The sequence below is a fragment of the Heptranchias perlo genome, chromosome 11 (assembly GCF_035084215.1).
Source record: "Heptranchias perlo isolate sHepPer1 chromosome 11, sHepPer1.hap1, whole genome shotgun sequence".
NCBI lineage: Eukaryota > Metazoa > Chordata > Chondrichthyes > Hexanchiformes > Hexanchidae > Heptranchias > Heptranchias perlo.
The window spans coordinates 27,158,232-27,431,676 of NC_090335.1; the positions used below are offsets into that span (position 1 = coordinate 27,158,232).

General features: G+C 44.2%; 4 protein-coding genes across 5 annotated transcripts; 2 read left to right on the forward strand and 2 right to left on the reverse strand.

The window, feature by feature from the left end:
* The first annotated feature begins 64,498 nt into the window (after positions 1 to 64,498).
* Positions 64,499 to 160,096, forward strand: arhgap31 (Rho GTPase activating protein 31). Its single transcript, XM_067992744.1, has 12 exons — positions 64,499 to 65,120; positions 110,216 to 110,318; positions 123,804 to 123,948; positions 129,726 to 129,808; positions 130,469 to 130,576; positions 134,755 to 134,900; positions 136,676 to 136,874; positions 140,476 to 140,600; positions 144,742 to 144,801; positions 146,637 to 147,269; positions 148,405 to 148,703; positions 156,760 to 160,096. Exons 1-12 carry the CDS (start codon positions 65,018 to 65,020, stop codon positions 159,031 to 159,033), a joined length of 4,278 nt encoding a protein of 1,425 aa, XP_067848845.1. The 5' UTR covers positions 64,499 to 65,017; the 3' UTR covers positions 159,034 to 160,096.
* Positions 160,097 to 191,285: 31,189 nt separating this feature from the next.
* LOC137326913 (uroplakin-1b-like) lies at positions 191,286 to 206,672 on the reverse strand. Of its 2 annotated transcripts, none has more exons than XM_067992293.1 (8): positions 206,573 to 206,672; positions 204,755 to 204,834; positions 201,909 to 202,109; positions 201,107 to 201,181; positions 199,449 to 199,571; positions 195,284 to 195,463; positions 193,352 to 193,435; positions 191,286 to 191,510 (listed from the first exon to the last, which is right to left on the reverse strand). In XM_067992293.1, the coding sequence occupies exons 2-8, from the start codon at positions 204,821 to 204,823 to the stop codon at positions 191,460 to 191,462; spliced, it is 783 nt and encodes a 260-aa protein (XP_067848394.1). In that variant the 5' UTR covers positions 204,824 to 204,834; positions 206,573 to 206,672; the 3' UTR covers positions 191,286 to 191,459. The 2 variants fall into 2 exon arrangements, with proteins under 2 accessions (XP_067848394.1, XP_067848395.1); XM_067992294.1 differs by having other exon boundaries at positions 206,559 to 206,632.
* A 13,765-nt stretch (positions 206,673 to 220,437) lies between these two features.
* On the reverse strand, positions 220,438 to 250,120 carry tex55 (testis expressed 55). The gene is made up of 4 exons (XM_067992295.1): positions 249,977 to 250,120; positions 232,316 to 233,035; positions 228,195 to 228,257; positions 220,438 to 220,754 (listed from the first exon to the last, which is right to left on the reverse strand). The coding sequence occupies exons 1-4, from the start codon at positions 249,983 to 249,985 to the stop codon at positions 220,677 to 220,679; spliced, it is 870 nt and encodes a 289-aa protein (XP_067848396.1). The 5' UTR covers positions 249,986 to 250,120; the 3' UTR covers positions 220,438 to 220,676.
* Positions 250,121 to 250,159: 39 nt separating this feature from the next.
* Positions 250,160 to 258,598, forward strand: LOC137326828 (cysteine-rich, acidic integral membrane protein-like). The gene is made up of 2 exons (XM_067992208.1): positions 250,160 to 250,199; positions 257,223 to 258,598. The coding sequence occupies exons 1-2, from the start codon at positions 250,160 to 250,162 to the stop codon at positions 258,596 to 258,598; spliced, it is 1,416 nt and encodes a 471-aa protein (XP_067848309.1).
* Positions 258,599 to 273,445: the final 14,847 nt, after the last annotated feature.

The window sequence follows — 273,445 nt, forward strand, 5'->3', positions numbered from 1 at the left end:
CTGAAATTATGAATCAAAGGTAATATTCCAACATGGGGGAAATGAAGGCATGCAGTGCACAATGGCCACCAGATGGAATCAGTGTGCTACTTTATCAATGTTTCTTTTGTTGTCACTTTAAAAAAAGAATTAAACTCCAGTATATAAAGAACACATATTGGCTAGCTGGCAGTATTGTCAGTACTCATGACATTAGGCTTGTAATTATTTTGTCCTTGTAGTTCCTGTGAAATATTGGACTGAATACAGGGCCAGTTTAGGGCACCTGAAAATGTTGTGGTCACATAGGACCCCTGATTTAAGGCCCCTGTCCTGCAGATCTTAAAGCACATCGTGAAGGGGTCTACACATGTTTCCAGGACCGCTCTGAGTCCAGTCCTTTGTACACGGCAAAATTCCATGAGGATTTAGATCTTAAGATTTTCTTATGGGTTTGATTGAGAGTCTTTGTCGGTACCTCCAGTTATGTGGTTGGCAAACTGCCAGAATCTCTAGACCCTGCCATTTCTAAGGCCCTATTGTGGCAAAAAAACTCAAAGGAAAGATGAGACGGTTAGATTTAATTTCCAATCTGTTTTGTGAAAATAATTAAATCCCTAATTAGAGTAGAGTTTTCTAGTCACCCCATAGTACCTGGTTGGCCTCCCATCCCCTAACACAGAGCCAGAGCCCAGCATTCAAATATGAGCCCAATAATCAATTCGAAATCTTAACTCCACCTCCCACCAAAAAAATGACTTTTTTCAGTCCAAGGCTGGTCAGATTATTTTGACCCCAGTGTTATTACATGTTTTTCACAGTCAAAAGGCATGTGTGACCAAGTGAACTCAGGAGTGCGAGGGATTGCATGTAAGAATGTAAGAGCGTATGCAAATATATATGTAAGTGTGGCATAGAAATTCAGCCAGGCAGCGCCTGTTTTTTGGGCGTTAAATGGCCTCCCGAGCCTCCAATATGGAAGGTGGAAAGCGCACACTCAATAGAAGCTAGAAGTGCGCCGTCCGCCATATTGGTAAAGGTCAAAAAATCGGTGCAGTGCCCACACCTGAAACAGGCATAAGACCCTTTGCAAATAAGAGGCCTCATGCCTGTTTGAGGCTCCGACTGCAAGATTGTTTTGCCCTGAGGCTGCCAGCAGCCTATGTAATGCTTCAACATTCATTCATTCATTTACAAGGGCTGTAATCTTTCTGTTGTAGATCAAGAGCTAAAAAGAACTAATGGATCACGGAGAATATACATTCATACAACAACAACAACTTGCATTTATAATACCTTTAACATAGTAAAACGGCCCAAGGTGCTTCACAGGAGCGTTATCAAACAAAATTTCACACCGAACGACGTAAAGAGATATTAGGACAGGTGACCAAAAGCTTGGTCAAAGAGTTAGGTTTTAAGGAGAGACTTAGTGGAGGAGAGAGAGGTAGAGAGGCAGAGAGGTTTAGGGAGGGAATTCCAGAGCTTAGGGCCTAGGCAGTTGAAAGCACAGCCGCCAATGGTGGAGTGATGAAAATTGGGGATGCGCAAGAGGCTAGAATTGGAGGAGCGCAGAGATCACGGAGGGTTGTAGGACTGGAGGAGGTAACAGAGATAGGGAGGGGCGAGGCCATGGAGGGATTTGAAAACAAGGATGAGAATTTTAAAATTAAGGCTTGCCAGACTGGGAGCCAATGTAGGTCAGTGAGCACAGGGGTGATGGGAGAATGGGACTTGGTGCGAGTTAGGATACGGAGAGCGAGAGTTTGGAATGAGTTCAGGTTTACAGAAGGTGGGAGGCCAGCCACCATGCAATCTATTGCAATTTGGATGTTACTCACTGAAAAAGCCTAATTTGATTAGCCAGCAGCTATGAGTTCTTCTGCAAGGATTCAGAGAGTGGGCACACATTTAAAGAGACAGAACCTGCTTCCCCAGAAACTCCTGGTGCAGAAAGTGGTAGGTTAGATGTCACCCATGTAAAACAAAGCACAAGCACCTACAGGCAACACTATGGCAAAACATGCTGACATCATTAATTTCTTACACAGCACATTGAAGGTTCAGTCTTGGGTCTATGACTGTGTTGTTGGTCCTGCCACAGACTGAACTCACCTGCACTCCTACACAGTGTAATAGTCAGTCAGCTTTTGGACCTGATATCACAAACTACTGCTAAGGGGTTCATTGTAGACACACCCATCTTAAACCATTAACCAGGGTGAAAGAATGAGGCAGACTGCAAACCCTTTTAAACATACAGAGCTTGGGGGACAATGTGCATAAGTATGCAATGTGGGGGTGGTTGGCGGGGGGGTGGTAGGGATAGACAAAGACTGCAGTCCTTGTCAATGCACCAGGAACAAGAGTTCTAGATGCCAGAGTCAAAACACTTACAAGTTTATTAAGGGTTAAAGGAACATACTCACAGACAACACATTACAGTCATTAAGCACTACTTTCTACATCTCTTTCTTCTGCTTCGTCTTCTTATAACTTTGAGTTACACTCTCATTAAAATATCAAAGATATTAATTGCGCTGAAATACAAATACAGTGATATGGTGAGCATCCTCCCAGTTTGTAAGATTTAGTGATTCCAAGACAAGGTGCTGTATGAAGTACAGTGGTGCTCCATTTTAAAAGAGGGGGAATACGGACACCTGTGGAAATGCACTTCAATACCCATTGCCCAAATCAACCCATTCTTTGAGCTGAAGTAGGAAATATTTCAATAGTTCATAGCAGTGGGGGAGAAGAAATTGATTTTTTTTTTAAATCACCAAAACAGCGGGCAGTTATTGCCATTCGTCATCCGTTTATGTCTCCAGTGCTAATTAAAATGTTTGTGGATGAATAGCTCCATCGCAGAGATTCTGTGATTAAGAGATGTTCCAAGCAACACCAATACAATCAGCAGGGAAAGTGATGAGAACAAGACCTATATCCAAATTATTGTTCTTTATCAGAGATAATTCCTCTCCCACCATCAGTAGCAGCAATAATGATATGTCCAAAGTATTGGGCATTGATGAATTTTACGTTCGTCAATGTGAGGGATTTTAATGCAGGGGAATGGAATTTTTTCCCATTGCAGACACCACTATCAGCATCAAACGTTCCAAGGACATGTGTAGCTCAGCTTACATACAAAGTTAAGCTCCCTCCATTCTGTGACTTAGTTCCAAACTTAGAAAAGTACCCTCTACTGTATCAGTGTGACAATTTCCATTTCCTATATCAGCTTCTATACAATTGGTATAAACACTTCAAAATTAACCGCACTCACCATTATTCGCTTTAACCTTCTTGCACTGCAAATAGTCGAATGTTTTAAACGTATTACCTCGTTCCCAAGTGCTGCAGTACTTGGCAGCCCTTTTCCTCTGGGAATGCAAAGAATTGTTCAGTAGATGCACCTGTCGTAGGAAGGCAAATGTGGAACTTTATTTGTGCAGATACCTAGCTGCTGTGTATGAAAGGGAATACAAGCACAGCACTCAAAGTTCTTTTATATGAGGCCTGCATGTCATTGATACTCTCATAAATCAGCAATTAACACATTAATATATGTTCAATATTACATTTTGTAATTAGATAATGAAATGATGAACCTGAAGTTCATTTGGAACTTCTAATTCAGTGTATGTGGTACAATAACACCTGACTTCTGTTTTTTATTTCCTTTCTCAGAGTCAGCAACTACGTTTAGGATGTTACTTGATGCAAAGAATTGACAAAGATTAATAAGAGAAATGACTTTTATGACTTCAGAACATCCCAAAGCACTTTACAGTTAATGAAGTATTTTTTGAAATGCAGTCAGTGTTATAATATAGGAAATGCAGCAGCCAATTGTCACACAGCAAGTCTCTGGGAGTGGGGCTGGATCTCATGACCTTCTAACTCCGAGGTGAGAGTGCAACCACTGAGCCATGCCTGACATCTAATCAACAGACAATTCTTCTTCAAACTTCTTTTTTTAGGGACAGAAACTTCCCTCGACAGAAACCTAAACTTAACCATCAACTTTCTACAAAATAGTGGAGGTTGTACTTTCAGCCTTGGAAACTCATCCAGCCAATCCATCGCTTTTGTTCATTCTGCTATTTACAACTCATTAATGCAGTGTTATAATTGAGCTGTTCCTGTTAAGCATGAAGCACTGACTTTCTCTTCAGTACATGTCTATAATATCTGTAACATCTATAAAATGAAAATATAGTAAAGAATAGTCAGCACGGGTTTCAGAAGGGAAATTCATGCTTGACCAACCTTATTGAATTCTTTGAAGAGGTAACAGAAAGAGTAGACAAGGGTAATGCAGTAGATGAAATATATTTGGATTTTCAAAAGGCCTTCGATAAGGTACTGCAAAGTAAACTCATGGCTAAGGTCAGAGCATGTGGAGTCGGGGACAAAGATTCACAACCCTCTGATTGAAGAAATTTTTCCTCATCTCGGTCCTAAATGCTCGACCCCTTATCTTGAGACGATGATCCCTAGTTCTAGACTCTCCAACCAGGGGAAATAGCCTCTCAGCTTCTACCCTGTCAAGCCCTCTAAGAATTTCATACATTTCAATGCTATCACCTCTCATTCTTCTAAACTCCACAGAATATAGGCCCATTCTATTCAATCTCTCCTCACAGGACAACCCTCTCATTCCAGGAATCAATCTAGTGACCTTCATTGCATCCCCTCTGAGGCAAGTATATCCTTTGTTAGGCAAGGAGACCAAAACTGTACACAGTACTCCAGGTACAGAGCCCTGTACAATTGTAGCAAGACCTCCTTACTCTATACTTCAACCCCCTTGCAATAATCATCTTTTCTGCACATTCTGCCCTTCATTCTCCTCCATTTCGTACACTTATTCTCTTCTGGGTTCTCACAAGAGGCTGTCAGTTCACAAAATATGATTGTCCTTTACTAATCCTGTTACCTTAGATCGGTTCATTTTGTTCACTGTTTCTCATTGCTGTACCTGCATGTTAACTTTCTGTGATTCATGTACAAGGACACCCAAATCCCTCTGACTACCAACATTTCTTAATCTCTCACCTTTTAAAAAATATTCTGCTTTTCTGTTCTTCCTACCAAAGTGGATAATTTCAGATTTCCCCACATTATACTCCATCTGTCACCTTCGCGCCCACTCGCTTAACCTGTCTATATCCCTTTGCAGCCTCTTTGTGTCCTCCTCACAGCTTACTTTCCCACCTAGCTTTGTATCATCAGCAAACTTGGATACATTACACTCCATCCCCTCATCTAAGTCATTGATATATATTGTAAACAGCTGAGGCCCAAGCACTGATTCTTGCGGCACCCCACTAGTTACAAACCTGCCAACCTGAAAATGACCCGTTTATTCCTATTCTCTGCTTTCTGTCCATTAACCGATCCTCAAACCATGTTGATATATTACCCCCAATCCCATGAGCCCTAATCTTGTGTAACAACCTTTTATGTGGCACCTTATCGAATGCCTTTAGAAAATCCAAATATACGACATCCACTGGTTCCCCTTTATCTACCCTGCTAGTTATACCCTTAAAAAACTCTAATAGATTTGTCAAACACAACTTCCCTTTCATAAAACCATCTTGTCTCTGCCTAATCATATTATGATTTTCTAAGTGCCCTCTTACTAAGTCCTTAATAATAGATTCTAGCATTTTCCCTACTACTGATGTCAGGCTAACTGGCCTGTAATTCCCTGTTTTCTCTCTCACTCCTTTTTTGAATAGCGGGGTTACATTTGCTACCTTCCAATCCACAGGGACCATTCTAGAACCTAGGGAATTCTGGAAGATCAAAACCAATGCATCCACTATCTCTGCAACCACCTCTTTTAAAATGAGAATCCACACTTGTAATGGTTAATTTTCAGTGCCAGAGCGGTTGATTGGCAGTAATTAACACTTACCATGTCGTTAAAAGGGTACTTAGATTGGAATGGATAAGACTTAACTTTTGGTGGTGAGTTTAGTTTGTATCTACCGCGCAAATACAGCAACTACACGGCGTTCAATGCATTTCAGTGGTGAGGCAGACAGTTCATTTGACATTGAATTCACCCACTCTAATTTACACTTCCTTCTTAGTCCTTGCGCTGTTACTTTCACATTCCTTCAATCTGATTGGTTAAGGAGATACGCAGTTGCTTGCCCTGTTCACTCAGGTCCCAAATGCCCTGTTTGTCTCGCTGCGACATCATCACCTCGCACTTTTAGCAACTTGTCACACAAAATATTTTAAAATCTAAACATACAAGGGCAAGTCTAACTAACAGCAGACACCGTTAGCTGCCCTGCCGCAACAAATTATGGCCCATTTTTTTCACTGCCCCGTTGTAGAGGAATGAAGGTTGTGACAACTGAATACAATTTGAAGAGGTAGATGAACCCGAGATAATGAGCAGCAATATTACAATGCATCACACAAAGCAAAGCCCTTTATCATTCAGGACTATGCAGCAAAATTGATTACTTAGCTATCTTACTGGCTTTTCTGAAATATGTTAGCAAGCCCTTTGGGTCCCATTGTGCTGAGTGTTAATAAAAAATGAGATCATTAACTCTCCCAAAAGCCATTGCATATCTCTTAGATTGAACAGTTCACACTCAGCAATAATTAAAAGCAAATAAAAACGTGGTTGTCATATCAAAACTGATAGTTGCCATGCAGTAACTCTTCTTCTCCAGTGAATGATCCCTGCTGTAATTTCAAAAGGAAGGTGTTCTAGAAACTAACATTCTGAACTCAAGTTTACTTCATTTTCCATATCAATCCAACAGAAATATTGGCCTGAATTCTGTTGCCACTGGTGAGTCTGTGGTAGAGCAGCCCCAACACTCACCAAAGTAAAACTATTGCTAACCCAATTCTCTCCCAGAACCTTCATTGGCCATGGACAGAAAGCTGCCATTCATTGGCTTACTGCTGCTGGGAAGAAGGGACATACAGTTCCGCTGTTGCCTTTAAAGGGCAACATCACTTCTCAACAAGATGGCAGAAGGAACAACAGCCTCAGCAACTGGAAGGAGCCCCTCGATCTTCTTTTCTGCACAATCTGCCCCCATTCTCCTCCATTTCGTACACTTCTTCTCTTCTGGGTTCTTACAAGAGGCTGTCAGTTCACAAAATATGATTGTCCTTTACTAATCCTGTTACCTCAGATCGGTTCATTTTGTTCACTGTTTCTCATTCTGCACAGGAGGAGTCTTCATTTCTGTGCAATATTCTATTGCTATGGAGGACGGGAAGTTACATTATTTTGACGTTTTTTGTTTGCTTGGAAACTTCAGCTGTGGAGATTGCGGCAGAAGAGGGGAAAGTATTTTGCTTTGGTTTGCATTCTCAAGGAGATTTTGTAATGGAGATCAGGTGGTTCATGTACTTTTACTTTGTTGTCCAGAATTTATCCCATGAAGGATGAGGCAATTCTTTTAGTTATTTAGACAAAGCTGTGGTGCAGTAGTTAGAGGTTAAAGTGACAGTGCATTCATTAAGTAGTACTCAACAAATTTTGTTGTGAGTTGCACTGAAATACACTGAAATACTTCCATGGCATCATTAAGTTACATTGAGTCTATAACACAGAAACAGGCCATTTGGCCTAACTGGTCTATGCCGGCATTTATGCTCCAAACAAGCCTCCTCCCTCCCTACTTCATCAACCCCTATCAGCATACCCTTCTATTCCTTTCTCCTTCGTGTGCTTCCCCTTAAGTGTATTTATGCTATTTCCCTCAACTACTCTTTGTGGTAGCACATTCCACCTTCTTACCACTTTTTGGGTAAAGATGTTTCTTCTGAATTGGATTTATTAGTGACTATCTTATATTTATGACCTCTATTTTGGACTCCCCACAAGTGGAAACATTTTCTCTACGTCTACCCTATCAAACCTTTTCATTATCTTAAAGATCTCTATCAGGTCACCCCTCAGCTATCTCTTTTCGAGATAAAAGAGCCCCAGCATTTCCTGATAAGTATATCTTCTCAGTTCTTGTATCAACCTTGTGAATCTTTTTTGCACCTTCGCCAAACTTCTAAACACTTTTTATAATATGGAGACCAGAACTGTTCACATTACTCCAAGTGTGGTCTAACCAAGGTTCTATCCAAGTTTAACATAACATCTCTGGTTTTCAATACTATCCCTCTCGAAATGAACCCCAGTACTTAGTTTGCCTTTTTGTGGCCTTTCTAACCAGCATCGGTGCTTTTAGTGATAAATGTATCCGTACCCTGAGACCCCTTTGCTCCTCTACCCCATTTAGACTCTTATTATCCAAGCAATATGTGGCCTCCTTATTCATCCTACCAAAATGCACCACCTCACACTTTTCTTTATTGAAATTCATTTCCCAATTACACGCCCATTCTGTAAGTTTATTAATGTTTTCCTGTATTTTGTCGCAGTTCCTCCTCAGTATTAACTATACCCCCCAATTTGGTCTCATCCACAAACTTTGAAATTGTACTTCCAATCCCCGAGTCCAAATTGTTGATGTAAATTGTAAACAACAGTGGCCTCAGCACCAATCCATGTGGAACACCACTTCCCACCTTTTGCCAGTCTGAGTAGTTACCCTTAACCATTGCTCTGTTTTCTATTTTGTAGTCAGCTTGCTATCCATTCTGCTACCTGTCCCCTGACTCCATATGCTCTGACCTTAGTCACAAGTCTACAGTGTGGTACCTTATCAAAGGCCTTTTGAAAATCCAAATCCATCTACTGCATTACCCTTGTCTACTCTTTCTGTTACTTCATCAAAGAATTTAATAAGGTTGGTCAAACATGACTGTCCCTTTTGAAATCTGTGCTGACTATTCTTTATTATATTTTTGTTCCCTAGATGTTGCTGTATTTCATCTTTGAGTAAAGATCCCATTATCTTTCCTACCACTGACATTAAGCTAACTGGTCCATAGTTCCCTGGACTTGTTCCATCTCCTGTTTTACATATAGGAATAACATTAACTGTCCGCTGGTCCTCAGGTACTATTCCCTTTTCTAATGAATTTTTATATATATATAATAATGCCTCTGCTAACTCTTCCCTAACTTCTTTTAATATGCACGGACGCAATGCATCCAGACCAGGGGCTTTATCCTCTCTAAGTTTGATTAGTTTATCAATTATCTCCCCCCCTTTCCATCTTAAATGTCTTTATACCTTTTTTGATCTATTCTTCTAATCTAATGCCCACCTTGTTAGTCTCCCTGGTAAATATGGAGGCAAAGTAACTATTCAATATTTCTGCAATTTCACTGTCATTATCTGTGAGTTTATCTTGTGCATCCCTTAGTGGCCCTATCCCTATCCTGATTGTTCTTTTGTTATTTATGTGTCTATAGAATACCTTACTATTTCTTTTTATATTCCTTGATAATTTAATTTCGTAGCTCCTCTTTGCTTTTGTAATTGTTTTTTGATATCTTTCCTAACCTCTTCATATTCCCTTTTGTCATCCTCTCCTTTATTGTCTATGTACTTAAGAGAATGCCTTTGTTTTAGTTTCAATTTTGCCCTTATCTCTTTATTCATTCATGATGTTTCATTGTTGACTAGTTTGTTCTTGTTTTTCAGAGGAAAATATTTCTCCTGAACTCTATTGATCATCATTTTATATATTTCCCACTGCTGTTCTATTTCTTTGTATGTCAAAAAATTTTTCCAGTTTATCTTCCCTAGTTCCATTCTCATCCCCTCAAAATTAACTTTTTCCAGTCTGTTACTTTGGTCTTTGTCTTACTTATGTCTTTCTCAATCATTATTTCAAACCTTATTATGTTATGATCGCTATTGCCTAGATGTTCCCCTAAGCTTACTTATCTTATCTGCACCAGATCATTTCCCATTATTAGATCCAGCAGTGATTCGTCTCTTGTTGGGCTTCTCACATACTGGGTAAGAAAGGAGTCCTGTACACCCTGTAAAAACTCCATTCCCTTTTCCCCCTTCCCTAACACTTCTTGCCACTTTATTTGGGGGTAGTTGAAATCTACCATGATTATCATTCAATGTTTTTTACTCATTTCATAGATTTGCCTCCATATTTCATCCTCCGCTTCCCTTCCATTATTAGGTGGTCTGTAGGATAACTCTATTAACGTGATCGATCGTTTTTTTTATTTGTTCATCGGATGTGGGCGTCACTGGCAAGGACAGCATTTATTGCCCATCCCTAATTGCCCTTGAGAAGGTGGTGGTGAGCCGCCATCTTGAACCATTGCAGTCCGTGTGGTGAAGGTTCTCCCACAGTGCTGTTAGGTAGCGAGTTCCAGGATTTTGATGGTGTGTGACTTAGAAGGGAACATGAAGGTGGTGTTGTTTCCATATACCTGCTGCCTTTGTCCTTCTAGGTGGTAGAGGTCGCGGGTTTGGGAGGTGCTGTCGAAGAAGCCTTGGCGAGTTGCTGCAGTGCATCCTGTGGATGGTACACACTGCAGCCACAGTGCGCCGGTGGTGAAGGGAGTGAATGTTTAGGGTGGTGGATGGGGTGCCAATCAAGCGGGTTGCTTTGTCCTGGATGGTGTCGAGCTTCTTGAATGTTGTTGGAGCTGCACTCATCCAGGCAAGTGGAGAGTATTCCATCACATTCCCGACTTGTGCCTTGTAGATGGTGGAATGGCTTTGGGGAGCCAGGAAATGAGTCACTCACCGCAGAATACCCAGCCTCTGACCTGCTCTTGTAGCCACAGTATTTATATGGCTGATCCAGTTAAGTTTCTGGTCAATGGTGACCCCCCAGGATGTTGATGGTGGGGGATTCGGCGATAGTAATGCCGTTGAATGTCAAGGGGAGGTGGTTAGACTCTCTCTTATTGGAGATGGTCATTGCCTGGCACTTGCCTGGTGTGAATGTTACTTGCCACTTATCAGCCCAAGCCTGGATGTTGTCCAGTTCTTGCTGCATGCAGGCACGGACTGCTTCATTGTCTGAGGGGTTTCAAATGGAACTGAACACTGTGCAATCATCAGCGAACATCCCCATTTCTGACCATATGATGGAGGGAATGTCATTGATGAAGCAGCTGAAGATGGTTGGGCCTAGGACACTGCCCTGAGGAACTCCTGCAGCAATGTCCTGGGGCTGAGATGATTGGCCTCGAACAACCACTACCATCTTCCTTTGTGCTTGCTATGACTCCAATGGCTGGAGAATTTTCCCCCTGATTCCCATTGACTTCAAGTTTACTGGGGCTCCTTGGTACCACACTCGGTCAAATGCTGCCTTGATGTCAAGGGCAGTCACTCTCACCTCACCTCTGGAATTCAGCTCTTTTGTCCATGTTTGGACCAAGGCTGTAATGAGGTCTGGAGCCGAGTGGTCCTGGCGGAACCCTAATTGAGCATTGGTGAGCATGTTATTGGTGAGTAAGTGCCACTGGATAGCACTGTTGACGACACCTTCCATCACTTTGCTGATGATTGAGAGTAGACTGATGGGGCGGTAATTGGCCGGATTGGATTTGTCCTGCTTTTTGTGGACAGGACATACCCGGGCAATTTTCCACATTGTCAGGTAAATGCCAGTGTTATATCTGTACTGGAACAGTTTGGCTAGAGGCGCGGCTAGTTCTGGAGCACAAGCCTTCAGTACTACAGCGGGGATGTTGTCGGGGCCCATAGCCTTTGCTGTATCCAGTGCACTCAACCATTTCTTGATATCACATGGAGTGAATTGAATTGACTGAAGACTGGCTTCTGTGATGGTGGGGATATCGGGAGGAGGCCGAGATGGATCATCCACTCGGCACTTCTGGCTGAAGATGGTCGCAAATGCTTCAGCCTTTTCTTTTGCACTCACTTGCTAGACTCTGTCATCATTGAGAATGGGGATGTTTACAGAGCCTCTTCCTCCTGTTAGTTGTTTAATTGTCCACCACCATTCATGACTGGATGTGGCAGGACTGCAGAGCTCTGATCTGATCCGTTGGTTGTGGAATCACTTAGCCTTGTCTATAGCATGTGGCTTCCGCTGTTTAGCATGCATGTAGTCCTGAGTTCAAGCTTCACAGGTTTGACACCTCATTTTTAGGTACGCCTGGTGCTGCTCCTGGCATGCTCTTCTACACTCCTCATTGAACCAGGCTTGATCCCCTGGCCTGTTGGCAATGGTAGAGTGAGAAATATGCCGGGCCATTTGGTTACAGATTGTGGTGGAGTACAGTTCTGCTGCTGATGGCCCACAGCACCTCATGGATGTCCAGTTTTGAGCTGCTAGATCTGTTCTGAATCTATCCCATTTAGCACAGTGGTAGTGCCACACAACACGTTGGATGGTGTCCTCAGTGTGAAGATGGGACTTCATCTCCACATGTAATGTGCGGTGGTCACTGCGACCAATGCTGTCATGGACAGATGCATCTGCATCAGGTAGATTGGTGAGGACGAGGTCAAGTAGGTTTTTCCCTCGTGTTGGTTCACTCACCACCTGCCGCAGGCCCAGTCCTTCAGGACTCAGCCAGCTCAGTCAGTAGTGATGTTACCGAGCCACTCTTGGTGATGGACATTGAAGTCCCCGACCCAGAGTACATCCTGTGCCCTTGCTACCCTCAGTGCTTCCTCCAAGTGGTGCTCAAAATGGAGGAGGACTGATTCATCAGCTAAGGTTTCCTTGCCCATTTTTGACCTGATGCCACGAGATTTCATGGGGTCAATGTTGAGGACTCCCAGGGCCACTCCCTCCTGACTGTATATCACTGTACCGCCACCTCTGGTTGGTCTGTCCTGCCAGTGGGACAGGACATACCCAGGGATGGTGATGGACGAATCTGGGACATTGGCTGAAAGATATGATTCTGTGAGTATGGCTATGTCAGGCTGTTGCTTGACTAGTCTGTGGGACAGCTCTCCCAATTTTGACACAAATCCCCAGATGTTAGTGAGGAGGAGTTTGCAGGGTCGACTGGGCTTGGTTTGCCTTTGTCGTGTCCGGTGCCTAGTCGTCTGATGCCGGGTGGTCCATCGGTTTTATTCTAATTATGACTTTTTGTAGCAAGATTGTACAACTGAGTGGCTTGCTAGGCCATTTCAGAGAGTGATTTAGAATCAACCACATTTCTGTGGGTCTGGAGCCACATGTAGGCCAGACTGGGTAAGGACAGCAGGTTTCCTTCCCTAAAGGACATTAGTGAACCAGATGGGTTTTTACAACAATCCGGTAGTTTCATGGCCACCATTACTGATACTAGAACATAAGAAATAGGAGCAGGAGTAGGCCAATCGGCCCCTCGAGCCTGCTCAGCCATTCAATAAGATCATGGCTGATCTGATCCTAACCTCAAATCTAAATTCATGTCCAATTTCCTGCCCGCTCCCCGTAACCCCTAATTCCCTTTACTTCTAGGAAACTGTCTATTTCTGTTTTAAATTTATTCAATGATGTAGCTTCCACAGCTTCCTGGGGCAGCAAATTCCACAGACCTACTACCCTCTGAGTGAAGAAGTTTCTCCTCATCTCAGTTTTGAAAGAGCAGCCCCTTATTCTAAGATTATGCCCCCTAGTTCTAGTTTCACCCATCCTTGGGAACATCCTTACCGCATCCACCCGATCAAGCCCCTTCACAATCTTATATGTTTCAATAAGATCGCCTCTCATTCTTCTGAACTCCAATGAATAGAGTCCCAATCTACTCAACCTCTCCTCATATGTCCACCCCCTCATCCCCGGGATTAACTGAGTGAACCTTCTTTGTACTGCCTCGAGAGCAAGTATGTCTTTTCTTAAGTATGGACACCAAAACTGTATGCAGTATTCCAGGTGCGGTCTCACCAATACCTTATATAACTGCAGCAATACCTCCCTGTTTTTATATTCTATCCCCCGAGCAATAAAAGCCAACATTCCGTTGGCCTTCTTGATCACCTGCTGCACCTGCATACTAACTTTTTGATTTTCTTGCACTAGGACCCCCAGATCCCTTTGTACTGCAGTACTTTCCAGTTGCTCGCCATTAAGATAATAACTTGCTCTCCGATTTTTCCTGCCAAAGTGCATAACCTCACATTTTCCAATATTGTATTCCATCTGCCAAATCTCCGCCCACTCACCCAGCCTGTCTATATCCCCTTGTAGGTTTTTTTATGTCCTCCTCACTCTTTACTTTCCCTCCCATCTTTGTATCATCTGCAAACTTTGATATGTTACACTTGGTCCCCTCCTCCAAATCATTGATATAGATTGTAAAGAGTTGGGGACCCAGCACCGACCCCTGCGGAACACCACTGGCTACAGGTTGCCAGTCCGAGAATGAACCATTTATCCCAACTCTCTGCTTCCTGTTAGATAACCAATCCTCCACCCATGCCAGAATATTACCCCCAATCCAGTGATTCTTTATCTTGAGCAATAATCTTTTATGTGGCACCTTGTCGAATGCCTTCTGGAAGTCCAAATACACTACGTCCACTGGTTCCCCTTTATCCACCCTGTACGTTATGTCCTCAAAGAACTCAAGCAAATTTGTCAGACATGACTTCCCCTTTGTAAAGCCATGCTGACTTTGTCCTATTAAATTATGTTTATCCAAATGTTCTGCTACTGTCTCCTTAATAATAGACTCTAAAATTTTACCCACCACAGATGTTAAGCTAACTGGTCTATAATTTCCAGCCTTCTGCCTACTACCCTTTTTAAATAAGGGTGTTACATTGGCAGTTTTCCAATCTGCCGGGACCTTTGCCGAGTCCAGAGAATTTTGGAAAATTATGACCAAAGCATCCACAATCCCTACTGCCACTTCCCTCAAGACCCTAGGATGTAAGCCATCAGGTCCAGGGGATTTATCCGCCTTGAGTCCCATTAATTTACTGAGTACCAATTCCTTAGTGATTTTAATCGTATTTAGCTCCTCCCCCCCCCCAGAGCCCCCTGTTTGTCCAGTGTTGGGATATTCTTAGTGTCCTCTACCGTAAAGACTGAAACAAAATATTTGTTCAGCATTTTTGCCATCTCCATGTTTCCCACCATTAATTTCCCAGTCTCATCCTCTAAGGGACCTACGTTTGCCTTAGCCACCCTTTTTCTTTTTATATAACTGTAGAAACTCTTGCTATCTGTTTTTATATTTTTTGCTAATTTATTTTCATAATCTATCTTCCCTTTCTTAATCAATCCTTTCGCTACTTTTTGCTGTCTTTTGAAGACTTCCCAATCTTCTATCCTCCCACTAAGTTTGGCTACCTTATATGTCCTTGTTTTTAGTCGGATTTAGTTTTTATTCCAGATTCCCATCTTATCCTTTGTTTCAATCCATATGGATTCTGTTGCAACCATAATATTACTTATGTCCCTTTTTCCTAATGCCATTATGTTGTCTCTAATTAGTACAGATACTCCACCCCCCACTTCTTACTTCCCTATCCTTTCTAAATACGTTATATCCTGTAATATTTAACTGCCAATCCTGTTCTTTATGTAGCCATGTTTCGGTTATCCCTACCACATCTGGGTCCTCGCTATGAATTATTGCCTCCAGTTCCCCCATTTTGTTTTGGATGGTGTGCACATTTGCTGTACAGGCAATTTAATTTGTTTTTAATAATTGCTCCCCTCACTTTATTTTTAACAGTCATTTTGTACTTACGTTCTATAACTGTATCTGTTGCCTGATAGTTTATGTTCCTTAACTTGGTCTGACCTTTACTCTCATCACCTATTTCTTTTATCTTCAGAATTATGTTATTTTCACCAGATCCCTCCCCTGTCTTACTAGTTTAAAGTCCTACTGACAGCCCTATTTATCCTTTTCACTAGGACACTGGTCCCATTCCGGTTCAGTGGAGCCTGTCCCACCGGTACAGCTCCTTCCTGTCCCAGTACTGGTGCCAGTGTCCCATGAAATGGAACCCGTCCTTCCCACACCAGGCTTTCAGCCACGCTTTCACCTTCCTGATCTGTTTATCTCTATACCAATTAGCATGTGGCTCCAGTGGTAATCCCCAGATTACCACCCGTGAGGTCCTGCTTTTTAATTTAGTTCCTAACTTCTGATATTCTCTTAGCAGGACCTCCTCCCTTCTCTTCCTTATGTCATTGGTCCCAATATGGACCACGACAACTGGATCTCCCCCCTCCCTTTCCATGTTCCTCTCCAGTTGCTCCGAGATATCCTTTACCTTTGCAGCAGGTAGGCAACACACCCTCTTGGACTCTTGGTCGTGACTGCAGAGGACGCTATCTCTCCCCCTAATTATCAATCCCGTATTACTACAACCTTTCTATTCTGCTCCTCCCCCGCCCCTTTGGACTGCCTCCTGCTTCACGGTGCCATGGTCAGCATTCTGGCTGTCCTCCTCGCAGCCTGCATCCTTATCCTCACAGGTAGAAAGTACATTGTACTTGTTGGACAGGACCAATGTCTGCGGGACCTCCTTCTCTTTCTCCCCTTGGTTCTCCTTATTCTGCTGACTAACATTCACACTAACCCCTTCTAGTACCTGTGCTTTCCTCTGAGGTGTGTCTGTACTCTGTTGAAAGCTATCCAAAAATTCTTCCCCCCCCCTCCCTTATTTGTTGGATTGTCTCTAACTCGCACTCCAGCTCAAGGACTCTGAGCTAGAGTGTCTCAAGCCAGAGACGTTTACTGCAGATGTGGCAATCTGGGACAGTCTCACTGTTCACAAACTCCCACCTATTACAGTCCCGACATACAGCCTGCACTGCCATTTCTAGTTTTTATTTATTTATCATTTTTAATTTACTTCTAGATATAATGCAATTACTTGAGATCTAGATTGTATTTAATCGATAGAAATAGCTTGATTTCAGGTTAATTTGTAGCTAATTAGCCTTGTTTTTTGTTTATTAACATTTTTATTTTATTATTTCCTTAACTTATTTATATATACTAGATTTTAATTTAATGAAATTCAGAACCCTTTAATGTTAGTTTCCTCTATTTAGTTAATTTTAATTTTACCCCCTTAGATCTGATTAATTAATTAAATTCTTAGCTTAAGTATGTAATAAATTAAACACTTTGTTCAATTATATAGCAAATTAAAAACTTCACTTATTTATAAAATGAATTAAATACTCAACTGTAATTCCTTGTGCTTCGCCACTCTTTCTGCTCTGATGTCACTTTTTCAGATTTTTCTCTGCGTTTGCTTTATAATGTTCCTCTCAGCCGCTCCTCCTGTGCTTTATAATGTTCCTCTCATCCACTTCTCCCGTGCTTTATAATGTTCCTCTCATCCACTTCTCCCGTGCTTTACAGTGTTCCTCTCATCCACTCCTCCCGTGCTTTATAATGTTCCTCTCATCCACTTCTCCCGTGCTTTATAATGTTCCTCTCATCCACTTCTCCCGTGCTTTACAGTGTTCCTCTCAGCCACTTCTCCCGTGCTTTATAATGTTCCTCTCATCCACTTCTCCCGTGCTTTATAATGTTCCTCTCATCCACTTCTCCCGTGCTTTACAGTGTTCCTCTCAGCCACTTCTCCCGTGCTTTATAATGTTCCTCTCATCCACTTCTCACATGCTTTATAATGTTCCTCTCATCCACTTCTCCCGTGCTTTATAATGTTCCTCTCATCCACTTCTCACATGCTTTATAATGTTCCTCTCATCCACTTCTCCCGTGCTTTACAGTGTTCCTCTCAGCCACTCCTCCCGTGCTTTATAATGTTCCTCTCATCCACTTCTCCCGTGCTTTATAATGCTCCTCTCAGCCACTTCTCCCTTGCTTTATAGTGCTCCTCTCATCCACTTCTCCCGTACTTTATAATGTTCCTCTCATCCACTTCTCACGTGCTTTATAATGTTCCTCTCATCCACTTCTCCCGTGCTTTACAGTGTTCCTCTCAGCCACTTCTCCCGTGCTTTATAGTGTTCCTCTCATCCACTTCTCCCGTGCTTTATAATGCTCCTCTCAGCCACTTCTCCCTTGCTTTATAGTGCTCCTCTCAGCCACTTCTCCCTTGCTTTATAGTGCTCCTCTCATCCACTTCTCCCGTGCTTTATAATGCTCCTCTCAGCCACTTCTCCCGTGCTTTATAATGCTCCTCTCATCCACTTCTCCCGTGCTTTATAATGCTCCTCTCAGCCACTTCTCCCGTGCTTTATAATGCTCCTCTCAGCCACTTCTCCCGTGCTTTATAATGTTCCTCTCATCCACTTCTCCCGTGCTTTATAATGCTCCTCTCATCCACTTCTTAATTGATTCTTAATTGCCCTCTGAAATGGCCTAGCAAGCCACTCAGTTGTAAAATCTCGCTACGAAAAGTCAGAATAAGAATAAAACCGGACGGACCACCCGGCATCGGACCACTAGGCACCGGACACGACAACGGCAAAACACCAAGCCCAGTCGACCCTGCAAGGTCCTCCTTACTAACATCTGGGGACTTGTGCCAAAATTGGGAGAGCTGTCCCACAGACTAGTCAAGCAACAGCCTGACATAGCCATACTCACAGAATCATATCTTTCAGCCAACGTCCCAGACTCTTCCATCACCATCCCTGGGTATGTCCTGTCCCACCAGCAGGACAGACCCACCAGAGGTGGCGGTACAGTGATATACAGTCAGGAGGGAGTGGCCCTGGGAGTCGCCGAATCCCCCAACATCAACATCCTGGGGGTCACCATTGACCAGAAACTTAACTGGACCAGCCACATAAATACTGTGGCTACAAGAGCAGGTCAGAGGCTGGGTATTCTGCGGCGAGTGACTCACCTCCTGACTCCCCAAAGCCTTTCCACCATCTACAAGGCACAAGTCAGGAGTGTGATGGAATACTGTCCACTTGCCTGGATGAGCGCAGCTCCAACAACACTCAAGAAGCTCGACACCATCCAAGATAAAGCAGCCCGCTTGATTGGCACCCCATCCTCCACCCTAAACATTCACTCCCTTCACCACCGGCGCACTGTGGCTGCAGTGTGCACCATCCACAGGATGCACTGCAGCAACTCGCAATAGGCTTCTTCGACAGCACCTCCCAAACCCGCGACCTCTACCACCTAGAAGGACAAGGACAGCAGGCGCATGGGAACAACACCACCTGCACGTTCCCCTCCAAGTCACACACCATCCCGACTTGGAAATATATCGCCGTTCCTTCATTGTCGCTGGGTCAAAATCCTGGAACTCCCTTCCGAACAGCACTGTGGGAGAACCGTCACAACACGGACTGCAGCGGTTCAAGAAGGCGGCTCACCACCACCTTCTCGAGGGCAATTAGGGATGGGCAATAAATGCCGGCCTTGCCAGCGACGCCCACATCCCGTGAACGAATAAAAAAAAAAACTTCTCCCGTGCTTTATAATGCTCCTCTCAGCCACTCCTCCCGTGCTTTATAATGCTCCTCTCAGCCACTTCTCCCGTGCTTTATAATGCTCCTCTCAGCCACTCCTCCCTTGCTTTATAATGCTCCTCTCAGCCACTTCTCCCGTGCTTTATAATGCTCCTCTCATCCACTTCTCCCGTGCTTTATAGTGTTCCTCTCAGCCACTTATCCCGTGCTTTATAATGCTCCTCTCAGTCACTTCTCCCGTGCTTTATAGTGTTCCTCTCAGCCACTTATCCCGTGCTTTATAATGCTCCTCTCATCCACTTCTCCCGTGCTTTATAATGCTCCTCTCATCTACTTCTCCCGTGCTTTATAATGCTCCTCTCAGCCACTCCTCCAGTGCTTTATAATGCTCCTCTCAGCCACTCCTCCAGTGCTTTATAGTGCTCCTCTCATCCACTTCTCCCGTGCATTATAGTGCTCCTCTCAGCCACTTCTCCCATGCTTTATAGTGCTCCTCTCATCCACTCCTCCCGTGCATTATAGTGCTCCTCTCAGCCACTTCTCCCGTGCTTTATAATGCTCCTATCATCCACTTCTCCCGTGCTTTATAATGCTCCTCTCATCCACTTCTCCCGTGCTTTATAATGCTCCTATCATCCACTTCTCCCGTGCTTTATAATGTTCCTCTCAGCCACTTCTCCCGTGCTTTATAATGCTCCTCTCATCCACTTCTCCCGTGCTTTATAATGCTCCTATCATCCACTTCTCGCGTGCTTTATAATGTTCCTCTCAGCCACTCCTCCCGTGCTTTATAGTGCTCCTCTCATCCACTTCTCCCGTGCTTTATAATGCTCCTCTCAGCCACTTCTCCCGTGCTTTATAATGCTCCTCTCAGCCACTTCTCCCGTGCTTTATAATGCTCCTCTCAGCCACTTCTCCCGTGCTTTATAGTGTTCCTCTCAGCCGCTTCTCCCGTGCTTTATAATGTTCCTCTCATCTACTTCTCCCGTGCTTTATAATGCTCCTCTCAGCCACTTCTCCCGTGCTTTATAATGTTCCTCTCAGCCACTTCTCCCGTGCTTTATAATGCTCCTCTCAGCCACTCCTCCAGTGCTTTATAATGTTCCTCTCAGCCACTTCTCCCGTGCTTTATAGTGTTCCTCTCAGCCGCTTCTCCCGTGCTTTATAATGTTCCTCTCATCTACTTCTCCCGTGCTTTATAATGCTCCTCTCAGCCACTTCTCCCGTGCTTTATAATGCTCCTCTCAGCCACTTCTCCCGTGCTTTATAATGCTCCTCTCAGCCACTTCTCCCGTGCTTTATAGTGTTCCTCTCAGCCACTTCTCCCGTGCTTTATAGTGTTCCTCTCAGCCACTTCTCCCGTGCTTTATAATGCTCCTCTCAGCCACTTCTCCCGTGCTTTATAATGCTCCTCTCAGCCACTCCTCCAGTGCTTTATCATGTTCCTCTCAGCCACTTCTCCCGTGCTTTATAATGCTCCTCTCAGCCACTTCTCCCGTGCTTTATAATGCTCCTCTCAGCCACTCCTCCAGTGCTTTATAATGTTCCTCTCAGCCACTTCTCCCTTGCTTTATAGTGTTCCTCTCAGCCACTTCTCCCGTGCTTTATAATGCTCCTCTCAGCCACTTCTCCCGTGCTTTATAGTGCTCCTCTCATCCACTTCTCCCGTGCTTTATAATGTTCCTCTCAGCCACTTCTCCCGTGCTTTATAGTGTTCCTCTCAGCCACTTCTCCCGTGCTTTATAATGCTCCTCTCATCCACTTCTCCCGTGCTTTATAATGTTCCTCTCAGCCGCTCCTCCTGTGCTTTATAGTGTTCCTCTCATCCACTTCTCCTGTGCTTTATAGTGTTCCTCTCAGCCACTTCTCCCGTGCTTTATAATGTTCCTCTCAGCCGCTCCTCCCGTGCTTTATAATGTTCCTCTCATCCACTTCTCCCGTGCTTTATAATGTTCCTCAGCCACTCCTCCCGTGCTTTATAATGTTCCTCTCATCCACTTCTCCCGTGCTTTATAATGTTCCTCAGCCACTTCTCCCGTGCTTTATAATGTTCCTCTCATCCACTTCTCCCGTGCTTTATAGTGTTCCTCTCATCCACTTCTCCCGTGCTTTATAATGTTCCTCTCATCCACTTCTCCCGTGCTTTATAATGTTCCTCTCATCCACTTCTCCCGTGCTTTATAATGTTCCTCTCATCCACTTCTCCCGTGCTTTATAATGTTCCTCTCATCCACTTCTCCCGTGCTTTATAATGTTCCTCTCATCCACTTCTCCCGTGCTTTATAGTGCTCCTCTCAGCCACTCCTCCCGTGCTTTATAATGTTCCTCTCAGATACTTCTCCCGTGCTTTATAATGCTCCTCTCATCCACTTCTCCCGTGCTTTATAATGCTCCTCTCATCCACTTATCCCGTGCTTTATAATGCTCCTCTCATCCACTTCTCCCGTGCTTTATAATGTTCCTCTCAGCCACTCCTCCCGTGCTTTATAATGCTCCTCTCAGTCACTCCTCCAGTGGTTTATAATGCTCCTCTCATCCACTTCTCCCGTGCTTTATAGTGTTCCTCTCAGCCACTCCTCCCGTGCTTTATAGTGCTCCTCTCAGCCACTCCTCCCGTGCTTTATAATGCTCCTCTCATCCACTTCTCCCGTGCTTTATAATGTTCCTCTCAGCCACTTCTCCCGTGCTTTATAATGCTCCTCTCATCCACTTCTCCCGTGCTTTATAGTGTTCCTCTCAGCCACTCCTCCCGTGCTTTATAATGCTCCTCTCATCCACTTCTCCCGTGCTTTATAATGCTCCTCTCAGCCACTCCTCCCGTGCTTTATAATGCTCCTCTCATCCACTTCTCCCGTGCTTTATAATGCTCCTCTCATCCACTTCTCCCGTGCTTTATAATGTTCCTCTCATCCACTTCTCCCGTGCTTTATAATGCTCCTCTCAGCCACTTCTCCCATGCTTTATAATGTTCCTCTCATCCACTTCTCCCGTGCTTTATAATGCTCCTCTCAGCCACTTCTCCCGTGCTTTATAATGTTCCTCTCATCCACTTCTCCCGTGCTTTATAGTGCTCCTCTCATCCACTTCTCCCATGCTTTATAATGTTCCTCTCATCCACTTCTCCCGTGCTTTATAATGCTCCTCTCAGCCACTTCTCCCGTGCTTTATAGTGCTCCTCTCATCCACTTCTCCCATGCTTTATAATGTTCCTCTCATCCACTTCTCCCGTGCTTTATAATGCTCCTCTCAGCCACTTCTCCCGTGCTTTATAATGCTCCTCTCAGCCACTTCTCCCATGCTTTATAATGTTCCTCTCATCCACTTCTCCCGTGCTTTATAATTCTCCTCTCGGCCACTTCTCCCATGCTTTATAATGTTCCTCTCATCCACTCCTCCCGTGCTTTATAATGTTCCTCTCATCCACTTCTCCCGTGCTTTATAATGCTCCTCTCAGCCACTTCTCCCATGCTTTATAATGTTCCTCTCATCCACTTCTCCCGTGCTTTATAATGCTCCTCTCGGCCACTTCTCCCATGCTTTATAATGCTCCTCTCATCCACTTCTCCCGTGCTTTATAGTGTTCCTCTCAGCCACTTCTCCCGTGCTTTATAATGCTCCTCTCATCCACTCCTCCCGTGCTTTATAATGCTCCTCTCATCCACTTCTCCCGTGCTTTATAATGCTCCTCTCATCCACTTCTCCCGTGCTTTATAATGCTCCTCTCAGCCACTTCTCCCGTGCTTTATAATGCTCCTCTCATCCACTTCTCCCGTGCTTTATAATGCTCCTCTCAGCCACTCCTCCCGTGCTTTATAATGTTCCTCTCATCCACTTCTCCCGTGCTTTATAATGCTCCTCTCAGCCACTCCTCCCGTGCTTTATAATGTTCCTCTCATCCACTTCTCCCGTGCTTTATAGTGTTCCTCTCAGCCACTCCTCCCGTGCTTTATAATGTTCCTCTCAGCCACTTCTCCCGTGCTTTATAATGCTCCTCTCATCCACTTCTCCCGTGCTTTATAATGTTCCTCTCAGCCACTCCTCCCGTGCTTTATAATGTTCCTCTCAGCCACTCCTCCCGTGCTTTATAATGTTCCTCTCAGCCACTTCTCCCGTGCTTTATAATGCTCCTCTCATCCACTTCTCCCGTGCTTTATAATGTTCCTCTCAGCCACTCCTCCCGTGCTTTATAATGTTCCTCTCAGCCACTTCTCCCGTGCTTTATAATGCTCCTCTCATCCACTTCTCCCGTGCTTTATAGTGCTCCTCTCATCCACTTCTCCCGTGCTTTATAATGCTCCTCTCATCCACTTCTCCCGTGCTTTAAAATGTTCCTCTCAGCCACTTCTCCCGTGCTTTATAATGCTCCTCTCATCCACTTCTCCCGTGCTTTATAATGCTCCTCTCAGCCACTCCTCCCGTGCTTTAAAATGTTCCTCTCAGCCACTTCTCCCGTGCTTTATAATGCTCCTCTCATCCACTTCTCCCGTGCTTTAAAATGTTCCTCTCAGCCACTTCTCCCGTGCTTTATAATGCTCCTCTCATCCACTTCTCCCGTGCTTTATAATGCTCCTCTCAGCCACTCCTCCCGTGCTTTATAATGCTCCTCTCAGCCACTTCTCCCGTGCTTTATAATGTTCCTCTCATCCACTTCTCCCGTGCTTTATAATTCTCCTCTCAGCCACTTCTCCCGTGCTTTATAATGCTCCTCTCATCCACTTCTCCCGTGCTTTATAGTGTTCCTCTCATCCACTTCTCCCGTGCTTTATAATTCTCCTCTCAGCCACTTCTCCCGTGCTTTATAATGCTCCTCTCAGCCACTTCTCCCGTGCTTTATAGTGTTCCTCTCATCCACTTCTCCCGTGCTTTATAATTCTCCTCTCAGCCACTTCTCCCGTGCTTTATAATGCTCCTCTCAGCCACTTCTCCCGTGCTTTATAATGTTCCTCTCAGCCACTCCTCCCGTGCTTTATAATGTTCCTCTCAGCCACTCCTCCCGTGCTTTATAGTGCTCCTCTCATCCACTTCTCCCGTGCTTTATAATGTTCCTCTCAGCCACTTCTCCAGTGCTTTATAATGTTCCTCTCAGCCACTCCTCCCGTGCTTTATAATGTTCCTCTCAGCCATTCCTCCAGTGCTTTATAATGTTCCTCTCATCTACTTCTCCCGTGCTTTATAATGCTCCTCTCAACCACTCCTCCCGTGATTTATAGTGCTCCTCTCAGCCACTCCTCCCGTGCTTTATAGTGCTCCTCTCAACCACTTCTCCCGTGCTTTATAGTGCTCCTCCCAGCCACTTCTCCCGTGCTTTATAGTGCTCCTCTCAGCCACTTCTCCCGTGCTTTATAATGCTCCTCTCAGCCACTCCTCCCGTGCTTTATAGTGCTCCTCTCAGCCACTCCTCCCGTGCTTTATAGTGCTCCTCTCAGCCACTCCTCCCGTGCTTTATAGTGCTCCTCTCAGCCACTCCTCCCGTGCTTTATAGTGCTCCTCTCAGCCACTTCTCCCGTGCTTTATAATGTTCCTCTCAGCCACTCCTCCCGTGCTTTATAGTGCTCCTCTCAGCCACTTCTCCCGTGCTTTATAATGCTCCTCTCAGCCACTCCTCCAGTGCTTTATAATGTTCCTCTCAGCCACTCCTCCCGTGCTTTATAGTGCTCCTCTCAGCCACTTCTCCCGTGCTTTATAATGTTCCTCTCAGCCACTCCTCCCGTGCTTTATAATGCTCCTCTCATCTACTTCTCCCGTGCTTTATAATGCTCCTCTCAGCCACTCCTCCCGTGCTTTATAATGCTCCTCTCAGCCACTTCTCCCGTGCTTTATAATGTTCCTCTCAGCCACTTCTCCCGTGCTTTATAATTCTCCTCTCAGCCACTTCTCCCGTGCTTTATAATGTTCCTCTCAGCCACTCCTCCCGTGCTTTATAATGCTCCTCTCATCTACTTCTCCCTTGCTTTATAATGCTCCTCTCAGCCACTCCTCCCGTGCTTTATAATGCTCCTCTCAGCCACTTCTCCCGTGCTTTATAATTCTCCTCTCAGCCACTTCTCCCGTGCTTTATAATGCTCCTCTCATCCACTTCTCCCGTGCTTTATAATGTTCCTCTCGGCCACTCCTCCCGTGCTTTATAGTGTTCCTCTCATCCACTTCTCCCGTGCTTTATAGTGTTCCTCTCAGCCACTCCTCCCGTGCTTTATAGTGTTCCTCTCATCCACTTCTCCCGTGCTTTATAGTGCTCCTCTCAGCCGCTCCTCCCGTGCTTTATAGTGTTCCTCTCAGCCACTCCTCCCGTGCTTTATAATGTTCCTCTCATCCACTTCTCCCGTGCTTTATAATGTTCCTCTCATCCACTTCTCCCGTGCTTTATAGTGCTCCTCTCATCCACTTCTCCCGTGCTTTATAATGCTCCTCTCATCCACTTCTCCCGTGCTTTATAGTGCTCCTCTCATCCACTTCTCCCGTGCTTTATAATGCTCCTCTCATCCACTTCTCCCGTGCTTTATAATGCGACTCTCAGCCACTCCTCCCGTGCTTTATAATGCTCCTCTCAGCCACTTCTCCCGTGCTTTATAATGTTCCTCTCATCCACTTCTCCCGTGCTTTATAGTGCTCCTCTCATCCACTTCTCCCGTGCTTTATAATGCTCCTCTCATCCACTTCTCCCGTGCTTTATAATGCGACTCTCAGCCACTCCTCCCGTGCTTTATAATGCTCCTCTCATCCACTTCTCCCGTGCTTTATAATGCGACTCTCAGCCACTCCTCCCGTGCTTTATAATGCTCCTCTCAGCCACTTCTCCCATGCTTTATAATGCGACTCTCAGCCACTCCTCCCGTGCTTTATAATGCTCCTCTCAGCCACTTCTCCCATGCTTTATAATGTTCCTCTCATCCACTTCTCCCGTGCTTTATAATGTTCCTCTCATCCACTTCTCCCGTGCTTTATAATTCTCCTCTCAGCCACTCCTCCCGTGCTTTATAATGCTCCTCTCAGCCACTTCTCCCGTGCTTTATAATGCTCCTCTCATCCACTTCTCCCGTGCTTTATAATGTTCCTCTCAGTCACTTCTCCCGTGCTTTATAATGTTCCTCTCATCCACTTCTCCCGTGCTTTATAGTGTTCCTCTCATCCACTTCTCCCGTGCTTTATAATGTTCCTCTCAGCCACTTCTCCCGTGCTTTATAATGTTCCTCTCATCCACTTCTCCCGTGCTTTATAATTCTCCTCTCAGCCACTTCTCCCGTGCTTTATAATGCTCCTCTCATCCACTTCTCCCGTGCTTTATAGTCTTCCTCTCATCCACTTCTCCCGTGCTTTATAATGCTCCTCTCAGCCACTTCTCCCGTGCTTTATAATGTTCCTCTCAGCCACTTCTCCCGTGCTTTATAATGTTCCTCTCAGCCACTTCTCCCGTGCTTTATAATGCTCCTCTCATCCACTTCTCCCGTGCTTTATAATGTTCCTCTCATCCACTTCTCCCGTGCTTTATAATGTTCCTCTCAGCCACTTCTCCCGTGCTTTATAGTGTTCCTCTCATCCACTTCTCCCATGCTTTATAATGTTCCTCTCAGCCACTCCCCCTGTGCTTTATAGTGCTCCTCTCATCCACTTCTCCCGTGCTTTATAATGCGACTCTCAGCCACTCCTCCCGTGCTTTATAATGCTCCTCTCATCCACTTCTCCCGTGCTTTATAATGCGACTCTCAGCCACTCCTCCCGTGCTTTATAATGCTCCTCTCAGCCACTTCTCCCATGCTTTATAATGTTCCTCTCATCCACTTCTCCCGTGCTTTATAATGTTCCTCTCATCCACTTCTCCCGTGCTTTATAATTCTCCTCTCAGCCACTCCTCCCGTGCTTTATAATGCTCCTCTCAGCCACTTCTCCCGTGCTTTATAATGCTCCTCTCATCCACTTCTCCCGTGCTTTATAATGTTCCTCTCATCCACTTCTCCCGTGCTTTATAGTGTTCCTCTCATCCACTTCTCCCGTGCTTTATAATGTTCCTCTCAGCCACTTCTCCCGTGCTTTATAATGTTCCTCTCATCCACTTCTCCCGTGCTTTATAATTCTCCTCTCAGCCACTTCTCCCGTGCTTTATAATGCTCCTCTCATCCACTTCTCCCGTGCTTTATAGTGTTCCTCTCATCCACTTCTCCCGTGCTTTATAATGCTCCTCTCAGCCACTTCTCCCGTGCTTTATAATGTTCCTCTCAGCCACTTCTCCCGTGCTTTATAATGTTCCTCTCAGCCACTTCTCCCGTGCTTTATAATGCTCCTCTCATCCACTTCTCCCGTGCTTTATAATGTTCCTCTCATCCACTTCTCCCGTGCTTTATAATGTTCCTCTCAGCCACTTCTCCCGTGCTTTATAGTGTTCCTCTCATCCACTTCTCCCATGCTTTATAATGTTCCTCTCAGCCACTCCCCCTGTGCTTTATAGTGCTCCTCTCATCCACTTCTCCCGTGCTTTATAATGTTCCTCTCAGCCACTTCTCCCGTGCTTTATAATGCGACTCTCAGCCACTTCTCCCGTGCTTTATAATGTTCCTCTCATCCACTTCTCCCGTGCTTTATAATTCTCCTCTCAGCCACTTCTCCCGTGCTTTATAATGCTCCTCTCAGCCACTCCTCCAGTGCTTTATAGTGCTCCTCTCAGCCACTCCTCCCGTGCTTTATAATGTTCCTCTCAGCCACTCCTCCCGTGCATTATAATGTTCCTCTCAGCCACTCCTCCCGTGCTTTATAATGTTCCTCTCATCCACTCCTCCCGTGCTTTATAGTGCTCCTCTCAGCCACTCCTCCCGTGCTTTATAATGTTCCTCTCAGCCACTCCTCCCGTGCATTATAATGTTCCTCTCAGCCACTCCTCCCGTGCTTTATAATGTTCCTCTCATCCACTCCTCCCGTGCTTTATAATGTTCCTCTCATCCACTCCTCCCGTGCTTTATAGTGCTCCTCTCAGCCACTCCTCCCGTGCTTTATAGTGCTCCTCTCAGCCACTCCTCCCGTGCTTTATAGTGCTCCTCTCAGCCACTCCTCCCGTGCTTTATAGTGCTCCTCTCAGCCACTCCTCCCGTGCTTTATAGTGCTCCTCTCAGCCACTTCTCCCGTGCTTTATAATGTTCCTCTCAGCCACTCCTCCCGTGCTTTATAGTGCTCCTCTCAGCCACTTCTCCCGTGCTTTATAGTGTTCCTCTCAGCCACTTCTCCCGTGCTTTATAGTGCTCCTCTCAGCCACTTCTCCCGTGCTTTATAATGCTCCTCTCAGCCACTCCTCCAGTGCTTTATAATGTTCCTCTCAGCCACTTCTCCCGTGCTTTATAGTGCTCCTCTCAGCCACTTCTCCCGTGCTTTATAGTGTTCCTCTCAGCCACTTCTCCCGTGCTTTATAGTGCTCCTCTCAGCCACTTCTCCCTTGCTTTATAATTCTCCTCTCAGCCACTCCTCCCGTGCTTTATAATGCTCCTCTCATCTACTTCTCCCTTGCTTTATAATGCTCCTCTCAGCCACTCCTCCCGTGCTTTATAATGCTCCTCTCAGCCACTCCTCCCGTGCTTTATAATGTTCCTCTCAGCCACTTCTCCCGTGCTTTATAATTCTCCTCTCAGCCACTCCTCCCGTGCTTTATAATGTTCCTCTCAGCCACTTCTCCCGTGCTTTATAATTCTCCTCTCAGCCACTCCTCCCGTGCTTTATAATGCTCCTCTCATCCACTTCTCCCGTGCTTTATAGTGTTCCTCTCAGCCACTCCTCCCGTGCTTTATAATGTTCCTCTCATCCACTTCTCCCGTGCTTTATAGTGCTCCTCTCAGCCACTTCTCCCGTGCTTTATAGTGTTCCTCTCATCCACTCCTCCCGTGCTTTACAGTGTTCCTCTCAGCCACTTCTCCCGTGCTTTATAATGCTCCTCTCGGCCACTTCTCCCGTGCTTTATAATGCTCCTCTCGGCCACTTCTCCCGTGCTTTATAATGCTCCTCTCAGCCACTTCTCCCGTGCTTTATAGTGTTCCTCTCAGCCACTTCTCCCGTGCTTTATAGTGTTCCTCTCAGCCACTTCTCCCGTGCTTTATAATGCTCCTCTCAGCCACTTCTCCCGTGCTTAATAATGTTCCTCTCAGCCACTTCTCCCGTGCTTTATAATGCTCCTCTCATCCACTTCTCCCGTGCTTTATAATGCTCCTCTCGGCCACTTCTCCCGTGCTTTATAATGTTCCTCTCAGCCACTTCTCCCGTGCTTTATAATGCTCCTCTCAGCCACTTCTCCCGTGCTTAATAATGTTCCTCTCAGCCACTTCTCCCGTGCTTTATAATGTTCCTCTCAGCCACTTCTCCCGTGCTTTATAATGCTCCTCTCAGCCACTTCTCCCATGCTTTATAATGTTCCTCTCAGCCACTTCTCCCGTGCTTTATAATGTTCCTCTCAGCCACTTCTCCCGTGCTTTATAATGCTCCTCTCAGCCACTTCTCCCATGCTTAATAATGTTCCTCTCAGCCACTTCTCCCGTGCTTTATAATGTTCCTCTCATCCACTTCTCCCGTGCTTAATAATGTTCCTCTCAGCCACTTCTCCCGTGCTTTATAATGTTCCTCTCATCCACTTCTCCAATGCTTTATAGTGCTCCTCTCAGCCGCTCCTCCCGTGCTTTATAGTGCTCCTCTCATTCACTTCTCCCGTGCTTTATAATGTTCCTCTCATCCACTTCTCCAATGCTTTATAGTGCTCCTCTCGGCCACTTCTCCCATGCTTTATAATGTTCCTCTCATCCACTTCTCCAATGCTTTATAGTGCTCCTCTCATCCACTTCTCCCGTGCTTTATAATGCTCCTCTCGGCCACTTCTCCCGTGCTTTATAGTGCTCCTCTCATCCACTTCTCCCGTGCTTTATAATGCTCCTCTCAGCCGCTCCTCCCGTGCTTTATCGTGCTCCTCTCAGCCACTTCTCCCGTGCTTTATAATGCTCCTCTCGGCCGCTCCTCCCGTGCTTTATAATGCTCCTCTCGGCCGCTTCTCCCGTGCTTTATAATGTTCCTCTCAGCCACTTCTCCCGTGCTTTATAGTGCTCCTCTCAGCCGCTCCTCCCGTGCTTTATAATCCTCCTCTCAGCCACTTCTCCCGTGCTTTATAGTGCTCCTCTCAGCCGCTCCTCCCGTGCTTTATAGTGCTCCTCTCAGCCACTTCTCCCGTGCTTTATAATGCTCCTCTCGGCCGCTCCTCCCGTGCTTTATAATGCTCCTCTCGGCCGCTTCTCCCGTGCTTTATAATGCTCCTGTCAGCCGCTCCTCCCGTGCTTTATGCTCCTCTCAGCGGTGCCCTGTCCAATATTTATCCCTCAACCAACATCACTAAAACAGATTATCTGGTCATTATCATTACTGTTTGTGGGACCACCATATTGGCTGCAGCATTTTGTATGTTACAACAGTGACTACATTTCAAAAGTACTTCTTTAGCTGTAAATTGCTTTGGGACATCCTGAGGTAGTGAAAGGCACTATATAAATGCAAGTCTTTCTTTTCTTTTCAAATCTTCAGGCTCTTCTTTCCCCCCCCTAAGCAAAGTCTCCAGGTTGGTGGCCATCGATGCGAGGGCATAGTCTATGTGGGTGAGGTGGGGGGGTGGGTGGTGAGGGCTGGCTGCTGGCATGTTGAGGCTCACCAAGGCTGTTTTGATTGAGTCCGCTGGTGCTGAGGTCAGTCTCAGCACTGTGGATTCCGAAGGCACGTCCCAATTGGAAGTGGAAAGAAATGCTGCCGGAAGTGCGGGATGTTTGTCGTCCATATACAATTCCGCTGAAGGAGCATTATCTGTTTGTTTATTTTATTCCCAACTGGCAGACCAGCTGTTCCTGCCAGAGGTGAGTGCTTCTCAGAGCTTACCTCATTCATTTGTGGTTTTGTGCTGGGAATGTAAGGGAGTGTCACTATCGAGGTTTAGCAGGCCCACATTAGAAAGCAAAATGGAGATGGGAGGAGAGTTGCCGGTTGGCCAAAAAGGCCCCCGAGACCTTGAGAATAAAAATCATAGGAAAGAATGAAAGTCAAGGGATCCATTATTCCTTCGATGCCCATGACAACGGTATCGCCTGACTTATCATCATCCTTCACCAGTACTGAACTGAGCATAAGGACAGCTTCTATGTTATGCTTAATTCACAAGACTTTAGTACAACTACACAAGAGTATGGTGTAACCTTGTCACAGCCTTTGTGCTGACTCTACTGATTAGTTTACAGCAGGTCCTTTTTCCTGGTCTGATTACCTTTGAATTGGATAATCACCACAGGTATGCAGGCTGCAATATATCTACATTTAAGAATAAATGGCAGCAGTGCATCATCATTGTGACTATTATTTAAGCCAAGGACTAGGCATTAGTACTACCATCATACATGAAAGATAGTCCATGTACCAGAGCAGACCATCCACTGAAGTATGTTAATGAGATCTTTGCGACCAGTGTTTGTGGTGAGAGGGCTGGATTGCCTCCAGTGGGATTACACATCTCCTTGTTGTGAGTCGTAAGAACCACGGAGCCATCGCCTGAAAGCAGCTCCTCCTGCAGACATCTAACAGAATTACATACAATTTACAGCACAGAAACAGGCCATTCGGCTCAACTGATCTGTGCAGGTGTTTATGCTCCACATGAGCCTCCTTCCACCCTACTTCATCTCATCCTATCAACATAACTTTCTATTCCTTTTTCCTTCATGTGTTTATCTGGCTTCCCCTTAAATGCATCAATGTTATTTGCCTCAACTACTCCATGTGGTAGCGAGTTCACATTCTCATCGCTCTCTGAGTAAAGAAAATTCTCCTGAATTCTTTATTGGATTTATTAGTGACTATCTCATGTTTATGGGCCCCTAAATATAAGATAAGTGACTGCATGTTCTAGTACTAAGGCACTGTATCACTCTCATTTGATATAGGGTTCTGTAATGTCACGGAATCATCAAATCATAGAATCATTACAGCACAGAAGGAGGCCATTCGGCCCATTGAGCCTGTGCCGGCTCTTTGTAACAGCAATCCGGTTAGTCCCATTCCCCGCTCTTTCCCTGTAGCCCTATAAATTTTTTCCCTTCAAGTATTTATTCAATTCTTTTTGAAAGCTACGATTGAATCTGCTTTCACCACCCTTTTAGGCAGCGCATTCCAAATCATAACTACACGCTGCATCAAAAAGTTTTCCTCATGTCGCCTTTGGTTCTTTTACCAATCACCTTAAATCTGTGTCCTCTGGTTCTCGACCCTTCCACCAATGGGAACAGTTTCTCTTTATTTACTTTATCTAAACCCTTCATGATTTTGAACACTTCTATCAAATCTCCTCTTACTTTTCTCTGCTCTAAGGAGAACAACCCCAGCTTCTCCTGTCTATCCACGTAACTGAAGTCCCTCTTCACTGATTTCATTTGTGGGGACAGCACATAATAGGAAATGCAGAGATCTTGACTGAAACCCGTGGATTGTCTACAAATTCTGCCAACCTCCATCAGCTGCAGGTTCTGCACTTGCTCAGACTTAGCACTGCAGAATATTCATCTGGGCAGCGTTTGTACAGAGGGAGGTATGTTTGACGCATTAAGATGCCCCCCTCCCATTCTGCGGGGCCTAGAGACTGGTGGTTAGCCCTCCATGCCTTTAGTCGCATGATGCAACACTAGGCTGGTGTGACCCAGCAGATCCCCTGTATATTATTTACCACTACACCCTTAAAATTACAGTTACAGAAATATCCAGCAGCATTGCCACTAGAGGGCACTTTTGTATTCAATGGATGTTAAGAAGAAATCTTACTTGAAACCCATATTGTGTACATTTAGTTCATGGGCTATTGTGTACATTCTGATCATGGGCTTTCGAACTAGTGCCGCAAGAGGATCTCAGGGCATCCCCTGAGGTCATTAGATTTCAGTCCATTCACCATCACATTTCTGAAATTTTCTGTGTTTGTTGACTGACCAGCAAATTATTTCTGTTGCAGTACACCAATAAAATACTTACTGCAATGATAGGACTGTTTTCATTTGGGTAACTGATACAACGGCCTCGATTTTAACCCCCCGCTCCCCTCAGCTGGCTAGAATGGTGCGTAGGAGGGGTTAAGATTAGTCCGAGTCCACTGAGGTCACTCTGTTCCCGCCCGACGTCATTTCACCTTCGCCAGCTTTCGAGTCGACCAAGGCCCCCGCTACAGGCAGGCCTACTTTACGTTCAAAAGTCACGGCCCGATGATGTCATCGGTGCAGCCACCTGATTTTAACGTGAGTCAGGGAGGCCTGCACTGTGCGGAACCCGATAGCCGACCCACGGGGGGAGGTGCCGACCCACGGCGGGAGGTGCCGACCCACGGCGGGAGGTGCCGACCCACGGGGGGAGGTGCCGACCCACGGGGGGAGGAGCCGACCCACGGGGGGAGGAGCCGACCCACGGGGGGAGGAGCCGACCCACGGCGGGAGGTGCCGACCCACGGGGGGAGGTGCCGACCCACGGGGGGAGGAGCCGACCCACGGCGGGAGGTGCCGACCCACGGGGGGAGGTGCCGACCCACGGCGGGAGGAGCCGACCCACGGCGGGAGGTGCCGACCCACGGCGGGAGGTGCCGACCCACGGCGGGAGGTGCCGACCCACGGGGGGAGGTGCCGACCCACGGGGGGAGGTGCCGACCCACGGCGGGAGGAGCCGACCCACGGCGGGAGGTGCCGACCCACGGCGGGAGGTGCCGACCCACGGGGGGAGGTGCCGACCCACGGCGGGAGGTGCCGACCCACGGGGGGAGGTGCCGACCCACGGCGGGAGGAGCCGACCCACGGCGGGAGGTGCCGACCCACGGGGGGAGGTGCCGACCCACGGCGGGAGGTGCCGACCCACGGCGGGAGGTGCCGACCCACGGCGGGAGGTGCCGACCCACGGCGGGAGGTGCCGACCCACGGCGGGAGGTGCCGACCCACGGCGGGAGGTGCCGACCCACGGCGGGAGGTGCCGACCCACGGGGGGAGGTGCCGACTGGCCAGAAGAGGTCAAGGTTAGTTTTTTTACAAAGTGACTTTTGTGAGCAGCAGGAGGACACCCCCCAGGTCTCACAGAGAAACCTTGGGCCTCCCTGGTCCCAAGCTCTCCTCGATCTTAATGATCTCGTTAAGATCGGCCGGACCTCTGCATCCCCAAACTCCCCGGGTGCGTCACCCACTTCGGGGCTCGGGTGCACCGTACCTACCCTCCCCGCTTTAAAATCAGGGCCAACATCACCATATTCCAGAAGTAGCATCCAACTACGGCAGTGGTTTTCGAACTCGTGTGCGCATTGCAAATATTGACAAACTGATGGGGAACTCAATACAGATATTATGACACGAGGTACCGAGAGTGTATCAGTATTTGCAGTATATCAATATCTGCTGTAGGCAACCTGGCATTGTATCAATACTTGCATGGGGTTTGTGCACACAAAACCTTGAAACCCGCTGCCTCAAGTGGATGTTATTTCTGGTATATAGAGATACTGTCAGTCAGTACTGGGGCTCTGGGCACCAACACCCTCCAGTTATACAGAGACACTGTCAGTCAGTACTGGGGCTCTGGGCACCAACACCCTCCAGTTATACAGAGACACTGTCAGTCAGTACTGGGGCTCTGGGCACCAACACCCTCCAATTATACAGAGACACTGTCAGTCAGTACTGGGGCTCTGGGCACCAACACCCTCCAGTTATACAGAGACACTGTCAGTCAGTACTGGGGCTCTGGGCACCAACACCCTCCAATTATACAGAGACACTGTCAGTCAGTACTGGGGCTCTGGGCACCAACACCCTCCAATTATACAGAGACACTGTCAGTCAGTACTGGGGCTCTGGGCACCAACACCCTCCAGTTATACAGAGACACTGTCAGTCAGTACTGGGGCTCTGGGCACCAACACCCTCCAGTTATACAGAGACACTGTCAGTCAGTACTGGGGCTCTGGGCACCAACACCCTCCAGTTATACAGAGACACTGTCAGTCAGTACTGGGGCTCTGGGCACCAACACCCTCCAGTTATACAGAGACACTGTCAGTCAGTACTGGGGCTCTGGATATTCTCATTCTGTTGCCAGGGACACTTAACAGCCTGGTTGAATGAATTAGCTCATATTAGTGAAAACTCTTTTTAGGAGGATGAATGACTTTAAACCAGTTGCACGAGGAATTTCAGTCCCTAGATTTAATAACATTAGACTATTGACCAATTTTGTATTTAATTGATGTCAGAAGGAAGAAGTGCATGAAAGCTCTAAGAATGGGATCCTTCAGTGATGCAGCCGAGGTCAATGTCTTATCACAAGACACCTGCATTTTTAATGTGGTTATTGAAAATTATTTTTGCTCCATGTTTAAATTATATCCACCACGATGCTCTCATCTTATTCAATTTTACAAAAACAAACGTAGGTTAAAAAAGCTTAAAGTATTAATGAGAAACCACTTCCACTCATTGCTGTTGTCACTTTGAGCCACAGATGCAGATATCTGGACGAGTGATGCACAGCACGTGTTGGAGTTCGAGTTTCCGATTACTCTGGTGCTGACTCAGTTGATGAAATGGAGGATAATTTCTTTATGGCAAAATCTGCTTTCTTAATTTTTAACATGGCCAATTAAAGCTGAATATTCTATGCACCATTAATTTTTATCTTAAAGCTGAATTGTTCACGTGTTAGAGAGAATTTGAACTCTCTAGCAGTCGGTAACAGCCTGCCCCAGAAACTCCTTTGAAATGACACTGTACTGGCCCTTGGGGTAAGTTGGTAGTGGAGTGGATATTATAATTGACCTTTTATAATCGGTTTTATTTGTTTTAATTCTGTGATTAAATTGATACAATGATGTGATGGCACTACATCACCAAGTACGTAGTTGCAAGACACTTTACCTAGAGACAATGGGGACAATTTCGGCTTTGTGTGATAGTGTAAAATGGGCAATAACGAGTCAGCAGTCCATTTAACATCTCCCGATTTTTGACGGCAATGGAAATAAAAATGTGAAACGGGCTGCCGACTCGCTATCACCCCATTTTACAACATCACACAAAGTCAAAATTACCCCCAGCGTCCCTTTAAAACTTTGCAGAGGAAAGATGTTATTTGACCTCATTTTCCTTACCAAAACCAGATGTCTTTATTTAGTAAAGGCCATTGCAAATATTCTGAGATTGATTGTGCTGTTTGTTTTAAGTAGGCCCCACCCTCCCCCTTTTGCGTCACTGTTGATGCTTTCTCATTTCTGATGGACACTTTCTCCAGACATTGCCGGTCTGAATGTAGTGCAGTGGCACCAGCCTGGGCCGTTTCTGATCTCACTGTGACTAACAGGGGAGCTGCTGCTGCCCAGACTTCACCACGTGTGTCAGGAAGCCAGTGACTGCAGCAGAATTTTAAAATAGTGCAAAGAAAAAAATCAGCTGAAGTTAGCAGGAGGATTGTCATAAAACCAGTAGTTGATGAGTAATTTTGAAAAGGATGTTGTCACCACATTCAAGAGCGTTCAAATAACTGACAACATGCCTTAAATAAAAAGTTCAAAGTCTATCACGTTGATCGCCAAGGCGAGTTCACGATGGTGCAGATGCTACATTGACTGCACCACCTCAGAATACCTTCCTTTTTTCGTCACCTTTTCTTCTTTATCCAATTTCTCACCTTCCCCCCTTCTTCCCCTCCTCTTCTGTGGCAGTAACTCGTGATTTTACAGGCAGCAGCAACCACCTGGTATCTCACCCAAGTGACTATTCTGCTGCTCCTTCCAGCTCCACATGAAGGTAAGTATGTACATAAATCTATTAAAAGAACTTACATTTCTGTTGGGGCCTCCAGCGGTCCCTTTAAGGGACTCCTAGCTAGGCGGCTTGTAGAACGGGTAATCCCGAGTGGTGCAGGCCTGGCACCTGCTCCGCTCCGCACTGGACAGACGATTTTGCGGCAGGGATCCTCCAACAGACGTTAGGCCCGGATTTGCATCTGCAAGGCGCCTAATGCCAGTTTCAGGCAGGCACCAGGGACTCCTGGAAATCCGCCTTTACAAAGATAGCGGCACCCAACACAGGCGCAGAACCGGTGTGGGACGTTGCAGCCCGAAATTGTTCCTTTATGCCTCCTCCCCCAAAACCCCCGGTTTCCGCCTAGAAAACAGGAGCAACAAGGAACAATTTCTATCCCAGCATTCTCAAGCACCGGTTGACTCTTGTTCTTTAGAAATTAATACTGATGATTTTTTTTCTCAAACACAAGCTACACCCCCCCCCACACATCCCCCCAACCACCCCTGCAACAACCCGGCCTCACCACACCTCAGTGCTCTCTTTCTATTTAAATTACTGTGAATCGTCTCAGATCTTTCTTGTTCCTCTAGTCACTGTACTCTATTCATACCATTTGAATTGCTGTGATATCTTTGTTCCCTAGCAATTATGGGTTGCTAATTCAGTTGTAGGATTAAGCTAATGTTACATGAAATGGATTCGGATTTGCCATCTATATATCTCCTATCTCAGCCCTGTGAAAGTCAGAATCAATAGTGAGGAGAATACAGTCAATCTAACACAGGGCTTAAGTTCCAGATGAATTTTATGGGCAGTATATCAGCACCAAATACAACCTGGAATTTTTTATCTTATTATTGGCTTCAGACACGACTCTCCTGTGCTTCAGCAACATTGGCCCTCATTATAATGCAGATCAAAAACACAAACAATAAAATGGAATAGGCAATTTAAAATTACATTAATAAGTGCGAGTAGCACACTCTTCAAAAGCTGTATTATCCAATCTTTAATTAATTGTCATGCATCTATGAACCTTTGACAGCGTGTCTGAATTACCGATGCCAAGCAGGCGTTCAACCAGCCCAGAGGAATTGAATTAATTTACCCATTATTGCTATTCTGCCATTGTGTCTAACTCTCCAGCAGCTTTTTGCAGCAGTAGGTTGTAAGTCTGTCCAGATGCCCTATTCCAGTTTAAGGTGGAACCTTCAGACTCAGTACTTGCTTCAGATCAATTCTATCAGGTAGAGGTTAGTATGTTCTGCGCCTGTTTTTAGGGCGTAAAACGGCGCACTAAGCAAACTAATTTATCACTGGGATGGCCTGTGCCCAATCCGCACAGGCGTTTGTCCCACTGGGGCCTTTTTTTTTGAGACGCCTAAAAAACGGACAGCCCCTTAAATACGTAAATTAGGGAACTATATGTTTTTTATTGCTGTGTTTATATTGTGGAATCAGAACCATATACAGTGCAAATAGTTGCGCAATATGTAATGATGCTGGTGCTCTGAAAATATGCTGAACAGAAGGCAGAAAATGCTTCTTTTTTTAACTTTCTTTGTGAATATTTTGCACATCGAGGTGATGGATGTCAGTGTTGGAGAATGGAAATTTCACATTTCAGGCATTCAGTGTCAGCATCAAGCATTCCTATATCAGGTATAGCACCGTTAGGTTCAGAACACGACTCCCTCTGCATTACCCTACCAATGTGCATTGACTCCAGCCTTAGATGACAACCCCTTATTGCACCAAGGTGACATTTTCCATTCCCCGCACCAGTCATTCTGTGGCCTCGCTGGCTGAGATTGCCCGTTAGTGCAGTGAGCCCTACTATAGCTGCCTGAACTCATTTCACACGGGGACCTTTAAAGGTGGCAGACAGAGGAGACATTCATCCAATCAGTCTAAGCAGCATTGAATCTGGGTGAAAGGTCAATATCTAACTCACTGCACCACCAGTGCTCAATTACTTTTATATATTGTCTATTCAAAGTAGTTGGGATTATGTGCTTCACACAGCCTGCTGGTTCCTCACCCAGTGGCCAATCTTAGACAGGGGGTGTCAGCTGACTGTTCATCCACGGATGCATTTTCCATCAGGAGTCACAAGATAACAATCAAGAGCAGGATCTCCGACTGATCTTGAACCTCCCCAGCACAGTGCTGCTGAAGCTAATTGTACTTTCTTTCTTATTCACCCCAGCTGTGATCAGCTAAATCAGAGCAGACTGAAAATCTCTGCACTTATCCTTTGATTGAAATGTAACCTTGAAGAAGACTCCAACATATATATTATTACACACTTAAAGTGGGGATTAAGGCTGGGAGATGAGTTTCATTGCAAAGTACTTCCGTAATTTATCCCAAGTCCCAAAACACTGCACAGTTTTCTGTAACACTGGGGTTTTACATCTGGTAATATATTTTTCATACAGCACTGTTGAATCTGAAAACACATAACCAGCTTGCCAATAATTTTTTTGCCATGGTCCGAGTTTCTACAAACTCACTGCTGATAATTAAAAGTAACTTGTAAACTTCCTGCCACAGGCACTTTCACCTAAACAAAGCAACAGAAAACACTTGGCAAAAACATTCTTTTTACACAAAGGTGATTAAACTTCTTAAGAGTATTATGTCCAAAAGAGAATTTTGGCAGTGGATTGATCACATTTCATGTGCTGTCCATTTTAAAAACAGGCTTGGGTCATTATTTTGAGTGTGTGTGTAGCATACATATAGAAATATAGAATCTTACAGCACAGAAGGAGGCCATTCAGCCCAGGAGGAGTGCCTGTGTCGGCTCTTTGAAAGACCTGTCCAACTAGTCCCACTCCATTACTCTTTTCCCATAGCCCTGCAATTCTTTTCCTTGTCAAGTATTTATCCAATTCCCTTTTAAAAGTTACTATTAAATCTGCTTCCTCCACCCACCCTTTCAGGCAGTGCATTCCAGATCATAACAACTCGCTGCATTAAAAAATGTCTCCTCATCTCCCCCCTGGTTCTTTTGCCAATTATCTTAAATCTGTGTCCTCTGGTTACTGACTCTCCTGCCAGTGGTAACAGTTTCTCCCTATCTATTCTATCAAAACCCCTCATGATTTTGAACACCTCTATTAAACCTCCCCTTAACCTTCTCTGCTCTAAGGAGAACAACCCCAGTTTCTCTAGTCTCTCCACATAACTGAAGTCCATACCTGAATTCTACCTGAATTTTTAATGGTCTCACACAAAATCCCTCTGTACACCTTTTTAATGTATGTGGGTTAAAAAAGAACATTCAGAGGGACTTGGTACGAGCAAGTAAAGTGTTTGCATAGAACAACAGTGGTTGGAAAAGATATCGTAATGTCTGCAAAATAACCGGAAAGTTGACTGTAAGTGAAGCAAGAGTTCAGCAGAACAGGAAGGCTGTAAAAGAATAGGGGATATAAAGTGCGGCTCTTAGAACACGAACCTTTACTGCAGGTCAGGGAGCAAAAAGGCATCTATTTGGAAGCTACAAAGTCCTGTGCTGGTTGTCAAATCAGTGGGGTCGATCTTAACCCTACCCACCTGGCAGAAACCGTGCGGGTGAGCAGTTAAAAACGAGGGGGTTACTTAGCTGCTCATAACACGACCCTTTCCTGTCGATGACGATATTTTAACCTGCAGGGACCTGCCGGCGGATGAGCTGCCCATCTAAAGAAGGCGGGGGCCTCATGGGTTTATGCAAGTCAGGGTCCTATTACCCCGATTGTATTTTAACTGAGGCCTGATTGGGAAGTGCTCCCACTTTCCCACCAGGCTGACGCGGGTCTGCGGCTGGACTGTAGACAGAAGAGGCCCTCCAAGGAAAGTCCTGGTCTCCCCGGCCCCGACTGCATTGCAGGACTGAGGGAGTGCTGTATTGTCAGAGCTACTGTCTTTTGAATGAGATATTCAATCAAAACATTCCATAGAAATGAAAATCGGGAGAGATGTGTAATGGGCGGCTGATCCAATATTGCCCACTTTACACTTTTGGCCAAAGTCAGAATTACCCCTTTGACTTTCATGTGCCATAAGTCTATTTTTGGCCTGCTCTTTTTCAAAATAATGCCATGGGATCTTTTAAATCCACCTAAGAGGGCGGATGGGACATGGAGTGTTGTATATACATATGAGACAGATGTAATTTTAAAACACTGAAGAGTTGTTACGTACAAATTACAACACAGAAACAAATCCATCTAGCTCGTGCTGGTGTTTATCCTCCACACAAGCAGTAGTCCTAATCCCATGTGCAGGCCCTATTCCATATCCCTTTGTTCCCCTTTCCTTCAGCCACCTATGTAAACTAGACATGGGGGTTGATTTTAAATCTGGCGGGAAACCGGGGGAACTAGTTCATTTCTCGCCCGCCTGCTGCAGAACAAGGCCATAGAAATATAGAAACATAGAAAATAGGAACAGGAGTTGGCCATTTGGCCCTTCGAGCCTGCTCTGCCATTCAATATGATCATGGCTGATCCTCTATCTCAATACCATATTCCCGCTCTCTCCCCATACCCCTTGATGTAGCATGCATGGCTACGTGGCTTCAACCAGTAACACCTAGACAGGCTGTTGCCAGTTGTCCATGGAAAAACTGATGAAGTTGCTAGATCTGTCAAAACAATGCATCAGTGACTGCCTTAATACATTAGTGAACTGCAGATTGATTGATGTCGCTGACGTCCCTTGTGCTAGGCTGAGATAAGCATAAAAGTTCAGGGCTGAAGTGACCTTGATAGTGGTGCGCAGTGCCGTGCCTGCCCTGGATTTTGGTTACAGGTCAGCTCGCAGCATGTGGCAAAATTCTGTCACTACCTCCCTGGTGAATCTTAGCCTGCGCCTTTGCCTATATATACAGTTGGGAGGTTACAATCCTCCTCTGGTGCAATCTGATGTGTCTTACAGCCCACCATTCCTCCTCCTGCAAAAGTAAAGATAGGGTCCTATAGGAATTGTTCCAATTAGTAGGTTGGTAGCGAAGTCCTGTGTTATAAATTGGCTCCATCAGAACAGACCAAAATGAATTAAAACAGTTGAAAGTAAGACTTGAAAAGCTGGCGTTATATTCAACGGCTCAGTCCAGCAACCTTAAACACCTCACTTCAATTGGCTGACATTGAGAATCAATCTACTTCTGGTGTAAAGATTGGGAAATAGTTTCAATGTCCTAATGACATCACTTTTGCCACATTAACATATTGAAATGAAGCTCCTGTCCATTTTGGGCAAGAGCTTCTTGTGCTGAGCGAATACTGGCTCTTCCCCCCACCCAGGAAATACATTCTAGCTGGAGATCCAGCATAAATAGCCTCCACCCATACTTCTGATCAGTTACGCCCCAGTTATGCCCACTTATGGGGTGTAAGAGCTTTGAAAATGCACTCTTATATGTCCAATCCCTGGCAGTTAAGTGCGGTGTGACCAGGCTTTGAGTTTGGTTTAGGAAATGTTCAATTCTATAGGGCTATCAACTGGGCCACGTAGCGCCCATTTTGTAGGTGATACGTGGCCTCCTAAGGACCAAAAATGGCGTCCGGAATGCGCGTGCACACTTCTAGTGTGACATGCGCTGGACGCCATCTTGGTAAAGGCATTTGCGCACATGCAGATAACAAACGACGTCAGCATGTAAAATAGGGAGAATATGCATTAGATCAGTGTGCAACGATGATTTAAAGGGACAGATGCGATTTTGAAACTCGATGCTCCAGCCAATGCACTGTCTTAACCTCGCACAGCTGAACAGGTCGTAAACAGCATGGAGGACCGCCCGCCATCACTATTTAAAGGGATCATGTAGGAGTTACAAGTTAGTTGCTGGATTATTGCTTCTGGCTGCTGATGCACTTGTACCCGTTTTTGGAGGTCTCCTATACTTAAATACTTGGACTAGGGGACATAGCTTAAAAATTAGAGCCAGGACTTGCAGGAGTGAAGTTATGAAACGCTTCTACATGCAAAAGGTGGTAGTAGCTTGGAACGCTCTTCTGCAAATGATAATTGATGCTAGCTCAAGAGTTAATTTTAAATCTGAGATTGATAGATTTTTGTTAACCAAAGGTATTAAGGGATATGGGGCTAAGGCGGATATATGGAGTTAGGTCACAGATCAACCATGACCTCATTGAATGGCGGAAGAGGCTCGAGGGTCTAAATGGCCTACTCCTGTTCCTATCTTCCTATGTTCCAAAAATGAAGTTTCAATACTCTACAGGGAGTGGGCTGGCTAGCTGACAGAGTGGCGGAGTGGCAGCGATGTTACAGTTTTTTTATTGTTCATTCATTGGATGTGGGCGTTGCTGGCGAGGCCGGCATTTATTGCCCATCCCTAATTGCCCTTCAGAAGGTGGCGGTGAGCCGCCTTTTTGAACCGCTGCAGTCCATGTGGTGAGGGTTCTCCCACAGTGCTGTTAGGTAGGGAGTTCCAGGATTTTGACTCAGCGACGATGAAGGAACGGCGATATATTTCCATGTTGGGATGGTGTGTGACTTGGAGGGGAACGTGCAGGTGTTGTTGTTCCCATGAGCGTGCTGCCCTTGTCCTTCTAGGTGGTAGAGGTCGCGGGTTTGGGAGGTGCTGTCCAAGAAGCCTTGACTAGTTGCTGCAGTGCATCCTGTGGATGGTATACACTGCAGCCAGGGTGCACCGGTGGTGAAGGGAGTGAATGTTTAAGGTGGTGGATGAGGTGCCAATCAAGTGGGCTGCTTTGTCCTGGATGGTGTTGAGCTTCTTGAGTGTTGTTGGAGCTGCACTCATCCAGGCAAGTGGAGAGTGTTCCATCACACTCCTGACTTGTGCCTTGCAGAGGGTGGAAAGGCTTTGGGGAGTAAGGAGGTGAGTCACTCGCCACAGAAGACTCTCTTTTGTTGGAGATGGTCATTGCCTGGCACTTGTCTGGTGCAAATGTTACTTGCCACTTATCAGCCCAAGCCTGGATGTTGTCCAGATCTTGCTGCATGCAGGCATGGACTGCTTCATTATCTGAGGGTTGCAAATGGAACTGAACACTGTGTACATCCCCACTTCTGACCTTGTGAGGGAGGGAAGGTCAATGATGAAGCAGCTGAAGATAGTTGGCCCTAGGAAACTGCCCTGAGGAACTCCTGCAGTGATGTCCTGGGGCTGAGATGATTGGCCTCCAACAACCAGTACCATCTTCCTTTGTGCTCGGTATGACTCCAGCCACTGCAGAGCTTTCCCCCTGATTCCCATTGACTTCAATTTTATTAGGGCTCCTTGATGCCACAATTGGTCAAATGCTGCTTTGATGTCAAGGGCAGTTACTCTCATCTCACCTCTGGAATTCAGCTCTTTTGTCCATGTTTGGACTAAGGCTGTAATGAGGTCTGGAGCCGAGTGGTCCTGGCGGAACCCAAACTGAGCAACGGTGATTGGTGAGTAAGTACCACTTGATAGCACTGTCGACGACACCTTCCATCACTTTGCTGATAATTGAGAATAGACTGATGGGGCGGTAATTGGCCGGATTGGATTTGTCTTGCTTTTTGTAGACAGGACATACCCGGGCAATTTTCCACATTGTCGGGTAGATGCCAGTGTTGTAGCTGTACTGGAACAGTTTGGCTAGAGGCGCGGCTAGTTCTGGAACACAAGTCTTCAGCACTACAGCCGGGATGTTGTCGGGACCCATAGCCTTTGCTGTATCCAATGTACTCAGCCGTTTCTTGATATCACGTGGAGTAAATCAAATTGGCTGAAGACTGGCTTCTGTGATGGTGGGGATATCGGGAGGAGGCCGAGATGGATCATCCACTTGGCACTTCTAGCTAAAGATGGTTGCAAATGCTTCAGCCTTGTCTTTTGCACTCACGTGCTGTACTCTGCCATCATTGAGGATGGGGATATTCACAGAGCCTCCTCCTCCTGTTAATTGTTTAATTGTCCACCACCATTCATGACTGGATGTTGCAGGACTGCAGAGCTTTGATCTGATCCATTGGTTGTGGGATCGTTTAGCTCTGTCTCTAGCATGCTGCTTCCACAGTTTAGCATGCATGGAGCCCTGTGTTGTAGCTTCACCAGGGTGGCAGCTCATTTTTTGGTACACCTGATGCTGCTCCTGGCATGCTCTTCTACACTCCTCATTGAACCAGGGTTGATCCCCTGGCTTGTTGGTAATGGTAGAGTGAGGAAAATGCCAGGCCATTTGGTTACAGATTGTGGTGGAATACAATTCTGCTGCTGCTGATGGCCCACAGTGCCTCATGGATGCCGAGTTTGAGCTGCTAGATCTGTTCTGAATCTATCCCATTTAGCACAGTGGTAGTGCCACACAACATGATAGATGGAGTCCTCAGTTGAAGACGGGACTTCGTCTCCACAAGGACTGTGTGGTGGTCACTCCTACAAATACCGTCATGGACAGATGCATCTGTGACAGGTAGGTTGGTGAGGACGAGGTCAAGTAGGTTTTTTCCTCGTGTTTTTGTTCTCTCACCACCTGCACAGGCCCAGTCTGGCAGCTATGTCCTTCAGGACTCGGCCAGCAATGCTGTCATTCTGAGAGAAGAGAGCAGTTTAATGTCCCATAGAGCCACTGCCACTTGCTGCCTCCTGTTATGCGCCACATTCTCCTGTAAGAAAGCAGGACGTGTGTCAGTGCGTGTCCTGCAAGATGTTTGGGTGATGTGGTTGTCATGGTTGAATAGCTGCCGATATGTGTGACCTGTGAGTTGTGGATGTGCAGCTTGCAACAGTGGTAATGTGTGAGGGTGGGATGAAGCATCTGATTGGAAAAGTTCGTACTGATTGAAAAAGTTTGTTGGTATGTGGGTGATGGGGGGTGCAGTGTGTGGAGCAATGGATGTGGCTAGTGGTGCAGTTGGTAGGAGATGCCACTTGACAGTTGACCTCACTCACCTTGACCACTCGTGTCAAATCATTGAACTTCTTCCTGCAGTGCATCCATGTTCGTGGTGCTATGCGCCTGGCATTGACTTTGTCCCCTGCTGCCTCCCACTGCCTCAGGAGCATATGTCTGGAGGGCCTCTTGCCCCGCTGCGGATATAGGATACCCCTCCTTCGGTCCACTTCTTGCACCAAGGCTTCTAATGCATCATCAGAGAACCTTGGTACACGCTCTCTCGCAGGCCTGGTACAATTTCAGATCGGCAGATTGATGAGGTCTGATGTGCAGATTGGAGGATGTGGGATTTAGTAGTGCGCAACCTTTATTCAATGTTTTGACATAACTCAACAGTTTGTAAACATAGGGAACGGGACCTGCATCTGTGTTTTACATGTGCAATATCTGATCTCCGTTCAGACTCTGTGCAGACCCCTATCTTATATTTTGCAAATAAAAGATGCAGGCTGCCTTTAAGTGGTTTCCATCCACATGCGATATCAGGGCCTCCTGCTGGTGGGCAGCCATTCAACAGCGCAGCTCGGCCTGGCGGCTCGCAGGAATCAGGTAAATGACCAGGCAGCGCCAATGTTACGTGCTGCCTGAATCTCAATGACCGGGCGCAGGTTAATTGTGCACCGTAACCCCCGTGCCCGGTTTCGGGGGTTATCCAATTTAACCCCCATAGTCTCTTGAAGCCCACGACCAAAGAAATGTAAACAGCCATCTGAATATAGCCATTGCTATATTGTAAACTCCTTTGATTGGAAACTGGATATTCACCTAATATAAGTCTTTCAGTATGGTTAGAACTCCTGTGTTGATGGTTGCACAAAACAAAGATATTGATTGTGAAATGAATTCCAGCCCACAATGTTACTGCAACCTTGTGAGCTGGACTGAATCAGTATATTTAAATCAGTCCCTGTCTGCAGTGTGAAGAACAAAGATGGAGAAGTCGCAGTGAGAGGGGCTATTTTTGAAGCACATTTTGTCTACTCTCCTTTTGTCTGGTTCATGATTGCAAAGGTTTACTTGATGGTTCAACCTCCAGACGTCTTAATCAAGTTACATGTTTATGCCGTTAGGTGAAGATTTAACATTTCAGAGATCAGCAATACAACAATTAAATTTAAGATCAGGCCACAGCAAATCATTGTAGAGTGTTCATCACCGTCTCAGCTAACCAGTTGTCTCATGGCCCTCCTTCAACGTGGTACTCAGCAGATGCTTGCTGCCCAGAATTAAAGAAATGGATGAACTCAAATCAACTCCTGCCTGAAGTTTGAAAAGGTTCAATTATTAGAAATTAAAAATGAGCTATTAGATAGAACAAAATGCAACAAACCAGTATATAATAATATAAAATAGATTGAGTTTATTAAGTCTTCATTTACTTTTGTTTTCTTAAAGAAGACGTTACCAGTGGTAAGGTTTAGCCCATGGGTCCTCTCAGGAGGTTTACCTTTCTTTTAAAAAGCTCATCTTTGATTAGTAACCCCATATCCCATACCACTTTATGCTGCAGACTGAAATGGGTAGGTTGGAGTGACCCAGGGGAAGGGATTTTGATTGCACTGTGAAGAGTGTCATTAGTGTTGATATGTTTTGATTCGCCCTCACCAATATCCACACAGGCAGGAGCACTTCCTCTCCCTTTGTTTAGCAGGGATTGCCCACAGAGCTGTCATGTACCCTCTCCCCACTGCTTGAGGCTTCCCTGGAACACTTAGTGGTACACAAAAAGGATCACTGCCTTGCCATGGCATTTAGGTCAGTGCCAGAGTCTATAAGATTTCTGTATGTGCTAACATCTTACTGTTTGTGTTAAACCCCCACCCCCCACCCCACAAATGATACACATAACCCCTGTTATAAAGGATGTCTAGATTTAGTGCACTTTCAGGGGATAGAATAAACTGGAGAAGTTGGGGGCCATCCAAACCTTGCTCTCCATCTGCCACATGCGTCTTCTCTTTCAAGTGGTCTCAGGATGGAACAGATTACTTATGACGGTTAACACTGGAAATGGAAATGATGCATTAGGTACAATAGGTCGTCCTCTACTGAGGCTGGGGTTAAAGTAAGGGAGGTTAACCCTGCATCGGACCTGTGTGATCCCTGATCTGAGAATGCTGAGAATGTCCACTCTCCATTATGAATTTTCTTCATCTTGGATATTTACCAACGTAACAATGGCCATTACAATCCAAAAGTGATAAGTTGGGATAGGTGTCGACTGTGCAATAGTGTAAAATGAGCGATAGTGAGTTGGCAGCCTGTTTTATATCTCTCCTGATTTTTATTTCCATTGAAGTCTCCTGAACAATTATGACACAATAGCACTAGGGCCACAGGTGTCATCGTATCACAGAAATAAATGGAAAAAATAGATTGGATGTCTTTCTCTAGTTTCTTTCCCATCTCCCCCATACCCTCTCTGAGCTGGGAATCAGGGGGAAAACTCTCCAGTGGCTGGAGTCATACCTAGCACAAAGGAAGATGGTAGTGGTTGTTGGAGGCCAATTATCTCAGCCCCAGGACATTGCTGCAGGAGCCCCTCGGGGCAGTGTCTCTAGGCCCAACCATCTTCAGCTGCTCCATCAATGACCTTCCCTCCAACATAAGGTCAGAAATGGGGATGTTCGCTGATGACTGCACAGTGTTCAGTTCCATTCGCAACCCCTCAAATAACGAAGCAGTCCGAGCCCGCATGCAGCAAGACCTGGACAACATCCAGGCTTGGGCTCATAAGTGGCAAGTAACATTCACGCTAGATAAGTGCCAGGCAATGACCATCTCCAACAAGAGAGAGTCTAACCACCTCCCCTTGACATTCAACGGCATTACCATCGCCGAATCCCCCACCATCAACATCCTGGGGGTCACCATTGACCAGAAACTTAACTGGACCAGCCATATAAATACTGTGGCTACAAGAGCAGGTCAGAGGCTGGGTATTCTGCGGCGAGTGACTCACCTTCTGACTCCCCAAAGCCTTTCCACCATCTACAAGGCACAAGTCAGGAGTGTGATGGAATACTCTCCACTTGCCTGGATGAGTGCAGCTCCAACAACACTCAAGAAGCTCGACACCATCCAAGATAAAGCAGCCCGCTTGATTGGCACCCCATCCACCACCCTAAACATTCACTCCCTTCACCACCGGCGCACTGTGTACCATCCACAGGATGCACTGCAGCAACTCGCCAAGGCTTCTTCGACAGCACCTCCCAAACCCGCGACCTCTACCACCTAGAAGGACAAGAGCAGCAGGTACATGGGAACAACACCACCTGCACGTTCCCCTCCAAGTCACACACCATCCTGACTTGGAAATATATCGCCGTTCCTTCATTGTCGCTGGGTCAAAATCCTGGAACTCCCTTCCTAACAGCACTTTGGGAGAACCGTCACCACACGGACTGCAGCGGTTCAAGAAGGCGGCTCACCACCATCTTCGAGGGCAATTGGGGATGGGCAATAAATGCTGGCCTCGCCAGGGACGCCCACATCCCGTGAACGAATTTTTAAAAATTACATCCATGAGACCCACCTCATGTTTACTTGACCCCATTCCCAGCAAGCTGCTGAGCACCCAACTTCTCCTCCCGGTCCCCATGTTAGCTGACTTTGTAAATGGTTCCCTTTCCTCAGGCACTGACCCCTTCCTTTCAAGACTGTTGTCATCACCCCCTCTCTAAAAACCCACCCTTGACAACTCTGACCTTGCAAACTACTGCCCCATTTCCAACCTCCCTTTCCTCTCCAAAATCCTTGAATATGTTGTTGCTTCCTAAATCCATGCCCATCTCTCCCGTAACTCCGTGTTTGAATCTCTCCAATCAGGCTTCTGCCCCTCTCATAGCACCGAAACGGTCCTTTTCAAAGTCACAAATGACATTCTCTGTGACTGTGACCGTGGTGCATTATCGCTCCTTGACCTTTCTGTAGCCTTTGATACGGTCGACCACACCATCCTCCTCCAACACCTCTCCTCCATTGTCCAGCTCAGTGGAACTGCCCTTGCTGGTTTCCAATGCTACTTATCACATTGTAACCAGAGCATCTCCAGCAATGACTTCTCTTTCCACCCTTGCACTGTTGCACCAGAAGGATCTATTCTTGGCCTCCTCTTTTTCCTCATCTACCTGCTGCCCCATGGTGGTATCATCCATGAGGGTATATGGTAATAAGGGTGTATGATGTGCTTAATGTGTAAGTAAGTTAACACTGGTGTGTTAATGTACTGAGTGCACAGCCTAACTGACTGGGCTGCTTATTCTTTGAAAATTGTAAACAATTTTACAACACCAAGTTATAGTCCAGCAATTTTATTTTAAATTCACAAGCTTTTGGAGGCTTCCTCCTTCCTCAGGTAAATGCAAAATATACTAACCTGTGACTGCTTGCTGGACCTTGTTCCCACATTGTGAAACGAGACAGCCTTGTGATGAAACAATGGGCCTAAGATAGTGATAGGAGCTGAACAATGGCAAGACAGCTATATGATTAACGATATGATAATGTTAAACAAGCTGGCTATCTGGAGTTCTGTGAAGAACTCTCACATTTCTGGGTGTCTTGTGAACAACAACTCCTATCAGGCTATAATAAATCAATCAGGGTTGTTTACTAAAACGAAAACGGTGCATAAAGGAGGGACACGTTGTAGTAACAAGTGGTAGAGTGACTAGAAGTATGAAGCCTGCCTAGACTACACGCTTTTACCCAGAGGAGAAACAGGGTAATATCATTTTGCTTCTCTGTAAATTACTGCTTAAATATTGAAATGTATTACAACTCACTTGTGTTTAAAATAAAGACCCGTTGTACCAATTTTGGTGTCACTTCTGAACTCCTGAAATCCACAGAGGGGTCAGCTTTCACAAGTATGCTGATGACACCCAGCTCTACCACCTCTCTCAACCCTTTCACTGCCTCTGTGCTGTCAGACTGCTCCAGTCTTGGATTTGCCGCAGTTTCTTCCAGTTAAATATTGGGAATACCAAAGTCTTCCTCTTTGGACCCCGCCATAAACTCTGTATTCTTGCCAGTGACTCTGTCCTCCTCCCTGGCCACTGTCTCAGGCTGAACTAGACTATTCGCAACCTCGGTGTCCTATTTGATGTTGAGCTGAGATTCTGACATCATATCCTCTCCATCACAAGGACCTCCTACTTTCACCTCTGTAATATCACCTGCCTTCACTCTTACCTTAAACATCTGCCACTGAAACCCTCATTCATGCTTTGCCACCTCCAGATGTGACTATCTCAATGTTCTCTTGCTAGCCCAACATTTTCCACCTTCTGTAACACCAGCTCATTCAAAACTCTGCTGCTCTTATGCTATCTGGCTCCTGGTCCCCCAAAACCTCAAATTTAAAATTCTCATCCTCTGGTTTAAATCCTATCTCCGTACCCTCCTACAATCCCCTAGAACTTTTCTTTCCTCTGACTTGGTCTTCTTGTATATACCCCTCCCTTCACCCCACTGTTGGCGGCTATGCCTTCAGCCGTCTAGGCCCCACACTGTGAAATTCCCTCCCTAAACCCATCTGCCTCTCCACCTCCTTCACCTCCTTTAAGACCCAACCTGCAACCCACCTATTTGAACAACTTCTGGTCACCCCTTCTAATATCTCCTCCTTTGGCTCAATGTCCATTTTTATCTGATTACGCCTCTGTGAAGCACCTTGGGATTTTTTTTAACCTTAAGGACACTGTATAAATAATAGTTGTTGTTCTTCTTTCTCTTCATCACCTTCTTTATTTTCTTCTTCTTATCTCCTACATCTCTTCTTTCCAGTTTAGATTTGAGAAATTTCCCAGAAAGGGAAATCAAAAATCAGAACTGGCCAGTCCATCACTAGACAGATTGCCACTCTGAGCTAGGGAGCTCCAGGGAGGAACACGCAAACTACACAGTAAGACTGTCGGCCAAGGCCCGTGTGCTGCACAGCAGTTCTAGTTTTGTTATCAAACAAATGTTTGATAAAAGTTGCATTTATGACTGATAACAATGTGTTGTCACGTGCTTCTTATCAGAATAGTCGTACAATTATTCCGAACAATCAGTACATAAATTTTTTTAAAACACAGGAAATAACAAAGGGGAGTAGACCTCCTGCATTCAAGAAATTAAACAAACCAGAGCATGATCAAACTTCAACTGGACTCCAGGAAGTACTCCCTACAATCTCGCAATGAATTGAAGTGGATGACTAAACTTTACACTCCACCTTAATTGCGCTCTTTCCTCTTAAAGGGACCGTACTCTTTGTCTCCCCTAGTTGCACCTGATAGAGCTAAGTGTTTCACAGGACTGTGATAAGCACTCGTCAAAGTAGCTGGTGTAGCAAAACAGCTGCACTGTGATTTTCGGTGTTAGCTGCTGATGTATGATTTGAGCTGCAGTTTCAATTTACGTGGCGGTGGTTAACACAGTCCTGGGAAAATGTGCTCATTAAGCTGCACACTCACCGACTGAGCCTTTCAGAAAGCTTTGGGGGGGTGGGGGGCGGGATGATTATCTCACGAGGTTGTACAGGAACTGAGAGAGTGAGATGTCTTTTGCACCAGTCCCTCCAGTTTAAAAATGAGAATTTGGTGGTAAAAAAGATTCTGTAGCTATATTCAGCTTTAAATTTATATTAATTTAGGGATCAGTTCAACTCCAGCCCAGAAATCTATGTAAATTCAAATTTAGTCAATCAGGTAAGGCCAGAAACCAGATTTGTTGTTAAACTTTTACATATTTATTATAGGATTCCTGACTTTGAAGTGCAGGACTCACATTTTAGCTACTGACAAGGCCAGTTATAAATCCCGGCATCAAGTCCTCAGCCTCCATTCTGCACCTCCTACTAGTAGTCCTATAGTAACTGAGAATATAGCATGTGGGGAATTCTGAAAACGCACCCTTATCATATTACTTTGTGCCTTGACATATTGGGGCACCAATCTGATGTATTAGTATGGTACCTTTTCATTAATTAAAGTGAGTTATTGGTGACTTTCGGATGAGATGTTAAACCGAGGCCCTATCAGCCCTCTCAGGTGGGCGCTAAAGATCCCATGGTACTATTCCAAGAAGGGCAGGGGAGTTCTCCCTGGGGTCCTGGCCAACATTTATCTCTCAACCAATACCTAAACAGGTGATTTGGTCATTTATCTCATTGCTGTTTGTGGGACCTTGCTGTGCGCAAATTGGCTGCCGCGTTTCTTACATTACAAAAGTGACTACACTTCAAAAGTACTTCATTGGCTGTAAAGCGCTTTGGGAAGTCTTGAGGTGGTGAAAGGTGCTGTTCTTTCTTTAGCTGTACATTTCCATCACTACCACAGGCAGTGGATTGGGTCAGTGTGTGTTGAAGGAAATTGAATATCTGAATTGAAGCTTTCTTGCTCAGCCTTAAAATCAGTCAAGACTCAGGCACAGTTATCTTAGTCAGGAGTACTCAGGATTCTGACTGGTTATAAAGGAGGACAAATTTCATTCTCAAGTAATGCTGGCTTTCATCTCATAAGCAGTTCATTACTTTTACTGCTATAATGCACTGCCTTACAACATCACCATTCATGACAGTGAAAGGGAAAACCATAATTTACTATAATTTACTACAACAAATTAACATCTAATAGGGTGACCCATGATCTTTAAAAGCTAATCACCCATGGAACAAATAGATCATGACAGTAACAATGTCGTATCGCAGACATCATTTCATTTATGCAAAGACCATCATAACTCACTGCAATCTATGGGCCTCGTGAGTTATGGATCTATCATACTTGTGAAAGAGCTGCTGTAATGAGAGGCGGCCAGACTGACCTGCTATTAGAGCACTAAACTCCTGCGGAGAGAGAGAGAGAGAGCGAGGCTGAATTTGAATCGCAGGCCCCACTGAGGCTTCAGCTCCATTTCCCTCAATGGGCAAGTGTCACTAGTTTTTAGATCCATCACCACATGGAACTCTTGACGGCAGCAACAACGACAACTTACATTTATGCTGCGCCTTTAAGAGAGAAACGTTACATAAAATGTTCCGAAACCACAAAGCAAACAATTACGATGTGGAGATGCCGGTGATGGACTGGGGTTGACAATTGTAAACAATTTTACAACACCAAGTTATAGTCCAGCAATTTTATTTTAAATTCACAAGCTTTCGGAGGCTTCCCCCTTCGTCAGGTGAACGATGTGAAAATGAAATCCTCGAAATGAAATCGCATTTATAATTCACAGAACAATGCTTGGTGAGTACAGACAGTTTTTTCAACTGCCCGTTGCCAAGGCAATCAGTGTGCAGACAGACAGGTGTTACCTGCCAGGTAACACCAGGTATATTCTGTGAGACCTGGCAGGTAACACCTGTCTGTCTGCACACTGATTGCCTTGGCAACGGGCAGTTGAAAAAACTGTCTGTACTCACCAAGCATTGTTCTGTGAATTATAAATGCGATTTCATTTCGAGGATTTCATTTTCACATCGTTCACCTGAGGAAGGAGGAAGCCTCCGAAAGCTTGTGAATTTAAAATAAAATTGCTGGACTATAACTTGGTGTTGTAAAATTGTTTACAATTGTCAAACAATTACCATTTGCTGATTTATTTTGTCACTAGTTTTCTGGAGTCTCTTTAGCCTTCATAGTATCCATATTGCCAGAATATTTTGTACCACGAGTCAGCCATTTTCTAAAGATTTCACCCCAAGAGCTTTGGGGCAGAAATTTGTCTTCGGCAATAGCACAAAACAGGCGATAGCGAACCTGCTGCCTGTTTTACACCCCGTCCGATGTTCTTTTCTGCCCAAAGTAAATATCCACTCCGAGCCATAAGAGTTACTTATGTCGTAGACTGCCGCCAGGTTCTGGGATATTCCAGTCTCCCTTTTTAATTTGTTCTTGGGATGTGGGCGGTGCTGGCAAGGCCTCAGTTATTGCCCATCCCTGAAAATTTGTTACCGGGCCGCCTTCTTGCAGTGGTGATGGTGCTCCCACCCACCATGGTCTAAGGGAGGGAATTCCAGGATATTAAGCCAGCAGTAGTGAAGAAACAGCAATGTGTGACCAAGTCAGGCTGGGTATGTGACTGGGAGGGGAACCTGCAGGTGGTGGTGTTCTGTTTTATTCCCTAAGTTTGTAGTTCACACTCTGTGACACTGAAACAAACCCTAATATTACAGTAATATAGATACTCATATGTCAGGAGCAGCTTTCTTACTGTAACGGTGTCAAATTTTGTTTGATAATTGCTCCTGTGAAGCACCTTGGGACGTTTTACTAAATTAAAGGCGCTATATAAATGCAAGTTGTTGTTGTTGTTGTAACATTAACCATATACAACCAAAATAAACACTTCAAATATAACTTTGAGAAGAACAAAGTAGTTGATTTTCATTGTCTTCGCCTGGCGTTAGCGGAGGGCAACGGCCTCAAATTGGGGTCGGTAGCCTTACCGCCCACGTTAACACCAGCGATGCAGTCAGCTCCATTTTGAAAGGGACCTATTTGGGGGCGTCCAAAGCGCCTGCCTATTTCAGGCGATAGGCCCCTTTTTATATGGAATTCGGCAACCAATGACGTAAAAAGGACCCCAATTGCCATTTTAGGTCGGAATGGGTCGGAGCCTGTGCCGTGCACACTCCAACCAGTTCCATGGTTAAAGGAGCCCACCAAAGGTAGCCGGCCCCACCAGGGCCCACAAAAATAATCAGAGCCTCTATTGATCCAAGACCCTCACCCTCTGTGATTGCGACTCCCTCCCCTCCCCCAACCCTGCACAACTTACTTTGCTGGCGGTAGCCCCTGAGCAATCTCGAGGCCTCAATCCAACGAGATGCCTGATGGAGGCCTCGCAGCTCACCTGCCAAATACAAATAAGGCTGGGGCCTCAAAATGGCCGTGTCCTCTTCGCCGCCGGAACGGGCGACCAATCAGCGCACTCCGCTGGTTGCTCCCCAAAGGTCAAAATTGAACCAAACACTTTACCACTCACCCAAAATCCCTTTGTTATCCCATTCTCCCTTCTTTCCTATTCCCATTTTTATTATTTGAACTATCTTCGTGGAGTGAAATCCCAGTGCTGTATTATTGTACAAACACTTATTGCATTTGCATGAAATTTCTTTATCCACAATTTTAACCACAACAACTTGCATTTATATCATGACTTTAACATAGAAAAATATCTTAGGGTGCTTCACAGAGGTGTAATATTTTCTAAAATGGACGCTGAGCCAAAGAAGGAAAGTTTGGGAGGCGTGACCGAGAACTTGGTCAAAGAGGTTGATTTTAAAGAGGAGAAGGAGGTGGAGAGGTTTAGGAAAGGATTTCCAGAGAGTGAAGCTTGGGCAACTAAAGGCATTGCCACCAATGGTGGGGTGAAGGGAGGGATATACACAAGGATCCAGAGAGTTCAGGATGGTGATGGGGGGTTGTAACACTGGAGAAGGTTATAGAGCTAGAGAGCAGCAAAGGGATTTAAAACTCCATAGGAACATAGGAACAGGAATAGGCCATTCAGCCCCTCGAGCCTGTTCCGCCATTGAATTAAATCATGGCTGACCTGTATCATAACTCCATTTACTCACCTTGGTTCCTTAACCCTTAATACCCTTGCCTAACAAAAATCTATCAATCTCAGTTTTGATGGATGAGTATTTTAAATTTGAGGTTTTGGGGAACCAGGAACCAGAGCATGGTGAGAGGCAAATGGGACTTGGTGCAGGTTAGGATGTGGGCAGCAGAATTTTGGATGAACCAAAGTTTACAGGGGATTGAGGATGAGAGGCCAGCAGGAGAGCATTGAAATAATTAAGTCTGAAGGTGACAAAGACATGTGTAAGCGTTTAGTGTAGATGGGCTGTGGCAGGTTCAAGGAGGGACATGTTACGGAGGTGGAGTGCAGTAGTGACTGTTAAAATAGCAGAAAAATTTCTGTATATAAGAAAGAATCAGAGGGTAGATGAGGAAAACATTTTTCATGCAGCGAGTTGTGATGATCTGGAATGCGCTGCCTGAAAGGGCGGTGTAAGCAGATTCAATAGTAACTTTTAAAAGGGAATTAGCTATGTACTTGAAAAGGAAAAATTTGTAGAGCAATGGGGAAAGAGCAGGGGAGTAGGACTAATTGGATAGTTCTTTCAAAAAGATGGCACTGGCACAATGGACCAAATGACCTCCTTCTGTGCTGTAAGATTCTATGATTTTATAATAATGTTGGTTGGAAAATATACCCAATGTTCAGCTGTTTTGTTTCAACATAAACATTCCCTACATTGAAAAAAAACACTTAAAAGTGACTGGGAAAAAAAATCCACAAAAAGCCCTCTGCCCCTTTAAGAGCTTCTTTGCACATGAAGCTTCCCCTTTATGCTTATTTCAGGCAGGCAGACAGAGCACACAGTGCAATACTGTTGTAAACAGAGAGGAAATCACATGAGATGCCATTTAAGTCTACTTCCAGATGATACGTTCCCATATATAACGTGCTACAGCACTTCAGGCTGCCAAAAGACCTCTAACAGCGCGATTGGGCAGGCATCTACTTTGACCGCCTGGCATGCCTGTTCCACACCGGTGGGACCAGTCCCACTGACCGGAAAGTCCGATTATTGCTGCAACACAGATAATGATGAAGATGATGCGTGAATCTTCTGCCTCTTCCCCTAACCAAATATTTTTTTTTTCAATGAAACACCAAAACACCAAAGAAAACAATAATCCCCCCCCCACCCTACCCCCAAAACAAAAAGGATAAATGACATTGAAGAAAAGAATGTGCAGATGTCCCTTTAAACTTAGATTGAAGTGGTTCCTCGATTATTTGGTAATGTGAAAGTTGGACTATTGCTATTAAATTAATCTGGGCTGTCACTCCCAGTGCAGTACTGAGGGAGTGCTGCGTTGTCGGAGGTGCCTTCTTTTGGATGAAATGTTAAATGGAGGTCCCGTCTGCCCTCTCAGGTGGATGTAAAAGATCCCATGGCAATATTCCGAAGTAAAACAGGGGAGTTCTCCTCGGTGTCCTAACCAGTATTTATCCCTCAAGATTACTAAAGCAAATTATCTGGTCATTATCACATTGTTGTTTGTGGGACTTTGCTGTGTGCAAATTGGCTGTCGCGTTTCCTACATTACAACAGTGACTACACTTCAAAGATACTTAATTGGCTGTAAAGTGTTTGGGATGTCCTGAGGTCATGAACGGCACTAAATAAATGCAAGTCCCTTTCTTTCTTTTATTGCAGTTTTTATCATGAAAATTTCTCATTGTTCATTACTAAAACTTAGTTATTCCCAGCAGTAAGAGTAGGATTGAAGAGGGGTGGGGAATCTCACTCATGGTCACTGAAAGTAATCCTCCTTCCCTGCCCACCTTTCAAGGCCCAATTATGGGTGTCTGTCTTTTATAATTTACACTCATTTGTTTGCTTTCTTGTCTGCCTCCACTGGGACACACACAGCCTTTTTCTGTTGAGGAGGGTCAGCAATTCAAAACAGAACACAATGCACTGCAGCCATGCCTCACAAATCACGTCAAACAGTCCTTTGCAATGAATGTCTGCCTTTTGACACGTTTTACTTGTTTCGCTGGAACAGCCAGATTCACTGCCTGATCTCTGGCCTGGTTCGCTCTGCTTGCCCACCACGTCCCCTTCCCCCAGCCAAGATCAGGCAACACTGATCTTTTCTCATTCTTCCCTGACTAAAGGCTCGGGTTGCCAACTCTGGTTGAACTTATTCCTGGAGGTTTCATCACATGACCTCCCACCTCCAACCATCCCACCCGGTCATTCGGCCTTTCTCTCCCATCTTCAATATTTTTATATCTAATAAACAAAAATGTTCAAATCAAATGAAAAAAACACACAATTTCTTTGAACGCCTCTGTGATTTTTCTCCCGGGTTGCTCGCAGCAGTGTCCAGGAGATTAGTCTTTAAGTCCTGGGGACTTCAGGACAATCCTGGAGGGTTGGCAACCCTACTAAAGGGTGAGTTAAACTCAACCAACTTCGGCAGATAATGACTTTTCCTACCTAGAGGTAGCTTTATATGAAAGAGGACCAAACCTGTGGTGGAGGTCATCCAAAGTACTGGGCCGAGAACAGTAAATTCAACGTAGATCACACTCATGATTCTCTTACATGTCCACTTGCTTGGCTGTGCCATCATTTGCAGTTGTCAAGTGAAGGTCAGATGCTTTGGCACAAGAAGGGAGGAAAATTAGAGGACAAATCAATCTAGGCCAGTTTTGTGCAACTGGACTCCTAAAGGTTGCCATTGGCAGAAGCCTGAGAAGAGGTTGTCTGTTTACTCTGACAGCAAGAAAAATGGTGCTTAGTGTGGGAAGGAGCCAAACACATTCCCACTGCCCCCCTCCCCACCATATTTACTTACCTGACATCAGGCACAGGAAGGCCGCCAGCCCCAGAGAAGCAGGGGCCTAAATTAAAAGGCAGTGTCTTAACGGCAGGTCATTTGAACCATGGGCCTGACTGTGGCCCGCAAGGTCTCCGGCCCACCAGCAAAAGCTGGCGGCAAGCAAGGATCCAGGCCCAGGTGAGTGCTTTTAAAAATATCTTTTACAGTTACTTGTGGGCCTGCAGCAGCAGAAGTGCTGACCCCCTCTTCCCGGTCGCAGGCTTGCCGATCCCACCCGATCTGTTCTTACCTTGCTGGGGACCGTTTCCGTGGGTCCCCAGTGATGGCCTGTTCTCCCCCCCGCCACCCCGGCCTCACCAATTTTGACCCCCGCCATTTTGGTTGGCTAAGTACGTACTTGTCACGTTTTGGACTCTTTGAAACGTAGGAGGGTTTGGTTGACAGCTCAAGTGGCCAATCCCCAGACATGGGGAGCTGGGTGAAGGGTCAGGAGTCAAATCTTTGTTTTCCTGTCCAGCTGGGAGAAGCTGACAGACAGTCTTCAGAAATCTGGTGTAACCAACTGACACAGTGGAAGAGAACTCTCTCCTTAAGTTCAGCACAGATTAGTTTCAGAGACTGACTAGTCAGAGTGAATTTAGCCCACTAACAGGGATAATATGGCATGCTATGTTATTTTTTATGTTACAAAGAATGTTATGAAATAGATTAAGATTCATTGTGAGCTTTATTCTGTTCTTTTATATATTAAAAAGAAAAGAAAGACTTGCATTTATATAGCGCCTTTAATGACCTCAGGATGGCCCAAAGTGCTTTACAGCCAATAAAGTACTTCTAAAGTGTTGTCACTGTTGTAATGTAGGAAACGTGTCAGACAATTTGCGTACAACAAGGTTCCATGTCATAATGACCAGATAATCTATTTTAGTGATGTTGGTTGAAGGATAAATATTGGCTAGGACACTTGGAGAACTCTCCTACTCTTCTTCAAAATAATGCCATGGGATCTTTTATGTCCACCCAAGAGGGCAGACAGGACTTTGGTTTAATGTCTCATCTGAAAGACAGCACCTTCGACAGTGCAGCACTCCATCAGTACTGCACTGAAGTGTCAGCCTAGATTATGTGCTCAAGTCTCTGGAGTGACACTTGAACCCATAACTTTCTGACTCAGAGGTGAGAGTGCTGTCACTGAGCTAAGGCTGATACCTATGCAAATAATAAACCCGTTTGTCCGTTTACAATTGGCCTCAACACTAGAGTATTCATCAGCTCGTCTTCAGAAGATAGGAAAAAAACACGAGGAAACATGCAAGATTACAATATCCAGTTCACACAAATAGGTGTTTCATTATTATGATCCATATCGTATGACCAGATATTGGGCAGTAAGGGTAAACTCCTGATCATAAAGGAAACTAGGTCCTCTTATAGGACAAACCAATGAAGCTGAACCTAAGCCAATATCTAGTACAGATCTGACATTTAAAACAATACTGAATATATAATGGTTAATATAACACCAGCAACTTGTATTTCTATAGCACAAAGATTCTATTTAACAAAGAAAAACGTTCCAAGGTGCTTCACTGAGGCATGGGGAAAATGGACACTGAGCCAAAGAAAGAGCAATTAGGAGGAGTGATCAAAAGCTTGGTCAAAGAGGTGGACTTTAAGGAGGGTCTTAAAGGAGAGGAAAGTGTAGAGGTGGAGGGATTTAGGGAGGAAATTCCAAAGAGTGGGAACCAAGGAGATGAAGGGACAACCACCAATGTGGGGCAAAGGGAGGGGGATACACATAGGCCAGAGTCACAGGAATGGGGTAGTGGTTGTAGAACTAGAGAAAGCTATAGATATAGGGAGAGATGACGCCATGGAGTGATTTAACCACAAGGATGAGAATTCTTAATTTGAGGCATTGTGGGACTAGAAGCCAGTGGAGGATGGGGAAATGGACAAGCAGAATAAGGTGCAGGATAGGATATGGGTAGCTAAGTTTTGGATGAGCTGAAGTTTATGGAGGGTGGAGGATAGAAGGTTGACCAGAAAAGCATTGGAGTAATTGAGTCTAGAGGTGACAAAGGCATGGATGAGCTTACATCTGGATTTGTTATCTGGTTAGAATCTATTAATTATTACTTTCCCATTGTTCTTAGACCTACATGAAGCAACAATTCTGAGAGATTCTGCTAGATGTCCATCTATTTAGCACTTGGCAACTCCTAAATGATTGCTGCTTATACACCCAAAATAAATAGTCCATGAGGGGGAAGGATTGCTCTGATCACTATGTAGTAAAATCATAAAGACATTCTTTTTAATGCATTTATGATGTGGGACACATAATAATCAGAACAATTCTTCCTTCATGTTTAGTACTTTCAAGTTATAGACAGCAGATAGGAACCCAGCAATATTTAACACTAGACTGGACTAAGAAAGGTTGAGTCACGGCAAATTCCTCACATTTTGCTTTTTTCCCATTTAAACCAGTGTCTTTTTTAATATTTATCTAACATTTTATGTTTCAACCCACCCTGTAATACAATGCTGGTAATTCTTTCAAGCAAATAAGAATCACAGCACAGATTGCTCTAGAGGGACTGAAAATTTGGGCCATTTTCTTTACAATTTGATGTTAGAGTGGGGCGGTGGGTTTAATTGTTTCAAGAGCTGATAAGAATGGAATATTAGAAAGGAAATTATGCAAACAATGAAAAAGCTGGGAGTGAACAAGGTCGTCCAAAAATAGCCATAGTGTCACCTCTGCCTTTAGTTGTCAGGGCTCCAGATAAAACAGTTCCAAGCACTGACTGACATCATTCCACACGTCACAAAATCACCCAAACAAAATAGGAGAGAGGCTGACTGAAGAAATGATGTTTTTCTATAGACCATAATAATGCCTGAGCATCACCTCTATCTCCCCTAATCATGCCTTTGAGGCTCCCCTATCAGCACTATATATACCATATAAATTTGAAGCAGGCTTCAGAAAATGGATTTTAAATTAAAATCTTCCACACATTTTATTTTATATTTGTCAATGTCCTTGTAGTGCCCAATATTGGTTTAATGAAGCTGCCTTGAAATGCTGTATAAACATTTTTTTCAAAAGTTTTTTTTCTGTAAAATGACACCATAAAAATGAAAGGGCTCTTTAAAGAACTCCAATAACATCCAGAATTGCGCAGATTTAGCTACTTTTCAAACTAAGCAAGCCTAATAAAAAAAAGTGGACATTGCCTCTCTACTCCCTTCTCTGAGGGTGACTTAAAGATTTAACTTCCAGCTTTCCTTCACCTTCTTCCCAAAAAAAAACCCCCTCAGTGCCCTGGGCTAAAGTGTTCCTGCTCCTGATCGCTATCCATTTGTACTGGAAAGTGCACAGGTGTGTGGGTGTGCAGTAGTTATGTGAGTGCAGAATCTGACTTAGCTGTGATACCCTCCATGATTTATTAGCCTGCTGATGCTCACTGTCTAGGATCACATAGTGAAGGATGCCTCCCCTTGGTGAGAGTCCAGGGCACCAATGGAACCCTACTGCAGAGATGGGGAGGAAAAAGAAGGAAACTGTAAAAGAAAAGCAACAATAAAGAAAAAAAGAAAGACTTGCATTTACACAGTGCCTTTAACAACCTCAGGATGTCCCGTAGCGGTTACAATGTAGGAAGTACAGCAACCAATTTGCGCACAGCAAGGTCCCACAAACATCAATGAAATAAATGACCAGATAATCTGTTTTAGTGATGTTGGTTGAGGGATTAATTAGCCAAGACACTGGGAGAACTCCCCTGCTCTTCTTTGAAAAAGTGCCATGGGCAAACAGGGCCTCAATTTAATGTCTCATCTGAAAGACAGCACCTCTGACAGTGTAGCACTCTCTCAGTACAGCAGTGGAGTATCAGTGTGGATTTTTGTTCTCAAGTCTCTGGAGTGGGACTTGAACCCACAACCTTCAGACTCAGAGGTGAGAGTGCTATCACTGACCCACGACTGACACAGTGAAGGATGCCTCCCTTGGTGACGGTCCAGGGAGCTGATGGCACCAATGGAACCCTACTGCACAGAAGGGGAGAAAAAACAAGGAAACTGTAAAAGAAAAGCAACGCTCCTGTGCTTTAATTAATTATCAACAATGATTTCATTATCAACATTTCACAACCTGGACAATGTGGTTAAATTTTTTTGGGTACACAGGGGTCAAAATATTTAACCTCGGAGCAAAACAGTCCCATACGTTGTCACATATAAATACTGTTCTGGGTGGTTTCTGTCAGAAATTGTGATTCGTCATTAGGAGACCTGACATAGAATAGAGAGCTCTATACAATCAACAGCAAACAATGACTACACTTCAAAAGTACTTCATTGGCTGTAAATCGCTTTGGGACGCCCTGAGGTCGTGAAAGGTGCTATATAAATGCAGCGTCTTGTTTTCTTTCAAACGTTCATTTCACACTGTCACAGCTACATTTAATCAATAAGAAGTTCAAAAAAAAATCCTTACTTTTTCATTTTGACTGGAAATAGTTGTGCTTTGCCTCGACACAAATTGAGAAAATCTGGTGCCCAAATAATAAGCTGTGTACTCCCGTTACTCTGGGATTTTATTTTTGTAGCTCAGGGCTGTAGGTTAAATCAACACAGCTCATTCAGTTTGACTTCTTGTCAAGTTGTGGATAGGTATGAGAAATCTCAGTAAGTTATCCAGAATAAATGCAGACATCTACATTATTAACAAATCTGTAAAGAATTTCCTTTAAAAAGAACATACAAAGTTTAGGGGGAAAAACATGTTGTAGGAAACTTAACATTGATTTGATTTTGCATTGGAGCCCTAGCTTTAAATAAAAACATTTTGTGACTAATACTGTACTTCAACTTGCTGGTCATGAAATAAAGCATTTTTAAAGAGTAATTAATTGTGTTAGAATAATATTATTATATAATTATACCTGTGTCATGACATTTTGGTATTCAGTTAATAAAAACCATAGGACTTTTTTTTCTTCTGTGTGTGTGTGTGTGTGTGTGTGTGTATATGTGTTTTGAAACAGAGACTTTGCAACAGGATGTGGTTTAGCACTGAGCACCAAGCCTGGCCTACACCAGGTTTCCTGTCAGGCTGTGACTATTAAAGGCTGGGGCCGTTATCTCCCTGCTGTCAGGCCCGGCTAACAGTAACGCTTGTCCGTAGTGCCTCACTTCCTTGGTTTCTTACAGCATTTCCTGAACACAAATCGATAAACCATTGACATGCTTTGGAAGGGGAAAAAACTTTTAAGAAAAGCACAGGAAGCTGATGTTTAAAATCTCAGTCTCACGGGCCCAGAAGAGAGAGCGAGAGAAAACTCCAATTTTTTGGACAAATTTGAAGCTGTATAAACTTCCAGAATTTGCTGCCAAGAAGTGCAATTATCTCTTGTGAAAGGACAACCAAAGGATCCTATCATTTCTTTTTGCCCACAATGTGGACTCTGCAAAAGTCATTTTCTATTACTACTTACTGACTAAACGTCGTGTCAGGATGTAAGTCTGCACTGCCTGTTGGCTGAGGCAGATTCGCTGGGATTTTGTTTTTTTTTTACTGATGGTTGTTTTCAGACAGCTCTCGTGGTAAAGCAATTTGAGACAAAGATTATTTAAGTCATCTTGTTCACCCATGAAGAACAAGGGAGCAAAACAGAAAGGAAAACGGAAGGGTGCAAAGGACACTGCGTTTGGTTGTGACCTGGGCGAATACTTACAGAACTCTGGACAGGATGGTAAAGTAAACACTTATTATGTTTGACGTTACTTTTAAAAGCTGCTTCTAAGGGTGTCTTGTTAATCTCTGCACGCTACTAGTGTTTCTATTTCTGTTATAAATTTTGCTGCCATGTAATCGGCAGCCCGGTGAAAGAAGTATTTATTCCATCAGCTAAATTGTAGCAGCCCTAACTTGGAAATTGTAGAAATTTAAATGAAGCATCAGTGGATCCTTTGTATTTTACAGTCTGATTATAACACCAAAACATGGAACTTCAAAAGAATTTCCATGTAAGTCCTGTACATTTGCAAGTTTCACGGTCACTCTCATTTTCATGCAGTCAATTGGCTTTGAATCGTTGCCCCTCAGACATTAAAACGTTCCCCAATACCTCACCGCTCCTTTGGCAACTCTACAAGTTCTTGGTGGAACTGCATTAACAACACCTCTCATAGTCTATTCCTTGTACTATGAACCAGCATGACAACAGTTATCGAATAAAATGTACATACAATTCAATGAGATACAACAACTAACACTCACAACAAATATTAAGTGGCAATGTGTCAGACAGGACTGCTACACTCATAGAGTCATTTCTAGTGAAAATGGTTTCGCTAACACTATGGTCTGAAGTCAGTTGTTAAATCAGGCAGGTAATCAGTCAGGAGGAGAAATGGTCTTTTCCACTGACAGTATATGACAGGGATGACAGGGGAAGGGTGGGGGGAGGTGATGGGGAACTTCCTGCTCGATAGAATGCTCCACTGTAGTTGCTAAAAGAAAAGTGGGAATTGATTTCAAACTACAGGTTGAAATCATTGGCCAGTTCCCAAACAGCTGGCAAACAGATTTTTCTCAGTGACTGCATGATTCAACGATGCTACAAAGGAGACGGAAGGAATTTCATGGCTGGAAATTCTCGGCTGTTGGCAGGTGGAAAAAATAATAATTTCTACGAAACCAGGGGTTCAGACGAGGTTGAAAGCGGCTGTGGAGTATAGTGCAGGGAAAGAAAGGCTCCTCGGATTTCTTACAGCAGGTCGCATTCTGCTTTAGAAATTCTATCCTGTTTATCAGCATCAGCTTACCATGTCCCCACTGATTGCTAAAGAAACAATACCTCAAAAAAATATACACACACCTCTAACGACACATATTATACGTAACATTCATGATTAATTAGCTATTGTTCAACTTGAGTTGTCATTGTTTGTCCAAAAGTACAAGGAAGGACCAAATCAATCTGCCCCACTGGTTGGAGAATCACTGGAGACTGCTTATGTCATCACTTTGCCAGCACGAGACTTTGCTTCCTGTTCATTTTGATGGGAAACTAAGCTTTTTTTTAGATTAAACTTCCACACGTTTTTGCCTACAGCTCCTTTCTATACTTGTGTATTGGGCCTAAGTGGTGTTGCACTATATAAATAAAAGTGTTTAGTGTCTGATCACTGGTTCATGTCCGATTGCTGATGGGTGGTCAGGGAGGTTAAATCGGTAGAGTTAAATCTCCCTTTCGTTTGCTCATTTTAGCGAGGAAGTAGCCTTGAATAAAGAGAGATGAACTGCCGGCAGCGAGCATCAACGTATTATTTGTTTGTGTTAGTGCTCAGAGTATTCCTACCCCTCCAAAAATGGAATAGAAACATTAGTCAAAAGTTCAGGGGGAAAAATGCTGCTTTTAAAGGCTTGTTAACAGCTATTTATGAGAAATTTGTGCTCAATTGTGGTTGGAAGGGGTGAGAGGGAAGTAATTGAATGGTGAGTACTTAACTCCAGTTCACACCTGGAAGTGATGGGGAAGAAATTCAACACCATCAATGCCTGTTTTCTCTGGGGCATAAAATGAAGTTTGGGGAGACCAATTTTAGTTCACGATCTGCCGCGCCCGATCTCTCCTGGAAATGCACTGGATGCAATATTGGAAGCAGGCGACTTTTAGGTGTGCGGGGCACCCACCAGAAACAGGCCTTGGGCACGTTGCATACACACATCGGGGTCCTAATGTCTGTTGTATGACCCGGATTGAAATTGGTGAACAAACGGGTGGAGTTTGTGCCACGCCGGCAGATTTGCCCCCCTGGCTCCACGAAAATACTGCAGGCCAGTGCTGGCCTGAGCTCACCACCCTCCCCCCTCCCTCCCATAGGACATACAGGCGGGCCAGCTCCGCGGCGGAGCCGGACGATATTGGTCAGGCCCCGACCAGCGGGCTGCGTCAGGACACCTGACTGACGTCCAAAGCTCATCGGTTTAATTCAAATGCTGGAGTTACTGTGGTCTCATTGCTTTTGGCCACAGCATCTGCTGTCACATGTGCATGGCTATGTAATGACCCGGATTGAAATTGGTGTTCAAACGGGTGGAGTTTGTGCCACGCCGGCAGATTTGCACCTCTGGCTCCACAAAAATACTGCAGGCCAGTGCTGGCCTGAGCTCACCACCGTCCCCCCTCCCTCCCATATGAAAGAGTACCATTCGGTTGCTGCTGTCTGGTCCACTTATGACAATGCCAGAGAGCATCTCGTCCTCACAAGACCCATGGATCTATCTAAACGTAGAACAGTTGGCAGATATGAGGTCTCTGGATCCATTACTGATGGTTGCCTGTGACTGTTCCCTAAGAGAGTTGAAGCTGGCCATGACTGCTTCTTGGAGTTTGGACATCATAGCCTCTATAGCAGCAGTGATGTTGTCAATGTGTCCTGTGCTTTGTAACTGAGGCCTCCACCGCACATATCACTGGTATTGTGACATGCTCAAAACAGGCCAAACTGCAGAAAACCAATCCTAAAAGACATTGTCTATCCAGATATTGAACTCTTGTACTCCGTCCTGTCCACTTCTCACTGTTGTCTTCCAGGAGACAGGTGACTCCTGAGTATGGAGGTCCTATCCCAGCCTTTTTGTGAGAAGCCCACTAAAGTCTATATCCACATGTAACTCAGGAGAAGTATGCAGCATCCTGCCGTGTACCAATTGGCTTCTCATTGCCCATCATCAGTGGTACCCATTCATCATCAGTGCTCTGTTACTCACCCTGGCTTTCTTCTTTCTCAAAATCTTCTGCATTTTGTGTTTCTGTGCTGCCGTCTGTTTCCAACGAGGGTAATGACATTTGGTAGTGCACTGAGAGATACAAATTTGTTTCAGATCGAAGACGAGAGGTTTGTCCTTGCTCAATGAAGAGAGCAGATGGTACATTCTGAATTAGTAAGCACACTTATCCATTTGTCATCACTTGCACTATCATACAGTGAAGCACAATTTATGTATGTGGAGGCATTGATGTAACATATCATGCAAATCCTAGTATATCTGAATAACTTGGGATGTTTCACTGCATTAAAGGCACTATGTAAAGGTAAGTTGTTATTCTTACTCTTCTCCAACCTCTGAAGGCTCCAGGCCTTCCAAGCTGACCCTCCAAAACAACTCAACAACAGCGTCCACATAAGGAGCATCCTGTTCCTTGTCTGGGGCTCCACCAACTGGTTCACACTGCGAAATCTGGATGTGTGCCAATTTAGTCTTTTAACATGAGAACAATTCCTTCCTGCGGCACATTTCCCTTGCCATCTCCTTGCATGTTTAATGTCATTTACACAATACTACTATTTTCTATTATTTGCTACGTCCTCTACTAACAGTTCTCTCCGTGAGCACAGTACATTTGCATATATCTTTAACAATCCTTTTTCTTCAGGCCACATAACTCCTACTTTACAGTGATATTCATATCCTATCTTTGTGTTCTCTCTCAATGCACAGAATTTCTTATGGATCTGCTGCCAAGTCCTGATAGTCATGAGGCAGTGTTGACCATACCTCTGATATCCTGTCACATCAGTTGCATCTTTGCATTGTTGAATCAAAACCCACTCATGTCATTTCATTGCAGTGATGGCCAGTGGCTGATATCTAACATGGGCTTTTTGTACTTGTCGTCAATCATTTTTCACTCTACGGCTAAACAAAGGAACCTTTGATACTTCGACTAGTTAAGCTATTATTAGCTGCTTGAGAAATGTTAAAGGCTCGTTACTGCAATTGCTTTGTGAAGGGCTGTATCTTTTTTTTATTTCCACGAATGAAATAGCCTTCTCTGGAAACACGTTGCTAGACCACGCCTTCCCGCAATTTTGTTTGTGGTTTTTTTAAGTTTCTATGAAAAACATACATCTTTCTCAAAATAGAGATGCTGGGAGACCCAAATCTGAGTTCTAGTTTGATAATTGCATTCCCTTACTGCGCAGTAAAGTTGTTTGTCATTAGGGGGAGACTGAGGGGTGCAGTGGGTTAGCCTTTCCTGTCCTTCCAACTCTGGAAGTAAGGTTTAAATCCAGCCCAAACCAGTAGAATGAAAGTCTCTTCTCAGTCCCATGTAAGGGCTCCAAATGTAATGGATTTGTCTCAACCCACATTTCATTGGATTAAGGCCGATAGCACAACAACGCCTCTCACTTGGCATAAACAGGCTCTAAACTGAGAGGTCATAAGGACAGTTAGTTGTGAAATATAAACATGTCACTCTTTGGCAGTATGAGGCGTTGTTCTGAGAATGGGTTTAACCTGCATTGTTGGGGCCAAGTAGAGGAAGCTTTACTCCACATCTAATTCTGCTAACGTCCTCACTCACCTTGATGAGCACAGAAACTCGCCAATATAACCCTGCCTTAACTGCTTTTATAAGTGGGTCTTTAGGGGCCCCTTTATTAAAACTGTTTCAGAATTAGACAAATAAAGAGCAGCCTGCACAAATCTATGTGCTTGTAGCGGAGATGTACTATTTTCAGCATTATTATAGAGAACCACAAGCTCCTGTGTCCCTAAGATCATCGAGGCTTGAAAGTTATGACTTAGTCCCTTCAAGAGATTAAGATTCCTGTTTTATTTTGCTCCTGTCATCCAGGAGATGCCTATGGGCCACTAGGGACACCTTATCTGACGTTTCACAAAATTTGAATGTGTTGTGACAATTCCTATAACAAGATTCAGGAACATCTGAACAATGACAGACAGGAAATGACCCTCAGGTCCATCCAGCCTGTCCCAGAACCATGCGATCTCCTGCTGAAACATGTTGAAAGCTGTGCCGTTATGAAGGCAAAAATATAATTTATTTTTCATCACTCGTGTCTGGAACAATCCACAAAACGCTTCCAATCTAGCTTTTGACAAAAGTTCCACAGCTGTGAGTTCTCCACAGAACTCATTCACAAAAAGTCGAGGTCTGCAAGTTACTTTGCAGAGACTCATAAAAACATGGCCTATAAATTCGGCCGTACAGCGCCCATTTTTCAGGTGCTAGCCGGTCTATTAAGACCTCAATAAGGCGGGAAGGAAGCATGTGCACATTTCCAGCCGGTGGTGCACTGCCCACATATTGGTACAGGAAAAAAAATAGGAGTCCAGGGCCCACGCCTGAAACAGGCATTGGGCCCTTTGCGGGCTTAACGCCTGTTTGAGGCCTCCACTTCAAAATTGGTTTTCCCTGAGGCAGCTGGTGCCCGTGCTGGCTGCACTCATTAAAACCAGCCTTGCGACTGCCTTTGGCCCACAAGGTTAAGTTTTTGGAATTTACTCGCCTGAACGTGAAGCCGGGAGGAACAGGAATGTTCCTCCCAACCCCACATTTAAAGAAAGCGGCCCTCCACTCCCCCCAACACAGCCTCCAATCTTCCCTCCCGTCTCTGATGCTCCCCCCTCACCAACACCGCCCCCCCCCACCCACCCCCCCATGGCCTCCTAACTCCCAACCCATGGATTCATTTACCTGAAGGCTGCTGTAGCTCCATGGGAATGAGGCCCGAGGGCCAATATTGGTGGGCTCCTCAGGCCTCACCATTCATTATCGGGGAATATATCCTGCACCCTCCTCGTGCCCATTGCAGTGGTCAGATTGTTTTGTTCACATTAGAAAACCTTGGTAGAATAACTATAGATGAAAAATGGTTCAATCGTTTCATATTTCAGAAAATATTGACGAAGAAACGTTTTGGAATCTCAATCCTCAGAGGGTTCTCTGTCATTAAGAAGGCTGTCTAGATGGACCGTATGCAGTTACAAATGATAGGAGTCATTAATTTTCCCTGCATCCCCCCCTCCCCCCTCCCCTCTTACAAGGAGGTCATACTAATTCATTGTCAGATGGTAATCTCCCAAAATTTTATCCTCAGGGAGCCCCAGGTGTTTTAATGTGGCTGTTTCAGCTCAGCAACAGCAATTTCGTCACCAATGAACGGACGGCCAGGCCTCATTGCGTCCCCTCAGGACCACCGCTCTGATCAGGGAATGGAGTGAAGGAAGAATATTTCCCAATCTATTGCACATTTTATTCAAATAGATACCGTGTCACATCATGTTCAGCCAGTGGGGCTGGCCGTCGTGTGTTTTTCTCTACATTCATTCTCAGGATGTGGGCGACACTGACAAGGCCGGCATTTATTGCCCATCCCTAGTTGCCCCTAAGAAGGTTTTGGTGTGCCTTCTTCTTGGACCGCTGGTAGCGGTTTGATACAACTGAGTGGCTTGCTAGTCCACTTCAGAGGGCAGCTAAGAGTTGACCACGTTGGTGTGGATTGGGAATCATATATTGGTCAGACTGGGTAAGGACGGCAGGTTTCGATCTCTAAAGGACATCAGTGAACCAGTAGGGTTTTTACAACAATCTGATAGCTTCTACTGGTCACTTTTACTGATGCCAGCTTTTTATTTCCAGATTTTTAAAACTGAACTCAAATTCTCAAACTGCCCATGGCGAGATTTGGAACTCACGTCCTCTGGATTATTAGTCCAGGCCTCTGGATTACTCGTCCAGTGGCATAACCACTCTTAACCCAGCCAACTGCGCTCGTGCGGTAAAAGCAATTGGATTGTGAGCTCGGTAGGTGATTTGAGAACACACGTCAATTAGTCATTATACTTTTCCAGACTCCTCAGAGCAGCCGCTACATTTAAACCCTAGCGTGGAGAGATTAGACTGACCACAGAGACCATTCCACAGGCAATAACCAACTGGAGGAGGAGGAAGGGGATGTTCTGTGGGAAAAACCAAATGCTAAAACAATCACTGGCATGGTATTCCTCATATATGCCCACTTGGTCACTGATGATCCCAATTAGACCCTGTACGTTCACTGATCTGTAAGTAAAAATCAATTCACTTTTCAAGTTGCTTTAAATTGCTTCAAACCACTAATTATAATGGTTTTTAAACAGAGTTTAAAACTCAGATGTGACAGTCAGTCAAGCCAGCAGCAGCAGAATATTTGTGCAGATCCATTCAGGTTAGAATTAAAATCTGAATGAATGCTCCATGTTGCAGCACAGGGGTTTGATCTACCACAAAGTACCTGCAGTCAGCTCTGGTAACAGTGCTAAGAAAAGAGCTTTCCAATCCTCCAGGCCCATGGGATGAACCAGAGAGCAAGGAATACAAGATCAAAAGGAACCGGGTAGCCTGAATGTCAGATTTCAAGATTCAGAGATGGGTGGGAGTTTGAACAGCGGTAAATGGAGTACATGTATTTAGCAGGTACCTACTGCAATGGGGGAGACTGCACTGTACACACCATCTTCAATCATTAAGGGAGGGGCAGCAGCCAGAGGCAAAGTTCAGAATTACAATTTGAAAATTAAGCAATATAAATAAGACTAAACATCTGAGGTATTATTGAAGTGGTTTTGCAATAAGTCGTTAAATGGGAAGTGTGTTCAGCTGAGCTGTAACGCAATCAGAAATGTGGTGAAAGGAGAAGGCCCAACTGTCAGAAACGAAAGTTGCGATTCGGGACTTTCAAAGCTCATAGATCCAAGTGACACAGGAATCCACAGCCGATTCTAAAAGGCACAGACTTCCTCGGAGAGGCCTGATCAACAACACAGCAATGGACAGCAATGAACATATCCGAATTCCAGGCTAAATTCTCTTGTTAATTAAAGTCTGAGTTTCTTGGGAATATCAGATGCTTTTACAATTAAATTGGGGTTGTGGGGAGTAGCAGTGGAACATTGACCTATGATGTCTGTGAGCCACTGTCCCCGATTTATCCTTCTTTCTTTCATTACTCCAAATCAAGGCCTGCTGAAGGCCAAAGGCCCATCATTGATGGTTGAAAGGTGGGGTATCTGGCTGCATGCATACTGCTGCAAGTGGGAACCCAACAGCAACTTGTGAGACCTACAAAGATCTGGGTTTTCAATACCATCAGGTCTATGGAGGTCTCCTGCTTTATGTCAGAGAGAGCCATCAATAGCAGGAGTACCGCATGGTCGTTATCAACAACACTCCTTCAGGATAAAGGTGCCAATTATTATAAAAGGGTTAATGCCTTCACTAAAATAGTGGATGGATTGTAAACCAGATGCATTATGTGAGCATTCACTAACATTGCCAGCAGCTGCAGTTATTCTTGTTAGACAGCGGGTTGTTGATTACTGTAACAAAAACAAAATACTGCGGATGCAGGGAATCTGAAATAAAAACAGAAAATGCTGGAAATACTCAGTAAGTCAGGCAGCATCTGTGGGCAGAGAAACAGAGTTAACATTTTAATTCTATGATCTTTCATCAGAACTGGTGATTACTGTAACAACCCTCTTGTTTCTTCTTTTTGTCTTGTATATAGAAATTTTTCAAAAGTAAACAATTATAAAGTACACCAAATACTGACCTACAAATGTTCTCATTAATGTAGTGATGTAGAAAAGCATTTGAAACTGTTAAGGGATTCTGTATTTTACTGAGCCTGAGTGGTATTTCATCACAATTAAAGATGACTTGTTTCCTGCATCAAGAAGGTTCCACAGATTCGGAGTTTGCTGGTCTACAAAATGATAGTTACGGCAGCCTGTCCTCTCCTGGAGCTTGAACATTACATCACAGGCATTTTTCAGATAAGTGCAAGGCAGGCATTAAAAAGCTGACAATGTGGACACGAGCTGGTTTAGGATTAAGGTTTGGGTTTAGGTTTAGCACCCAGCTTGTCACTCATGTCCAGTGGTCCCCATGCCCATTCTCAGCTGGGTTGAAAGCAGAGTCTGCATTAGAGAAGGAAAATGGCAATCAATCTCAGAAAGGTTGATTCCCATCGGAAGAGACGACAAAGAGCGGCCAGGGGTTCGGCCCAATAAGGGCCTCAGGGCCTCAGGGCCTCAGGTCTCCCTGCCCCCAACCCTCCTCCCCCCCCCCACCGGAGGAATAGGCAGGTGGCACAGCAGGGCAGGTGCCTCCGTTGCACCTCTACAGGCGCAAGGCACCAAGCCCAATTATTGAAATGGCGGCATCCTTGTGATTTAGGACAGGGTCATGGCGAGGCCAAAGTGACAAGCAGAAGTCTGGTTCCACTGCATTTCCGTCTCCCTGAACGAGTTCATAGAAATTCCAGGCTCTGATTAGGAACATGATTGCACTTTGAAAGGATAAGCGTTGACTGAAGGGCATTTTTATGCTATATCGGTGCAGCCAACAGAGAGAGACCTGGTTTACTTCCACTGACTGTACTCCACAGTGTAAACAAGCCCAACTCCCTTGTCCCATTGGAACTGCAGACCCAGTGAAATGTGGGTCTGTGATTCCGCCATCAGGATAAGGGAGCCGGTTGTAGCAGTGGGAATGCAAGGAGCTGCCACACGAATCTCAGTCTTCCACATTCCGAGCGAAAGAACTGCCAGATAAAAGCATCTTGAGATGATAAATACCGTATAAAGTATGATGGTCCTCTGTGCTACTGGGTATAGGGACCGGTCTGTAGAGAGCAGCTGGCCTGGGTTAAATAGTGGAGATGAATGGATGAATGTTTTGAAGTTCAGCCTGATTATTTTGGGGAATTGGGGATTACTTCACACAACTTTTCCTTGCAATAATAAACAGGCGGGTAGAGTCTACACGGCCTGTGAAAGGAGCAAGTCCGTTTGATCTTTTTTTCTGTTTCCCTGTTTTCTACGGCCTAATATCTTTTGTTTCGCTACATGGGCCGTGCAGCTCCCGAGGTTGAGAAGTCTCCATCTATCCCACTCTTGAGCTGCTCTCCCCCAGTACAGCAGGGTGAGGGGTGGAAGCAGTTCCCACCATTTGTGGTCAGATTTTTATTTTCTATGCACGTGACTAATGACAAAACAAATATCCCAAATGACTATCGTTCTGTTGTCTCACAAAGAAATGATTCAATTCACAATCGAGTATCAGTCATTCAGCTGAAAGTTCACACCCCCCTCCCCAAACCAGTGACAAAATGTCATGTTATAAGCTGTGTTAAGTCTAAGTTACTGTGTTCAGTCAGGAAACACCTTACTAGCGCTCATAAAGACCTCAGTAGGTGGTCTTTGTATTTACTCAGTGCACTGGAGCAATTAATTGCCTTTTAAATGCAGCGGTTCTGACATTTATCACTTTAATAAAATCTGCTCTCTAAGACTTGGACTTGAATTCAAGTCAGTTGTCCTGGATATGCAAGGTGGAATTACCTGCGCCCCAGAGAAACGTGCAATTGGGGTGCAAAGCAAATACCCCGGTGTAAAATATCAAGGAAAATTGGGCGTAAGTGAATTAATCACATAATTACGCTACGCCCGAATTTCCTATTACTTTTATGCCCATCTATCGACCCATGCGCCCGAACGCATCTCGGTTCATTTATAATGGCTCCGCCCCCAGGCTAAAGAGCAGTACTCGCAAATTTCCTGCAATTACACTGGTTCAGAACGGATTCAAAATGACGCCCAGATTTTCAGGCGCACGGGCACACGTTGACACCTTAATCAGGTGCAAATCAGCATTTCCAGTAAGTATTGAAACCATTCTCGTCCTGTGACTCCTGCCATTTTCCAGTCCTTTTGAGAAATAAAAATGGCCGTTTTGCTGGCTGTACCCCTGCTTGCCATTCTCCTGGAGGAGGAGGAACAGGAGGGAGAGAACCAGCGACTGGAGGCCCGGAGAGTGAAGCACTACCAGCAGAGACACCACCCTGGACACAAGTACCCAGTCCGGAGAGTGTATAGGCCTCAACTGGCATTCGAGGAGCTGTCTGAGGAACTGACTGCGACAGCTACACTTTACAAAGTGTGCAGTCCCCTGCACAACTATTCCACAATGGAAGGTCTGGACCGTGATACAGGGGTGGGGGGGTGGAGGGGGAGCCAATTAGAACAAAAAGTCCTGGACTGTGGGAGCCAGAGCCAGAGCCGAGGAATGTGGCGGTCGGGGGGGGGTAGGGCGGTCAGGGGGCAGGATGGTCGGGGGTAGGGCAGTCAGAGGGCAGGGTGGTCAGGGGCAGGGCGGTCAGGGGACTGGGCAGTCAGGGGGCAGGATGGTCGGGGGAAGGGCAGTCAGAGGGCAGGGTGGTCAGGGGCAGGGCGGTCAGGGGACTGGGCAGTCAGGGGGCAGGATGGTCGGGGGAAGGGCAGTCAGAGGGCAGGGTGGTCAGGGAGCAGGGCGGTCCTGGGGCAGGTTGTGGCGTAGGCTTTTACCCAATGAGTGCTCCCTGCAGAGGTCATTACCAGAAGACGAGCCAGGCAGGGCTCTCTTTAACATCAAGGATTGTTTTATTACATAAAATGTTTCATATGGTTAGTAAATTTTAACTAGAAATTTAACAACTAAATGCAAATATTTTCTGAAAAAGTTAAATACTGCTTAGACATTTGAACAAATTCTTACAGGAAAGCCAATAAACCTTAACTAGACTCTGAGAAACGTAGTTTAATTACAAAGAGTGTTTTATGGCAACGTTAAACTCTCTTTAGAGATTTGAACAACTATTTACAACGATAAATCATTAATCAACTTTAGGAACCGTTGAAAACATGAGATAAACTTATGTAAACTTTAGCAAATGTTACATCTTTGGCAAACTTTGACAAATTTAAACAAAGATTTAACCTCTTTGGCCCTGATTTTAAAGCGAGGGTTTGGGTATGGTGAGTGTGAGGGGACAGCGAAACAGGGGACTCTGGGCACATGGAGGTCCAGCCATAAGTTTTCTCTGTCTCCCACCTGAATCTGGCCAGATCCACTACCTGGCCGGCAGGCAGGAGCGGGAATTCAGCGGCAGGAGGCCGCAGTCGGGGAACCGTGGGAACAAATTCGACAGTCAGGTACGTGCTGAGGGGGGCTCTGGAGGTGATTGGGGAGAGGGAGGCTCTGGTGGCTATCGGAGGAGGGGGGGTGAGCCTGGGACAAGGGAGGCCCAAGGCATCCTTGTGAGGCCTAGAGGAGCTATGGGGAAAGAACAGGGGTTGGGGACTAATTGGATAGCTGTTTCAAAGAGCAGGCATGGGCACAATGAGCCAAATGGCCTCCTTCTGTGCTGTATCATTCTATGATAGGTGATCACTAGAGACAAATGATCATCGTAATCGTTCACCCATTCACTAATAAGTGTCATTTATTGTTATTACCAGTCCGGTTCCATGACATCAGGTGAAGTTGTGTAGTCAATCCAGCCAGTTTCGACTGTAGAACCTGATGGAACCATGGATCACTTAATAAGGATCAGTATTTTCTGAGTTAAATTCAGAATAATGGCGGGTGGGCTGAGAGTTCTAAGGCTATAATTCAATCCAGGAATCTCAAGGATTGTGATAGTGTGGGTTCTTTTAATCAGGCACCTGGGATAACAAACAAGTCATTTACAATAGCGCAAAGACATTCCACTCCCCATGCTTGCAGCTCAATGCTTGCTCCAAACTGCCTACTGCCTAACCCCTGAACGAGCAGAATATATCAGCATTGTACTATAACTTGAATAATCCTATCACAGCTCATAATTCAAGATATCACAGCTCAAGTACTCCAAAAGTCACCAGCAGAAATCGCACAATCAAATTGCAACCTTTAACTTGCTCCGTAACGTGTAGTTTTTGCGTCCAACACAAGCACTTTGCGGAAGGGATAATGGATTATTCAGAATGGCATTCTCAAAACTGGTTCGACCTTTACTGAAAGGGAAGCTGATAAGATGCCATTTTATAACCAGTCACTATGAAACTTGTTTACCTGTGTGTGCATTTTATATGTTTCTGCTTCTGTATCAGATGCTCGATAAAGGACTTACATTTAAAATACATTGGGTCTGATTCTAGCACAGCTTTATGTTGGATGCATCAGATCCCATTTAATTTCCTCGATGCCTCTGCTGATACGGGTGACCATACAGAGCAGAAGGACCCAGGTTTGATTGCTGGGTCTGCGCTAAACTGAACTCAGGAGGGGACAATCAGCCAGGGTTCCTACTCCCGATTGCTATCCAGTGGCCCTGACTGGAACACAAGCACATGAGGACATCAGATAAGGATTGGGATCATGTGTGGCTGTGATACTCTCTGTAGTCAAATAGTCTACCATATATAAAGCATAGCCACTTGTGCAAAGTACCAGAGATCAACCAGTGCCTGTCCAAACATATTAGGGTTAAGCCTAAGTCAGGGTGAGGGATTGGAAAACCCCCCACAGAATTTACTCCAACAGCATTAAGGGTCTCCGGGCTGCGATTTAGACATTCCTGCTCTAAGTGAAGCAAGTATCACATCATTTGATCACATCATATCCCACCTCCCCCTTAGGCCTGCAAAACTTGACAAGGAACTGCTCCAGAGGTTAATAATAGGACCTCTCCCTCTCTATAAAAATAATCCTAATCTCGCAGTGTCCCCCGTTTGTGAGATTTTTTCTTCACCCTTCAGCTCTAAATTTTTTGCGCTGGAAGTGCGCGCTGATAATGGCACGACAAGGTCAACGGGGTATCTGGGACCTTAGTGAATGATGGGACCAATGAGATTTAAGGATAGAGAAAGAAACCGAGGAACGACGGAGAAGGCAATAGGGTGAATTAGAGTCAAATTAGATACAGAAAGAGAAATAAAGAGAAGGAAAGAAAGATTGAAATGAGAGAAAAAAAGAGACAGAAAAGAAAAGAAACAAATTTCCAATTTTAAATTTTAAATTTTAAAAATCTCCAAGAACAATTTACTACCTGCAGGAGTGAGACTTCACAGTTTCAATTGTTCCCTTTCTGGCCAGGAGAGGTTGAGCGGCATTGCAGGAACATAAATCTCGTCATTAAAAGGGTCCTTACATCATTAAGTACCAGCCCTAACTTTCTGCAGTGAGTTGAATTTGTTTTAACAGCGCAAATGCAGCAATTTCTTGACCCTCAGGGGCGGTTGACGACAAGCTCCTGATTTTGCGAGGCTAACGGCAGAGCAGCGCAAATTGTCCAGTAATTTGTGGTGATTTGTAATTCACAGAGTATCTCTTCCTCATCACAAATTGCTGTGCAATTTACACACTAATAACGGCGTGCACATTAAACTCACTGTGTTTTCGCAGCAAATTCTGGGCCAATATTATCTGTACCCTCTAAAGGACAGAGCACAACCGTGAATATCACCTAAGGTTTTAAATGTAATCACCAAAAAAATGAAGACCAGATGAAACTCCTTACTTTGCGGTGACATCTTTTCTCCTATAAAAATCAGAACATTTCATTCTGGCCAGTCTGACAGGTAAACAGATCCCCATATACATTATATTATTATATCCACAGTGTATTACAATATCACAGGCTGAGCATGGAGTCATAATTAGGCCTCACTGGTACTTGGTAGTAAAAGAATTTAGAAGTCTGGGACTCAGTTTTCCTTTTCTGTGTAGAGGGGGCAAGTATTAATGAGACCATTTGTCCCAAGTTAGCGTTTTGTGTCTTATTAACACATCTGAATAGTTTCCTTGTTGCTTTCCTGTAACATATTAACTGTATTTCAATCCTTTGCTAAATCTGTCATCAGATTTCTGTCGTTAACACCAAGTCCACTTGTGGAAAGAGGCTGGCCAGCCAAATAAACTAAAGAGATGTGACAGAGACATGATGAAACTTCCACTTCCCACTATTAAACCAGGCATTTGGCCTTCCACATGGGCACTCTGCAGTGTGCTCATTATCTTTTTTAGGACACAGGTATGTGCGAGTGTGAGAGTGAGTGAATGTGAGTGTGTGTGTGTGTGTGAATAGGAGTGTAACAGGAATTCTGATTCTGTTGACATTGCAGAGCTCTCTCCAGTGACTCTTTCCTTTGGTGATATTTGCAGCCTACGAAGGCAGCAGTGTTGGTTTGTTTACTCCTCCGACATTAGGGGCTGCCGTTGGCAGCTGTATGGTAATACAAACATGGTAATGGCTTGACGACAGAAGACAGAGGGTGGTTGTAGAGGGTTGTTTTTCAAACTGGATGCCTGTGTCCAGCGGTGTGCCTCAGGGATCGGTGCTGGGTCCGCTGTTATTTGTTATTTATATTAATGATTTGGATGAGAATTTAGGAGGCATGGTTAGTAAGTTTGCAGATGACACCAAGATTGGTGAAGAAGGTTATCTGGGATTGCAACGGGATCTTGATCAATTGGGCCAGTGGGCCGATGAATGGCAGATGGAGTTTAATTTAGATAAATGTGAGGTGATGCATTTTGGTAGATCGAATCGGGCCAGGACCTACTCCGTTAATGGTAGGGCGTTGGGGAGAGTTATAGAACAAAGAGATCTGGGAGTACAGATTCATAGCTCCTTGAAAGTGGAGTCACAGGTGGATAGGGTGGTGAAGAAGGCATTCGGCATGCTTGGTTTCATTGGTCAGAACATTGAATGCAGGAGTTGGGATGTCTTGTTGAAGTTGTACAGGGCATTGGTGAGGCCACACTTGGAGTACTGTGTACAGTTCTGGTCACCCTATTATAGAAAGGATATTATTAAACTAGAAAGAGTGCAGAAAAGATTTACTAGGATGCTACCGGGACTTGATGGTTTGACTTACAGGGAGAGGTTAGACAGACTGGGACTTTTTTCCCTGGAGAGTAGGAGGTTAAGGGGTGATCTTATAGAAGTCTATAAAATAATGAGGGGCATAGATAAGGTCGATAGTCAAAATCTTTTCCCAAAGGTAGGGGAGTCTATAACGAGGGGGCATAGATTTAAGGTGAGAGGGGAGAGATACAAAAGGGTCCAGAGGGGCAATTTTTTCACTCAAAGGGTGGTGAGTGTCTGGAACGAGCTGCCAGAGGCAGTAGTAGAGGCGGGTACAATTTTGTCTTTTAAAAAGCATTTGGACAGTTACATGGGTAAGATGGGTATAGAGGGATATGGGCCAAGTGCAGGCAATTGGGACTAGCTTAGTGGTATAAACTGGGCGACATGGACATGTTGGGCCGAAGGGCCTGTTTCCATGTTGTAACTTCTATGATTCTATGATTCTATGATATTGGTCATTGTTAGGAGCACAGAAAGACTTGGAACAAGTGTTCTGAGGTACCAATGGGGCAAATATAGATTTCCTGTTGTCTAGCACATGCTCCTGCAACTCTGGTCCAACAAGCGATAGTTAACTGCACTTCAACTCTATACACAAGCAACAGCATACGGAAAAGAGAGAAAGAAAGAAAGAATAGAAAGATAGAAAGAAAGAAAAGAAAGAACATGCATTTATATAGCGCCTTTCACGACTCAGGACGTCCCAGGTCCAGTTTAAGGACTAGCAACTCTTGTTGTGTGGTTCCAGTAATGATTTTATAGATAGCTGACAGCCAGGCCATGGCTCTTTGACATTGTAGAGGGGGAACTCTAGCATGGAGTAGGCAACTGTCACCAAATTCTCTGGTGCGTGTGGCTTTAGGTTGTACTAATCTGATATCTATTTAAAATGTTATTGTTTTAACAAAGGCAGTCTTAGAGAAGCAGCAGAGAGGTCCTTGTTGCCTTTAAAACCGAAGTCCACAGAACCATCCAAAGTAAACTTTTCACCTACTTACCACTTTGATTAAAACAATGCCTTTTTCATTCTTACACCCAATGGGAGAACTTTATTGTGTCAAAAGTATTTTTTTCCTGTTTGGCTTTTGCAGTTCTTTCTCTTTATAAAAAAAAATCATGTATTTGTTAAGTTTGTGTCTAATGCTGTGTAGCAACCTATAGTATGTTTCCTTAAAATTCCATGTTTTCTATGGAATGATTGTTAACCTTTGACACTTGCTTTGGAAAAACAATGGACTGAAGTTGGACTTCTGACAAAAAAGCCTCCTTCATTTCCATGTGTTTTTTTTTGGTATCCTTTGTGCAACAGGATAGCGTTTGGAACTATTTGATTAGCTACTCCGTGATTCTACCTAATTCACCCACTGTAAAACATATACTTTAACCTTTTTGTCCTCTTGATTTGTAAATTGTTAAAAATAAATTAGCTGTGTATAACTCCTTCCAGTTGAATTATGTCCTTTGCTTCAAGGTTTCATTAATACGTTTGGCCATAAATAATTAGCTGCCCTCATTGGCAACATCAACGTTCTTCCCTCAAGGCATTACCTTGTGATGTTCCATCTAAAAATATCGTACAGGAAACTCTTTGAGAGACTTCTTATGTTTCTGGGTGGTTCTGATGTCAGTAGCAAATTGTGGGACTGCTATGCTCAAAAGGCTGTCTCCCAGCTGTCTGTTTGATTTAAAACATTTTGAGGTAAAAATCCTATTGTGCCACTCCTGGTGCATGTGGGAAGCACATATCAGGATTCCCAGTCCGTGGTTTTGTGTCCATTAAAGTCAATAGAAGGAAAGCTACACTGGGAGTGCACACTTTCACGATATGCAGTCCTGGTGTACATCACGAGTGGCACAACAGAATTTTTACCCCTTAACTGTGCTTCTATTGTGACCATTTCAAAAATCTCCTTGGTTCCTATTTTCCATTTTTTGTGGAGAAAATAACCTCTTATATTTTTAACAACTGCCAAGCAAAATGGCAGTTCTGCACAATTTCCCTGGGAGCAATTTAAAAACAAAACACACGTTTTTTGAGCAATGTATTGTTTCTGAAAGGTACATGGTTTTTAACCCCAGTTATCTCCATGGAGGCTTGTTTGTCAAGTATACATTTGTAATTTCTAAAAATATTATTTGCAGGCCATATTTAACAGATGGAAATAAGCAATATCTTACGAGTGTGAAACTCTAACAAATGTCTGAGATGATCAGCTGTACTGCTATTGTGAACAGTCTTATTTATGTAGTTTTTGTACTGTATGACATATGTTGATCTATACGTGCTGTACTGCAGAATCATTCATAAAAAAAACCTTTACAACCTGTCCATATAAACCAAGAGTTTTGAAGTTTTCAGTGTGGGCTATTTTTATTATCATACAACAGAATGCTAGTAAGTCAAATACAGAAAAAATATAGAATACAGAATTCTCGAGACACAGTGACCTGCCCCAGCCCTAGACAGATATCTGATGATCTCAAGAACCCCTAGGCACATGGATCCCAGATCGAGAACCTTTGACATAAACAATCACTAGCCAACCGGCAATGTCACCATGGTTACACTGTGGTGTTTTTTCATATGCAGTCATCACAGATCCAGCAATGTGAGTAAACAATTTATATAAATTTATAACCCAAGAACATAAGAAATAGGAGCAGGAGTAGGCCAATCGGCCCCTCGAGCCTGCTCCGCCATTCAATAAGATCATGGCTGATCTGATCCTAACCTCAAATCTAAAGAACACAAGAAGTAGGAGCAGGACCCGGCCACTCAGCCCCTGGGCCCACTCCGCCACCCACAGGGCCTTGACCGATCTGAACTCAGCTTCATGTCCAATTTCCTGCCCGCTCCCCTTAACCCCTAATTCCCTTTACTTCTAGGAAACTGTCTATTTCTGTTTTAAATTTATTTAATGATGTAGCTTCCACAGCTTCCTGGGGCAGCAAATTCCACAGACCTACTACTCTCTGAGTGAAGAAGTTTCTCCTCATCTCAGTTTTGAAAGAGCAGCCCCTTATTCTAAGATTATGCCCCCTAGTTCTAGTTTCACCCATCCTTGGGAACATCCTTACCACATCCACCTGATCAAGCCCCTTCACAATCTTATATGTTTCAATAAGATCGCCTCTCATTCTTCTGAACTCCAATGAGTAGAGTCCCAATCTACTCAACCTCTCCTCATATGTCCGCCCCCTCATCACTGGGATTAGCCGAGTGAACCTTCTTTGTACTGCCTCGAGAGCAAGTATGTCTTTTCTTAAGTATGGACACCAAAACTGTATGCAGTATTCCAGGTGCGGTCTCACCAATACCTTATATAACTGCAGCAATACCTCCCTGTTTTTATATTCTATCCCCCTAGCAATAAAAGCCAACATTCCATTGGCCTTCTTGATCACCTGCTGCACCTGCATACTAACTTTTTGATTTTCTTGCACTAGGACCCCCAGATCCCTTTGTACTGCAGTACTTTCCAGTTTCTCGCCATTAAGATAATAACTTGCTCTCTGATTTTTCCTGCCAAAGTGCATAACCTCACATTTTCCAATATTGTATTGCATCTGCCAAATCTCCGCCCACTCACCCAGCCTGTCTGTATCCCCTTGTAGGTTTTTTATGTCCTCCTCACTCTCTACTTTCCCTCCCATCTTTGTATCATCTGCAAACTTTGATATGTTACACTCCGTCCCCTCCTCCAAATCGTTAATTATAATTTTTTTAAATGATTGCATTTTATTGCATTTGCGACACCAAGATTTACAAAATGTGTACACCCTTTCCCTAATACATATTCCAATATTGCAAGAAATTTAAAACAATGGGACTTAAGATATGTTTGAAACAAGGACGTGGCTAACCATGAAATGTTAGCGTAAGCAGAAAGGAAATAGGCTGACGTTTGATTTAAAGTGAGAGTCAGAATTAGAGGTTAGTTTAGAAAAGTACTGTAAATACTCCTTTAGGTGTAAATGTTCTATAAAGTATTCCAATTGTAACATTATCAGCTTTGCAAGAAGTCCAGACATGTATTTTTCATGATAATTGTCAAATCCCTATTTGAGTTTGTATTTCCCCTAGAGGACAGTAAAATAGATTTAGCCCAGCACTTCAGATTACTACAGGTTAACGTGACTCTCTTCACACTGTATAAGAAACCAGGATTTGGAAGTGCTCACAAATTCTATCACCTCATTGCAATCATTCCATTGCTAAATTATATCCAGTGTGGCATATTGCTGCAGTCGATTCATGATTCATGATTCATGATCTGATTCATCCTTCAGATGAGCTACATTGTGTCTAAAAAAATGTACCATTAAAATAACATGGTTATACAGTGACATTTTTATAAAACACATCTGAATTATTTATAGCATTAGTGCATTGTTACTGGACAGCACTATATTTAGATTTGTTTTAAACAATGAGGACTGGCTTTGAAAGCTGCACTTCCTTTGTATAACCAATCCCCAATCTGAATGGGAGTTCACAACTGGCTTTTTGTAACCCCACAGAGTTTTCTCAAGACAGGCCTTCAACTAGGGCTTTAAAGTCCTTAATAATAACAATTTTATTTCTTTTTTTACTACTTGCCTTCACTCATTTTGCAATGAAAGCAAGTTGTGGTAATAACAGATGAAAAGGCCATTACTGCTGTCTACCAGACTTGCTCACCTGTGTGCTCACGTCTACTCTTTTTGTTTAAATTAAATCCAGAGGAACGTATGAACCTGGTGGTTTTTTTTTTAGGAACACTGTGGAACGAAGTCTGGACTTTGTTATGGTTGGTGCTTTATTCCTTGGGTCTTAATCCGGGTGGGTTATGCCGGGATCAGGCCCACTGCTGGCCTCCAGCGCTGACCCCACCAGTGTTTGTGGGATCAGTGGAAGGGCACCTCATTAACATGTGACAATTGGGTGCAAGCGCCACCTTAGGCGCATCGCTGGCGCCCCTGCCTGCTGGAAACTCCAGTGCTCACCCACCATTGTGGGAACGGGGGTGTGGAGGAGGGGGGGAAAGTTGTCCAGACTTCCGTCCCCTATCCGAGCAATGGTTCTATCAGTTCCCTGAGCAAAGCGGGGGCGGGGGCGGGGGGGGGGGGGGGGAGGAGGAGGGCGATCCACAGATGTGTTTTAATTTAATCGCTTCGAGCTCATGCCTGGCCAGAATGGCACCGATGCGGCCCACATATGCCCTTGTGAAGGCCAGCATGGCTTCACTCACTCAGCATTACTGACCAGCACTACTACGTTGGGTCTCGTTGGAGCCATCTTAGTGAGCCCCCACCCCGGCTCTGCCTAATGGCCATCATCAAACAGAAGCTCTGCCCCCCTTCTGTTACAAGGAAAAACGGAAACTATCGGAACCCAGTTCAACCAGGTCTCCACTGTTTCCCTGGGGGTTCCGCCAGGCTACACCACTTTGGGTTACGACAAGAGACCAGCAGAACTCCCCACCAAAGGAATTTCAGAGCCATTACTTTTTAGTTTTAGAAAGTAAATGTAGCAAAGGTAAAAATAAGGCCTCAGCTCATCTGCTGCTGAAACCCTCATCCATGCTTTTGTTGCCTCCAGACTGGACTATTCCAACGCTCTCCTGGCTGGCCTCCCATCTTCAGCCCTCCATAAACTTGAGCTCATCCAAAACTCTGCTGCCCGTATCTTAAACTGCACCAAGTCCCATTCTCCCATCACCTCTGTGCTCGCTGACCTACATTGGCTCCCGATCCGGGAATGCCTCGAGTTTAAAATTCTCATCCTTGTTTTCAAATCCCTCCATGGCCTCGCCCTTCCCAATCTCTGTAACCTCCTCCAGCCCTACAACCCTGAGATCTCTGCGCCCCTCCAATTCTTGCCTCTTGTGCATCCCTGATTTTAATTGCTTCATCATTGGCGGCCATGCCTTCAGCTGCCTAGGCCCTAAGCTCTGGAATTCCCTTCCCTAAACCTCTCCGCCTCTCTACCTCTCTCTCCTCTTTTAAGACGCTCCTTAAAACCTACCTTTTTGACCAAGCTTTTTGTCATCTGTCCTAATACCTCTTTATGTGGCTCGATGTGAAATTTTGTTTGATAACGCTCCTGTGAAGCACCTTGGGACATTTTACCATGTTAAAGGCGCTATATAAATGCAAGTTGTTGTTGTTGTTGTTTGTGCCCGGCTGTATTGGATCACCTAGGTATAGCACAGAGGAGAAAATCAGACTGGGAGAATAGCACGGCCTTAAAGAAGCACACAGAATTTTCCATCCATTAGTTTAAATGGACAGAAAATCATGCAGAGTCCCTCAAGAGGCATGCAATCCTTCCTGTCCAGTTTTCCTCCATGCATTGAACCAACGCGGTTCAATAGGCCCAGGTACAGTCACAGAAAAATCTGCCCCTTAGATCTCCAGATAATTGATCACTGGAAAAGTAGGCTGGAAGATTCTACAGGAAATGGTCACTAACATTTCCTGTAGTTTGTGATTGTTTTGTAATTGTGCTTCCGAGAAGCCACTGCTGGGATGTTTGTACAATCTTCATTCGGGTGCTTCATTGTTTCTCATTAACAATGGGAAAACCATCTAACCACAAAGAGAACATTGTTGGTTCAGCACCGATTCTTCGCTTATGAATAAAACCATTTGGATTTGGATTCAGATTTGCACAAATCTAGTTGCCACAGTAGTTTAGAACATAGTGCGCACACCTCTGGGATGGATCTGAATCCAGACTGCAAGCATGCTAGTAGAATTAATTTAGACACTTAACCTAAGTTTACAGATGAGGCTTTCTAAACACCAAGGGGGTCATTTTTACCTCCACCATGTGGGCACTAATCTGTTGGAGCGGATCACCTGCCCATTGTAGAACCCGACCAATTTTTACCCTATGAACCAGGTTCTACAACAGGTAGGTGGTCTCCACTGTAAGGTTATCACGCAGGTGATGAAGATAAAAATTGTCCCCCATTTCTCTTTCCGATTCCCCTCCCGTGAACCTTGCTCCTCCTGAACTGACAATGTACATATTAGGTTGTACAGCCCAGGGCTAACAATAACCTTATTTTGAATCCAAAGCACGCTGAAATTTGCATAGTATTCTCATTATATCTCCTGTCAATTCAGAAGGGGAAAATGATCAAATACTATACTCACTTCATGCAGGCTAAAATTTTTCATCCAATTTATTTACAAATGAGCAAAGATATAGGGAAATACTATACAGAACAAGTAGCAATTTACATTACATACACCTAGAATGACTGCTTAAAGAATTAGTTGTTCTGTAAGATTCTTAAATTGCAATATGACGAAGATGCCATGGAATGGTAATGAGAAGGTAAACACACATCTCTTGCAATTTACCATCTGGCCATTTCAATGAACAGCAGCCACTACATTATTGACACAGACCAAAATTATATTCGTGTCAAGACATCAAACTATTAACAAACTCCTTGTAAATAGACTTCCAGATACACTTAACCGATACAAGGCTTCACGCTCCTAAACATTATTCGAAGACAGGTAACTAATTATGCTCATTCATTTTCAGGTGTTGAGCCCAACTGAAGTGAGTGACTTTTGTTTTCTTACACATTATGAATAAGCCAGTACAAATTTCTAAGTTTGTGACCTGTTTTGTTAGTGGATCGGGACTACATCTGAAATTTGGCACCGCTTACTAAATTATCAGTCTCTGGTAACAGGCTTCGAGAATGGCTGTCGGAGGAAGAGGAGACGTCACTGTAGTAAAATTTGAGGCATTTTTCTGAGGGTGGGTTTAAAACACATTGCTAGGGCAGAACCCAATGAGCTTTACTCCGCAACGACCTCTTGCCATACCTGACCTGAAAGTGTCTAAAGTGCTGGTACGAAGTGCTAAAAATGTTTTGTTCTGCAGCACTGATACCCCTCAGCTTGAGGAGTAATAAATTCACTGTTAAAAAGGAGTCTGAGGCTAAATGTTCTCCTTAGCAACATATATGCCTGGCAACTCAGTCGATGTGTTTGCAATTCACTTCACTTCATTTTCAGGGTGTGAAAGCTATAAAGTGCACACATTCCTGATTCAACTAGCAGTTGATTGACATCTGATAGGCAGTTACCGTAGGTAACTATAGGTCTCCATTAAATCATTTCATGTCTGAGAGCAGACAAGTGATCTGCTCCAGGCTTCCTGCCAATTCAGCGCCATAACCATAGCCAGCCGGGATGAAGTGTGGAAGAGAGGCCAGGGTAATTCTGCCTTGGTTTCTATCCTCCACCATGGAAAGTGCCTCACCTCTACTTAGCATTCCCTTCCCCTCCCGTCCCCTCCCTCCTCGGAACAGCCTGTATGGGATCAGCCATTTGATATCCTGGTGTCAGGCTATTTTGCTTATTTCAGGCAGGTACAAAATGGCTGTGGCAATATAGCATGGCCAGCAACCTCATCACTACCCCAAAATGAGGAAAAAATGCCTTAGCCTATCACCTTAGCAACCAATCACCTTGCAGTCCTTTCATTTTTAAATCGTCCTGCTCCCTCCATAGTAGCTGTGAATATCAGGGATACACTAGGATTCCAATCGCCCACCGTTGCTATGGTGCAAAATGGTGGGAAACACAATGGGATGGCATTTTTCTGAAATTTACATATCATTACACTGCATATATTTGAGCAGATTCTGCTGAAGATAAATTGCAGATCCAGCTTAACTCCAATGGAAAATCCTGCCCTGAATGTCCCATTGTGCATGCACAGAGCTGTGCTTCCTAATTGAGCCTCAATCATTCAAATTGAGCCAGCGTAAAACGATGGGCCGAAGGGCCTCTATCCGTGCTGTATAAAACCAGAGCTGTCCGATCAAGATCAATTTGGATTTCAGATTGTGTTTAATGCTCATTCCATTTCAAGTTTGTGAGATTGCATCAGGTTTCTATCTGAGCAGGGTATGATGGCCTCGTTACTGGACTCATAATAGAGAGACCTGGGCTAATAATCCAGCAGAGCGTGAAATCAAATCCCACCATGGGAGTTTGAGAATCTAAATTCAGCTTTAAAAATCTGGAAATAAAGTAAAAGTGACCATGAAGCTTTCAGATTGTGGTAAAACCCCAATTGGTTCACTAATGTCCTTCAGGGAAGGAAACCTGCCGTTCTTACCTGGTCTGGCCTATATGCTGACTCCAGTCTCCCATACCAATGTGGTTGATTCTTAACTGCCCTCAGTTGCATTGCCACCTTCTCAAGGATGGGCAATAAATGCCAGCCTTGCCAGCAATACCCACATCCTGAGACTAAATTTAAAAAGAAGCATCTCTGCTCCCTTGGTAGGCCCCTTTGTGTATAAAAGCATTTATTCTGTGCCTTTCCAGTGTATTGATTGTGAACTTCCAGCATGTGGTTTCCCGCTTTGTGGCAGGCTACAGCATTGCTTCATCTTTCACCAAAATTGCAGCAGTGTTGACTAATAAAGAACGTTTATAAATGAGATCAGTATTTGTGAGCTGTCTTTTTAAAGGTTCAGCTGCGCTAAGCGACAGGTACATTTGTACACGACCTTCTAATATATTTGCATCAGGAAGCCACAGGTTGTGCCAGAAAAACAGGAGCTGAGGTCAACTGGATGTGTAGCAGACTAGTGATAACTATAAACCAGACTAGTGATAACTATAAACCAGACTAGTGATAATATTGTCCCGATACATTTTTACAAATGAATATTCCCCTTTTTTGGACTTTACGGTGAGAGAGGCAACAGTCAGAAATGGAATATTTTGCCCGGTTTACATTCTTTACCCCTCATCACATGCCTACCAAGTGTTTGGTCTGCATCCAGTTTGAATTTACTTCGTTCAATGAACTCCAGTCCCACCTTCGGAAGACTAGGCCGAGGCTGCCCAAATCCAGTTTGCATGTGATCCTTACCAACCATCAACAATGGAGCTCCATCTTGTTTCCTGCTCTGATTTAGAGTCCACATCAACAAGAATCCACAGGATAACCCCATGGCCACCGATGTGTCACAATATCTAGACCAGTATGTTGTAGGAAGTCAATTTCAGGCATTGTACAAATTTACAATTTAAAATGGAATTGAATAAATATTTGAATCGGAAGAATACAGAAGACGGGATGTAGCAGGATTATAGTCGATGGCTCCATTGCTGTAGCACAGTCCGGGCACAATTGCCAAATAGTCTCCTTCTACATTTTAAATTGTGCTGTTAATGCAACAAAAACACTTTGGGGGGGTCATTTTAACTTCCCAGGACAGGCAGGGGGGTGGGGTTTAAAAATATAAAAATCAGAAACCCGACCAAACCACCTCCAACTTCTGGTTTTAGCAAAGTGGGTTGGGAGGCGGGTCCATCCTTAAAATATCTTAATGAGGCTGCTTGCCGCAAATTTGACCTCTGTTTCCCATTTAACTCCTGGGGGCTGGGTTTTCTGGGCCTCGGGAAATGCAGCAGGTGAAGGGAGGCGAGAACGGCTGAATGGAACAGGTAAGTGCCTTTCAACTGCTGCATGTGGGCCAGGAGGAGCAGGAGTGCTTCCCCCGGCCCCGCAAGTTTACCTGCTTCCAGCCATGGATCGGCCAACCCCCACCCCCCCGCACTCCGGCTGCAATTGGACCATTGATATCCAACTCACCTCACGACCTCCGATGTCCAACTCCAACCCCCTCCCCCCCCGATCTCCTCCTCCTGGCCCGCGATCTTCTCCCTGGCCCTCCCCCCCAATACCCTTCCCCCCTTCCCCCCTTCGCCCCCCCCCCCCCATGTCCTCCACGGCCATGATCTCTCCCTCCCTTCCTCCCTCCTCTCCGCACTCCGGCTGCGGCCTGGTACCACAGGCCTTCCTGCGAGCGAGCCTCTTGATCTGGCTGGTTGCGATTAGATTCGGCAGCACTTCCAGGCAACCCGTATTTCTGACGAAGGAGAAAGCCTCCGAAAGCTTGTGATTTTCAAATAAAACTGTTGGACTATAACCTGGTGTTGTAAGATTCCTTACATTTGTCCACCCCAATCCATCACCGGCATCTCCACAATATAGATTCATATCACCATAATATGCTCCACAATTGAGACTCATACTGCACATTACAGCAGCTACTGTCCATTACTGTATATAACACTGTTAATACATAGTGATTGGTCAGAGCAGATTCACATTCGTCACAGTACATTAGTTAGTTCATTTTTATTTTTCACATCAAAAACAGGGAGTAAATCAGTAGAAAATAGAGGCTTAAATAACAGGATAAATCCAGAGAAAATTAGTAAAAATCTATTTTTATTCTGAACATCACTAAAATGCAGTACGCATCAGAACTTATCATCATTCCACATACATCCTCATATACGTTTTCATTCCATCTCTCTTATAAAGCATAAGTGCTCTTACTTTGTTTAATTGATTCTTTTGGATGTTGGCCCATGATGTACTTCAGGCTGTTGCATCATCACAATGTTCCCTTTATGTGTGAGAGGCTATTAACTTAAGAACATAAAGAAGATAAGAAATAGGAACAGGAGTAGGCCATACAGCCCCTCGAGCCTGCTTCCCATTCAATAAGATCGTGGCTGATCTTCAACCTCAACTCCACTTTCCCATCGGATCCCCATATCCCTTGATTCCCTTAGAGTCCAAAGATCTATCGATCTCAGTCTTGAATATACTCAACAACTGAGCATCCACAGCCCTCTGGGGTAGAGAATTCCAAAGATTCACAACCCCCCCGAGTGAAGAAATTCCTCCTCATCTCAGTCCTAAATGTCCGACTCCTAATCCTGAGACTATGTCCCCTAGTTCTAGACTCTCCAGCCTGGGGAAACATCCTCTCAGCATCTATCCTGTCAAGCCCCCTCAGAACTTTGTATGTTTCAATGAGATCATCGCTCATTCTTCTAAACTCCAGAGAGTATAGGTCCAATTTACTCAATCTTTCCTCATGGGAGAACCCTTGAGTTACAATGCCTCTTTCAATAACACCTTCATTATCCTTTTCACATCACAGATCAGGTGTGGTGGGAATCAGAGAGCAGTCAAGCTCTCACTCATACTCTTCAAAATGCATAAAGAACTCACCTCAAGTTACCTTCCGTCCAGATTTTGCTACTGAAGGTGACTCCCCCAGGGTTCACACACATCATATTAGGGATGTCATCATGTACGTTACATAGATACATCATCACACAATGTGCACGATGACATGACTGGTGACGCAGACACATATTGGGATCCATTAAGACCATGGAGAATTTGTCCTTTCACTGATACACAGTGTTTGGACAGGACAGATTCACACTGTACATTAGTTACTGCCCACACACTGTATATAACACTGTTAATACACAGTGTTTGGACAGGACAGATTCACACTGTACATTAGTTACTGCCCACACACTGTATATAACACTGTTAATACACAGTGATTGGACAGGACAGATTCACACTGTACATTAGTTACTGCCCACACACTGTATATAACACTGTTAATACACAGTGATTGGACAGGACAGATTCACACTGTACATCAGTTACTGCCCACACACTGTATATAACACTGTTAATACACAGTGTTTGGACAGGACAGATTCACACTGTACATTAGTTACTGCCCACACACTGTATATAACACTGTTAATACACAGTGATTGGACAGGACAGATTCACACTGTACATTAGATACTGCCCACACACTGTATATAACACTGTTAATACACAGTGATTGGACAGGACAGATTCACACTGTACATTAGATACTGCCCACACACTGTATATAACACTGTTAATACACAGTGTTTGGACAGGACAGATTCACACTGTACATCAGTTACTGCCCACACACTGTATATAACACTGTTAATACACAGTGTTTGGACAGGACAGATTCACACTGTACATTAGTTACTGTCCACACACTGTATATAACACTGTTAATACACAGTGATTGGACAGGACAGATTCACACTGTACATTAGATACTGCCCACACACTGTATATAACACTGTTAATACACAGTGATTGGACAGGACAGATTCACACTGTACATTAGATACTGCCCACACAGCGATTGAAGAGGGTGGTATTTGAACCAACATCACATCAAGTACTGAAGAATAGTAAGAGTAGTGAGTGCCGGTGCCCTCTGGCTGCTCTCCAGAGGTGGTTGGTCTCAGAGGAACGCTGGCGATCATCTGCAATTGTTTGCAGTTGGTTCTGAAGACCTGTCAGACATGTACATTCTTACTGGAAGATTCACATATACAGAAATCGACAACTCTATTTGTGTACAGGGGTTAAACCCAGCCAAGGCCAGACTGGAGAATGACTCGCAGCTCTGAACAACGGGGGCTACGAATCAAATTCAGCTCTCGAGCTTTTATAACCTCAGCTTGCAAACTTTGAAAAATGAACCTGCAACTGGGTTCTGCATGAGAAAGGCTTAGAGAAGTAGAACTGCAGTATGATTCAAGTCTGATTGGAATAACTGAGAATGTTAGCAGTGTTGACATGTACCGGCAAGTGCAAAAACATCCTTTCATGGATAGCTTCCTTTTTTTAAAAAAATAAAGTAAGTGAACATATTCAGAAAGCTGTCGAGAGAGATATTAAGAATTCAACTGTTGGTAGGTTTTGATATTTGAAAGCCAGAATCTAAATACTGTGCCTTTGAATATAATTCAAACTTAGGCAGCAATGTACAGTCTCATACTGTTCAAACTTATGAATACAGCAATTCAAGCAGTCAGTTTGGGAGAGTCTCTGGGTTTTTCATTCATCCTAATTGGATTGTCTCCAAAACGGAGAAAAAAAACATGTGCAGACAGTGGTGAGTGTGGATTGAATCCAATCCAGAGCTGGGTTACTATAGACATCACCACAACAGCCCTCATGTCTCACAGATGAAATCAGTGTTTGGCAGTCCAAGGATGATTCGCTCCCCTGCGAGCCAGGAACCCACAGTGAATATCTGTCTGAGGCTCAGCAATGCGTGTGAAGGGTTTTGGATGTAAAGTTTAGAGAGTGAAATTGCAGCCTGGTGGGAATGAGGGGTCGACTGCAAGTAAGCAGGACATTACCAACGGAGCATCGTGACACCTAGAACTACCACTACCCTGCAGCCAGGCTGAAAAGATGCATTGTCGTCGGGCAGAAATGGGGAATGAACGCTCGCCCTCAGTCTTCAGCCACTAAATGTTCGAAGGGACAATCTACAAAGCACTCTGCCCGAGATACTAGAGTTGGTTTGTATTTGGGGGAAATTTAATACACAGTTTCCTTTTTGAAATTAACAACTTAGATGACAGGATAGAGAGCCACATATCCAAGTTTAAGAACACAAGAAATAGGAGCAGGAATAGGCCATACGGCCCCTCGAGCCTGCTCCGCCATTCGATAAGATAATGGCTGATCTTCTACCTCAACTCCACTTTCTCACCCTATCTCCATATCCCTTGATTCCCCTAGTGTCTAAATCTCCATCGACCTCAGTCTTGAATGTACTCAATGACTGAGCATCCACAGCCCTCTGAGGTAGAGAATTCCAAAGATCAACAACCCTCTGAGTAAAGGCATTTTTCCTCATCTCGGTCCTAAACGGGCCGACCCCTTATTTTGAGACTATGACCTTTAGTTCTAGACTCTCCAGCTAGGGGAAACAGCCTCTCAGCATCTACCCTGTCAAGCCCTCTCAGAATTTTATAGATCACCTCTCATTCTTCTAAACTCCATTGAGTATAGGCCCATTTTACACAATCTCTCCTCATGGGACAACCCTCTTAACCCAAGAATCAATGTTTCCTTTGTTTGCCAATGAAAAATAGGCAGCATTGTAAGCAGTGTAGATGGAAGCATAAAATTACAGAGAGATATTAATAGATTAAGTGAAAGGGCAAAACTGTGGCAAATGGATTTCAATGTAGGCAAGTGTGAGGTCATCCACTTTGGACCTAAAAAGGATAGATCAGAGTACTTTCTAAATGGTGAAAAGCTTGAAACAGTGGAGGTCCAAAGAGACTTAGGGGTTCATGTACAAAGATCATTAAAATGACATGGACAGGTTCAGAAAATAATCAAAAAGTCTAATGGAATGCTGGCATTTATATCTAGTGGTCCAGAATACCAGGAGGTAGAAGTTATGCTACAGCTATAGAAAGCCCTGATTAGGCCACACCTGGAGTACTGTGTTCAGTTCTGGGCACTGCACCTTAGGAAAGACATATTGGCCTAGGAGGGAGTGCAGTGTAGATTTACTAGAATGATACCTGGACTCCAAGAGTTAAATTACAAGGAGAGATTACACAAACTAGAGTTGCATTCCCTGGAATTTAGAAGATTAAGGGATGATTTGATTGAAGTTTTCAAGATGTTAAGGGGAACTGATAGGGTGGATAGAGATAAACTATTTCCGCTGTTGGGGAGTCTGGGACTAGGGGACAAAGTCTAAAAATTAGAGCCAGGACTTTCAGGAGTGAAGTTAGGAAACACTTGTACACACAAAGGGTGATAGAAGTCTAGAACTCTTCTGCAAACGGCAGTTGATGCTAGCTTAATTGTTAATTTTAAATCTGAGATTGATAGATTTTTGTTAACCAAAGGTATTAAGGAGTATGGGCCTAAGGCAGGTCTATGGAATTAGGTCACAGATCAGCCATGATCTCATTGAATGGTGGAACAGGCTCGAGGGGCTAAATGGCCTACTCCTGTTCCTATGTTCTATGATCCTATGAAAGAAATAATCTGATTTCATATTGCAATGTATCTGAAACAGTGCCTGAGTTGATCATTGTGGTAATGACAGCTGGTAGAGCAGAATACTGTGACTTATTGATCATAGCCTCCTCCTCAATATAACCACCCCGTCCTCATGTACAACTGACCATTTCCTGTTCATTCCCCCAGTCTCCGCCTCTCCAGAGACCTGTTGACTGTATCAGCAGCTGATTATTGTGCTAGCCTGCCAATTCTCCCATGGTCGGCCAGGCAGATGGGCAGAGAGTAGCAGCAGCATTAGTCCTGTGCTTCAGTTTTGCTGTATCCCCCATAGTCTCTCTCTCTTTCTTCCACCACTGCCCCCCACCAAGTCTCTCTCACACTCTTCCCCTCAGTCACTCTCTTTCTCTCTCTCCCTCCCCAGTCTCTCTCTCTTTCTCCCACCCCCAATCTCTCTCTTTCTCCCTCCAGTCTCTTTTTCTCCCCCAGTCACTCTCTCTTACTCCCCCCTAGTCTCTCTCTCTCTCCCCAGTCTCTGTCTTTCTGTCTCTCCCCAGTCTCTCTGTCTTTCTCTCTCTCCATTCTCTCTGCCTTTCTCTCTGTCCATTCTCTCTCTCTCTCCATTCTCTCTCTCCATTCTCTCTCACCATTTTCTCTCTCTCTCTCTCTCCATCCTCTCTCTCCATCCTCGCTCTCCCTCTCCATTCTTTCTCTCTCTCCATTCTCTCTCTCCATTCTCTCTCTCTCCATTCTCTCTCTCTCTCCCTCTCTCCATTCTCTCTCTCTCTCCATTCTCTCTCTCTCTCTCTCCATTCTCTCTCTCTCTCCATTCTCTCTCTCTCCATTCTCTCTCTCTCTCCATTCTCTCTCTCTCTCCATTCTCTCTCTCTCTCTCTCCATTCTCTCTCTCTCCATTCTCTCTCTCTCTCCATTCTCTCTCTCTCTCTCTCCATTCTCTCTCTCTCCATTCTCTCTCTCTCTCTCTCTCCATTCTCTCTCTCTCTCTCTCTCCATTCTCTCTCTCTCTCCCTCAGCTGGCACCTATGGAATTGTACCCAAGTCCTCAGAAGAGAAGGGGAGAAAACTGCCTCTCAGATATTGTACAAAGTATTTGGCAGTAAGGAGAGGAAACAAGTTAAAGACATGTGACCAGCTCTGGAGCTCATACACATCCATGAATCACCCTGGCCATCCATCACTGTGCATGTGCCCTTTCAATTCAGAATTTTTTACAGGAAAACTATAACCTTCTCCCATTCAGAGCAGTCTGTGTGACAGGTTATACTTACATATTATGGGACTTTTGACTAATTTGGTGTTGTTGACCTGAACATCCAAGGAACATGAGAAGCCACATTGAAAAATCAAAAGTTACACAAGGAAAATGACATGTTTCCCATTTAGGTTCCAAATCCCAATATGAGCTTCCAGTATTAATCCCTACTCCCTTAATCCTAAGGATACAATCTATCTAGTTTACTGTTTGATCCATTATGTAAACTCTTTCTGCCATATGGGCTTTAGGGCTTTTCTAACACATTAAATGCAAAAAGGAATAACTTTGGACATACCCACAATAGTGAAAATATCTAACTTGTAGGAATAAACAGGTCTTTATCGGGTGACAGGCAGTGACGAGTGGGGTACCGCAGGGATCAGTGCTTGGGCCCCAGCTATTCACAATATATATCAATGATTTGGATGAGGGAACTGAATGTAACATTTCCAAGTTTGCAGACGACACAAAGCTGGGGTGGAATGTGAGCTGTGAGGAGGATGCAAAGAGGCTCCAATGTGATTTAGACAAGTTGGGTGAGTGGGCAAGAACATGGCAGATGCAGTATAACATGCATAAATGTGAGGTTATCCACTTTGGTTGTAAAAACAGAATATTATCTGAATGGTGATACATTGGGAAAGGGGGAGGTGCAACAAGACCTGGGTGTCCTTGTACACCAGTCGCTGAAAGTGAGCATTCAGGTGCAGCAAGCAGTTAGGAAGGCGAATGGTATGTTAGCCTTCATTGTAAGAGGATTTGAGTACAGGAACAGGGATGTCTTACTACAGTTATACAGGGCCTTGGTGAGACCACATCTGGAGTATTGTGTGCAGTTTTGGTCTCCTTATCTGAGGAAGGATGTCCTTACCATGGAGGGAGTGCAACGAAGGTTTACCAGATTGATTCCTGGGATGGCAGGACTGACATATGAGGAGAGATTGCGTTGATTAGGCCTATATTCACTAGAGTTTAGAAGAATGAGAGGTGATCTCATCGAAACATATACAATTCTAACAGGACTAGACAGACTAGATGCAAGGAGGATGTTCCCGATGGATGGGGAATCCAGAACCAGGGATCACAGTCTCAGAATACAGGGTATGCCATTTAGAACCGAGATGAGGAGAAATTTCTTCACTCAGAGGGTGGTGAACCTGTGGAATTCTCTACCACAGAAGGCAGTGGAGGCCAAGTCATTAGATGTATTCAAGAAGGAGATAGATATATTTCCTAATGCTAAAGGGATCAAGGGATATGGGGAAAAAGCAGGAACAGGGCACTGAGTTAGACGATCAGCCATGATAATTTTGAATGGCGGAGCAGGCCCGAAGGGCTGAATGGCCTACTCTTGCTCCTATTTTCTATGTTTCTATGTTTCTATGTTTTGTTCACTATAATTTAATAGCAGAAATAAAGCTCCATATGTCTTCATTAAAATTAATGTTTATAAATATCCCTTTCAGGGGAGAAAGTAGATTCTGCATTGAATGTACCATGTTATAGTTTGGGGAATAACTCTAGGTTAAAGAGATAAGTACGGATTGAGATGGACCAAATACTCCATGGAATATGACAGTTGCTGCGCTGCTCGGGGTGGGAGGAGGGATTTTTTGGCTGTGGAGGCCAGGATTGGTTGGTAGAGATGGATGAATCTTCTGGATTTCACTTGATAACCTTTGGGGATCAAGAAATATTTATGCAGACCACCCCTTGGTGGATTCAATGGATGGATAGAGTCCTCAATATGGTAGATTGTACATGGACTGTGGAAGGGATGGGCTCGATGGATGGAATGGCCTTTTCTCATCCCAATGCTTTTTTGTGTTCTCACTGCACCATTGTCTCTTTTATACTCATCAATTATTATATTATTTCAACTAATACAACTCTTTGACTCAAAATCTCTTTACACTTTCCAACCAACATTTTGGAAAATATACATATACAGTTCTCCCTGTCTAAATCCCTTGATTTGATATATACACAAGGAGTGATCTAAGTTAAAAGACCAGAGAAAGAGAGTATTATTTTTTATTCGTTCATGGGATGTGGGCGTCGCTGGTGAGGCTGGCATTTATTGCCCATCACTAATTGCCTTTGAGAAGGTGGTGGTGAGCCGCCTTCTTGAACTGCTGCAGTCCGTGTGGTGACGGTTCTCCCACAGTGCTGTTAGGAAGGGAGTTCCAGGATTTTGACCCAGCGATGATGAAGGAATGGTGATATATTTCCAAGTCGGTATGGAGTGTGACTTGGAGGGGAACGTGCAGGTGGTGTTGTTCCCATGTACCTGCTGCTCTTGTCCTTTTAGGTGGTAGAGGTCGCAGGTTTGAGAGGTGCTGTCGAAGAAGCCTTGGCGAGTTGCTGCAGTGCATCCTGTGGATGGTACACACTGCAGCCACGGTGCGCCGGTGGTGAAGGGAATGAATGTTTAGGGTGGTGGATGGGGTGCCAATCAAGCAGGCTGCTTTTTCCTGGATGGTGTCGAGCTTCTTGAGTGCTGTTGGAGCTGCACTCATCCAGGCAAGTGGAGAGTATTCCATCACACTCCTGACTTGTGCCTTGTAGATGGTGGAAAGGCTTTGCGGAGTCAGGAGGTGAGTCACTCGCCACAGAATACCCAGCCTCTGACCTGCTCTTGTAGCCACAATATTTATATGGCTGGTCCAGTTAAGTTTCTGGTCAACGGTGACCCCCAGGATGTTGATGGTCGTGGATTCGGTGATGGTAATGCCGTTGAATGTCAAGGGGAGGTGGTTAGACTGTCTCTTGTTGGAGATGGTCATTGCCTGGCACTTGTCTGGCGCGAATGTTACTTGCCACTTATCAGCCCAAGCCTGGATGTTGTCCAGGTCTTGCTGCATGCGGGCACGGACTGCTTCATTATCTGAGGTGTTGCGAATGGAACTGAACACTATGCAATCATCAGCGAACATCCCCATTTCTGACCTTATGATGGAGGGAGGGTCATTGATGAAGCAGCTGAAGATGGTTGGGCCTAGGACACTGCCCTGAGGAACTCCTGCAGCAATGTCCTGGGGGTGAGATGATTGGCCTCCAACAACCACTACCATCTTCCTTTGTGCTAGGTATGACTCCAGCCACTGGAGAGTTTTCCCCCTGATTCCCATTGACTTCAATTTTACTAGGGCTCCTTGGTGCCACACTCGGTCAAATGCTGCCTTGATGTCAAGGGCTGTCACTCTCACCTCACCTCTGGAATTCAGCTCTTTTGTCCATGTTTGGACCAAAGCTGTAATGAGGTCTCTGCTCCTTAAAGATCCCACTGGGTCTATCAGCCCTTTCCCCAGTTTTGCATAATGGGGAACTCCCAAGAAGACTCAGTTCAGCTAGATGCAGAGCCCAGCATAAGAAAGGAGCTCTGCCATGAGGGCCTATGTCCTTCCACCAGCTAGCTGACAAATTTCACCCCCGTTATCTCCAGGTGAAGCACTACCTCCAGAATCCTGCAATGCTTTGCAGACTTCAAGTGTTTAAAATTTTGAGGGGTTTTGATAGAGTAGATAGGGAGAAACTAATTCCACTGGCAGGAGGGTCGGTAACCAGAGGACACAGATTTAAGGTAATTGGCAAAAGAACCCAGAGGGAGATATGAGGATAATTTTATTTTATGCAGCGAGTTGTTATGATGTGGCCTGAAAGGGGGTTGGAAGCAGATTCAATAATAACTTTCAAAAGGGAATTGGATAAATACTTGAAAAGGACAAATTTACATGGCTATGGGGAAAGAGCAAAGGAGTGAGACTAATTGGATCGCTCTTTCAAAGAGCTGGAACAGGCACAATCAGCCGAATGGCCTCTTTCTGTGCTGTATAATTCTATGACTGGAACTGGGGAGGTAACAGTCAGGCTGGGGCCCATTCCTGGAGATCCTCTCAGCACTAACTACCCTCTCAGTGCAGCAATATGCCATTGGCCATTAGGGGCACTGCTTCTAAACCAAGACGATCTTCAGTACGCCAGGGCCCCTCCTCACTGTCCCCAGCCCCAACTAACCCCTAGAACCCAGGGGGAAAACAAGGTCAGCCCCTGACCTGCATCACTCCCAGTGCAAGTAGTCTGGATGTGGCAATACATTCCTCCCATTGGCACCATGCAGGCTGGATTCGCAGTGACTTCATAAATTATATACGGGAATGTACACTCTCATAAAACGTGTATGTTTGTACATCTAAATATACAATGACCTCATAAAATATATATGAGAATGTATTCTTAATCATATAATGGCTTCATAAAACATGTGCCAATGTACACCTATAATAGCTTCATAAAATATTTATTGAAGACCCAATTAAAAATATATATAAAATATAGAATATGCTATAGGTGTTTACTAAAAGTGGAAATCTATCAGAAAGAGTTCAGGGCCAACTTTCCTATTTTTCCAGCACTCCCAAGTGCTCACTCTGATCTCCACTAATAAGAGGATGGAGGATGCATCATTCTTTTTGTTTTCACACTGTGGTTTGCACAGCTTGAGGTGCGGGGGTTAATTCTGTTGCAAGAGCTCCGGTTGCATTTCCAACACAAGCAGAACATCCACATGTTGGGCGTGTTGCTTTTTTTTAACTGAAACAAACAACAAGTTTTCACTTCCTGTGACCTCGACCTTCCTGCTTGCTATGGAAAGAGCCATTTGAAACCTCTATTTAGCAATTACGCAAAGCAGGGGATGAGGTGGTTACAAAAGTGCCAAACCCAGCAAATATAAAACCACACTTGCAAAGTGACACAGAAAAAAACTTAATGTACTCTTCCTGATAGATATCCATGTTTAATAGACACATATATTACTGTAGTAACATTCTGTTTTTGTCTCGATGCATCCATTTTTGTCTCTTTTTCAGTTCACTTCCTGTACATTATACACTTCTACAGTGTCTTAACTCAAAGTCACTTCATTCAAATTATCTGATCATTCCAATTTTTTTAGCACTGAATTCTCACTTTGCTATTATTTATGTTGCTTAATTTGAATTATTGGATAAGTCAAAGCTTTTTTAAAGCACAAAACTGACATTGAATTATTTGAAGTAGACTATTTTAAGTCCAATATCTTAAGGACGTGGATGGGACCTGCAAAAAGCAAGGAATTTTCATATAAATATTTCAGCCCCATTACCAAGGTGGGCAATGGGGGCACTATTATCTTATTTCTTGGTGGGTGGGGGGGCTAACACCCCCCGCAAGCAGCAGCATTCTGCAGATGTTCTATCTTCTGGGCCGAATCGGACACTCTGGATGTGTATCCAGTGGAACAGACTTCCACCATTGTGATAGTAATAAAGGGACCTTTCCCTGACCCTGTGAACTTTAGCGGGATCAGTTCTGGAGTTCCTTGGTGAGTGCATCCTAGCACTTAAGCAGGATGTGTCCCCCTCCCACCCCATGGAGTTTTGGTCCTATTATATATTTTTTAAAGTGTTCATTATCCTGAAAATAAGACTAATAGTGGAGAAAGAAACGTCAAGTTTATTTCTAGATTTCTCTCTTAAGAAGAATTTTGCTCTTTTACATCCGGCAAAATCCTGTCAAACCACTTTTACAGTGGGGCAGTTTTAGTTTGGGTTTCGGGAGACCACCATCCACGTGAGTCCGCTCCAGCGTCTCCACCACTAAATCTGGCTCCCTTATCCCCAATTGTTCATGGCTCTATGAGTTGGTTACTGGGAAAGGGAGCTAGATTTAATCATGTAAATGCTGAGAGCCATCTAAAGGGCACCAGTCTCCTGGAGTCCAAACCAAAGGTTCTTTCTTTGTGAAGCCATTTTGTGCCTCAATGTAGAAATCAATGTAATTCCTGTCTTTGGCATTTGTCTGTTTGATTAAAACTTTACTCACAAGAACATCAAGGCCGGGAATTTCCATGGAACAGCTCCTGCTCCACTGCCATAGAGCAGTGTGGCAGAAACCCCATTTATACCGCACTTACGGCAAAGTTATGGCAGCAGAGCGAAAGCAGCTCTGAGGAAATTCCCAGCCCGAATGTTTTCCAAGCCTCCTGGACTGTGGAATTGTCAATGGAGATCACAAAGTATAGATGAGAAAGGCTATTTGGCCCATCTAGTTCATCCTTCCACAGGACTTTCCTCATCCCCTTGTAGCATCCACCTACCGCTGAATAGTTCCAGCGTTTTGCATTTAGTACCATATCACAAAACCGTTCCAGATATTAAACATCCTTTGTGTCAAGTGCTTCCTGACATGAGTCCTGAACTTGCCTTTTACCAGTTTGTATCTGCATTTTATGTCCTGCAGTAGGGGTTTCACTTAGAGTAGTAAAAAACAATCAAGAATGTGTAATGTTGATTGTAAAATTAGACACATTCTGAATTTTTGTTTGATTTACTTTTGAATAGCTGTCAAAAGCCTACAAAGTCTTTCCTTCAGTGATTAAATGATTTGAGTTGAACCATTTGTTTGTGAACTGTAGAAGGAATTAACTTTTATCGTTACTGCTCACCTTATATAAGCTTCAGTTTAAATCACTTTTGTAGCCTTCAGCCCTTGAATTTTTTTTAAAAAACAAATTACACCAGCATTCAGAACATGCTCTGCACATGCAGTGTCCTGATTTTCCCAACTTGAGAGCTGTGCATGACGTGGTGCTGTCAATTCTCACTGCTCTCGAACAGTACCTGCCAATAACTGCAGCATTAAAGAATGAACTTGCATTTATATAGCGCCTTTCACGATCTCAGTATGTCCCAAACTGCTTTACAACCAATGAAGTACTTTTGAAGTGTAGTCACTGTTATAATGGAGGAAACTTGGCAGCCAATCTGCTCACAACAAGCTCCCACAAACAGCGAATGTGGTAAATGAGCAGATAATCTGTTTTAGGTTGAGGGAAGAATGTCGTCCATGATGTCAGGAGAACTCCCCATTCTTCTTCAAATAGTGCCGTGGGATCTTTTACATCCACCTGAGAGGGCAGTTGGGGCCTCGGTTAAAGTCTCGTCTGAAAGACTGCACCTCCGACGTTGCAGTGCACCCTCGGGTACTGCACTGAATTGCCAGCCTGGATTATCTGCTCAAATCTCTGGAGTGGGTTTTGAACCCAGGGCCTTCTGACTTAATTAATTAATTAATTAGTATTTGCCGACAGATCTTATCATTTTCGTTCTCTGAAAATATTCACCGTTATGGGCTGGCACTTTTTTTCAACAATAAAAATGTTTTTGGAATTCCTAAACTGGATGTTTTATGAAGTGAAAATGATGTTGAGTAAAGTGAGTGTCCTGCAGAGCTGCGTGCAGTGTGCCCACGTCTCACTATCTCAGGGGGTCATCGTCTCAACGTCTTCCTTTCCTGCTAGCTGTAGCCCTGTTCCAGCCTGCAGTCACACGCTGCACAACCTACTCCAGCTGTCGGTGTTCTGACACCCCAGCCCGAGACTACGGAAGTCTCATCTGACAGGGCACTTTATCTGGCAGTCGGGGTGGGGTTGACTGCAGCGACACGGAGAGTTTGTTCTATGTGCGACCTCATGTGAGACTGCTGCTTTCTAAGTCACCCTGTTATGTGTTGCACTATTGCATTCACTGGTCTTATTGCTTTAAGTTTTGTAAACATCGTGGAAAACAGTAACGGGAAATTCCCCGAGGTGCCCACATTGTATGTATTCCCTGTGACGCTGCAATCGGTGTTTGTAGAGAGCAGACCCTGAGAATAAAGTTCTATTTCAAGAGACGTTTTGCATTTATTTCCATTGATTTATCTTTTTTTTATTTCTGTTTCTTTTGTTTAATTATGCCGGGAATTGCTTGGAACAACACGGCATAAGAGTGGAAGAATATCTGAGTTCCTCTCTCAATCTCATTTAGATTCCGGGAGAATCTACCATCAACATCCTGGGGGTCACCATTGACCAGAAACTTAACTGGACCAGCCATATAAATACTGTGGCTACAAGAGCAGGTCAGAGGCTGGGTATTCTGCGGCAAATGACTCACCTCCTGACTCCCCAAAGCCTTTCCACCATCTACAAGGCACAAGTCAGGAGTGTGATGGAATACTCTCCACTTGCCTGGATGAGTGCAGCTCCAACAACACTCAAGAAGCTCGACACCATCCAGGACAAAGCAGCCCGCTTGATTGGCACCCCATCCACCACCCTAAACATTCACTCCCTTCACCACCACTGTGGCTGCAGTGTGTACCATCCACAGGATGCACTGCAGCAACTCGCCAAGACTTCTTCAACAGCACCTCCCAAACCCACGACCTCTACCACCTAGAAGGACAAGAGCAGCAGGTACATGGGAACAACACTACCTGCACGTTCCCCTCCAAGTCACACACCATCCCGACTTGGAAATATATCGCCGTTCCTTCATCATCACTGGGTCAAAATCCTGGAACTCCCTTCCTAACAGCACTGTGGGAGAACCTTCACCACACGGACTGCAGTGGTTCAAGAAGGCGGCTCACCACCACCTTCTCAAGGGCAATTAGGGATGGGCAATAAAGCTGGACTCACCAGCGACGCCCACATCCCATGAACGAATAAAAAAAAGTCCCATTTTTTAGGGTATCTCAGTGAAGGCTGAAAACATATTCACTGCGGGTCCCTCCTCTAGGGTCATCCGTGAACTCTACAACACCGGAGTTAAAGCCCTACAATGGGTCTGAAACCAGTCAGACCGATACCTTTAGCAAGCTCATAAATTGTTCGGGTCATTCTTACGATATTTTGTAACATTTCCTTCCACCCCTACCCTGCAATTTGCACCAGCGACCCTCACGCAGGTAGCCATTCCTTACGTGTGAACTCAGACAATGAGTGTTAATGTGCTATTCAACTGTGAAGGGCATCACTGCTGAGTTCAATCGGATTCTCATCCAAATAAACCTGCACTTCCAGAATCCCAGTCAAATTCCTAGACCTTCAATCACTTCACACCTCCCTGTCACACAACCAACCTGCCACTCCTCCTTACTTTCCCTGTAGTGGTACTGAGTGTCCCTTTATAAACTGACAAAAGGAAAACTTGAAACACATTTTAAGTTTGCACACAAATATGTTACATGTGCATGAAACACATAGAATCATAGAAAGGTTACAGCACGGAAGGAGGGCATTCGGCCCATCGAGTCCGTGTCGGCTCAATGCAAGAGCAATCCAGCTAGTCCCACTCCCCCACCCCATCCGCATAGCCCTGCAATTTTTTTCTTTTCAAAAAGGGACGATGCAGACATTGTAGTTAAGGAGAAGGAGTGTGAAATATTGGATGGGATAAACATAATGAAAGAGGAGGTATTAAGGGGATTAGCATCTTTGAAAGTAGATAAATCACCAGGCCTGGATGAAATGTATCCCAGGCTGTTAAAAGAAGCAAGGGAGGAAATATCGGAGGCTCTGACCATCATTTTCCAATCCTCACTGGATACAGGCGTAGTGCCGGAGGATTGGAGGACTGCTAATGTTGTACCGTTGTTTAAAAAGGGAGAATGAGAGAGACCAAGTAATTACAGGCCAGTCAATCTAACCTCAATGGTTGTCAAATTATTGGAAACAATTCTGAGGGACAGGATAAACTGTCACTTAGAAAGGCACGGAGTAATCAAGGACAATCAGCACGGATTTGTTAAGGGAAGGTCGTGTCTGAATAACTTGATTGAATTTTTTGAGGAGATAACAAGGAGGGTCGATGAGGGCATTGCATTTGATGTAGACTACATGGATTTTAGCAAAGCTTTTGACAAGGTCCCACATGGCAGACTGGTCAAAAAAGTACAAGCCCATGGGATCCAAGGGAAAATGGCAAGTTGGATCCAAAATTGGCTCAGTGGCAGGAAGCAAAGAGTAATGGTCGACGGGTGTTTTTGAGACTGTAAGGCTGTTTCCAGTGGGGTTCCGCAAGGCTCAGTACTAGGTCTCTTGCTTTTTGTGGTATATATTAATGATTTAGACTTAAATGTAGGGGGCATGATTAAGAAGTTGGCAGATGATACAAGAATTGGCCGTGCGGTTGATAGTGAGGAGGAAAGCTGTAGAATGCAGGAAGATATCAATGGACTGGTCAGGTGGGCAGAAAAGTGGCAAATGGAATTCAATCCAGAGAAGTGTGAGGTAATGTATTTGGGGAGGGCAAACAAGGCAAGGGAATACACTATAAATGGGAGGATACTGAGAGGTGTAGAGAAAGTGAGGGACCTTGGAGTGCATGTCTACAGATCAGATCCCTGAAGGTGGCAGGACAGGTAGATAAGGTGGTTAAGAAGACATATGGAATACTTTCCTTTATTAGCCGAGGCATAGAATATAAGAGCAGGGAGGTTATGCTAGAACTGTATAAAACACTAGTTAGGCCACAGCTTGAGTACTGTGTACAGTTCTGGTCACCACATTACAGGAAGGATGTAATTGCACTAGAGAGGGTGCAGAGGAGATTTATGAGGATGTTGCCAGGACTGGAGAATTTTAGCTAAGAGGAGAGATTGGATAGGCTGGGGTTGTTTTCTTTGGAACAGAGGAGGCTGAGGGGTGATTTGATTGAGGTGTGTAAAATTATAAAAGGCCTAGATAGAGTGGATAGGAAGGACCTATTTCCCTTAGCAGAGAGATCAATAACCAGGGGGCATAGATTTAAAGTAATTGGTAGAAGGGTCAGAGAGGAGCTGAGGATAAATGTTTTCACCCAGAGGGTGGTGGGGGTCTGGAACTCACTGCCTGAAAGGGTGGTAGAGGCAGAAACCCTCAACTCGTTTAAAAAATACTTGGAAAAGCACTTGAAGTGCTATAACCTACAAGGCTACAAACCAAGTGCTGGAAAGTGGGATTAGGCTGGGTGGCTCATTTTGGTCGGTGCAGACACAATGGGCCGAATGGCCTCCTTCTGTGCCGTAAATTTTCTATGATTCTATGAAGTACTTATCCAGTTCCCCTTTGAAGGCTACGATTGAATCTGCCTCCACCACCCCCTCGGGCAGTGCATTCCAGATCCTGATCACTCGTTGCGCAAAAAAAGCTTTTCCTCATGTCACCTTTGGTTCTTTTGCCAGTTACCTTAAATCTATGTCCTCTGTTTCTTGACCTTCCACTAATGGGAATAGTTTCTGTCCATCTATTCTGTCTAGATCCTTCATGATTTTAAATACCTCTATCAAATCTCCTCTCAATCTTCTCTGTTCCTAGGAGAACAACCCAGCTTCTCCAGTCTATCCACATAACTAAAGTCCTTCATCCCTGGAATCAATCTAGTAAATCTTTTTCTGCACCCTCTCTAAGGCCTTCACATCTTTCCCAAAGTGCGGTGCCCAGAACTGGGCACAATACTCCTGTTGTGGTCGAACCAGTGTTTTATAAACGTTCATCATGACTTCCTTGCTTTTGTACTCTATGTCTCTATTTATAAAGCCCAGGATCCTGTATGCTTTCTTAACCACTTTCTCCACCTGCCCTGCCACCTTCAACGATTTGTGCACATATATCCCCAGATCTCTCTGTTCCTGTACCCCTTTTAATTTTGTGCTCTCCAGTTTATATTGCCTCTCCTCATCCTACCGAAATGTATCACTTTGCATTTTTCTGCGTTAACTTTCATCTGCCATGTGCCCGCCCATGCCACCAGCCTGTCTATATCCTCTTGAAGTCTATCACTATCCTCCTCACTGTTCACTACCCTTCCAAGTTTTGTGGAACAGGTTATTGTTTTATTTTTTAAATATATTTTTTAATTAAGCATAAGCATCTACTGGCTGTGCCCAGCAGAATTGATGGGGCAATGCCATTTAACCTGCACAGGCTCATTCGAATGCTAAGCCTGGATTATGGCACCAAGTCTCAGAGCAAATGAAATTCTGGAGTCCTTTACATTACCTCTTTCTCTACTCCGGTACACTGTTGCAGAGTACCATTTTATACAGTACATCTTATCTTAAAACAGCCACTCAGAAATTTCAGCCTGGAACGCAGTTACTTTTTTCACGTACGCTGTTAAACACTGCTCCCCTTATAGTCACTTGCCAGAATTTTCTGGAAAGTTAAATAAAAGTGTTGCACAGTAGCTATGGTGGGCAATGATGTAGATTACAACTCTGTTTAGCTGGGTTTGTGCAGTATTAGGAGAAAGTGTTACGTAGATTAAAGGCATTAACTAAAGGGGATTTAGACAATTTCTCCCCTGTTTTCTCTTCTAGATCATGGTTCAGTCCAGGATATGCTGTCAAAATTATTAATAATAAATATCCATGTCTTTCCAGAGATTTCAGTAAAGAATTTTTGTAACTGTACCATCGACATCAACTAAATGGAGAATGATTGGGAAAATATTGAGAACTGAAGCCATTTTCCACCTTTTCTTTTTACACAGTTCCTCAAGTCCTCAAAAGTTGTGCAGAATTCATCGAGAAGCATGGGATTGTAGACGGGGTCTACAGGCTATCAGGGATTACGTCCAACATTCAGAGGCTGAGGTAAGGTATCACTTGCAGCTGCTTCACGCCGTTTTATTAGCCTGAAATTACAGTAGCGTGACTTGGGTTTAGAACAGCACTCCACATTTAAATTCCTCAAGGGTGAGGAAAGTTTTATCCTCAGATGTGAATCGGTCCAGGCACACAGTGTTTGACCTCACAGTGTTGTCGAGTTTGAAGCTGCATTATGGACAATAGCAGTGCTTGGCTTTACTCAGCAGAGGCAGTCTCAGTCTTGAACCAAACCCTTGCTGTGACTTGCTTCTGAGCAGCTGTAAAATCCCTCAGATGTTACAAAGACTGGGATTTTAAAAGATGGAAATAAGGCTTTAAAGTATTTTTGATATATTAAGAGCATTTTATTAATTACAAACTTAAGTTTATAAAAAGCTTGGTGTGTTTTGCCTGCCAAATATTTTTTTAAATGGAGGCAGAAAACAAGAGTCTTGTTGGGGTCGATTTTCACTTCTATCGCCTGCCGTTAAGGGCCTCAAAATGGAGTCAGTCCCCTTACCGCCACCTTAACATTGGTGAAGAGACTGGCAACATTTTGAAATAGACCTACCGCTGGGCACCCAAAGCGCCCGCCTGTCTGGGGTGATAACAACAACAAATACTACTACTACTACAACAACAACAACAACAACAACAACAACTTGCATTTATATAGCACCTTTAATAACAGGAGCATTATCAAACAAAATTTAACACCGAGCCACATTAGGAGATATTAGGACAGGTGACAAAAAGCTTGGTCAAAGAGGTAGGTTTTAAGGAGCATCTTAAAGGAGAAGAGAGAGATAGAGAGGCAGGGAGGTTTAGGGAGGGAATTCCAGAGCTTAGAGCGTAGGCAGCTGAAGGCACGACCGCCAGTGGTGCAGTGATTAAAATCGGGGATGCGCAAGAGGCAAGAATTGGAGGAGCGTAGAGATCACGGAGGGTTGTAAGGTTGGAGGAGGTTACAGAGATAGGGAGGGGCGAGGCCATGGAGGGATTGAAAACAAGGATGAGAATTTTAAAATCAAGGCATTGCCGCACCGGGAGCTATTGTAGGAGAGTGAGCACAGGAGTGATGGGAGAACGGGACTTGGAGCGGGTTATGATACGGGCAGCAGAGATTTGGATGAGCTCAAGTTTATGGAGGGTAGAAGGTAGGAGGCCAGCCAGGAGAGCATTGGAATAGTCCAATTTGGAAGTAACAAAGGCATGGATGAGGGTTTCAGCAGCAGATGAGCTGAGGCAGGGACGGAGACAGGTGATGTTACGGAGATGGAAGTAGGCTGTCTTGGTGATGGAGCGGATATGTGGTCGGAAGCTCATCTCAGGGTCAAATTGGACGCCAAGGCTGCGAACAGTCTGGTTCAGCCTCGCACAGTTGGCAGGGAGAAGGATGGAGTCAGTGGATAGGATAAGGTGTCCTTCGATATTTAGGAAGGACAGGCAAAAAGGAAAAGGAGGTGGGTTGGCATTGTTAGTAAAGGATGAAATCAGAGCAATAGTGAGAAAGGATATTGGCTCAGAAAGTCAAGATGTAGAATCAGTCTGGGTGGAGTTAAGAAGCACCAAGGGGCAGAAAACACTGGTGGGAGTTCTCTTTAGGCCTCCAAACAGGAGTGGTAATGTAGGGGATAGCATCAAACAGGAAATTAGGCTCTAAGCATGTAACAAGGGTATTACAGTAATCATGGGTGACTTTAATCTGCATATAGGCTGGCCAAACCAAACTAGCAATAATACTGTGGAGGATGAATTCCTGGAATGTGTACAAGATGGTTTTTTAGACCAGTACGTTGAGCAGCTGAACAGGGAACAGGCTATCCTAGATTGAGTATTGTGCAATGAGAAGGGGTTAATTAATAATCTTGTTGTGCGTGGTCCTTTAGGGAAGAGTGACCATAATATGAGAGAATACTTCATTAAGATGGAAAGTGAAGTAGCCCAATCCGAAACTTGAGTCCTAAATCTAAACAAAGGAAACTACGAAGGTATGAAGAGTGAGTTGGCTATGATAGATTGGGAAGCTTCATTAAAAGGTGGATAGGCAATGGCTAACATTTAAGGAATGAATGCATGAATTGCAACAATTATACATTCCTTTCTGGTGCAAAAACACAAAAGGAAAAGCGGCCCAACCGTGACTAACAAAAGAAATTAAGGATAGTATTAGATCCAAAGAGGTGTCATATAAAGTTGCCAGAAAAAGTAGCCAGCCTGAGGATTGGGAGCAGTTTAGAATTCAGCAAAAAAGGACTAAGAGATTGATTAAGAGGGGAAAAATAGAGCATGAGAGTAAACTTGCAAGGAACATAAAAGTGGACTGTAAAAGCTTCTACAAGTATGTAAAAAGAAAAAGATTAGTGAAGACAAATCCCTTACAGTCAGAAACGGAAGAATTTATAATGGAGAACAGGGAAATGGCAGAGCAATTAACAAATATTTTGGTTCTGTCTTCACGGAAAAGGACACAAATAACTTCCCAGAAATGCTAGGGAACCAAGGGACTAGTGAGAAGGAGGAATTAAAGGAAATTAGTATTAGTAAAAAAAGTGCTGGAAAAATTAATGGGACTGAAAGCCGATAAATCCTCAAGGCCCGATAATCTGCATCCCTGAGTACTAAAAGAGGTAGCCATGGAAATAGTGGATGCATTAGTTGTCATCTTCCAAAATTCTATCGATTATGGAACAGTTCCTGTAGATTGGAGGGTGGCAAATGTAACCCCACTATTTAAAAAAGGAGGGCGAGAGAAAACAGGGAACTACAGACCGGTTAGCCTAACATCAGTAGTAGGGAAAATGCTAGAGTCTATTATAAAGGATGTGATAACAGGACATTTAGAAAATATCAACAGGATTAGACAAAGTCAACATGGATTTATGAAAGGGAAATCATGTTTGACAAGCCTAATGGAGTTTTTTGAGGATGTAACTGGTAGAATAGATAAGGGAGAACCAGTGGATGTGGTTTATTTGGATTTTCAGAAGGCTTTTGATAAAGTCCCACATAAGAGGTTAGTGTGCAAAGTTAAAGCACATGGGATTGGTGATAATATACTGGCATGGATTGAAAATTGGTTAACAGACGGGAAACAGAGAGTAGGAATAAATGGGTCTTTTTTGGGGTGGCAGGCAGTGACTAGTGGGGTACCGCAGGGATCAGTGCTTGGGCCTTAGCTATTCACAATATATATCAACGATTGGGATGAAGGAACCTAATGTGATATTTCCAAGTTTGCTGACAACACAAAACTAGGTGGGATCGTGAGTTGTGAGGAGGATGCAAAGAGGCTTCAAGGCGATTTAGACAAGTTGAGTGAGTGGGCAAATACACGGCAGATGCAGTATAATGTGGATAAATGTGAATGTAAGGAATCTTACAACACCAGGTTATAGTCCAACAAATTTATTTTAAAATCACAAGCTTTCGGAGATTATCCCCTTCGTCAGATGAATGAGTGAAAAGGTTCTCAAATCGCATATCTTATACAATGCTGGGACAGCATCACACCAATCAAAAGGTGTCGTTGTTATTCAAACAGGCCAGTCACGGAGAACAGCACGTCCCAGTACACTGGATATACATTGTGTCAATTACACAGGCAGGCAGAAAGAAACCCAAAATGGCAGAGAGAGAGAGAGAGAATATTAAAAAACATATAATTTTTTTCCCCCTTTTTCCTGGTGGGGTTACGTGTAGCGTGACATGAACCCAAGATCCCGGTTGAGGCCGTCCTCATGGGTGCGAAACTTGGCTATCAATTTCTGCTCGACGATTTTGCGTTGTCGTGTGTCTCAAAGGCCGCCTTGGAGAACGCTTACCCGAAGATCGGTGGCTGAATGTCCTTGACTGCTAAAGTGTTCCCCGACTGGGAGGGAACCCTCCTGTCTGGCGATTGTTGCGCGGTGTCCATTCATCCGTTGTCGCAGCGTCTGCATGGTCTCGCCAATGTACCATGCTCCGGGGCATCCTTTCCTGCAACGTATGAGGTAGACAACGTTGGCCGAGTCACAGGAGTATGAACCATGTACCTGGTGGGTGGTGTCCTCTCGTGTGATGGTGGTATCCGTGTCGATGATCTGGCATGTCTTGCAGAGGTTGCCGTGGCAGGGTTGTGTGGTGTCGTGGACGCTGTTCTCCTGAAAACTGGGTAACTTGCTGCGAATGATGCTCTGTTTGAGGTTGGGTAGCTGTTTAAAGGCGAGTAGTGGAGGCGTGGGGATGGCCTTAGCGAGGTGTTCGTCGTCATCGATGACATGTTGAAGGCTGCGGAGAACATGGTGTAGTTTCTCCGCTCCAGGGAAGTACTGGACGACGAAGGGTACTCTGTTGGTTGCCATCCCCTATGGACAGGCCCTACGAATACACAGGATCTGCTCAGACGAGGAGGAACGCGATGGACACCTACAGACGCTGAAAGACGCCCTCGTAAGAACGGGATATGACGCTCGACTTGTCGATCGACAGTTCCGACGGGCCACAGCGAAGAATCGCATAGACCTCCTCAGAAGACAAACACGGGACGCAACCAACAGAGTACCCTTCGTCGTCCAGTACTTCCCTGGAGCGGAGAAACTACACCATGTTCTTCGCAGCCTTCAACATGTCATCGATGATGACGAACACCTCGCTAAGGCCATCCCCACGCCTCCACTGCTCGCCTTCAAACAGCCACCCAACCTCAAACAGAGCATCGTTCGCAGCAAGTTACCCAGTTTTCAGGAGAACAGCGTCCACGACACCACACAACCCTGCCACGGCAACCTCTGCAAGACATGCCAGATCATCGACACAGATACCACCATCACACGAGAGGACACCACCCACCAGGTACATGGTTCATACTCCTGTGACTCGGCCAACGTTGTCTACCTCATACGTTGCAGGAAAGGATGCCCCGGAGCATGGTACATTGGCGAGACCATGCAGACACTGCGACAACGGATGAACGGACACCGCGCAACAATCGCCAGACAGGAGGGTTCCCTCCCAGTCGGGGAACACTTTAGCAGTCAAGGACATTCAGCCACCGATCTTCGGGTAAGCGTTCTCCAAGGCGGCCTTTGAGACACACGACAACGCAAAATCGTCGAGCAGAAGTTGATAGCCAAGTTCCGCACCCATGAGGACGGCCTCAACCAGGATCTTGGGTTCATGTCACGCTACACGTAACCCCACCAGCAAAAAGGGGGAAAAAAATTATATGTTTTTTAATATTCTCTCTCTCTCTCTCTCTCTGCCATTTTGGGTTTCTTTCTGCCTGCCTGTGTAATTGACACAATGTATATCCAGTGTACTGGGACGTGCTGTTCTCCGTGACTTGCCTGTTTGAATAACAACGACACCTTTTGATTGGTGTGATGCTGTCCCAGCATTGTATAAGATATGCGATTTGAGAACCTTTTCACTCATTCATCTGACGAAGGGGATAATCTCCGAAAGCTTGTGATTTTAAAATAAATTTGTTGGACTATAACCTGGTGTTGTAAGATTCCTTACATTTGTCCACCCCAGTCCATCACCGGCATCTCCACATCATGGATAAATGTGAAGTCATCCACTTCAGAAGGAAAAACAGAAAGGCAGAGTATTATTTAAATGGTGATAGATTGGGGAATGTTGATGTACAAAGGGACCTGGGTGTCCTTGTACACCAGTCACTGAAAGCAAACATGCAGGTGCAGCAAGCAGTTAGGAAGGCAAATGGTATGTTGGCCTTCATTGCACGAAGATTTGAGTACAGGAGCAAGGATGTCTTACTGCAGTTATACAGGGCCTTGGTGGGACCATACCTGGAGTATTGTGTGTAGTTTTGGTCTCCTTACCTAAGAAAGGATATACTTGCCATAGAGGGAGTGCAGCGAAGGTTCACCATACTGATTCCTGGGATGGTAGGACTGTCGTATGAGGAGAGATTGGGTCGGCTCGGCTTGTATTCACTCAAGTTTAGAAGAATGAGAGGGGATCTCATTGAAACATAGAAAATTCTGACAGGGCTAGACAGACCGGATGCAGGGAGGATGTTTCCCCTGGCTGGGGGGTCCAGAACGAGGGGTCACAGTCTCAGGATACAGAGTAGGACATTTGGGACTGAGATGAGGAGAAATTTTTTCACTCAGAGGGTGGTGAACCTGTGGAATTCTCTACCACAGAAGGCTGTGGAGGCCAAGTCATTAGATGTATTCAAGAAGGAGCTAGATAGATTTCTAGACACAAAAGGCATCAAGGGGTATGGGGAGAGAGCAGAAATATGGTATTGAGATAAAGGATCAGCCATGATCATATTGAATGATGGAGCAGGCTCGAAGGGCCGAATGGCCTACACCTGATCCTATTTTCTATGTTTCTATGTTTCTCCGGAACGGAGTTTGAAGCAGGGACCAAAGGCAATGGCTTCGGTCTTCCCAATATTTAGATGGAGTAAATTTATGCTCATGTCGGACAAGCAATGTGACAAATGAGAGACAGTGGAGGAGTCGAGGGAGGTGGTTGTGAGGTACAGCTGGCTGTCGTCAGTGTACATGTGGAATCTGACGTTGTGTTTTCGGGTGATGTTGCTGAGGGGCAGCATGTACATGAGAAATAGGAGGGGTCCAAGGATAGATCCTTGGGGGACTCCAGAGGTAACAATGCGGGAGCAGGAAGAGAAGCCATTGCAGTTGATTCTCTGGCTATGACTAGATAGATAAGAGTGGAACCAGGTGAGGGCAGTCCCACCCAGCTGGACGACGGAGGAGAGGCATTGGAGGAGGATGGTGTGGTCAAATTCGCAGCTGCCTCTTCACCTCAGGTACGGGCGACCGACCAGCGCACTCCGCCAGTTGGTCACCCAAAAGTCACAACCCATCCCATTGCATGTGTGAACCACGCAAGGTGGTGGGGCAGGCTTGATGGACCAGATGGTCTTTTCCTGCCCGTCATTTTTGAATGTTTATTTTTGTAGGCAGTTAGTCAAGATAAAGTTGCTTGCATTGCACATTCAGATGCTTGAAACCCAAACAATGTGTGTTTAGCTTCTCGTTAGCATTCCATGAGATCGTTCTCATTTATTGTGCCTTGATCATGAGGGACTGACACCACTGAAACATATGGTTTTCAGTAGTTTTTAGTTCTGGCAAGGATGCCCAGTCTCCATGGGCACTCACAGTTCTTGTACTTTATGCGCAACATCCTGAAAGACTTTCTACCAAGCAATAAGAAATCCCACTAATTCATCTGAGGAACTGTTACATTCCAGAAGATTCTAAATGGGTCTGCTTTCTGAGAAAGAAAGAACTTGCATTTATATAGTGTCTTATCATGCCCTCAAGATATCCTAAAGTGTTTTACAACCAATGGATTACTTTCGAAGTGCAGTCACTGTCATTATATAGGCAAACATAGCAACCATTTAGTAAACAGCAAGTGCCAAATGACAAATGAATGATTAGATAATTTGTTGTTGATGGCATTAGTTGAGGGAAGAATGTTAGCCATGGCACCAGCAGAACTCCATATTCTTCTTCAAATGGTGCCTTGGGATCTTTAACATCCAACTGAGCAGGCAGTTTAGCTTCTTATCAGAAAGACAGCAACCGTATCAATGCTGCATTCCCTCACTACTCCATTGAAGTGTCAGCCTAAAGTACGTACTCAAGTCCATTCTGACTCAGAAGTGAGAATGCTACCAGCTGGTACATTATTCCTCGTTTTCAATTCTCATTAAGCATTGTCTTCTCTAGTAAATTGCTTGTGTCTTTTGCTTCTCTGTATCATTTTACTTGTAAATAAATCTGGACATTAGTTTTAGCCTGTACATAATGGTCTAGTGTTGTGTTATTTTATGCCATCTAAGATGGTAGAAGAACATGTTGGGCATCCTACATACTGTGCAGTGAGTGATTTACCATAATTTGGGGTTAATCATTAGACCAGGGTTATGCAAATTGAAATTTCATAAAGAATCAGGGGGATAATTGTAACTTTGGATGATAGTGTGCAAAATGGACAATATAAAAGTAGCCACCCATTATACACCCACCCCCCCTCCCAACCCTTGACTACGATGGAAAGGGAAATCAGGCGTGGCGTATAATGGGTAGCTAATTCGATATTGGCTATTTTACACTATCGGCCAAAGTTAAAATTACCCCCCAAATTTCAATTCAATTCATTCTGTTTATTGAAAATACTATCTAGCCATTTTGTTACTTTTTGGGGGCTTTTTAAACCTTCAAAACCAAATTTTTTCCACACTCATAGTTGAGTTCCAACTCTCCACACCATCACAAAAGTCTATCTTTCCCTTGAAATCTAGGTAGGCTTTTAGTAACACACCAAAGGCAATTTACAGCAAACACTGGTAACTGTTTTTTGAGTACTGGACTATATTATGCCTTCATAGGATTTCATTTCTGTCTTCAAAAATGGTAATGCGTCACATCAGACCTCATGCTTAAGTTTAAAATATCAAGAAAATTTAATAAACAAACAATAAAGAAGCAAATAGTCTATCAAAAGCATCATACAATTATATATTTACAGTAGTAAGTATGTCATCTACTGGAGTAAGCAAAATAATAAGTCACAATTTAATACTTAGCTATTCTTTTATAGATAACCCGGGCTTTTTCTTTCTTACAATCTTTTCTGACTATGAGAATTAGCTAGTCTACCTCATCTTTTCATGTGATGTTTCCAATCGGTTTGACTTCCTTCTGATAACTCAACTCAGTACATTGAACAGGTCCAGCCATTTAAATACCCTTTCATCGCTTGCCGAGGGTTTTTTAGGATTTTCATAACTGACAGTCAGATTCAAAATAATTGACGGCCATGCATTTAGCAGAACAATTCACCCCATCTGTGTTGGTTCCTCCCCTCAAGCCTACAGTTCAAAAACAAGTTTGAAACGATCTTGGAATATCTGTATCAAAATAAGCTTAGAACAAGGATCTGAAGTACAATTGTGTTTTTTCTAAAACTGCTCATGTACAGCGGTTGGACTGGACAGCTATTAACTAAAACTAAAATTTTTGTCACACAATTGTATGATGCGGTGTTGGATAAAAGCCCAAAATCTAACAACCACAACCATGGTTCAACGACACCTCCCAAACCCGTGGCCTCCAGCACCTGGAAGGACAAGGGCAGCAGGTGCATGAGAACACCATCACCTCCAAGTTCCACTCCAAGTCACACACCATCCTGATTTAGACATATATCGCCGTTCCTTCACCGTTGCTGGGTCAAAATCCTGGAAGTCCTTGCCTAACAGCATTGTGGGAGCACCTTTACCACACGGACTGCAGTGATTCAAGAAGGCGGCTCACCACCACCGTCTCAAGGGCAACTAGGAATGGGCAATAAATGCTGGCCTTGCCAGCGACACCCATAACCTCAGAATGAATTTTTAAAACATATTCCAGCAAGAAGACAAAACATGGATCATTAAATATCAATTCATGAAACTGGATTACAAAACTATAGATCAAACTGTAGAGTAAATTGGCAAGTGCTGCAAGGAGGAATTCTTTCTGAGTGCTCACTGCAGAATTAAATGTTCTGCCTTGTGTCTTGGGGGTGTGTGGAAATGATAGCGATACACTTTGATGTGTAGAGTGACCGGCAGTCCTGAGCTGAAAAAGTAACTAAAATTGATCGCACTAGGAAAGGTGGCCTTTCATTTTTAACCCCTCCCCTGTCACTTTAGCATCAAGAACACGACAGCATTCCTGATCTCTAGTGTTACCAAGGTATTCAGGACAGGAAATATGTCCATTGATGTACTCCCATCGTCAGCTTGAATCTGCCTGTCCAAATACGAACGGACACATTCAATGTTCACCATCATGCCTGGCGGAAAATCACCGATCGATACAGGTCCTCTTACGGCTCCATTGGTAAGTGCACCATAGGGTGCGGTGTTCAACCTTGCAGACCAGGGAGGTCCCCAGTTGCTTCCCTGGTCTATGCAGAGTTGGATAATCCGAGTCGGAGTATGTTACTTTGGCCTTCAGAGACACCCATTACCCGTTCTTATAACAAATCTCTTCATTTTGTGTTTTGAGGTTATTGTTTGATCGGTCTTTTATCTGGGTCCTTGCAAATGAACAAGTCAGTGCAAGCCAGGGCTGTAAGGTTTCCAGCAGCACCAGGAGCAGCTCTCGAGTAAACAAATAGACAGGGAACCATATTCAACCATTAAGGGGCTCTATCACTGTCTATGCAGCTTTGGGTAAATTGTGACCATTCACAGATAGTTGTTGGCAGTATGGTTCATTTCACCAACTCTGATGTCAACTCTATTTCACTGTAACATATAAACTCCAGGTGAGGGTCGTACTGAACCATTCCACTCTTGGCTGTGGAGAGCGACCTCAGGTAAAAGTAAACTTAACTGGTAATTTTGGGCCTGTCTATCTGGTTACACACTTCAACAAAACATATTTATAAATACAAAGTACAAACTCTCTGCTCAACCTCAGAGTCGTGCAGATCAAGTTTATGGTGAAACTGCTGGTAGTGTTTGACCATTTCGAACTTCTGTTACTAATGGGTACAAACCTGTGGAAAGGGAACAGAGTCCTTGTGAGACTCCCAGCACTCCCAGCACATCTAGGAAAATAAAACATCAGAACACGTGTTCTGCGTTTTAGCTGATACTTTTAGACAGAGGTCTGAATCACTCCCAACCTGCGTGAACGTCTAAATCCACTGCACTGCAATTTTCCATTTCCTCTGTCTTGCACTGCAAATGTTCCCTGTGCGCCCGGCCATGTTACAGGATAACAAGCATCAGGTCTGTACAAAAAGGTCATTTTATAAAACTAAATAGTGACTGGAGAAAAGAAAACCAATTATAGCGTTATAACTTCATGATAAAAAATCATTTGGCAAATCTATCTCTCACTGGTTTCCAAGCGCATAATGTGATGGTATGAATCAGATCAAAGCACATTGGTTTGTAGCTTGCCCAAGCTGTTATCATGATGAAAATTATACATGACTGTCCCAGATGTTCCCCAAACATGAGAGGTTTGCTGAACACCTTCTCATCAATACAGTGCTCCTTAATCCATTCAGCTGAATGAATGGTTGAATAAAATGGCCCCATAGGGTGTAATCAATGATGTCTCACAGCAGCCTGACATTCTGTCAGCAAGTGGCAGAAAGAACGCTGAGCTGTAATTCAATGAAGACTTTGACAAAGTTATTTTAAAAGATAACATGGTCAGCCTGGAGCAATAAGGAGAGCCTGAGGCTAGGCTGGATCATGTCCAGGCTCTGTGTAATCAAAGTGCATTGTAGTTTCAGGAAAACAGGTATCTGTATGTAACCTGAAAATATAGTTCCAGCTGAGGTTATCAACACAACACCCCGAAAAAGGTCATGGCTGCTATTCAGTTGCATCTTAAAGATTTAGTAGCTTTTTGTTCTGTGCTTTTCACTGTTTAAGATCTGTTTATTGTATCAAATACTGTGCTGTTTACATGGGTCTCCTCGCACTGCTTGTGATGATGCCGGTGTCACATCACAATATTATAACACATCATCATGGTATCCTCCATTCTGCACAATTGGCCTTATAATTTATAACTGAGACTATGGGGAGATTCTTGACTTTGGGTGATAAAACGAGCAATATCGGATCTGCCACCCGTTATACATCTCTCCCCATCTTCATTTCCATTGCAATCGCCCAAAGTCAAAATTACATCCTAGATTTCAGACTGTCAGCTTTTAGTGTTCAATTCAGCTTTGCTTTGATATGCAGGAATGATCTTTAAAGTATTCTTCAATTACCACTTCCTGTTTAGCTGCTTCGTCATTTAGTAGAGGATATGAAGCAGCATTAAACATGGCAGGGAACAGGTTAAAAACAAATTGCAACAGCACCAATCCATAGATAGGCCTCTCTCTGTAGGTCCCATGTACTCACTGATAACATTACCTCTGTGTTAATCGTATAAAATGGGCCTTACCTTATTTTAGTTACAGTGAACACAGAACTTCTTTACATAAGTTATTGGAACAAGAAAGAGTTGCCACAGAAATCCAGAGGCACCTGTACCGACAGCAGCCAATCAGAACATCACCACACTGCTCCAATGGCCGATTAGAGGGAAGGTCCCAAGTTATGAAAATGCTCCAAAGGGAGCTGAAGGCCACTATTGGACAGATCATCAATCTCCTCTTGGGGCCTTTCCCAGCCTCCGAATGGAACTCCATTCCACTGGACCCACTGAGTGCATAAGTGGAAGCAATTCTTGGGTAACCCAGGAACCCCCCCAGTATGCCCCCCTTGACAATGAGAGGGTGGGGGGTTAAGCAGGAGAATCACCTGCAACCCCCCCCACCTTTACCAGAGTGTCCTGGGTTTCTTACACGGGGTGAAATCTACTCCAAAACAAAGCCTGTGTAACTATTTGCTTTCACATGTCAGAACTGTCAGCTTTTTGGGCTGTGTCAACTTTTTTGAAGTTGTTAGTCAGCTTGTTTTCGAGGTTGGTATGTGTTGGCAAAATAGAAGCCTCCCTTTCACTTCCACAGGCACCATGTGCCTCTGGCCTGGACTCCATTAACCTCCCAGGCTGCCTACTCAGGCTTAGCTCAAAGGTGCAAAGTCTTGGCATTCGGCTCAACCCTGAAATGTAGTTCCTGCCCCACATCCAATGCATTGTCAAGATCACTTTCTTTAATCTCCAAAATATTGCCACCACCATCCCTACCTATCCCTGAGACCCTGATTCATGCCTTTATCACCTTGAGAGTCGACTTCTCCAGTGTTTTCCATACTGGTCTTCCCACCTCCATTCTCTATGAATGCAGGACGCCTTGCCCTGCACCTTCTCCCGTACACAGTCACCCAATCCCTGCACCCCAATCCTTGCCAAACTCCTTGGCTTCTGTGCCCCAGTGGATTGATTAAAAGAATCTCTTCCTAATATTAAATTCCTCCATAGCCTTTTCCCATCTTACCTCTGTGATCTCCGCACGCACCTCTGCCTCTCTGACACTGGACCCTTCCTTGCTACTTTCACCACACCCTTGCTTTCTTCAACTCCTTACATCCTTCCATCTCACCGCTTCCCTCTTCTTTCAAAAGCCTCCTTAAAAGTCTTCCCTCTGACTGTGCTTTTTGCTCTATATCCCTTCAACCTCTGTTTCTACTTTTAGGAACATGAGTCGGCCATTCAGCCCCTCGAGCTTGTTCTGCCATTCAATCTGATTGCATCGCTACAATTTCATTTGTTACACGTGCTTGTCATTTGAAAATATAATAATCTTCTGTAATTGCAGTTCAGGTAGGGCTAGTGGCAACCACATGTGAGGAAAGTGATTTTCTACTCTCTCTACTGAAACATCTCGTCATCTTGTCATCATAGAATCATAGAAATTTACAGCACACAAGGAGGCCATTCGGCCCATCGTGTCTGTGTCATCTCATCATTGTAACCTTAATGTAAAGACCTCAAACAATAAAGGTTTTTGTGTCTGCTGTTGCAGGCAGGAGTTTGGTACAGAGCAGCACCCTGACCTGACTAAGGAAGTGTATCTGCAAGACATCCACTGCGTGGGCTCGCTCTGCAAGCTGTACTTCCGGGAACTGCCCAATCCCCTCCTCACGTATGAGCTCTACAAAAAATTCACAGTGAGTACACATTCTCTTCTTCCTCTCGAATTTCCTCCATGCCCCTCCTCTTCTGAGGGTAGTGCTGCGTGCTGCTGTACGATCCTACAGATAGATGACTGTGACCCTCCAGCAGCTTGGACAAATGGCTAATCTTCATGCGTGAACCTGGACGGTGAATGCTGGCAGGGTATTCGATCTATGGGAAGGGGAGGGACCACAGGACATCACAACTGACCCTGTTATTATTCACTTGCAGCAGGGAGGGTGTGGCCACATAGCGATCAGGACTGGCAACCATAGCTGACTTGCTTCTCTGCTGATGTTAACAAATCGTAGTGCCACCCACCACTGATTCAGCCAAGATCAGTCTGTATAACTCAGTGCCATACTGGACATTGCATTTACCCGTTGAGGGAAGTAGGTGGATTGTCACAGCAAAGAGGCCAGGCTCCTTTGCACAGTGGGAGTCACCGGGAGGCTGGCTTCTGATGACATAGGACTAATTGGAGATTTATGCCTCCACCATTAATTTCCCATAGACTGGCATCTTACTTCCATCCTTCTTTGCTGTAACTTAAAGGCATTTGGATTCATCACGTGCTAAGTTCGTTGGAAGGGACCGCCACAAATATAAAAGATTTACGTCACATGGCCGTCTAGCTTACTGAAATTTTTTCAACAACAGTTACTTATCGCAAAGTAAAGGCTTTTACTTTCACTGTTGAAATGTTATTAGCCCTTGTCCTTTTACCTGTCCCATGGGCCCATAGTAGATGGGAAAAAGTACTGACCCAATGATCAAATATACATAAGGGTAAATTTTATGGAGGCTCCACCCCACCTGGCATGGATCGAAAAACCAGACGCACAGCCTCGCATGCCTGATTTGTGAAGTGCCCGATTTTCAATTGAGCGATTTGGATTGAACTAACAAGGCCCTACTACTGGCGGGCGTAGATTTTTAGGGCCAGAAATCGCTCACTTCAGGACGCCGTTCCATAATGGCGTCCTCTCTCTCCACCGGCGAATCCACGAAGCAAGTGCACAAATGCTAAAACCTGGAAATCGTGAACTTGCTCTTGCTCCCATTGGCTCGCCAGCGGTTTGACAGCTGCGAATTAAAGGGGCATGGTACGCTACAATCACTGAAATCATAGGAACATAGGAACAGGAGTAGGCCATTCAGCCCCTCGTGCCTGCTCCGCCATTTGATAAGATCATGGCTGATCTGTGATCTAACTCCATATACCCGACTTTGGCCCATATCCCTTAATACCTTTGGTTGCCAAAAAGCTATCTATCTCACATTTAAATTTAGCAATTGAGCTAGTATCAATTGCCGTTTGCGGAAGAGAGTTCCAAACTTCTACCACCCTTCGTGTGTAGAAATGTTTTCTAATCTCGGTCCTGAAAGGTCTGGCTCTAATTTTTAGACTGTGCCCCCCTAGAATCCCCAACCAGCGGAAATAGTTTCTCTCTATCCACCCTATCCGTTCCCCTTAATATCTTATAAACTTCGATCAGATCACCCCTTAACCTTCGAAACTCCAGAGAATACAACCCCTATTTGTGTAATCTCTCCTCGTAACTTAACCCTTGAAGTCCAGATATCATTCTAGTAAACCTACGCTGCACTCCCTCCAAGGCCAATATGTCCTTCCGAAGGTGCGGTGTCCAGAACTGCTCACAGTACTCCAGATGCAATCTAACCAGGGTTTTATATAGCTGCAGCATAACTTCTGCCCCCTTGTACTCTAGTCCTCTAGATATAAAGGCCAGCATTCCATTAGCCTTCTTGATTATTTTCTGCACCTGTTCACGACACTTCAATGATCTATGTACCTGAACCCCTAAGTCCCTTTGGACATCCACTGTTTTTAACTTTTTACCATTTAGAAAGCACCCTGTTCTATCCTTTTATGATCCAAAGTGGATGACCTCACATTGACCTCACAATGAATTCCATTTGCCACAGTTTTGCCCATTCACCTAATCTATCAATATCCCTTTGTAATTTTATGTTTTCATCTACACTGCTTACAATGCCACCAATCTTTGTGTCATCAGCAAACTTAGATATGAGGCTTTCTATGCCTTTATCTAAGTCGTTAATAAATATTGTGAATAATTGAGACCCCAAGAAAGATCCCTGCGGGACTCCACTAGTCACATCCTGCCAATGTGAGTACCGACCCATTATCCCTACTCTCTGTCACCTTTCGCTCAGCCAACTTCCTAATCAAGTCCGTACTTTTCCCTCGATTCCATGGGCTTCTATCTTAACTAACAGTCTCTTATGTGGGACCTTATCAAATGCCTTCTGGAAGTCCATATAAATAACATCCATTGACATTCCCCCTGTCCACTACTTTAGTCACCTCTTCAAAAAATTCAATCAGGTTTGTCAGGCACGACCTACCTTTCACAAATCCATGCTGGCTCTCTCTGATTAACTGAAAATTCTCGAGGTGTTCAGTCACCCTATCCTTAATTATAGACTCCAGCATTTTCCCCACAACAGATGTTAGGCTAACTGGTCTATAATTCCCTGGTTTCCCTCTCTCTCCTTTCTCAAAAAGCGGAGTGACATGTGCAATTTTCCAATCTAGAGGGACAGTTCCTGAATCTAGAGAACTTTGAAAGATTATAGTTAGGGCATCTGCAATGTGCTCACCTACTTCCTTTAAAACCCTGGGATGGAAACCATCTGGTCCTGGGGATTTGTCACTCTTTGGTGCTATTATTTTCTTCATTACTGTTGCTTTACTTATGTTAATTTTATCGAGTCCCTGTCCCCGATTCAATATTAGTTTTCTTGGGATTTCCGGCATGCTATCCTCTTTTTCTACTGTAAATACTGACGCAAAGTAATCGTTCAACATGTCCGCCATTTCCCCATTGTTAATGACAATATCCCCACTTTCAGTTTTTAAGGGGCCAACACTGCTCCTGACCACCCTTTTTTTCCTAATGTAATTATAAAAGTTCTTCATATTGGTTTTGATATCCCTTGCAAGTTTCTTTTCATACTCTCTTTTTGTAGCTCTTACTATCTGTTTTATGACACTTTGTTGATCTTTGTATCTTTCCCATTCACCAGGATCTGTGCCATTTTTTGCCTTTTTGTGTAACCTTTCCTTACCTCTTTAGTTGTCCATGGCTGTTTTTTTTGGCAAGTCGAGTTCTTGCCCCTCAGGGATATAAACCGATTCTGTATCACGTTAAATGTTTCTTTAAACATTTCCCACTGATCATCAGTCGTTTTACCCATTAACAGATTTGCCCAGTTTACTGTGGACAGTCTCCGTCTCATCCCATTGAAGTCGGCCTTACCCAGGTCTAGAATCTTAGCAGCTGACTCACTTTTTTCCCTTTCAAACACTACATTGAACTCGATCATGTTATGATTGCTATTGGATAGATGTTCGCGTACAAAAATTGTAAACTTACCCATCTGGGACAAAAATACTTACACCACCAAAAGATACGCTGAAAAATACCAGCTCTACGCTACTTTTTAAAAGCGCGACGACTCCTAATGACTGCAAAAAAACTAAAAATTATTTTTTAAATGAATGTGGAGAGTCATATTACTTTTATTTTAATATTTTTTGATCATTAAATAAAGTTAAAAATTAAAAAGATTTTTTTTTACTTTTAAGTTCTTTCTGTTTCATTAAATTAAATCATTTGCTTGGCTTTTTATAAGAAGATATGTTAAATTTTTATTTACACTGACATACAGAAGTTTACTTTAAATGAATGATTTCTACTTGCCTGCTTATGGGCGTGGCTTCTCTTCCTGACAGATTCTGTGGGCGGGGCTTCCTTTCCCACGGCCATTTCCCATGTGAATCGACCCACGCTGTTCAGAGGCTGGGCTGATGTCGGATTTTTTTTCAAAACTTCAAAATCACGCAAGTGTACGCCACGGATCCGCAATAAGTGAATTCGTACATTTTATTCGCAGGAGCTGCTGCGAACGTTGCCACGCCGATGTGAGCAATTTCCGGCCCATTATAATATTTAATCCCACTCTAAATGTCCTGCATTTTATGACTTTGGTGGAGGCTCGGCCTGCAGCACAAGCCATGCCAATAAAATCTGGTGCTCCATAATCCTCAGGACCTGGCCTGTGCAAGTAGGCCTCTTAAAGGGTGATGGTGAGTTTAATATTTTTTTTTGGGGGGGGGGAAGGGAATTGCACATCCCTTGCCCTTATCTGCATTTTGTTCATTTCATTAGTTGGTTTTGATGTATAGCCCTCCATTTTTGTTGTTTGCCCCCCCGCCACTAAATTTTATTATTTATGGTTTCTGCTGGCTTTGATGTTGCACCTTACAGAGGTAAGGATGGGTCATCCATTGGGGGCTCTCAACACGCTGCATAATTGAGATGAGAAAGAGGGGGAGGAGGAGGAGTTTATTCAAAATTCACGCCTTACTGAATAGCTTATTAATACACACAAACACATGCCCAGTCATGCACACAGAGACATACTCACATGCGCACTCATCCATACCCACTCAAGAACATGTGTATAAATAGGCACAAGCACACATATATGTATACACGGACAGCTGCTCACAAACAAGCAAATGTACAGATACACTTTGACAAATACATTCATGCAGCTAAGTGCTCATGGACACTCACAAGTGCATACTTAGAAACAGGAGTAAGCCATTCAGCCCCTCAGCCTGCTGTGCCACTCGTTTAGATCATGCTGATCTTCACCTTAACTCCATTTACCCGCCTTAGTTCCATATCCCTTGATACCGTTACCCAACAAAAAAGATCGATCTCAGTCTTGAAAACTCCAATTGTCCCAGCATCCACAGCCTTTTGGCGGAGAGAATTCCAGATTTCTACTACACTTTTTGTGAAAGACTGCTTCCTGATTTCCCTGATAAATGGCCTAGCTCTAATTTTAAGATTATGTCCTCTCATTCTTCATTCCCACATCAGAGGAAAATAGATACATACATGGATGAGCACGTGCTCACAGACAAGCTTGGACATTCTGCACCATTCCTGATACTAGGTTCCTTTGAAATTCAGCAAGACCTTGAGTAAATAACGTTTATTTTTATATAAAATAATAATGATCTCGGAAACCAAATGAACTCAAGGGAACTGGTTTAACAACAATGGATGGTACCCCAGCTTGATTGGTACTCCATCCATCACCCTAAACATTCACTCCCTTCACCACCGGCGCACTGTGGCTGCAGTGTGCACCATCCACAAGATGCACTGCAGCAACTCGCCAAGGCTTCTTCGACAGGACCTCCCAAACCCGCGACCTCTACCACCTAGAAGGACAAGGGCAGCACGCTCATGGGAACAACACCACCTGCACGTTCCCCTCCAAGTCACACACCAACCCGACTTGGAAATATATTGCCGTTCCTTCATCGACGCTGGGTCAAAATCCTGGAACTCCCTACCTAACAGCATTGTGGGAGAACCTTCACCACACGGACTGCAGCAGTTCAAGAAGGCGGCTCACCACCACCTTCTCAAGGGCAATTAGGGATGGGTAATAAATGCTGGCCTTGCCAGCGACGCCCACATCCCATGAACGAATAAAAAAAATTGGAATGAAGTTCAATTGTCTGAAGATCGGTAATAATATCTGGGAGGGGAGTTTCAACAACATCAAGCAGTAACAAGAGAGAGACAGCTGATGTAAAATATGCTTTTCATTAACTTTCTTCATTCAGCACCCAGTTAACTTTCACCAGTCCAAAATTGCTGTAAACTTCACCAGGTTCTGTTGTCTTCACCTACAGGAAGCGGTCTCTGCTCAGTCAGAGGAGGAGCAGCTGGTCAGAATTCAAAATGTCATCAAAGAACTACCTCCTCCACATTACAGGTAATAAATGCAGGCCAATAAATGTCACGCTCTATAAATTACTGGTGTGCCAAACAAATCTCCAGTGATCATTCAGAACCATACATGGTTACATTTTCTAGTGCGCTAAGACTTTTTTAGACAGTCAACAGGGAACCAGTCTCTTAGCTACAGAATGGTTACGAGATGAAAGGATCCCATGGGAAAAGCAGGCCCAAATTACAATTAAAATAAAGGGGAAAAAAGAAATGTTGTCATTCTTTTTATGCTTGTTGCATTTATTGATGCTTTTTCAACTCCCAAGATGTTGTACATCTTTGAAACACAAGTCCGTCTGATGCATTTTGTGATATATATGGGGAGAGTTTGTCGAGGGAGGATTTCTCATGCTATTTTCCCCCCAGCAGTGGATTCAACATCAGAATGATGTGGTTTGAACAGTAGTCACATCAGGTTTTGTTCCACTAAATCTTCTGTATCTATTGGACTGTAACATCAGTATATTTAATACGTTGGTTGTGGATTTTTTGTTGGGTAAATGCATGTATTCATGTCATCACTGCATACAAATATTTTATTTCTTTTAACCTTTAATATTAAACCAAAATCATAATTTTTTCATAAAATGATGATAACCTCATTCATAAAAAAAATGTTGCTTTTTCAACCTTCCTCCTGCAGAACCTTGGAATACCTGATCAAACATTTGACACATATAGCTTCCTTCAGCTCCAAGACAAATATGCACTCCAGGAACTTGGCCCTTGTCTGGGCTCCCAATCTATTGAGGTAGGGTATCAGAGCCTTTGAAATCCAAAGCTAACTCAGTCTATTTACAAACATGTCTGCAAGTTTAGTGGATGAAAAAATCATTTGATCCATTAACCAGTAAGCAATTGCAACGTGTGGATTACAATATGGATTAACATCTATTTGACAGCTGATTAGAAGTCTTGAGGTAAATGTGACCACAGTAGTTGAATGGCCTCCCATCTTCCACCCTCCCTAAACTTTGCTGCCCGTATCCTAACTCGCACCAAGTCCCGTTTGCCTATCATCTGCTGACCTACATTGGCTCCCGGTCCAGCAACACCTCAAATTTAAAATTCTCATCCTTGTGTTCAAATCCCTCCATGGCCACACCCCTCCCTATCTCTGTAACCTCCTCCAGCCCTACAAGTGTGAGGTATTACATTTTGGTAGGAAGAATAAGGGGGCTACATACTGCTTGGATAATAAGAGTCTAAATGGGGTAGAGGAGCAGAGGGATCTGGGGGTACAGATACACAAATCACTAAAAGTAGCGACGCAGATTAATAAAGACATAAAAAAAGCAAACCAAGCGCTGAGGTTCATTTCTAGAGGGATATCATTGAAAAACAGAAAAGTTATGTTAAACTTGTATAGAACCTTGGTTAGACCACACCTGGAGTACTGTGAACAGTTTTGGTCTCCATATTATAAAAAGGATATAGAGGGACTGGAGAAGGTGCAAAAAAGATTTACTAGGATACCAGAACTGAGAGGCTGAGCAGGCTGAGGCTCCTTTCTCTAGAAAAGAGAAGGCTGAGGAGTGACCTGATAGAGGTCTTTAGGATTGTGAAAGGGTTTGATAGGGTAGATGTAGAGAAGATGTTTCCACTTTTGGGGAAAACCAGAACTAGGGGCCATAAATATAAAATAGTCACCAATAAATCCAATAAGGAATTCAGAAGAAACTTCTTTACCCAGAGAGTGGTTAGAATGTGGAACTCGCTACCACAAGGAGTAATTGAGGCGACTAGCATGGATGCATTTAAGAGGAAACTACATAAACACATGAGGGAGAAAGGAATAGAACGATAGGTTGATAGGGTTAGATGAAGTAGGGAGGGAGGAGGCTCGTGTGGAGCATAAACACCGGTATGGACCCGTTGGGCCGAATGGCCTGTTTCTATGCTGTACATTCTATGTAATTCTATGTTATTAACCCTCTGAGAACTCTGTGTTCCTCCAATTCTGGCTTCTTGTGTATCCCCGATTTCCTTTACCCCACCATTGACGGCCGTGCCTTCAGCTGTCTAGACCCTAAGCTTTGGAATTCCCTCCCTAAACCTCTCCACCTCTCTACTAGTCTCTCCTCCTTTAAGACGCTCTTTAAAACGTACTTCCTTGACCAACCTGTCATATTATCTCCTTATGTGGCTCAATGTCAAATTTGTCTGATAACACTCCTCTGAAGAGCCTTGGAAGGTTTTACCATGTTAAAGGTGCTATATAAATGCAAGTTGTTGTTGTGCCGTTATTAATCTTCGTGACCTTCAACTACCCTCCATGCTTTGGTCATAGTCTGTATGAGGGTAGATTTTATAAATGTGAGCTGCCAGCAAGGAGCTTCACCCGGCAGGAGAGCACATCAGGAATATGGAGACCAGTGGGTCGTCCAACAGAAAACCCTGCAGATCCACTGATCTCTGCACCTTTACTCCTGATGTGTGACCACGGGAGGTGAAGCTCTGTGTCGGGAGCATGAATTGGTTGTCAATCTGTGCGGTTTCAAACGTTCTCACATTCTGTGGTAACACCACCAAACCTAACACACAACAGACGAACAAATTTCTGAGTAACAGCTCTGCAGCACCAGGTGAAAAACATGCAGCAACTATTTCCTTTTCCAGGCAAAAGTACAGGAATGAGAAATTCTATACTCTTCAATTCTGGAAATCCGCAGTTCATCAAAGTCGAATTCAAAATTCCCAATCCCAACAAATACCACAGCAGGAAACATGGAGCCACCCTTTCCCCTCATACCCGCTAAAACGCAACAGAAAGTGATTGCATACTCCCCTTTCATTTTCTAAGGACTAAATACCAACACTTCTTCCCTGAACCCTACTTCAGACTGAGTTAAGCCTCCATACCAGCAGGTAAAATGATGCATGCTATCTATCTACCTCACCCGCTCCAAAACTGCCATGAAGAAAAGAACACATGGGGGGTCATTTTGACTTGGTGCGGTCATGTAAAACAGTTGATAGCGAATCAGCAGCCCGTTTTACATCTCTCCCAATTTTTATTTCCATCACCCGTTTTACACTATCGCACAAAGTCAAATTACTCCCATTGACTCACAAGGATTAGTTACGTCCCCCTTCCTACTGAATGGAAACAATTTGAAACTCTAACCTGGAAAAGCCATTGCATACTTACTGAGACCATTACGGCATAATATTTAAAATAACCAGCCAACGGCTCCAAAGCAAACATGGCCTTCTTGCCTGAAAATGAGGTCATTTCCAGGAAGCCAAACTCTCCAGAAAATTTTCACGGGGACCAGAGGCAAATGACCCGAAATTGTTTGAGTGACTAATTCAAGTTCTCAGTGATTCCTCAAATCTCATTTTAGAATAAACTGTTAGACCAACGTTATGACATTGTTTATAAACAGGAAAGACTAATGTACGGTCAGATAGATACTCTAACTAAAACCTTCTCAGTCCTGAGGCCCCACACATGCAGCACTGCAAAATAAAGTCTTAGCAGTGTGTGGAGTCAATAACAAAATCCCACATGTGACCCGTCAAACATAATAGTTAGAATTTTAACCCCTGCCCATGGAGCAGAAGCCGTCCTATCCATGGTCAACAAAGAACCAGTTTACCGTCACAAGAGGTCTACCACTCTTCAGACTCTGGCGTATTTTGTATCTCCTCCCTCCTGAGTCTTCATCATTGATACCAGGGGCTTCAACCATCACATCCTTGCACTCTGGAATTCTCTTCCTAAACCTCTCCACCTTGCTCCAACTCTCCCATCTTCAAAAAAAACTCCTCAACTCCTTTGGCCTCCTCCCCTAACCATTCTCCCACTCCCATTTGATGTTTGTAGCTCCCCCACCCCACCTTGCCCCCACCCCACATACATACACAAAAACACTTCCTGTAAAATACCAGATTGAAGGCACTACAAAGGGCAGATTTGCCTCTTCATTACACAGGGAAACACTCAAATCCCAGGTGCAGTGAAGAGGACGTGAGGGTGGAGGCCCTTTGCATCAGATCTCTGCCCCCACAGCTCTGCCCCAAGATTTCCGGGGATTCCCCAAAATAACATAACCATGCCAGCGCCTAGAGTGGGCACGGGCTCAGCATAAGCATTGTACTGAGATGGGAGGGGCATTGCCAGCCTTCCGCCCCACTTTCCTCACTGTACCCATGAGACACCCAGAGGGTCAGCTCAAACCAGCTGGTGGGGTAGCTTGCTCTGGGGCACTGTGCAGCCCGGAGATTCTGCAGGGTTGGCGGGGGGGGGGTGCAGAGTGGTTCATAGAGAACCCCAAGGATCAAGGGAGCCACAACTCCAGCGAAGGAAAATTTAAGTCTGCCCTCCCCGGTCAGCCAGAAGGCATCGATGCCCATGGCCAGGAGCACTGCTGTCCTCAGCACAAGACCACACAAGGAAGAAGGTCTGTATCAGGAGGACTAGGAAAATGGAGTGCAGAACAATGCAATACATCTCTCAGATACCCAGTGGGAACCAGTGGAGGAAAATCGGCCACATAAGTGCAAGTTGCTGTTGCTGTTGTTGTATGAGATCGTGTGAACAACACCACCCAAACCAGTGCCCAGCAAACCTCCTGTCCCACCCTCCCACTTAGGCCCATCACCACGGACTGTCAAAGAGTAATACCACCCAAAAGTACAGCCCGATGCGTGTACCTGCAAGTACTATGTAATCTATAGCAGCATACATTCTGTATTACAACATGGCCCAAGACAGCATATAAAGACACTCAATAAAACTAATCTTTAAAAAACATCTACTTGGAAGTGAAAGGATCCCATGGGAAATACAGATCCAACACAGGATTAGAATAATGAAAAATATTCATTATGATTTTTATGTTGATTATTAATGTTCTGTTCTGAAATGTAATTTAACAATTAACTCTTTAAAGTGGTATTTACAGCTATGTATTTTTTTCACAGATCAAAAGAAATAGAGGGGTCTGGATATAACAATGATGCTGCATTTCTGGAGGTGCGAGTTCAGTCCATCATTATAGAATTCATCCTGAATCATGTCAATGAGCTCTTCAATAACAACACAGTCCAGCCTGGGCAGGACATTGAAGGTAGGATTGAAACAGAAACAGCAAAGTCTCCGTTCCCCACTATCCCCAGCCCCGAGTGATCAGTGGCTGACTCAGAATCACATCACATGATTCATTCAGCCCAGGTCCCTGCTGAGTTGATAGATTTCTATCAGCCCAAGTAAAGAAAGAGCTTGCATTTATATTGTGCCTTATCACATCCTCAGGGTGTCCCAAAGTGCTTTACAACCAATGAGTTACTTTTGAAATGCAGTTACTGTTGTTATATAAAAGTAGGAAACAGAGACGTTACAATTGGCTACAATGTGCACTAGTCTAGGAAGAGAAAGCCAATGGTCCTGAACCCGCTCCTGCTTACTCTCCATTCGCCCACGTGGAAACACTACGGTCCTGAAATAATACTGTGGGAAACTAGTGTACAAACACTGTGCACATTTGTCTGAAATTCCTCTCTCCACTATTTTAACTGGGTTAAGAGCTCTATTAAACTAGAAGTTTCACACGGACACACTACACTAGTATCCTATAGCATAAGTTTAGAGCTTACATGCAACCCTCTGATATTTATGTATGGATATTGAGTGAATGGAGTATTGCACTGGGGTGTGATGCCCCCTGCAACTGAATAAGCCCACCATAATGTTCAGGCTCACACATGAGGAATGGGCACTTGGGTGAGCTAGCGGAGAACCACACTGGGACCTGTGTCAGGAGAGGAGAAAATTGGGAGGGGGAGAAAAACTCAAACAAGGTTAGAATATATTGTCTTCTGAAGTGAACTATAAATTCAAACTTCCTTTAACATATGAAATATAATAAGGAAAATCTCTCCTTTTAAATATTGTGTGCTGGAGTTCAAACATGGTTCTCTAGCTTAGTGAATAAGAGGATCTCAAACTGTACATGGTGTTTAAAGGGAGCGTACTTGCTTTGTGAAATTAAAATCTTAACAGGTAATACTATCCAGGCTATATGTTTATAAAAGAAAGAACTTGCATTTATATAGAGCCTTTCATGATCTCCGGACATTCCAAAGCACTTCACAGCCAATGAAGTACTTTTGAAGTGTAGTCAATGTTGTAATGTAGGAAATGCAGCAGCCAATTGACGCACAGCAAAGTCTCGCAAAAAACAATGAAATAATGACCAGATAAGCTGTTTAAATTATGTTGGTTCAGGGCTAAATATTGGCCAGGACACTGGGAGAACTTTGCTTCTCTTCTTCAAATAGTGCCGTGGTATCTTGTACGTGCACCTGAGAGGGAAGACGGGGCCTCAGTTTAACGTCTCATCCAAAAGACAGCACCTTCCACAGTGCAGCACGCCCTCAGTACTGTACTGGAGTGCCAGCCTAGATTGTGTGCTCAAGTCTCTGGAGTGGGTCTTGAACCCACCATCTTATGACACAGAGGCGAGGATTCTACCTCTGAGCCAAGTCTGGCCACTATGCTACATTTATACTGTACAGGTAGATCCAGCTCAATTCCAGTTTCAAGCAGGCTCTAACCAAAGACTAATCTGTCAGTCACCATAGATCGTAGGTCGTGGAGAATGGGCTCCGCGTGCAGTTGTCATTATTTATATGGTCAAATGGAATTTGGAATATTCCACTTTATCACTGGCTGGATAAAATGGTTTTACGAGTTCTTCTGAACCATTGTCATCGAAATTAGAAATGTCGGTGCTTGCAGACAGTATATTTACACTGGACGTGATTGAGCAGCAAGTACAAGAAATGTACACAGTAACGTCTTAGTAAAGATCATCACCCTGATCAATATGACTTATCCCCACAGCACACAATCCTCTTGCTAAATGCAAATCACTTCCTATTGTATCGCCATCCATGAAGCTTTTAACCCTAGAGGAGGCCCAGGCCAGGACCCTGAGACCGGACCATCCTGCTCGCCTTGAAAAATTGCACTGTGCTCCTATGGACACCGGACCTGCTGCTGGGACCATTTACCACACAGTCATTGATCTGCCAGATCCCAGGTAAGCATACTTCTCAAGTCCTATTCCTTTCATGGAACGCTGCACATTCCCAGCCGAATTTTGCTTCTCCCCCAGGCACCCCTCACATAATACTTTCTCACCAGACATTCTACATCACCTTCACTAGCTACTTGGTTTTCTAAAATGTGGGTTTTCGAGAATGGTTTTAGTTAAATCTGTTATCACTTAATTTTTTGAACTTTAAAATGGCGGGGCGAAGGAAGTGGGGAATGCACAAGAGGCGAGAGTTGGAGGAAAGCAGAGTTCTTGGAGGGTTGAAGGGCTGGACGGGGTTACAGAGATAGGGAGGGGCAAGGCCATGGAGGGATTTGAACATGAGGATGAGAATCCATAATCAAATAGCCTGCCAACACTCACCGTCTAGGTTTACATATTGGTGAGGTATCAGAAGGCAAAAGTGATATTATCTTTACATCGAGGGTAGTTAGAATGTGGAAATCTCTGCCACAAGCCATTGTTGAAGCAAAATCCATAAAGTCTTTTAAAAGGGAATTAGACAGTTGCTTGGGAAAGAGGAATATTAAAGGGTACAGGGAACGAAGATGAGAGTGGGAGTGGGCTAGGTAACTCGTGGAGGAAAACATCGGTGCAGCCTGCTTCTGTGCTATAACACTCTTATGATTTTCGCACTTGTTTACATTTAGTTTTGTTGCCTAGTTACACTGGCAGGCAACCTAACTCCCTTCCATATTCACTTGAATTCTGCATAAAAAAGAAGTGAAAATAGAAGCAGCTATTAGACAACAACACTTGACCAGCCAGCATCTGAATCTCAATTAAAGTGAACTATGTGGTTTAATTAAATGAGTTTGATCCAGTTCCAGCAATTGCTCAGTGAGTTAATCCAGTTTTAAAATGAGCCCTACAGTAAGGCCCCAGGTTGAACCCCAGCCTACGTTGAGTTAGCTGATTTCAGCTGAGGTGCCAGTAGGAGCTCTGCAATTTGCCTCAACACCCCGAGGTGGGAAGAGAAAAAAAATTAACCAGCCATTGTTGCTGTTCCTGATCATTATCCCATGGGATTGTTCATGGTGAGTCAGTAGATTCGCTGTTTTATAACGATAGTGATGTTTACACCATGTAGGAGATGACATCAGGGCTGCTGATTGTCAGTGAATTAATAAGTCAGGTTTCATTTTTATTAAATGGCATTCTGCGATTTTCCCTTGTGTTTTAGGGATTGAATTCCACAACTCTGCCCTTATTCTGTGAAAACTGTAAAGGAGTGGCTTTCATAGTTTATATTCCTTTATCTACATATTTAAATTTTTTCCCTTACCATTTTTAAAGCTGAAAATATACCGCACGATGGCATGAAAAATGCACCAATTAGAGGTCAATAGCTGAGCCCTGGGGAATGGTCCCGGAGTTTGATAGTACCGGGAATGGTCCTGGAGTATGATAGTACCGGGAATGGTCCCGGAGTTTGATAGTACCGGGAATGGTCCTGGAGTATGATAGTACCGGGAATGGTCCCGGAGTTTGATAGTACCGGGAATGGTCCTGGAGTTTGATAGTACCGGGAATGGTCCCGGAGTATGATAGTACCGGGAATGGTCCCAGAGTTTGATAGTACCGGGAATGGTCCTGGAGTTTGATAGTACCGGGAATGGTCCCGGAGTTTGATAGTACCGGGAATGGTCCTGGAGTTTGATAGTACCGGGAATGGTCCCGGAGTTTGATAGTACCGGGAATGGTCTTGGAGTTTGATAGTACCGGGAATGGTCCTGGAGTATGATAGTACCGGGAATGGTCCCGGAGTTTGATAGTACCGGGAATGGTCCTGGCGTTTGATAGTACCGGGAATGGTCCCGGAGTTTGATAGTACCCCGTGGGAATGGTCCCAGAGTTTGATAGTACCGGGAATGGTCCCGGAGTTTGATAGTACCGGGAATGGTCCTGGAGTTTGATAGTACCGGGAATGGTCCTGGAGTTTGATAGTACCGGGAATGGTCCTGGAGTATGATAGTACCGGGAATGGTCCCGGAGTTTGATAGTACCCCGCGGGAATGGTCCCGGAGTTTGATAGTACCGGGAATGGTCCTGGAGTTTGATAGTACCGGGAATGGTCCTGGAGTTTGATAGTACCGGGAATGGTCCTGGAGTTTGATAGTACCGGGAATGGTCCTGGAGTTTGATAGTACCAGGAATGGTCCCAGAGTTTGATAGTACCGGGAATGGTCCCGGAGTTTGATAGTACCCCGCGGGAATGGTCCCGGAGTTTGATAGTACCCCGCAGGAATGGTCCCGGAGTTTGATAGTACCGGGAATGGTCCTGGAGTTTGATAGTACCGGGAATGGTCCTGGAGTTTGATAGTACCGGGAATGGTCCTGGAGTTTGATAGTACCGGGAATGGTCCTGGAGTTTGATAGTACCGGGAATGGTCCTGGAGTTTGATAGTACCAGGAATGGTCCCAGAGTTTGATAGTACCGGGAATGGTCCTGGAGTTTGATAGTACCCCGCGGGAATGGTCCCGGAGTTTGATAGTACCGGGAATGGTCCCGGAGTTTGATAGTACCGGGAATGGTCCTGGAGTTTGATAGTACCCCGCGGGAATGGTCCTGGAGTTTGATAGTACCCCGCGGGAATGGTCCCGGAGTTTGATAGTACCCCGCGGGAATGGTCCCGGAGTTTGATAGTACCGGGAATGGTCCCGGAGTTTGATAGTACCGGGAATGGTCCCGGAGTTTGATAGTACCCCGCGGGAATGGTCCCAGAGTTTGATAGTACCGGGAATGGTCCCGGAGTTTGATAGTACCGGGAATGGTCCCAGAGTTTGATAGTACCGGGAATGGTCCCGGAGTATGATAGTACCAGGAATGGTCCCAGAGTTTGATAGTACCGGGAATGGTCCCGGAGTTTGATAGTACCGGGAATGGTCCCAGAGTTTGATAGTACCAGGAATGGTCCCAGAGTTTGATAGTACCAGGAATGGTCCCAGAGTTTGATAGTACCAGGAATGGTCCCAGAGTTTGATAGTACCGGGAATGGTCCCAGAGTTTGATAGTACCGGGAATGGTCCCAGAGTTTGATAGTACCGGGAATGGTCCCAGAGTTTGATAGTACCTGGAATGGTCCCAGAGTTTGATAGTACCAGGAATGGTCCCAGAGTTTGATAGTACCAGGAATGGTCCCAGAGTTTGATAGTACCGGGAATGGTCCTGGAGTTTGATAGTACCAGGAATGGTCCCAGAGTTTGATAGTACCGGGAATGGTCCCAGAGTTTGATAGTACCCCGCAGGAATGGTCCCGGAGTTTGATAGTACCGGGAATGGTCCTGGAATTTGGACAGTAATTTGATAGGTCTTCACAGCCAGCAGAGGGAATCATCCCAGTGAAAAAGGACCATGCGTTAATCCACTGCACCATCCAGTCACTGATCTCCACAGCAAGATCCGTGTGGTGCTCAAATCGAACAATCACATTTCGCTGGTTTGGTTTGTTCAGCCAATCTGGAATTCGGGGCTGAATTGAAATTTACATTTTGGAACAAGGTTTTAATATCAAAATTGGAATATAAAGTGGGCATGTTATTATGCTTGTAATTGAAGTGTGTAAGGATTCTGTCTCTTTTCTAGGAGAAAACTTACTGCAAAGACAAAGAAATGGAAATCCATATTTAACTTGGGACGATTAGGAAATGACTCAAAGGGTAAACTAAGCAGGAATGGCAGCGTGTTTGTGAGAGGACATAAATTTGCAGGTAAGGGAATACTGACACCTGGTGGCTGTAACTTTAGTGATCACAACTGGCCCAGGTTTTCTCAAATACCTTTGGGGAAATAAAAGGAACTCATGGGCAGAACTATTAACATTCGGGGGAGCATAAAACGGGCTGTAGTGGATTGGCTCCCCTTATGCACCCTCCCTCCCCACTGAATTTCCTCTCCATTGAATTCAATGGAAGCACAGAGAATGCAGAAGGTTTTGCAGAAGGAAACAGGTCTGTTATGCAAATTGACAGATAAATAAGATTTGAAATGTAATGCTCACAAATGCAAAATATTATATGCTGGGAGACCATACATAGTTTGATAGTACTGGGGAATGGTCCTATATATACAGTGAAGAGTATCGATTTAGCACAGGAAAACTTAGAAAGGGACCTGGGAGTGGCAGTAGACTCATTGGAGGCAATTCTGACGTTGGATGAGGAATGTAAAACGAGCAATATCAGATCAGCCACCAGTTATACTCCCAATATTAATTTCCATTGAGAAATGAAAATCGGGTGAGGTGTATAACGGGCAGCTAATCCGATATCATCTGTTTTACACTATCGCCCAAAGTCAATATTACCCCCATAGTTTTTATCAAGACCATGTGAAAAAAGCAAACAGAATGTTGGGGTACATAGTCAGAACAGGGTAGTATAAGTCTACAGAGGTTTTGTTGAGGTTTTAGAATGCCCTGGTTAGACCAACCGCTCTGCAATTCCGATTACCACATTTCAAAAGAGATACGCAGGAGGGGTAAAGGTACAGAGAAGAGCAACAAGAACTATCCCAAATATTAAGAGATGGTCTATGAGGAAAGATATACTCAAGGGAGAAGGTTAAGTGGTGATTTCATTGAGCTGTACAAAGTATTAAATGGCAGAGAGAAGTTGAACCCAGAATATTAGTTCAAGGACAATCAGACCAGCAGAACAAGGGGGGCATAAATTTAAAATTAATGAGAAGTAAGTTAAAACAGATCTGAGGAAACAATGCCTTTACTCAAAGGCATCTGGAATGATCTACCAGGTCAGGTAGTGGAATCATAGACATTAGGGATTTTTAAAATTCAGTTTGATGCTGCGTATTGGTGAATTGGATTACAGAGGAATGAGTTCGATAGGCCAAATGTCCTTTTCTTGTCCTTTATTTTTTCATGATTCTATTTAGACTTTGAGTGACAAGCACCAGTGCAGGGAAAGTATTGATTAATCTGATGTGGTGTGATATTCATGTTGACTTATTGACAACTGTGACAAATTACGACAATCACCCTGACAGTTATGTGCTTCATTAATGATAGAGTTACCTATTGGCTAAGCAAAAAAGAATGAGAACAGTAATGCTTTGAAATTACATTGTACACTTCATAAAATATATGCGAGAATATACACCAAAATGTCATGTTTTGGGATTTCAGATCACGGTCAACTCTACTCTTGTGGGGAAGGGGTGGTTAATTTTGACTGAAAGCTGAAAACAGAGTCAGGCTTAAAAAAAACACAGCGAGGTGCTATGAAAAGATTAAAAGACGGGAGACTGCAGGGAGAGGAGGTTATACCCTGGAATGTAGGACAGAATAAAGAGGGGATTATCCTGTTTCAGTTAAGTAAGATGACCCGCAAAGCACGGTGTGTTCGTTATTTTTATATCGCACATTAAGATAAGCTTTACTGATTGAACTAAGTGGAATAAAACCACTTAATGATTTCAACCAAGCTTCATCGCAACTAGTATTAATTTGGTCCCGATTTGGAAAGACTGGAAAAAAACACATGAAAGACGTGGAGGTCTGGTCCAGATCACAAGGGGGTTTCACTTTTACACAGCTGAGTTCCACTATCATGCAAATAGGTATGGGACAGTGTAAGTCAATTCCCATAAACTTACAGTGCTCAGATCACTTACAGGAGTGACTGATGTCACTGAACCCGAGAAGGTATCTAAGGCAGACCCGAATTTGGAATGGCTTCATTAAATATTTGCGGTATTGTACACTTTGATATATATGTATGTAAATATCACTTCATAAAATACATAGGGTACATTTTCCACTTTGGACACCCACTGAGCATCCAACAGACACATGCCTTTGTTACCTCCAGACTCAACTATTCCAATGCTCTCTTGGCTGGCCTCCCCGCTTCCACCCTCCATAAACTTGAGCTCATCCAAAACTCTCGCTGTCTGTATCCTAACTCGCACCGAGTCCCGTTGCCCCATCACCCCTGTGCTCACTGACCTACATTGGCTCCCGGTCTGGGAATGCCTCAACTTTAAAATTCTCATCCTTGTTTTCAAATCTCTCCATGGCCTCGCCCCTCCCTATCTCTGTAACCTCCTCCAGCCCTATGACCCTCCTAGATCTCTGCGCTCCTCCAATTCTTTCGTCTTACGCATCCCCGATTTTAATTTCTCCACCATTGGTGGCTATGCCTTCAGTTGACTAGGCCCTAAGCTCTGGAATTCCCTCCCTAAACCTCTCCGCCTCTCTACCTTTCTCTCCTCCTTTAACATGCTCCTTAAAACCTACCTCTTTGACCAAGTTTTTAGTCACTGCCCCAATAGCTCCTTACGTGGCTCGATATCAAATTTTGTTTGATAACGCTCCTGTGAAGTGCCTTGGGACATTTTAAAGGCGCTATATAAATGCAAGTTGTTGTTGTCTGTAAGAGAGATGCACCTAGTTTTCCTGTCTCAGGTATTGGAGAGCAGCAGCCTGAAGGCCCTATGGCCCCAATATCATTCTGGGGTAGACACAATACTTTGTAAATTTACAGCTCCAATTGCTTTAACCTTGAGGCTGCCCTGGGACTGCGCACACACCCTCCACGAATGCCCCTATGCCAGGTTTCTTTGGGCGCCCCTCCACTAACTTAACGGGTCTCTGCACCTTTTTTCCTCTCCACCTGGCAACATGGCGTTCATGGGCAGAGGCAAGAGGAAAGCCCCTCCTTATATATAAATGTACATTTTCATGAAATACATGTGAACATATTCTTAAATCTACAATGACCTCGAAATATATACGTGCGTGTTAACACACTGTGCAAATATTAATGTAGCAATGTTTAACAGATTTTTATGTTGTTCCTTTCTCTGTAGTGTAATGGAGGTGTTAAGCCAATTTGTTTCAAACATGTTTAAATAGTTTGAGATCCTGATATTCACACAGCACAATTTCAAGGTCTAGCTTTGGACTGAAATAGTATGAAATTGACACAAAGATGCATTAAATTGTATTAAGGCTACTAGATTGAAAAGGCTGTACTACAAGTTTTACAACACCACAGTGCATGCTGTATATGACATTTCCTTATAACAGTGCAAATTATTTCTCAATATGCCTGGAGTATGATTCTATGATTGTTGATCAGCCTGGTACAGAAGTCCTAGAACATTCCTGAAACCACAAGAATCTGGAGTTTTCACAAAACATGATTAAAATCCCATACAACATATACACAATTTAATATAACAAATGCCATAAAGAACTTGCATTTATATAATGTCTTTCATAACCTCAGGATGTCCCAAAGCGTTTTACAACTAATTAAGTATTTTTTGTTTGAACTGTAGTCACTGTTATAATGTAGGGAAGGCCAGCAGCCAAATTGCGCACAGCAAGGTCCCATAGACAGCAATGAGGTGAATGACCAGATAATCTATTTTAGTGATGTTGGTTGGCCAGGACTCTGGGAAAACTCGCCTGTTCTTCTTAGAATAATGCCATGATATCTATTCCATCCACCTGAGAGGGCAGATGGGACCTCGGTTTAACGTCTTATCCAAAAGATGGCACCTCTGACAGTGCAGCACTCCCTCAGCACTGCACTGGAGTGTCAGCCTAGATTATGTGCTCAAGTCTCTGGAGTGGGACTTGAACCAGCAACCATCTGACACAGAGACAAGAATGCTACCTACTGAGCCTCGGCAGACAGTGAAAGATTACAACCCAGTCTTGTGGTTCGCAGGGTATTGACATAATGCTCAAGCTTTGCTCACACAATGTATAATGTCTGAACGCCTTCATGAGGTTGGAGTCTTGTGACTCCCTCCCCAGTTTCATTATTCTAGCTACGTTTCTTACTCACCAAATCTCTGATCTATTTTTTTGTGCTCAAACAGAGAAGGCTAACATTCGACCTGCTAAGAGCATGGAGTCTCTTTGCTCTTTGCCAACAGAAGGTAAGACATTCTGTACATTATATCATTTCACAGTCTCATATTGTTGAAGGAAAATGGAGTGTATTCTAGTGGTTAAGTCAACCTGAAATCAGCGGTGCTGCTAAAAGCATGACACCAGATTAACAGCCATGGATCCAACTTCAAAAACATGGCATTGAAAAGTGAGAACGCACTGGGAGAGAATTCCATTTTATGTGACATCATCTCAAGACCCTTACAGCAAGACTGGCAAATTACCTGCAATGGAGTATATTAAAAATTGAGTCATTGTGAAAACACCTTTAAAAAAATTAAATGAAGAATTCTGATTCATTTTGACATCTTTTTGCTTTGTTTCATCTACTTCTGTTGCGTATAGTTTAATTAGTGAATGGCAGTAGTATAACTGAGTGTACTGGTACAATTAAGCTACTGAGCCTGGTAACGCAAAGGAGGTAAATTAACATTAGAAGAGGCACAAATGATTAACAAGAAGTGCTTCAGTACAAATTCTGTATGTAAATTCATTCCCACTTTCACTGTCAGGCTGAATAACTAGCACAAACCAATACCTCCCATTATGTTATCAGCATTCACCATTTAAACAAAAATATTTGAAAGGATGGCCAAAGTGGTTAGAACAAAACAAACTGATGTTAGACCTAATTATAATTCTTGCTCCCCCATTGCTGAATGGGTAATTGAGCCACCTAGTACCCAGATTTGAACCCGGCCATGTGGTCTCATCAGCAGCAACAGTGGGTTGCTATAATCAGCTTCAGTGTCGCTGGGACAGGCATGAAAAAATTGCCCTGATTCCTTGCTCTTGATCAGTGAACTCTGCTGGAGGTATGTGCCTTTCGCTATTGACTGAGTACACTGGTCCTAAATTTGCCTTTCGCCAGTTTGAACCTGTGTCCACTTGTTCTGGATTTACCTTGTCTATACCGTTTACTATCTTATAAAGCTCCCGGAGGTCCCACATGGACTGCAGCAGTTCAAGAAGATGGCTCACCACCACCTTCTCAAGGGCAGTTAGGGATGGGCAATAAATGCTGGCCTTGCCAGCGATGCCCATCCCATGAACGAATAAAAAAAGATTCCCCCTTAGTCACTTATTTTCAAGATTGTAAAGCCAATTTTCTCCAGTTTTTCCTGGTAACTCAGTCCTGACACCAGGCCCGTCTCATTCCTTTAAAGGATTCAACGTCTCCCTTTGTCTTGATAATCAAAAGAGGACACAACAATTGAGGTGCGGTCTGACTGTACAGTTTTAACACAACATCCTCTGAATTTGAACTCTGCTGGTTTGGTATTCAGTTGAATATTCTGTTTGTTTTGTTGAATGCTGTACCATAGCAACTGGAAGGGAGTTGATTAAGAACCCTGGAGTTCTTTCAATCTCACCTTAGCTACTTTGAACCATTCTTTGAGTTCATATGTCACTCCTTTATTTTTCCAATGTGAATACTTTACATTTGTCTCTATTGGAATTAATTTGCCACTGATCTGAGAAAATTGGAGATAATACAATGTATACCAACCAATAGAATAGCTGGAGGCATTACGATAAGTTATCTGCCTTCTGTCTTGGCCAGGGAACAGATCATGCTGAATAAATTACTTCCAAAATGGAAGGGGGTGCAGAGATGGAAGATAATGCACTTGTCATCTCTTTCATGTAGACCCTTTCCCTCTATATGTTATACTGAACTTGCTAGGTTTCTAAAATACGGCTCACACCAAACACATGCGGCTTAAACTTATCAAGACTCTATACTTCAAAAGTTAAAGGTCTAATTTGTGCAGTGTTTTATTTCAAATCTTATTAAAAATATTTTGTTACTGTTTCTTAGATGACGAAAGGGGGGGGCGATTTAAACATGCTGCAACTCTAGGAGGAGGCCTTTCACCATCAATGAAATCACACACACTTAGCTCAGGAAGTTCTTACAGTCTAAGCAGGAGGCACAGTGATTGGGATCAGGAAGACCTGATTGGTGCTATTGGAGGATGTGCCAGTAATGTTAGTCAAGGAACATCTGCCAAAGAGCCAGAACGACCCAGAGCACAACCAGAGCAGCTGAAGGTTTTTCGTGGAGATGCCTTCAACAAATCGGAACCAACATCACCAAAGACTAGACGGTTGTTTTATTCAGCAAATCTCAACGATTCTTCACCAAAATCTAACTTCCCGGGTAACTTGTTTCCCCTTGAAGCATCACCAAGACATCATAGAAAGCCATTGGCATTGAATATATCCGAGCCTTTTTCTGTGTCAGTGCCATTACGTATCTCAGGAATTATCAGCCCCAGCGCCACACCCTGTAGGGAATCACCGAAAGATGCACAAGATCTGAAAGACTCGAGTCTGCAAGAGTCGACAAACAGAACATCGCAAAATGAAAGCAGTAGTCCACCCGCAACCAAGGAAGGGAAAGGAGATCCTCTCAGTGAGCAAACCAATTCCAACAGGAATGAATTGAATGGTATGTTCAATACACTGAATACATCAGTTTACCCTACTGACTGTGAACATGATTTATTTAATATGTGGTTAGCACCTTATTTATAAGCCCTTGTGCTATAGTTTCGAGTACAGAAACCCTTCTTTATTAAGAAACTGGTTATGTTCTCTGATTTCCTGTAGTCAACTGCAAGATTTAAAATCGATTCATTGTTATATCTATTGTTAAAATCAATTTGGTTAAACAGGAAACAGTCAAATATTTAAAGCTAATTCTTGATAAAAGCCCAAATGGTTCAGTAATTAAATGCACTGCTCAGTGTGGTACTAAAATGTACAGATAAAGGACATCCCATCTTCTCTCCTCTATTTGTGCCGAGTTAACTGTTTTGGTGGCAATTAGGCTGATACAAATGGTCTCAGTATCTCTGGGTGAGAGAGAAGGAAAATCAGCTAAGGTGCTCTCTCCTGATGTGTTAATATTGGAAGGGGACAGGGTTGAATTCGGCTATAATATCCTTTATAGTTGAAAGCCTGTTGACACTCAACTATCGCAGATGAATAAAGGCTCCAGCAAGAGTAAGAACCTTCAGGAGAGATGGGGAGAAAATTGGGGATTTGGGGGAGATAAGACCATGTCATCTCAGAAAAATACATTGATTAATAATTCATCGTTTTCAATTTCTTCAAGTTGTCAAAGTAAAGATTTTTCAGACACTTAGGGGGTGATTTTAAACCCCAAGAACGGGTGAGTTGGAGGCAGGTGGGAGTTGAAAATAGTTGTTTTTTTGGATCGCAACTGCATAATTTTTGGACTTTGCATTCTCAGTGGGAAGCCTATACTTTTACGCGCCAACGTTAAACCCAGAAATAAAGCCAGGTTGTGGTGGCGACCCAAAAAACAACTACTTTCAACTCCCACCCGCCCCCCCAAACCCACCCGTTCTTGGGGTTTAAAATCACCCCCTAACTGTTTTCTGTACAGACACGTCGCTGATAGAATTTCAGCATCTCTGTTCCATTTGGATGATTACTGGAAACTTTATATTTGGGGAGGAGGGATAGAGATCAATGGATATTTTGATAGAGGTCACTGGCTAGTTTAATCAATGGCATTGATCTAACTCAAAAAAAATCAATTTTCTTTTGTTATTTAGGTGACCGGAACATTGAGAAGCCCGAATTGCAGCCTGAGGTCCTCGCTGATTACTCAAATTCATCATCAGAATATCAGCCAGAACCTTCCCCAAATCCCACAATTCAGCACTCTGATCCATTGCAGCTAGTCACACCCTTGCCATCAGTAGCCAGTTCACCTGTTTCTCCGAACCTCTCTGAAAAAGTAACACTGGACGAAACACATCCTTCAACTGTTCCCCCTACAAGGGATCCATGTGAAAATCGACATCAAAGAGCATATAACGGCAACACAGAAGAGCAACTGGAAACTAAACAGGTTAGACAGTTCATTGCACACTTGATTCATAGTCTGGCAGAATCATAGAATCATAGAAAGGTTACAGCAAGGAAGGAGGCCATTCGGCCCGTCGAGTCCGTGCCGGCTCTTTACAAGAGCAATCCAGCTAGTCCCACTACCCCGCCCTATCCCCAAGGCCCTGAAAATTTTTTCCCTTCAAGAACTTATCCAATTCCCCTTTGAAAGCTCCAATTGAATCTGCCTCCACCACCCCCTCAGGCAGTGCATTCCAGATCACAACCACTCGCTGTGTAAAAAAGCTTTTTCTCATGTTGTCTTTGGTTCTTTTGCCAATCACCTTAAATCTATGTCCTCTGGTTCTTGACCCCTCCACCAATGGGAACAGTTTCTCTCTATCTACTCTGTCCAGACCCTTCATGATTTTAAATACCTCTATCAAATCTCCTCTCAACCTTCTCTGCCCTAAGGAGAACAACCCCAGCTTCTCCAGTCTATGCATGAAACTGAAGTCCCTCATCCCTGGAATAATTCTAGTAAGTCTCTTCTGCACCCTCTCTAAGGCCTTCACATCCTTCCTAAAGTGCGGTGCCCAGAACTGGACACAATACTCAAGTTGTGGCCAAACCAGTGATTTATAAAGGTTCATCATGACTTCCTTGCTTTCGTACTCTATGCTTCTATTTATAAAGCCCAGGATCCCATATGCTTTCTTAACCGCTTTCTCTACCTGCCCTGCCACCTTCAACGATTTGTGCACCTATACCTCTAGGTCTCTCTGTTCCTGCCCCCCTTTCAGCATTGTACCCTTTAGTTTATATTGCTCATTCTCCTACCGAAATGTATCACTTCACAGTCTCCTGGGTTGAATTTCATCTGCCACGTGTCCGCCCATTCCACCAACCTGTCTATGACCTCTTGAAGTCTATCGCTATCCTTATCATTGTTCACTACCCTTCCATGTTTTTTGTCATCTGCAAATTTTGAAATTGTGCCCTGTACGCCCAAGTCCAAGTCATTAATATATATATAAAAAAAGCAATGGTTCTAGTTCCGACCTCTGGGGAACACCACTGTTTACCTCCCTCCAGCCTGAAAAACAACCATTCACCACTACTCTCTGTTTCCTGTTACTTAGCCAATTTTGTATCCATGGTGCTACTGCCCCCCTTTATTCCATGGGCTTCAACTTTGATAACAAGCCTATTATGTGACATTTTATCAAACACCTTTTAGAAGTCCATATACACCACATCAACTGCATTGCCCTCATCGACCCTCTCTGTTATCTCATCAAAAAACTCAATCAAGTTGGTTAAACACGATTTGCCTTTAACAAATCCGTGCTGGCTTTCCTTTATTAATCCACACTTGTCCAAGTGACTATTAGTTTTGTCCCAGATTATCGTCATTATGAATGCGTGTACTTTTTAATCATTGCACAATGGAATGATGAAGGATGTTAAAAATGTACACATCCATGTCAGTTATACTTTACAGTGGAACCTCCATTATCCACCCTCCTGTTATCCAGTATATTTTTTGCAGAACAACTAGATGTCGCCTCATTGCACACCCCGTTAACATGAATGCTCCACCAATGGGCGAGTGTAGAACGGGCGATATCAATTCAGCTGCCCGTTATACATCTCTCCGATTTTCATTTCAATTGAAGTCAACCCCAAGTCAAAATTACCCCCCTTCTGTCTTACACAAAATCACCTTGTAGCCTGTGAAAGTTCAGTTCATCCTACTTGTATTGTGTTTGTTTTAATTACAGCACCTATATTATTACTGTGCCATACCTGTAACATGAAAATTTGGTGACTTGACTCTCTACCAATTTTGATTATCCACCAGGGAGAGGGATTTGTCTTCATTCTTAGTGCGCATTATGGAGGTTCCACTCTGTGCATTTTGCCTTAAATTGAACTAAATCCGTTTACTTTACTCCAGTTGGATAACACAAAAAGATTCAAATAGTTGTATTCTATGGAAATAGGCGCCTGGTTTTTAACTCCAGGCAGGATTGGTGCATGCAGAGTGGGGTGGGGGGCAGGGGGGGGGGCTGGTCGAGCGACAAATTCGTATGCCGAGGCCCGATGAGATTTTAGCCCCCGGGCCTCATTTCCATATTCAGGAATAGACTCCGCCCAAATCCGGCAGAAATCATTACCTGGCCGATGAGCGGGAGCGGGAATTTAGGCAGCAGGAGGCCGCTGCCGGGGAGTCACAGGAACGCTCCCCGGCATTTAGATAATGGTGGGGGGGGGGACTCCAAAGATGACCATGGTTGGAGGAGGGGGGGAAGCCTGGAGCAAGGGAGGCCCAAGGTATCCTTGTGGGGTCTGGAGGAGAATAGAGAGGCAAGACTCTGTAGAACTGAGCCACATATAAGCCACCTAACTTCATTCCCCAGTCTGTGCTCAGTTGGGCAATGTTAACCTAGGCTGGCAACAGAAATCCTACACCTGGCTTCAGGTCACACATTTTAGGGACTGAAAGATCACCCAGGATTGGTGGTCCTGATTGCTGGAAAATGCGCAAGCAGGTGTGTGGATGGATGTCCGTTAGGGAAAGAAGGAGGATTGGGCTCAGCTGAGGTGTCCTCTTTGGTCATGCTGCCTCAGGACACTCACTAAGTTCATTTGAATGTGTTACTGGAGACCAGCCAGCCCTCCCTGACCCCACTACTAGCCACCACCTTCAGGAGAGGAGGGAGAAAATTAAAGAGGGAGAGAGAAAAAATAACCGATAATTCAACATGGCAGCCGACAGTGAGTCACCACAACTGCTTATTTTCCCACCTCTCATCTCCTGGAGGCCATGGGCATGGGCACTTTGCAGTACCTCATCCAAGTGGCCTTTATTCATAGAGTAAATAATGACATGTAATGGCACAATAACCCACCATAAATCCTGTGGTTCTCACCCGACAAGAGTGACTTTCCCTGTTGGTTTCTCTACTCTTTCAACTTTAATCTGCAGCGTGAAGTGCCAGTGTCCTGTCTCTCTGTCAAGCTGCCCAAGAATGAAGGCATTTTCCGCCTAGTTACTGTAACAGCCCCCACTAAACCTACCAGCACTTTAATCCAAACTCTACATCTTAAAAGCTGAGTGCTTGCTGCAACAAATTGGATAGCCAGGTAGTGAAGGATAGAATACTTGAGCCTGGTCTTCAGTTGCTTCCAAGCCTTTATTCACAGAGATCCACATTATCTACTCCACAACCTAGATAAGCTCTCATATGAATGGATATAAGAGAGTCCCCCAATTGATACACACCACCTGAATACAATTAACACTAATTGATATAAATCATATGGACACAATTAACACTTGCCGACTATGAGTTAAAAATCTGACACACTAGGAGCACATATCACGCACTCCCAGCCTGCAATTGTCCATATGGGCAGAAAATTTGCAATATGCACCCCTGGGACTTGCCAGGAGCGGGTGTGCCATAATTTTTACTCTGTACGGCGTGTTATAATAATCAGCTGGAAACATCTTCCAGATTTAGGTGAGCTGAGAAGAGACAGAATAGGGACATTGTAAAATATGTTGCTTATTTTAAAATTAAAGTGCTGGTGAGGGTTAGAGTATCCCCCACAATTCCCTGAGATTTTCAGCAATTTTTGCTAAGCCCAATCACATGCCTTATTGTTTGTGAGTCTTGACAGCGAGTGTTAACAGACCATTCAACGTTGGATTTAGCTGTGATGCCACCTAATCATATCCTCACCCATGTCCATACACTTGCACTTCCAGCAGGAGTCACTGTTCAGCATCAAATGTAGGAACAATGCCTGAGTTTTCCATTCCTAGCCCAGGGCACTGAGGCCAATTGCAGTGGCCCCACTGCTGCCCTGGCTGAGATCATCCAAATCAGCACAGACCAGGGATCAAACCGGACCTCTACCTGACTGAATGACTCACTAAATAAATTTGGGGGTGTAACTCTGATCACAATGTTTTTCGATATCGATTGCGGGAGTCTTCAAACAGAAGCTTCCCTCAGAAGGTCAGACCCCAATGGTGCGATTTGTTCCCACCAATACTACAACAATATGCATTTATATAGAGCCTTTTAATGTAGTAAAACATCCCAAGGCACTTCACAGGAGCTCCCCTGCTGGAAGTGCAGGTGAATGGAAATGGGTGAGGACATGATTGGGTGACATCACTGCTAAATCCAACGTTGAATAGTCTATTGACGCCCACTGTCAAGACGCATACATGATAATGTAATAATAATAACAGAAGACACACCTTTTGTTTAGATTGAGGAATCTTTGTTTTGCCAGGTGACAGTTCAGCCTAGATTTTCTCAGTAATACCACTCGACCTTCAGGCATATTCCAGTGGGTGGGAGGAGGGACATGGGAGTGGAATCCATGAAGCTGGTTAGCCACCCAGACCAGTACACACCCAATTTTTGGCTGTCACTTACAGCGAACCATCCCTAAAATGTACGGACGTATTTGAATAAGGCAGTGATGATTCATGGCATCATATGTCTCATATTATGTCATTACCGCTAATTTACACTAATTGTTAAACACACCCATATAAAACAGGCTCCCAGTGTTGCTAGGTGATAAAGAAAAGGCACACATTGATTTAAAGGACCTTTTAAAAAGGGTCACAGAAAGTTTATTTCTCAGCCAATTTTGATTGTCTTTTTATCTGCTAACAACTCCTTTGCTGTCTATATTTGTGCCTCCTGCTCTTGGCTCCCATTCCCCCACTCCCACCAATTCTAAAGAGGCCACAATGGATTTCCCATGGGAAGTACCCCTGTATCTTTACTGTTCAGAAGACGACGACAAGGAACAGAACGACGCCAGGCCGGTCAGACAGCACAGGAGAGTAGGAATAAACGTGTCTTTTTCGGGGTGGCAGGCAGTGACTAGTGGGGTACCGCAGGGATCAGTGCTTGAGCCCCAACTATTCACAATATATATCAATGATTTGGATGCGGAAACCAAATGTAATATTTCCAAGTTTGCTGACGACACAAAACTAGGTGGGATTGTGAGTTGTGAGGAGGATGCAAAGAGGCTTCAAGGCGATTTGGACAAGTTGAGTGAGTGGGCAAATACATGGCAGATGCAGTATAATGTGGATAAATGTGAAGGTATCCACTTCGGAAGGAAAAACAGAAAGGCAGAGTATTATTTAAATGGTGATAGATTGAGAAATGTTGATGTACAAAGGGACCTGGGGTGTCCTTGTACACCAGTCACTGAAAGCAAACATGCAGGTGCAGCAAGCATTGAGGAAGGCAAATGGTATGTTGGCCTTCATTGCAAGAGGATTTGAGAACAGGAGCAAGGATGTCTTACTGCAGTTATACAGGGCCTTGGTGAGAACACACCTGGAGTATTGTGTGCAGTTTTGGTCTCCTTACCTAGGAAAGGGAGTGCAGCGAAGGTTCACCAGACTGATTCCTGGGATGGCAGGATTGTCATATGAGGAGAGATTGGGTCGACTCAGCCTGTATTCACTCAAGTTTAGAAGAATGAGAGGGGATCTCATTGAAACATATAAAATTCTGACTGGGCTAGACAGACTGGATGCAGGGAGGATGTTTCCCTTGGCTGAGGGTCCAGAACAAGGGGTCACAGTCTCAGGATACGGGGTAGGACATTTAGGACTAAGATGAGGAGAAATTTCTTCACTCAGAGGGTGGTGAACCTGTGGAATTCTCTACCACAGAAGGCTGTGGAGGCCAAGTCACTTAATATATTTAAGAAGGAGCTAGATAGATTTCTAGACACAAAAGGCATCAAGAGGTATGGGGAGAGAGCGTGAATATAGTATTGAGATAGAGGATCAGCCATGATCATATTGAATGGCGGAGCAGGCTCGAACGGCCGAATGGCCTACTCCTGCTCCTATTTTCTATGTTTCTATAAGACATACGACACCCACCCACTGGAGCCTCTACACCAGAATATACAGACTGAGGTGCTTACACCTCCAATGGACTCAGGAACAGTGTTTATGAAGGCTGGGATTCACAAAGGATGCTATCACTGAGTAATGCCACATGCTTCAACCCACCTACGGCCCACCTCTACCCACAGGCACCAAAATACCACTGGCTGGAAGGGTCACAACTGCCTTGACCTTACAGACAGACATTTTTGAAATAAGTACATTGAGGCTGAGCAGCCAAAATTATTTTTGCTGGTGTGGCCCCTTTAAGCTACTGCAGGTCTTTAAATGCAACCCCCCCACACACACACAATATCCAATCAGAAGTGGTACTGTCGCAGGAGCCCATTTGTAATATTAAAATTAGGCTGTCCCTGGAAAATATGGTGGGGTCGACCCACCTCCCTTCCAATGGGTGTGAATCACATTCCACCATTTTTCCATTCAGATTTTTCCCTTGAGCAGAAATTGTAGGCTTTATAATCTGAGAGACTTAAATGAGATTTATTCATTCACTCTTAGGAAAATCCAATAAACATTTGAGTTTTCTAAAATTTTCCTATACTGCATTGTAAACAGAGCTGCCTTCCCCATGGTCTGAAGATAGATTCCATACTGCGGTGGAAACATAGTGTCAGGTTTTTGCAGAATATTATTTTTAGAACAATATCTGACTGAAAGAGGCTAGTGTCTCACCAACCTTCTATTCATGTGTTGCACAGATGTCCTCTAGTGGAAGTAATGAGAAAGTGTGCTTTGGCTTCTCCTTGCAGTTGGTATTTAAGGGTAGGCTTTACAAATTCATGCTCTCAGAACAGACTTCCACCTGCCAGGCACAGAGCTCAACAGGCCCTGCAGGACTTTCCACCCGTTAAAATGAATGGACAGAAAATTCAGCAAGGACCATTAATCTCCACACTTGAATTCCCAATATGCACTCCCTCCATGAGAATTTCATTTCAGGAGTACAAATTAATAAAATCTATCCTTAAGACTCATAGCCCCAATACCATTTTTCTCAATTCCTCTCCTGCAGTGTCAGCTTGGCTCAGTGCTAGCACTCTCATCCCCGAGTCATATGTTTGTCAGTTTAAGTCTCACTACAGGACTTGATGGCCGGCGCGGACACGATGGGCCGAAGGGCCTCTATCCGTGCTGTATAACTCTATGACTCTATGACTATGACTGGAGCACAAAATCTAAGCTGACATGTCAATGCAATACAGAGGGAGTGCTGCACTGTCGGAGGTACACCGAGGCCTTGCCTGCCTATTTAGATGGACATAAAGAATCCCATGGCACTTTTGAAAGAAGAGTGGGGCAGTTCTCCCAGTGCCAAGCCAATATTCTCCCTCAACCAATATCACAAAAAACAGATTATCTGATCAATTATAGATTTGCTGTTTGTAGGACTTAGCAGTCATGTTTACCCACATAACAATAGTGACTGCACTTCAAAAGTAACCCAATGTTTGTAAAGCCCTTTTGGGACATCTTACGGTTGTGATAAGACACTATATAAATGCAAGCTCCTTCTGTATTTTGAATGTGATGACTTATGCTAGAGTACAGTTCCATTAGTACCAACAACCTGTGAAGCGCCTTGGGACGTTTTACCACGTTAAAGACTCTATATAAATGCAAGTTGTTGTTGTTGTTGTTGTTGTTGTTAGTCCCTCACCTGCATGACCATTCTGTGAGGAAAGACTGGATGGTGGCAGTTGATTCAACCCCAAGAGCCATCACATCCGTGCCTGATCTTGGCCTCACCTGAGGTCTACACGTGTACACTTCCAGCAGTTGGGAGCGGGTATCCTGGTTAATTTTCTTCTTCCTATTCTAGGATTAATCAGGCTAATTGTGTCCCTCGGCTGAGAGCAGTTAACCCAGCACAAAGCAGGCAATGAACTTTTCTGGTCTGTATGGCTGAGCACATTAGGCAGTGCATTTACCCCACTGAACTATCCCTTGGACCTATATTTAAGACCCCCTACACTTTCAATGGGAGCAACACTCCCTCACTATCTGATGCAGTATGCTTTTAGTCATTAAAAACAATAAATGTTAAAAATCCAATTCCAGTGTACAAAATGAAGGCTTCATTAATGTTATGGTTTGTGTATTTTTGCAGGACACAGATTCCTCTGCTAAGTCATTTATGGAGCAATTGTGGCCAGATACTAAAGAGCTTGAGATCACTGAACCTGAGGAGGTCACTGCGACTAACAACTTTCAAGAAAAGGTGGAGGAAAGATTGGTTCAGTCTCATGACAAGAGTGATGCCTCATCAGGACTACATTTTACAGGACCTCAAAGAATGCACAGTCTTCCTGACCTGTTCTTACAAAGCCTGCCTCCAATGGTTGAAACTAACACAGAGGAAGTGTGCCTAAACTCCACAACTAGCCCACGTTCCAGCGAAGGAGGCAGCACCAAGATGTCTGATCATGGCCTGACTCAGCCTCAGCAGATTCAATCTATGGGGCCCTTGCTAGGTGTTTCCTCAAAGACAGAGCTTACTCAACGGACAACGGATAAAGATATATTGAAGACGCCAACAGAGACCCCACCACCAGAGTGCTTAGGAACTTCTACAGATTCTTTCATCTCAAATGATCCTGAGTCTAATCTAAGTCAATTAATTGATACTGACTCAGATGAAAAGCATCAACATCCAGCTGTTCCTGATGAATTTCAGTCCTCAGAACCTCGCATTAGGGATAGTATTTGTAACAAACCTGGATCAAACTCGAAAGCAGACATTAATCTTTCAGGAACGTGCTCAGAAGATGACCTCAACACGCAGACAGAACATACAACGGTTAACCTATCTAACGACAAAAGTGATCAAAAGGAGCAATTGGCAGATATTCAGTCAAATCTGATATCTGCAGCATCACAGACAGATGCCAGTGAGTTCCTCCCCCCTGAACACTGGATAGACAACGACGCATTAAAGCAGCCTATCTCCCATTCTTCCCAGCTGGTTGAAATTAAGAAAGATGAGGAAGAATGTTTGATAAAAATGTCACCAATTGTAATACCAGGTGAATCCCTGGAGGATTACAGTTACGCACAGCATCGTACAAATAGTCACACCCAGTCCCCAGATACTAATAGCCTCCAGGAAACAGAATGGCAAGATGCTGCTCAGGAGATACTGTCCCCTAATGTTTGTACAGATAAAGTAGCTCCTGAAGATCTTTACAATAGTTCATCTCAATCTGTTAACAATGATATTGTTTGGAACAATCAAAGCCCAGGGATTTCTTTACCAATTTGCAACGGTGAGTCTTTAAAAGACAGTTCTCTTATAACTAAATCTGTAAATTTCCCAAATGAAGTGGAGGGAATCTCTACATGTAACCAGCTACATGTTTCACTAACTGAAGACAATTCATTATCGTCTAACGAATCACAGAGTTTACGTGTTCTAAGCGCAGGGGCAGCACCATGCTTAAAGAGTACGGATACTGAATCCATAGTGATAACAACGGATAGAATTGAGGAAGGTTGCTTGAAGTATAATGATAAGGCCTCATTCTTTGTTTCATACCCCATAGTCAATGACAAATCTCCTGTATCCGATGGATGCCCAGTTCAATCAATCCCAATCGGTGTCACTGCTGTTCGAACGACTTACATGATAAAGACATGTCAAGTCAAAGCCATTCCAGTCATTCCACCAAAAGTGCAGTTTACCCAGGTTCCCCAACCTTTGCCGAAGAAGAATCTAGTACCTCCCTCCCTTCCTCTGGATAAAGTGTTAACGATTTTGCAACCCATTACAGTATGTGAACCAAGTTGTTCTGAGAGCAAAAAAGGACAGGATTCGTCTTTAACAAATTCTTCAGCAGCAGAATCTAAAAATGGGAAAGAAAATGACCACCCATTGTCTCAAATACCTGGACACGAAAGCTGTACTGTTTCACCAGATATCTCACTCGCACCAATTGTGAAAAGAACCTGCAAGGCAAATGGAGAAGATTTACCCGACAGTCCAACATCTTCAAGAATGGAACGATCTCCAGTGCAACAAAAGCCTGCATTTATGCGGCATGCACAGCACAGATCAAAGGCGGGAAGGCCTCAGAGCCTCATCCTGTTCAGCCCACCCTGGCCTAGCGTGGAACGTCCTTCTCCCGTAGAACCCAACAAGGTGCTTCTTAGTCCAGTAAAATCCAGCCCTGAGCAACAGCCACTGTCAGAGTTGGATCTGTCGACTCCCAGCAGCTACTCTCATGAACTTAATGACAGTCAGAAGGGGCCAGAGGATGTCACTCTTCGAAGTCGAATGAGCATGCCTAAAAGTGGTCAGAGGTTGGAGACCTCAACAAGTTGCTTCTACCAACCTCAAAGGAGGTCCATGATATTTGAAAATAGAGGTGGCAGGCAAATTGAATGACTGCTTTTAATGAGTCCCCAAACTTCAGACTGGCTACACAAGATTTATTTCTTTATGACATTTTTCATCCCCAATCCATACGTATTCTTCCACCCACTGCTCAAAAGTCTGTCATAGTTTTAAAATGTGCATTACAACAAGCAAGAGATAGTGGATGTAAAGTAGCTGGACTTATACAAAGTGAGGAATATAAGGTTATTGGGATTACCAGGGGAACCATCTTATTTGAAAGGAAAAAAAAACACAAGCCAAGCATTTAATAAACAAAAAGTACAAGCTTAATTCTAACATTGATTGCAACACAACAGATCTGCATTCAAATCAAAATGAATGAAGGATGAATCCAAAATGTATAAAGTAACTGCCAAACAGTTCCTTAAAAAACACATCATAAGCCTTCTCTAAACTAAATCTGTGCAATGAATGAGTGAGAGCTGGGCACTGCCAAACTGTACAGTGCTCGGTGCGACCGACAGTTCATCTCTCATTGTAATAGAATGGATGTTCTTACCTGATTTGCTACAAGGGGTACATTACTGTAATATTTATTACACCTTGTAGTAAGCCTTATAAGAGGATGAGTGGAGACATTGTACCTTAAGAGTTATCAACATGGAGCTATGCATTATTGGTGGTTAATGCACTTGATGACTGACTTTTCACCAACAATGCGCACCTTACCTGTTTTGTTATTGCTTACTTTACCTGTTAATCTATTACAGATAGTAATAGAGCAATGTAAATTCAAATTATTGTGCCTTCCAAATTTATACTGATCCCCTTATACCTCGTAGAAAAGCAAGATATGGAAAATTGATAAATGTGTCAAACACTCACTGTTGGCCAAAGCAGATAATCTATGATAGACATACTACTGTATTATTTATCTAGATACAGCCATCTCAGAGGATAGACGACACCAATGTTTCTGTAAATGCTTCAACATCTCAGTTTCAATGTTTATGTATCTCTCTCATGTATTGAAATTATTGCTATATTGTCAAATATTAAATGTAAGTAATTTTTTTTGCCAAATCTGAGAATTAAAAAGTTTGAACGACAATATACTTCTCAAAGATTGTCATTTTTATTTATTTCATATCCTGAAGTATGATGCATCGGTGACACAATGAGACTTTTGTTCCCCCACTTATCTCGCCTCCTCTCAAGATCACAAGATGGATACAGACAAGGAAGGTCATTCCAACTTAGCTCATCCATCCAGAAAGACCCTTCAGTCCCACATGCAGCATCCAACTGCTTCTTAAATGATTCCAGGGTTTTTGCCTCCACTACTCTACCCAGAAGTCCTATCCACATTATCACTCTTTGGGGTAGATCTTGACTTTGTGCAATAGTGTAAAACGGATGACAGAAGTCAATGGTATTAAAAATTGGGAGCGATGTAAAACGGGCTGCCAATTTGCTATCACTCGATTTACACTATCGCACAAAGTCAAAATCTACCACATTGTGTGAAGAACAGCTTCTTGGCATTAGTCATGACTTCTTCACAGTCCTGAGATGCACACACGTCACGTTAGTCACATCATCATGCACGTTGTGTAATAACATCTATATGTAACATGTAGCATGTGCATCATACAACACGCGTGACGATATCACTAATGATGAACATGCATCTCATGACCTGATTTTCAGTGCCAAATTCTTTCAAGGAGTCAAGACTTGAGACAAGTTCACCCTGGATGCAGTATTCCTCTGAAATTGCTGGGGGGGATCATTTTCCTTTAAACAAATGAGTTTGCTTATCAACTCAAGATATTTTCTACAAATAATGCTGCAATGCATATTTGACTTCTAAGCTCATTTGTTTTTCACTAGAATTCCTCTAGATATGGATTACATAAGAGGATTCTCCCTTTTTCATTTAACCTGTGCTTTAAGAAAGAAAGATCCCCTTTCAAATGATTTAATGAGATGCTTTAGTCTAACACTAGATACTCCCAGAGGACTCTTCCAGTCTTTCTATGGAGCGCCCAGCCTCAAGTACTTGGAGTCAGGGATAGCACTCTCACAAATGTGTTTTAGATTGAACATTAGAAGACACCTACTGCATCTGTGACATTTCAGTTTCCTGAAGCAGCCGCCTCTGTAGCCTGTCTGGGTAAGATTGATTAACAGTGTCTAATTATGGGTAGTTTGTGCTGTGGGTTGGTGGGTATCAGATGAAGACAGGATGCTTCTGCAGTCGAATAACCTCCTGACATTCATTGTCTAGGCGTACATGTTAAAAAAAAGTTGTATTTACATAGAGTGCCTTATCCCAACTCTTAGAAACGTCTCAAAGGCGGTATATACAATGAATTACTTTGAAGTGCTCCTCTGTTGTTATGTAGGCTTACAACAATCAAAGATTAAACTGTTTTATTTTCAGATACTGCATCAGTGTAAGATCAGGAACTGAGTGGAGTGAGATTCAAACTGCGTCTGTCCCAACATAACCACAACAACCCATGTATTTAGATTTCTACACTTTCTGGTCTGAATTCCCTTACCCCAAGTAATAATGGAGACATCCCAGCACAGGTATTCCTGCAGTACTTAAAGCTCTGCTGTCAGTAATTTCTACCCGTGGACTGATTGTGAATGTCAAAAGTGGAAGTAGAATTAATGATCTTGGTGGGCTTTAAAAGGGAACCCTTTATATTAAACAATGAAAACTTTTAAAACTCTTCAGAAATACTGATTAGAATTGTAGATTCGCATTTCCACAGGCATCTTTGGTTTTAAAAATCTGACTCAAAATAGCTTAGGATTTTTGTAATACTGTTTCAATAACATTGCCCTCACACTCTTGTGGGATGACCTTAGACTGGGTTTTCAGACGAGCTCTTTAATAATACCTCAAATGCACCAGCAGAGGATGCTGACATCTTACTGACATGGTAGCAGCAATGACAAGATCATTCTAGACTATTTGTGCTCAAGGCATGCACCAATCATTTTTAGACATTGCCAGAGGTGAGTTATCTTGTTTTGTTTGCAATTTCTTCCCCTCCTTTCATGAAGGAAGAGAGCTCCATGGGCCCCAGCCTGTCCTGTGAGCCTCGACATAAGCTACAAAAGGGTATTTAAATATTAAGGGCATCACATGACATCCATATGTGCACACCTTCAGCAGGCATCACTGGCTAGCAATCAGGAGCACACACCCTGAGTTATTTTTCCCATCTCAAGCCCAAAGACATTGATGCTTACAATAGCAACTACACCATTAGCTTGGCTCGAATTAGCTAACATGCCACTTGAGATCTGGGAGAAAATATAGAAACAGGAGTAGGCCATTCAGCCCCTTGAGCCTACTTACCATTCAATTAGATCATGGCTGATCTGTATCTTAACTCCATTTACCCACTTTGGTAAATAGCCTTTAATGCCCTTGCCTATCAAAAATCTATCTCAGTTTTGAAATTTTCAATTAACCTAGCCTCAACGACTTTTTGAGGAAGAGAGTTCCAGATTTCCACTACCCTTTATGTGAAGAAGTGCTTCCTGACATCACCTCTGAACGGCCTAGCTCTAATTTTAAGGTTATGCCCCCCTGTTCTGGATTCCCCTACCAGAAGAAATAGTTTCTCTCTATCTACCCTATCGACTCCTTTAGCAGAGAAAATTGGGGGAAAAGTTGAAAAAAGATACCTTTAAATTTGTAATTTAATACATTGTGGGCAGGGCTTAAACACACCAGGAAATAACAGCCCATTATGTTTGGATCTCCTTTCCCTCCCCTTCCGCCCAACCCACCCCGAGAATGGCATAAAGTTTAAAACCAGCACAACCCTCCCTCCAGGAGTTGTTATTGGGAAACTGAAATGTCAAGTGTGAAACAGATGGAACAGACTGTAATTATAAACAAGAGTTTCTAGTTTTGCAAATCAAGGATGACACAGAGAATTCTATCTGTCATAGTGAAGGCCTGTAAAAGCAAAGCTGTGGGTGAGAATTACTGAATCTTAAAACTGTTACAGTATTTTTTTATTCTAGCAACACCTTTCCTAAATGGATTTTCAATCAGGTCAAGTGCCACAAAATGCAATGTGTGAGCTGCCCCGGTTGCTCAATGAGTTTATCCAGTGGTAGCTGTTATCCAGACTAGAAAGATTGCAGGTTTAATTCCCATTCTGTGCTGTTAGATGATCTTAGCCAGGGCAGTGGTAGGATTGTTACACTTGGCCTCAGTACCACTGGCTGAGAGATTTGAAAACTAGGGTTCCTTCTTCTGATCCTTATCCTACTGTGAGCGTCCAGGTGTGGAGATGGGATTGATTTCCTTCTGCAATTGAATAGCCTGCTAACACTCGTTGTCAAGGCCTACACTTGAAGAATGGCCAACTGGCCAAGTTACAAGAAGGTAACTAGTGTCTGTAGAATTGTCTCCAGCTTCAGGGGTGGAAGGAAGGGGAGAATATTGGTATATAACCCACACCTCATATACCTCCATGGCCCGGCATATCCCTCTCTCTACCATTACCAACAAGCCAGGGGATCAACCCTGGTTCAATGAGGAGCATAGAAGAGCATGCCAGGAGCAGCACCAGGCGTACCTAGAAATTAGGTACCAACTTGGTGAAGCTACAACGCAGGACTACATGCATGCTATACAGTGGAAGCAACATGCTATAGACAGAGCTAAGCGATTCCACAACCAATGGATCAGATCAAAACTCTGCAGTCCTGCCACATCCAGTCGTGAATGGTGGTGAACAATTAAACAGCTAATGGGAGTAGGAGGCTCCGTGAACATCCCCATTTTCAATGATGGCGGAGTCCAACACGTGAATGCAAAAGACAAGGCTGAAGCGTTTGCAACCATCTTCAGCTAGAAGTGCCGAGTGGATCATCCATCTCAGCCTCCTCCCGAGATCCCCACCATCACAGAAGCCAGTCTTCAGCCAATTTGATTGACTCAACATGATAACAAGAAACAGCTGAGTGCACTGGATACAACAAAGGCTATGGGCCCCGAAAACATCCCAGCTATAGTGCTGAAGACTTGTGCTCCAGAACTAGCCACGCCTCTAGCCAAACTGTTCCAGTACAGCTGCAACACTGGCATCTACCCGACAATGTGGAAAATTGCCCAGGTATGCCCTGTCCACAAAAAGCAAAACAAATCCAATCTGGCCAATTACCGCCCCATCAGTCTACTCTCAATCATCAGCAAAGTGATGGAAGGTGTCGTCCACAGTGCTATCAAGCGGCACTTACTCACCATAACCTGCTCACCGATACTCAGTTTGGGCTCCGCCAGGACCAATCAGCTCCAGACCTCATTACAGCCTTGGTCCAAACATGGACAAAGGGGTGAATTCCAGAGGTGAGGTGAGAGTGACTGCCCTTGACATCAAGGAACCCTAGTAAAATTGAAGTCAATGGGATTCAGGAGGAAAACTCTCCAGTGGCTGGAGTCATATCTAGCACAAAAGGAAGATGGTAGTGGATGTTGGAGGCCAATCATCTCAGCCCCAGGTCATTGCTACAGGAGTTCCTCAGGGCAGTGTCCTAAGCCCAACCATCTTCAGCTGCTTCATCAATGACCTTCCCTCCATCATAAGATCAGAAATGGGGATGTTCGCTGATGACTGCAGCGTGTTCAGTTCCATTCGTAACCCCTCAAACAATGAAGCAGTCCGTGCCCGCATGCAGCAAGGCTTGGAACATATACAGGCTTGGGCTGACAAGTGGCAAGTAACATTCGCACCAGACAAGTGCCAGGCAATGACCATCTCCAACAAGAGAAAGTTGAACCACTTCCCAATGACATTCAACGGCATTACCATCGCCGAATCCCCCTGATCAACATCCTGGGGATCATCATTGACCAGAAACTTAACTGGACCAGCCACATAAATACTGTGGCTACAAGAGCAGGTCAGAGGCTGGATATTCTGTGGCGAGTTACTCACTTCCTGACTGCCCAAATCCTTGCCACCACCTACAAGGCACAAGTCAGGAGTGTGATGGAATATTCTCCACTTGTCTGGATGAGTGCAGCTCTAACAACACTCAAGAAGCTCAACACCATCCAGGACAAAGCAGCCCGCTTGATTGGCACCCCATCCACCACCCTAAACATTCACTCCCTTCACCACCGGTGCACTGTGGCTGCAGTGTGTACCATCCACAGAATGCACTGCAGCAACTTGCCAAGGCTTCTTCGACAGCACCCCGCAAACCCGTGACCTCTACCACCTAGAAGGACAAGGGCATCAGGCACATGGGAACAACACCACCTGCACGTTCCCCTCCAAGTCACACACCATCCCAACTTGGAAATATATCACCGTTCCTTCATCGTCGCTGGGTCAAAATCCTGGAACTCCCTTCCTAACAGCACTGTGGGAGAACTTTCACCACACGGACTGCAGCGGTTCAAGAAGGCGGTTCACCACCACCTTCTCAAGGGCAATTAGGGATGGGCAATAAATGCCGGCCTCACCAGCGACGCCCACATCCCATGAACGAATAAAAAAAAGCCTTTGTACTGCTGCTGCCTTTTCAGTAAATGCCTATGCATCGCAGTAAATTATAAGCACCACTCCTGTAATTTAGAAGCGATAAGGGCAGATTTTCCCGATTATCATTCCCAACAAGGAGCCTCGCCCATCAGGAGCACATATTGGGAAATGGTGGGCATGCACAAAACAATTTCACATCCATTATGAATGGAAAATCACAGGGAGCGCATCCACATTTGACGTGCTTCTGGCAGGCAGGGCTCCACACTGGGAACGTGCATTTGAAAAATCAACCCAATAAAGTCGTACCTGAAGAAGCAGTTCATGCAACATTGATGCTGGAGGAATTTAAAGCCTAGAAACCACTTTTCAGTGTATCAGTGTCATTTTATTGAGAAACCCAGGATAAACAGAAAAGCCCACCATGCAGGCCACCGACAAGATTAAAATTATAAGGTAAAATCCAGAAGTAAATATCGTATCGATACAACAGCAACTTACACTTTTATATTGTCTCTCACACAACAAAATGTCTCTCAAGTCACTGTACAGGGGGATCGGGAAACCTTATCAAAAAGAGGGTGAGAAGTTAGGAGAAGTGGCTGAAAACACCGTCAGAGAGGTTTTGAGGACGCCTTCGAAAATGTGAAGAAAGGTGACGAGGAGGGAGGGTTTAGGACAAGAATTCCAGAGTGCTGGGATTTTGTGGCTGAATGGTGGAGCAGAGGGAGGGACGCTGGGGGACAGGAATGAATGAAGGTCAGTAGGGATTGGGGTATGATAGGTGTGTGGGTCTTAGTATGGGATAGAATAAAAGGCAGCAGAGTTCTGGATGAAGTAAGGTTTTGTAAGGTAGAACTCAGGAAGCCATTGGATAAATCAGTCCTGAAAGTCACAAAGGTGTGGATGAGGGTTTTGGCGATAGTGCAACGAGATGGGGATGTTGGTGCAAAGTAGACACAGCTGGCCTTGGTGGAGGATGGGATGTGGGTTTAAGGCTCAGTTCAGGGTTGAGCAGGACATTGCGGTTATTAAATGTCAGGTTCAGCCAGAGTGAGTAGCACGAAAAGAAAATGGAATCAGCACCTGGTGGGCTGAGATTCTAGCCAGATCGGAGAAAGGTGGCTTCAGGCTTGCTGATGTGGAGCTAGCTCATCCATCACTTGGTGTCAGGCAAGACTGCCATACAGCACAGCGACAGTTGTGGAGTCAAGGTTGACAGCAGAGAGGTATATAGAAGGAAGCTGACCCTGTGTTTACTGATAACGTCACCAAGAAGTAGCATGTAAATGAGGACTAGGAGGGGAAGAAGGATGGAAGCTTGGAGCAGCAGAGGTGGCTGTGCAGGCACAAGAGAAGTAATTGGAGAAGATGAACTAACTGTGTTCAGACAGGTCGTAGTAATAGGAGGGGTGTTGGAAAAATATGGAGTGATCAGCCACAAAAAGGTAGAAATTGCTGAATATTGCAAGATGAAGGCTAGTATTGTGGAAGAAATGTGAGACATCAGGGGAAGGGGAGGTGCTGAGGAAGAAAAGACAGGCCAGCAAATTTAATTTAAGATACAGAAAAAATTGATGATAGAGAAGGCATTGAGGGAGGCCAAAGGAAGCAGTTAGTCATAGAGAAGAGGCTTGGGGTTGTCCTTTCCCTCCAGAATGATCCTGGTGTAGTAAGAAGATTTAGCCACAGAGAGGGGGAGGTGGGAAGAGAGAGAGAGAGAGACGTCATGAATCTGGAACTAGTAAAGAATTAAATAACAGAAAATGGCAGGATTAGTTCCGACGAAGAGTTACATCCAAAAAGTTAACTTGTCTTTCCTCTTTACAGATGCTGCTGATTGACCTGCTGAGCATTTCCAGCATTTTCTGTTTTTGTTTCAGATTTCTAGCAATTGCAGGTTTTTTTTCTTTTTCTTTTAAACAGGATCAAATAAAGGTCCCAAAGTTCAACCCAAAGCACATTTTCAGAATGTTGCCAAGATTCCTGCACTTTACTCATCGTGCTTGTTGTTCTTTCAAAGAGGTGTGGAGGGAATGCAGTCAGACTCGTCTCTTGACACTGCCAAAGGGTGTGCAGTCTCAGTCTGACACACCATACCGGTCAGACTCAGTCACAAAGCCTCCATTTAAATGGACAAAAGACAATTGAATAATCACCATTCAAGGAAACTCTTCAATATTTAATACAAGGGTTTCTGCTCTTCTAGTTTTAGATCAGGGAGTCTGGGTCATCCAGAAATTTCTAAAATGTAAACTTCACGCCAAAAGTTTTATATTTGCACCTTAAACCCTCTCCCTCTTATGTCAATGTTTTTTTTGATGTAGAGATAATATTTCTGTTGTTTTCAATGAATTTTTATCATTAGCAAAGCAAGCATCAAAGGGGCTCTGTTCCCAGTGAGCAGCCTTGCTACAACAACAACAACAAAACAACAACAACAACTTGCATTTCTATAGCACCTTTAACGTAGTAAAACGTCCCAAGGTGTTTTACAGAAACGTTATTAAACAAAATTTGACACCGAGCCACATAAGGAGATATTAGAACAGGTGACCAAAAGCTTAGTCAAAGAGGTCGGTTTTAGGGGCAACTTAAAGGAGGAGAGAGAAGTAGAGAAGTGGAGAGGTTTAGGGAGGGAATTCCAGAGTTTAGAGCCTAGGCAGCTGAAGCACAGCCGCCAATAGTGGAGCAATTAAAATCAGGGATGCGCAAGAGGCAAGAAATGAACCCCAGTGCTTGGTCTGCTTTTTTTTTAAGGCCTTATTGACCTGCGTCACTACTTTTAGTGATTTGTGTATCTGTACCCTAGATCCCTCTGCTCCTCAACCCCATTTAGATGTTTATTATCCAAGCAGTATGTGACCCCCTTATTCTTCCTACCAAAATGTAATACCTCACACTTATCTATATTGAAATTCATTTGCCAATTACACACCCATTTTGCAAGTAATTAGGCCTCACACTGTTGTTTATGTTGGGCATCTGCACTGAAAAAAACCTGAAGCTTCGGTCCTCAGATATGTACATGGAGAGTTAACTGTAACAGGGTCAGTGTATGCAACATTTCTTCAGTGCAGATAGTCTTGTGAAATGGACACAAAAAGGGTCGAATTTACTTTTCTCAACACCAAACAAAAAAAAACCTGTTTACTGTAACAACCGATTGAGCTCATCTCTATGTAGAACGTGGGGAATGTAAAGAAGCCAAACCTCGGGAGGCTACTTTAAAGCAATCTATTCAGGCTCCCCTTGTAGTTTCTGCCAAACCTGTCTGACCTGTCAAGCAGCACTTATCTCAGTGTAGTACTCCTGAAAGCTTCCACAGCCAGACTTAGGTAAATAATCTGAAAGTTAGGTCTGTTCCATTCCTTACATAGACTCCAACACATTATTAAGGAACGGAGACTGTACAGGGAAGAGACCACACCCACTCAACCCTGTGCTGACGTTGTTTCATCGTTCATGGTTTCATGCTAATAGGTTCAAGATTTTAATGTGGGCGATTGCTTGGCCACTTGCAATATTTTCACTCATTATTTTCCACGCCCAAAAGAACTTCTTAGCTCCTCTGCTAAAGGCAATGATAATTCACGTCAGGGTTTGGTTCCACTGACATCAGATTCAATAGTAACTTTCAATAGAGAGTTGGATATATACTTGAAAAAGGACAAATTTGCAGGGTGGAACTGCCAAATCAAAAGCCCCCTGGATGACAAGGAGCATACAGGGTAGGATATAGCAAAAACAGGGAAGCTTACGTCAGATACCGAGAGCTCAATACTGCAGAAAGCCTAGAGGATTATAGAAAGTGCAGGGGTGAAATTAAAAAGGAAATTAGGAAAGCAAAGAGAGGGCATGAAAAAATACTGGCAAGTAAAATCAAGGAAAACCCAAAGATGTTGTATAAATACGTAAGGAGCAGGAGAATAACTAAGGAACGAGAAGGGCCTATTAGACACCAAAAAGGTAACCTATGTGTGGAGGCGGAAGATGTGGGTATGGTTCTAAATGAATACTTTGTGTCTGTCTTCACAAAAGAGGGGGATGAGGCAGACATTGTAGTTAAGGAGGAGGAGTGTGAAATATTAGGTTGAATAAACATAGTGAGAGAGGAAGTATTAAAGGATTTAACATTTTTGAAAGTAGATGAATCGCCAGGCCCGGATGAAATGTATCCCAGGCTGCTAAGAGAAGCAAAGGAGGAAATAGCTGAGGCTCTGACCATCATTTTCCAACCCTCCCTGGATACAGGCATGGTGCCGGAGGATTGGAGGACTGCTAATGTTGTACCGTTGTTTAAAAAGGGAGAGAGAGAGAGACCGAGTAATTATAGGCCAGTCAGTCTAACCTCAGTGGTAGGCAAATTATTGGAATAAATTCTGAGGGACAGGATAAATCATCATTTAGAAAGGCACGGGTTAGTCAAGGACAGTCAGCATGGATTTGTTAAGGGAAGGTCGTGTCTGACTAACTTGATTGAATTTTTTGAGGAGGTAACAAGGAGGGTCGATGAGGATAGCGCGTTTGATGTAGCATACATGGATTTTAGCAAGGCTTTTGACAAGGTCCCACATGGCAGACTAGTCAAAAAAGTACAAGCCCATGGGATCCAAGGGAAAGTGGCTAGTTGGATCCAAAATTGGCTCAGTAGCAGGACACAAAGGGTAATGGCTGACGGGTGCTTTTGTGACTAGAAGGCTATTTCCAGTGGGGTTCCGTGAGGCTCACTACTTGGTCCCTTGCTTTTTGTGGTATATATTAATGATTTGGACTTTGATGTGGGGGGCTTGATCAAGAAGCTTGTAGATGATACAAAAATTGGCCGTGTGGTTGATAGTGAGCAGGAAAGTTGTAGACTGCAGGAAGATATCAATGTACTGGTCAGGTGGGCAGAAAAGTGGCAAATGGAATTCAATCCAGAGAAGTGTGAGGTAATGCATTTGGGGAGGGCAAACAAGGCAAGGGAGTATACAATAAATGGGAGGATACTGAGAGGTGTAGAGGAAGTGAGGGACCTTGGATTGTATGTCTACAGATCCCTGAAGGTAATAGGACAGGTAGATAAGGTGGTTAAAAAGGCATATGAGATACTTTCCCTTATTAGTTGAGGCATAGAATATAAGAACAGGGAGGTTATGCTGGAACCGTATAAAACATTGGTTAGGTCACAGCTTGAGTACTGCGTACAGCTCTGGCCACCACATTACAGGAAAGATGCGATTGGACTAGAGAGGGTACAGAGGAGATTTATGAGGATGTTGCCAGGGCTGGAGAATTTTAGCTATGAGAAAAGATTGGATAGGCTGGGGTTGTTTTATTTGGAACAAAGGAGGCTGAGGGGAGATTTAATTGAGGTGTACAAAATTATGACACAACTGGATAGAGTGGATAGGGAGGACCTATTTCCCTTAGCAGAGGGGGTCAGTGACCAGGGGGCATAGATTTAAAGTAATTGGTATATGGATTAGACGGGAGCTGAGGAGAATTTTTTTCACCCAGAGGTTAGTGGGGGTCTAGAAATCATTGCCTGAAAGGGTGGGAGATGCAGAAACCCTCATCACATTTTAAAAGTATTTGGATGTGCACTTGAAGTGCTGTAACCTACAGGGCTACGGACCAAGTGCTGGAAAGTGGGATTAAGCTGGATAGTTCTTTCCCGGACGGCGCGGACACGACAGGTCGAATGGCCTCCTTCTGTTCCGTAACTTTCTATGACTCTATGACTATGGGGAAAAAGGGTGTGGGACTAATTGGATAGCTTTTTCAAAGAACTAGCATAGGCACGATGGACTAAATGACCTCCTTCTGTGTTGTAAGATTTTATGATTACTTAAGTGTCCATCCTGTTTTAAATTTTTTTTTAATATGTAGATCAGTCTTTTTTTCTCTAGCCAATTTTTTTTCCCTTTCCACCTCTTCTGAAGATGTTGACTTCTTGCTGGGATCATTTTCCACAGGATCTAGGCGCCCATCAGTGTCTCACCCAAGAGCCCATCACTCACAGGTGAGCCTTGGCAGTGAGGGTCCGTTCACCACAGGCGATATCAGAGCCTACTCTGATACCATGCTCACCCAGCGCACACACCTCCGCACTTCCAGTGGGAATTCGTGGAGTCCATGCCAATGTTTCCTCCCTAAAGCAGGGGTGTGGAAACCATTTGACGTACCCTTACTGCTGCCCCGGCTGAAATCAGCCAACTCAGCACAGGCCAGGGATCAAATCTGGGACTTTGCTGCACTGTAGGATTCATTTCCACATTGAATTTATCAGCCAATCCGTCGGTGAAGATAGCATTTGAAATGTTGAATATATTCCAGCAGAAGAGGTGCTGGAGTGACAGTGGGGAGAGAGGGGTCGACGGGTAGGGTTGCTAACTTTAGTTGGGCGTACTCCAGGAGATTTCATCACATGACCTCTCACCTCCAACTATTCTGCCCTCACACTCACATCCATCCTCTCAGTGTACTGCCTTCCCACACCAATTGGAAGTCAAGCAGGTTCTTCATTACCTGATTGGATGATTCTTGACCATCAAACAGCTTCCCCCACTCCCCCCACCATCTCCGATATTTTTATAATTAACAAACAAAAACGCTCCAAGAACATTTTTTAAAAACATAATTTTTTTCCAATGCCCCTATGATGTTTCTCCCACGTTGTTTGCAGCAGTTTTCTAGAGATTGATCTTTAATTCCTGGAGACTAGGGGATAGTCCAGGAGGGTTGGCAACCCTAAAGACAGGTGGTATTTTGAGGAGCAATCAATCTGAAATTTGGATTGAGTCTTGCGGCCAGTTTCTACTAACAGACAGAGACGCTAGTACTGAAGAAATGTTGGAACTTGGATTTACGATCAAAAAAGGATGAAAACAATTGCAAACTAGAGCGGGAGAAAGATTGGATAAGGGCCATTTTCGGGCGCAGGTAGTGTGTTGCATTATTACCCCGGGCCCGATGGCCCATACGCAGGCAGCGTACCCCTACCCACGTTGCTGAGAGGCTGCACGGAGAATGAGGAAGTCAGAAATGGGGCGTGCTCAGCCCACGTCATCAGCAGCCTGCACCTCTTAAAGGTGCAGGTGCACATTTTAAATGGCAGGTACACAGTTCAATAGGTTGGCTGCAAGGATAGCAGGACCGGCACCAGAACGGGCCCCACGCTTCTCCGATGATGCAGTGGAGGCCCTGGTGGAAGGGGTGGACGAAAGGAGGGCCAACATGTACCCACAGGGTGGCAGGAGACCCTCCAGGCTGCAGTTCCGCAGACATTGGCAGGCTGTGGCTCAGGAAATCAATGCCAGGAGCATAGTACAATGCATGTGGGTGTAGTGCCAAAAGAAGTTCAATGATTTGACACGAGCGGCCAAGGTGAGTGAATGCAAGTGTCAAGTGGCAAATCCTACCAACTGCACCACTGCTCCATGCATCACACTCCCTGCCACCCACCCACCAAACACTGCTCATCCATACGCAATGCTGTGCATGGCATGTTGCATCTCACCCGCACATAGTAGCATACTTGCAGGCCACACAACCACTACTCACAGGTCACACACACTGGCAGCTATTCGACCACGGCAGGCACATCACCCACACACCTTGCAGGATACTCACTGACACACTGTCCTCTGTCTTGCAGGAGAAGGTGGCGCATAACATCCGACAGCAGAAGAGACCTGAGGGTGGACGGGGACACTTAAACGTCCTCACCCCCCTAGAGGAGACAGTGCTTCGGATCATTGGGCGGGCCGTCGCTGCAGCCGTGACAACATGCCGCGCTGGAGGTCCTGATGAAGGGGGTCTCCGCATATCTAATGCTCTTTCTCCTTTCCCACATCTCCCTCCTCCCATAATCTTTTCTGATTCATGTGCTGCAGATGCTGTCGGCACGCACGTCTTACTTACTCCTCTCCCCACTCTACAACTCAACCTGTTTCCCTTTGTCATTGCAGAGACCCAAAAACACGTGGCGGCACCGTCTGAGGAGGAGGAGGAGGAGGAGGAGGAGGAGGAGGAGGAGGAGGAGGAGGAGGAGGACACTGAAGGCACACCGTCACTCGATCTGACACTTTCCTCCACCAGCTCAGATTCTGACACTGCGCGTTCTTTAGAGGCTAGGCTAGAGGAGGGATCTGCACTTGGTGAGACACTGGGCACAAGTGCACAGGAGCAGGAGCGGGGGGTGGGGGGGGGGGGGGTGGGAAACAGATATCACACGTGCCAGCTCGCCGAGGCAGGTGAAAGATAGCTGGCACATTGGACTGCTGCATGACAAAGGCGTCTTGACTGCTCCCAGGGTAGCGGGCATCGATCTCCATGATTCAATGCGTGTGGTCGCACATCAGCTGCACGTTGAGGGAGTGGAAGCCCTTTCAGTTGACGAAGACGGCCGAGTTGATATGTGGGGCACGCAGGGCAATGTGTGTGCAGTCAATGGCACCCTGTATGGAAGCCAGCAATGCGACCGAACCCCCATGCCTGCTCGTTCTGTTTGTCTCTGTCAAGAGGGAAGGTGATGAACCTGTTCCTCATCTGGTACAGTGCACTGCATACTGTGAGATGTTGCACATGTCACCAGCAGAGGCCTGAAATGATCCTGAGCTGTAGAAATTCAGCACCGCGGAGACCTTCACAGTCACAGGCAATGCTATCCTTGCCCTGCTCTGAGGCTGCAGTTGTGGCCGCACCAGTTGACAGATCTCGGTCACGGCTTCCTTGGTGAACCTCAGGCGTCGGATGCAATCCTCCTCGGTCATGTTGAGGTAAGACAATTGGTCCCGGAAGGCCCTCATTGGGTAGGGCCTCCTGCTCAGGGCCCTTCGTCTCCTCGCCCTCCCTCTCCTCGCAGCTTGACCTGCTGTGCGTGGCCTCTCTGCATGCTCCCAGTCATGCTCAATGCCCAGTGGGAGCTCTAGCAGACCACCCATGATTGTCAGGAATGTTGATCAACCACTGTTGTAACTTTCCAAACCGTAAGGCAGTACCTGCCAGAGCACTCTCAAATGTAGTCTAGGAACTCTCAGTAAGTATAGGGAGCTTCAAAAAACACTTCCTATTCCACCAGCAGCCAGAAGTAATAATCCAGCAACTAACCTGCCTGGTCCCTTTAAATAGCGCTGGTGGGGGGGTCCTCCAGGCATTCTAAGACACGTTCAGATGGTTGGAGTTAAGACTGTGCGTTGAGTTGAGCGTTAAGTCCCAAAATGGTGTCTATCACCTTAAATCAGCTTGGCACACTGATTGCATGCATTTTCTCCCCACTTTACATACTTTCGGTATTTGCGCATGCGCTAACTCCTATACAAGATGGCATCCGGCGCTCATCACGCTGGAAACGTGCATGCACAGCCAAGATGCCATCTTGGATGTTGGCGAGGCCGTATAATGCCGAAACAACGGGCGCTACACAGCCCAATTTAGCACCCACCATTTTTGACCCAAAGTAAAGGAATCTCACTCCAAACGACAGAAATTTGATAAATTTACCATCTGCACATGTCTAAAGTCGCATTGCTGTGACATCTTGACCCCAGTTTCATTTGCACAGGTTTAAATTTGGCCAGGTTGGGGACAATTATTATAGTGAAAACCAGACAGTAGATTTTGCTTTCAGGCCCACCAATTGTCATATCAGCTACTGTCGTTCTTTATTCTTTTTCCCTCTAATTTTCCCCCATCCTCTCCAGGGGGCACTAATTTGTACTGAGGTACAGTTTCAGGGCACTGGCCACCCTTCAGTACCTCACTGTCCTTCATCTGTGAACTTAAAACAGCACATGCTTTGACCCTAGGGGGACATCATGGCTGATCCAGATTCTGTTCTCGCACATACATTTTTCAGCTGGAGTTACCAGCTAGCAATCAGGAATAGGCCAATCTTCCCTTCCCTAGTTAAGCAATGCTGAAGTCAATTCTACACCTTTACAGCTGCCCTTGCTGATCACCAAGGGTGTTTACTGCTAACTCAGACCAACTCCAGTGCATCACACATAGGCACACCCAAGAAGTTACTCACAGATATTGCTTGAAGGCAGCATTGAGCAGTGTACCACAATTTATGTTCAACAAAAGACGACAACAAGAATGGTTTAAAATAAAGCATTTTCCTTTCAGCCAAATGAACTGCCCACTAATTCCAAACAGGAAAGAATTTTTAATCAACAGCTGTCAGGTAATTTGAAACCTTTAGAAACATGGCTGAAGACGTCAACTGCAATATTTACAAATCAGCGCTACATGCCCAGAACCATACCCCAGTAAGGAGTCAACATCTTAAGAGAAGGATGTGAAGAAAATCAGTGATGAGAAAAATTGCAATAGACCAACACATAAATGATCATACACAGGGGTCATGGATTTGACAAATCACCAGTGGGTGTTGATAGAAGAACTCTGCTATCTTTTTCCTCCACCTTCCTGAGGCAACTTCCCAAACATGAGTGGAGATCGACTGATCTGGGCCACTAAACAGACTTGATCCCCTATGGCTCAGCTCACACATCCCTTCTACCAATATCCAACAAGTCTTTAGAAACTGCCGCAACAAAGGTCTGTGGTTAGTTACTGTGATCTCTTCCTACCAAACTCGACAAATGCTGCACCTCAAAAAAAGACTTGTATTTATATAGTGCCTTTCATGACCTCAGGACGTCCTAAAGCGCTTTATAGCCAATGAAGTACTTTTTGAAGTATAGTCACTGTTGCAATGTAGGAAACACGGCAGCCAATTTGTGCACAGCAAGGTCCCACAGACAGCAATGAGATAATGACTTGATAATCTGTTTTAATGATGTTGTTTGATTAACAAAGGAAAACATCAGTTTCTACCTATCTGTTAGAACCACCAACCCTAGCCAATGCCACCCGCTCCTCAAGGACATTTGAACATTTAATTACCTTTAAATCAAAAAGCAAAATACTGCAGATGCTGGTAATCTGAAATAAAAACACAAAATGCTGGAAACACTCAGCAGGTCAGGCAGCATCAGTAGAGAGAGGGATGTAGGTTTAATGTTTCACGTCGATGACCTTTCGTCAGAACTGGAAGATGTTACAGATGAACAGCTTATAAAGAGGAACAGAGCCAGGGTAAAGTGGGGGAGGAGGGGAAGAGAAAAAAATGATCTGTGAATAAGTGGAGGACAGGAGTGATAATGGTGCAAGACAAGAAGGCAATAATGAGAGAAAATTAGAGAAACAAGAGATGCATCCCAGACCCAGAGGATGTCTGAATGATTACAGCAATATACCAATGGGGGAAGGAAGTGTGGAAAATCTGGCAAAGCAGCGAAAGTTCCAGTGGCCCAAGAGTGTGGCGGAAGAAAAATGCAGGCAGACACCAGGATGCGCACCACTTCTCCAGTGTACCGACCCCCATCACAAGCACTAGCCCACAACCTCTCCCATTCCATAAAACACTGACACACATCCTACTTTACCAGCACCTGCTGTCCAAGAGAAAATGGGATCTGCGGTTAAGGTCTGAAGTCAACGATTAAGGCCAGAGGGCTGTAAGGTGCCCAGTAGGAAGACAGTTTCATTACTTTTAGTCAATCTGAAGCAAAGCCAATCTCCCTATCCTTTATTCCTGTGAATTCACTGGGCTTTTCATACCTTTGGACAATCTGAGTAAGAAACCCAGAGATAAAGATCATTTAAGAAGATGAATGAGAAAAGACTGTTCACTACCTTGGTTTATCAAGTTTATCTAATGAGTAGCTGAGAGCTATATACACCCAGAAAATCCCTTGTTCAGTGTGTGCTGAGCTATCTGAACTTACCTGGGGCAATGGTAGCAGCACTACAATTTCTCACACCATCCCTAGGTATGGGAGGGGGAGAGGAGGGGTGGGGGGGAAAGAAATTGGCCAGGATTCCCACTCTCAAGTGACCATTGCTGTAAGTTTGTGTGTACGTGGATTTCTTGCAAGGACAGGACCAGGCTCAAACACTAATAATAAAATCTTGGGCAACTCAACGAAAGTGCCAACACCCTCAGGAAAGGGAGGGGCGAAAGGAGAATAAATGCTGTAAATTAAAACCACACAGCAGGAAACTATTGGTGTCACATTCTTCACTCTGGCCGTGAGCAACTACCTACATAAGAACCAAATAAAAATGATATGCTGCACCTATTACATTATGCTGCTAGAATCTCTCAGCCAGTGCAACACATTAGAGGGGCTGTAGAAACACTGGCAATCTCCTCCATGCCATGCCCCAAAATCCAGGCTTATTGATCTCAGGTAAATAAATCAAAATCCCCTCTTGTTGCACTCTGTTGCCTCCTCGATCTCCCAGTGGAATCCCTCTCTCCCCCTGAAATACTGAATGGGCACCTTCCACCAATGCATGCTGACCATCGATTACAAACAGCTACAGTATGATCACATACTGTCTGGGTTCCAATGCTGTGCAAAACGTACCTTAAAAGCAAATTATGTAGACACTACATCTCAACAAAGCAAAGTTTCTTAGGGAGTGTAGCTGTCCCCTCCTCAAGCTTTACAAGGAAAATGCAGCAACCACACCACCCACCCCCACCCCCACCCCCCAACCCCAATTCCAACTTCGATGCTCTTCAGAACAATTAATTATACATGAAGCTTTTTGATATAAGGTGCAAGTCTTTTATTTTTTAATAGCACCTTCTCGGGCCACATCGCTGCTGTCACACTGTGGCACTGAACCATACAGACTATTGCTGTTTGTAGGAGGTAGCAGCAACAATGGGCCGGATTTTGCTCTGAGCGGCGAACGAACTGCACCCACCGCTCATTAGACTTGCACGTTCCCGTAGACCGTAGGCTTTTGCACGGTAAGTTCCTCTCATGGGGCCCTCAATCCGGCTTGGGGCCCTCTACAGGGCATCTGGCACCTGTGTGAACGGGATAAGCAACTGTGTATCCCCTTAACCATTCAGATCGGACCATGTGCAGAGTCAGAACCAGGAAGTATAAGTTAAAACAGTGAATTCAGTGTCAAGTCAGTTACAGATAGCAAAATAAAGAGAGAGGGCAAGAAATATTGAATTAAAAGACAGAAAGAAAAAGAAATAAAAATAAATTATTTTTTTAAATATCCAACAACAATTAAAATCTGAAGGACTCCACACTTGTAAAAGTTAATTTTCAGTGCCAGAGAGGTTGTTTGGCAGTCATTAAGACTTGCCACACCAATGAATCACCTGTATTGAGTGTAATGCAATGAGGCACCCTAGAGTGTCATGAACTGTAATTATGTACAATGTGTTCATTGAACTGTACTTGATGTAACCTGCAAATTGTATGATCTGTATTGTGTACGTTTGGAATGTGATATGAGAACTGTATTGTATGTATTGCAGCAAATTTTATGAATAAAGTATATTTTTTGAAAAAAAAATTATAAGTTTGGTTAGACTTAAAAAACTTGACGGTTTTTTTTGGTGAGATTACTTCGTTTCCATCAGTGCAGTAGAGGAACTTCACGCTGTTGCATTCATTTGAACGGTGAATCAGCCGTCGAGATGAAGTTCTTGTGAACCTTATGGAGAAGCAGGGCAACCTGTAGAGGAACTTCTGGATTTCTGCGTTTAACTGCTCAAGTGCGGTCGCTGGAAGTTGATGCACAGAAATAACAGTGAGGGCTGTTAGGCTCGCCGTTATTTTTAGAGCAAAATCCGGCCCATTGTTCCACAAACAGCAACAGGAGAGGGGAAAAGAGAGGAATACTTTTAAATTTAATTTCCACTGAGACCTTAGAGACAGAATGACAAAAGCCCAATGAAAATTGCCACAGTTTTGATTACTTAAATTAATTATTGGGCTGGATTCAATGGAGTACCAAAACCATTCATTTCTCACCAAAATCTGAACAATGAGACAAGTTGCATAGTTTATATTTTACCTCCAAGGCTAAATTGAATTTTCTACGACAACCTCCAAAAAAATCTTTCCCCTCCTCTTCACTCCCTGTCCCCATCACACTGACTGCAATTTACATCTGTTGCATAATAGAAATGTTAAACCACAATTAAGAGTGTGTTGAATAGAGAGGTATGCCCTATTTAGTTCCAAGATGAATTCACAAGTAGCTGCAGCTGCTAGGTGGTGAGGCATCAATGCAGTGTATTTATAATTGTTTAAAAGCAATTGCAGCATAGGCCGCTGATGAGTTGAGCAGTTTTCACAGTTGCAAATGAGACTTGTGTTATTATGACCTGAATATTAAGACATGGTTAGTGATTCAGTACCCCTCCATTGGGATGACTTTGCCACCATCAGTGCTAGGAATATATTAACATATCCTCTACATAGTCCATCTATCCTAAACTGCTAGAGCACTAAAAGCCATGGTGGAAACATTTCACAAGGTTAAAAGCAAGCTCATAAAAGGACTATCCACCATATGGAATATTTTGAAAGAGTTAGAATTTGAGCTGTTGGGGTATTAGATAATAAAGCACTTATAGATCCAAGCATCCAATAGAGATCCTCAAGGACAACCCCCAATCTTCTACAAGGTCAGTGGATATTTTATAAATGCAAAATATTAAAAATAAGTTTGAATGCAACAGGAAACAATGCTTTCCAGAAATGTTTCCACCCTGTTGTGCATTGTGATGAGAGAAGACTATAAGAGATCAGGTTAGCAACTATGCAACATCAAGAGGAACTGTTACCTTTTGAGCATCTAAAGATTCAGAAAAGCACAGTTTCTGCAGGTGAAACATTCAGATCCTCAAAAGTGCATATATTAGCCTCTAGTTTGACTAAGATTACAAAGTGGCTTCATTCAGATTTATATCACTATGCTAGAACAAATCTACACGTGCAAATTCAGTTATAGTATAAACAATAGCTATCACCAAGTGCAGGGTAATTATAGAACAATTCTTTAACCATTCCCAAATCAACTACCATCCTGAAAACTTAGATCTAATTTGTATAAATCCTACGAATTTAATTTCATGAGTTCTCGAGACACATTCACTGCTGAAATCCATCAAGTCTTTGATATTGGAGTAGTTAAGTGTGCCCTATATAAATTGTCTTTATTGATGGATTTTAATTATAAATCTATAATTGAATACTGAATTGAGGTTGGAAAGATGCAGAATTTCATTGGAGGAGAAAAACACCCTCAGCTCCTAACTCTTTGAATGAAAGACACAGCTCACGTGTGCAGGAACATTGTTAGTTTGTTCATGGAAATTATGAGACCAATTTTCATTTTCAGGTGTAAATAAGTTCTAATTTGGTTTGCAGTGCTTTAAGACCCACCTGAATAGTACATGTAGCATTCAATTCTCTGGTCCAAACACTAATTATTTACAACTCTATTGGCAAACTCAGGTGAGTCTAGGGATGACACCACTGGTAGGAGAGGAAAATTGTGTATGTCCAATTTAAAGGGATGGGACAAATAAAGGTGAATGTCAAGGCGGTGGGGGAACAAGAATTCAGAAAGCTTCTGGAGACCCTTAAAGGACAGCTCAGCCCATCAGCTGTTTTTGCCAAGGCTGAAGAGGCAGGTGATCAAGAAGTGAAAGGGGCCCTAGGGTGCAGGCATGTGTCTGCAGTCAAGTGACAGCACAGCCCAGCAACCAGTTCCCTTGTTGATGGTTAATATTGAGCTAGTGCTGCATGAGGTTGGCCCTCTGTGCTATTCCATAGCACCATCCCTAGGTTACCATTGCACCATGCCTGCAAGAAGAGCAGCCAGGTTTTAGGTCACAATTAACTGATACTATCCCTTAACATGTGGAAGCCTCCTGCTGCATGGTAGCTGCAGGTATCCTTACAACAGATGGCACTGCTTGGCAACTGCCTTTCTGTTGACCCAGACCCTGAGAAAACAGATTCCTATCATCATTCTCAGATCTGCAGAAATGGTTGGTGGCATCTTGGCAGGTGTGGACAAAAAGGCAACATTGGCTCCTGATCACTGTGACATGCCTTCTTTCATGCATTACCATGTAAAGCATGACATACTATGACAGGGGTGCTCTTGAAGAACCTTCCAGCAGAATGATTAGTCAGACATTCATAGCTCAATGATGCCTCCGGCTATGGGGAGGGTTGTGTCTGTTGGTGCAGCCGCTTTTGGAATGAGGAGCCTCCACCAACACGTCCGCTAAAGTGAGCCTACCTCGCTTGAGATGCAGGGGCACGGGTTGCCGGTGGGAAGGTACAGAGCACCTTGTGGACAGCCTAACCGGCCCGGCATTCCACAGAAATGCTCCTCTTGCTCCTAGCACATCAGTTTGGACAATCCCTATCTGCAAACCTTCTGGTGCCTGTAAAGGGAGCTGGGACCAAAAATAATGACAACTGCTCGCAAAAGCCCAAGTGCCAGCAAGGAGAAAAAGGCCCTGAAATTCCTCCCTATTTTCAGCCTGCCTGTGATGCAGAATTGGCGAAACTTGAATTTCAGGCCTGCAAATTGGGTTGATAGCCATTTCAACCAGTTTTCTGCCCCTAAATTGAGATGCCTGATTTCCCAATGCTTCTTTGGGCTTTACTGAGATCAACCCATTGAGTCCCCATTGAACTCATTAATATATATTAAAATGAAGGCCAGTGGCATTGGCACGTAAAGTTACAATAATACATCAAGGGTAACTTGGAACAAGAGAAATAAGGCATACATATTGGAAAATTGACCAGGTATGTCCTGTCCACAAAAAACAAGACAAATCCAATCCAGCCAATTACCGCCCCATCAGTCTACTCTCAATCATCAGCAAAGTGATGGAAGGTGTCTCGTCGACAGTGCTATCAAGCGGCACTTACTCACCAATAACCTGCTCACTGATGCTCAGTTTGGGTTCTGCCACGACCACTCGGCTCCAGACCTCATTACAGCCTTGGTCCAAACATGGACAAAACAGCTGAATTCCAGAGGTGAAGAGAGAGTGATTGCCCTTGATATCAAGGCAGCATTTGACCGAGTGTGGCACCAAGGAGCCCTAGTAAAATTGAAGTCAATGGGAATCAGGGGGAAAACTCTCCAGTGGCTGGAGTCAATCCTAGCACAAAGGAAGATGGTAGTGGTTGTTGGAGGCCAATCATCTCAGCCCCAGGACATTGCTGTAGGAGTTCCTCAGGGCAGTGTCTTAGGCCCCACCATCTTCAGCTGCTTCATCCATGACCATCCCTCCATCATAAGGTCAGAAACGGGGATGTTCGCTGATGATTGCACAGTGTTCAGTTCCATTTTCAACCCCTCAGATAATGAAGCAGTCGGTGCCCGCATGCAGCAAGACCTGGACAACATCCAGGCTTGGGCTGTTAAGTGGCAAGTAACATTCACGCCAGACAAGTGCCAGGCAATGACCATTTCCAATAAGAGTCTAACCACCTCCCCTTGACATTCAACAGCATTACCATCGCCAAATCCCCCATCATCAACATCCTGGGGGTCACCATTGACCAGAAACTTAACTGGACCGGCCACGTAAATACTGTGGCTACAAGAGCAGGTCAGAGGCTAGGTATTCTGCGGTGAGTGACTCACCTCCCAACTCCCCAAAGCCTTTCCACCGTCTACAAGGCACAAGTCAGGAGTGTGATGAAATACTCTCCACTTGCCTGGACAAGTGCAGTTCCAACAACACTCAAGAAGCACACCATCAAGGACAAAGCAGCCCGCTTGACTGGCATCTCATCTACCACCCTAAACATTCACTCCCTCCCCACCGCGCACCGTGGCTGCAGTGTGTACCATCTACAGGATGCACTGCAGCAACTTGCCAAGGCTTCTTCGACAGCACCTCCCAAACCCGCGACCTCTACCACCTAGAAGGACAAGGGCAGCAGGCACATGGGAACAACACCAGCTGCACGTTCCCCTCCAAGACTCATACCATCCGGACTTGGAAATATATCGCCGTTCCTTCATCGTTGCTGGGTCAAAATCCTGGAACTCCCTTCCTCACAGCACAGGGGGAGAACCTTCACCACACGGATTACAGCAGTTCAAGGCGGGGGCTCACCACCAACACCTTCTCAAGGGCAATAAATGCTGGCCTTGCCAGTGACGCCCACATCCCATGAATGAATTAAAAAAAAGTTTCCAGTAAGAGCTGACATTGGTGGAAATGAGCAGCTTTTCAACCTGAAGAGTGCAGAAACCTTGACAACTGATTACAGGAGCTGACAACATGCTTCTAGACTGGCCTCTGACTCATGTGAGACCACCAGGGTATTTTTGCCCCCACCTACATTACGAGATTTTCAGTGGGCATTCCTTTGATTGCAATTAATACTGGAGGAAGAGGAGCAGGAGAGAATAGAGGAGAGGGATGCAGCACATGAGCAGGATTCACCCTTCATGATATAACCCCCCCCCCCTCCAAAAGAACTTACTGGCCACGCAGATACTACGAAGACTTTAGTGAGGAACTCTGCGTGAGAAAAACATGCTTCACTAAAGAGGCACAAGGAGAGCGGTGCACCCCACCACATGAGGACCTGTGGCCAAGGTCATCTGCCCACCCAAGCTCTACCTGTACCTGTGAAAGTCATAACTGCACTCAGCTTTTATGTCACTTAGTTCTTTCAGGAAGCGACAGGGGATCGGTGTAATATTAGCCAGGATGCCTCCGGGCATATAGGAAATTGATATTTCAGTGGTATTTTTGAGGGATAAACATTGGCTAGGGCACCAAGAGAGTTCACCTGCTGTTCTTTAGAGTGTCATAGGATCTTTTACATCCACCTGAGCAGGCAGATTATTGTAGTTAATGAGGAAGAATTTCTTCCCCTCCTGCTCCTTCTCATCATCATCCTCTGCCCTCCATTGCCATAATGGTTCAGCAGAAAAGGAGAGCATAAACTAAGACCATGGCCATGGTAAACTATCCCTCCTCATCCTTCTCGACCTGTCTGCAACCGTTGATATGGTTGACCACAACATCCTCCTCCAACACCTTTTCTCCATCATCCAGCTGGGTGGGACTACACTCGCCTGGTTCCATTCTTAATTATCCAGTCGTATCCAGAGGATCACCTGCACTCACTTCTCTTTCCACTCCTGCACCGTTGCCTAGAGTCCCCTAAGGATCTATCCTTGGCCCCCTCCTATTTCTCATCTACATGCTGCCCCTCGGTGACATCATCCGAAAACACGTCAGGTTCCACACGTATGCTGACGACACCCAGCTCCACCTCACCACCACCTCTCTCGACCCCTTCACTGTCTTTCACTTGTCGCACTGCTTATCCGACATCCAGTAGTGGGTGAGCAAAAATTTCCTCCAAATAAATATTGGGAAGACCAAAGCCATTGTCTTCACCACAAACGCCGTTCCCTAGCCACCGACTCCATCCCTCTCCCTGGTCACTCTCTGATGCTGAACCAGACCGTTTGCAACCTTGGCGTCCTATTTGACCCAGAGATGAGCTTCCGACTCCATATCAGCTCCATCACCAAGACCGCCCACTTCCACCTCCACCTCCATAACATCGCCCGTCTCCATCCCTGCCTCAGCTCATCTGCTGCTAAAACCCTCATCCATGATTTTGTTACCTCTAGACTACTCCAATGCTCTCTCGGCTGACCTCCCATCTTCCACCCTGCATAAACTTGAACTCATCCAAAACTCTGCTGCCCGTATCCTAGCTTGCACCAAGTCCCGTTCTCCCATCACCCCTGTGCTTACTGACCTACATTGGCTTCCATCCCGGGAATGCCTTGATTTTAAAATTCTCATCCTGGTTTTCAAATTCCTCTATGACCTCGCCCCTCCCTATCTCTGTAACCTCCTCCAGCCCTACAACCCGCCGAGATCTCTGGGTTCCTCCAATTCTTGCCTCTTGTGCATTCCTGATTTTAATCGCTCCACCATTGGCAGCTGTGCTTTCAGCTGTCTGGGCCCTCAGCTCTGGAATTCCCTCCCATAACCTCTCTGCCTCCCTTAAGACCCTCTTTAAAACCTATCTCTTTGACCAAGCTTTTGGTCACTTGTCATAATATCTCCTTGCATAGCTCAGTGTCAAATTTTGTTTGATAACGCTCCTGTGAAGAACCTTGGAACGCTTTACTACGTTAAAGGTGCTCTATGAATGCAAGTTGGTGGTGTTGTGCATCTCCTACTTAGGATTAAGGCAGAGAATGGTATAGAAGCTTGTGACTGAGTACTGCTGCACAGGGATGCCACGATGACTGTGTTGGTAGGCACCCACGAACCTGCCATCTGCACTGCCCCACCAATTTCCATGGCTACAACAGCAGCTCCATGGCCTGCTCCTCATAGATCAGCTCTGATTTCCAGAATCCCCACTCTGTCCCCTGCCTCACTCCAGCATTCTGCATAAGTTTTTCCTGCAACTAGTTTGAGTGAATTAGGTGAAGTGGCATACATCGCAGCTGGCATCAGACGGCTAATGTAATAGATCTGCTAGTATCGCCTGGTTTCAGTAGAGGAAGGAGGTTTTAAAGTTCTACATGCAAGCGATTGCTGTTAGGGAAGATGGCGACATGTACAATAAAATCTGTGTCTAGTGACACCACTGTGTCAGCTAATGAGTTGGAGGCAGGGTAGGATTTACAGCAAAGTCTATTTACTCAACAAACAGCAAAGCAAACAGTCTATTTACAGGGTCTATTTAAAAAGACTCTGCAGTAAACAGAACTCATGACCGAAACTGCAGCAACTTCTCCCGATAAAAGCAGGTGATATCTCCAGCAAAATGCAGTGAGTGGAGGATAGTTGCATAATATAAATTGTATGGCCCAGAAATTGCTCGGAGCAGTGAACCAACAGTGCTCGCCGCTCCATAGATTTATACTAACTTACCATGGTCTTTACTGGGTGCACTTCCCCTATTAGGGAGTGGAGAAGAGCCCAGAGTTAGCTCCAGAGAAGCTAGGACCCATGGGAGAAACGAGAGGATCACACTCTCCCCATGACCAATCAGATTGCAGCATTTTTGACAAGCTGCAAATGGTTACTGCAAGCTCAAACATAAAATCCAGGAAGTGAAAGATAAACATTAAATTAATATGTAAAAACAATTATACACAATGAAAAAGAGAGGCTAAGAATTTATCGAATTAAATAAGACAGAAGGAAAAAAAGTTTTAAAAAATTAAAATTTTCCATTTTTTAATGACCAAAAACTATTAGAGTAATTAGACTCTACATTTTTAAAAATTAATTTTTAGTTGTTTGGCAGTCACTAAGACTTACCGCCCTGTTAAAACTTAGTTTAGACCTGGGTATTTTTAAGCATACCTGTTTTGTGCCGCTATTAGTTACTTCGCAGCTGGGCAGATGAGCAAGTTGGCGCTGATCCATTGATTCCACCGATTCCAGCCGGTGAATTCCCTTTAATTTGAAGCCGTCATATTGCCGGCGAACCAGGAGCAAGTTCCAGATTTCCGCATTTCACTCCACATGTGCGAGCGCTGGAACTTGTTCCTCGATTTCGCCACTAACGGTGAGCGCTGCTGTTCACTGTTCTTTAAGCAATTTCTGGACCATTATTTCTCCAGCAAAATGCAGTGATTGGAGGATAGTTACATACAAATTATGTGTGTAAAATCAATCCCAGTCACTTAGTGGTTTCCAGGCATGATTGACAGAAAATTACCCAATCATCTCCATTCTGGCCAGGAATAGTGGTGTCACTATACGCAGCCCATAAAATCCTCAGTTAGCGACCCCCCTTACCCTCCGCAGTGTGAAGTGTTACTTGTGCAGCTATTCATGTGTGTGAACAATGTGTTTGTACCTAAAGAAAAAGGGGAGAGTGGCTGTTATGTCACCTTACCTCATCAGGCAAGTATCCCTTTTCCCCCCATCACTAGTCTGTAGTTCTTTTGGGGGGGGGGTGGAGTGTGGAGAAAGAGAAGGAAAGGAGGAGAGAAAAGAGGACATAGGACACTTGGCTCATTCTAGCTCCCTCTCCATGGCACGTGACATTTTGCTGCAGTTTCCACCCACCGGCACTCAGCAATCTTTCTCGTTTTTCCCTCTCACGCAGGTAGGTTAGTCTCGTTAAAATCATGCTCTTCTCTGCTTCCATGAAATGCCCCCTTCCCTCCTTTGGGCATCTCTTCCAGTCGAAGACATTTTAAAAAAAGGCCCAAAATCATACAAGCTATTACAGTCAACTCACTGAGCCAGACACCTCTTATTTTGCAGCCACAACAACCTTTAGCTATTCCTGGCTTTTTAAAGTTTGCGCTCATTTCCAACCTTCCTCTCCTTACACACTACTCATTTACACAGGATTTATGGCACTGAACCATCCGTAGTTATTTAAATGACCAGACACCACAAATTACAACGGGGCAGTGTTGCAGATCAGCAGCCACAAGGTACGGTAGCATAGCGGTTATGTTACTGCACTAGTAATCCAGCAGGCCTGGACTAATAATCCAGAGTAGATTAATTCAAATCCCATCACGGCAGCTGGTGAATTTAAATTCAGTTAATTAAATAAATTTTTAAAAACTAGCATCAGTAATGGTGACCATGAAACTACTGAATTGTTGTAAAAACCCATCTGGTTCACTAATGCCCTTTTAGGGAAGAAAACCTGCCATCCTTACCTGGTCTGGCCAAAATATGACTCCAGACTCACAGCAATGTGGTTGATTCTTAACTGCCCTCTGATAGCGGCCTAGCAAGCAACTGTACAATCCTGCTACAAAAAAATGTTTCAAAGTGGTGGCTCACCACCACCTTAAAGGACAATTAGGGATGGGCAATAAATGCTGGCCTTGCCAGTGACATCCACATCCCTTGAATGAAAAAAAAGGCCCATCTCGGGAGATTAAAACCAGCACATGTGGTCCTATGAAACTCTAGGGCCAAAGTTACAAAAAGTACCATTAAAAGTATTAATAACACTTACCTGGAAAAACTGTAGGTCTTTTAAAGACTCTCCTGCCTGTAGATATTCTTCCTGTCAGGTTTCTGCGTGCTAGAGTTTGTGTCCGGAATGCCAGCAGTTTCAGAAAAATGGTACAGCATCTTTTCCCACCCCCTTTTTGATATGCAAAGCTCCTACCCGCTTCAATGGAAGCTCAGTGCCCTCTCATGCAAGAAAATTGGATAGTCCTTGAAGCCAAATGCACCCAATTCCTGGCCACTACCATCCCATTTTCAGGTGCAAATTGGATAGTGAAAAAATTAGAACTACCCTCAGCATATTCAAATTGAGAAGGATAGCTATCTCTAGCATCATATTTAGATAGGGGACCTTTACAGGAAATGGGAACAAATTTGAATATTCTACAAGGACATGGCTATAGACAAAAAAGTGTTTTAAATTAAAATTGTAGGCACTGATATTAACATCGCTCCTTTTTGGTACTGTCTCTCCACCCCATTATCACTTCCTTAACAAGCTCATCCAACATCGCTACAACTTCCATTATTCACAAGGGTCACATTGACCTCATTGAACAGAAGACAGACTGAAGGGAACAATCAGAGGTCACCATTGTCAGTCAGAAATTCAGTAACCACGACTACAGTGCTGTCTCTCTCTCTTCCCCCACCCCCCCAAATCTTCAACTACTTATCCTCTTCCAGAGAAAAGTCACTTTAGTTCTTAGCTCATAGCAAGCCAAATTGTGCAATGACTTCTCCTGCCAAGCCTGCGTTTACCTGTGCCCCAAAATTCCATTTTTACACTAAAAATACAAAGCTTTACCTTTCTGTAATTCCCATGACATTTGCTGTGTAGTGAATGAACCACAACTTGTTGCAGCTCATTAGAAGCAATCCTTTTTACCCCTCACCAAAAATCTAGTACCCTAGCTCAATTTCATCCCCTGTTCTAGCTGCTGGCTTACATCCAATCCATTGTAACCTATGCAATATTGCTCACCTTCTCCATTTACCCCCAAAACCCTCATCCATGGCTACATCACCTCTAGGTTTAACCATGCTTTTTCCAACTCAATTCTGCTGCCCACATCAGTCCTATCCTCATCCTCCAGCATATGCATTTCAAAACTGAACTATTTCAGTATCCTTGCCCCAACCTGCCTCTGCAAAGTTCTCCATCCATTAACAGATCTTGCACCCTCTGCTCAACTCAGACATTGTATCCTGCCCTGTTAAATCAGCAGTCTTCAAGCATCAAACCTCAGCACTTGGTATGAACTCCCTTCTCAAAACCATCTACTTTGTCACATTTCACCCCACTTTCAAAAGCCTTAAAACTTACCCCTTTAACTGTGCTATGGGTCATTGCTCCTTGCACTTTTCCCCCAAACTCTTCGCAGCACCAGGTTCAGTTCCACAAGCTTAGTGTCCTAGTGCAAGTTGTTGTAATCAAATGCATTCTTCTGTTCAGTGAGGTCTACTTAACTGCAGATTTGTATGATATAAGCATTTGGTCCCATTTTCAGCAGGACTACTTAAATTTCAGAAAACTGAATATCTAAGTAGCAATCCAGTACATCAAAACTGAAGATTGAACATTGCAGTTTGATAATAAAACTCCCCAGCTTTGAGCATCTGTCCCAGTGCCATCCTTCCAAATTGGCTCATCACAGTTGAAACAAGCTAATGCTCAGCCACACCATGAATTCATCCATCTCTTGGAAAGCACAGGTGGGTAAGAGTAAAGAAAGTGTCCTGCTGGCTGATCATGGCCTGTTTATGAATTCTGCAGCCTAGCCTACCTTCCCAGCCAACCCTGCTATCAAGTATCCTTAATTTGAACAGTCATGAAAATCATGTTAATCAACTGCACATTGTTCTGAAGATTAATAATTTATTAAAAATTAAATGCTTTTGTACATTAGACAAGCTATAAAAGAAACCCCATAATGTACATCATATATTACATGTTTAATACTGTGATCAGCTTACAGAACACAGGTGAAAAAGATACTAATCACAGCCTCCAATAAAGCTGCACTTACATATACTTTCCTAAAGACAATGTCTTCAATGTAACAACACTGACAATCCCAATGTCACACCAAGTATCAGCGAATAGTGCATATTGAGTTATATTAGTTTACACTGCACAAGAGATCGCTATGTGACAGTGACATCTGCCACTGATCATTTTATTGGTCAAGAAGTAGTCCCACCACTATTTTTTTTAAAATGAAAGGCTTAAAGGGGAATAGGTCTTATCAAGCTTATGTTTCTTTAAGACCAAGAAATTTCTGAAAGTGACAGTAATATTACTGTAACATGTAGATTTAATTTTAAGGCTAGAAAAAAATTAAACCATTAAGCACACCAATGCTTTTCTGTTGCACAATGGCTTCAGGGAGTGGGTTTCTTTCTGATCTGTTCCTTCCAGGGATGCATAATTTTTGGACTGTTCTACTCTTGTGAATAGTTACAAACTATGGAACAAAATTCTAATTTACTAGTGCAGCTAAAAGCAGCTCAAGAGGATGAACCATCATTTAGAATTGATCAGGGGTCATCTATTTCTCAGTCCATAAGGGCTAACTTACAGGTGTGAAGTCATTTTAGAAATCTGGCCAAAATACCTGCTCTTCTGGTACTGACTGATGACAGAGTTTGGGGGGGGGGGGGGTGGGGGGGAATAAAAATCTAATTCTCACCATCAGCCAATAGTTCATGGAGAAACTGGCTATTATAGCAACATCCAAAAACAGGAAAAGCAGCTAAAGATTAGTTACTGTATGATGCAACAATAATTATTGCTGGGTTGAAATTCATGACACCATAAGAGGACTGCAGTTTTCTGAACCATGGTACAATTTTACTGTATTTAACAAAACTTAAAGGCAGGAACTACAACTATTTGAAAGATCTTCTATCAGGCCAACAAATGCAGGTGTAAGACAATGAATTTAATGCAAAAAGAATAGATTACAACTCCCAATACTTCACAGGTTCAGTTTAAGGGTGCTGTCCTCAGTATTGTCATGTGAGGGGGGTTAGGGGTAAAGACAGTTGCAATCAGATTTACTTTCAAGTCCATATTTGAAGTCCAATGGCCTGCTTTAATTCTGCAGTATAGCATAGTAGTACATTGTTCCAGCAAGGACAAAGAACTGAAAAGAAGAAAAAAAAAGTCAGCCTGTGTAGAAAAGTGTATCCATGAGAAACCACACTACCAAAACCAACATTCCTCCAGTATTACTCCAAGCTGTTCTTCAGACATACAATTAAAACAGTATTGTGGTAATGACCAGATAATCTGTTTTTAATGACATTGAGGGATAACTCCTGCTTTTCTCAGAGTGCTGTGGGATATTTTACATCCACCCAAGAGATTAGACAGAGCCTCTAATGTCTCAACTAAAAGATGGCACCTCCAACAGTGCAGCACTCCCTTGGTACTCCACTAGAGCGTCAGCCTAGATTTTGTGCTCAAGACGCTGGAATCAGACATGAACACTCAACCTTGATTCAGAAGCAAAAGTGCTACCCACTGAGCCACAGGCAACATCTGTTCATTCTCTACCCTTCCCTGATCTTTCTTGGGAAATGTTGAACAGAAAAAGGTGGGAAATGAAAACAGTGGACTGTCAGCTGATTTTAGATACTGAATATATTCCATCTGCATCCTCAGCCCAAGCCACTGATTCATCTACTATTCCTTAAAAAGTGTATTTTTGTATGGGAAAAATGTTCATAAAGTCAAAGCAAAATGCAGATAATCAACTAAATTCAGTAGGGTTCTAGTTTTTGCATACTTCAAATATACTGAGCATATGTAGAGGCCATCATTTTCTGCAAATTGTGTACTTTGTAATTACATGCTGTAGCTTCTTCAGGTAGCAGCAGGAAGAGACAATTAAGACACATCCAAGAATAAGGTCATCTGGTGGCTCAAATTACATGTGCCATTGTACCAGCAAATGTGGCACAGAGCCATATAGTCCAGGTCTATGCTAAATTAACTGATCTCAGCTGGAGCAGCAGCACAGGCAATTGCTGGCACCAAATGGAGCAGTAGCCTAGCACAAATCATCCTTTTGAAGAGAATAAGTTTTTTTTTAAAAAGTTGAATCAAGTTAAATGTTGCTATCTGCAGCTTTTGGTTCAAAACCATTAACATCCTGGGGGTCACCATTGACCAGAAACTTAACTGGACCAGCCATATAAATACTGTGGCTATGAGAGCAGGTCAGAGGCTGGGTATTCTGGGGCGAGTGACTCACCTCCTGACTCCCCAAAGCATTTCCACCATCTACAAGGCACAAGTCAGGAGTGTGATGGAATACTCTCCACTTGCCTGGATGAGTGCAGCTCCAACAACACTCAAGAAGCTCAACACCATCCAGGACAAAGCAGCCTGCTTGATTGGCACCCCATCCACCACCCTAAACATTCACTCCCTTCACCACCGGCGCACTGTGGCTGCAGTGTGTACCATCCACAGGATGCACTGCAGCAACTCGCCAAGGCTTCTTCGACAGCACCTCCCAAACCCGCGACCTCTACCACCTAGAAGGACAACACCACCTGCACGTTCCCCTCCAAGTCACACACCATCCCGACTTGGAAATATATCGCCGTTCCTTCATTGTCGCTGGGTCAAAATCCTGGAACTCCCTTCCTAACAGCACTGTGGGAGAACCGTCACCACACAGACTGCAGCGGTTGAAGGCGGCGGCTCACCACCACCTTCGAGGGCAATTAGGGATGGGCAATAAATGCCGGCCTCGCCAGCGACGCCCACATCCCGTGAACGAATTTTTAAAAATCCAACATAGGGTTTACAAATCAAATATAATGAGTTGTAACTCAGATCTGATTGATGGAACAAGCAGCATTAGCTAGGACTATTCAGAAGATAACAGCTTTTATACACATGACAAGTTATTGAAAATACTTTGCTGGGATGGTGCATTAACTAGTAAAAGATGCACATAAAAAAGACACTTACAGTCCAACAAAGAATAGCAAATCCAAACCATGCTACACCCCAAGCATGTCTATTCAGCGGACCAGCAATAGATTCAAAGCATCCCTGCCAAAAATAATAAAGGACATGTCACAGAAAAAAAAATTGCAGTGAAACAAGACTTTAAAATTTATATTAGTATAATTTATTAAAATGTTTAAAGTTCCTCTTGGGTCAAGCACAGATATTTCCATCTTTGCATTAATTGATCACATTGAACAGGATGAGCACATGGTAGCATGTCATGTAGAGTTGGTACAGCACACCCAGACAGGATGCACCACCTGTCCAGTACAAGGGGAAAGACCTGCATTAGGGGTGGTTACAAATTAGGGTTTGCCATAACTACCTTCTCAGCTTCATTGGTGTCAGCTGCTCCTTCAAGCAATCTAAGGGATTTTTTTTTTAAAGTTAACTTGTAGAATATCATTACACAGGGATGTAACAGCAGTATCCCTGTGATCAGAACCAGTCATGTCTTTTGCATGTGTATTTCTTCACTCTCCAAAGGCAGACCAAAACTTAATATGAATTAGTAAGCACAGAACAGTTATGACTGGATTCAGTTATTTCCATCAATACATCTAGTCTGCACAGTGTAAAATGAACACTATGCCACCACATGTCAATGGGTCATTTTGTTCAATTTCAAGCTAACTTTCTAATTCTTCCATTCCTATATTTATTCCTTCTCACCACCCTTTGCTGCCTATGTGGGTCTTGGGTTTGCCCCTTTTCTATCCTCACAGGGAAGATGGGGCTTGGTTCCAGACCCTTCCCCAGTACAGAGGTTAGCCAGAAGAGCTGCTAATCAAATTTGCTGTCACCACCGCCCCCCCCACCCCCAACTTTGAAACCAGTTTCAGAATGTCCCTTCTTGTTGACTTACATCTTCCCTACCCCTTATGAATGTTTGCTGAAGCTTTCGCATCATGGGGAATTACTCCCTCAATGTTTCCAATCATCTTGGGACTGTTAAAGGGGCCAATAAGGTGGCACTGGTTTGCCCAGTGCTTCTCGTTTAAAATAACCATTCTACAAGTGCCTTCACCAAGAGGATGGCACCACTAATACAATTGGCCCAAACTAAAATTATACTGTAATCAAGTAGGATTTGATTTTGCCAATTATACAACTGGTGTCCAGACATTGAAGGCTTTAAGTGTCCATTGCATGATGCCACTCCAAGGTCACCGGAGTGCACAAAAAGTGTTGGAGGATCCCTCCCAATCAAGCATATCCTGGACCCATGGAGTGTTTTAGGTAGGCCCAAAAGCTGACCCACCAGGAGGCCCTCTGATCTACTTGCCCTCCTCATCCCATGCCCCAGGTGACCAAACAAACAAGGCAGAGCTCTGATCCTGGGTAAGTGCCAATGTCTGACTTTAGTACATTTTTGACAAGAGCCTGTAGCCTTCCTTTTTCAGCTCGTGCAAATCCACTGTTAAGTAACTTTTCCTCCCACCCTCCAAATCCTTTGTGGAAAAGGAAACGGTCAAAAGATCCTAAACTATGAGTGATCAACTCTAAATAGATCTCAGTATATACGGTTTGACTTCCATATGCAGGAATTCATTGTTACTTGTGCTTATGCACAAAGCAATTTATTTTAGATTCAGTGCACAAGCGACAGCTTTATTTCGAAGTTCAGAACTTTTTTTTTGCAAAAATGGAGCATTCATTTGTGAATACAGAATATGGTACTGAATTAATTTCCTTGCACCAAATTCCCATTCATCTTAAAATGGTGCAAAGAGAGGCCTTTCAACTGTTGCAGTTTTTGCCACTCCACATGTTACACTAGGAATGGGAAAATTTAAAGAACCTATACTGGGGCTTCTAACTCTCCATTTAATATTACCCCACCTTGCAACTGTTTTCCCCAGAAGTTGAATAATCCAATCTTTGTATTACCTGATCATAAACAAAGCCTCTAACACCAAGTTTGCAAGCATCTAAATTCAGGATCTTGCTAACTGAGTTGGTCACACAACACTCTCGAGGCCAGGGGAACTCAGAATCTGAATGGGTCAATCTGAATGCAGAGTTGTGCTGAATCCAGTCCTGAGGTCCATTTATACCACAGCATGTGTTCTGCAAAGTGAAGACAAAGTTACAAGATGTACATATTGTCTCGCTCATGCTTTGACTGTCAAAAGCAGAATCTGTTCTATAGCTGTTGATTTAGGTGCCAAGTAAATTCCCTTCCCCACCCCAAAACAATTCCTACATTAAAATGTCTTGTCTCCTAGATCTCTGCAACTCAAAAATCTAAACAGCTAGTAAATTGAAATATTCCATAGTACTATAGGCGATTTTACAGTTAAAAAGGAAGCTACAACACAACAGGTTTCTTGAAAACTGAGCAAAAATCAATTTTAAAAAAGTGCTGGAAATCACAGCAAATCTGCCATCTTGTCTTTTCAAATGATAAGATTTGATGGTTTGTCAGAACCCAGCAGCTAGAAATAAGCAGGCCGAAAAGGTGGAAATAGAGGGAACGAAAGGTTGGAGTTGAACTAACAAGCTGCAATGTCACATAGAACACAGATGATCCACAAAGGGAATTGCTCATCTTCAATTTTCCCAACCAGAGTTAACATTTCAGGTGTAGGCCAATCTTTCCAAATACTGACATGTATATCCAGCAGTTTTCATTTGTATTTGATTTTCAGTGTAATTTTTCCACCTAGTGGACTAATAATTCAGAGTCATGAGTTTAAATCCAGCCATAGCAGCTGGGGAGAATTTAAATTCAATTAATTAAATAAAATCTGGAATAAAAAACTAGCATCAGTAATGGTGGCCATGAAACTACCAGATTGTCAGTTAGGGAAGGAACCCTGCCGCCTTTACCCGGTCTGGCCTATAAGTGACTCCAGACCCACAGAAATGTGGTTGATTTTTAATTGTCCTCCGAAATGGCCTGGCAAGCCACTCAGTTGTACAATCTCGTTACAAAAAGTCATAAGAATAAAACCGAATGCACCACCCAGCATCGGCCCACTAAGCACCGGACACGACAAAAGGCAAACCAAGCCCAGTCGAACCTGCAAAGTCCTCCTCACTAACATCTGGGGACTTGTGCCAAAATTGGGAGAGCTGTCCCACAGACTAGTCAACCAACAACCTGACATAGCCATACTCACAGAATCATACCTTTCAGCCAATGTCCCAGACTCTTCCATCACCATCCCTGGCTATGTCCTGTCCCACCAGCAGGACAGACCCACCAGAGGTGGTTTATACAGAGAGATACAAATCAGAAGGAGTGGCCCAAGACATTGATTCTAGACTCAATGAAATCTCATGGCATCAGGTCAAATATGGGCAAGGAATCCTCCTGCTGATTACCACCTACCGTCCTCCCTCAGCTGATGAATCAATCGTCATCCATGTTGAGCACCACTTGAGGAAGCACTGAGGGTAGCAAGGGCACAGAATGTACTCTGGGTGGGGGACTTCAATGTCCATCACTAAGAGTGGCTCGGTAGCACCACTACTGATCGAGCTGGCTGAGTCCTAAAGGACATAGCTGCCAGACTGGGCCTGCGATAGGTGGTGAACAAACCAATTTGAGGGAGAAACCTACTTGACCTCGTCCACACCAATCTACCTGTCGCAGATGCATCTGTCCAGGACAGTATTGGTAGGAGTGACCACCGCACAGTCCTTGTTGAGACGAAGTCCTGTCTTCTCACTGAGGACACCGTCCAATGGGTTTGTGGCACTACCAATGTGCTATATGGGAGATTCAGAACAGATCTAGCAGCTCAAAACTATCCCTGAGGCACTGTGGGCCAGCAACAGATTTGTATTCCAGCACAATCTGTATCCTCATGGCCCAGCATATTCCTTACTCTACCATTACCAACAAGCCAGGGATCAACCCTGGTTCTATGAGGAATGTAGAAGAGCATGCCAGGAGCAGCACTAGGCATACACAAAAATGAGGTGCCAACCTGGTGAAGCTACAACACAGCATACTAAACAGCAGAAGCAACATGCTATATACAGAGCTAAGCGATTCCACAATCAATGGATCAGATCAAAGCTCTGCAGTCCTGCCACATCTAGTCGTGAATGGTGGTGGACAATTAAACAACTAACAGGAAGAGAAGGCTCTGGAAAAATCCCCATCCTCAAAGATGGATGAGTCCAGCATGTGAGTGCAAAAGACGAGGCTGAAGCATTTGCAACCATCTTCAGCCAGAAGTGGCGATTAGATGATCCACTCTGCCTCCTCCCGATATCCCAACCATCACAGAAGCCAGTCTTCAGTCAATTCGATTCACTCCACGTGATATCAAGAAACGGCTGAGTGCACTGGATACAGCAGAGGCTATGGGCCCCGACAACATCCCGGCTGTAGTGCTGAAGACTTGTGCTCCACAACTAGCCGCACCTCTAGCCAAGCTGTTCCAGTACAGCTACAACATTGGCATCTACCCAAAAATGTGGAAAATTGCCCAGGTATGTCCTGTCCACAAAAAGCAGGACAAATCCAATCCAGCCAATTACCACCCCATTAGTCTACTCTCAATCATCAGCAAAGTGATGAAGGTGTCGTTGACAGTGCTATCAAGCAGCATTTACTCACCAATGCTCAGTTTGGGTTCCACTCAACTCCAGACCTCGTTGCAGCCTTGGTCCAAACATGGACAAAAGAGCTGAATTCCAGAGATGAGGGCAGAGTAACTGCCCTTGAAATCAAGGCAGCATTTGACAGAGTGTGGCACCAAGGAGCCCTAGTAAAATTGGAGTCAATGGGAATCGGGGGAAAACGCTCCAGTGGCTGGAGTCATACCTAGCGCAAAGGAAGATGGTAGTGGTTGTTGGAGGCCAATCATCTCAGACCCAGGACATTGCTGCAAGAGCTCCTCAGGGCAGTGCCCTAGACCCAACCATCTTCAGCTGCTTCATCAATGACCTTCCCTCAATCATAAGGAGAGAAATGGGGATGTTCACTGATGATTGCACAGTGTTCAGTTCCATTCGCAACCCCTCAGATAACGAAGCAGTCCGTGCCCGCATGCAGCAAGACCTGGACAACATCCAGGCTTGGGTTCATAAGTGACAAATAACATTCATGCCAGAAAAGTGCCAGGCAGTGACCATCTCCAACAAGAGAGAATCTGACCACCTCCCCTTGATATTCAATGGTGTTACCATTGCCGAATCCCCACCATCAACATTCTGGGGTTCATCATTGACCAGAAACTTAACTGGACCAGCCATATAAATATTGTGGCTACAAGAGCAGGTCAGAGGCTGGGCATTCTGCGGCAAGTGACTCACTTCCTGACTCTCCAGAGCCTTTCCACCATCTACAAGGCACAAGTCAGGAGTGATAGAATACTCTCCACTGGCCTGGATTAATGCAGCTCCAACAACACAAGAAGCTCGACACCATCCAGGACAAAGCAGCCCACTTGATTGGCACCCCATCCACCACCCGTGCACCGTGGCTGCAGTGTGTACCATCCACAGGATGCACTGCAGCAACTCACCAAGGCTTCTTAGACAGCACCTCCCAAACCTGCGACCTCTACCACCTAGAAGGACAAGGGCAGCAGGCACATGGGAACACCACCACCTGCACATTCCCCTCCAAGTCATACACCATCCCGACTTGGAAATATATCGCCGTTCCTTCATCGTCGCTGGGTCAAAATTGTGGAACTCCCTACCCAACAGCACTGTGGGAGAACCTTCACCTCACAGACTGCAGCAGTTCAAGGTGGCGGCTCACCACCACCTTCTCAATTAGGGCAATTAGGGATAGACAATAAATGCTGGCCTTGCCGGCGACGCCCACATCCCATGAACGAATTTTTAAAACTAGCTGCCTAGGCTCTTAGCAGCCAGAGATAATGACTCACTTCCTGGTGTTGGTTACGGTATCAAGGTTTATTCCTGTGACCTTCATTCAAACCCCGCAACCTGCAAAAATTACTATAGTTTTCTCATCTTTATTAGAATGAAATTATCCCAAGATTCTACTCATTCCACCTAAATATTACTTACTAGCCTACCATCAATATACATGTATTTTTTTTCTCCCTCCTGTCTTACTTACATCGAGCATGATACGATTCCAAGCATTGGTGAGGCCGTTATAGTTTCTGAACTGATCTTCATCCTGCCAGTTTCGGTTTGTATACAACTGGAGCATTTGCTTGAGGAAGAAGTTTGGAACAAGCTGCAAAGAACATTTTTTTTTGGAAAGATGTTGAAAAATCAAATTTGCACAAACTGTTTTAATCTACTGAAAAATCCAACAGAATGGACTTCCAACCCAAAAAAAGGACCACAATTTCTGGCAAAGAAATCTAAAAACAGGACTGAAGAGACAGGTTTAACATTTCAGGGGGATGCCCAGAAACAGAATTCAGTTCTGCTTTAGGATTTTTCGACTAATATTAACTTGAATTTTCTCAGATGCTGATGGACCTGTTGTGTATATCAACCATCTGCAATTTCTTTATATTCTGGCTAAAGGGAAACAGGAGAGTTTGTTTAAGCTGGGTTTTAGGATTGAAGTCTAAACTGATCTTTCAACAATAAAGCTTTGTGCAATGTATTGTTTTCTTTTTAAAAAAACATGACAAACTTGTCTAAAAACAGTAGACTTTGGAAGAATTGACACTAAAAATTGTTGCTACATGCTTATTTTGTATCAAGGTAACTCACTGAACTGGATTCAAATCCTTCCTATCTTGAAAACATTTCACTTATGAAAACATTGAAGGCTGATTATGTTTTACAAATGAGCACATTAACCTTTTAGAATGAACAGCAAATAGGCTTTCATTATTGAATGATTATGCTAGAGTCCCAAGCACTACTGAGATTGTGTTGGAACTAGAGATTCAGACTGGATGTGTATGGAATCTATAACCTGTAACAAGACCAGAGCCAGAATTATTGAATTTCATAGTCACAGGAACAGAAGATACAAGTCAAACAGCATCCACTTCAAGTGCGTCCCTTCAAACACAGAATTCTCAAAAGGTTGTCTGCCAAAACATTGCCAGATGCTGACAAGAGCTGAATTTTCAGTTTTTAATTTCAGGTTTCCATTTTTCTTTCTGATCTGCATTAGTCAATTTGACAGTAGTCAAGCCTTCTAGACACCAGCAAATCAAAGGGAAATACTTCAATTTTATAATAGGCTATAGCACTTCTGCAAGTTTGTAATTCACCTGGTTACTCAGGTCTGCAAAATTGTACTCAAGATAGAGGGTTCAGTATCCCAAGTAGAACTTCCTGCATCTTGGGCAGCCAGTAGAAACATTGGCGTACTCCCAGCTTGTTACTGCATGGCAAGTTGCAGAGTAAAGCTTCCTTAAACCCAACATTTGCCATTATCCTACAGCACCAGTGCTACTTTTCTCATTGCCATCTAGTTATCTTTATGGCTTCCAAGATCACCAAATTGATTAAACGTTTGCCAAATTAAAACTGTGTCTGGATTTATCATCTTGATCCACTCAATATCCACCTCAGTTAGGACTTTTTCATTCCATTAGTAAAAAGAGTTGGATTTGAATCTTGGCCCCAAGAAACGAAGTGCACTAGCTTACTGCACCAATGCCTCATACTGGAGGAAAATTACAAGCAAAGTCATATGTAAGCCACATTATTGGTAAAGACTAGTCAGCTGCAAATTGTGATCTTTATATTCAGCCATGAAATTAATGGGACAGGTCCCAGTGAACACGAAAGACTACTTACAAAATCCCTGTGTGTCGCAGCTGTGATGCAGGAGGCAACTTCAAAGATGTAGACAATTAGCATCAAAATAATGTACTGAAAAAGAACAAATACCATTAATGACAGTGGTTGTAGAAAGATTACTGGTTAATAAGCATCTTAAACTGGAAGGACAAAAACAATCTGTCTGCAGATTTCTTGTTCAACACTAATGCTACTCTGATTAGCAAGAAAACATTATACTAGCAAGATTAATTAGCAGCTTCTCATTCCTTCAAGAAAAGGGGCACACTGTTACATTCAAACACAAACCCTTGGACTTGCATTCCATTAACTAATTGGGTGTGTACCACAACAACCGTTCTTCCAATTAAATCTATTACTCCGCAGAAAGAGAATTTAATACATCAAAATAGTCATGTTTCCTTTATTTTGAAAAAAAAACTATGAAATACCCTAACATGTAGTTAATGTTTCAATTGGAACAGTCTAGTAAATATGGACAATTCACTGTACTGTTCATTAAACAGTGTTATTTCCAAAAAGGCTGCTGTTTAGTAACATTCAACACAGTAAAACCAACAACCAAACGTTAAAAAAAAATCCAATTCCAGGTTTAAGGGAACCATCCTGGGTCGGGTTTCAGGGTGGAATCAACGCTTATGATAGCACATTAAAAAAGTAAGGCCGCAACCATTAAAGAAATGGTATTATGTTATTCCTGGTCTTTTATTGGGGCAGACAAATTTATTATTGAAAACATTAAAGCAAATAATAGAATCTGTTCATAAATCACAACTCATTAGACAGAATTCAAACTTACTGCTAAAAGAATTTTCTTAGCAGACTTCATGATTCCAAATATACCAACTATGCTCAGAACAAACAGGCAGAAGCCAACAAAGAGCCCAATCCAAGCTGCAGCAAAAATATCATCATTGTCAGCGGCTGAAAGTAGAGGCCAGAGGCCATGCTGATCCGAAACATGGAAGATGCATTCAGCAGTCAATGCAATGCCACACAGCTGCAAACAGAAATAAAGTATTTAGACAATTTTTAAAATAATTTTTGTCTTTTGAGATGCATCGCTCCATACAAATAGGGACATTTTAGGACTGAGGCACTTATTAAACAGACTGAAATTGTCTTCTGGCTTGCAGCTCAAAAGATCAGCTATACATGGTGAAGAAATTGCAATTAACTGGGGAACCAACAATCATACTTTAAGATAGGTCTACTCAAATTCCATAAATCAAGCACATTATCCATTTCTTCATGAAGACATGTTTATAAAGACATTTATCATTCTTTTCCTTCACCATCACCCCCACCAAAATGACATTAATCTCCAACGGGTGACGTTTAAAAAGGCATGGGCTACCTTTCCCTCATCCAAGTGCCCATTCGGCAAGTGCAAACCTAGACAAGGTTATCTGGCCATGAGGAAGATATCACTGCTATACCTGATCGCACCCACATAATTTCCAGCAACATTTTTGGATACTGATCAGGAACAAAAAGCCAGTGACTTTGCCACCCTCCCTCTCAGAGTCCAGGACTTTGACCATTTATGGCAGCCATACTGTCTTTGATCGCTAGCTCAGCATACATTACTGTTTGAACGTGGGGTCCTCCTGGTCTATAAACAAGAATTCAACATAGCCATGCCTTTACTAATCTGAAAGGGCAGGTTGAGAGTGTTAGTAACAATCCTTGCTCGTATTAATGCTGATAACCAATTCCAAGGTAGTATCCCTACACCCTTCACTAGAAGTTTGTCTATACTATTTAAAATTTCTTACACAAAACAGAATGTTTTAATAGTATTTAAAGCCACAAGAGTCTTAACAGGTCTAAAAGACCAATCTTTCAGCTACTTTAGAGTATTAACAGTTACAGAACCAAAAGCAGGTAGATGAAGGTACAGGTCAGCCATGATCTAACTGAATGGCAGAACAGGCTCAAGGGGCTGAAAGGCCTCTCGCTTTACTCCACTCCAGATTATAAAAACCTTATGTGTTCACAACCACATTTAACATCTACAAACGTAATTGGGAAATGTTGGAACCACCCAAGGACACACCTGCAGTTTCACATTAAACGAATAATAGAGAACAGCGTCAACCTCATTTATAGGTCAACTCACTGTCACAGACAAAATGCTAAGTCATTATATTTCCTGAATAAATAGGAATTAGATATTGGAGGTCTTTGATCAGATCGTCCACTGAATCAAATTACAAAGATTGCATGGTCTTCTACCTAGTTTACAGGTTAGATGGCTTACTTCCACTGTCTAGTTAAGCATTTTCTTCAAAGCAGATTGACACCTACAATGCTAAAGGGTTAGCTGGGAGAAAAATTCAAATCCATGTCTTGAGTAGTAGTTGGATTTAGAATTTGGGGGGGGGGGGGGGGGGGGAAGGATACTTATACAGAAATGCCCCTTTGAAACAGACACCTACCAAGTCAGTGGTATCAATAATGTCCCAAAGAACAAAAAAGTGTTAATAGAACTCAACTGGGAAGAAATGTGGACAGAAGTCAGTATCAGGCATTTAAAGCATAATGGGTTTGATATAGTAAAGGTTTATTAGGGTTGGTTCTGGAGAATTGTGAAATTCAATGTTAAGTGAAATAACTCCCTTTCAAACAAAGTGGAAGAAACAAAAAGGTTACAAGGGAGCTAGTGCAAACCATCCTGGCCAAGTGTGCAGCTTTTTAGAAACAGCCTACATCAACAGGATGGTCTGCTGTAGGAGAAAGGTCAGACTTATTGCACACTTGAAATAAAAAAAGGGTAAATTTACAAGTCAGCTCATTGAGGATCAATAGACTGGGATAATACAAGGGAGATAGTCCAGTATACCGTACTACTTTGAAGTATGTAATATAACTCATTGGGCATAACATCTGCATGCTTGATTCCAGAGGTCAGTACTACTGGAACCTTTGATACTCAGATAGAATATACTAAAGTTTTGTTTGGTGTAGACAGCTAAAAAAGACAAATATAGCAACAGATTCATCACATGTCAAATCACCACTAATGAACTGGAAATCATGTTTAAGAGTCTACAAACATCAAAAATGTGTACTCTACATGTCAGCTGTGGCTCAGCTGGTAGCACACTCGCCTCAGAGTTAAAAAGTCATGGGTTCAAGTCCTACTCCAGAGACTTGAGCACAAAATCTAGGCTGACACTCCAGTGCAGTACTGAGGGAGTGCTGCATTGTTGAAGGTGCCATCTTCAGATGACACGTTAAGCAGAGACTCAACCTGCCCTCTCCGGTGGATGTAAAAGATCCCACAGCACTATTTTCAAAGAAGAGCAGGGGAGTTATCCCTGGTGTCTTGCCCAATATTTATCCCTGAACCAAAAAAAAAAATCTAGTCACCATCACATTGCTGTTTATGGGAGCTTGCCATGCACAAATTGGCTGCCACGTCTTCTATTACAACAGTGACTACACTTCAAAAATACTTCGTTGGCTGTAAAGCACTATATAAATGCAAGTCTTTATTAAAACTTTGTAGGAACATGTATTTTTCTACATCAGGCTATCAAAACCTAGCTTCCGGTGCCACTCCCCTAAAACAAACTCAGAATTGGAACACAACAGCATGAACACATAATTCCAGTGACAAAATCAGTTTAGTGAACTTACCATGATGACTACATTTCCAAAAATGAGCAGTCCTTGGAAAACCCTCACTCCAGAACTTCCTTTAGCCATTTTCAGATCACCTAAAATGGCAAGCAGAAAAAAACCTCAATTTTAAATCTTGCACATTAACACCATCAATCTGTTGCTGCAATCTTAAGAAATTGTGTACTGAATTATAGTTTTAGAATGTAGCCTATAAGCAGAGATGATCTTCTATTCTGGAAAATATAGCCCAAGTTTATTTAAGCTTTAAAATAGTAGAGAAAGGCCAATATATTTATTAGTGCCTTATAGCAGCCATTTTTTAAAAAATCCTCAAAATGCACAAGTCTAGCAAATCTAGACTAATTCTTTGTATTCATGTACCGCAAAGATGAGTTTACACAGCATTCATATCCATGATTTTACAAGTGCACACAAACTAGCAAGTGCATTGCCATCCAGAATATAACCAGGGACCAGAGCCCAGGTTTAATCCTCTGTTGAATTAACTGATCATAACAGCAACTGGCACACTTGAGACTGGGCAGTTAAAATGCAGTCGTCAAGATTCTAGCTCTTAATTACTGTCCATTGCCATTTCAGGAAAGTGGGTGCCTGGGGATCTCAGGTAAGATGATCAAACTTGACCATCATGCCCAAAATGGTCAGATGGTCTGCTGATACACTGTCTGAAAAGTAATCACTTGGGCATGGTACCAGAGGTCTACCAGCAGGCAAGAACTGTATCCCAGCATGACCCAATACCTTTTATGAAAACAGAGTGGGGGGATTTAAATTTGTAATCAAGAAATCTCAGCTTGACCAGCAGACAACGACCCAAATAAATAAAGCCATTTCACATTTATGGCATCTTGTAAAAGGCAACATTGAAAGATATTTAGAGTTTACATTTCACTCCAATCTAAACATCAAGAGGTAATGCAATGGCATTGGTGAAAGAGCACAATCAGAACCCATCCCCCATCTTCCCCTCCCCCAAATCAAAAATGACTGTAGGCAAGCCCATTAGCTTAAGGCACCATGCAGTCTGCTACCGGAAAGATGCAGTGACTGCTGAAGGGTGGGAACAGCAGGTTTGACAACATTCTTGAGACAAACTCCAACATTCCAAGTCATCAACTTGGAAAGGATTAAGTAACCCACTTCGTTAATAAAATCATTTATTCTATTTCTGTATTACACCAAAGGAAAAAAAAAAGACAAGTTTGATCTAAACCAAAGCAAGTTCTCAGCCAAATTAAGTGTTACTAAACTGACTTGGTTGAATCACGTGAATAGGTGGATGACAGCCATAAGGAGAAAAAAGTGCGCTACACCCATTGGGTGTCATTTATTTCGCCGATCACATATTGCTGTGAAACAGAACGAGTTTAGATTTCTAGGTTGTTTGTGTTTAAGGAGAGAGGCGCAGAACAAAAAACACATTGAAATACAAAACAAAAAAAACTTTTTTTTTTCCGCAAAGGGATGGGATGGTAAAAGCGAAGAAAGATCAGCCCAACAGGTTTTAATAAAACGCTGTGAGGTGAACTAAGAAGTTCATATTAAAGGAGTTTTTAACAACTTCCTGCCCTTACCTCCGAGTTACAGCAACGGCAAAAAAAAAACCTAACACCGACTGGCGTCCCGAGCATTTCTTAAAGCAAAACTGCTCACGATTTATATAGAACGAAACAGAGAGCCTCGAATTAAATAGTAGATCAAAGGGAGAGACAAAGTAACCAGTGCAAAACTGCCTAAAAGCGTAGTGAACGCTCCTTAATTAGCTACAATGCTCGTGTAAAGCCTGTCCATCTCTCACCCAGTCCCCAATACCTGGCTGCACTGTGCCGGTCTCTCCTCCTCCTCACTCCGCTCCACACTTGCTATATTGCGGGAGGAGTCGCAAAGGCAACTTTTAAAGGACCGTGACGTCGCTCCGGGAGCTGAGTGATTGGGAACCGGGAACGAGCTTGCGCAGTATGCCAACCCCACCCATGTCGCACCTGTGCAATGTTCTGCTTTCCGAGCGCTTTGGTATCTTTAAGGAGGAAGATGGGGGAGGGAAATGAATCAGGTATTGTTCTTTTTAAATATGAATCTACCGAAAGGCAGTCAAACAGATAGATCTTACCCCAACCCATTCCTCTTTATTTTGAGGAAGTGACACCCCTACTGTATAATGTGATGCACCAGACTGCCAGAAAGTCTTTCCTGAAGTTCCAATGAAATGTTGCAATACAAGATTAAGGTATGTAGTAGTATGACACAGCATTGACGAAGGCCATTCGTCCTATTGTGCCTGTGCCTGTGCCTGCTCTTTGGTGGTACTATCCAATTAGTCCCACGCCCCTGTTCTTTCCCCATAGCCCTTTAAATTTTTTCCCTTCAAGTATTTATCCAATTCCCTTTTGAAAGTTATAACAGGACACTTAGGAAATATCAGTGGGATTATACAAAGTCAACATGGATTTATGAAAGGGAAATCATGTTTGACAAACCTACTGGAGTTTTTTGAGAGTGTAACTGGTAGAATAGATAAGGGAGAATCAGTGGATGTGGTTTATTTGGATTTTCAGAAGGCCTTTGATAAAGTCCCACATAAGAGGTTAGTGTGCAAAATTAAAGCACATGGGATTGGTGGTAATATACTGGCTGGTTTGAAAATTGGTTAACAGACAGGAAACAGAGAGTAGGAATAAATGGGTCTTTTTTGGGGTGGCAGACAGTGACTAGTGGGGTACCACAGGGATCAGTGCTTGGGCCTTAGCTATTCACAATATATATCAACGATTGGGATGAGGGAACCAAATGTAATATTTCCAAGTTTGCTGACAACACAAAACTAGGTGGGATCGTGAGTTGTGAGGAGGATGCAAAGTGGCTTCAAAGCGATTTAGACTAGTTGAGTGAGTGGGCAAATACATGGCAGATGCAGTATAATGTGGATAAATGTGAAGTTATCCACTTCGGAAGGAAAAACAGAAAGGCAGAGTATTATTTAAATGATGATAGATTGGAAAATGTTGATGTACAAAGGGATCTGGGTGTCCTTGTACACTAGTCACTGAAAGCAAACATGCAGGTGCAGCAAGCAGTTGGGAAGGCAAATGGTATGTTGGCCTTCATTGCAAGAGGATTTGAGTACAGGAGCAAAGATGTCTTACTGCAGTTATACAGGGCCTTGGTGAGACCACATCTAGAGTATTGTGTGCAGTTTTGGTCTCCTTACCCAACAAAGGATATACATGCCATAGAGGGACTGCAGCAAAGGTTCACCAGACTGATTCCTGGGATGGCAGGATTGTCGTATGAGGAGAGATTGGGTCGACTCGGCCTGTATTCACTCGAGTTTAGAAGCACAAAATGTAACCTCATGGCCCGGCATAGTCCTCACTCTACCATTACCAACAAGCCAGGGGATCAACCCTGGTTCAATGAGGAGTGTAGAAGAGCATGCCAGGAGCAGCACCAGGCGTACCTAAAAATGAGGTGCCAACCTGGCAAAGCTACAACTCAGGACTACATGCATGCTAAACAGCGGAAGCAACATGCCATAGGCAGAGCTAAGCGATTCCAAACCAACGGATCAGATCAAAGCTCTGCAGTCCTGCCACATCCAGTCGTGAATGGTGGTGGACAGTTAAACAACCAACGGGAGGAGGAGGCTCTGCAAACATCCCCATCCGCAATGATGGATGAGTCCAGCACGTGAGTACAAAAGACAAGGCTGAAGCGTTTGCAACCATCTTCAGCCAGAAGTGCCGAGTGGATCATCCATCTCGGCCTCCTCCCGATATCCCCACCATCACAGAAGCCAGTCTTCAGCCAATTTGATTCACTCCATGTGATATCAAGAAACAGCTGAGTGCACTGGATACAGCAAAGGCTATGGGCCCCGACAACATCCAGGCTGTAGTGCTGAAGATTTGTGCTCCAGAACTAGCTGCGCCTCTAGCCAAGCTGTTCCAGTACAGCTACAACAATGGCATCTACCCGACAATGTGGAAAATTGCCGAGGTATGTCCTGTCCACAAAAAGCAGGACAAATCCAATCTGGCCAATTACCGCCCCATCAGTCTACTCTCAATCATCAGCAAAGTGATGGAAGGTGTCATCGACAGTGCTATCAAGCAGCACTTACTCACCAATAACCTGCTCACTGATGCTCAGTTTGGGTTCCGCCAGGACCACTCGGCTCCAAACCTCATTACAGCCTTGGTCCAAACATGGACAAAACAGCTGAATTCCAGAGGTGAAGTGAGAGTGACTGCCCTTGACATCAAGGCAGCATTTGACCGCGTGTGCCACCAAGGAGCCCTAGTAAAATTGAAGTCAATGGGAATCATGGGGAAAACTCTCCAGTGGCTGGAGTCATACCTAGCACAAAGGAAGATGGTAGTGGTTGTTGGAGGCCAATCATCTCAGCCCCAGGACATTGCTGTAGGAGTTCCTCAGGGCAGTCTCCTAGGCCCCACCATCTTCAACTGCTTCATCCATGACCTTCCCTCCATCATAAGGTCAGAAATGGGGATGTTCGCTGATGATTGCACAGTGTTCAGTTCCATTCCCTCAAATAATGAAGCAGTCCGAGCCCGCATGCAGCAAGACCTGGACAACATCCGGGCTTGGGCTGTTAAGTGGCAAGTAACATTCACGCCAGACAAGTGCCAGGCAATGACCATCACCAACAAGAGAGAGTCTAACCTCCTCCCCTTGACATTCAACAGCATTACCATCGCCGAATCCCCCACCATCAACATCCTGGGGGTCACCATTGACCAGAAACCAGCCATGTAAATACTGTGGCTACAAGAGCAGGTCAGAGGCTGGGTATTCTGCGGCGAGTGACTCACCTCCTGACTCCCCAAAGCCTTTCCACCATCTACAAGGCACAAGTCAGGAGTGTGATGGAATACTCTCCACTTGCCTGGATGAGTGCAGCTCCAACAACACTCAAGAAGCACAACACCATCCAGGACAAAGCAGCCCGCTTGATTGGTACCCCATCCACCACCCTAAACATTCACTCCCTTCACCACCGGCACACAGTGGCTGCAGTGTGTACCATCCACAGGATGCACTGCAGGAACTCGCCAAGGCTTCTTCGACAGCACCTCCCAAACCCACGACCTCTACCACCTAGAAGGACAAGAGCAGCAGGTACATGGGAACACCACCACCTGCATGTTCCCCTCCAAGTCACACACCATCCGGACTTGGAAATATATCACCGTTCCTTAATCGTCGCTGGGTCAAAATCCTGGAACTCCCTACCTAACAGCACTGTGGGAGAACTTTCACCACACGAACTGCAGCGGTTCAAGGCGGCGGCTCACCACCACCTTCTCAAGGGCAATTAGGGATGGTCAATAAATGCCGGCCTCGCCAGCGACGCCCACATCCCATGAATGAATTTTAAAAAAGAGTTTAGAAGAATGAGGAGATCTCATTGAAACATAAAATTCTGACAGGGCTAGACAGACTGGATGCAGGGAGGATGTTTCCCCTGGCTGTGGGTCCAGAATGAGGGGTCACAGTCTCAGGATACGGAGTAAGACATTTAGGACTGAGATGAGGAGAAATTTCTTCACTCAGAGGGTGGTGAACCTGTGGAATTCTCTACTACAGAAGGCTTTGCAGGCCAAGTCACTGATTATATTTAAGAAGGAGCGGGATACATTTCTAGACACAAAAGGCATCAAGGGGTATGGGGAGAGAGCGGGAGTATAGTATTGAGATAGAGGATCAGCCATGATCATATTGAATGGCGGAGCAGGCTCGAAGGGCCGAATGGCCTACTCCTGCTCCTATTTTCTATGTTTCTATTATTGAATCTGCTTCCACCATCCTTTAAAGTAGTGCATTCCAGATTATAACAACTCACTGTGTTAAAAAAAATGCTTTCTCATGTTGCCTCTGGTTCTTTTGCCAATCACCTTAAATCTGTGTCCTCTGGTTACTGACCCTTCTGCTATTGCAAACAGTTTCTCATTTACTCTATCAAAACCTTTAATAATTTTGTACACCTCTATCAAATCTCCCCTTAACCTTCTCTGCTCTAAGGAGAACAATCCCAGCTTCTCCAGTCTCTCCATATGACTGAAGTCCCTCATCCCTGGTACCATTCTAGTAAATCTCTTCTGCACCCTCTCTAAGGCTTTGACACCCTTCCTAAAATGTAGTGCCCAGAATAGAACACAATACTTCAGCTGAGGTGTTTTATAAAGGTTTAGCATAACTTCCCTGCTTTTGTACACTATGCCTCTATTTATAAAGCCCAGGATCTCGTATGCTTTTTAACAGCCTTCTCAACTTGTCCTGCCATCTTCAAAGATTTGTGTACATACGCCCAACGTCTCTCAGTTCCTGAACCCCCTTTAAAATTGTAGCATTTAGTTTATATTGCCTGTCCTCATTCTTCCTACCAAAATATATCACTTCACACTTCTGCATTAAATTACATTTGCCATGTGTCTGCCCATTTTGTCAGTCTGTCTATAACCTCCTGAAGTCTGTTACTATCTTCTACATTGTTTACCACATTTCCAAGTTTCGTGTCATCTGCAAACTTTGAAAATTTTATCATGTATACCCAAATCCAGGTCATTAATACATATCAATATATATTAATGATGGGCATAAAGTAAAATTTGGAGGGAGATAAGGAAAGAGAAGAAGCAGCAGGCACTAGTGAAGGAAGGGATATCATGCTGGGAAAATGTACTGGATGATATGTCCCGTGGATCCATGCTGGGGCCCCTCCTGTTTCTAAGCTACCTAAACAATCGAGATTCAGAAACATAATGCAAGTTGGTCAGATTCACAGATACTAAACTGGGAGGGTAGTCAAGTCAGATGAAGCAGTCCACGAACTACAGAAGGGCCTTTGTAAAATTTGCAATTCCCTCCAAATTTTAGCAGATTCAATACAGAAAAGTGCAAAGTAATCCACATTGGGAAAAAAATTAAGAACATAAGAAATAGGAGCAGGAGTGAGCCATACGGCCCCTTGAATTTGCTCTGCCATTCAATCAGATCATAGCTGATCTTCGACCTCAACTCCACTTGCCTGCCCGATCCCCATACCACTTGATTCCCCTAGAGTCCAGAAATCTGACTGTCTCAGCCTTGAATATTTTCAACGACTCAGCATCCACAACCCTCTGGGGTAGAGAATTCCAAAGATTCACAACCCTCTGAGTGAAGAAATTCCTCCTCATCTCAGTCTAAAATGGCCGACCCCTTATCCTGAGACTATACCCCCTAGTTCTAGACTCTCCAGCCATGGGAAACAACCTCTCAGCATCAACCCTGTCAAGCCCCCTCATAATCTTTTATATTTCAATTAGATCACCTCTCATTCTTCTAAACTCCAGAGAGTATAGGCCCATTCTACTCAACCTCTCTTCATGGAACAACCCTCTCATCCCAGGAATTAATCTAGTGAACCTTTGCTGCAAATATATCCAAGGCAAATATATCCTTCCTTAGATAAGGAGACCAAAACTGTACTCAGTACTCCAGGTGAGGTCTCATCAAAGCCCTGTACAACTGTAGTAAGACTTCCTTACTTTTGTACTCCAACCCCCTTGCAATAAAGGCCAACATTCCATTTGCTTTGCTAATTGCTTGCTGTACCTGCATGCTAACTTTTTGTGTTTCTTGTACGAGGACACCCAAGTCTCTCCGAACACCAACATTTAATAGTTTCTCACCATTTAAAAAATATTCTGTTTTTCTATTCTTCCTACCAAAGTGAATAACCTCACATTTCCCCACATTATACTCCATCTTTTTGCCCACTCACTTAACCTGTCTATATCCCTTTGCAAACAATTTGTGTCCTCCTCACAGCTTATTTTCCCACCTAGCTTTGTATCATCAGCAAACTTGGATACAGTACACTCAGTCCCTTCATCTAAGTCATTAATATAGATTGTAAATAGCTGAGGCCCAAGCACTGATCCTTGCGGCACACCACTAGTTACAATCTGCCAGCCTGAAAATGATCTGTTTATTCCTACTTTTTGTTTTCTGTCCGTTAACCAATCCTCTATCCATGCTAATATGTTACCCCCGACCCCATGAGCCCTTATCGTGTGTAACAACCTTTTATGTGGCACCTTATCGAATGCCTTTTGAAAATCTAAATATACGACATCCACTAGTTCCCCTTTATCTACCCTGCTAGTTACATCCTCAAAAAACTCTAGTAGGTTTGTCAAACACAATTTCCCTTTCATAACACCATGTTGACTCTGCCTAATCATATTATGATTTTCTAAGTGCCCTGTTACCACTTCCTTAATAATGGATTCCAGCATTTTCCTGATGACTGATGTCAGGCTAACTGGCCTATAGTTCCCTGTTTTCTCTCTTAAGGACATACAGTTAGTTATAATTGCTTGTGTGGTGAGTTCTGGCTGTTGCAGAGATCACATCAGACAAGAGTTAGGTATCAATGAATATAAGTCAACGTGGCCTCCTGGACTAGTTTTGATCACCTAGAGGAATCGGAGAGGAATTTTCCAGATTACCCCCCCCCCCCCCCAATTGGTCTTGGGTTTTGATCTGTTTTTTCTTCTCTCCCAAGAGACTCAATGACACCTAGGGGGTAGGGAGTCTCTTGACCTGATGCACAAGCCATCACAACTGTATGGGCAGGCTAAATGGACCATCTGGGCTTTTCCAGTCTGATGTTTTCATATGTTTGTGTGTAAATTACGTCAAACTAGCTCGGAGAGAGGGTGGAAGATATCTGGGAGTGATATTAGACTTAACATTGCCGTCTTGGTTTTAGGCTCTGTTATGCCCAATAAATAAAAGCAATCGTAATGGAGTGAAAGTGTGAATTTCTGACAGGCGTTTTGAACAGCACAGGAAGCTCCCACCAGAAAGAAGTGGGAGCTTCACGTCAAGATTTTATGAGGAGGGATAATATCTTTCTAAGGTCTCTGTTACTTCCCAGTCTTATTGCCAGATCTGCATTCATATCATACACCTTAAAACTATCCTACTGGCATGACACCTAGGCATGATAGAAATGATATGATAGTGTGGCACAAGTATGACAGTGACAAAAAAATAAACAGTTACAGCAAGTATTACAAAAAAGGAAGTGCGCACAGACTCAATACATAGATATTAATATTGATAGTCTACAGTTCCAAAAGACTATTGGTAGGCTACACTTCTATTTATATGTATTATTGCTGTGGACTTCCTGCATTATAATTGCATTAATTATTATTGTTGTTCAGGAGGAGGACATTCTGGGACTTGGGGCTGGTCTGCGTGAGTCTGGGAGCTGGAGAGCCCGAGGAGCGTGGAGTTGGAAGACAGGAGGCAGGAGGCAGCGAAGTTACTGCTGAAATTATAAATAAAATTAAGTTTATGTGTTACAGTTTTCCTTCTGATGACTGTTAACTTGAAACAAACTGAAACGACTCATTAGAACAGCAATATTAATTGTAGTTTATTCAGTGCAGTCACTCACTCAGTTCCACATAATCTACATTACAGTTACACCAGAATACACCAAAAGACCCCACACAAACCCATGTTAGCAGGCTAAACATTACCTTCTAGTAGGTTAAAGACTGCCTACTATTCCACTTTACTACAGTACAGCTCGAGTGATTTATTTATTGCTTTCAGAAAATGTTAAAAAAAAATAAAGTCAGACTGCAAAATCTTCCAATTAGAACTTTAAAAAGGAACATAGATAATAAATGGTCATATAAAAAATCCCAGTGAGCTCGTATTTGTGGCATAACTCCACTTTTAAAGTAGGAGAAAAGCTCTCCTGTGGCTCAGCAGGTTTAGGACAGGAAAGTCCCAGGTTTAATTTCCAGTCTGTGCTGACTTATTTGATCTCAGCAAAACAGTGATATGGTGCAATGATTGGCCTCAGTGCACCTGGGCTAAGGAGGGGAAAATTAGCTATCTCACAACTCCTGTATGGACATCAGGTGGCAATGCACTCACACGTTATGCTGTATTTTGTTGCTCATCATGCCGCTCGGGAGGAGGTGCTAGAACTTCCTGTCCGTCCAACAAGGGCTCAAACCTGTGCTTGTCAGTTGTCTGATAACCAACATTCTTATCTTATGATACTATGAGGCCCATTGCATTGCTAATGCTGAATGTAAACGCCAGCTGAGGAATTCTCACCTGAAAAATCAAGATTCCCAACCTGATGTATTCAGGATCCACTGTTCACTCTGTGGACGTTCATTCCAAGTAAAAATCAGTCTCATCAGTCGTTGAAGAACTCACTGCAGAAAATGAGATGATATTCTGGCTGGCTTCTTCAATGTGGGAGGATGGACGAACAAATAACCAACTAGAGACCTATACTCAATATCAGCACTTACGCATGAAAATTGGCATCTTTGGCAAGGCCCCAGAGGGTGACCAATAGAGTTGTCACCTAACTGATTTTTCACTGGCCTGGCCATGATTTTGAAATTATGTCCAGTTGATAGTTTTGCCCAGCAATATAGAGGCCATTTTTTAAAACACTAGTCGATTTTCTGTGGCATTGCATTCAGCTCAAGCAAGGTTAGAGGGAGGAGGGAGCTGGGGAGACAGAGACGGGAGGGAAGGAGAAGGAGTAGGGCAGAAGCGGAAAGAGAGAGCAAGGAGAGGGATAAAGGAAAGAGAGAGGGAGAGAGAAAGTGGGAGAGGAGGGCAGGGGGACAAGAGGAGGAGGGGAGACGTGAGAAAAAGGAAAATAAGGGGCCAAAATGATGCTCGTGGGGGAAAAGCAGATTATTTGGGAATGGGGGCAATGGACTAAGCAGGGAGCTGAAAGGATGCTCTGTTGGAGGTGGGAACAAAGGCCAAAGTGTTGGTCAGTGGGAGATGGGCTCAGTAAGGGGTGATTGCAGGGGTAGATGTCCAGGCAAATGACAAGAGAACCAGTCACAATGCTAATGGGAGGGGGACAGTGGGGGCCACAGATTGCAGCAGCAAAAGGAAAAAGGCACAACGCATGGAAGAGGGCGAGTGGGCAGCCAAGTGCACATATATACAGGCGAATGGGCGTGCAGGGAACAGGAAGGTTGGGGTGGGGCCTCAGAAAAGGCTATCACTGGGGGACCTGGTGAGCGGGCAGGTGGAGATGCAGTAGTATACCGGGGTAAGGGTGCAAGGGAAGTTACTGGGGTCAGATGATTGACCTGCCATCACTGATGGCTCAAAAAGGATCGTGGATCAAGTACCAATTAGGGGCTCAAAATGGAACATCATGAAGACGAGGCAAACAGTGGGGAGCTGGAAGAGGCCAAAAAATTACAAGAAGTTCTAAATTTCCGTACAAACATTAAAATTCACCTCCTTTATTTGCCCATACCAACATAACTGCTGGCTAAGACAATGAAGGCTCAAAAACTTAGGCTGTTCGACAGTGACACTTGCTAGCCAAAGTATGTAACTGCATGCAGACTTAACCAGTTTTTTGGGTATTAATCTCAATAGGTCATCGACCTGAATTGTTTTCTCTGCTTCTCTCTCCACAGATGCTGCCTCACCTGCTGAATGTTTTCCAGCATTTTCTGTTTTTATTTCAGATTTCCAGCATCCGCTGTATTTTGTTTTTATATATAGTAGTTGTTGTTTTAGCACCTAACATTATATGATGTATAACATTGGAAACCCCTAACAAAGCACAGGCATAACAGGTGCTACAGGTATACCTTTATTATGGGTTTTAGCTTTGAGATAGTACAACATAGGACTTTTCAATGCATTTTGAAATGAAATGTAGTGACCAACTCAACAATTCTAATAAATAATAGATTGCATGTTGTAGCCTCTGAAGTCAGGTATACCACGTGTGGCTGCACAGTAAACATTATACTTTGCCTAATAATGTGTCTTCCTTAACCCACAACCTCAGAACATCACCCCTACTGCACACCTCTGACTTTTCCATTTCCCATACCAATCATTCTTGTGAACTCTCTTGTGAGCCAAATAGTCCATTCAAGCCATTCTTCTGCTATGGACCCATGGCTAACAGGAACTGGGTTGATTCTGTTCAAGTTAATTTCATATAGGATCGTTATGGCGAGAAGCCAAGAGGAGACTTTTATCACGCCATGTTGAATTGGATCCCAACTCAAATCCTAGAGGTGAAAGGACTGTGTGCTAACCCACAGTGCCACCCAACCTCCTCTTTTTTATTTCTTACATGGAGCAAGATGAGACAAGATAATAGTTCACCATTTTTTGGTCATCTAGAAATCCAACAGCGTGCCTAAGAGCTTCCAAACCAAACTACAAGAAATCCAAATAAGTAGTTTATTTGTCTGGTATGGACTGTAAATTTGCAGCGACACATCCCAATAACGTATGGCCAGAAAATTAAGGGGCAGTTTGTCAAGATCCACAGTATAAGGACTGCCAAGTGTATGTAGGGGAACTGCTGGACTTTGACCAGGTAAATCTGTGCAGGCTTACCAATACAAGCATTGGTAAACTTCTAGTGAGGACCGCCATATTCGTTGGAGTATTAAAGCCAAAGGGGAAGAATCCCAGCCCCAGTGACAGGTCTATCCCTCTAGATCCCATCAATAAGCAAGCTGGCTGATCAGTGATTAACAGCACTCGGGAATACTGCAGACAGACCAGGCCAGGTGTCAGATTGCTGAGTCCACCACAGAGGTTCAGCTCAGTTCCAATCTCCCATTGCATGATGCATCAGCATGGAATCAACTCAACTCCAAAGGGACTTCCACTTATGGCATCCCCAAGAACAGTAAATGCTCATTGATCACGCGACAGGTTTGAGCCCTAAGCAGGCAGGCTGTAAGACCTGGATTTTCCTTCAGAAATTTACTCATTTTCTGACAGTGTAGAGATGTCCTGGCAAATGAAATGGGGCAGAGAGGCCCTCAGACAAAACTCTGCCCCTATAAGGCTGTCCAATTTCCCTCCCATGATCCTGATCCACTCACCAGAAGTGCACCCCACCGCCTTTAAATGAAGCAGGGCAGCGTGGCCAAGTCCCCCCCTTCCTTATTTCTGCCCATTTACCACCCCCGAAAATCACCACCACTGTAAAGGTGGCACTGCTGAGCCTGTATGGTGGCCCACAGACAGGAAGAGATTTGGAAGGTGAAAATTCACACAGGAATGCAATTATGTAACCCTGTTCTGGCTGGGTGTCATTTTCTGGACTTTGAAGCTGCATTTGCCTCTCTGCAACCCAATCAAGGTAGGCACCGAATCCTCAATATGGGAATGTTAAATAAAGCTCTTGGTGATTAAATGAGAAACAGCGCCCTCGTCTGGTTACAGTCCTTCAGCTTTTTGCAAAGAAACTGGAGCTACGTAAAGGTAGATTTTCCAGCTGGTAGAATTTGTGCCAGTACAGAATGGACCAGGAAATTAGGTGGAGACCAATATCACTCAAGCTCCAATCGAACTCAGCAGTACTTAACCTTAAATTGTGTTTTTATTAGACTGGCCTAAACTATTGGTTTACATTATGTGGAAGAGCTTCATTTTAATTATGTAAATCCATAGGGTTGTATTGAAGTGAGTGACTGTGCGATTCCTCAATTTGATCACACGGAATACGCTGTGCACTTAGCTTGCCAGGTTGAAAGGGAAGGATGGCTCCTAGTGGACCAAAGCTACCTACTTTATCCCTGCTCATGACACAATTACAACAACCAGCTTAGCTATGATACAAGACATATGCAGATGCCAGGATAGGCAGTGTTTCAGGTGCCTGGACAGGTCAGGGAATATTACTGCACAACCCCACCGGGATCTCCAAGATTATTGTCGTCTGCTGCATGTTGCCAGCCAGAGAAGCAGGTAAAGGAGGCTCATCTGCAGCCAAAGGCAGAGCAAGACCCATACCTTTCCCACCTACTTGTTTAAAGGGAAGTGCTGGGTAGTCTTACCTTTCTGATGTTGGCAAGCTTCTTGGTCATGTGCACCCAGGTCCTCTAGATGTTGGACGCAGCATTCACCCTTTCCAGCACTTCCTTCCATGCAGTCTGCACCACTGTGGGGAGGGTTTCCTTCAGTGCCAAACAGGGCAATCGTCCTGCTACCCACCTCCTGAACATGCAGTTTCATAGCTGCATCAGTGAATGGAGGAATTCACTGTGGGTGCTGTGCCATTCTTCAGCAACTGCAGCCGTTTCCTGCCTTCTACTTCATCCCTGCAGAGTGACATCAAGTATCTTTAAGTCACAGCTGCAACCCTTTAAAAGCTACAACTATCCTAGACATCTCACCTCAAAATTACATGAGGTCCTGATGGGAGGCCCAATCGAGGCCAGGAGCTCACATTGCATAGATAATTAGGCCAATTTTGGAGGATCCGGTGGGATTGGCCGTTCCCAACACATGCGAGCACAAAGCTTACAGCACACTGGTCCTACAGCTTGAACGGTGGAACTTGAAAAATCAAATCTATATTCTAATTAATGTCCATAAAAAAACCTTATCACCCAGAAAATAAGTCCCGATCTCTCCTCCAGCATTGTCTTAATTCGTCACCAGCAAGAATCATGTGTTTTGTGCTCAAAATCCTCATCAATGTGGCAATGAAGCTGATAAAAATCTACCATATCTGGCTAAAATTAACATTTAAAGCACCAAATAATTAAAAAGAATAAATTATTGCAAGTCAAATTGACAGTTGGAGTCCTGCTCTGCCAGAACTAAAATTCCAGAAATTAAACAAATAGGTGCAAGTTCCTAGCCAAAGGTGCCATTTATTATTTAATTGCAAACAGAAGCCTGAGCAACCAAACAAAAATCACCTATATAGGGAATACTGTGTACCTGGGAATAAATACAAGCAATGCTATCCATGAGGGCTTCAGATCATGACATAAACCATAAGAGTAAAGCTCGAGCTTTGAAAACTGAACCCCAAAATGAGATTGTAACTTCAAAAATCACTCCATATATTGGTTATCACACAGTGAACTCAAGGTTTATTTATTCTGCTTTTGTGTAAGTTATTTTTGTCAGCATTGTGTAATGTGGCAGATACTGACATGCCTACAGCCCTCTATCAAAAGGTGGCAGATGAGGGACAACTGTCTGACTTTGCTCTCCCGGCAAGCAAGGCTCCCCAATGGGAGCGTATACCTGGGTGCATTCAGTGCATGATTTGCCTACCAAATTTCTAATATGCACTTCCTCTGGACAAGGCTCCCCACTGGAAGCGCAAAGACAGAAAACTATACCTACAGAGTAAAGAGGTGGAAAGAAAAAATGCCCCAGCTGTTTAAGGCAGTGAGTAGCTGAGCCATACAAACCATAAAGGTCCCTGGTTTGATGCCAGATCTCGACTGGGGCAGCAATAGCTGCTTAGAACTGGTCTCAGCATCCCAGGTTAGGGAGCGGAAACTGGCCAGAATTCCCGTTGTTGATTGCTGTCCAACAACCCCTGCTAGATGTGTGCAAGTGTGGACATTGGGTAAGGACTGGAGCTAAGGTCAAATAGCCTCCTGGCACACACTGTCATGGGTTACACGCAGATAATGCCCATTGGGGAAAGGTACCAGAAGTGCACAGGAACCTTGGAACCGAACCCAACAAGGGTTCAAATCACAAAATTGGCTGAAGGAAGGAAAGCAAAATAGAGGCAAAACACAAAACCAGCAAATGTAAAGCAAACATGATACGCAAAAAAGGGATATTTTCAGATATTTAATTGTCTTTCTGAAAACACTTGTTACCACCTTAACAAAAATATGTAAAATATACATGATTGCATGACTTGATTTTCTTGTTTTCTGCTATGAAATGAGATACTCTTCAGCCGTTCAATTCATGGTCATTGTTCACTTGCCTTATGTTCTCTATTTGCACACTGTACTGCACATGATATTACAGTAATAGAAACAATAAGAGAAGTCTTGATTAAAAATCAAAGCACGTCAACTCCCACGTAATGTTTTCATAGCACAATATCCTCTAGTTCAGTTTCTTCCACACAGATGTCTTGATGGTCACGCATCCAGATCATTGCCTGTACCTGTTATGGAGCAGAAATAGCCAGTTATCAAATATGTACTGTGAATTTCACCTTATTGTGCCCACTCTAGAGCAAGCAAATATCTGACTTGTTCTAAGTTTAAAATACGTCAGCACATTCTGTGCTGTACAGTCCAGATTATGAGATAAAATACTGAAATGTCATAACAGTAGATAGAAATATTATCACAATTCGGCAAGAACCATTCATACTTTAAGAATTCTTGAAGCAAATATTATCCACATTTTGTAGCAAAATCCATAGGGAATAGAAGTATCAATATAACTGAGATGGATTATTCAAAGGAATGGAAGTGTCACCAATTCTCATCGCTCGAGCTCAAAATCTCAGAACTTGAAAAGGAGATGGAGACAATCCAACATATCAGGGAGGCAGAGCAATTTTTGGAGTGAGAGTTTGAGAGGGTAGTCACATCAGTGAGAGATAGAGAGCAGGCAGTGAAAGACGAAAGATAGGTGACTATCTGAGGGATGGGGGAAGATAGGAAGGAAAGATCCAAAAAATGAGCACCCAGAACAATTTATACCCTTAAACAGATTTGAAGCTCTATCTTCCTGTGACGGAAATGAGCACTATGGCAAGGCCATCAAATAAATATCAATGGCTCCAACAAACAGGAGATGGCTCAAAGGGGGGAAGATTAATAACATGGCTAGAAATTCATTAACGGTAGGGGATTCAACAGTTATACGGGCTGATGTGATCTTTTGCAATCTAGACCAACAGTCTTAAATGCTTTGTTGCCTCCCAAGTGTTAGAATAAGGAACATATCACATAGACTGGAAGAGATTGTGCAAGGGACGGGAGAGCAACTGATTAGCATGGTCCACGTGGAACCAATGATGTAAATAAACAAAAGCCTGAAGTCCTGTAAGGTGAGTTTAGGAGATTAGGAAACAAGTTTAGAAGCAAGACTTCACTTCTCAGTATTATTTCCCCAGCCATGCGCCAGAATAGGGAAGGAAAGTAAGAATAGGGATTTCAACGTATTGCTAAAGGTGTAGTATTAAGAAGAGGGATTTCACTTTGTTGGCCTCAGTTCTGGACAGATAAAAGCTATTCTGCAAGAATGGGCTACATCTGAACAGGGAGGGTGCTAATGTACTGGCAAAACGGTTAAATAGGGAAGTGACAAGGTTTTTTTTTATTAGTTCATGGGATGTGGGCGTCGCTGGCAAGGCCAGCATTTATTGCCCATCCCTAATTGCCCTTGAGAAGGTGGTGGTGAGCCGCCTTCTTGAACCGCTGCAGTCCATGTGGTGAAGGTTCTCCCACATTTAAACTAGGGAGGGGAGCTGGGAAAATAAAACCAACAAGGATCAGCTAATAGTGAAGGGAGAAATAGATGAGGATAATATTGACGCAGAAAGCAATTTAGCAAGAAAGATATGGAATGGATGGACTAGTTTTAAACGGGGAGAAGACTGAAGTAAAGGTAGGGCATAGTTCAGACAAAAAAACATGGGAAAATGAGTAGTGCCAAATAAAGCATCAAAAGTTAAAATGTTTGTATTGCAATTTGCAGAATATGGGAAATAAGATGGGTGAACTTGAAGCAATTTTTTACAGGAAGCTCTAGACTTAATAGTATTAACAGAAACCTGGCTGCAAACTGGCGAGAATGGAAAATAAACATATCGAGATATATTTAGAAGGGTTAGAAAAGGTAAGAAAAGAGACAGAATGGCAATATTGGAAAAAGAGCAAATACATTCTGTCGAGTGGGTTGATGTAGATAGTAAAGGGATAGAGAACTAGTCGATATGGTTGGAGCTTAAGGAGAAAAAAAGGGCTTATTACGTTAGTACAGGTGTATTACAGACCTCCCAATTGTGGAAGAAAATGGAAAAGGAAATTTGCAATCAGGTTAGAGAGATGAGTAGGAATAACAAAATTATTGTTCTGGGAGATTTTAATTATCAACTTATAAATTGAGACAGAGAAGGAGTAAATAGAGAAAAACAAACATAATTCTTAAAACGTGTACAGGACTCCTTCCTAAAGCAGTAGTAGGCATACAAGGGCAGAAGCGTTGCTAGATGAGTGATGAAATAGATCAGGTAGATGAGCTAAATCTGAGTGAACACCTTGAGAGCAGTGACCAATATGATAAGGTATAAGATCCAACTAGAAAGGGGAAAAATCAGTACAAAAACCAGAACACCAGATTGGATTAGGACAGTCTCAAAAAATGAGGAGCAAGCTAGCTGAAGTGAGGTGGACGGAGAAATTTGCACAAAAGACGGTAGAGCAACAGTGGGATGTTTTTAAAAATGAGATTGCAAAGTTCAGAATAACTATATTCCATTAAAACAAAAGATAACTAATTATAGTGATAGGATGCCATGGATAAATAAAGAGGTTAGAAACCAATTAAAATTGAAGGAGTGGTAAGGACTATAAGATTAATAACAAGAAACCTAAAGGAGAATGTGAGAAATAAGAAAAGAGGTTAAGAGCGGGATAAAGAAAGCTAAGATGATGGAAAAAATTATAAAACATCAAAAGAAACAGTAAAGTATTTTACAAGTATATCAATAAAAGAGAATTCTTAAAAGTGAGATAGGACTCCTGAGAGAAGAGGATTGTCAGTCTGACGATAAAACAGAGGTAGAGGTATCGGTCCTTTACAAAGAGAAGGATATTTGACAGGCGGGTGAATCCTGAAGTAATTAGCAACGAGATAAGTGATATTATGATGGATAAAAGGAAATTCTTAGTTAAGTGTGTTTAGGTATGCCTGTTCAATGGAACTAACCAAGATTATCAACATACTCCATTGGGTTAAGCTAAAAGAAGACAAAGCATCAAGGTCCGACGGATATATCTGAGGATCCTGAGGGAGATGAGGGAGAACAATGCCGAGCCCCTAAAAATTAAATGTCAGGGCTCTATTGGGTGTGGGTCTGTGCTGTAAGGCTAGAGAGTGGCCAATGTAGTGCCCATTGTTAAAAAGAGAGAGACAGATAGTTTAGCATCTGTGGTAGGGAACATTTTAGAATCTCAAATGAAAGATAAAATTACCGGGTACGACTCCACAGGAGCTGGCTGCTGTTCAGTACTTCAGCCTATTGGATTTTACTCATATGTAGGCCTAGATGGTAAATGGTGGGTGGCCTATTCAATTATGGGGTAACATCACACCCAAGCCGAATCCTCTCTTTGCACAATAACTGCATGTGCAATATACAGCAATCAGCAACTGAAATACCCGGGGAATTTTCCCCATCAAAACCAGGGAAAAAGAGTTACATCGAGTTACATTGAAACTGCAGCACAGAAACAGGCCATTCGGCCCAACTGGTCTATGCTGGTGTTTATGCTCCACACGAGCCTCCTCCCTCCCTACTTCATTTAACCCTATCAGGATACTCTTCTATTCCTTTCTCCCTCATGTGCTTATCTAACTTCCCCTTAAATGTATCTATGCTATTTGCCTCAACTACTCCTTGTAGTGGTGCTTTTTACATTCTTACCATTCTTTGGGTAAAGACGTTTCTCCTGAATTCCCTATTGGATTTATTGGCAACTATTTTATATTTATGACCTCTAACTTTGGACTCCCCCACAAATGGAAACATTTTCTCCATGTCTACCCTATCAAACCTTGTCATTATTTTAAAGACCTCTATCAGGTCACCCCTCAGCCTCCTCTTTTCTAGAGAAAAGAGCCCCAGCCTGTTCAACCTTTTCTGATAAGGATATCCTCTCAGTTCTGGTATCATTCTTGTGAATCTTTTTTGCACCCTCTCCAATGCCTCTATATCCTTTCTATAATATGGAGACCAGAACTGTGCACAGTACTCCAAGTGTGGTCTAACCAAGGTTCTATACAAGTTTAACATAACTTCTTTGCTTTTCAATTCTATCCGCCTAGAAATGAACCCTAGTGCTTGATTTGCCTTTTTTATGGCCTCATTAACCTGAGTCGCTACTTTTAGTGATTTGTGTATCTGTACCCCAAGATCCCTTTAATCCTCTATCCCATTTAGACTCTTACTATTCAAGCAGTGTGTGGCCTCCTTGTTCTTCCTACCAAAATGCACCAACTCACACTTATCTATATTGAAATTCATTTGCCAATTACACGCCCATTCTGCAAGTTTATTAATGTCCTCTTGCATTTTGACACATTGTTCTTTTGTATTAACTACACCCCCCAATTAGGTGTCATCCGCAAATTTTGAAATTGTATTTCCGATTCCCAAATCCAAATCGTTAATGTAAATTGTGAACAACAGTGGTCCCAGCACTGATTCCTGTGGAACACCACTTCCCGCCTTTTGCCAGTCTGAGTAGCTACCCTTAACCCCTACTCTCTGTTTTCTGTTTTCTAGCCAACTATCCATTCTGCTATCTGTCCTCTGACTCCACACACTCTGATCTTAACCATGAGTCTACAATGCGGTACCTTATCAAAGGCTTTTTGAAAATCCAAATATATTACGTCAACTGCATTACCCTTGTCTACTCTTTCTGTTACTTCTTCAAAGAATTCAATCAGGTTGGTCAAGCATAATTTTCCATTTTGAAATCTGTGCTGACTATTCTTTGTTATATTTTTGTTCTCTAGATGTCTTTCTATTACATCTTTGTGTAAAGATTTCATTATCTTTCCTACCACTGATGTTAAGCTAACTGGTCTATAGTTCCCTGAACTTGTTCCAGCTCCCTTTTTAAATATAGGAATCACATTAGCTGTCTGCTAGTCCTCTATTCCCTTTTCTAGTGATTTTTTATATAAATGTAATAGTGCCTCTGCCATCTCCTCCCTAACTTCCTTTAATATTTGCGGAAGCAACCCATCTGGACCAAGGTCTTATCCTTCCTTCATTTGATTAGTTCATCAATTATCTCCCTCCTTTCTATCTTAAATGTTTTAATATCTTTTTTAATCTCTTCTTCTAATGTAATATCCACCTCATTAGTCTCCCTGGTAAATATGGAGGCAAAGTAACTATTCAATATTTCTGCCATTTCACTGTCATTATCTGTGAGTTTATCTTGTGCATCCCTTGGTGGCCTTATCCCTATTCTGATTTTTCTTTTGTTATTTATGTGTCTGTAGGATACTTTACTATTTCTTTTTATATTCCTTGATAATTTAATCTCATAGTTCCTCTTTGCTTTCCTAATTGTTTTTTTGATTTCTTTCCTAACCTCTTCATATTCCCTTTTGTCATCTCTCCTTTGTTGTCTTTGTACATATTGTATGCCTTTTTCTTTAGTTCCGATTTTATCCTTATCTCTTTATTCATCCAAGGTGTTTCATTATTGGCTAGCTTGTTCTTGCTTTTTAGAGGAATATATTTCTCCTGAACTCTATTGATCACCGTTTTAAATATTTCCCACTGCTGTTCTATCTCTTAAGTCTGTCAATTTTTTTTCCCACTTTACCTTCCCTAGTTCCATTCTCTGCCCCTCAAAATGAGTCTTTTTGCAATCTATTACTTTGGTCTTTGTCTTTCTTATGTCTCTCTCAATCATTATCTTAAACTTTATTAGGTTATGATCGCTATTGCCTAGATGCTCCCCTACGCTTACTTCTCCTATCTATTCTGCTTCATTTCCCATTACTCAATCCAGCAGTAATTCCTCTATTGTTGGGCTTCTCAGATACTGGGTAAGAAATGAGTCATGTACATATTGTAAAAGCTCCATTCCCTTTTCCCCTTTCACTACCTCTTCTTGCAGTATATTTGGTGGTAGTTGAAATCTCCCATGATTATCAGTTGATGTTTTTTACTCATTTCATAGATTTGCCTACATATTTCTTCCTCCACTTCCCTTCCACTATTAGGTGGTCTGTAGAATGCCCCTATTAATGTGATCGATCCCTTCTTATCCTTTGTCTCAATCCATATGGATTCTGTTTCTATCTTAATGTTACTTAACATGTCTCTTTTTTCCATTGCCATTGTGGTGTCTCTAATTAGTACAGCTACCCCACCCCTCTTTGTTCCTTCGCTACCCTTTCTAAATAGATTATATCCTGCAATATTTAACTGCCAACCCTGTTCCTTATGTAGCCATGTTTTGGTTATCCCTACCATATCTCGCTCCTCGCTATGAATTATTGCCTCCAGTTCCCTTGTTTTGTTTCGAATGGTGTGCACATTTGCTATACAGGCAATTTAATTTGTTTTTAGTATTTGCTCCCCTCACTTTATTTTTAACAGTCATTTTGTACTTACGTTCTATAACAGTATTTGTTCCCAGACCGTTCATGTTGCTCTTATTCCTTAACTTGGTCTGACCTATACTCTCATTTCCTATTTCTTTTTTCTTCAGAATTATGTTATTTTCACCAGATCCCTCCCCTGTCTTACTAGTTTAAAGTCCTACTGACAGCCCTATTTATCCTTTTCACTAGGACACTGGTCCCATTCCAGTTCAGTGGAGCCTGTCCCACCGGTACAGCTCCTTCCTGTCCCAGTACTGGTGCCAGTGTCCCATGAAATGGAACCCGTCCTTCCACACCAGGCTTTCAGCCACGCTTTCACCTTCCTGATCTGTTTATCTCTATACCGATTAGCACGTGGCTCCGGTAGTAATCCCCAGATTACCACCCGTGAGGTCCTGCTTTTTAATTTAGTTCCTAAATTCTGATATTCTCTTAGCAGGACCTCCTCCCTTCTCTTCCTTATGTCATTGGTCCCAACATGGACCACGACAACTGGATCTTCCCCCTCCCTTTCCATGTTCTTCTCCAGTTGCTCCGAGATATCCTTTACCCTCGCTCCAAGTAGGCAACACACCCTCCTGGACTGTCGGTCGCAGAGGACGCTATCTATCCCCCTGATTATAGAATTCCCTATGACTACAGCCTTTCTATTCTGCTCCTCCCCCACCCCCTTGGACTGCCTCCTGCTCCACGGTGCCATGGTCAGCATTCTGGCTGTTCTCCCCGCAGCCTACATCCTTATCCTCACAGGTAGAAAGTACATTGTAGGACCTCCTTCTCTACCTCCCCTTGGATCCTCTGGCCCTGCTGAGCTATGTGTCGGAGTGTCTCTAACTTGCACTCCAGCTCAAGGACTCTGATGTGACAATCCAGGACAGTCTCACTATCCACAAACTCCCACATATCACAGTTCCAACAGACAACCTACACAGCCATTTCTAGATTTTTATTTATTTGTTAGAATTAATTTAATTCTAGAACTAATAGAAACACTTAAGATCTAGATTATATTTAGTAGATGGAATGAGGTCAATTGTGCTCCCCTAAAGCTGCCCCAGTTGAGATCTGGTAACTCAGTACAGATCAGGGATCTAATTGGGGACTTTCTGGTCTGTTTAGCTCAGTACCACATCACACAGTACATTTATCCGCTGAAGCATCAGGACAACCCCTGTCAACAGTTTTTGAATTTAGTAAAGAAGCACTTGCAAATCTTTTGTGGTATTTCTCATACCTGCTGTAACATGAACTCAAGGGGGTCGTCTGGTCTTTCATACACCAGATTTTCAGTTATTGTCTGTAAAATAAAACATATTTAAAATCCTGGGACATTTGTTTATAATGTTAACATTTGAAGTTAAGTCTGACTTACAAATTGAGTGCTCTCACTTTAGCTATGTGGATGTTTACAATTCTATTATAATTTCATTTTACAAGTGTTAGATAATGAAAACATGTTTACCGTATAAAAATACAGTGTAGTAGGTGAGCTAATCAATTACAGATATGTAAAAATTGTACAGTGAAACCTACTGTACTCTGATCCATTCATATAATTATTTATCCCTTTACCTGCCCATTTAGCTTACTGGAAATCTCTTTTTCTACTTGCTGTGATATTTTACTTTGATTTAAATTTAATGTACATTTTTTTCCAGAAAACATTTGTTATACTAAAGAACTGTATTTGCTCTTGCAAACCAGACTCCACACTAATGTGCTAAGCTAATATGAGGGCATGGAAAGCTCCTTTGCTCCAGCCCTCAGCCGATGCTGCTTTCAGCTGGCATTCATCAACATTAGTTTTTCTTCAGTTAAACACATCTTATTCATTACTATAAATAGAACAGCCAGAGTTTTCCACGTTTGCACAGCCCAGTCGTGATTTTCCACCCATTCACTTTAAGAAGCTGGCAACCTCAGCTAGTATGTCTGGTCCTAGCGTGAAATGACAAATACCTCAACTCACAAGGCTGCCCATAACCCATAATTACTTAGTCATTTGTGATTTTATGTAACTATCTCACCAGTGTACATTTTTATCATCTCCTGCTATGACATACCTCCTATCCATTGCACAAATGAAGAAAGATGCTGTCCAAATCTAGGCATATATTTAGATCAGTTCTGAGTTATTTTGCACAGGTTCATACTGGTGAATGTGTTCAAATGAAAGAATATTTCACAAGACACATTCATTACATTCCAGGCTCATAATAACACCAAGTTAGAATGATCCTAAGAAACAAAAACAACTGAATGCTAATTGGAGAGTCGGTGTGCAATAAGGTGGACCAGTCTCCTTCCTCTCTGGGATGTGGGTTCAGATTCAGTACAAACAGCTGAGTATAAGGGTCCAAAATGAAAGGTGTTTCAGCGACCTCACCTAGTTCATGGTGAACATGAGTACACAGCACAAAACGGCTCACAGTTTGGCACTGAATTGACATTCAGCGAGTCAACGGAATGGCTGCAGCAGGGAATGGAAACAAAATCACACCAGTACGGAAAGGGGCTCTTGTGAGGTTGATTTTAATTAACATTGGAGCTGAAATTCCATTGACAGTGATTTTGCTACACTATTGTATTTGTTCTGGTGCATTTCACACTGCCAGTGCACTGAGGGGATTTCCTGGATTTTCTATGGTCCCTTATTTATACTGCACTAATACATTCCCAGCAGGATTTGCACTCTGTGTTGTGGGTGCAGAGATTAAGGGAAGCAAGATTTCCTGGGCAAGAGCATGATTGTGCAGGAGCAACTCCTTAGAGTAGCAGTTGCACGACTCGGTGAAATCAGGCATTTTCTGCAGTGTATTTGTGCTGAGATGGGGCAGGAGTCTGCCCATTTCCAGAGGGCAGCCTACGTGGGATGAAGTATCTTAGCAATACAGCAGTAAAGTTGAAAGCAAACAAAAGGGAACATATTGATCCAATCCAAAGAAAGAAGCACCAGAGGAAGGCAAGGAAACCAAAAATAGCCCAAAAGTGAGGACTAACCTGACCAAAAGTTTAGAACAGACAGTTTTAAAATGACTTCAGGTGGCTGCCTCTGCAGGACTGTGCTTTGTTCCAGCTTTTAAAGGCGCACTGCGCTGGCCTCGTGCAAATTGCACAATGACTCCAAATTTCAGCCCCAGTGTTCCTTTGTATCACCCTCACAAGAGCCCCCGACATGCCCCAAAATGAATGCACTAATGGGGTTTGCGTAATGGAACAGGGCAAGCCTCCTGCATCCCTGTGCATGCCCATTGGAAATCCCAGGGCACATGGGAAAATCCCGGTTTTCTGCTCCCTCTGTGCTCATGAGAAGAATTTCAGCCCCATTACTGGAACAGAGCGGAGTATTACTGTGTCTTCACCCTGCTCTGTACAACCTGAAAATACTTGATGCTGACCAGAAGTTAAAAAGGGTTACATTTCTATTAAAAAGGGTTACATTTAACTTTGACAAGCACAAAAATTAAATAGCTAAATCTGGCTTTGAGTCAGGTATCTCACTCCATTCGTAATACCCTAAATAGTTCCTTACCTTTGACCTTCAGAAGAAACTCTACCTTGTTATTATTATGTTGTGACCATTAAATACTCAGTCTGAAAGCTGGGGCAAAACAGAATTTTAAACTAGTCTGAAATTAATTCTTAAAAAAACTGAAGGCGACCTAATTCAAATGTATTCAATTATGTGTGGGAAGTGATGTTAAGATTTTTGTTTTTTAGTTCGATGCCTAATGTAATTTAGTGATGTGCAGCCACCCATCCAATTCATGATGATCTAGTCTGGAGGGAGTTGTACTGCCCTCTGGTGGGTTGAAATCATCAATTTAAATAAAGTGGTTTCACCTACAATACAGATTACATGGGCAACCGCTGCAATGGAATATCTTCTTAGCCATGATCTTTCATGAAGATGAAACTGTTTTATTTGAGTAGTATCAAATACAATAAGAAGTCTAGGCACACAATTCCAAATAATGGATGTCCCTACCGTATAAGTGTAGGGGGCGCACTTGACAGCATTATACAGGAGAGTGCTTTCACTTGTGCTGAGGAACATGTAAGACTCACCTCAGTTGGGACTTAAGCATGCAGCTGAATTTCTGCTAGGCGGGCAAAGGCAGTTTCCCTGCTCACTAACGCAGCTTTAATACTCAGACCAGATTTGAAAGACATGAATTTTATACCTTCCAAAGCCATGTTGTTTTTAGCTCTAATGAGTGTTGAATACTCATAGGATTAGGTAGTATATGTAAGTACTGTATATATGGTAGACTCAATTAGCACATTCTCCCTTTGCCCTCCCCACCAGTATATCGAGTGGAATGTCCATTATCTGTGTTATCAAGAGCAAGTGATTCAATACTGCAACATAACAAATTAAAGATAAAATTATTCAAGCGCTCAAGACTGATTCGTCAATGGCCTTTAAAGAGGCCGGGTGATCCTACAATAGGGGCACAGCTCATGGCTATTCAATGCAGCAGCCATTAAAAAATCCAACATAATTTATTCAAACACATTTTTGAACAGGTTCAAAGTTATGATCGTGCAATGATGTATAGTTCCAAATTGATTCCATGGAATTTCTGTTTGGCAACATTATGTAAAGGAATGATACAAATTGGTCAAATCAGATTGTTGTGGTGCTTTGGAATAATGGCGACTGAAGAACTTTAATTAATTTGTTATGCTTTCTTGCCTGAAATCAAAATGTCATTAAGCCACTAAATAATTTATTGCATCTTCCCAATGGACAGCTTAGAGTGTGCACATTTAAATAAAAATTCCCCTTCAATTTTCTTCCTTCCTCTTCTGAATGTGCTAGCTTATGCTGGGGTAACATTCATACTGCCCTCCATGACCTCACCCAAATGGCCATTCTTCATGTGTGAGCCTGGACAGGGAGTGTCAGCAGGCTATTTCATTATGTGTGGCATCACAGCTGAGTCAAATCATGTCCTCAGCTTGGAGTCACTAGATAGCAGTTTGTCCTAGATAGCCCAGGGACACTGATGCCAGTTGAAAGGGGCCTACTGCAGCCCTGGCTGAGAAGAGCCAACTCAGCACAGACCAGGTATAGAACCTGTAACCCACCTGCAGCACTACATTTATTCTTGGAAGATTCCAAGACTTCTATGTCCCTGCAATGCAGTTTGAGCAATGGGGCAAAGCAGAAGGGTAACAGTGGAGAATTGAACCAAACCATTTCTAATACACACACCCATTCTTCCCTAAGGAGAACTATGCAACACTAAACAGGCATCAGCGAAGGGAAATCTTTTCCTGTAAAAAATTTAAACTCCAGACAATGAAGCAGACCAGTACTAACCCATAGCCCTTGAACAGCCCACTAACCTGAAATATCTGTAGAATATTATGTTTCTCCATGTACATCACAGATCGATTATATGGATCTTCAAAACAGGTTGAAAATTTATCTGGAATAACTGAAGAGTCATGTGCCACCTTAATTGAACCTCTCGACGTAGATGTAGATGTAGGTTGAGCTGTAGGTTGAATTATAGTGTCAACTGTAGGCTGAATTTCAGGCTGAACTGAAGGCTCAACTTTAGGTTCGACTGGAGACCCAACTTCGACTGCGGCCTCCGCTTCTGGTTCAGCCGTGGTCTCCACTTTTGGTTCAGCCGTGATCTCCGCTTCTGGTTCAGCTGCAGCCTCTGCTTCTGGTTCAGCCGCGGCCTCCGCACCTGGTTCAGCCGCGGCCTCCGCACCTGGTTCAGCCGCGGCCTCCGCACCTGGTTCAGCCGCGGCCTCCGCACCTGGTTCAGCCGCGGCCTCCGCACCTGGTTCAGCCGCGGCCTCCGCACCTGGTCCAGCCTCGGCCTCCGCACCTGGTCCAGCCGCGGCCTCCGCTTCTGGTCCAGCATCGGCCTCCCCTTCTGGTCCAGCCTCGGCCTCCGCTTCTGGTCCAGCCGCGGCCTCCGCTTCAGGTTCAGCCTCGGCCTCCGCTTCTGGTTCAGCCGCGGCCTCTGCATCTGGTTCAACTGTAGGCTCTGCTACAGACTCCACTGCTGACTCTTCAGTTTCCTTTTCTGTAGGATTTAGATCATCGCTCTTTTTGATTAAAAAAAAGTGCAAGAGTATATTGTTAATAAATACATAATTGTAACATTTTGATGCAAAAAACTGACAATATATTGATTTGATTTGATTTGTTTGAATTTCCATTCTATAATTAAACAAGTCAAGCTTATTGATAGTACCTGATGTCTGGATACCTGGAAAGAGATTAACAAGCAGGACCTCAAAGATAGTAATTTCCGGATTGCTCCCGGTGCCACGCGCTAGCGAGTATGTAAATAGGAGGATAGAGCAGATGAAATTGTGGCTGGAGAGATGGTGCAGAGGGGAGGGCTTCAGATTCCTGGGGAAATTGGGAGCAGTTCTGGGGGAGGTGGGACTTGTACAGGCCGGACAGGTTGCACCTCAACGGAGCTGGGACCAATGTCCTCGTGGGGAGGTTCGCTGGGGGGGGGTTTAAACTAATTTGGCAGGAGGATGGGCACCAGGATGTAGCATTGGAAAGGGAAAACAAGGGGCACAAAGGATCAGGAGAGAAGGAAAGCCCTAGAGTAAGAAATAGTAAGGTATTAGGTGGGGGCAGACCAAGAGAGTACAAGAAAGTTTAAGACGGGTTTGCGGTGCATGTGTGTGAACACACGAAGCATGGTAAACAAGGTTGGTGAGCTGCAGGCACAAATAGCCACATGGGAATACAATGTTGTGGCAATAACGGAGACCTGGCTCAAAAAAGGGCAGGACTGGGTACTAAATATTCCTGGATACAAGGGGCCCGATGTTAGCAGGCCTGCGGGTTCCCGGCGGGGGGGCTATCGGGCGCGTGGGTAACGCGCCCGGTGAAATGAGTGCATCGCCCGCGCGATCACAGGATAATTGAAGTAATTTACCTGTGGTTACGGGTTTTCCGCTGCTCAGCTGCGCGCCGGCGGCCTGCGCATGCGCAGTGACGTCTGAGTGATGGTGGAGCTCTATTTAAAGGGGCAGTCCACCAATGCCCCTCCAGCTGCAAACAAGAAGTAGCGCACCATGGAGCACCCCAGGGGTAAGGCTGCCCCACGATTCTCTGACCACGCACTCCAGCTGCTGCTGGACGGGGTAAGGAGGAGGAGGGAGACGTTGTTCCCCAGCGATGGAAGGAAGTGCCCTGCCTCCGCCACCAGGAAGGCATGGGCGGAGGTGGCCGCGGAGGTTAGCAGCAGGGGCAACACCACCAGAACATGGATCCAGTGTCGCAAGAGATTCAATGATCTCACTAGGTCCGGCAAAGTGAGTACACTAACGCATTCTCCCACACTCCGTCTTCCACATCACCTCAAACACCTCACAACCCCTTCTGCACTGCCACCACAGCGCTCCCACATCAATCCTCACAGCCACTCAACTATCATCCTCACCGTGCCTGCACGTACCCACCGTCCCTGTCCCCACTCGAACACTACCACACACCCCAATCCCCATACAATGGGATGGGCATGTGGCACACGCATCCTCCCATCCATCTCCCACACGCTCAACCCACCCACACCAATGCTTGAAGCATCTCACAATGCAATCATCACTCAATCACGCATCTGTGTTTTGCCTTGACAGGAGAAGAGATGCAAGAACGCCCGGGAAAGGGCACGCACCGGAGGGGGCCCGCCACACGAGGTGGTTCTAACGCACGCAGAGCTGGATGCCTTGGAGATCAGCCACACGCTGCATTGCCTGTCCGTGGCGGATGGCGAGGCTGGGGCTGCAGAAACGTCCGGTAACGGAAAGCTGACACTCAGCACTCATGATCGCGAATGATCTTAGCATCACTTGGCATCTGCTGCACCTCAACATTTGTGCACATGCCTGATATTGCCCTCTGTTCTCTTGCAGGGCCGTCTGCGAGCGCCGTGTCTGTGGAGGGCGATTCCTCAGAGGACATGCCGGTCTCTGAGGGTCCATCGTCACATATGAGCCAAGCATCCACCAGCACAGATACACACACCTCGGTGGGTCCCCCTCCTCAATTAGTTGGGGTTGCACATGGTGAGTCACCGCGCACATGTGAGCATGAGCAGACCCTGGTGGCAGGGGCAGCCGCGGAGGGTCCGCGTCGGTGGGAGCACTCTTCTCCAGGCTCTGCTCAGCCGGACCCAGATGCTGAACCCAGGGGGCCACCAGTCAAAAGGAGAGTCGTCGAGGGGCACCAGCACATTGCCGAGGTACTGGAAGAGGTGCCACGCGCACTCTCCACAATCGCGCAGGTGATGGAGGAGTCCAACTCCTGCATGCGGGCAATGGTGGCGCAAGTACAGGAGGGTATCGGCGACATAGTGTCGCGGGTAGGTGCGGGAACGTCTGCGGTGGAGGACAGGCTAGCCTCCCTCGAGCGTCACGCACAGCTCAACATTGAGTCCATCCAGGCCCTAACAACGGCTATTCGGATTCAGGGTGAGCAACATTCTGCCACCATAAACAGGCTGACAGATACATTAGAGGTGGCCTTGCAAGGTCTCACACAGGTCATCCAAACTGCCGTCCAGCAGGGTGGAAGGAGTGATGTGGGCCTAGGCCATGAGAGGGAAGATGGTGAACGGGGACATGGAAGTGGGGACGCTACTCAAAGTGCCCCCACGTCTCACCCGTTGCCCCCCTCTCAACCAGTACCCGCAATGGTGCCTCCTCTCCAGGTGGCCGAGTCTGCCCCTGCACAGGTGCAGGAGGAGCAGTCTGTGGAGGTGCCCTCACGGGCACCGAAACCCAGGGGGCGTCGGCCCAAAGCATCTACCCGGTCAGGGCACGAACAAGAGCAACCTGCCACTATCTCTGCTGGAGCCACAGGGGTAGCACCACGTAGGGGTTCCCGCAAACGTAAGGCAAAGGTGTTATGAACACAAAGGGAATGCACCAGGGTGTATGACAATTTGTTATGTTTTTATTTATAGTCGTTTACTGCACATACACAATAAACACAATTGTTCTCACCACTACTGACACCTCTTGTCCATTCTTGAGCGGCTTGTGCAATAGGTCCCTTTCGTGGGGCTCATCATGACGACGGACACCTGGTCCCACCCATTGGGTCACACTACAGTGGGTGCAGGAGTAATGGCACCACTCTTCTGTGGAGGGGGCTGGTATGGCCCCTCATCTGTGCACGTGATGAGATGTGAACGCCTCAGACAGTCTGATGTTAGGAGAACCCTTGACATAGGAGTGCCTCCCTGGCCTGACGAGCATCCAGGTGAGCCGGTGTTCGGCCCATGGGTCCTTCCTCCTCCTCTTGCTCCTCCTCCTCCTCCTCCTCCTCCTCATCGTCGTCCTCAATGTGGGTGGCGGATGTGCATGGGGCCTCCTCCAGCGGCACCCCTCTCTGTTGTGCCATGTTGTGCAGGGCACAGCAGACAACTATAATTCGTCCCACTCTGAGTGGCATGTATTGGAGCGCTCCCCCAGAACGATCAAGGCACCTGAAGCGCATCTTGAGCACCCCTATAGCCTGCTCAATTGCAGACCTGGTAGCAATGTGGCTGTCATTATATCGACGCTGCGGCTCGGTGATGGGGTTCCTCAGAGGTGTCATAAGCCACGTGTGCAGGGGATATCCCTTGTCGCCGAGGAGCCAGCCGTTGCCGGTGTTGGGTGAGTGGAAGAGGGGTGGGACGGTGGACTCCCTGAGGACGAAGGCATCGTGGCAGCTGCCAGAGTATCTGGCGCACACGTGTTGGAATCTCTGGCGGTGGTCACAGATGAGCTGGGTGTTCATGGAGTGATACCCCTTCCTGTTGATGAACAGCCCTGGCTCATGTGGAGGTGCCCGTATTGCTATGTGGGTGCAATCGATTACACCCTGCACCCGTGGGAAGCCAGCCACAGCATGGAATCCAACCGCCCTCTCCATCTGGCTGCGGTCATCCATGGCGAAGTTGATGTAGTGCGAGGCCCTGTGGAACAACCCATCGGTAACCTGCCTTATGCACTTGTGTGCAGACGACTGACAGACCCCGGTGATGTCCCCGGTGGCACCCTGGAAGGATCCGGATGCGAAGAAGTTGAGGGCAGTGGTGACTTTGACGGCGATGGGTAAGAAGATGCTGCTTGGTCCATCCGGGAGCAGCTCGTCATTAAGGAGGCTGCAGATGTCCGCGACTACCTGGAGACTGACTCTGAACCTCCGTATGCACTGCTCCGCAGAGAGGTCCAGGAAGCTGAGCCTCGGTCTGTAGACCCTGTGCCGAGGGTAGTGCCTCCTGCGACGCATCTCTCTCTGCGGTTGCCCTCCCTCCTGCTGTGCAGGTGGATGTGCCACAGCACCGTGTTGTGGGGCTTCACGTGTCTGAGGCGGACGGCGTGGTCTGCGAGGCTGCTGAGGCTGGTGATGCTGTTCGTCCTCCGAGGAGGTCAAGGCGGCCCCCATCTGGAAGGTGTAGGTCTGAGGGGTTCTGCAAGGTAGGTAAGTGTGTCCTCGCACCGGGGTTGCAGTTCCACGTCGGTGAATCTTCTTGCTAGGAGGAGGGTGGTGGAGGGCAAGCGTTGACCTATGTGACGGAGTGGCCTCCTGCGTTGGTGAAGGGTCTCCCCCCTCCCACCTGTGGAATGTACCTTGGCAGCTGCCACAGGCTGCTGGCTGCAACACGTCCATTTGAAGTGAGAGTGTTTCCCCCAGTATGGGAAACAGTCTCAGTTCAAGGTAAAATCCCACCCTTCCTAATAAAACAGCTCAATCAGGCCTGTAAACGACCTGAACGAGCAAGATAAATACTTACAAGTGGCGTCCCGCTGGCTTTAATTGCCCGTGGGATTCCCACCTGCGGGGTCTGCGCGCGCACGCCGGTGCGTCCGTGGGGATCCCGGAAGTGGGCGGGTTCAAGACGGGATCCGGTCCCGCTCCGGGATTCCCCGATTTTCGGGGCCCCCCCCGCCGAGAACGCACCCGATAGCGGGTGGTAAAATCAAGCCCAAGGTGTTCAGGAAAGATAGGGAAGGAAAGAAAGGAGGGGGGAGGGTGGCAGTATTGATTAAGGAGAATATTGCAGTGCTGGAGAGAGAGGATGTCCTGGAGGGGTCAAGGACAGAATCTATTTGGTTAGAGTTAAGGAACAATAGAGGTGCCATTACACTATAGGTGTATTCTATAGGCCACCAGCTAGTGGGAAGGATAGAGAGAAACAAATTTGCAGGGAAATTACAGAGAGGTGCAAAAGCCATAGAGTAGTGATAACGGGGGATTTCAACTATCCTAATATAGACTGGGATAACAATAATATAAAGGGGCAAAGAAGGGGAGGAATTTTTTTAATGTGTTCAGGATAACTTTCTCGACCAGTATGTTTCCAGCCCGATGAGGAATGAGGCATTGCTGGTCTTGGTTCTAGGGAATGAGAAGGGCCAAGTGGAGCAAGTATCAGTGGGCGATCATAGTATCATAAGGTTTAGAATAGCTATGGAAAAGGACTCTGACCACTCTAAAGTAAAAATACTCAGTTGGAGGAGGGTCAATTTCAGTGGGATGAGAACAGATCTGGCCGGGTAAATTGGAATCAAAGATGGTTTGGGTACAGACAAGGTACATTCCAATGAGGGAGAAAGGTAGGGCAACTAAAGCCAGAGCTCCCTGGATGACAAAGGAGATAGAGAATAAGATGAAGCGGAAAAAAGCGGCGTATGACAGGTGTCAGGTTGATAACACAAGTGAGAACCAGAGAAATATAGAAAGTTCAGAGGGGAAGTGAAAAAGGAAATAAGAGGGGCAAAGAGAGAGTATGAGAATAGACTAGCGGACAACATAAAAGGGAATCCAAAAGTCTTCTACGGACATGTTAACAGTAAATGGGTAGTAAGAGGAGGTGTGGGGCCGATTAGAGACCATAAAGGAGATCTATTCATGGAGGCAGTGGGCATGGTTGAGGTACTAAATGAGTACTTTCCATCGATCTTTACCATGGAAGAAGATGCTGCCAGAGTCTTGGTAAAGGAAGATGTAGTTAAGATACTGGATGGGCTAAAAATTGAGAAAGAAGAGGTACTAGAAAGGCTAGCTGTACTTAAAGTAAATAAGTCACCTGGTCCGGATGGGATTCATCCTAGAATGCTGAGGAAAGTAAGGGGGGAAATTGCAGAGATACTGGCCATAATCTTCCAGACATCCTTAGATACAGTGGTGGTGCCAGAGGACTGGAGAATTGCAAATGTTACACCCTTGTTCAAAAAAGGTTGCAAAGATAAACCCAGCGACCATAGGCCAGTCAGTTTAACCTCGGTGGTGGGGAATCCTTTGGAAACGATAATCCGGGACAGAATTAACAGTCACTTGGACGAGTGTGGATTGATTAGGGAAAGCCAGCACAGATTTGTTAAAGGCAAATCATGTTTAACCAACTTGATAAGAGTTTTTTGATGAGGTAACAGAGAGGATAGATGAGGGAAATGCAGTTGATGTGGTGTATATGGATTTTCAAAAAGCATTTGATAAAATGCCACATGGTAGGCTTGCTAATGAGATTGTGGCCCATGGAATAAAGGGGGCAATAGCAACATGGATACAGAATTGTCGAAATGACAGGAAAGAGAATAGTGGTGAACGGTTGTTTTTTGGACCGGAGGGAGGTGTGCAGTGGTGTTCCTCAGGAGTCGGTGCTGGGACCACTGCTTTTCTTGATAAGTATTAATAACTTGGGCTTGGGAGAACAGGGCACAATTTCAAAATTTGCAGATGACACAAAACTTGGAAGGGTAGTGAACTGTGAGGAGAGTAGTGATAGACTTCAAGAGGATATAGACACTCCGGTGGCATGGGCGGACACGTGGCAGATGAAGTTTAATGCGGAAAAATGCGAGGTGATTCATTTCAGTAGGAAAAATGAGGAGAGGCAATATAAACTAGAGGGCACAATTCTAAAAGGGGTAGAGGAACAGAGGGATCTGGGGGTATATGTGCACAAATCGTTGAAGGTGGCAGGATAGGTAGAGAAAGTGGTTAAAAAGCATACAGGGTCCTGGGCTTTATAAATAGAGACATAGAGTACAAAAGCAAGGAAGTCATGATGAACCTTTATAAAACAGTGGTTCGGCCACAACTGGAGTATTGTGTCCAGTTCTGGGCACCACACTTTAGGAAGGATGTGAAGGCCTTAGAGAGGGTGCAGAGGAGATTTACTAGAATGATTCCAGGGATGAGGGACTTAAATTACGTGGATAGACTGGAGAAGCTGGGATTGTTCTCCTTGGAATAGAGAAGGTTGAGAGGAGATTTGATGGAGGTATTCAAAATCATGAAGGGTCTAGACAGAGTAGTTAGAGAGAAACTGTTCCCATTGGCAGAAGGGTCAAGAGCCAGAGGGCATAGATTTAAGGTGATTGGCAAAAGAACCAAAGGTAACATGGGGGAAAACTTTTTTACACAGCGAGTGTTTGGGATCTGGAATGCACTGCCCAAAGGAGTGTTGAGGCAGATTAAATCATGGCCTTCAAAAGGGGAACTGGATAAGTACATGAAACGAAAAAATGTGCAGGGCTACAGGGATAGGGCGGGGGAGTGGGATTAGCTGGATTGCTCATGCATACAGCCGGCAATGACTCGATGGGCCGAATGGCCTCCTTCCATGCTGTAACCTTTCTATGATTCTATGATACATTCTGCTCATGTTAAGGGCTGACAAACTGCTGATGGAATTGAGCTTACTTCAAGAAGCAAACATGCTATGAGATTAAGTTGTTACAGGTATCATTCTAGCCCTTGCAGTAACTTAAACATTTACCACTGAACTTTCATTGCAGTATCCCGACAGTTCATTTGGGATGAGGCAGCATAAGATAGTAGTCAAGGAAAGGAGTGACATCCATGGTACTCAATGTAAAGCTCAGGGTGATAGTGGGATATTGTATAATGTTTCATTGTATTGGGCACGTGTGGAAATAACTGCATTTTTAACATAAGCACTTAAGTGAACGTGCTGTCAGTGAGAACCTGCCTTATGATTCTTCCTATTTGTCTTCTTCTGGATCCTGTACTAATGGGTATGCTGGGCCTCTTTTTCCAATGGATCCATGGCAACGTCTCTTTGGATGGTGAAGTTGTGCAAGAAGCAACAGACTACATTGATCTTAGAGTCTTTTGCAGGACTATACTGCAATAATCGCCTGATCTATCAAGGCTTCAGATTGTTTGTTTCAACATCCCAGTAGTTTGCTGCAGCACAATCCTAATGATGTTGTGTTCCTCATTATACACAGGAGACTATTGGAGAAGATTTAAAGGTGTGGAATTAGAGGAAGCTTAGCAAATTGGATTATAAACTAGTTAGCAGAAATAAACAAAGCAGGAGTTAAAGGCAGTTGGAAGTGGGTAGCGTGTCCCACGGGAATTGTTCTGGGATCGTTGTGTACATCAATGATTTAGATTTAAAGCTAGGAAGAATGGTGTCCAACTTTGCAGATGATACTAAAATAGAAAGCATGGTAAATAATTCTGAGGACCAAAGGAAGCTACAAGGAGATATTAATGAGATGGTGGAAGGGGCAAAAAAAAGTGGCAGATGAAATTCCACGTCAAGGTAGGTGCACCTTGGTCTGTACAGATGGGTGGTTGGGTAAAGGCAGATGCAGCATGACTGCTTAAGGTCTAATAGGTATACCTGTTTAGATACTAATGATTGGACAAAAAGGGTGACACAGAGGAGTGTAACCATAAGGGACTACAAGGCACTGAGGAGCAAGTGGTTATCCATGGGGGAAACAGTACAGGTAGTAAGAATAGACGAGTGTTGATTGTGGGGGATTCTATAGTTTGGGGTGGGGGGGGGGGGGTCGATAGTTTATTTTGTAGATGTGATCCAGAGTCGCGAATGGTATGTTGCTTCCCAGGTGCCAGGGTTTGGGACATCACAGAGCGAATACAAAAGGTTCTGGAATGGGAGGTCGTGGTTTATGTGCGAACGAATGACATAGGTAGGAGCAGGTTTGAGATTCTGCAAAGGGATTTCAAGGAATTAAGTTCTAGATTAAGGAGCAGAACCTGTCTGCATTACTCCCAGTGCCATGCGCTAGGCCAGACAGGAAGAGAAAGATTAGGATTGCAATGCGTGGCTGAAAGGACTATGCAAAAGGGAGGGTTTCAGATTACTAGGGCCACTTTTGGAGCCAGGGAAGACTGTACAGACAGGATAACCTTCACCTAAACCGGAGAGGCAACCGTGTCCTTTCAGAAAGGGTAAATAGGACAGTGGGGAAAGATTTAAACTAGGTAGGGGGTAGGAGTGAAAAATCCATACAACAGGTCAAAAAGTGAGAAAAAGACGAGCAGGACATATGGGCAGGGTGAGGACAGTTACCCAGATAGGAGTTCTGTACATGAATGCATGTAGAATAAGAAATAAAATCAGTGAGTTAGAAGCACAAATTCAGAGTAAAGGGTATGTTGCAGTAGCCATTACAGAGATCTGGTTAAAAACTGGGCATGATTGGAAGCTAAATATTCCAGGCAGTAGGATCTTTAGAAAAGACAGCGAAATTGGGAAAGAAGGGGAGTAGCAATATTGATAAAAGATACAATTACTGCAGTAGAAAGAAGGGATTTCAGGCAGAGGAAACACTGTGGGTAGAGTTAAGGAACAGCAAAGGCTGCAAGACTAGCAGGAGTTGTCTACAGATCTCCTGATAGTAGTGATGTAGTGGGGGGATGTATAAATATGGAGATCAGAGAAGTATGTAGGAAAAACAATGGGACATAGATAGAATAACTAAGTGGACAAAACTATGGCAGGTAAAGTTCAATGTGGGGAAGTGTGAGATCATCCACTTTGGATCCAAAAAAGACAAATCAAAATATTTTCTTCATGGGAAGAGCCCAGGAACTGTGGAGGAGCAGAGGGATTTAGGTGTCCATGTACACAAATTGCTAAAAGTGATACAGGTACAAAAGGTAATCAAAAAAGCTAATGCAATGTTGGTCTTTGTCTCAAGAGGGTTGGAATACAAAAGTGAGGAAGTGATGCTTCAGTTGTACAGAGCCTTGGTCAGACCCCGCCTAGAGTACTGCATTAAGTTTTGGGGACCAAGCCTTGAAGGAGGCACAGCACAGATTTACCAGAATGATACCAGGACTTAAAGGGTTAAATTATGAAGACAGATTGTATAAACTTGGTTTGTATTCCCTTGAGTTTAGACAGTTAAGTGGTCATCTTAATCAAAGTGTTTAAAATGATAAAGGGATTTAACAGGATAGATACAGAGAAAATATTTCCTCTGTTGGGGGAATCCAGAACAAGGGGGCACAGTCTTAAAATTAGAGCTGGACTATTTGGGAGTGAAGAAAGGAAGGACGTTTTCACAGAAGCATAGTAGAAACCGGGAACTCTCCGTTGGGACAATTGAAATGTCCAAGACTGAGATCAATAGATTTTTGTTAGGTAAGGGTATCAAGGGGTATGGAACAAAGGCTGGTCAATGGAGTTGAGGTCCAGATCAGCCATTATCTAATAGAATGGCAGGACAGGCTCAGGGGGCTGAATGGCTTACTCCAGTTCCTATGTTCCTAAAGTGTAAACACATCTCCAACGCATGCCTCTTCTGATCCTCCACTTCCTCTCCTAGAACCAGCACATATTGTGGGACGCCCATGGTCAGAATTGTGGTAGTGTCACATTAAACTGCAGTTGGCAGTGAGCACAAAGCAGGAAAGTAAGCTGTTCAAACAGTAACAATAAACTTCCAGTGTTATTACGGATTGATTCTTTGATCAAATTCTAGTTTTGCAATCAAACAGCCTACCTTCAACACTTAATACCGTCATTTTTTTACAGTGCATGTATCACAAACAGTGCCCAATTTAAAAAGCCAACAATTATTTTTTGACACATTTTTGTTTGTTTTTGTCTTTTTGTTGATGTTTTTATTTTGTTAAATGCTGAGTGCTGATGGTCTCATTGGACAAACTGGTTTGGAACAGTTAGTGAGCTCAACCATGTAAGGGAACTAAATTAAAAGAAAGACTTCCAATTATATAATACCTTATCACATTTTAAACCACTTCACATACAGTGAATTTCTTTGAAATGCATTGGTTATTATTATGTATACTAATGCAGGTCCCACGACAATGGTCAGTTGATCTATATTTTGGTGCAGAACCACAGGGGCCTCAGTTCAAGCTCCACTCCAGAGACTTGAGCTCATAATCTAGGCTGGCATTTCAAACAGTACTGAGGGAGTGCTGCATTGTCAGAGGTGCCGTCATTCGAAGAAGGCCCTGTCTTCCCTCTTAGGTGGATGTAAAAGATCCCATGACACCTTTTGAAGAAGGGTAGGTGAGTTCTCCCAGTGTCCTGCCCAACATTCATCCCTCAGCCAACATCACCAAAAACAGATTATCTCTCCCTTTATCTCACTGCTGTTTGTGGGACCTTGCTGTGTGCAAATTGCCTGCCATATTTCCTGCACTTCAAAAGAATACTCAGCTGTGAGGCGTTTTGGGTCGTCCTGAGGTCATGAAAGATGTTATATAAATGCATGTTCTTTCTTCTAGCACCTCAGCCAAAGAATAGCAACTATGACAATGTAGCACTCCTGCAACACTGCACTATAGTGTCAGCTCAGTTTATGCACTCAGTTCCCAGAGCGCTACCAATTGAGCCAAGCTGACACTTGGTTGGAGCTGAAGCAATCTGTCCTTAGGCTTCTCATAGACAATTTCCTTCTTAATAAAATAAAAACAGGAAATGCTGAAACAATTGACCTTTCATCGACCTGAAACACTAACTCTGTTTCTCTCTCCACAGACGCTGCCTGACCTGCTGAGTGTTTCCAGCATTTTCTGTTTTTATTTCAGATTTCTAGCATCTGCAGTATTTTGTTTTTGTTTTCATTTTGGCTCGTGTGGAATATATATACCGGCAAAGGTCAGTTGGGCTGAATGGCCTGTTTCTGTGCTGTAAATTCTATGTAATTCTATGTTTCCCTTCATGATTAAATTTTGTTTGGATGCCATTTGGAAACCTTTTGAGCTTCAAGTTATAACACAATCATTTGTTATTCTATGTATAATGTAAGGTATGAAAAACCCCCAACCTTGATTTGTTCACTTTTACTTTATCACCACAATGCAAACTTGTCATATACATGTGTTTAACCAAAGGTAATCTTAAAGTCATGGACAATAGATATGGATTAAATAAGATTGATCCAGACTATTTCCTTTCATTGTAAAGATGTTTTATGGGTATGTTCGCACTTCTTTAGTTCCAGTGAGGAAAATCACACATGCAGTCTTGCACATGTGAACTATATACCCTAGAGTTTTTGTAGCACAGATCTGTGTTTCGTAGACAAAGATAGCGAATGCTGGAAATCCGATTTCTACAAAAAAATGGTGGAAATGCACAGCAGATCAGTCAAGACATGAAAGAAAACATAGGTTAAAGTTTCGGGATGGAGGGATACTTAAGCCTGAAGTTACTAATCTGCCATTCTCCTTCAGATACTGATTGATCATTTCCAGCAATTTCTCTGTTCTTGCCTCCACTTTTGTAATTTGACACACATTACCTAAAGGACACTGGAAGCAGTACTAGGACAGGAAGGAGCTGTACCGCTGGGACGGGCTACACCTGAACCGGAATGGGACCAAGGTCCTAGCGGAAAGGATAAATAAAGCTGTCGATAAGACTTTAAACTAGTAATAAGGTGGGGGGGAGGGATCTAAACATAAGAACAATGAGCCTGCTCCGCCCTTCAATAAGATCATGGCTGATCTTCGACCTCAACCCCACTTTCCCGCCCAATCCCCATATTCCTTGATTCCCTTAGAGAACAAAAATCTATCAATGACTGAGCATCCACAGCCCTCTGGGATAGAGAATTCCAAATATTCACAACCCTCTGAGTGAAGAAATTCCTCCTCATCTCAATCCTAAATGTTTGACCCCTTAGCCTGAGACTATGTCCCCTAGTTCTAGACTCTCCAGCCAGGAGAAACATCCTCTCAGCATCTACCCTGTCAAACCCTCTCAGAATCTTATATGATTCAATGAGATCACCTCTCATTCTTCTAAACTCCAGAGAGTAGAAATAACAGTAACCTGAAGATAAAAGAAATAAGAGGTAAGAGTAAAGGTCAGACCAAAAAAAGGAATAAGGGTAACATAAACGATCAGGGATCAGATAAAGTTACAGAATATAAGTATAAAATAACTGTTAAAAATAAAGCAAGAGGAATGATTAATAAAAGCAAATTAAATTGCTTGTACAGCATCCGAAACAAAAAGGGGGAACTGGAGGCAATAATTTATAGCGAGGAGCCAGATGTAGTAGGGATAACTGAAACATGGTTACATATAGAACAGGATTGTCAGCTAAATATTGCAGGATATAACGTATTTAGAAAAGAAAGGAAAGGAAGAAGGGGTGGTGGGATAGTTATACTAATTAGAGATAACATAATGGCTGTAGGAAAAAAGGACTTAACTAACATTAAGTTGGAAGCAGAATCCATGTGGATCAAGATAAAGGATAAGATGGGATCGATCATACTAATAGAGGTATACTGCAGACCACCTAACAGTGGAAGGAAAGTTGGAGGGAGAAATATGTAGGCACATCTATGAAATGAGTAAAAGAAATAGAATAATAATGATGGGAGATTTCAACTACCCCCAAATAAACTGGCAAGAAGAGGTAGGGAAAGGAAAAAAGGGAATGGAGTTTTTCCATTGTGTACAGGACTCATTTTTTACCCAGTATGTAGTGAATCCTAACAAGACAGGAATCGCTACTGGATCTAGTAATGGGAAATGAACCAGAACAGGTAAGAGAAGTAAGTGTAGGGGAGCATCTAGGCAATAGCAATCACAACATAATAAGGTTTCAGATAATGATTGAGAGAGAATAAGTAAGACAAAGTCCAAAGTCATAGACTGCACAAAAGCTAATTATGAGGGGATGAGGATGGAACTAGGGAGGGTAAACTGGAAAAAATCTTAACAAACAAAGAGATAGAACAACAGTGGGAAATATTTTAAAAAGTGACCATTGGAGTTCAGGAGAAATATATTCCGCTAAAAAAAACAAACAAACAAGCCAATAATGAAACACAATGGATGAATGAAGAGATAAGGGTAAAATTGAATCTAAAGAAAAAGGCATACACTAAGTACATAGACAATAAAGGAGAGGATGACAAAAAGGAATTTGAAGAGCTTAGGAAATAAGTCAAAAAAACAATTAGGAAAGCAAAGAGGTATTATGAAATGAAATTATCAAAGAATATAAAAAGAAACAGTAAAATATTCTATAGACATATAAATAACAAAATTAAAACTAAGGTGGGGATAGGGCCACAAAGGGGTGTACAAGATAAACTCAGAGGTAATGACAGTAAAATGGAAGAAATATTGAAAAATTACTTTGCCTCAGTATTTACCAAGGAGACTAACAAAGTGGACATGACTTTAGAAGAGATCAAAAAGGATATCAAGACATTTAAGATAGAAAGTAGGGAGATAATTGATAAACTAATCAAACTTAGAAAGGATAAAACTTCTGGATTGCATTTGCGCACGTTAAAAGAAATTAGGGAGATTATAGCAGTGGTACTATTACACATATATATATATCAAAATTCATTAGACTAGGGAATAATTCTAGAAGACTGGTGCACACCTAATGTTATTCCTATATTTAAAAATGGAGATAGAACAAGTCCAGAGGACTATAGACCAGTTAGCTTAATGTCGGTGGTAGGAAAGATATTGGAATCTTTACTCAAGGATGGAATAGAAAACCATCTAGAAACCGAAAATATAATAAAGAAAAGTGAAAATATAATAAAGAATAGTCCGCATGGATTTCAAAAGGGAAGGTCATGCTTGACCAACCTTACTGAATTCTTTGAAGAAGTAATAGAAAGAATAGACAAGTCTAATGCAGTGGATGCGATATACATGGACTTTCAAAAGGCCTTCGATAAGGTACCATATAATAGACTCATGACTAAAGCCAGAGCATGTGGAGTCAGGGGACCAGTAGCAGAATGGATAGCAAACTGGCCACAAAACAGAAAACAGAGAGTAAGGGGTTAAAGATAGTTACTCAGACTGGCGGACGGTGGAATAATGCTCCTGTGAAGTGCCTTGGGACATCTTACTAAGTTAAAGGTGTTACATAAATGCAAGTTGTTATTGTTGCTGAAATGGTGTTCCACAGGGATCGGTGCTGGGACCAATGTTGTTCACGCTTTACATAAATGATTTGGACTCAGGAATCGGAAGTGCAATATCAAAATTTGCAGATGACACCAAATTGGGTGGGGGTTATAGTTAATACTGAGGAGGACTGCCACAAAACACAAGAAGATGTTAACAAACTTGCAGAATGGGCATGTAAATGACAAATCAATTTCAATACAGATAAGCGTGAGGTAGTTCATTTTGATAGGGGGAATAAGGAGATCACCTATTCCTTGGAAAATAAAGCTATAAAAAGTGCAAACAAAGCATTGGAGCTCATTTCTAGAGGAACAGAATTCAAAAGCATAAAAGTTATCCTAAACTTATATAGAACCTTGCTTAGACCACATTTGGAGTATTACGCCCAGTTCTGGTCTCCATATTACATAAAAGATATAGAAGCACTGGAGAAAGTGCAAAACAGATTTACAAGGATGATACCAGAACTGAGGGTAGAACTGACTGGCAGAAAAGACTGAACTCGCTGGGGCTCTTTTCTCTGGAAAAGAGAAGACCGATAGGTGTCCTGATAGAAGTCTTTAAAATTATGCAGGGGTTCGATAGGGTAGACGTGCTTAAGATGTTTCCACTTGTGGGAGTGTCCAAAACCAGGGGCCATAAATAGAAGATAGTCAGCAATAAATCCAATAAGGAATTGAGGAGATACTTCTTTACTCAGAGTGGTGTGAATGTGGAACTCGCTACAAAATGGAGTAGTTGAGGCGAATAGCACAGATGCATTTAAGGGGAAGCTGGATAAACACATGAGGGAGAAAGGAACAGAAGGACATGTTGATCGGGTGAGATGAAGTAAGTTGAGAGGAGGCTCCTGTGGAGCATAAAGGCCGGCATAGACTGACCAGATGGGCCCAACGGCCTGTTCCTGTGATGTAAATTCTATGTGATGGATTGGAATTTGAACCAGCTGAATGTTGCAGTCAAGCGACACAGCATGACAACCTAGTTTCAGTTGAGACAAAAAGTGATGAAGCATGTGGAGACAAGCTTAAAATTTGCAGAACAATCAGGTTACGAAGTAGCAACTGTCACGTGGGTGTATGCAGGGTATATTTGATTAACCTTTGAGCCATGTCCAATCAAGAGTCACTGACTCAGATCAGCCAAATGCCACGATATAGCAAAAATGGACCCTACTGTCCAGATAACTGGATAAAAGACAGAACTAAAAGGGGTTTAGCTAACGATGTAAAGTTATAATTAGGTTGTTTTTGAATGTTGCCACGGAGCCGGATTGGCTAAGGAATAAGTAATGTAGTAACTGCTATCGGTGTGCTCCAGTCTTGTACTGTATATAAGCTTGTGAATTTTGTTGATCGGGGAGAAGGTGCTCGCACAGACCGCGGGGTCAGAGACCCTTCTCCCAGAGCTCTGTTTTAATAAACTGCACCTTTTACTTTACCACAGATTAGATGTGAATTTATTTTCACCCAACACTATGTAATACACATTCTGAAATTACTCAACAGCAAGTCCTTAGTACAACTGATGGCCAAACAAACTGTAAACTTGTGATCTCTGGTCTGCACACAACAAAATGGTGAAGCCTTTCAGCAAATGACACATCCCCCACCCCCTCCCCAGGAGTTTGTTGGTGTTTTCTCACCAATACCACATTTCAGATGTGCAGGCGCCCATTTCAAGCGCTTCTCGCTTCCTTTTGTTTACAATTATTTTGACGTGTCCAGTGGCCCGACACATTGTAAAACACCCAATGTTATCAATGACCATCATCACATGGAAGGATCCGAGGGGATGTGATTACCTCACTCATGGCTGCACAGATGGACTTCGACCCTCTCTTGCACAAACCAAAAAAAAAAGGAAAATTAAAATAAATATTTTCAAAACGCACACCCAAAAGGTTCGCCCCCACCTATTTTGTCCACTGCGATTCACTGTAGACGGTGTCCGTTACCCGGGTAACGGATGACGTCACACAATGCGGATGACGAACGGAGTTTGCCGTCGGCGGTGTCGTTGCTGTGGTAACCGTGTTCGCCGCCCGCCTCGGATTGGCCGAGACACAAAGGCGCCCGCGAGGAGGGAGGAGTCGATTGTCGAAAGGCAACAGAAAAAAAACTGGGAATATCACAGGGAATGGGAATACCGCCCGGACTGGGAATATCACAGGTAATGGGAATACCGCCCGGACTGGGAATATCACAGGGAATGGAAATACCGCCCGGACTGGGAATATCACAGGTAATGGGAATACCGCCCGGACTGGGAATATCACAGGGAATGGGAATACCGCCCGGACTGGGAATATCACAGGTAATGGGAATACCGCCCGGACTGGGAATATCACAGGTAATGGGAATACCGCCCGGACTGGGAATATCACAGGGAATGGGAATACCGCCCGGACTGGGAATATCACAGGGAATGGGAATACCGCCCGGACTGGGAATATCACAGGGAATGGGAATACCGCCCGGACTGGGAATATCACAGGGAATGGGAATACCGCCCGGACTGGGAATATCACAGGGAATGGGAATACCGCCCGGACTGGGAATATCACAGGGAATGGGAATACCGCCCGGACTGGGAATATCACAGGTAAAGGGAATACCGCCCGGACTGGGAATATCACAGGTAATGGGAATACCGCCCGGACTGGGAATATCACAGGGAATGGAAATACCGCCCGGACTGGGAATATCACAGGGAATGGGAATACCGCCCGGACTGGGAATATCACAGGGAATGGGAATACCGCCCGGACTGGGAATATCACAGGGAATGGGAATACCGCCCGGACTGGGAATATCACAGGTAAAGGGAATACCGCCCGGACTGGGAATATCACAGGTAATGGGAATACCGCCCGGACTGGGAATATCACAGGTAATGGGAATACCGCCCAGACTGGGAATATCACAGGGAATGGGAATACCGTCCGGACTGGGAATATCACAGGTAATGGGAATACCGCCCGGACTGGGAATATCACAGGGAATGGGAATACCGCCCGGACTGGGAATATCACAGGTAATGGGAATACCGCCCGGACTGGGAATATCACAGGGAATGGGAATACCGCCCGGACTGGGAATATCACAGGGAATGGGAATACCGCCCGGACTGGGAATATCACAGGGAATGGGAATACCGCCCGGACTGGGAATATCACAGGTAAAGGGAATACCGCCCGGACTGGGAATATCACAGGTAATGGGAATACCGCCCGGACTGGGAATATCACAGGTAATGGGAATACCACCCAGACTGGGAATATCACAGGTAATGGGAATACCGCCCGGACTGGGAATATCACAGGGAATGGGAATACCGCCCAGACTGGGAATATCACAGGGAATGGGAATACCGCCCGGACTGGGAATATCACAGGTAAAGGGAATACCGCCCCGGACTGGGAATATCACAGGGAATGGGAATACCGCCCGGACTGGGAATATCACAGGTAATGGGAATACCGCCCGGACTGGGAATATCACAGGTAATGGGAATACCGCCCAGACTGGGAATATCACAGGTAATGGGAATACCGCCCGGACTGGGAATATCACAGGTAATGGGAATACCGCCCGGACTGGGAATATCACAGGTAATGGGAATACCGCCCGGACTGGGAATATCACAGGTAATGGGAATACCGCCCTGACTGGGAATATCACAGGTAATGGGAATACCGCCCGGACTGGGAATATCACAGGTAAAGGGAATACCGCCCTGACCGGGAATATCACAAGGAATGGGAATACCGCCCGGACTGGGAATATCACAGGTAATGGGAATACCGCCCAGACTGGGAATATCACAGGTAAAGGGAATACCGCCCGGACCGGGAATATCACAAGGAATGGGAATACCGCCCGGACTGGGAATATCACAGGTAATGGGAATACCGCCCGGACTGGGAATATCACAGGGAATGGGAATACCGCCCGGACTGGGAATATCAAAGGGAATGGGAATACCGCCCGGACTGGGAATATCACAGGGAATGGGAATACCGCCCGGACTGGGAATATCACAGGGAATGGGAATACCGCCCGGACTGGGAATATCACAGGTAAAGGGAATACCGCCCGGACTTGGAATATCACAGGTAATGGGAATACCGCCCGGACTGGGAATATCACAGGTAATGGGAATACCACCCAGACTGGGAATATCACAGGTAATGGGAATACCGCCCGGACTGGGAATATCACAGGGAATGGGAATACCGCCCAGACTGGGAATATCACAGGGAATGGGAATACCGCCCGGACTGGGAATATCACAGGTAAAGGGAATACCGCCCGGACTGGGAATATCACAGGGAATGGGAATACCGCCCGGACTGGGAATATCACAGGTAATGGGAATACCGCCCGGACTGGGAATATCACAGGTAATGGGAATACCGCCCAGACTGGGAATATCACAGGTAATGGGAATACCGCCCGGACTGGGAATATCACAGGTAATGGGAATACCGCCCTGACTGGGAATATCACAGGTAATGGGAATACCGCCCGGACTGGGAATATCACAGGTAATGGGAATACCGCCCGGACTGGGAATATCACAGGTAATGGGAATACCGCCCAGACTGGGAATATCACAGGTAAAGGGAATACCGCCCTGACCGGGAATATCACAAGGAATGGGAATACCGCCCGGACTGGGAATATCACAGGTAATGGGAATACCGCCCGGACTGGGAATATCACAGGGAATGGGAATACCGCCCGGACTGGGAATATCACAGGTAAAGGGAATACCGCCCGGACTGGGAATATCACAGGTAATGGGAATACCGCCCGGACTGGGAATATCACAGGTAATGGGAATACCGCCCAGACTGGGAATATCACAGGGAATGGGAATACCGTCCGGACTGGGAATATCACAGGTAATGGGAATACCGCCCGGACTGGGAATATCACAGGGAATGGGAATACCGCCCGGACTGGGAATATCACAGGTAATGGGAATACCGCCCGGACTGGGAATATCACAGGGAATGGGAATACCGCCCGGACTGGGAATATCACAGGGAATGGGAATACCGCCCGGACTGGGAATATCACAGGGAATGGGAATACCGCCCGGACTGGGAATATCACAGGTAAAGGGAATACCGCCCGGACTGGGAATATCACAGGTAATGGGAATACCGCCCGGACTGGGAATATCACAGGTAATGGGAATACCACCCAGACTGGGAATATCACAGGTAATGGGAATACCGCCCGGACTGGGAATATCACAGGGAATGGGAATACCGCCCAGACTGGGAATATCACAGGGAATGGGAATACCGCCCGGACTGGGAATATCACAGGTAAAGGGAATACCGCCCCGGACTGGGAATATCACAGGGAATGGGAATACCGCCCGGACTGGGAATATCACAGGTAATGGGAATACCGCCCGGACTGGGAATATCACAGGTAATGGGAATACCGCCCAGACTGGGAATATCACAGGTAATGGGAATACCGCCCGGACTGGGAATATCACAGGTAATGGGAATACCGCCCGGACTGGGAATATCACAGGTAATGGGAATACCGCCCGGACTGGGAATATCACAGGTAATGGGAATACCGCCCTGACTGGGAATATCACAGGTAATGGGAATACCGCCCGGACTGGGAATATCACAGGTAAAGGGAATACCGCCCTGACCGGGAATATCACAAGGAATGGGAATACCGCCCGGACTGGGAATATCACAGGTAATGGGAATACCGCCCAGACTGGGAATATCACAGGTAAAGGGAATACCGCCCGGACCGGGAATATCACAAGGAATGGGAATACCGCCCGGACTGGGAATATCACAGGTAATGGGAATACCGCCCGGACTGGGAATATCACAGGGAATGGGAATACCGCCCGGACTGGGAATATCACAGGGAATGGGAATACCGCCCGGACTGGGAATATCACAGGGAATGGGAATACCGCCCGGACTGGGAATATCACAGGGAATGGGAATACCGCCCGGACTGGGAATATCACAGGTAAAGGGAATACCGCCCGGACTTGGAATATCACAGGTAATGGGAATACCGCCCGGACTGGGAATATCACAGGTAATGGGAATACCACCCAGACTGGGAATATCTCAGGTAATGGGAATACCGCCCGGACTGGGAATATCACAGGGAATGGGAATACCGCCCAGACTGGGAATATCACAGGGAATGGGAATACCGCCCGGACTGGGAATATCACAGGTAAAGGGAATACCGCCCGGACTGGGAATATCACAGGGAATGGGAATACCGCCCGGACTGGGAATATCACAGGTAATGGGAATACCGCCCGGACTGGGAATATCACAGGTAATGGGAATACCGCCCAGACTGGGAATATCACAGGTAATGGGAATACCGCCCGGACTGGGAATATCACAGGTAATGGGAATACCGCCCTGACTGGGAATATCACAGGTAATGGGAATACCGCCCGGACTGGGAATATCACAGGTAATGGGAATACCGCCCGGACTGGGAATATCACAGGTAATGGGAATACCGCCCAGACTGGGAATATCACAGGTAAAGGGAATACCGCCCTGACCGGGAATATCACAAGGAATGGGAATACCGCCCAGACTGGGAATATCACAGGTAATGGGAATACCGCCCAGACTGGGAATATCACAGGTAAAGGGAATACCGCCCGGACCGGGAATATCACAAGGAATGGGAATACCGCCCGGACTGGGAATATCACAGGTAATGGGAATACCGCCCAGACTGGGAATATCACAGGTAATGGGAATACCGCCCGGACTGGGAATATCACAGGTAATGGGAATACCGCCCGGACTGGGAATATCACAGGGAATGGGAATACCGCCCGGACCGGGAATATCACAGGTAATGGGAATACCGCCCGGACTGGGAATATCACAGGTAATGGGAATACCGCCCGGACTGGGAATATCACAGGGAATGGGAATACCGCCCGGACTGGGAATATCACAGGTAATGGGAATACCGCCCGGACTGGGAATATCACAGGTAATGGGAATACCGCCCGGACTGGGAATATCACAGGTAAAGGGAATACCGCCCGGACTGGGAATATCACTGGTAATGGGAATACCGCCCGGACTGGGAATATCACAGGTAATGGGAATACCGCCCAGACTGGGAATATCACAGGTAATGGGAATACCGCCCAGACTGGGAATATCACAGGTAATGGGAATACCGCCCGGACTGGGAATATCACAGGGAATGGGAATACCGCCCAGACTGGGAATATCACAGGGAATGGGAATACCGCCCGGACTGGGAATATCACAGGTAAAGGGAATACCGCCCGGACTGGGAATATCACAGGAAATGGGAATACCGCCCGGACTGGGAATATCACAGGTAATGGGAATACCGCCCGGACTGGGAATATCACAGGTAATGGGAATACCGCCCGGACTGGGAATATCACAGGTAATGGGAATACCGCCCGGACTGGGAATATCACAGGTAATGGGAATACCGCCCTGACTGGGAATATCACAGGTAATGGGAATACCGCCCGGACTGGGAATATCACAGGTAATGGGAATACCGCCCGGACTGGGAATATCACAGGTAATGGGAATACCGCCCAGACTGGGAATATCACAGGTAAAGGGAATACCGCCCTGACTGGGAATATCACAAGGAATGGGAATACCGCCCGGACTGGGAATATCACAGGTAATGGGAATACCGCCCAGACTGGGAATATCACAGGTAAAGGGAATACCGCCCGGACCGGGAATATCACAAGGAATGGGAATACCGCCCGGACTGGGAATATCACAGATAATGGGAATACCGCCCAGACTGGGAATATCACAGGTAATGGGAATACCGCCCGGACTGGGAATATCACAGGTAATGGGAATACCGCCCGGACTGGGAATATCACAGGTAATGGGAATACCGCCCGGACTGGGAATATCACAGGTAATGGGAATACCGCCCAGACTGGGAATATCACAGGTAATGGGAATACCGCCCGGACTGGGAATATCACAGGTAATGGGAATACCGCCCAGACTGGGAATATCACAGGTAATGGGAATACCGCCTGGACCGGGAATATCACAGGTAATGGGAATACCGCCCGGACCGGGAATATCACAGGGAATGGGAATACCGCCCGGACCGGGAATATCACAGGTAATTGGAATTCCGCCGGGAATGGGAATATCACAGGTAATGGGAATATCGCCCGGACTGGCAATAACACAGGTAATGGGAATACCGCCCGGACTGGGAATATCACAGGTAATGGGAATACTGCCCGGACCGGGAATATCACAGGGAATGGGAATACCGCCCGGACTGGCAATAACACAGGTAATGGGAATACCGCCCGGACCGGGACTATCACAAGTAACGGGAATACCGCCCGGACTGCCAATAACACAGGTAATGGGAATACCGCCCGGACTGGGAATATCACAAGTAACGGGAATACCGCCCGGACTGGCAATAACACAGGTAATGGGAATACCGCCCGGACTGGGAATATCACAGGTAATGGGAATACCACCCGGACCGGGAATATCACAGGTAATGGGAATACCGCCCGGACTGGGAATATCACAGGAAATTGGAATACCGCCCGGAATGGGAATATCACAGGTAATGGGAATACCGCCCGGACTGGGAATATCACAGGAAATGGGAATACCGCCCGGACTGGGAATATCACAGGTAATGGGAATACCGCCCGGACTGGGAATATCACAGGAAATGGGAATACCCCCCGGACTGGGAATATCACAGGTAATGGGAATACCGCCCGGACCGGGAATATCACAGGAAATGGGAATACCGCCCGGACTGGGAATATCACAGGAAATGGGAATACCGCCCGGAATGGGAATATCACAGGTAATGGGAATACCGCCCGGACTGGGAATATCACAGGAAATGGGAATACCGCCCGGACTGGGAATATCACAGGTAATGGGAATACCGCCTGGACCGGGAATATCACAGGTAATGGGAATACCGCCTGGACTGGGAATATCACAGGTAATGGGAACACCGCCCGGACCGGGAATATCACAGGGAATGGGAATACCGCCCGGAATGGGAATATCACATGGAATGGGAATACCGCCCGGACTGGGAATATCACAGGTAATGGGAATACCGCCCGGACAGGGAATATCACAGGTAATGGGAATACCGCCCGGACTGGGAATATCACAGGTAATGGGAATACCGACCGGACCGGGAATATCACAGGTAATGGGAATACCGCCCAGACTGGGAATATCACAGGTAATGGGAATACCGCCCGGAATGGGAATATCACAGGGAATGGGAATACTGCCCGGAATGGGAATATCACAGGTAATGGGAATACCGCCCGGAATGGGAATATCACAGGTGATGGGATTACCGCCGGGAATGGGAATATCACAGGTAATGGGAATACCGCCTGGAATGGGAATATCACAGGTAATGGGAATACCACTGGGAATGGGAATATCACAGGTAATGGGAATACCGCCCGGACTGGGAACATCACAGGTAATGGGAACAATGCAGGGACTGGGAATATCACAGGTAATGGGAATACCGCCTGGACCGGGAATATCACAGGTAATGGGAATACCGCCCGGAATGGGAATATCACAGTTGATGGGATTACCGCCGGGAATGGGAATATCACAGGTAATGGGAATACCGCCTGGAATGGGAATATCACAGGAAATGGGAATACCGCCCGGAATGGGAATATCACAGGTAATGGGAATACCGCCCGGACTGGGAATATCACAGGTAATGGGAATACCGCCTGGACCTGGAATATCACAGGTAATGGGAATACCGCCCGGACTGGGAATATCACAGGTAATGGGAATACCACCCGGACAGGGAATATCACAGGTAATGGGAATACCGCCCGGACTGGGAATATCACAGGTAATGGGAATACCGACCGGACCGGGAATATCACAGGTAATGGGAATACCGCCCAGACTGGGAATATCACAGGGAATGGGAATACCGCCCGGAATGGGAATATCACAGGGAATGGGAATACTGCCCGGAATGGGAATATCACAGGTAATGGGAATACCGCCCGGAATGGGAATTTCACAGGTGATGGGATTACCACCGGGAATGGGAATATCACAGGTAATGGGAATACCGCCTGGAATGGGAATATCACAGGTAATGGGAATACCACTGGGAATGGGAATATCACAGGTAATGGGAATACCGCCCGGACTGGGAACATCACAGGTAATGGGAATAATGCAGGGACTGGGAATACCACAGGTAATGGGAATAGCGCCAGGACTGGGAATTTCACAGGTAATGGGAATAAAGCCGGGACTGAGAATGTCACAGGTAATGGGAATAACGCCGGGACTGAGAATGTCACAGGCAATTAGACTGGGACTGGGAATATCACAGTTAATGGGAATAACAGGGACAGTGAGTATCTCAGGTAATGGGAAAAACGCCGGGCCTGGGAATATCAAAGGTAGTGGGAATAACGCCGGGACTGCGAATATCATGGGTAATGGGAAAACCACCGGGACTGGGAATATCACAGGTAAAGGAAATTCCGCCGGGACTGGGAATATCGCAGTTATTGGGAATACCGTCGGGAATTGGAATATCACAGGTAATGGGAATACTGCCAGGAAATGGAATATCACAGGTAATGGGAATACTGCTGGGAATGGGAATATCACAGGTAATGTGCATAACGCCGGGACTGGGTATATCACAGGTAATGGGAATAGAGCTGGGAATGGGAATATCACATGTAATGGGAATACCACCAGCAATGGGAACATCACAGGTAATGGGACAATGCAGGGACTGGGAATACCACAGGTAATGGGAATAGCACTGGGACTGAGAATGTCACAGGTAATGGGAATAATGCCGGTACTGAGAATGTCGCACGTAATGGGAGTAACGCCGGTACTAGGAATGTCACAGGTAATGGGCATTACGCCGAGACTGGGAATGTCAAAGGTAATGGGAATAACGCCGGGTCTGGGATTGTCACAGGTAATGGGAATAACGCTGGTACTGGGAATATCACAGGTAATGGGAATAATGCTGTGATGGGGTATATCACAGGTAATGGGAATAACGATGGCAATGGGTATATCACAGGTAATGGAAATAATGCTGTGATTGGATATATCACAGGTAATGGGAATAATGCTGTGATTGGGTATATCACAGGTAATGGGAATAACGATGGCAATGGGTATATCACAGGTAATGGGAATAATGCTGGGACTGGGATGATCACAGGTAACGGGAATACCGCTGGGAATGGGAATATCACAGTTAATGGGCATAACGTCGGGACTGGGTATATCACAGGAAATGGGACTAATACAGGGACTGGGAATACCACAGGTAATGGGAATAGCCCCAGGACTGAGAAAGTCACAGGTAATGGGAATAATGCCGGTACTTGGAATGTCACAGGTAATGGGCATAACACCGGGACTGGGATTGTCACAGGTAATAGGAATAATGCTGGTACTGGGAATATCACAAGCAGTTAGACTGGGACTGGGAATATCACAATTAATGGGAATAACAGGGACAGGGAGTATCTCAGGTAATGGGAAAAATGGTGGGTGTGGGAATATCGCAGGTAATGGGAAGAATGCTGGGACTGGGAATATCACAGGTAATTGGAATAACACCGGGACTGGGAATATCACAGGTAATGGGAATAATGCTGGGACTGGGAGTAACACACGTAATGGGAATACCGCTGGGAATGGGAATATCACAGGTAATGTGAATACCGCCGGGACTGGGAATAACAAAGGTAATGGGAATAACACCAGGACTGGGAATATCACAGGTAATGGGAATAACACCAGGACCCTGAATATCACAGGTAATGGGAATACCGCTGGGATTGGGATTATCACAGGTAATGGGAAAATGGTCGGGAATGGGAATATCACAGGTAATGGGAATAATGATGGGACTGAGAATATCACAGGTAATGGGAATTTTGCTGTGATTGGGACTATCACAGGTAATGGGAATAACAATGGGACTGGGAATAACACAGGGAATGGGAATTATGCTGTGATTGGGACTCTCCCAGGTAATGGGAATAACAATGGGACTGGGAATATCTAAGGTAGTTACACTGGGACTGGCAATATCACAGGTAATGGGAACAGCGCTGGGACTGGGAATATCACAGGCAGTTACACTGGGATTGGGAATAACACAGGCATTGGGAATAATGCTGTGACTGGGAACAGACAAATAATGGGAAAAACGCTGGCAATGGGTATATCACAGGTAATGGAATAATACTGGGACAGGGTATATCACAGGTAATGGAATATTGCTGGGACTGGGAATATCACAGGTAATGGGAATACCGCCAGGACTGGGAATATCAACAGGTAATGGGAATAATGCAGGGACTGGGAATACCACAGGTAATGGGAATAATGCCGGTACTGGGAATATCACGGGTAATGGGAATAACAATGGGACTGGGAATAACACAGGTAATGGGAATTATGCTGTGATTGGGACTATCCAAGGAAATGGGAATAACAATGGGACTGGGAATATCTGAGGCAGTTACACTGGGACAGGCAATATCACAGGTAATGGGAACAGCACTGGGACTGGGAATATCACAGGCAGTTAGACTGGGACTGGGAATTTCATAGGCATTGGGAATAATGCTGTGACTGGGAACACACAAGTAATGGGAAAAACGCTGGCAATGGGTATATCACAGGTAATGGAATAATGCTGGGACTGGGAATATCACAGGTAATGGGAATAATGCAGGGACTGGGAATACCACAGGTAACGGGAATAGCGCCTGGACTGGGATTATCACAGGTAAAGGGAATACCGTTGGGACTGGGAATATCACAGGTGATGGGAATAATGCCAGGACTGGGAATATCACAGGTAAAGGGAATAATGCTGGGAATGGGAATATCACAGGTAATGGGAATACCACCAGGAATGGGAATATCACAGTTAATGGGAATACAGCTGGGAATGGGAATATCACATGTAATTGGAATACCTCTGGGAATGGGAATATCACATGGAATGGGAATACTGTCAGGACTGGGAATATCACAGTTAATGGGAATGCCACTGGGAATGGGAATATCACAGGTAATGGGCATAACGCTGGGATTGGGAATATCACATTTAATGGGAATACCACTGGGAATGGGAATATCACAGGTAATGGGAATAGCACCACGACTGGGAATATCACAGGTAATGGGTGGGCGCCGGGACTGGGAATATCACAGGTAATGGGAAAACGCCGGGATCGGGGGAATATACTGGCATGGATTGAGAATTGGTTGACAGACAGGAAACAGAGAGTAGGAATAAACGGGTCTTTTTCCGGGTGGCAGGCAGTGACTAGTGGGATACCGCAGGGATCAGTACTTGGGCCCCAACTATTCACAATGATTTGGATGAGGGAACTAAATGTAACATTTCCACGTTTGCAGACGACACAAAGCTGGGGTGGAATGTGAGCTGTGAGGAGGATGCAAAGAGGCTCCAATGTGATTTAGACAAGTTGGGTGAGTGGGCAAGAACATGGCAGATGCAGTATAACGTGGATAAATGTGTGGTTATCCACTTTGGTTATAAAAACAGAAAGGCAGATTATTATCTGAATGGTGATAGATTGGGAATAGTGGAGGTGCAACGAGACTTGGGTGTCCTTGTACACCAGTCGCTGAAAGTGAGCATTCAGGTGCAGCAAACAGTTAGGAAGGCGAATGGTACGTTGGCCTGCATTGCAAGAGGATTTGAGTACAGGAACAGGGGTGTGTTACTGCAGTTATACAGGGCCTTGGTGAAACCACATCTGGAGTATTGTGTGCAGTTTTGGTCTCCTTATCTGAGGAAGGATGTCCTTGCCATGGAGGGAGTGCAACAAAGGTTTACCAGACTGATTCTTGGGATGGCAGGATTGACGTATGAGGAGAGATTGGATCGATTAGGCCTATATTCACTAGAGTTTAGAAGAATGAGAGGTGATCTCTTCGAAACATATAAAATTCTAACAGGATTAGACAGACTAGATGCAGGGAGGATGTTCCCGATGGCTGGGGAGTCCAGATCCAGGGGTCACAGTCCCAGGATACGGGGTATGCCATTTAGAACTGAGATGAGGAGAAATTTCTTCACTCAGAGGGTGGTTAACCTGTGGAATTCTCTACCACAGAAGGCAGTGGAGGCCAAGTCATTAGATGTATTCAAGAAGGAGATAGATATATTTCTTAATGCTAAAGGGATCAAGGGATATGGGGAAAAAGCGGGAACAGGGTACTGAGTTAGACGATCAGCCATGATCATTTTGAATGGCGGAGCAGGCCCAAAGGGCCGAATGGCCTACTCTTGCTCCTATTTTCTATGTTTCTATGATTGGGAATATCACAGGTAATGGGAATAACGTCAGGACTGGGAATATCACGGATAATGGGAATAAAGCTGGGACTGGGAATGTCACAGGTAATAGGAATAATGCCGCGAGTGGGAATGTCACAAGTAATGGGAATAACGCTGGGACTGAGAATGTCACAGGTAATGAGCATAAATCTGGGACTGGGAATGTCACAGGTGATGGGAATAACACTGGGACTGGGATTGTCACAGGTAATGGAATAATGCTATGATTGGTTATATCACAGGTAATGGGAATATCGCTGGGCCTGGGAATATCACAGGCAGTTAGACTGGGATTGGGAATATCACAGGTAATCGGAATAACATGGACAGGCACTATCTCAGGTAATGAGAATAATGCTGGGACTGGCAATATCACAGGTAATGGGATTAATGCTGGGACTAGAAATATCACGGGTTATGGGAATAATAGTGGGACTGGGATTATCACAGGTAATGGGAATAATGCTGGGACTGAGAATATCACAGGTAATGGGAGTTATGCTGTGATTGGGACTATCACAGGTAATGGGAATAACGATGGGACTGGGAATAACACAGGCAGTTATGCTGGTCTGGGAATATCTCACATATTGGGAATAACGTTGGGACTTGGAATATTACAGATAATGGGAATAACACTGGGCCAGGGAATATCACAGGTCATGGGAACTATGCTGGGACTGGGAATATCACAGATATTTGGAAATGCGATGGGACTGGGAAAATCAGAGGCAGTTACACTGGGACTGGGAATATCACAGGTAATGGGAACAGCGTTGAGACTGGAAATATCACAGGCAGTTACACTGAACTGGAAATATCACAGGTAATAGGAATAATGCTGTGACTGGGAATATCACAGGTAATGGGAATAATGCTGGCAATGGGTATATCACAGGTAATGGGAGTAATGTTGGGATTGGTACATCACAGGTAATGGGAATAACGCTGAGACTGGGAACATCACAGGTAATGGGAATAACGCTAAATATGAGAATATGACAGGTAGTGGGAACAGCGCTGGGACTGGGAATATCACAAGCAGTTACACTGAACTAGAAATATCACAGGTAATAGGAATAATGCTGTGACTGGGAATATCACAGGTAATGGGAATAACGCTGGTAATGGGTATATCACAGGGAATGGGAGTAATGTTGGGACTGGGAATATCACAGGTAATGGGAATAACGTCAGGACTGGGAATATCACAGGTAATGGGAATAACATCGGGACTGGGAATATCACAGGTAAGGGGAATAATGTCGGGACTGGGAATATCACAGGTAATGGGAATAATGTCGGGACTGGGAATACCACAGGTAAAGGGAATAATGCCGGGACTGGGAAAATCACAGGTAATGGTAATAACACCGGGAATGGGAATATCACATGTAATGGGAATAATGCCAGGAATAGGAATATCACAAGTAATGCGAATAACGCCAGGACTGGGAATATCACAGGTATTGCAATGATGCGGGACTGGGAATATCAGAGGTAATGGGAACAGCGCCGGGACTGGAAATATCACAGGTAATGGGAACAGCACGGGACTGGAAATATCAGGTAATGGGAACAGTGCCAGAACTGGGACTATCACCGGGACTGGGAATATCACAGGTAATGGTAATAGCGCCGGGACTGGGGAGTAACGCCAGGACTGGGAAAATCAAAGAAAATGGGAATAACCCTGGGGCTGGGAATATCACAGGTATTGGGACTAACACTGGGACTGGGATTATCACGGGTATTGGGAATAATGCCGGCACTGGCAATATCACAGATAATGGGAATAATGTGTGACTGGGAATATCACAAGTAATGGGAATAATGCCGGCACTGGCAATATCACAGATAATGGGAATAATGTGTGACTGGGAATATCACAAGTAATGGGAATAATGTGTGACTGGGAATATCACAAGTAATGGGAATAATGCCAGGACTGGGATTGTCACAGGTAATAGGAATAACGTCGGGACTGAGATAGTCACCAGGCAGTTAGACAGGGACTGGGAATATCACAGGTAATGGGAATAATGCTGTGATTGGGTATATCACAGGTAATGGGTATATCACAGGTAATGGGAATAATGCTGGGACTAGGAAAATTACAGGTAATGGGAATAATGCTGGGACTAGGAAAATTACAGGTAATGGGAATAATGCTGGGACTGGGATTATCACAGGTAATGGGAATAACTCTGGGACTGGGATTATCACAGGTAATGGGAATAACGATGGGACTGAGAATATCACAAGTAATGGGAGTTATGCTATGATTGGGACTATCACAGGTAATTGGAATAACAATGGGACTGGGAATATCACAGGCAGTTACGCTGGTTTGGGAATATCACACATATTGGGAATAACACTGGGACTTGGAATATCACAAATAATGGGAATAACACTGGATCCGGGAATATCACAGGTCATGAGAATTATGCGAGGACTGGGAATATCACAGATATTTGGAAAAGCGATGGGACTCGGAAAATCAGAGGCAGTTACACTGGGACTGGGAATATCACAGGTAATGCGAATAGCGCTGGGACTGGGAATATTACAGGCAGTTACACTGGGACAGGGAGTATCTCAGGTAATGGGAATAATGCTGTGACTGGGAACATCACAAGTAATGGGAATAACGCTGGCAATGGATATATCACAGGTAATGGGAATAATACTGGGACTGGGAATATCACAGGTAATGGGAATAACACAGGGACTGGGAATACCACAGGTAATGGGAATAACACTGGGACTGGGAATACCACAGGTAATGGGAATAACGCCGGGACTGAGAATGTCACAGGTAATGGGAATAATGCTGGTACTGGGAATGTCACAGGTAATGGGATTAACACTGGGACTGGGAATATCACGAGTATATGGGAATAATGCTGGGACTGGGATTATCACAGGTAATTGGAATAATGATGGGACGGAATATCACCGGCAGCTACACTGGACTGGGAATATCACATGTATTGTGAATAATGCTGGGATTGGGAATTTCACAGGTAATGGGAATAATGCTGGGACTAGGAATTTCACAGGTAATGGGAATAATGCTGGGACTGGGAATATCAGAGTTATTTGGAAAAGCGATGGGACTGGGAAAATCACAGGCTGTTACACTGGGATTGGGAATATCACAGATAATGGGAACACTGCTGTGACTGGGAATATCACAGGTAATGGGAATAATGCTGAGACGTGGAATACCACAGGCAACAGGAGTAATGCCGGGACTGGGAATATCACAGGTAATTAGAATAACGCAGTGACTGGGACTATCACATGTAACAGGAAGAACACTGGGACTGAGAATATCACAGGTAATGGGAATAACGCTGAGACTTGGAATATCACTGGGATTGTGAATATCACAAGCAATGGGAATAATGATGGGACTGGGAATATCACAGATTGTCAATATCACAGGCAATGGGAGTAACAATGGAACTGGGAAAATCACTGGGATTGTCAATATCACAGGCAACCATAGAATCATACAATGGGTACAGCACAGAAGGAGGCCATTTGGCCCATCAAGCCCATGCCGGCTCTCTGCAAAAGTAATCCAGTTAGTCCCATTCCCCCGCTCTTTCCCCATAGCCCTGCAAATTTTTTCCCTTCAAGTGTTTATCCAATTCCTTTTTGAAAGTCACGATTGAACCTGCTTCCACCACCCTTTCAGGCAGCACATTCCAGATCATAACACGCTGCATCAAAAAGATTTTCCTCATGTCACCTTTGGTTCTTTTGCCAATCACCTTAAATCTGTGTCCTCTGGTTCTCAACTGTTTCGTTATTGGGAACAGTTTCTCTTTATTTACTTTATCTAAACCTTTCATGATTTTGAACCCTTCTATCAAATCTCCTCTCAATCTTCTCTGCTCTAAGGAGAACAACCCCAGCTTCTCCAGTCTATCCACGTAATTGAAGTCCCTCATCCCTAGAATCATTCTAGTGAATCTTTTCTGCACCCTCTCTAAGGCCTTCACATCCTTCCTAAAGTGCGATGCCCAGAATTAGACCCAATACTCCAGCTGTGGCCGAACCAGTGTTTTATAAAGGTTCATCATAACTTTGTTATGGGAATAACCCTGGGACTGGGACTATCACTGGAACTGTGACTATCACAGGCAATAGGAATAATACTGAAACTGGGAATATCACTGCAATTATGAATATCACAGGCAATGGGAATAACCCTGGGACTGGGACTATCACTGGGATTGGCACTATCAGAGGCAATGGGAATAAAACTAGGACTGGGAATATAACTGGGATTATGAATATCACAGGCAATGGGAATAACACTGGGACTGGGAATATCACTGGGATTGTGAAGATCACAGGCAATGGGAATAATGCTGGGACTGGGAATATCACTGGGATTGTGAATATCACAGGCAATGGGAATAGCACTGGGACTGGGACTATCACTGGGATTGGCACTATCAGAGGCAATGGGAATAAAACTAGGACTGGGAATATAACTGGGATTATGAATATCACAGGCAATGGGAATAACACTGGGACTGGGAATATCACTGGGATTGTGAAGATCACAGGCAATGGGAATAGCACTGGGACTGGGACTATCACTGGGATTGGCACTATCAGAGGCAATGGGAATAAAACTAGGACTGGGAATATAACTGGGATTATGAATATCACAGGCAATGGGAATAACACTGGGACTGGGAATATCACAGGGATTGTGAAGATCACAAGCAATGGGAATAATGCTGGGACTGGGAATATCACTGGGATTGTGACTATCACAGGCAATGGGAATAATGCTGGGATTGGGAATATCACTGGGATTGGCACTATCAGAGGCAATGGGAATAAAACTGGGACTGGGAATATAACTGGGATTATGAATATCACAGGCAATGGGAATAACACTGGGACTGGGAATATCACTTGGATTGTGAAGATCACAGGCAATGAGAATAATGCTGGGACTGGGAATATCACTGGGATTGTGAAGATCACAGGCAATGGGACTGGGAATATCACTGGGATTGTGAAGATCACAGGCAGTGGGAATAATGCTGGGGCTGGGAATATCACAGGTGGTGGGAGTGGGAATATTACAGGCTATTACACTGGGAATGTGAATATCAGGCAGTTACACTGGGGATGGAAATAACAGGCAATCACACACTGCGAATGTGAATATCACAGGAACCAGGAATAACACCGGGATTGTGAGTGGTACAGCCAGTGGGAATGGGAATACCACTAGGAATAGGAATATCACACAGGCAGTGACTCTGGGAATGTGACTATCACAGGCAGTTACAATGGGACTGGGAATATGAATATCACAGGCAGTGATACTGGGTATGGGAATAACACTGGAAATGTGAATATCATCTGCATTGGAAATGGTAATAACACTGGGAATGTGAATATCACCGGCAATGGAAATTGGAATAACACAAGCAAACACTCAGTAGGAATGGAAAAAGCAGGCAATCATGCACCAAGAATGGGAATAACGCAGGCAATTACACTCTAGGAATGGGAATATCACAGGCAATCGTATACTGGGAATGAGATTAACACTTAGCATTCACACACACTGGAAGTGACAATAATACAGGCAATCTTACACATTTGGAATGGGAATAAGGAAGGCAACCACACTTGGGATGGGAATAAGGCAGGTACTCATACACAGAATGGGATTAATAACAGCATTCGCACATACTGGGAATGTGAACCTAATCATCAATCAGACACACTGGGAATGGGAAAAACATTAACAATCAAACAGACTGGGATTGTGACTAAGACCAGAAATCATGGACTTTGGGAATGGGAATAACCTCTGAAATCAGATACAATGGGAATAACACCAGCAGCCACACACAATGGGAATGAGAATACTACAACAACTTTACTTACTGAGAATGGGAATAACACCAGCAATCATATACTGGGAATGGGAATAACACCAGCAATCATATACTAGAAATGGGAATAACACCAGCAATCATATACTGGGAATGGGAATAACACCAGCAGCCACACACACGGGCAATATGAGAAAAAGCAACAATCTCGCTCTCTCTCTTTCACACACACACATTTACACAATGTGAATAACAACAGTAATCATTCAAACTAGGAATGGGAATAATACCAACAATCACACACACTGAGAATGGGAATAGCATCAGTAATCATACATACTGAGAATGGAAATAACATCAGCAATCAAACACACTGGGAATGGGGATACAAAAGCAATCTTACATACTGGGAATGGGAGCAACACACGCAGCCACACACGCTGGTAACATGAATAAGACCAGCTATCTCTCTCTTTTTCTGTCGCGCACATACACACAGAATGTGTATAACAACATTAATCACTCAAACTGGGAATGGAAATAACACCAGCAATCAAGCAAACTGGCAATAGGACTAACATCAAATTGGGATTGGGAATAACACAACAGCAACTACTTACATTTATATAGCACTTTAATTTGGAAATCTTCCCAAGGCATTCACAGAGACATAATCAGGGTAAAATGGATGTCAAGGAGATATTAGGAGGGCTGACCAAAAACTTGGTAAAAGAGGTGGGTTTTAAGGAGGGTCTTAAAGGAGGAGAAAGAAATGCAGTAATAGGGGGACTGTAGGGATTTTCTGGATGAATGAATTAAGATGGGCGACATGGTATTCCTCATCCGTAATTATCATGTGATCTTGTGATTTCTTCAACCTAGCCTTCGGACACCCTGACTAATCTCTTGCTCCTGACTCAGCGTCTGTTTTGATTATACCTATCTGAGAAGTACCTTGGGATATTTTTTGATTAAGTGCATTATATAAATGTGAATTGTTGTTGTTTTAGTGTAGAGAATTATATGATGCACGCTGGGAGTTGTAGTTAAGTGTTATCTGATGCTAGTCATTGTTCTGGCAAGCCACAGACTACTCAAAATTCTGACAAAAAGCATTATTACACACATTTTAAACATGGGAAATGCTATAGTACGGGTAAATGTAATAATTTTATTGTAAACTTTATAATTTTTTTATGTCTTTATTGTGTTACAAACATTGTTTCCATTAATAAGTCCAAGATTGTGGCCAAAAGGATTTTCAGAAAAGAATCTTAAGAGATTTAATTGGTTTGCTTTCTTCTTCTATTGGCGGTAGTTCCTGACTGTCCATTTTTTGAACTTGACGATTGATGGTTTGTATTCCTGCTTGTTATTTGTGACCAGTACATTCACTACCTGTGATTTGTTCCCATCTTATGAGTATAAGCTTGAGACAATCACGTGCAAGTATGACACAGTAATTTGCATGTAAAAAGGTGTGATGGACATAGATTCACATGGTCCACACATTTTATATATGGGTATCAATAGATGTCAGGAAGGACTTCATCAAGCAGTGATCTACAATTGGAATGGACTTCCAAGGAGGATAGTGGAAGCAAAATCCTTGAAATCATTTCAGGAACAGTTGTTTTTTATAATGAAAGGACTGTAAGTTTTTCTGGATTAATGAACTAGAATGGGCCAAATGACCATCCTCATCCATATTTATCTTTCAAACAATTACATATACACAGGAATGTCTTACAGTAGAGGACAGGGCAAAAGATAATAACACCTCTGCAATCTTTTACACTGTGGGAGTCACCTATTACATATCATAAAACAAATAAGAATAACACATTAATCATCCCATCTTTCATTAGTGTCCTTAGTTACCATCTTTCAGCCTGTTTCTGGCCTGCTGTTTCTGGCCCTCAGTCCATCTGCTGCTGAAACCCCAATCAATGCCTTTGTCACCCCCTAACTCGACTATTCCAATCTTGATATTACAGATCATACTAATCAATATGCCCTCCTTCAATATTACAAGGACACCCTCCCATCCTCCATCCTCTGTAAACCCCAGGTGATCCAAAACTCTGCTGCCTATATCCTTTCCTGCACCAAGTCCTATTCACCCATCACCCCTTCTGACTTACATTGATTCCCGGTCCCTCAACGACTCCATTTTAATATCCTCATCCTCGTGTTTAAATCCCTTCAATACCTCACCTTTCCCAATCTCTAGGCTCCACCAATATTATGTCTGCCAGAGCGAGATAGTTTTGCCTCTCTCTGCATATGTAAGTGTGTGCATGCCAGAGAAAGGTCATAGAGCAGTTCTCAGGCAGCCTTGAATTCCTCTGTAGATCCTCCCCTTCTTTCAAACACGCCAACCTGGTTCTGTTCTCCCCCACAAGTGGAAACATCCTTTCTATGTCTACCCTATCAAACCCTTTCATAATCTTAAAGACGTCTATCAGGTCGCCCCTCAGTCCTCTCTTTTCTAGGGAAAAAAACTCCAGTCTATTCAATCTTTCCTGATAGGTATAACCTCTCAGTTCTGGTATCATTCTAGTGAATCTTTTTTGCACCTTCTCCAGTGCCTCTGTATCCTTTTTATAGTGTGGAGACCAGAACTGTTCACAGTACTCTTAAGTGGGGTCTAACCTAGGTTCTGTACAAGTTTAGCATAACTTCTCTGCTTTTCAATTCTATCCCTCTAGAAATAAACCCCAGTGCTTGGTTTTTTTTTTATAGTCCTATTAACCTGCTTCACTACTTTTAGTCACTTGTGTATCTGTACCCCTAAATCCTTCTGCTCCTCTACCCCATTTAGACACTTATTTTTCAAGGAATATGTGGCCTCCTTATTATTCCTACCAAACTGTACCACCTCACACTTATCTATATTGAAATAAACTTACACACCCATTCTGCAAGTTTATTAATGCTTCCTGTATTTTATCACAGTCCTCCTCAGTATTCACTATACTCCCCAATTTGGTGTCGTCCGCAAATTTTGAAATTGTACTTTCGATTCCCGAGTCCAAATCGTTCATGTATATGGTGAACAATAGTGGTCCCAGCATTGATCCTTGTGAAACACCACTTCCCACCTTTTGCCAGTTTGAGTAACTACCTTTAACCCCTACTCTCTGATTTCTGTTTTGCAACCAGCTTGCTATCCATTCTGCTACTTGTCCCCTGACTACACATGCTCTGACCTTAGTCTTGAGTCTACTATGCAGTACCTTATCGAAGGCCTTTTCAAAGTCCATGTATATCACATCCACTGCATTATCCTTGTTTACCCTTTCTATTACTTCTTTACAGAATTCAATGAGGTTGGTCAAGCATGACTTTCCCTTCTGAAAGTCGTGCTGACTTATTCTTTATTATATTTTCAGTTTCTAGATGTTTTTCTATTATATCTTTGAGTAAAGATTCCGATATCTTTCCTACCACCGACGTTACACTAACTGGTCTATAGTTCGCTGGATTTGTTGTCTCCCTTTTTAAATATAAGAATAACATTAGCTGTCCACCAGTCCTCTGGCACTATTCCTAAACTTCAATGCTATTGCATTTTTATATATATATCTAATGCCTTTGCTATCTCTTCCTTTGCTTATTTTAGTATGCGCGAATGCATCCTGGGGTTTTATCCTCTCTAAGTTTGGCTAGTTTATCAATTATCTCCCTCCTTTCTATCTTAAATGACTTGGTATCCTTTTTGATCTATTCATGTCCACTTTGTTAGTCTCCTTGGTAAATACTTAGGCAAAGTAATTATTCAATTTTCTGCCATTTTACTGTCATCACCTCTGACTTTATCTTGTACACCCCTTTGTGGCCCTATCCCTATCTTAATTTTGTTATTTATGTGTCTATAGAATATTTTACTGTTTCTTTTTATATTCTTTGATAGTTTAATTTCATAATTCCTCTTTGCCTTCCTAATTATTTTTTGGACTTATTTCCTAAGCTCTTCAAATTCATTTTTGTCATCCTCTCCTTTATTGTCTATGTACTTATTGTATGCCTTTTTCCTTTAGATTCAATTTTACCCTTATCTCTTTATTCATCCAGGGTGTTTCATTATTGGCTAATTGTTCTTGTTTTTTTAGCAGAATATATTATATATTTCTCTTGAACCCTACTGATCACTTTTTAAAATATTTCCCACTGCTGTTCTATCTCTTTGTTTGTCAATATTCTTTTCCAGTTTACCTTCCCTAGTTCCATCCTCATCCCCTCATAATTAGCTTTGTGCAGTCTATGACTTTGGTCTTTGTCTTACTTATGTCTCTCTCAATCATTAGCTTAAACTTTATTTTGCTATGATCGCAATTGCCTATATGCTCCCCTACGCTTACTTCTCTTATCCGTTCTGGTTCATTTCCCATTACTAGATCCAGCAGTGATTCCTCTCTTGTTAAGCTTCTTATGTACTGGGTGAGAAATGAGTCCTGCACACATTGTAAAACTCCATTCCCTGTATCTTTGCCTGCCTCTTCTTGCCAGTTGAGTTGGGGGCAGTTAAAATCTCCCATGATTATTATTCTGTGCCCTTTACTCATTTCACCTATTTGCTTACATACTTCTTCCTCCACCTCCTTTCCACTATTAGGTGGCCTGTAGTATACCCCTATTAGCATGATCAAACCCTTATCTTTTATTTCAATCCATATGGATTCTGTTTCTATCCTTCTGTTAGTTATGTCCCTTTTTCTACTGCTATTATGTTATCCCTTATGAGTACAGCTACTCCACCACCCCCCCCCCACTTCTTCCTTCCCTATCCTTTCTGATTATGTTATAACCTGTAATATTTAGTTGCCAGTCCTGTTCTTAATGTAGCCATGTATCAATTACTCCAACTACATTTGGTTCCTCACTTCAGATTATTACCTCCAGTTC

Coding starts and splice junctions, on each gene's coding strand:
- tex55 (XM_067992295.1), bottom strand. Junction 228,258..232,315: donor ATATTCTACAGATATTTCAG/GTTAGTGGGCTG, acceptor TTTATTTTACAG/ACAATAACTGAAAATCTGGT. Junction 220,755..228,194: donor TTGAGTTCATGTTACAGCAG/GTATGAGAAATA, acceptor GCTCCATAACAG/GTACAGGCAATGATCTGGAT.
- arhgap31 (XM_067992744.1), top strand. CDS start 65,018: ATGAAGAACAAGGGAGCAAAACAGAAAGGAAAACGGAAGGGTGCAAAG. Junction 65,121..110,215: donor ACAGAACTCTGGACAGGATG/GTAAAGTAAACA, acceptor CTTTTTACACAG/TTCCTCAAGTCCTCAAAAGT. Junction 130,577..134,754: donor TGGGCTCCCAATCTATTGAG/GTAGGGTATCAG, acceptor TTTTTTTCACAG/ATCAAAAGAAATAGAGGGGT.
- LOC137326828 (XM_067992208.1), top strand. CDS start 250,160: ATGACGAACGGAGTTTGCCGTCGGCGGTGTCGTTGCTGTG. Junction 250,200..257,222: donor TCGGCGGTGTCGTTGCTGTG/GTAACCGTGTTC, acceptor GGAATATCACAG/GTAATGGGAACACCGCCCGG.
- LOC137326913 (XM_067992293.1), bottom strand. CDS start 204,823: ATGGCTAAAGGAAGTTCTGGAGTGAGGGTTTTCCAAGGACTGCTCATT. Junction 201,182..201,908: donor CTAAGAAAATTCTTTTAGCA/GTAAGTTTGAAT, acceptor GTTCTTTTTCAG/TACATTATTTTGATGCTAAT. Junction 195,464..199,448: donor GGAATCGTATCATGCTCGAT/GTAAGTAAGACA, acceptor TTCACTTTGCAG/AACACATGCTGTGGTATAAA.